The 285,667-nt window shown below is 42.0% G+C and overlaps 4 protein-coding genes and 1 pseudogene across 11 annotated transcripts in view; 1 reads left to right on the plus strand and 4 right to left on the minus strand.

Moving 5' to 3' along the window:
• The window catches only part of VWA2 (von Willebrand factor A domain containing 2), a 51,559-nt gene extending 12,411 nt beyond the window's left edge, over positions 1–39,148 (minus strand). Inside the window, exons 1-8 of one of the 2 annotated variants that reach the window (XM_023206650.2) lie at positions 38,532–38,789; positions 29,007–29,068; positions 23,205–23,279; positions 21,878–22,011; positions 15,628–15,737; positions 4,995–5,189; positions 4,000–4,133; positions 3,197–3,329 (exon numbers count right to left, since the gene is read on the minus strand). In XM_023206650.2, coding sequence (XP_023062418.1) covers positions 3,197–3,329; positions 4,000–4,133; positions 4,995–5,189; positions 15,628–15,737; positions 21,878–22,011; positions 23,205–23,279; positions 29,007–29,058 — 833 coding nt within the window. In that variant the 5' untranslated portion in view covers positions 29,059–29,068; positions 38,532–38,789. Of the gene's footprint in view, positions 1–3,196; positions 3,330–3,999; positions 4,134–4,994; positions 5,190–15,627; positions 15,738–21,877; positions 22,012–23,204; positions 23,280–29,006; positions 29,069–38,531; positions 38,790–38,833 lie in introns of those variants that run through there. The other variant, XM_023206649.3, reaches the window with a different exon arrangement.
• Positions 39,149–46,697: 7,549 nt separating this feature from the next.
• Positions 46,698–99,598, minus strand: TDRD1 (tudor domain containing 1). Of its 4 annotated transcripts, none has more exons than XM_031936228.1 (26): positions 99,481–99,565; positions 90,623–90,951; positions 87,785–87,843; positions 79,582–79,726; positions 77,359–77,464; positions 76,280–76,343; positions 75,086–75,190; positions 74,672–74,851; positions 74,063–74,206; positions 73,404–73,575; positions 71,977–72,063; positions 67,551–67,718; positions 67,334–67,441; positions 66,259–66,429; positions 64,701–64,943; positions 64,182–64,319; positions 60,979–61,089; positions 60,062–60,232; positions 57,783–58,058; positions 57,128–57,235; positions 55,901–56,017; positions 52,341–52,508; positions 51,244–51,471; positions 50,593–50,639; positions 50,419–50,511; positions 46,698–47,137 (listed from the first exon to the last, which is right to left on the minus strand). In XM_031936228.1, exons 2-25 carry the CDS (start codon positions 90,921–90,923, stop codon positions 50,419–50,421), a joined length of 3,510 nt encoding a protein of 1,169 aa, XP_031792088.1. In that variant the 5' UTR covers positions 90,924–90,951; positions 99,481–99,565; the 3' UTR covers positions 46,698–47,137. The 4 variants fall into 4 exon arrangements, with proteins under 4 accessions (XP_031792088.1, XP_023061994.1, XP_023061996.1 ...); XM_023206226.1 differs by having other exon boundaries at positions 46,914–47,137; positions 50,424–50,511; positions 57,128–57,247; positions 99,448–99,598; XM_023206227.1 differs by lacking the exons at positions 46,698–47,137; positions 99,481–99,565 and adding an exon at positions 98,800–99,251 and having other exon boundaries at positions 57,128–57,247.
• Positions 99,599–104,913: 5,315 nt separating this feature from the next.
• Positions 104,914–159,514, plus strand: CCDC186 (coiled-coil domain containing 186). 4 transcript variants are annotated; one of them, XM_023206646.1, is made up of 17 exons: positions 104,919–105,126; positions 105,862–105,986; positions 116,087–116,779; positions 122,040–122,166; positions 128,573–128,701; positions 134,122–134,334; positions 135,276–135,395; positions 142,406–142,510; positions 143,518–143,616; positions 143,783–143,869; positions 144,710–144,852; positions 147,880–148,135; positions 148,725–148,914; positions 150,093–150,173; positions 152,668–152,878; positions 154,226–154,445; positions 155,109–159,514. In XM_023206646.1, exons 3-17 carry the CDS (start codon positions 116,148–116,150, stop codon positions 155,190–155,192), a joined length of 2,697 nt encoding a protein of 898 aa, XP_023062414.1. In that variant the 5' UTR covers positions 104,919–105,126; positions 105,862–105,986; positions 116,087–116,147; the 3' UTR covers positions 155,193–159,514. The 4 variants fall into 4 exon arrangements, with proteins under 4 accessions (XP_023062413.1, XP_023062416.1, XP_023062415.1 ...); XM_023206645.1 differs by lacking the exon at positions 105,862–105,986 and having other exon boundaries at positions 104,914–105,126; XM_023206648.1 differs by lacking the exons at positions 105,862–105,986; positions 154,226–154,445 and having other exon boundaries at positions 104,914–105,126.
• A 3,047-nt stretch (positions 159,515–162,561) lies between these two features.
• On the minus strand, positions 162,562–164,480 carry LOC111538934 (annotated as a pseudogene).
• Positions 164,481–226,162: 61,682 nt separating this feature from the next.
• ADRB1 (adrenoceptor beta 1) lies at positions 226,163–229,841 on the minus strand. Its single transcript, XM_023206644.2, has 2 exons — positions 229,616–229,841; positions 226,163–229,220 (listed from the first exon to the last, which is right to left on the minus strand). The coding sequence occupies exon 2, from the start codon at positions 228,990–228,992 to the stop codon at positions 227,544–227,546; it is 1,449 nt and encodes a 482-aa protein (XP_023062412.1). The 5' UTR covers positions 228,993–229,220; positions 229,616–229,841; the 3' UTR covers positions 226,163–227,543.
• Between the last annotated feature and the right edge of the window lie 55,826 nt (positions 229,842–285,667).

Below are 285,667 nucleotides of genomic sequence, written 5' to 3' on the forward strand. Positions count from 1 at the left end.
GAAAAAAAAAAAAAAAAAAAAAAAAGAGGTAACATAAGCTGGCTATCACATTTGAAGACAAAGACATCCACATGCAAAACCTCAAACTGTAGCAATAGCTTTTTATTATAAGTTACTTTCTGAGGCTCACAATGCAGTAGGGAGAGAAATACTGGGAAATGGGCAACTGGATTTTGGCTGTGTGACCACAGACATGTTACTTTCCTCCTCTGATCTTCACTTTTCTCTTTGTATAGTAATTCTATCTGCAGTTTTCAACTGTATTTCTTAAAGCTCTGATGGGGAGAGAAGAGGACTGAAGGAACAAGGCTCCAGGCCTCCTGCAGTGCCCCAGCCCCGCCCCTCCACCCCAGGTGTGCTGCTTCTATCTGGTCTGCACAACAAGTGTCCACATGAGGCTCTGCAGGTCAAGACATGCAAGCCACTGGACTCAATGACTCCTCAGGTCTGCTGGAGAACTGACGTTCTGTGATAACACAGCAGCCACCATTCCTGGGCTGGCTTCCACCCGCGGGTGTTCCATTAACCACAGCTACCTGAAGAGATGGTTCCCTCCATGTTCCAGATAGGGAAATGGGTTCTGAGGGCTGACTTAGGTCCCCTGAGGTCACATAGTTACTGGAACACAGCAGAGCTGGGGTCCAAATCCTGATCATGACCCCAAATCCCCCTACTCTGCCCTCTGAGCCTCGTCCTCTCCTCTCCTGAGTCTCTGGGGCCATGTGTCCTGCTGCCACAGGAGCAGTTCCTCATCTGGGGGCAGAAAACCCACTCTGGGTTGGCAGCAATTCCTGGGATGGCCTCACCTGAGGAGACTCTTGGGCCTTGGCAAAAACATTCCCTAAAGTTCTCCAAATAAGGCTTCTTCCAACAAGATCCTGCCCTGGGCTGCCCACACCAGGGGCAAGCCAATCAGGTGCTCCTCTAGGGCAGGGTCTTCCCTGGGGTAAAATGGAGTAAAAGCCAAGTCAATTAAGAGCTCATGGAGTTGCTGAAATAAAGGTTGCCAAGGCTGGGCGTGGTAGCTCATGCCTGTAATCCCAACACTATGAAAGGCCGAGGCAGGAGGATGGCTTGAGCTCAGGAGTTTAAGACAAGCCTGGGCAACATAGTGAGACCCCATCTATATTTAAAAAACAAAAACAAAAACAAAAAAACCTTAAAAATTAGCCGGCCACGGTGGTGCGTGTTTGTAGTCCCAACTACTAAGGAGGCCGACGTGTGAGGATCACTTGAGCCTGGAAGTTTGAGGCTGCACTGAGCCATGATCCTGCCACTGTACTCCATCCTGGTGACAGAGCAAGACCTTGTCTCAAAAAAATGATAATAAAAACAAAGTATGCCAAACTGCCAGCTCATTCAAGAGAAATCGTCTTCTCTTCCATGTCTATCCTAGCGACCTCATAATAAAGTCACAAGTCCTAGCCCAGAAAGCTCCCTGGGCCCCTCCCGCTCCCTGACTCGGGCCTCCCTGGGAATCGGCATTTATGGTGCAGCCACTACCCACAGGGCTTTGCAGGGACCTGCACACAGTTTGCTCCCCACCTCCCTCAGGTCTGGATACAAATGCCACATGCTCTGCCAGGCCCTCCCTGGCCACTCCATTTCAAACTGTGACCTTGCCCCAGTGCTCCTGCCTACCCCACCGCATCTCCTCCACAACACCTGCTACCACTGAACAGTTTATTTTGTGTATTCATTTTGGAATGGCTGCCTCCCATCACTGGAGCATCACTTGTGAGGGTAGATGTGTTTCTGAGATGCTGGTGCTGATTCCCCTGGACTTGGGTGAGTGCCGGGGAGCACAGGATGCCCTCCGTGGGTATTTCTTGAGTGAGGAAATAGATAAAGAGCTCCCAAATGCTTCATTCTAGGAGCCTGCAATATTAACGCATCTACCTATTCAATCACCGCATGCTCTCAACAACCCTGTAGGGCAGTTATGATTATTCTCACACCCTTTTTCAAACGTACAAACATGCAGTGGTAAGTTCACAGCTCCCTAGTGGTGCGGCTAGGATTAAAAATTCAGTAGCCTGACAGCAGAGTCTGAATGCAAGGCCCAGGAAGTCTACACTGCGGCCACCAGCCTCTCCCACCTGCTCCCGGCTCTGGGCACCTTGCCCCCTGCCACAGTTCCAAATCTTGCAAAACTGCTCGAGCGGCCCCTTCTCAGTGACATCCCAGAGGGGACAGACTCCACCCCAGCACCTAGGATGCCTCAGGGTGGCCTCTGGTCTCCTTTTCCAATGCCCTGCTCTAGACCACGATTCCTTGGGGGCAGCAACTGTGCTGTCTCCTTATCGCATATTGCCTGGCTGAGCAGGCACTTAGAACGTGGCCACCAAGGAACAAATCAACTCCTCCTTTCACTTGAGAGCTTGGGTTCTGAGGAGAGCCTCTGGTGGCCCTGACGTGGCATGAGGCCCCATCTCCTCTGACCCTCTTGCAGGGGACTGACCTTTCCCAGAGAAACAGTCTTTGGATTTTCCATCAGCCCAGCACGGCCCTGAGGCTTCTCAGCCAATCAATTTCACTGCTGTGTGCTGTGCTATGAGCTCATCGCTGGAGGAAGACCAATGGGCAAAGATGTAGCTGATTCAAACACTGCCCTGGCCCCCCAGAGAGGGAGAGTAGCAGGGTCACTGGACTCCGGACAGAGGTGCTGAATGGCAGATAGTCTAAAGAAAGTGCCCGGGAACAGTGTGGGCAGTGTTTGGGAGGGATGCGCTGGCCGCCGGGCAGCAGGTGCTCTTGGGTGCCTGGGCTCCAATCCCAAAGAACCCAGCATCCCACAGCCTCCCTGATTGGAATTCATCTTGATCCTTTTGCCTCACTCAGCCCCCATAATGTGGAAACTGGTGCTCAGAGGAACCAAATTACCAAATCAATATCACAAGTGCAGACCACTGCCCTGCAGGGTCAGCACTTGGCTCACTCACCAGCCTTCCAGAATGCCTGTGACCCTGCCACCGGCGCTCGCCCTGGTTGCCTGGGCTGTGTGTTAAGGGATGCTGATACCGAGTAGCTGTACCTCTCCCTGTTCTCCCACGGCCATGTCCTTGGCTCCCTCCCAGGTCTGCTTCAATCCCCATCACAGTCTCCATGGCGGGGCCCCAAAGTGCTATCCTCCCCGCAGCTCAGGGGTGGGGGCCTTCATCTCCACCCAGGCCGAGCCCAGACCTTGCAGACCAACCTGTAGAAGGGACAGTGTGCAGCCAGCACCGCAGGGGTCCGCCGCGATCCTCTCCAGCACGGGGCATTGCCGGCGAACTCCCGGACCATCTCCAGCGTCCTGCGCTCACAGGGGTGCGCTTCCACCCTGCAGTCTGTCCACAACACACACCCGCACCCACGGAGGAGACGGGGTTCCACCTCCTCCTGCCACACACACTCCCCCAGCAGCTGCTCCCGCTCCTGGGAGTTTCCACCACACCCCCAGGCTGGCCACCTTCTGCTCTCTCAGGTCAGGGCACATCTCCAGGTGAGCGGCCCTGCTCTGCCTGTTCAGCGGGGCATCCAGTCTCTAAGCATCTCCTCTGCTGGGCCCCACCCGACACAGCTTTTACATAATGTGCACCCATGTACATTCCACATAATGGCATCACTCTGGCTCCTGGGTGGACCCTGACAAGGACAACTAGAATGCAGGGATCTTGCACCAAGCAGAAAGCCTCCTTGTGCTCCTCTGTGTGGACCAAGGCAGGGGGAGGAGACTTGGCTCTGTCTCTTGAGCAGGGGACAGGGAACCTACTACGGCTGAGTCTCAAGCCCTGGGCCGCTCTACCTCCATGAAGACAAGCTCGGGGCTCCCAGCTGGGAAACCCACAGGGCAGGGCACAGGGAGACAGCAGAGTGCCCAGGGTGGAGGCTGCCGGACTCTCTTTCTCTTGCCTGCCCTCCCTCCCTGGGAGGCTCCTGGGTCCTGACCTCTTGCCTCAGGGGGCCCTCCCCGACCCCACATGGCACTTCCACTACCTCCAGGCTGGAAGGTCTTACCTGGCGTGGTGCTGGCGCAGATGGCAGAGTTGCTGAGGGTGCTGAAGAGGCCGTTGGTGGCGTCCTCCACCTGCTCAGCCAACAGCATATGCTGCTCTCTCGGCTCGCTGGCCAGGGCATGCAGCTCCTCCCACCTGTGCCAAGGGGTTGTGACAGTTTGTGGCCCTGTACCCACCCTTCTCCTGCCCACTCATCTCCTAGGCCATGGGTTCCTTGTGGATGGCAGCACAGATGTAGTGTCTGGTTGTGTCAGACCCATAGCTGGTGAGGAAAACAGTTAACCAGAATGGAAATGAAAGAAAGTGGTTCTAGGTGACAGCAAGTAAAGAACAAGCAAGCATAGCTGGTAACAGAATGGATCTGTAGCCTCCTGTCTTCTAGGAAAGCCCATTTGCCCAGCAGCTAGACAAATGGGGTAAAGGGGAGTGGCCAGCCAGACTCCCCCTCCCCTGGCCCCAAGAGTGGGCTCTGCCTCAGGTTGATTAGAGTATTTTCTTGGATTGTTAAACTGTGGAAAGGGGTCTTTTCTCTCCAGGGAGGAGCTCTGAAGACGTGAGCTGGGCGCCATCCGCACCTCCAGTTCCAGCTTCCTGAGAAAGTCAGCGTAAGAGATGAGGCAACAGGCAGAGAACAGCAGAGATGTGTGGAAGAATCTGGATCACACTGAAGTCCCTGGCTCCTGCCCACCCCGAGGGACCCCCATCCCACCCAGTGAATGAGATGACTCCATGAATTTCCATTTTTGCCCAAATACATTTCAGCAGAATTTCTGGCACTTGCAACCAAGTGTTCAAACAAAACCAAAGTCAATGCAAATGCTTAGGCTCCCAAAGATTGAAGCTTCCTGTGCACTGGAGCCCAAATGGCAAAGTGAGGAAAAGACAGATCCAGGGAAGGACCCAGACAGCTCTTCCCATCCCCTCCCTTCCCATGGCCATGACACGATCCCCAGGCTGACCACCTGAGGGCTTGTTCCAGGGTGACCGAACTCTTACCTGGGAAACCTGACCCCCACAGCAAACACAGTGACACCCTTTTCCTTCAGCTGCTTGGCTGGCAGTGCCACATGTCCCTGGGACTTCCCATCAGTGACGATGACAAGGATCTGGGGCACAGAGGCATTTCTGCCTCCAGGAAACCCTCTGTTCAGAAGGTATTTCAGAGCAAGTCCCGTCTCCGTGCGCCCTCCTCTGTGTACACCCAGAAGGAAAAAAGAAAGAAGCAAAGTGAGTGATGCAAAGAGGTGAAGTTGAGATGAGAGCCTGAAATTGATGGGCTCTTCTGTTATTAGCAAAAGGTCACCTTCTCCTAGCAGAGGCTCAAAGTGATAGTTCTACCATCTAAACCACAACAACAATGGACAGAAATTACTTTTTCCATGCACTTGAGATTCACCCTGCAAGTCTCTGTTGTATTCTGTAATAATGTCATTCTTCGTGTGTTGGGTGTGTTTATTTTCTCCTCCCTGAGTGATGACTCTGGGCCAACAGCTCTTGTCATTTATCTGACACCTGCCTCCCATCTCCTCATCCCTGCATCATCATCTCCTTGTTACGGCTCAACATCTTGGGTTGGGAAAGCAGATAACTAAGCTTGGGAAAACTGTGTGAGGAAGGATCCATAAGAGTGAAGGACAGAGCTTCAAGGCAAAGGTGTGATGAGAGTCTTTTCTGCGATCCAGGCCTTTGTGGGCCATGTCCAGATTCAGGGTTGGGAGCTGGAAGGCTGAGCTGTCTGACCACCTCCAGATCAGGGCAGGTTACAGGGGTCCCATCTCATTGGGATGCCAGTGGTGCTCTATTTGCCATGGCTTGAGATGCTCTCATCCTCACAGCTCAGTTATAGGAACTGTTGACCAGTCCTGAAATCCCAGAGCAGTATCTCTGCTAAATCTCAAATTAGGAGACTCCTGTAAGTGTCCTGTCAGAGAGAGGACTGCCAGCTTGAGTGTCAGCTGGACAGAAAGTAATGACTCACTACAATGGATTTTAGGTTACTGAATTGTGAGTCAGTCCCTGTTGCAGCCAAACTATTCAGTGGTTTGTAGCCCATCCAAACATGATCAACAACGTGAGGCTGATGGAATTACTGTGGTTATCAACTGTACACACAGAAAAAACCCTGTGGGAGCATTATTCTGAAATAGTGACTAACCACAGACTCTAGATGGGGGACACATTTACACTCAGATTGTACCAACCATAAATTAAGGCAATGCCTACCTTTAATTCAACCCTAACTATGGTCATTCTTCTAATGTGAAAACATCCAACTGACAAGAGGCATGGGCATTGCCTGCTCTGTGTGTGTGTGTGTGTGTGTGTGTGATTTTATTTTTCATGCAAGTCTGACATGAGTCCTCCTGCCCAGGCATCTCTCCTGGTTGGCTCCCCTCCAAGCAGCTACTCAGGAATCCAGGCTCCTTTCATGTTGTGGTTCCACCTTCCCCTCAGTCCTCAAAATGCTCTCCATTCAGCAGGAAGACAGGCAAAGAGTGTGAAAATTGTGCTTGGGAAGGATTTATAGACCAGGCCTAGAATATTCTTCACTTTTATTGCTTTCTAACATAAGCAAGCTCTTAAAGGGCAGTTTTCTTTGCGGTGCTCCATAAAGTTAAAAAAATGTCAACAAGGGCTGACAACTCCTAGAATTAACAGTCTTGCCTACAATATATATATTGACATTTGCATCGGTTAAAAATTCACTTACTTGTTTTCAACCCATGAGTATTAACTGTGGATCCACTAGAGGGAAGACAGTGAAATGGAGACCAGGAAGTATAACCACGATCCCGCCCCTTAAAGAACTCCCGGTCTAGTTGAAGATACAGGATCTACAAGACAGCAAGTAAACAGGAATGCAAGGATGCAAATAATAGGAATTCGGAGGAGCAGATTCATTGTGGGGTGCAGCTGTCGGGGAACAGACTTCAGAGGGGAAAGAGCTTTTAAATGGGGTCTTGGTGAATCTGCTGATGAGGAAAGGAAGAGGCCATCCTGATTACAGGAAGGGGTTAAAGCAAAGACCCAGGTGAGCAATGCAACCTGTGTTCTGGAGCTAGTGAGCAGAGCTTGGCTTGGGCAATGGGCTTATGAAAGAAAAACCGAGCATACCAACACAGGTGAATCTTCGAAGAGGAAGACTGCACCCACGCCACTGACTCCCAAGCGCCCCTAACTCCTCTCACACCCTGCTGGATCACACATTAGATACTGAAGACCACCAACCCAATTCTGATTCCCACTAATCCAGTTTCCTTCACCAAAGAGCTCTTATATTTAAAAAGAGTGTTCTTCCAGGGCTCCTGAGAACAGAATGGCTTCCATTTCTAAAGGATAATATTAGTGCTGACATTTTACTTTATGTCAGACACTTCACACACACACCTGTTACTGAATGTAATCCTTACATCCATGGTAAAAAGTACTAAACACGTAACAAACGAGGAAACTCCATTCAGAGAACAGTGATAACTGCTAATATTTCCCGGGCATTTAGCATGTGCCAGACACCGTGCTCAACCCATGTTTATCTATATATGCTTAGCATATTATCATATAATTCTCGCCACAGCTCTCTAGAATAGGGGAGTCCAGAGAAGGGTCTAAACTCAGGTTATGCTACTCATGAGTGAAGGTGAAGGCAGGACTTGAACCCAGGGCCCTCTGCTTCCAAAGCCCAAGTTCTTAAACAGATAGCTACATACTCATGAAGGCACGTGACTCTCATCTGGCTAGTGGAGGTCGGAACTGGAGTTTAAGCCCAGTCTGGTTGATTTTGAAGTTGATGCTCTTTCCTCGCCAGGAGTCAGCTCAATCTGGCCTGCTGTCCATTTTTATAAAGTTTTATTGGAAAACAGCCATACCCACTGATTTATGTACTGTCTACACAAAGAGCATTGGCCTGAAAATACTTAAAATTATTTACTATACAAGGCTTTTACTGAAAAAGTTTGCCATCCCCTGTTCTAAACTGTCCTGCCTAAATGCTCACAAAACTTTCTTCTCATCCAAAGCCAAGGTGCTTCGGTGGCTTTGAAGCAACCTGCGCCTCTACCCACTGGCCAGTGAGCCCTATGACCTCCTGGCTATGTTCTTGGATTCTGAGGTTCTCAACCAGTCCTTGCCTTCTCTCCCCAAACCTCCCCTCCCGTGTGGTCCATCTGATCATTACCACTCCTACAGGCTCACAGCTTTAGGAATGAAAAGAAAAAGTAATTGTTCCCCACACTCTGTTCTGTTTCTCACAGGGGTCTGCCCTTGGGCCCCTTCAGAGTTAAACTGGTTTTCCTTTCCATCTACCACCTTCAGGGGAAGGCTTGGGTTCCATCCAGATTTTGTTTTCTTGTTTTTTGAGACGGAGTCTCACTCTGTCACCCAGGCTGGAGTGCCGTGGTGTACTCTCAGCTCACTGCAACCTCCACCTCCCGGGTTTAAGCGATTCTCCTGCCTCAGCCTCCCGAGTAGCTGCGACTACAGGCACTCACCACCATGCCCTGCTAATGTTTGTATTTTTAGTAGAGACAGGGTTTTACCGTGTTGGCCAGGCTGGTCTCGAACTCCTGACCTCAGGTGATCCACCTGCCCTGGCCTCCCAGAGTGCTGGGATTACAGGCGTGAACCACCGCACCTGGCCCATTCAGATTTTCTAGTGGGTCTGGGCTTCCCTCTTCACAACTACCAGCCTGTGGTTACAGAGAAATTAAATTTCAGGGACATGAGAGCCCAGGCTGCCCACTGCACAGGCCTTCGCGTTGCTCAGCACAGTGATACCGACGCTGTCACCCGCTCTACCTCAGCACCCTGTGAAGGCTTTCCCACAAGAACCCTGTCTGCTGGCTTGCGACCAAGGTAAGGCGAGATTCCTCATGGCTGGACCTCTGAGACGTGAGAAGAAATCTCTCCGCCTACTCCAGGGAGCATTTCTGCCTGAGAGTCTGTTCTGAGCTCAGGGTCTACTTACATTTAACCAACGAGGAGACCCCACTCAGCGAATAGTGGTAATAACTGCTAATAGTTCCTGGCCACTTAGCAAGTGCCAGACGCTGTGCTCAACCTATGTTTATCTACATACGCTGAGCATATTCTCATATAATTCTCACCACAGCTCTCTGGAATAGAGAGTCCAGAGAAGGGTGTAAACTAAGGTTATGCCGCTCATGAATGGTGAAGGCAGGACCTGAACCCAGACAGGGGGGCTCTGAGGCCAGAGTCTCACCAGGATTTTTCTAATTTCTCTCAAATTGGACTAACCTAGGTTACAAGTTGAAAGTTCACAGATCAGCTACTGTCTTGGGGGTTATGACTGCCATGCACGAACTTTTGGAGGGGGCGGTGGGAGGGCTAGAATCAAAACATTTTGCTATCAGTGCAGACATGTAATTAAGAACATGAGTTCCAGAGGTGGAGGGGCTCAAGTATTAGTTCTGCAATATCTTAGTAGATAAACTTGGAAAAGTTACTTGACCTGAGTCCCAGTTCCTTCCATGTTAAAATAGAAAGAAATAGTGTTGCTAGAGGATGAAATGCTGGGTCCAGCGCCTCTGAGGACCTAGTGGGTGGCTGTTACCAAAATGAACCCACAGCAGCCTACTGTAAGAAGTTTATCTTTTGAGTCTAGTCTCAAATTCTAGTGTTTATAAAAATCTCTCAGGAGACTTAATGATGTGGATTTTCAGGTCCTATTCCCTGACAGTCCAAATTGGTGGGTCTGCAACCTGGCCTGAGAATCTAGATTTCAAACCAGCACTCCCTCCCTCCCTCCCTCACCTCCCTGCAAGTCATTCTGATGTCAGCAGGCCACGAAACAGACTATGAAAAATAATTCATAAGAGGCCAGGCACTGTGGCTCATGCCTGTCATCTCAGCATTTTGGGAGACCAAGGTGGGCGGATCACCTGAGGTCAGGAGTTAGAGACCATCCTGGCCAACATGGTGAAACCTCATCTCTACTAAAAATACAAAAAAAAAAAAAAAAAAAAAAAAAAAAAAAATTAGCCAGGTATTGTGGCGGGGGCCTGTAATCCAGCTATCGGGAGGCTGAGGCAGGAGAATCGCTTGAACCAGGTAGGCGGAGGTTGCAGTCAGCTGATATCGCCCCCACTGCATTCCAGTCTGGGTGACAGAGAAAGACCCTGTCTTAACAATAATAATAATTCATAAAAACCCAGCTTGTGCGGTGGCTCACTACTGTAATCCCAGCACTTTGGGAGGCCGAAGTGGGTGGATCACCGGAGATCAGGAATTCAAGACCAGCCTGGTCAAGATGGTGAAACCCCATCTCTACTAAAAATACAAAAATTAGCTGGGTGTGGTGGCAGTTGCCTGTAATCCCAGCTACTCAGGAGAGTCTGAGGCAGGAGAATCACTTGCACCGGGGAGGCGGAGGTTGCAGTGAGCCGAAATTGCGTCCCTGCACTCCTGCCAGGGTGAAAGAGCGAAACTCCGTCTCAAAACGAAAAGAAAGAAAAGAAACCCTACTGTGGGTACAGTGATGTTGATTACATCTTTTTTTCTCAACAACAGACAAAAGCTCTGGAATCAACCTAAATGTTACCTTTTAGGAGATTAAATATATTGTGATAGCTGAACTTGGATTATTAAATAATCATTAAAAAGGATCAACGTGAAAAATAATACAGCTTTATGTAATAGCACATACCAAATAATATTAAGGAAAAAAAAGAGGACAAAATGCTTTGTAATTCTAACTAACCTAAAAGCCACATTTCAACGTTAATGTGGTTTGAAAGAGGCCAGGGAAGGCCATCAACAGTTTTGTGCTAAGGTAAAGCAGAGACAAAGCTATGGAGGGAGTCCAGAAAATTCAGTCACAGTAAACACAGGGTTGTGTTACTATGACATTAATGAAATGAGCAAGGCTGGACAGCCAGCAGGCCAGAAGCTCTGTGCATTCAGGAACCAATCAGCAGCCAGGTCTTATCTTGATTTTATGTTATCATGGGATGCAATGTTGGAAGGTTTGACTGCGATGTTTTTTAAACTTCTTGCAAAGTAGCAGTAAGGTGGTTGTCAGAGTGGTTTCTTAACTACCTCAAAACATACTTTTGGGAGATTGCGTAGGTCTGGAAAGACAAGTGTCCTGGGTTTGGGTCGGGCTGTCCTAATCAGTCAAGCATTTAACATTTCACTGTTACTGGAGGGGATGGATACTCCATTCTCCCTGGTGCGATGATCACTCATTGCATGCCTGTTCCAAAACACCTCGTATACCCCGTAAGTATATACACCTACTATGTACCTACAAAAGTTTAAAATTTAAAACAAAACTTCACTGTAGAAAAAGAATAAAGTGCCCCGGGAAGGTCATCACTCTCATTTGGCCCATGTTCCTCCGTTCTGATTCATAACAGCCTGTCTTCATTTTTCGTGTCCTCAGTAACCCCACAACTGGGGCCAAAAATCAGCGCCTCCTTTTCCTTGTTTGTTGTCACTTACAGTTGTCCTAGGAAACATAAGTGCTAACCATACACAGCCCCAGAAGAGCTGACCTTGTTCAGACACATAAGAAGTCTTCATTCTCCACCCTCAATGTCCTCAATCTTAGTGTGTCTCTGCATTTCATATGTTATAAATAATGCTCTCAAGCCCTTAGTTATGACCTCAACACAGCTGAAAAGCAGCTCAACTAATCATCTGGGGGGTATGGGAGAGGGAGCATGATAAGAGGTGGGAAAGGACAGCTGGGTGGGGCCTACTGGATTGGCAGTGTAACCCACTGATCCTGGCCAGGGCACCTGTTTCTTCCTCCTCTGTAAAATAAGGGATGGAAAACATACTAGATGATCTCTAATGCTCCTTGCTCCTTTTGCACCGATTCTTTGAGATTCAATTAGTTTTTCAGACAAGAGTAGAGCTGAATTCTTTGAGTCAAAGTCACTCAAATGGTCTTTGACTTTTAGCCTTAAACTTATACCAACAGTCTTTTTCCTCTGAAAATGCATACTGCATATAATGGGCAAATTTTTGTAACTACTTTATTGATATAACTTATATAACATAAAATTCACACTTTTAAAGTGTATAATTCAGTGATATTTAGTATATTCACAAAGCTGTGCAATCATCACCACTAAGTCCAAAACATATTCTTTACCCCCAAAAGAAGCCCTATACCCATTAGCAGCTGTTCCTCATTCCCGTCAGCCCCTGGCAATGACCAATCCACTTTTTATCTTCATGGATTTGCCTATTCTAGACGCTTCATAAAAAGTAGAATCATGGCCAGGCGTGGTGGCTCACGCCTCTAATCCTAGCACTTTGGGAGGCTGAGGCAGGTGAATCACCTGAGGTCAGGAGTTCGAGACCAGCCTGGCCAACATGGCAAAACCGCGTCTCTACTAAAAATACAAAAATTTGCCAGGCGTGGTGGTGGGTACCTATAGTCCCAGCTACTCAGGAGGCTAAGGTAGGAGAATCGCTCGAACCCTGGAGGCAGAGGTTGCAGTGAGCTGAGATCACGCCACCACACTCCCACCAGGGTGACAGAATGAGATGCCATCTCAAAAAAAAAAAAAAGTGGAATCATATAGTATGTGACCTATTATGCCTGGCTTCTTTTACTTAACCTAATGTTCTTTCACTCTACCTAATGTTAAGATTTCTCCATGCTGTACCATGAATCAGTACTTCATTCATTCTTACAGTTGAGTAGTATTCCATTATTTGGATACGCCACATTTTGTTTGTACACGCATTAGTTGAGGATTTTGTATTGTTTCCGTTTTGGAGCTGCTATAAATAGCACTGGTATGAACGTTAGCATACAACTATTTTTGTGTGCACGTTTTTAATTCTCCTGAAGTAGAATTGCTGAGTCATACGCTAAATCTATGTTTAACATTTTGAGAACTGCCAAACTTTTTTCCAATGTGGCACGCACCACTTACAAACCCAGAAGCAATGGATGAGGGCTCTACTTTATCCACAGCTTTACCAACACTTGTTTTTGTCAGTCTTTGAGCCACCGTAGTGGCTATGACATGGTAGCTCACTGAGGTTCTGATCTGCATTTCCTTAATAGTTAATGATGTTGACAATCTTTTTGTGTACTTATTGGCCATCTGTCTATCTTCTTTGGAAAAATGTCTACTTACAAGGTTTCTTTGTGAGGTGATAAAAATGTTCAAAACTTGAATAAAGTTGCTTAACTCTGTAAATATACTCAAAACCATTGAATTTCACACTAAATGTGTTAACTTTATGACTATAAAATATATCTCCATAAAGCTGTTTTTAAAAAATTAGTGTGTATAACAATCACAGCGGAGGGTGGGGAGAGGCCTTTTAAAAGTGCAGATTCGGCCGGGTGTGGTGGCTCACACCTGTAATCCCAGCACTTTGGGAAGCTGAGGCAGGCAGATCACGAGGTCAGGAGATCAAGACCATCCTGGCTAACACAGTGAAACCCCATCTCTACTAAAAAATACAAAAACTTAGCCGGGCGTGGTGGCAGGTGCCTGTGTCCCAGCTACTTGAGAGGCTGAGGCAGGAGAATGGTGTGAACCCGAGAGGTGGAGCTTGCAGTGAGCCAAGATCACGCCACCGCACTCCAGCCTGGGCAACAGAGCGAGACTCCGTCTCAAAGAAATGCAGATTCCTGGCTGGGCACAGTGGCTCACACCTGTAATCCCAGCACTTTAGGAGGGCAAGGCAGGTGGATTGCTTGAGCTCAGCAGTTCAAGACCAGCCTGGGCAACATGGCGAAACCCCATCTCTACAAAAATAGAAAAATTTAGCCCAGTGTGGTGGCACATGCCTGCAGTCCCAACTACTTGGGAGGTTGAGGTGGGAGGATGGCTTGAGCCTGGGAGGTGGAGGTTGCAGTGAGCCAATACAGCACCACTGCACTCCAGCCTAGGCAACAGAGTGAGACTGTGCTTCAAAAACCAAGCGCAGATTCCTAAATATACCAAGAACAGAGAGTGATTCCACAAACCTGGGAGGAAGCCCTGGCACTGTGTGTCTTTGTCAAAGATACGGAGCAAGGCTGAGACTATTTTCTGCAAGAAGCCAATTCTTGGAGGCCCCAAGGGCACAAGCCTCCAGGGGAAGAAAAGCCCAATGTGCACTAATGTATTTTTTAAACACATATTAATGAGCTCTTTCCTTTTGTACTTTCTTGCATGATGACTTGCCCCTTAATCTGTTCAAGGGCAGAGGAAAGGGCTGGGATAGATAGTCCAAGATAAAAGTCAGTGAGGGTTACTTGGACATTCTTGAGGTCTGCAGGGCTCCCAGAGTCCCTGATGTACCCACTGTGGGGCCTCAGGTTTCCTGAGAGCAGCGACAGAACTACAGAGGCTTGCAACTGGAAAAAGGCCCTCAGAGCTCAGAGCCTTTGCAATGGGAGGAGACAGCCAAAAACGGCTCTGACCATGGACTTCGGGGGACTTCAGTGGACACTAGTTCAAGGGGCAGCAGGAGCCCAGAGTGGATCCAGAGATCAGAATGGCAAGGGGCAAGTCAAAGTCATTATTCTGTGAGGGCTTGTGAAGAACATTATATATGTGTATGTCTATACATGTACGTGTAAATATGTGCATATGTATATATATATCTATGTATCACATGCGTATAGATTATATGTATATATGTGTGAAATATTATACATAAAATATATGTATATAAAAACATATGAGCATATACACATATCATATTCAGATGCACACATCAGCTAACTTATAATGTAAGTAAACATATCACTATATATATATATATTTAGAGGGTGATATTGTTTGGATGTTTGTTGCCTCCAAATCTCACGTTGAACTGTAATGCAGTGTTGGAGGTGGGGCCTGGTAGAAGGTGTCTGGATCATGGGGGCGGATCCCTCATGAATGGTTGAGCACCATCCCCTTGGTGATGAGTGAATTCACATAAGATCGGGTTGTTTTAAAATGTGTGCCACCTCCTCCTCTCTCTTGCTCCTGCTCCCGCCATGTGATGCACCTGCTCCCCCTTTGCCTTCCACCATGACTGGAAGCTTCCTGAGGCACTTACCAGGAGATGTTGGCATTATGCTTCCTGTACAGCCTGCACAACCATGAGCCAATAAAAGTTTTCTTCATAATTTACCCAACCTCAGGTATTTCTTCATAGCAATGCAAGAACAGACTAACACATAAGGTGTGTGTATGTATGAGCACATAACCAGATAGTCATAATTTTTAAAGCACTCTCAATAACAGAGGGGCACTTACTCTTTTTAGACCACAAAAATGAGGCTCAGAGAAGTGTGGTGAACTGTCCAAGCTGCAGTGGTCACAAGAGACAGAAATGGGATTAAGACTCAGTGTTCCTCCTATTCCTCCAGGCTCTTAACCCCATTTGTGACCTTCAATAGCACTTTCTCCCAGGTAATTGACAACTATACATCACAGCAGCAAATTTTTTTACTTGCATTTAAATTCCTACCTGGGACATTATCATGCAATAAGGAGGGGCAGCCTTGAGAATGGAATTCGTGTGACCAACTGTGCCCAGCTGGGCTCCTGAAAGCAGCCCCCAGTCCTCTCTGTGAGCCCAGAGCAGGACCAAACCCTTCAATGGAGCAATTTTAAGAGCAGCTGGCATCACCCTAACCACAGCAGTATCTGATCATACATACTTGAAAACCATCCTCTTGATTTTTGCCTTCACTTCCTGTTGGGTTGAAAATGAATCCAAGGGGAATTCCAGATGAGGAGTGGAACTGAACTGGAACGCTCCCACTCTGACCTGCAGTAGGAGACAGTGGGCTCAGGGCCCCGGGACTGGGGTCAAGTCAAAAACATTCCTAAGAGGAAAGAAGGGGCAAGAAAGGTTAACGACCCTGCCTCCCACCCACTCAACAAACACCAGTGCCAGAGCTTTCTCCTGTCTCCCTAGGAGGAGGTTCCAAAGACCCATTTGGAGAACCTGGAAAAAAAAACCAGCCAAATCTGTTTGTGTTCTGCACTGACGACCCCAATTCAATCTTCTTGACTGACCTTCTGCTAGGCAGCTGAACGTTCTGGCAGCGTTCTCAGCTGAGCTTGTGCATCTTTAGGGCAGAGTCTCCACTCACTTTTACCAACTGCCTCCCAGCTGCCAGTGCTGTCTTGAGCAGTTTCATGCACTATCTCATTTAATCCACAGAGTCACTATTAACACCCACATTATGGGAGGAGAAATCCCAACGTGGAGAATATATACGTCTGGCCCAAGGCAAATGCTTACTTGCCCAAGACTAGTAAGAAAGGCAGCCAGGCCATTGGACTTTGTGCCTATGGTCTTCCCTAAGGCCCAGTTATAACTCCTGCCTTCTCAGCAGCCAGCACAGGCCAGCAGCAAAACACTTACTGACCCAACTGGGGCTGTTGCAGAAGCTAACCATAGCCACCATCATTGATAACTCATGACTAAGCACAGCCACCCCACAACCCAGTCCTTCACTGGGTGGTCAGCCCCGCCAGACCTGCTCCTGCCAAGCTAGACAAAGTCCAGGTCTCTAGACCATAGTCAGACTTGGAGGACAATCAGCATCCACAACTGAGACGACCAGCACTGGGGCTGAAGTTCTTCTGTAATGAAGGAGAACACTGGTGAATCCACATAGATTTTGTGTCCTCATTGAGGAGGCCATAGGAGATCCAATGCCTTGTAAAACTGGAGAAAGGAAAACTGAGTAAAGTCGCTCTCTGGATCCTTAAAGCACTAGCACGTCTTGAGCAGAGAAGGCTACAAACATTCAGGTTTCCTCCCGAGGGCCCAAGGTCTGCACCTAATCATTGGTTCTCCAAAACCCCTGCAGAAACAACATTCTGTGTTACTATTCTCAAAACTAACCCTAGTTCTGGCCAAGAGTGCAAATGCACCAAGTGAGTCATGTTTAAGCAATGATGCTGCCCTCTGCTCCTCACTTGAATTCCCTCACTGCCGTTCCCTTGACAGGCCTGGGACTTGGGAGATGATGGAAACGCCCTGCCACACCAGGCCAGCAGCATCTGCTCTGGATCAGCTGGGTGGGGTTCCCTTTTGCAGGCAGGGTGCTCTGGGCAGGAGCTCTTCGGCACCTTAAGCAGAATGAGATCTCAGTCTTCAGTGGGCACATGGGGGAGACGGACACAGGAAGACAGACCAGCAGGTGACCTCGGGAAGAAGCTTCTGGGAAGGAGCGCTTCCTAGGTTTTCCTTGAAGTTAGTGTGTGATTAAAAAGGGGCATCTCAAACCAGGGGGAAAAGATGATCTAGTCAGTCAACGATATTGGGACAACTGGAGAGCAATCTACAAAAACTGAAAGATAAACTGCAAATGAATTCAAGATTTTGGGGTGAAAAATCTAAATATGAAAGTTCTAGAAAACCTCAGGAGAATTTCTAAAATTTCAATGTGTAAAAAGACTTTACTTTCTATTACTTAAAAGCCAGAAGCCATAAAGGAAAGACTGATAAATGTGACTGCATGAAAGAAAAAACAACTTCTGCGGGACGAAACATACCTTAACGGAATAAAAAAATAAAGACAAAATGGAAAAATTATGTGCAATTCATGTTAAAGGGTTAGCTTCCTCAATATATAAAAAAATGAGAATCAACCTACAAAAGACCAACAATCCAACAGAAAATGGGCAAAGGATTTGAACAGAGATCACAGAACAGGAAATACAAATAACTCTTTAATGGAAAGATATCTGGCCTCACCATAATGAAACAGCATTTTTCCCCATCCATTTAGCAAAAAACCATATACAATGTTTCCAGGGCGAAACGAGCATTCTCAAACATTGCTTGTAGAAATGTAAATTGGTACAGCATCCATGGAGGGCAATTTTTAAATATTTATTGAAAATTTAAAAAAAGAAAATTTAAAAAAATGCATAGGGCTACTGGAAATGTATCCTACTTGTACGTGTGAAATGATGTTATTTACAAGATCACAGTATATTTGTAACAGCAAATATCCATCAATGGGGTTAATTAGACCTTGATAAATCCTTATGATGAAACATTTTAATGACCTGTAAAAAAATTATACCTGTATACAGATATGAAAAGATTTCCAAGAAAATGTGAGGAGAAAAAAGGCATGAGAGAACAACGAGTGGTAGGCTATCCTTTGTGTAATAAGGGAGAAAGAAGAATATTTATTCATATTGCCTGTATTTGCACAAAGTGATTCTGGAAGAGACTCAAGAACACAAGTTGAGGGACAGGCCAAATGGAAAATGTGTGGGTGAAAGGGAGACTTTTCACTGTACATCTTTTTATTGAACCCATGTGAATGAATTACTTAGTTGAAAAAATAACCTCCCCTGAGACCAACAGCTGGGTGTGTTTACTTGAGTTAAACAGGAAGAAATATAACTTCAAAACAAGAAGGAAGCAGCTTAAGTCAGTAGTTAAAGCATTTTGTTTAATTGGTGGTTTGGGAACAAAATAGTTGCCTTTTATCTTCAGTTTACGGTACGCTCAGAAACAGGCCCGCCCAGCTATCTCACCAGCCATAATCACTCTGCCCCAGTCACTACATTAGAGCCAGGAAGTGAACCTCTCAGCTTTTAAGTGTTAAGAGGAAGACTTCAAACACCTTAAATCCACCTTAACAACAGAGCATCCATAAAAGTCTTAATTTACAGCTACTTGACATTTCTTCTTGAAAACTAAAGTTAAAACAAGTAAAACATGGCACAAATGAAATCCCTTGTACACGGAGATAACAAAAAGAGAATACAAAAAAAAAAAAAAAAAAAAAAAAAGCAGCAGCAAAAACATAAAGCCTGAAGCCACAAGTCAGACTAAACCATCTTAAATCACCCTCATTCAAAAACCCTTCTGCAGCATGCCAAGGGGTCCACTGACCTTGGGGGTCAACACACTAATTCACTCACCCAAGTGAACACTCAATTCCTCTGCTTCTCAAGTCTTGCTGCGAGAAAGCTTTTCTCAGGTTAAGCCTGAATCTAACTCCCTGAACACCCAGATTCTACCCTTAAAAAACAGAGCCATTGTCTGCTCTCTTTCACATGAAAATGATCCTCAGGTTCCCACATTCATAGAGGTTTCCAGGCCTCTGGCTGTCCTGGCTCCCTCATGGGCACTGACTGGCCATGTCTAACCAAGAAATCAGCCCCCAGAACTCAATGACACTTTCTAGATGTGGTCCAGCAACGCCCAGGTTAAATTCCCTGAACTCTGGGATCTGCTCCCAATAGCATCAGCCAGGAAATTTCTTGTCATGGTTTTCTTACACCACTCCCCCCCCCCACACACACACAGACTGCCACACTGCTGGCCATTTGCTGTGTGATAGCAAGGTGTGAATTTTGAGGGCTAAGACAAATGGACTAATGGAGCAAGTCCTGGGCTGAGAGTCAAGAGTCCCAGTTCTTCCACACTTAGCTCTCTCCTGAGGTTGCTGTGTAACCCTCGACAGTCACTTAGCCTCTCTGAGCCTGTTCCCTCATCTGTGAAACACACACTAATAATCCATAGGACCCTACATTCCCAACTAGCCAAACCCAGGGTCTCCAGGCTACTCATTTCAGGACACACTACATCAATGCCAAGGTCAACTGTGTTTAAACCTTCATGCTACTTCTCTCTCTGTTATTCCTCCATGAGTAACTAGTGATACTTTATAAGGAACTCTTTCAAAACAGGGTCCTGTGCAGAGGGTGGTGGGGAAATGGCACTTTTTGGCCCGGCCCTTTCAGGGTCTATGCTGGTTTAACATCATGGTTAGAAAACTTCTGGGCTGCTTGTGCCCAGATTGAATGATGCTGCTATGGAGTCCTCAGGCACAAGATGGTCTAAGGTCCAGGGAGTGCGCTCCAGCTAATATAACGACACACCATTCTGCAGAAAATCTGGCCCTCATTAAAAGCCATGTATTCTCCTAAATCCTAGAGGTTTTACTAGGATTAAGCTAGGAATGTTATCTTGGAAAACCACTTCCTTCCTCAACCTGTATGCAACTGGTCTCTCATCCAAGTAATGACAGCTTTTCCAGGCTACATCCTCGCTTAATCTTTTTTTTTTGAGATGGACTTTCACTCTGTCACCCAGGCTGGAGTGCAGTGGTGCGATCTCGGCTCACTGCAAGCTCTGCCTCCTGGGTTCAAGCGATTTTCCTGCCTCAGCCTCTCAAGTAGCTGGGACTACAGGCACGTGCCACCATGTCCGGCTAATTTTTTGTATTTTTAGTAGAGACAGGGTTTCACCATGTTAGCCAGGATGGTCTCGATCTTCTGACCTCGTGATCCGCCTGCCTCGGCCTCCCAAAGTGCTGGGGGCGTGACCCACCGTGCCCGGCCTCTCTTAATTTTTAAGTTGACTTTTGAGTAGGTTCACATGATTCAAAATCCAGAAAATATTTAAGTCTGTATTGATGAGTCTCCCACTGGCTTTGTGCTCTGTCAACTCACTTCCCAACCTCCCCCTTAATGAAAACCACTGTTCTCAGCCTCTTACAAATCCATTCAGAGTGTATACAGATACAGGAAAATATAAAGATAGATTTTCATTCATCCCCCCTTATCTTTTACATAGAAAGTAACATACACACCATTTGCACCTTACTTTGACACTTCGCTTGTTCTGGTGTTTTTCCATATCAGAGAGCTTCCTCACTCACTCTGTGGAGCTGGCTAGTGTTTCAATATACGAATGCATCATAATGGATTTATCTGTCCCCCTCAATGTACGTCTGGATTGCCTGAAATCTTTTACAGTTTATACACATAATGCTGCAATGAATAACTCTGTATGGGTACTATTTTGCATGGGCGTGTGTATTGTAGAATAAATTCCTTGATGTTGAATTGCTGGGTTAAAGGATCCAAGCCTTTGTAACTGGGATGAATACTATTCGACTCCCCCCGGAGGCTGCACCATTTCACACTCCACCAGCAGTGTATGAGAACACCAGTTTCTTTCAAGATTTGCCAGTGAAGCATGTCACCAAATTTAGGATTTGTTTTGCTAACCTAGTAAGTGAAAAACTGTATGTTAGGCAGACGGTTTGCTGACCCTCTGAGTGAGTGAGGTTGGGTTTCTTTTCGTATGCCTAAAGGCCTTGAGTGTTTCATTCTCTGGGAATTGTCTGTGTTCCTTGCCCATTTTTCTCTTGGATTGTTTAAAAAAAAAAAAAAAAAAGCCCCTTTTAGAAATAAGAGCCGCCACAGCTACCATACTCTGCTATATTTAAGACCTACTATTTGAAGAACAAGAAATGAGAATACTGCCTGGATCCATTCAAGCAGGAGTAGTTTCTCTCAAGTGCAAGAGAGGGTAGGAGCTGTGCTTCATGTTCAGTCTGCTGAGGTAGTAACAGCTTTAGTCTGCTTAGCATGCTTTCCCTTTCCCACTGTTCTGCAAACACAACCCAATCTCTCTTTCTAGAAGAAAGTCAAATCCACTCCCTACCCCCAAAACATGTCAGAGCTCTTGACTGAGGTCTGGCCAGAAAGTCTCTTCCCTCTGACTGCTGTGATTGGTCAGTGGATTATCATGTGACCTAGGCCTGCCCAATCACAGCCCTCCCTGGGGCTCTGACCAGCTCTATAGAGAAAAAAGTCCCCTTGATTTTTACTGGGGTCACTACCTTGAGGAACAATGCAGGACAACTTGGCTATGTCAGGAAAACCTGTCTGGGAAGGAAGTCAACCAAAAGAAAACAAAATTGAGAGAAGGAAAAAAAAAAAAGAGAGAGAGAGAGAGAAAGATGCCTTATAGCCTCAACTCAGCCCTGGGACCCCACCATGCCAGGAACCAGGATTCAGCCCCTTGGTCTTCCCAGCTCCACAAGCCAGTAGATGCCTCCTCTGCTTGAGACCAGGTTTCTGTCCCTTATCACGGAAGACGCCCTAACACAAACATCTACAAAGACTTGCACTCACCCTCTCGGTGCTGATGTCCAGAGCGTCACAGACTGTGATGGCAAAGTGCTTGGACCTTTCAAAGCTCCCTTTCCCGACGCTGTTAGACCCATCTAACAGAAACAGGATGTCCACTGCAGCGGAGCACCACATCACTACGGAGAGCAGGACAGACAGGTGACAACCATTAGCAAGTGGGTCTCATTTCCGAAGCAGAGTGAAGGCATAAACAGCCTTGTGATGGGCCAGGCTGCTGCCCCTCTTAGCATGAAAGGGGAAAACTAACCTGCAGAAGGTGGCCCTCCTCTGAAGCAGGAAGCACAGGCACCACGGGTGTGATGCCCACAAATGGGCCCTTACATGAAAGCCTTTGTGTTATAACAATGGAAGAACCTAGTTCAACAATGCCAATTAAGCTCTATGAGGGGGTCTACTGGGCCAGTGAGCAGCACTGAAAAGGCTTGGTCCCAGGCCTTGGAGGGCCACAATCTAGTGTGGACACGGGCACCCCGATGTGTGGGGCCATATTACCCAAGAGTTCAGTAGCAGTAACAGCGGTCATGTGGAGGGATACTGACTAAGGTGGAAAAGGAAGGAATATGGTGGGAGATGGGCATGGCAGGTAGCCACTCCATCACCTGGTGAGCAGATAACAGAAAACCTTGAGGCACAGGCCAAGTAATTCAATAATAAAGATTTACTAAGGCTGGGCATGGTGGCTCACACCTGGAATCTCAGTACTTTGGGAGGCCAAGGTGGGCAGATTGCTTGAGTTCAGGAGTTCAAGATCAGCCTGGTAACATGACGAAACCCCGTCTCTACTAAAAACACAAAAATTAGCTGGGCGTGATGCATGCTTATGGTCCCAGCTACTTGGGAGGCTGAGGGCAGGAGGATCGCTTGAGCCCAGGAGGTCAAGGTTACAGTGAGCTGAGATTGTGCCATTGCACAGCAGATCCTGGGCAACAAGAGCAAGACCCTGTCTTTAAAACAAAACAAAAAAAGTGTTTACTGAGCTATTTTGTTTGTTTTTGAGATGGAGTTTCCCTCTTGTTGCGCAGGCTGGAGTGCAATGGCACAATCTCAGTTCACTGCAATCTCCACCTCGTGGGTTCAAGCAACTCTCCTGTCGCAGCCTCCTGAGTAGCTGGGATTACAGGCACCCACTTTTGTTTGTTTTTAAACCAAGTAACTTGGTCAGGTCGCTGTTTGGGGGCAATGACTGGCTACAGCATGAAAGAAAGATGGGAAAGGGGCAGCAATTCTCTGGGAGAACACGGTTCTCCTCCAGTCCCTCATGCAGAGGTCTGAGTGGGCATCCAGAGGGTTAAGAAGAACCTGGGCTTACTTTTGCTGGCAACTGAAATCTTCCCAATGGTTTCTCTGCTTACATGGACTTCCTGGAGAGGGAGAGATGGGGGCACTAGGAGAGAAAACACCAGAAGCAACCATTAAAATGCTGAGAGGGGAGGAGGCTCAATCTCCACAGTAAGTGACCGGACTGAACAGGTAACAGCAGAGAAACCTAGAATGTGGGGGAGTGATGATTCTTGCATCTCAAAAATTACCAGACGGATAACATAAAGAAAACCCCCAATTACCTCACTTCTGTGAGGTATCTTTGTATTTAAATGTGGGTAGTTTTAAGAGAAAGAATAAAAATAACACACAGTGGGGCTCTAGAGAGCCTGTGATTCTGAAAACTTCCCCCTGGTCAGGTGTAATAACCACAGTCTCCTGCTACCTCTAGGCACATCCTTGGAAGCTCCCTCACTACCCCTGCCAGGCCCCTCAGGAAATACATCTCACTGCCTTAAAGATTAATCTTCATGCCAGGTGTGGTGGCTCATGCCTATAATTCCAGCACTTTGGGAGGCCGAGGTGGGTGGATCATGAGGTCAAGAGATCGAGATCATCCTGGCTAACACGGTGAAACCCCATCTCTACCAAAAATACAAAAAATTAGCCAGGCATGGTCGTGGGTGCCTGTAGTCCCAGTTACTTGGAGGGCTGAGGCAGAAGAATGGTGTGAACCTGGGAGGCGGAGCTTGCAGTGAGCCGAGATCACACCACTGCACTCCAGCCTGGGCGACAAGAGTGAGGCTCCGTCTCAAAATAAATAAATAAATAAACAAACAAACAAACAAATTAAAAAATAAAAATACAGAAATTAGCTGGGCATGGTGGTGTGCACCTGTAGTCCCAGCTTCTCTGGAGGCTGAGGGAGAACTGCTTGAACCTGGGAGGCAGACGTTGCAGTGAGCGGAGATTGAGCCACTGCATTCCTGCCTAGGTGACACAGCGAGACTCTGTGACAAAGAGGGGAGGAGAGAGGGGAGGGGAGAGGGGAGGGAAAATTGGAAGGCAGGGGTAAGACCCCGAGGAGGTCACAGGATTGCTGAACAGTGAGCCACCCACGAGGGAAGTCCTGAAGACAATAAGGGGTCCCCAGAAGGGACGTTTGGAAAGACCAAAATCCTCTCCGCAACTGCAGCTGGTAGGTGTCTAGTGGCAGAAGAGAAGTACACTCAGATGCTTTGTAAATGTCAACGTGCAGCGACTAAACACAGAGGAAACAAAGCTAGAGGGGCAGAGCCTCGGAGCAGCCAGGTCACCAAAGTAGGGCAGATGAAGGAACACGAGCAGGCTGGGTGTGGTGGCTCACGCCTGTAATCCTAGCACTTTGGGAGGCCAAGGTGGGCCCATCACCTGAGGTCAGGAGTTCAAGACCAGTTTGGCCAACATGGTGAAACCCCATCTCTACTAAAAATATAAAAATTAGCCAGGTGTGTTGGCGGGCACTTACAGTTCCATCTACTCGGGAGGCAAAGGCAGGAGAACTGTTTGAACCTGAGTGGCAGACGAGCATGGGGGCTGCTGTGAAGAGAGGTGAAGGAGAAACAGCAGGGAGGACAGGAGGAATCACACAGTACAGGGCACCTGGTCTTAAGGTTTGCAACTGCCAGGAAAGTGATGACAAGAGAGACTCCAAAAGAGGGTTTCAGTCTGGGGGAGTGACAGCAATGACCCACATTATTGGTCAACCTGCTAACTCAGCACCCTCTTGGCTGGTTCCAGCTCTGTCTTTCCCAGCTCCTTCCCGTTCACTAGTCCCCCATGCAAACTAAACTAGTCTTTCTCCATACCATATCTTTGAACAGACAGTTCCTGCTCACCTAATACTCCCTCCTCCCCTCAATCTCTACTCATGGAGATTCTAAGTCAATGTGCTGAGCCAGCAGTCAGCTCCACAGCCAAAAGTTGCCGGACAAATCTCTCTCATTAGATCTGGCACAGTCTGCTGCTGCTGTTTTGCCACCAGAGACAGAAACAAGACTTAGACTAGAAAGAAAGACAGTAGACATAATTAAAGAAAAGAAAATCCACATGCATTAAAAAAATGGCAGCTATTGGGACAGAGGCAGGGGCAGCATCAAAAACAAAAACAAAAACAAAAACAGGCTGGCGGGGTGGCTCAGGCCTGTAATCCCAGCACTTTGGGAGGCCAAGGCAGGTGGATCACCTGAGGTCAGGGGTTCGAGACCAGCCTGGCCAACAGGGTGAAACCCCATCTCTACTAAAAATACAAAAAATAGCTGGGTGTGGTGGCAGGCATCTGTAATCCCAGCTACTTGGGAGGCTGAGGCAGTTGAATCACTTGAACCTGGGAGGCAAAGGCTGCAGTGAGCCAAGAGTATGCCACTGCACTCCAGCCTGGGTAACAGAGCAAGACCCCATCTCAAAAAAAAAAAAAAGAAAGAATTACAGGCTTTCTGCTCACTGCATTCAGAGATCACGACCATGCCAACTCCTGGGCCCATTGCAGCCCACCCCATAATGTGGTGCTGTTCCCACGAGCCCCTCGCCTGACTGCCTGGAAGCTCCCCGACGGCAGGGACATTTCCACCCAGTCCTCCACAGAGCCTCGTCCAGCCCTCTGCATACAACACACAGGCCCTAAGGTTTCCTGAACTGAGTCCGTGAATTATTCTCCTGGCAAAGGGCCCAGTAGCTGAGGAATCCTCAAGACCCCACAAAGAATAGAAAAATACAGTTTCTTTTTAAATATGTTACCAGCAAATTCTCCAGCTGAAGGCAGGCCAGCCATCTGCCCAGGATGGGAAGGTAGGGGAGCTCTGTGAGCAGAGACCACTCACTAAAGATGTCACTCAGCTAACTATGCCCCTGTGCCCTGTGCTCAGCTGTCATGGCAGGTGGCAGGCTTCAGGTGAGCCCACCTTGAGCCCGGGTGACATCCCCACGCTCCCTGTGAAATGTCCTCAGGACTGCAGAGGCTCCCCCTGAACAGGCAGCTGCTTCATGTGTGATTGCTGCTGCTTTTTCCAACCAAGGCAGCAGCCCCCCTGAAGACCAGCTGCCTGGACTCCGGAACGTCAATCTGCAGGATGGGTGACACTATTGAGCTGGCAGGGTTGAGAATCACTAATCTAGTCAAATTCTTTCACTTTACAGATATGACAGCCAAGTCTTAGAGAGAACTTTTGTACATTCTTATCTTTCCAGAGAAGCCGAGTGGTACGGACAGCCCAGGAGTAGGGAGAACTGGGTGTTAGTCCCAGCTTTGCCACATAGCTGTGTGACCTCGGGCAAGTCACAGGGCCTCTCTGGGCCTCCCCTGCCTCATCTGTACAACCCAAGGATGATGAGATCAAGTGTATGTGATCGCAATCGGGAGGTTGGACAGGGCCACAGAAGGCAAAGGTCCATGACAAGCTGGAACAGAACCTGGACTGTGCCCGGGACTACAGAGACTTCATTCAGGCCCTGGCCCCAAACACATCTCACCACTCCCCAACCCCTTGGCCATGAAGCTGCTGTGTTACACTCTCCATCCACCCCACCTGGCTTAGAGACAGAGGGAGACAGGTGGGCTGGGCAGCCAGGCTGGAGCCACCAGCCTTTCTGATCCCCGCGAGGTTCCAGGAAACAGGCAGGTGTTAACAGTAGCCAATTCAGCAGAGAACAAATATCTATCTACTCATGGAAACACAGACCAAGGAGGAATTGCAAAAAAGAATCCCAGAGTCCACCGTGCAACCCCTTGGCTTTACAGAAGAGGACCCGGAGCCTCACGAGGCTGGGACAGCTTGGCTGCCCAGTCCATCTGTTCTTATAAGACAACAATCTGCAGACACATTTAATTCCTTCCTACCTTCTCATATTTCAAAGAGGCTAGAACTTGAAAGGGACAAAGTGGGAAGTAAAAAGAAAGTGAATTTGCTCCATTATTTATTCATTAATCTATTTCTGGAGCATAAACTGTGAGCCCTGCCCAGTGCAGGCCCTGAAATAATACAGTGGTGAATAAAGAATGTTAAAGAATGCGCAGTCTCTTTCCTTGAGGAGCTTATGTCTTATGGAAAAGATGTCATTTTAAAAAATGCACACAAAACTCGTATCTGTGTTAAGTGCTACAGAGCAGGGGCTACAAGGGGTTTGAAGAGGGGATGAGACATGATCTAGAGGTCCCAGGGGAATCATGCTGGGGCCAAAGGATGGGGAGGAGTTTGCCAGGGTGGCAGTGTTTGGGTGAGGGGGTGGATCCAAGCAGAGAGGCAACATAATTCAGAATCTTTCTGGTGGTGGGGAGCAAGGATGCAGGCAGGACTGGAAGGAGAGTGGGCTGTTGTGCAAAGGGCACAGAGGGGACTCACGATGGCCAGGGCTAAGATGAGACAAAGCCTCTTAGGAGCCACAGAAAGTTGGCCGGGCGTGGTGGCTCACGCCTGTAATCCCAGCACTTTGGGAAGCCAAGGCGGGTGGATCACGAGGTCAGGAGTTCAAGACCATCCTGGCTAACACGGTGAAACCCTGTCTCTACTAAAAATACAAAAAAATTAACCGGGCATGGTGGCGGGCGCCTGTAGTCCCAGCTACTCAGGAGAATGAGGCAGGAGAATGGCGTGAACTTGGAGGCGGAGCTTGCAGTGAGCCGAGATCGCACCACTGCACTCCAGCCTGGGCGACAGAGTGAGACTCTGTCTCAAAAACAAACAAACAAAAACCAAAAAAAAAAAAAAAAAAGCCACAGAAAGTCACTGAAAAGTTTTAGTTGGGGGTGAAGAGGGGTCCAGACGTGATCCGATTTGCATTTTGAAATGGTCGCTGTGAAGATATGGAATCAACCCAATCAATGATAGACTGGATAGAGAAGGTGTGGTACATATACACCATGGAATACTGCGCAGCCATAAAAAGGAACGAGATCATGTCCTTTGCAGGGACATGGATGGGGCCAGAAGGCATTCTCCTCCGCAAACTGATGCAGGAACAGAAAACCAAACACTGCATGTTCTCACTTGTAAATAAGAGCTGAGGGCCGGGTGCGGCAACTCACGCCTGTAATCCCAGCACGTTGGGAGGCCAAGGCGGCCAGATCACCTGAGGTTAGGAGTTCAAGACCAGCCTAACCAATATAGTGAAACCCCGTCTCTACTAAAAATATAAAAATATAAAAATTAGCTGGGTGTGGTGGTGCGTGCCTCTAATCTCAGCTACCCAGGAGGCTGAGGCTGAGGCTGAAGCAGGAGAATTGCTTGAACCCGGGAGGCAGAAGTTGCAGTGAGCAGAGATCGCGTCATTGCACTCCAGCCTGGGTGACAGAGTGAGATTCCATCTCAAATAAATAAATAAATAAATAAATAAAATAAGTGGAAGCTGAACAATGAGAACACATGGACATGGGGAGGGAAACAACACACGCTGGGGCCTGTTGAGGGGTGGGGTGGGGAAAGGGAGAACATCAGGATAAATAGTTAACGCACGCTGGGCTCAATGCCTAAGTGATGGGTTGAGAGGTGCAGCAAACCATCATGGCACACACCATAGCACACATTTACCTATGTAATGAACCTGCACATCCTACACATATACCCTGGAACTTAGAAATAAAAAAAGAAATAGCCACTGCATGGAGAATGGTTTGGAGGAGGACCAGGGGACCCAGGGAGACCAGCAGGAGGCTTCTGCAGTGATCCAAACATGAGATGACATGGCTTAGACTAGGGAGGTAGCCACGGAGGGGAGATGCAGGTGGATTCAAGAGACCTTTAGAATTGAAAATCAACAGGATTTGAAGCAAGAAACCCCTCCACCCAACACTTCAGTACTTCCCCACCACCAATCTTACCTCTGGAAAACAGGAAAATACAGACGGTTTCCAGCAACAGGAAAGGGGGCATGTTGATATAACTACAGAGACGGGAAAAGAAGGAAAGAATCAGCAATTAGTTCTGTGAACGCCCCACATCACACCGCCAAACAAGATGCCAACTCAGCCTTTTCCAGGTCACAGATATGACCCCAGAGGCCCTCAGCACAATAACTACAGTGGCCTGGAAAAGTCCCCAATTCCCAAAAAGTCATGGAAGACTTTACTACAATTACTTTCGTTTTAGACACCAATCTAACATCTTCCCCAGGAAACCTCTCTCATCCACCCCCAAATGCACCCCACTCTCCACACGCCCTGGGAAGGTGTGCTCTCCTGCTCTCCCCGGAGTTAAGAGGCCCGGGGTGTTGGCTCTGCCTGGGTCCTGACTAGCCATGTGACTCTGGGCAAAGTCACTCCTTTCTCAGGGTCTCCATTTCTTGATGAGGAGTTAGAATTCAACAGGCTGAAGATCTGATTTTCAATGTCCTCATCTTCTGAAACCTTCTAATGCGGTTAACAAACCTTTCCCTAGATAAGACAACATCTGAAGAAAGCCTGCACTATCTAAAGTATCCACTAGTCATCACTAATCATCTAAATTATTTATAAATCATAATCTGGCTGAAGGAGGAGGAAATTTTTTATTTTATTTTTTTATTTTGAGATGGAGTCTCACTCTGTAGCCCTAGCTGGAATGCAACAGCGTGATCTCAGCTCACTGCAAACTCCGCCTCCAGGACTTAACGTGATTTTTGTGCCTCAGGCTCCCCAGTAGCTGGGACTACAGGTACACCCCACCACACCTGGCCAAGAAAAATGATTTTGTAAGAAGTTTTTTAAAAAAAACTTCACCACCCAGGCAGCAGCCACACCTGCCCCATGGTGGCAGAGAGCCTACATGAACGCAGGGACCCTAGTCCTCATCCTGGTGCCCTGTGACCTTAAGAGAGACTGCGGTTCCTCCCTTACAAAGTGAAGAGAAGGGCCCCGATGTGGCTAAGCTGTCTTATAGTTTTAAAAGTCCCACTGGATCCCTGCCTCCATCGTGAACCTATGATGTTTGGACCTCAAGATACATCCAGCTCCGTTTTTTTTTTTTTTTGACATACTTATCTGCATAAAGTTTACACACATGCTGTAACTCCGAAGTTTTTTTAAAAATAAGACCTTCGGGCTGGGCGCGGTGGCTCAGGCCTGTAATCCCAGCACTTTGGGAGGCCGAGGCGGGAGGATCATGAGGTCAGGAGATCGAGACCATCCTGGCTAACATGTTGAAACCCTGTCTCTACTAAAAACACAAAAAATTAGCCAGGCGCAGTGGCAGGCACCTGTAGTCCCAGTTACTGGGGAGGCTGAGGCAGGAGAATGGCGTGAACCAGGGAGGTGGAGCTTGTAGTGAGCAGAGATTGCGCCACTGCACTCCAGCCTGGGTGACAGAGCGAGGCTCCATCTCAAAATAAATAAATAAACAAATAATAAAATAAAAATCAACCCTTCGTGGTGGCTCACGCCTGTAATCCCAGCACTTTGGGAGGCCGAGGCAGGTGGATCACCTGAGTTCAGGAGTTCACGACCAACCTGGTCAACACGGTGACTAATGAAAATACAAAAAATTAGCCAGGCATGGTGGCAGGCACCTATAATCCCAGCTACTCAGGAGGCTGTGGCAGGAAAATCACTTGAAACCGGCATGTGGAGATGGCAAGTTCCTAAATGGAGGTCGAGTATGTGTTCCTATTTCATACACTCTCATATGGGAGATAAGTGGTTAAGGAGGACTAGAAACTCAACCAGGCCTACCAGGGTGCTGGACAGACACAGAGCATTTCTAAGGGAATGTCACCAGATAAAAAAATACATATCTGTACAAAAATCTTTACTTTTTTTTTTTTTGAGATGGAATCTCGCTCTGTCGCCCAGGCTGGAGTGCAGTGGTGCGATCTTGGCTCACTGTAAGCTCCGCCTCTCGGGTTCATGTCATTCTCCTGCCTCAGCCTCCAGAGTAGCTGGGATTACAGGCGCCCACCACCATGCCTAGCTAATTTTTTGTATTTTTAGTAGAGACAGGGTTTCACTGTGTTAGCCAGGATGGTCTCGATCTCTTGACCTGGTGATCTGCCTGCCTCAGCCTCACAAAGTGCTGGGATTACAGGCGTGAGCCACCGTGCCTAGCCAAAAATCTTTATTTTCACACTTAAAAAGAATCACATCCTCATTCCAACAGCTTTACTAGGCTTGGCCAACCCAGTATATTACACGCTCACTCAGGTACTTGGAACATTACTGCAGAGCTCCTTAACCAATTGAGTCAGGGCAAAGTGGTCACTTACCCCACAGCCAGACTCTGGATTTGTCTCCTGGGAGGACACCATGCCTGGCACAGGCTGAGGGGGCAGCTGCAGTGGAACTTTGCCCCCAGATTATGAACCATTGTAAGTAGCACAATTCTCATGGCTAATTTCACTTCAGATTGTCATGTTTATTGATGTGGAGCTTTCTGAATAGGGAGGTTGAGGCACTGCCAGGTGCTCAGTAAAACAAATATTTCTTATAGCGCTCTAGATTGAGGGCAGCAGTCAGTGGTAAAATAAATTTCAGTAGCATGTTCCTGACAGGTTATATAGCAGCCCTGGCTCAAGGACTTCTCCCCCTGCACGATTCCTAAGACTGTTTGCTAGTTGATTCTTTGTTTTGGGAATTTGATGGTTTTGATGAATTTGCTGTGATCCAGGGGTGTTCAAGTACTTCTCTGAGCATTGACCTCTGGCTGGGATTGTGCTTCAACAGTCTTGAAATGAGGTCCCTGGGTTATAGTCAGGGAATGTGAATTCAACTCGTGATACCTTTTTTTTTGAGATGGAGTTTCTTTCGCTCTTATTACCCAGGCTGGAGGGCGATGTCACGGTCTCGGCTCACTGCAACCTCTGCCTCCCAAGTTCAAGTGATTCTCCTGTCAGCCTTCTGTGTAGTTGGGATTACAGGCATATGCCACCATGTCCAGCTAATTTTTGTATTTTTAGTAGAGACGGGGTTTCACTATGTTGATCAGGCTGGTCTCGAACTCCTGATCTCAGGTGATACGGCCGCCTCGGCCTCCCAAAGTGCTGGGATTACAGGCATGAGCCACCGTGCCTGGCCCAACCCGTGATATTCTTTTGTAGGTCTCTTGGTATGTGTTTGCCTCAGAAGGAGGCTTCCCAACTAAAAATGTATAGCAAAGTACACCAAGGCTCCAGAGATCCACCTTCTCATCATGCATCTGACCTTCAATCATCTCGCGGGGGGCGGGGGAGGGAGTCCAGGGTGCCACAGAGAGTGGTCCTCCTGGGGGATGGAGCATGTACTGACCACACAATATCCTCCGGCTGTATGGTTATTTCCATGATGCCACCAGATTCTACCTAATTCTAGAATATGCACCACTTGGAACAGTCTATAGAGCTCCTTGGATTTCAAAGCAGTCCTAAAACAAACTATTATAAAACAAATATCCCCACCAGCCGAGAGTCTTCGTGCAGGGTCTTCCTGCTTCAAATAACTAAGAGGCTCAAGTCTTCCCCTGATTTAAGTGAAAATCAGACACCTAACATGGCAAGAGCCAGGATGTCAGGACCTCCCCAGACATGATCAAAGGGAGAAAGGTGGCGGGAAGGATACTGGCCTGCAGCACACACTTCCTGCTAGCTTCCAGCCCTGCGCATGCCAGCAAGAAAGACTCATGGTTTCCCTTTCCCCTAAGGACATGTTTGTTTTTTTCCCTCTCTTACTCCACACCACAGAGGCAGAGCAAGCCCCCACCTGCCACCTGTGAGTCACACAGGGGCGAGGCATTGAGGATGCAGTGAAGAGCTTCTCAATGCTGCCTGTAGTCCTTAGGTTCAGGATGATCTTGAGTTACAGCTTCTGACCCTGGGCACTGGCAGGAGACTAAGGCTCAGGCCTGTTCATTATTTATAAAACAAGGATTCTAGCAGCCACTTCCCCAGGCTGCTGTGAGGATAAAGTGGAAGGAAGTACAGAAGGTTCCTACCACGTAGGAAGGCACCCAGGAAACACAGGCCCCTTCCCTCCATGCTATGAGACCAACTTAAGCAGCTTGATCTCGATCCACTATGTGCCTCTGCTTGCCCAGCTGCATGTTTTTCCCAAGTCGCCCGTTTCTGCTCATTAAAATAGAATGTATGCTGGCAATCTGCAAATACACACAGGAGGTCAAATGCCTTCTCCTAGTTGTTTGGTTCAATCAGACGGTGTTGACTCTGCAACCTCTGCGGCACCTCCCTGTCCTGTCCCCCTCAGTGCAACCCCTATCGTCACACAGCCCATGCTGAAACTACCGGTGATACGTTTGTCTTGACCGCCAGGTGGCAAATGCCTGAGACTACAGACTGCATCTAGTCTCTGCTGGAACTCCAGAGACCTACATGTCTGCTCCTTGCTGGCTAGATAAACGAAACACCAGAATACCTCCTGCAGGAGGGCTAGAGGGACACTTTCAGGGCATTGTTGCACTCACTGTGTTCACTGCATTCTTTTTTATACCAAGATTACTGAAATGAATGCTATTGCAATGCTGGTGAAGTATTGTTTGCACTCTATTCCCACCCAGTCATCTCAAATAGGCAGCTCATTCCCCTTTCATATCAAAATTTTCCTACGATACTAATTTGACCTCCAAAATACAGCCCTACACCTGGAAAGCTTTTTTTTTTTTTTTAAAGGGTAAATTCCACAGTAAAAATCAACAGCTGCTACCATGTAATGAGCATTTCTTGTGTGCCTGCCACCAGGCTCAGCCCTTCGTGTCTTCTCTCCTAATCCTCGCAGCCAGCCAGGGAGGGTATATTATCCCCATTTCACAGGTGAGAAAACTGAGACACAGAGAAGTGAAGTGTTCTGCCCCAGCTTACACAGCTTATCAGTGGATCAGATTCCATTCTGGCCTCCTAGCATCACCTTCACGGTTCTGGGGAAAGCTGCCACAGAATGTTCAACAAGGGAGAGGTGCTGGGGCTGCCGGTAAGAGGGGACACTCTGGCAGAAGTCCAGGCTCCAGAAAACAGGCTATGAACTCAGGGCAGTTCAGAAGCACAGAAGCACAGTTTTAAAAATCTGTCACCCTGAATCCTGCACGTTGGCAATTCCATCCCCTGTTCCCCCCGCCCCTGCCACCCGCCATCCACCCCCCTTCCCACCGGCTAATACCTGCCAGCAGCTCCCACACTCCATCCAGCACAAGATGAGATTTACCAGGGCCCTCTGGCTTCCTATAAAGTAGTTGGGAGTGATCTGCAAGCCAGGGGCTGGAACAGACCACCCATTCTCAGGTACACCTCACCAAGCTTTTCCATTACACCTCGCTCATCACCTTGTTCCCTTCTGTTCCATTACTCATGCTAATCCCACGCGTTATTTCTGGCTTCTGGAGTTCTCATCCATGGATGTCGATGCTCCCCACGCCCCCGATCTCCTCATCAGAGTGTGGCCTTCGGATCCTGGTTCCACGCAGCACCAGCTGCACTTGGGACAGCAGGCATGTGAAGTCTGCTGCAGGATGCCACAAAAATTTCCACTGCGCACTACCCAGGAATTACATTTCCCATGACACAGGAAGAAATAAAAGCCAAAACAAAGCTACTTTTTAAAAAAAGAAGAGCTGGATTGGGGATAGCTGAAGGCAGTTTTGCAGGATAATGTCTGCCTTCTCTACCGTCGGAAATGAAATGAGTGTAGGGAAAAAGAGGAAACCATTTCTACCTCCTTACAAAATGCAATTCCAGTCCCAAATAGATTAGCCCTCGGCAGCCTCCTCCGAATCAGCAGGATGGAAATCGGAGCCCTTTACAAGAACAGCATACATCTGAAGGGGAAGGCTAAAGTCAGAGGTAAAAATCTCCGGTGGGGAAGTCTTTGCTGTAACAATCATCTTGTAACCTTTGGCAAAACATTTGGCTCAGGCCCAGAGTGTCAGCAGATGTGGAGGACACATTTCTACTTTAATACGGCAGAGAGCATTTTAAAAGCTGCTTGGGGAAAGTCATGCTCCCCCTAAAAGAATTAGTCAAGTTTCAGAACCCAGTGGCCTGACAACCAAAAGTCAGCACCAAGGAATGAACTACATGAGATTTCCCTGGAAATGCGAATTCCCCGGAGGATTAGGGAGAAAAGCCGGGAAGATAGGCACAGATCACAAGCCCTCCCACACTCTGCATCTGCAGACATTTTTAGCCAGAAGAGAGTTCATGTTTGTTTTGACAGATGATATCTGAAAATGCTTTAAATTGTACACAATCCGAATTCACTGTGTGGGACACTGGGATAAGCCCTGAGGTGTGGGAGAACACACACAGGACCCAAAGTCGAGAGACAGGATTCCAACCTAGCTCTGCTCCTAGCAGCTGGGTGACTGCAAGCAACAACCTACCCCTGCCTTAGTTCCTCATCTGCCAAATGGGGAGAATCTCAGTTTCATAAACTCCCCCAGTGTTGGTTGTAAAGATTCAGTGAGACAGGGTAGAAAAGTCTCTGCTAAATAGTAAAACGCTCTCTAAATGAATGATGCTAAAAGTTTATCATTGCCTTTAATATATTCATTTCATTTAACAACACTTATAACCTGAAGGGTAGGTATTACCATTTCCATTTTTACAGATGAGGAAATGATCTTGGAGAAGACGAGACCCAAGGCCACAGAGCGAGAAAACCCCAAGCTTAGAGTCCAGCCCAGGGCTTCTCAGCTATGACCACAGGCACGCAGTACAGACATGCACCGGTACACAGAGGCACGTGGTACACAGAGACATGCGGCACACAGAGGTACCAGAACGCAGAGGCACACAGTACACATAGGCACCGGTACGCAGAGGCACCGCGGTATGCAGAGGAACGTGGTACACAGAGCAATGTGGTACACAGGGACACGTGGTACACAGAGGCATCGGCATGCAGATGCACCTGGTACTAGGAGGCATACGGTATGCAGATGCACTGGAAAGAGCAACCATCTGATGTCAGGACACCTGAGCACAAGCCTCCTGGGTAAATTTCTTCACTTCAGTCTCTCAATTTCCTTCTGTGTAAAATGGAGGTAACACCATCCATCCCATTTTCCTGGAAAGGTTGTCGCCAGGATCCCATGAAACCACGATGTGAAGGCTCCCAGGGAAAGGGCAAAGTTTCCTAATTTGAGAGCGGGGAAATCTAGTTCAAGAGAAGAGACTCATGATCAGGAAAGGAAGGGGAGGACTGAGGGTCGTAATCACATTCAAGGGAAGTCAGCAGGTAATGTTGTGGGTGGAAGAGGAAAAGTAAGCAGTCCAGAGCTGTTTAGAAGATGAAATGGCACAAAAAGGAAGGACTTCAAATGTATTCAGCTGTCCCAGTGTGCTGCCTTGGGGTTATACAGACACACTTTGCAGGGAATGCACACACACAGTCACCAAGAGACTTCCAATAGCTTCCTCAATGATGGGAGGTGGGGATTTGTTTTATTTTAAAATAGCCTTATTGGATAAAATTTAAAATGAGCAATTCTGTTGCAGCCCTCCCAATTAAACTAGGTTTTCATTTACTGATATGTTAACTCAAAAGTTTGAGGCTAGAAGAGAGGTTGTTCTAAAACAACCTCGTAGTATTGCTGACCCTCCCCTTGCTATAATTATATGAAATTTCATTTTTCCAGTAAAAAGTATTAAGCACCTGCCCTGTGCCCAGTACCCTTCCAGGTGCTGAGGATGCAAGGACAATGCTTTGTAAGATGCATACACGTCAGGGGAGTTATTATCAAAAGGCATTCTCACCAGGAGCTTACCTCTGATGCCATCACTGCCAAATAACGATTGTGTTGTTTATGATGCTCATTAAAAAGCCAGGAGGGGAAATGTCAATGTATATTACTGAGCAAAAGACACCAATCTGAGAAGGCTACATACTACATGATTCCAATCATAAGACATTCTAGAAAAGGTAAAACTATTGAGATAGTAGAAAGATCAGTGATTACCATGGATTGTAGGGAGGGCAGGATGCACAGAGGATTTTTAGGGTAGTGAAACTATGCTGTTTGATACTATAATGGTGGATTTGTGTCATTTTACATTTGTCCAAATGTAAAATGTACAACAGGACAAACCCCAGTACAAACTGTGAACTTTGGGTCATAATGATGTGCCAATGTCAGTTCATCAGTTGGAACAAATGTACCACTGCAGTGGGGGATGCTGATAATGGGGGAGGCTGTGCATGGGTGGGGATAGGAGGTATATGGGAAATCTGTGCCTTCTGCTCAATTGTGCTTTGAACCTAACACTCTAAAATTGGGTCTCGGTTTTCTCATCCATAAAAACGTGGGCTTCTGACTATGATTCATCCCAGGGGCTTGTGCCTATTGAAGAGAGGGGAAACAGTGGCTGTAATCTCTGGATGGTAGACCAAAAACCAGATTTAAAGAAAATACACTGATGGTTTTCAGCCAGACAGAGATGATGAGGCAAGCAATCCTCTTCTCCAACCTGGGATTTGCCTGGAGACCTAGTCTGAGAAATTCTTATACTACTAGGAGATGGCTCTGGGCTGGATTTCTACAAAAGAAGAGTAAGGCCTGAGGAGCTCTGTACCCCCATCAGTCACAAGAGAGGATGGCTTCAGTCTGCTGAAAGCCAGCAGCATTTACAAATTCATGCCTGTGGCTTTTGCCAACTCTAGTGGTACCTTTCTGACCTCTTCACTTCTCTTTCCTGACTCTTCAATAAATCAACATTTCTGAATATAGTGTCACCTTGAGAGCAAAAGAGACCTTGAATTTTTGGGACTCAATCTATAAAACACTTACAGGTTCTGGGATTTTACTTAAAGCAGCTTATAATTTGAAAAATGTACACATTCTAATTATTCCAATCTCCAAGACATCAAACGCATAGCATGGTGTCCCCATCGCAAGACCCCTCTCAGCTGGAGCCCTTGATTCCACAGTCACAAGCGGCAAGGTGCCCTCCTCCCTTCTCTTCTTTCTGGTGCCCCCAGCAAGTTTTCAAGGTGCAGTTCTGAGACTCCCCCATTCACCATCCCAGCAGGCGGGAGGGATGTGTGGGAAAGGTCGGCTTAGCTACATCAAGTTTTGTTAGCCTTATTGGAAGGGAAGGAGACACGCAGGAAGCAGGGCTGAGCCAGGTGGGGGAAGTCACCAGAATGATAAATCCCTGGACTTCCCATTGCCCAAGCGCCAGGACTCTCAGGGCAGCCCTCTCAGGTTCTACTTGCAGACACTTCGCTGGGGGCACTCGTTTTGCCTGGGAAAACTGCCCCAAGTCCCCCTTAACACCTGTATATGTCCTGTAATGGGGTGTGGGGTGGAGGCGAGCATGTCACCAAATACTTTATTCAAAGGGCGAGTCCCTTTCCGCGAACGCCAGGGAAGGAGGCCGCGCGACTGTGCCAGGCAGGCAGCTTGGGTTTAATACGTGCCCTTCTCCACCCCTGTACCCAGAGCCGCTACCCCCTTACCTGCTGACCGCACCCCTCCCAAAACCCCGCCAGCTCGCCCGGGTGGGACCACGAGGGGCTAGGAGGCCGGCGCGCGCCAGGTGCGCTCTTCCCCCGACGCCGCCGTCCCGGGAAGGCCGCACTCAGGTGCGCGCAGACAATGCGAACAAAGCCCGCACCCTCTGCGGGGCCGCGCAGCCCAGGTGCTCTGGGTAGGGGTGACCGGGCTGAGGGGGCCCCAGTCCGGGGAGCGCGAATCAGTCATCGGCGGCCCGCGCTGGTGGGTACCTGGGCGCCAGAGCCAACTCGAGGCTAGGACTCACCGGGAGGAGCGCAGCGACCAGCGCTAGGTGCCCGGGCAGCTCTGCTCACAGGCGCGGGCGCGGCTGGGGCCAGGGGGCGCTACCGGACAACAGGAGGGGCGCCCGGGGCGCGGCTGCCACGTGGGACACCTGTTTGTCTCTCCCGGGAGAGGGCGGTATGACCCGACCGGACCGAGGTCGGAGGCACTACCGCCAGGGAGGTGCATCGAGCCCCTAGTGTTTTTTAACGCTGAATCAGCCAAGGTCCGCAAATAAACAAGTACTTACTTCTTCGCGGGTCACCCAGCCTCTGAGCGGTGCAGCAGCGAACACTGTGCCACCAGCTGACTCCTCCACGGGCTTTATAGCTCCTTGAAAAAATGTTGACTTTGGCATCTCTTCTATTTGTCGTGGCAATTGCCTTTAATTACCTGTCCCTCCTATTATTGTAGTTGGGTAATAAGCGGACCTTTTGGCCATTATCCTTAAGTCTGGAGGGCATTTGATTTTTTAAAAAAACAACAAAAAAAAGCACAATGCCTAGCATGATGCTTTATATAAAGTAAGCTCTCGATGAACGTTGACTATGACTGCACAATCTATAATTTCCACACTTCATTTAAAAACTGTCAGTGCATGCCTGTTCATTGCATTAAAAAAAAAAGAAAAAACAGTAAGCAAACTGATAAATCACTCATTTTCCACCACCCAGCGATAATCACTGTTAACATTATGGTGTATGTTCTTCTAATGTCATTCTATCTATGCAAAAATTTATATATTTTTAGTTCATTCCATACAAAATGTACATTACTCAGATTTTCCACTTCCTTTTTTTGAATGTCTATGTTTTGAGCCACTACATAATGTTTTAACATACTTAACCTATCTGCTATTGTTGAATATTAAACTTTCCATTTTAATACAATTAGATGTATTTGTGCTTTTGTCCAATTACTTCCTCGGAATAAACTACAAAAAGGTAAATTTCTAGGATACAGGTTTTATACAATTTAAGACTTTTGATGCATATTATCAAATTGTCCTCAAGGAAGGTTGACCTGCTTCCTCTTTTCCATGCTCCTTCCTGTTATTCTTGTAAATGTCAATTTGATAGGAAAATAATTTGTTTTACACCTTTCCTGTCTGTAGTTCTCAGTTAATTTCCAAGCCTCCCGACACTGACAGCTTCTAGTGAAAGTGGCCCATGGTGACTTTAATGTTGCAAACCTCATTGAAGGAGGCTGGAGGAAGGACTCATTTATTCCTGTAATTCATTTATCCCAGTAACATTTACTGAGCGCCCAAAAATAAAAACAGGGCCACACCAGAGCAGCAGACATAATGTACCACCAGCATGCCATCCCCACAGGGGACAGCAGTTGGTCTTGAGGTCTAACTGCTGGGGAGGGATAGTCTCTGCCTCTACATCAGCAATGCCCCAGAGAAATACTGCACAAGCCACATGTGTAATTTTCAATGTTCTAGTGGCCACATTTAAAAAGAAAAGAAAGTGAAAAGAAACAGGCAAGCTGGATTTCAGTATTAACCTAAAGATCCAGAATATTATCTCAACATGTAATCAATAAAGATGTTTATACTGTCTTCAAAGTCCTTTTGTTTGGAGACACATTCTCACTGTTGCCCGGGCTGGAGTGCACTGGCACGATCTTGGCTCATTGAAACCTCCTCCTTCCAGGTTCAAGTGGTTCTCCTGCCTCAGCCCCCTTAGTAGCTGGGATTACAGCTGCCCGCCACCATGTCCGGCTAATTTTTGTATTTAGTAGAGACGGGGTTTTGCCACGTTGGCCAGGCTGGTCTCAAACTCCTGACCTCATGTAATCCACCCGCCTCAGCCTCCCAAAATGTTGGGATCATAGGCATGAGCCACCACGCCTGGCCAATCCTGTTGTATTCTATACTCACAAGCACATCTCAATTTAGAGTGGTCGCATTTTTAAGTGCTCAATAGTCACATGGGGTTAGTGGCCTGTACTGCTCCAGAGGAGATGTCCAACAAAGACAAATCCCAGGTCCTCAAGAAAGTGGAAATCCTACCTATGACAACCCTTTCCCCGCACCCCTTACGCTGTTTCAGTGACCAGCATACTTCAGGTTTACCTTGGAGAAGCCACATTTCAACACTGGTTGTTCCTGAAGTATTTGGCATATCTTTAATTTGGGGGTGGGGGTGGTATTTCACATTTTCATTCCGTGATTATGAAGAACTGAAAGTATAACTACAGTGAAGATACCTGTTGCTTCAGACTTCACTTCAATGTATAATCGGTCTGTCCGGGATGTGCACGCCAACAGGAGGGTACAGGCCATGGTGAGTGATGAGTGATGAGTGGGTGACCAGCAGGGGTGGAGTCTTTTTATGCAGAAAGCTGGATAACTACTTGTGTCATCCATGACATCCCTTCCTTAGTGAAGATTTACAAGGATTTAAAAAACAAAGTTATTATGAATTACCATCATCCTAAGGGGCATGTAAGCTTCTTGCTTCCCAGGCGCTTACCTTACTCATCTTTGCAGCCCAATGCTTGGTAACTTGCACACAGTAAATGCCCTCAGAAATAAATAAAAATCCCATGTCCTCCACTGACTGAAAGGACCCCCTCTTGTCCAAGGGGACCCCAGAGAAATATTTTTGAGACTTAGTCTCGCTCTATTGCCCAGGCTGGAGTGTAGTGGCTGGATCTCGGCTCACTACAACCTCTGCCTCCCAGGTTCAAGCAATTCTCATGAAACAGTCTCTCGAGTAGCTGGGATTACAGGCGCCCACGACCAGGCCCAGCTAATTTGTGTACTTTTAGTAAAGATGGGGTTTCACCATGTTGGCCAGGCTGGTCTCGAATTCCTGACCTTAAATGATGCGGATAAATCTTAAAAGCAGAGTTCCCAGATATGACTGGAAGAGAGGTGGGACACAGCTTGTTATATCTGCTCCTTCACTATCAGCCATTAGGTTTGTTTTGTTTTGAGAAAGGGTCTTGCTCTGTTGCCCAGCCGGGAGTACAGTGGTGTGATCTTGGCTCACTGCAGCCAAGAGCTGCCTTGACCTCCTGGGCTCAATTAATCCTCCCACCTTAGCCTCCCTAGTTAGAACTACAGGTACATGCCACCACACCAGGTTTTTTTTTTTTTTTTTTTTTTTTTGGTAGAGATGAGATTTCCTTGTGTTACCCAGGCTGGTCTTGAGCTCCTAGGCTCAAGCAATCTGCCCACCTCGCCCTCCCAAAGTGCTCGGGTTATAGGCATGAGCCACAGTAACCAACCTTCTTTCTTAAGGGTTAAACAGAAACCAGCCCTTTGGGAAAGACTTGCTCCAGCCCTGTTATCTTTGAGGGTCTCACTGTATCCCCCAGGCTGAGGGACAGTGGCACAATCATAGCTCACCACAGCCTTGACCTCCTGGGCTCAAGCAGTCCTCCTACCTCAGCCTCCAAAGTAGCTGGGATTACAGGCATGTACCATTGCACTGGTTGTTTTCTTGTTTTGGTTAGAGATGAGGTGCTCTGTTGCCCAGGCTGGTCTTGAACTCCTCGAACTCAAGGGATCCTCCCAGTGTTGGGACTGCAGGTGTGAGCCACTGCGCCTGGCCTGGCCTCTACTATTGACATGAACCAACCACTTGATGCTGCCCCTTCCTTTTAAGGTTTCAACAAACCAAGCAACCAGCACTCCTAAGAGACAATGGACCACAGAGTGGTTCTGGCTAGTCTACAGAAGATGCACCATGAGGGTTGTGTCCTCTGCTTCACCTTTTGACCTAAGAAGGCCAAAAACTCCACCCCAGAATCGTGCTAATACCATTTTTTTTTTTTTGTACATGCAACCCATGAAGAGGCATGAAGCTTAAATGTACACACACATCTCCTTTCGTAAATATTTATGACTCCTCCTATAGCTTACTGTTTATTTGGCCACTCCACTCAGCATAAATTCCTGTCTTATTTTTCTCAACCTGGAAGTGTGTTTCTGGTTTCTGGCTGGAGGCTACACTTCCCAGACTGTAGCAGTAGCTACCCTGCCAGTGGCCACCCTTTATGAAAAATAAAGCTCTCTTTTCCAAATTAATGAACTTTCTCATTCTTCAGTTGACACCTTCTATGGTATTTCTAAAGTTGCCCTGTCTCAGTTGTAAACACAAAAGGTGTGAACACAGTCTCAGTGTAAACTGAGACTGTGTAAACACAGAGGTGACTTTCATTCAGGGGTAAATGGAGACATCCACACTCGGTGACAGGCATCATCCAGAGGCTCCCATTGTAGTAGAGTGACCGTGGCTTCAGAGATTAGGGGGCTCCTGCCTACTGGCTTTGAAACACAGAAAAGATACTTAACAACTTTTGATTGCTCAGTTTCCTGACCTATAAAGGGTGATGGATACAACAGATCCTAACTCCGTAGAGTCCCAACTAAAATTCTGATCCAGTCCCTCAAATGATGAAAGGTAAAGCACACATGAAAGGAATAGACAAAAAGGAGGATGCTTAATGGAGCGGCAAGAGTTGTATATTTTCCAGAAGCCACACAGTAGCCACTAATCAGAGCCTTCTTATTGAGAAATAAAAGAACAGGAAACGGTACCTACTAAACAGCTAAGAAACCATCCCCGAGGAAACAAAGAGCCTGACTCAGAGGTGGTCAACAAGCAGCAAATTAAGCCAGAGCTTAATTTGGTCTGTGGCTCTTGACTGTGGAGCCAAGAACAAGGAGAACAAAGTTGCAGGCAGGCAGAGACACAGGATGTGAGGAGCAGAAATACTGCCATCTCCAAGCCAAAGCCACTTAGGTGTGAAACAGGCAGCAATTGTTCTAAGGGTTAATGCATCCATCCCAGCTCCTACTTAAGACAGTGAGAATTATGCACAAAGTTGTACCGGATTTGCTTTTGGGAAACGTGCTTTCTGGCTGAATCAAGTAAACATGGAACAAAGGCACAGGCTTGTGTAATAATCACTCAGCCAGCATTTGAAATTTTGTAAGTGCTCTACCTCAACCTGTCAGTACTTCCATGTTATTTCCACCTCCTCTCCAAATTCCCAGTATCATGAATTTTAGTTTTCACATGTCTGCTTTAACTAAGTATTCCTGGAACACATTTAGAGAGGCATCTGGGTGTACCCTGGAGGCAGAGTAGGCACCTGCCTTATAATAAGCATCGGAGTCTGTCTCACTTCCTGGAAGGTTCTCATAAGAGGAGATAGGGGCCTCTTCATCAAAGGTTAACACCACAAGGTGTTAAAAACGGCATCCCCTCAGGGTGTTAAGGGAAGCAAGCAAGCATGGAAAAAATGGCTAATGCTCCACAGCTAGCTAATACCTTAAATGAAGCCAGTTTTAGGTTATCCGAAGCTACAGCCAAAATGCACGAACTTTCCTAGGAAAATCAGACTGCAGCGTGTATACGGGGCAATACCAGAACGTTAATGGTTGGTTCTCTGGGGAGCCACGTGCAGGTCTCACCCTGTGAGACTGAGCGGTAACCTTACATCTAACAGAACTTCACCACCTTAATTCCCGCAAGCAAAACCACTCTACCATTCTTTCTTAACTGCCTGCATGTTTAGAACCACAGGTTACTCTCCAATTTCCTTTATCTGGAAAAACAACCACTCTGACAATTTTGTATTAAGAGCTATTTGGATGCAAGTTGGGCCACAAAACCACCTACTGGTGAGGAGCCCAGGTGTCCTCTTTGGCTGATCCCAGAAGAGCTCAACTTGCCAAATCCAGGCAGCTGTGTTGGTGAGGAGCCTATTAGGTAACACTAACGATCTATTGCTGGTGGCTGACAGCCTCTCAGCAGTGAGCCTCACAACGACTTAATTTCTCTCTGAAAATTTGGCAGCTTAGGGTCCCTGCTGGTGAGGATCTTCATGTGTTGGTTTCCGGAGCTGTTATTACATAGCAAGAGAGATCAATTTCAGAATAGTAATCATCCTCATTCACAATTTTGAGACTTTTACATTTCTAGCTGCTGCAGCAAAAGAATTTTAACAAAACAAGAAGCATATCAAAAATGTCCCTTTTCCCCTTGTCAACCCCCAGGAGTTCACTTCTCCTATGATAGAAATCTCCTCCCTGGCAAACGGGATAAGAATATTTACAAGGCCTTCACCCAAGACTAAATCATTTGTTCAGATATATGGTCTCAGCTCTACTATACTTATGACCAAACCAGGTATTTTGAGGGGATCTCAAGACTGAAGCTCTACTGTACTTATAACCAAACCAGATATATTTTGAGGGGATCTGAAGAACCTATCAGCTGGCATGATAGAGCTATGCTGGCCCTAATAAAAAATCTGGCGCATACCTTAATGTCAGACTCATAGCGGGAGCTCAACAGTCACTGAATGAAACATGCAGCTGGCACATTAATTAAAATCGGAAACATGTTAAATCTACTCAGAAGGAATACCTGATGATCCACTATGTCTAATTAATCCAAGAGACATTTAACCCATATCTCTATTTGTGAGGCTAGTGCTTTAGATATTAGTCTGTTTTAGAGAACAAGGCAAATTAGCTGAATCAGCAAATAATATTAAATTCCATTTAATTAAAACAGTTCCTATTCAAATGTCTAGCACCATAGGATAAAATGTTACAATCTGAAGACAAATGTTGACTCCTGATTTTTCTGTGTTCCTTGACTTGTTTCTCTAATTTTCCTTAATAAAAATGGCAATTGTGTGATTGAATTTTTTTTTTTTTTTTGAGACGGAGTCTCACTCTGTCACCCAGACTGGAGTGCAGTGGCCAGATCTCAGCTCACTGCAAACTCCGCCTCCCGGGTTTACGCCATTCTCCTGCCTCAGCCTCCCGAGTAGCTGGGACTACAGGCGCCCGCTACCTCGCCCAGCTAGTTTTTTGTATTTTTTAGTAGAGACGGGGTTTCACCGTGTTAGCCAGGATGGTCTCGATCTCCTGACCTCGTGATCCGCCCGTCTCGGCCTCCCAAAGTGCTGGGATTACAGGCTTGAACCACCGCGCCCGGCCATGATTGCATATTCTTGTACTTCCTCCGTGGTTACAATAAAGCAGACAGTATGAACACATTAAGCCTCTAACTCTCCCAGTATGTACAAGAAAGAAAAGGAAATTGGCAAAAATGCCTGCAATAAGAAAACAAGAGAAAGCTGGTTGGGAAGTGAAATAATTTTATTGGGCAAAGCAGCGTGAACTTTTATCTAACAGAAGCACATCAGTGTTTTAACAACTTTTTACATGAGGAAATATTCCATTTAACAGATTAGACAACATACATTGCCAGTAAAAGCAAAAAAAAAAAAAAAAAAGTATCTTTTAAGTATTTGCTATGAGTTGGTGAGAAACATCTTAGGTTTCATAGTCTGAGAGTTAAATCACGAAAAATTTCAAACTTTGGGGTTGGCAGGAAAGTCAGCTGGCCCATAATTCTGCATATGTGTGGTTTAGGAGAATTTGAGATTATTTTATATGCTTCAGGAAAAATATATACTTTTTTTTTTTAAACCTTAAACTGATAACTGTATTTGGGTTTCAGAAACAGTAAATTCTATCTACAACAACAAAAATCTAACCAGCTACAGATTTCTAACTGTGTGGACACAGCAGTAGAGGGAACATAAAGTTCTTTCTCCAGTTAGAGTGGTCCAGAGGTCAGACTCTGTGCCCAAAGGCCAAAAGAAAAGTAATCCAATTAAGGACGGAGAGAAAGAAATTGATGACCTCCGAGTCAACAGGAAAAGAGAGCGTAACAAACATGAAAGCAAAGGACATTATGTGGAAGAGGCAGAGAGGACAGAGAATGCAGGGAATATTGCAAAATATTTCAAATGGACAGAAAATAAAACTCATATCCACTAACTACTTATTTTTTCTTTTTTTAAAGACAAAATCTGTCGCCCAGGCTGGAGTGCAGTGGCGCTATCATAGCTCACTGTAACCTTCAATTCCTGGCCTCAAGGGATCCTCCCACCTCAGCCTCCCAAAGTGCTGGGTGTGAGCCACCACACCTGGCCCTTCCTTATCTTTAAGTAATAAAGTTACATATATAGTAGAAAGCCCCTATGTATTCCTTGCCAGTATTCTCATAGATTTGATATGAGTTTTTTATGTAATACTTATTTGGTGGGAGGAAAATAAAAACCACCAACCTAATAGGAGAATGGCAGGCAGGCAAAAACAGAGGCATAGAAGGTCATTACAGAGAAAGAGGACAAAAAAAGGTTCCCATAAAGAAAAAAACCAGGTGCTGTACTTTCTCTCCTAAAGCTAGCCTTTGCTGCTTCCTGTCTCATAAGGGTTTACCTCCAAGAGAGGCTGTTTCTGAAAAACAAAAAAATCAACTATCATTATGCCTTATACAAAAACTCAATTGCTATGGCTTTTAATTTCAAATACAAGCAAACCAAATATTCACTTTTAACTGAAATTATGCATTTGTCAGACCTGTCAGTTAAGAAAATTAACCACCACAATAACATAGCATAATATATGCTAAGTATAGCTGTTTATACTCCTCTTCACAAATATATAGTTGTTCGCACTCTCCTTATAAATAAAAGGTATCTGACACTAACTTGTGTGTTGAAACATCACTTGAGCAACAGATTACAGAGGATTTTATGTTCTTATCACCACCGCACTTCTGTTTTAGCAATTTTACAATTAACAAATTAATAATTAAATCTCTCCAGAGAGATGATGAAATACATGTGTTTGTCTTTTATTTATTTTTTTTACACAGGGTCTCACTCTGTTGCCCAAGCTGGAGTGCAGTGGCACTATCTTGGCTCACTGCAACCTTTGGCTCCTGGGTTCAAACAATTCTCCTGCCTCAGCCTCCCCAGTAGCTGGGACTACAGGTGTGTGCCACCTTACCTGGCTAATTCTGTATTTTTTTTTGGTAGAGATGAAGTTTCACCATATGGGCCAGGCTGGTCTCAAACTCCTCGGCCTCATGCGATCTGCCCACCTCAGCCTCCCAAAGTGCTGGGATTACAGGCCTGAGCCACCATGCCTGGCCAAAATACATATTTACACCCATTCTACCTCAAATAATTTAAAGGAGTAAATATTCAGCACTATTTTCACCACAATGAAGTAATGCTTAAGCAACCTTGTACATCGTTTTTTCCTAATAATATAACCCTCTAGTTTCATGTCCTATGGAACTGATCTGATCTAAAAGGATACTGTACATGTAGCAGCTAAGGGAAGTTGAGAGAACTGTTTTGAGTCGTAAGACCTAGTTTCAGCCTGTGTGTGATTTTGTACAGTCTTGTAACCCTCTTTGAGCCTCAGCTTCTGCAACTGTAAAATGGGTCCTACTTTCTTTTCATGGGTATTGTGAAGATTAAGTATGTGAGTAGATGTAAAAGTGCTTTGTAAATATGCACTACCCAAACACAAGGTATTACACTGTATTCAAATGTAAATAAAATATCTATCTATTCCCACAGTAAGGGAAAATCCAGTTCAACTACTATGCTTTATATCAAATTTTCTTTTGAAAGTTACTAAGCCCTATCTTAAATCTATCGAGAAACAATGAAATTTTACTTTAAGTTGTATGTGTAAGCACTTTCAATATCCTTAGGAAAAAGGCCTATTACACACATAAGAAGAACATACAGGCCAACCAACTTGGTTAAAAATATAACGACTTGGTGGTCGGGCACAGTGGCTCACGCCTGTAATCCCAGCAATTTGGGAGGCCAAGACGGGCGGATCACGAGGTCAGGAGATCGAGACCATCCTGGCTAACACCGTGAAACCCCGTCTCTACTTCTCTACTAAAAATACAAAAAAATTAGCTGGGCGTGGTGGTGGGCACCTGTAGTCCCAGCTACTAAGGAGGCTGAGGCAGGAGAATGGCGTGAACCCGGGAGGCAGAGGTTGCAGTGAGCCGAGATCGCACCACTGCACTCTCAGCCTGGGCGACAGAGCAAGACTTCGTCTAAAAAGAAGAAGAAGAAGAAAAAAAAACTATATATAATGACTTGGTACTAGGACTAAATTCCAGAAATCCATGTCACTGCATGTTCTTTAATCTATGAAATTAAAATCACCATTAAGTTTAAGATTAGCCAGGCGTGGCAGCGTGCACCTGTAGTCCTAGCTACTTGGGAGACTGAGGTGGGAGAATGGCATGAACCTGGGAGGCAGGGGTTGCAGTGAGCCGAGATCACACCATTGCACTCCAGCCTGGGTGACAGAGGGTGACAGAACAAGACTCCATCTCCAAAAAAAAAAAAGATTAAAAGATTTTAAGCTCAAACACACAAAACAGTATTAAGACAATGTATTAGAAAGGATTGAAAGTTGTAATAACCCAAAATGCGTAAAAGGACACTTAAGAATCAAGATAGTTGATCTTGTATTAATTACATTTAGCTTATAATTCAGTTGACCTTTCCTAAAAAACAAAGAAACCGTCTATTACCACATGAAAGATACGTTTTAACACAGTTGGTTCCTGAGTCACTACACCCATAAAAGATTCATGAAGAGTAATACAGCCACCTCTCGAACTATTTCCAGTCTAACATAAACTTGTTAACCAACAAAAGTTCCTTTGTTTTTGGCTGGAACTACAACAACTCCACATGGTGAGGAGGACAACTTTATTCTGAGATTAGAAGTTGCTTTTGGTTGTGTGTTTCTGTTTTTTTTTTTTTTTTGAGACAAAGTCTTACTCTGTTGCCCAGCCTGGAGTATAGTAGCACAGTCTTGGCTCATTGCAACCTCCACCTCCTGGATTCAAGTGATTCTCCTGTCTCAGCCTCCCAAGTAGCTAGAATAACAGGTGTGTACCACCACACCCAGCTAATTTTGTATTTTAGGTAGAGACAGTGTTTTGCCATGTTGGCCAGGCTGGCTTCGAACTCCTGGGCTTAGGTGATCTGCCTGCCTCAGCCTCCCAAAGTGCTGGGATTACAGGCGTGAGCCACCACCCCCAGCCCTGATCACAAGTTCTAACTGGCTCTTAACCAAAAATGTATTTCTGAGAGCCATCTTACAACGAAGGATCCCAGACATTTAAAAAAAGGGGGTGGAGGGGAAGGAACACTGGCTTAAAACTCACCAGTATGTTCTTCAGACACTAGAATCACCACAGCCAAAAGCAGGCAGTATGTTTTGTTTTGAAATGAAAAATACCCTCAGTGCAGCCCACTTTCTGTTCCTGGCCCTTCACATACCCCTCACAAAAAGTGCTAAACATATTTACAGCAATGTGCACAAGTGAGAGCTGAGTTAATTTCAAATCTAGACAAAAGATCTGAGGCTAAGCTTTATGTCACAACAAGTTTTACAAGTCCCTCCACGTATCAGTAACATAGGCATTCTTAAAATCAAACAACAGTAAGGAAAGGCTATCACAACTGGAATACCCCTGGGGGTTCAGTTCTATTAGCAGTGGCAAAGGAAAACCATCAGATAAACCTACAAAAACAGCGGAAGCGTTATGACCAAACCTCAGGTCATTAAATCACAAAAGTACAGCCTTACAATAGGTTTCACTCCGTGAGCTCTATCCTGACAACATGCCTGAAGATGTCCTGTTGGTGATCATAAAAGAGGCGAAAACATACAATTTAACTTACTTAACTTTTTAACAGTCTTTTCATTTCAATAAATTTATTTTGATTTGTTGAATTGTTTAAGAGGAAAAGAAGAATATGTTCATGTTTTTCAACCTGTGGGTGAAAAAGAAACCGTATGATTTAATTTCTAAAAACGTTAAGAGTATAATTTCACTTAAAGGAAATGTTACCTACTTGTTTCTGTAACTCTGTGCAGCAGCACTTCATCCTATACATCTTTTCTAAAAGCACAAGAAAAATAAGCCATTAGGTAACATATAATATAAAGAAGAAACTTGGGAGTCTAAACATACAGATAGCTCTCCCCCTTGCACATGGGTTCCGACTACAGAGACCTGGATGGATCCATTTGGGCTCTGAGACGATCTACTACCGTGGTCTGAATTTGACCACATTAACAACCCATGTCTCCAAGGTTTCGGCTGTCTATCATCTCTCTTTTTGGTTGAGGCCAGGTCTGTCAAACATACATCTTATGAAGCACCAAGAAGATGGAATCTCAAAACTATGACTTTTCCTTTTGATCAGGATAAAAGTAAATTGGAAATAAGGACATGCAGAATGCCTGGCATTTTCAAAGCCCTTGGTGTCAATTCCCACAGCAGTGCCGAGAAGTCTGATCTAAGGACTATCTGGACTCGGAGGACTGCCTCCATCAAGGCGGCCCTCCCAGGCAGCCATGGGAATCAGAATCCCACCACTGGATTTGTGGAGGAGGAGGAGACAGTATGGCACAGGGAGTGAGAAAAGGTCAAGTCAACTAAACTGATTATCTCTTATTCCTCACACTTAACATCTGTTATTAATAACACTTGAAAAGAATACCTCTATTTAAAGCACTCTGCCCTTGAGGTGTGATGTTTTTTGCCAGACCAAACGTCACCAGCTTATCAGCTACATCGACAGTCCCATTCTCAGAACATTTCTCAACTGACACCGTATGGACGTTCTTTGTAATTCCTTTCACAGAAAGCATCACATTCTGATTCAACATGAAATTTTTTAACAGCATTATTATTAATTGAGAAGAGCTTCCATTCAATTCCATTAACCCTGGAAAAAATGGATATTATAGTCTTTTAGTCCCTTTTAAAAAAGATATAATTTGGATAAATTATCTAATAATAATAAGCAAAAGGCTTACTGGACTTCAGCTGGATTTAGGTATGCTTTGATGTTCTACTGCTGTTGCATTACAAAAGGCAAATTTATTCAATACATATTTATTGATCACCTAACAAGGCATCAAGCACTAATCTTGGACTAGAGGGCACGAAACAGACACATCTGTCCTTCATATATTTCAACAGGAGAAACAAACAACAAAGATAATTTTCCAACTCTGAGTCAAAACCTAAGAGGACCATGAAGCAACTGGTATGGTATTATCTGCAAGTCCTCTGCATACATAAGGACATCAGAAGCGACAGTAAAAAGCTACTTTAAGTATTTTTGTTCACTTTATTCAAATTTCAACTAAGGAGCTGAATATATGAAGATTACGCATAAGTTAGCCAAAAATGGTGTCATCTGAATGCCTTTAGTCCCTAAAGAGAGATGTGACAAAGCAGAAAGACCCCAAATGAGAGGTCAGATACCCTGGTTTACAGACACCAGACACCCTGTTTCACATCCTGGCCCTGCCACTTACTAGCTTAGCAACCAGGGGCAAAACCGAATCTCTGAACCCTGGCCCTCTGAAATTAATCTATAAAACAAAGACTGATTGAGTATAGTTTTTGTGAGAATTCGATAAAGAATAAAGAATATGAAACTGATTTGAAAACTCTTAATATTTAAAAACATTAAGGCAGTTACTGGAAATATCCATTTGATTCAGACTTAGAGCTAGGAAACACAAAGAGGAAAAAAAAAGAAACAAAACCCAGACACCTAAATTGGAAAGTAACTTAGCTGTCTACCTTCAAGTGAACATCTAATAATTTGGAAAGGAAGCGCCAGGTGGCTAGAGGTGATTGGTTGCACTCTGCAAAGAGGCACGGTTTCAATGTTTCCATAGTCTGCATAGAGCACTTCCACATCAGTGTCTGATGTCCCCAGAACAACTGCACGATACCAAAAATCATCACCTGAAAATAGAATGAAATCTCAGGTAAGAACTTACAGTCAGTGACTCCTCCTACTTTAAGATGGTTATTCATAGTTATATTTACTTCACTTAAAAATCCATGCCAAAATTTCCGGTTAGACTTCAAATTAAATATAAGCATTTACCTCTACACTCCTATGAAAAATGTAATAGAATTTTTTTCTTTCTTTTTGAGATAGGGTCTGGCTTTGTAGCCCAGGCTGGAGTGCAGTGACACAATCTTGGCTCGCTGTAACCTCCACCTCCCAGGCTCAAACGATCCTCTCACCTCAGCTTCTTGAGTAGCTGGGACTACAGGTATACACCACCATGCCCAGCTAATTTTTTATTCTTGGTAGAGACAGGGTCTTGCCATGCTGCCCAGGCTGGTCTTGAACTCCTGAACTCAAGCTATCCTACTGTCTCAGCCTCCCAAAGTGTTGGGATTACAGGCGGTGAGCCACTGCGCTCAATCCCTAACAGGATTTTTTTTTTTTTTTATGTGTAAAACCACAAGAATAGAGAACAAGAGAAAAGACCACAGAATACTGGAAGCTGGAAAGCAGATGCCTGAATGAAAATGATTTAATAGAGCCATGGTAGCTCAACCAAAGTTGGCAATGGGGAAGCCAAGAAGCATCCCAGCTCGCATCACAAATCCCCAATCCCTAAAGTCTCAATGATTGGTGTTACTCATTCAACATTAGGAGTTAAGATGGAGTTGGAAATGAAGATTGGCCAAGGAAGCAGAGTTACTTGCAAAGACATCTGAACAGGCTTTGATTCATACACTTATTTACGTATAACACCTATTTTTAAGTTGCTAAAGAGAATGGTGAGCTTTATGTTCCCATGTTTTAATGATGCTTTTACTTGAGGGCAGAAGACTGGAGGTTTCCTCTCCAGAGACAATGAACCACAGAGGCCATGGACTGGAGAGCATGAGGCAGAGCAGACCAGGGAGAGTTTAACACTGGCGGGCAAGCTGTGCACTCCAGGCAGGAGGCAACCAGCCCATGTGACAGCCCATCAAGATGGCAACACTGGGAGTCTGCAGTGAAATGGCAGAGCCAGATCACCCACAGTGAAGGCCACCAGTGGATAAGCCCCTGCCCACTCTCAAAGCAACTTCCCAGTAACTTCTCAGTGCCCCATCTTAAATACAGGAACAGCACAGGATCACCAGAGATTTGCAGAAAGGCTCTAACATCACAGAGGAGACCAAAACAAAATAGGATCTTAGGGAAACCAAGGCAAAGGAGGAAGATGACAATGAACACTAGAAGACTGACAGTAATATCCTTGAAGAAATGACATTCCACCCTTGAAAGAACAGGGTAGTATTAAAACACATACACATGAAAAACCAAAAAAAAAAAAAAAAAAGCTATTGAAATTAAAAATGTGCTGGAAATGAAAACCTAAATTTAAAAAGTTGGAAGGCGAAATTGAGGAAATCTCTTTAAAAACAAAAAAGATGAAAGAGAGAAGAGAACATTTAGCAGAAGAGTCCAAATTAAGCATTAGAAGACTTGGAGCTCCTAACTGAACAGAAAACAAAAGGAACTAAAAGCATTAATTCAGGAAAGTTTCTCAAACTGAAACTCATGAATTTCCGGACTTAAGGGGTCCACCCACTGAGTGCTCAGCAAAATAGTAGAAAAAGAAACACCATACTAAGGTCACATCATAAATTTCACAACAGGTGAAGAGAACACTAACTGTTCCAGAAAGGGGGAAAAAACACACGAAGTTTGTGGAATCCAGAGTAACATTAATCTTTTGACCAGAAACACCAACAGCTAAAACACAATAAAAGCAGTGCCTTCAAAACTGTAAGGGAAAAACCATTTCCAATCTAGAATTCTGTATCCAGGCAACCTATCAATTAACGATTAGGCTAAAGACTTTTTCAAACATGGGAGGTAACAGAAAATTTGTCTTACATGCACCTTTTCTCAGCTTCTGGAGGACAGGATCCACCCAAATACTGGAGTAAATCAAAAGGGAAGCCGGGGATCCAAAAAACAAAGTGGGAAGAGGGAGGAAGAAATCTAGCTAACACGGTGTGGGGGGCAGAAGCACCATCCAGGAAATAAGGGGGTCAGGGCTGAAACGATCTCAGCATGGTGAGGAAAAACCCAGGATAACAGCTCAGGTCTGGAGGACAAGCAGCCTGTGCAGAAGCAGACTGGAAGGCTGAAGATGCCTCCAATATAGTAATAGTTGATAAAGTACATATCGTGTTCTTTGCGGGAATTTGCACTAATGCAGAGCACTATAAATAATTAGTGAAAGTCTATAGAACACTAACAACAAAAGTGGCAAAAGAGAATGTAACTGTAATACACTACACAGCTCAGCTGTGAACAGTGCTCATGCAGTCCTAATGAAGTAAGGCAGAATACTTACAGAACCAAAAATTATGATTTATCCTGGGAAGAAAGGGAAAGTGTAGATCCAGTTCTCATAAAGAAAAACAAAACTATGCATGATATCTGCAAGACCATGAAATTTGAAGGTTCCTAACTTGTGTCCCCCAAACAAAAGCAACATGATGCCCATCTAACCACAAAAATGCCTTTGTGAGAGGTTTGGGATCCAGATGGGGGTTCTGAAACGCCATTGGAGCCCAAGATTGAGGAAGGCTCTTTGAGAAGGCAGGCCCATGCCCCAATGCAGACTTTCAAGACCCTGTTCCTAGCTACTGACTGGAAGCAGCCCTGTCCCCAAATGATCTCAGCTCTTGGCCCATGTGGCTGCCATCCTGCCACCAGCCATCCTGCCACTAGCCACCTCTGCCCAGGGACTGGCAGGAGCCATGCTTATCCATGACCCCCAGTAATAGGCCTGCCAATTGGACCTGAGTGCAGACCATGAAGCAGCACTGTAACCTGGCTCGGCTCCCACTTAACCTTGATCCCAGAAGCAAATCCAAGTGTTATTTATATTAGCATAGGAAATTTGTTAAAAAGAGATATTAAAATGGAGAATGATCAAAGTATACCCTCATCAATGAGCCTGACTCCCTGAGGCATTTCATCCTTCTGTTAGTACATTCACATATGGAACCCTATGAATTCTTTGCAACCCCTCCATAAATAAATGTAATGTGACTGATCCATTAGAATAGTGTGATTATCTCGAACTGGTTATCTGTAAGTACTGACAGATTTGTAGAAATCTACCTATATCCTTGCCTAAAAATAATCTATATAGAATCAAAAAGCTGAATGATCAATATATGAATTAAATCCACAACACTGCCTTCCTTAATTTCTCTCCCTAAACCAAATGAAATATGCAGCTAAAATACCAAAATCTACATAGTATCATGTAAAAGAAAACAGACTAAATACCTTTCCTCTAATATTTTCCCTAAAACAACCTTACTTGTGTATTTGGCACAGCATGCGTCTCCAATTCTTGGTCTATAGGGTGGTCGACTTTTCGGAGCATTGCAGTATTCTAATAATTCAGCTGTCAATAGGCACAGCTTTTCCTGATTTTCTAAAATATACAAAAGCAATCTTTTGTGAAGAAAATTTCCAATGCTACTATTAACAGTATACAAAAGAATACCAAAGTCGAATCAATCAAAAAAGGCTTTGTGTATTAAAATATGCATACTGAAAATATATACATGTATATAAAATATACATTATATTTGAAAATAAATATACCCACTATTGGTTGCCATTTGCAGAAGGTATGTAATCAATACTGGGAGGGGGCAGGGAGGAAGCCTCCACTGGATCAACTGCTTGATCAGGGTGGTTATACTGGTTTGTTCACTCTGTGAAAACTTATTAAGTTGTATTTTCACAATTGTTTAGTGTACTTTTCACAGTGAGTGCTATACTTAATAAAATTATCCTCAATAGCATTTCCAATTCATCATACCACATGTTGCCAGAATCAAATAACCCTAAGCTCCTGCTTTTTAGTTACACAGAATAAAGATCATTTTGTAGTATTAGATATAAATTTAAGAGCAGTTATTGGCATTACCACAGTTCTAACTTTGAAAATTTGAAACAAAAAGTTCATTTTTTTCAGCTTTAAAAGTGCCTGCAAATGATTCTAAAAAGCACTCAACTTGCACTGACTCATCTTCAGATACTACAAGGATAAAGTCATATACATTTAAGAGATTTCTTAATTGTAACTTCCACGAAAGAACAAAAGAAAATTAAAAATAAATTTTTATATGCTACTTCTCTTCAAGATTCGTTCTAGTATGAAACATCTATGTGTCTAAGGTGTAGTAAAGCTATGATTACGAATGGATTAAAGTCTTTCAATATATCTAAAGCACTAAATATGATTCAACATAGATAACGTGTTTTTAAACAAGAAATTATACAGTAATTAAGGACACCTTTGTTATAAAAAGCTGTAGGCCAGGCTACTGGGCAGGCAGGTGCTGCCTGTAGTAGGGCTTCTCTTCATGTTCCCACTCGTGTTTTGTAACTAAATTGGCCTTAAGTGTTATGATCAGTTCTTCCTTAAAACAGTGAGCCTCTTCTCCCCTTCATTTCCTAAGGAATTCAAGACCAGCACTTCCATTTTACAGTTTAAAAGATGAGCATAAATATTTCTCAAATTTTGGTTTCTTACCTGGCATCCCGTTTGGTAGAGCATAAAACAAGTTTGGGCTTATGATTTCTAATACATTTGCTTGCACAGTTTTATTAACTGGCAATTCTATCGTCTTCCATTGCTCAGCTGAAGCAGTAGCTGGAAGCATATAAAACACAGGTCTCACACATGGAATAAAAAAAAAAATGTACTGTTGTTTTCCTCAGTAACATATTTAATTCAATCATTTGTTCATCAATTGATTATCAACATTTCCAAATCCCCAAAATAAAAATCTGTATTTTCACAAAACAATCTATTCCATTTGAGGGATTGTGTGTGCAGTACAAAAAAGTTCAGTTTACAATGAAATCCTTGAACTATTACACCCCTGTAGTGTATTTCTCTATATTTCCATCTCTGTCAAATATTTAATATAATTCTTACAATTTACTCAAGCTTCTAAGGGAGATTATCTCTGTATAATATATGTTTATCTGATAATTACATTGAAAGGAATGTCTGTTCAATAAAATAATTATCTTTCAATAATACAATTAATATTAACCTACTAATCTATGTCTGTAAAGCCTATCTCTACAGGAAAATTGTCATTTATGATGGAAAAATTTTCATAGTCTCTGAGAGCAAAGAATAACAAATTTAAACAAATAATATGGTTTTAAAATGTTACCTTGAAGTCCCTGTACATGAACTTGAAGTTCATGTTTATTAACAAGTCTATCATTTGGTAAGTCTTTATGTGGTGAAGCAGATTTTAAAACCAGATGTTCATCAATCAGAACATCACTGATTATTCTGGGATAACGAGTGGAAAGATCAGTGAGTTCAACTCCTGTTCCATTTTCAGTGACTTCAACCACTCTGGCTTGCAATTTTACCCCAGCAACACACATATGGAATCTTGTTATGGCTTCTTCAGACCAATGTTTGTTTCTAGATTGTATATCTGGAAAATAAGGACAACAGTAAAAAGAATCCTATGCACAAGCTTCAGTTTTGCTTTAGTAGTACCCATACCCAGGACCAGGTCTTTGCCAGGTTTGCTTTCAGGTCAGCAAACCTGAGTATCTTCAATATTCAATTGCACACCTACATCTTGCATGCCTGACTTATGGATAATGCATTTACTAATACACTCTAGGGTTTTTAGGAGGCTCAGAATCTTTCCTTACTTTCTCTGCTAACATATCTTTACCTGGCATTTTCCAATAGAAAAAGGAGTACTGTTTTAGAATTCACCATCATGTTCTGTTATGTATAAAATCATGAGTTAACCATTATGCTGGTAGAAGATGTCAGCTGATATACTGCCACTTTTGTGGACAGCTTTCTAGTAACATCAAAATGTTTTTCATTATGTAAGCAAAAATTATTTTTCTTGGATAACTTTGGCTTACACCCTTGTTTTCTTAGCAGCGATTTTCAAACTTGAACATGTATCTCAACCACCTAGAGGCCTTGTTAAAACACAGACTGTGGGGCCCTACCCAGAGTTTCTAATTTTGGTATGTCTGGTCTAGGGTAGGCGCTGAGAATCTGCAGTTATTAACAAGTTCCCATGTTGATGTTGCTGGTTTGGAGGCCATAATTTAAGCAGCGCTGGAATAAAATATAGTAATTAAGAACAATAATCTGGGCCGGGCACAGTGGCTCATGCCTGTAATCCCAGCACTCTGGGAGGTGGAGGCAGGCAGATCACCTGAGGTCAGGATTTCAAGACCAGACTGACCAACATGGAGAAACCCCATCTCCACTAAAAATACAAAAAATTAGTCGGGTGTGGTGGCATATGCCTGTAATCCCAGGTAATCAGGAGGCTGATGACGTAGGAGAACTGCTTGAACCCGGGAGGCAGAGGTCGCAGTGAGGCGAGATTGCGCCATTGCACTCCAGCCTGGGCAAGAAGGGTGAAACCCCATCACAAAAAAAAAGAAAGAAAGAAAAAAAAACCCAATAATCTGAAACATATTGTAAAATAAACAGAAACAGATTAGCAGAAGAAATAAATCCATCTGTGCTGCTTGACTTTACCACTGTTCACATTTTGGAATCCAACCAGTCACACTTTTTATGTGCAGATGTCCAAAATACACACATGCACATATACACATATTCTCTCATATAATCTATTTTAAAGTTTTTATAATAATTGCTACTATAGGTATAATGCCAAGCACTGTTAAGTGCTTTATATTTTTCTCTTAACAACTCGTTGAGTAAGGTAGGAATAACTTCCAGATAAGGAAACAGAAGCACAGCAAGTTTAAATAATTTGTCTAAACATCTCACAGACAGCAAGCAGCAGTTGGCTCTGAAGTCTGTTGTCTTCATCACAACACTTTTATAACCTGTTTTCTTCACTTAAATCATGAACAATTCTTCATATCAATAACACATATTAACATCATCCATAATGACTGTGCAACAGACAGTTAAACATGCAGAACTTTGGGTGCCAGACCCTGTCCCTAAGCCTTCATTTAATCCTCCCAACAACCCTATGAAATAAGTACTATCATTATTAATTTTATGGATCATTTACCCAATCCACTATTAATGACTATTTATGTTATTTTGTCATTATTAACAGCAGTGTAATAATTATTTTTGTAACCTACTCTGTGCAATTCCCGGATTTCTCTGGGAAAAACTACTAGGAGGAAAATTACTAAATCAGAAGGTATGAACACTGGAGGTTCTTAAAGAATCCTGCCAATGCCTTCCAGAGGATCAAGGAGTTTTTATTCCCATGGTCAGTAAAGCAGCGGCTTCCCTACTCTGACAACACTGGACGTTTTGACCAATATTGTAAATAAATTTCTAAGTTGTATAATATGAAGCAGGATCTTCTAACTCACACAAAATGTTAACACTGTAGACATTAACACTTACATTATATGCCGCAAGTATTAGAAAGTAGTTGAGAAAGTTTCTTATGGTATACCATACCTGCTAATCGGCACCGTATCCCCTGAAAGGGGAGGTTTAAAAATGTTGATGATATCATTCGGAGTTCATCTGCAGTAACTTCTTCGATGTTTCCATAATCCACAAAATGTACTTTAACATTTCCATTTGGTAAGATTTCCTTGACTAAAGCACGATACCAATTACCATCACCTAGGTTTAACACACAGTTTGTGACATGGAACATTTCCTTTCTATTGGCACTTGAAATACTTATCTTGAAAAAAAGCCACCCTTTGTCTAAAAGCAGGTAATAAATTTGCTTATTTCCCCAAATCATGCCTTTCATTTTTCAAAATTCCAAAATCTCTAGAATGAAAGAATTCTCAAAATCTATTTTTAGACTATCTCCAAAATGTGCAGTACCATACTTTTACAGTTGATATGAATTAAAGATTTCATTCATAACCTATCAAATAAACAGAATGTGAAGGTGAAGGTAAGACTTGAATATACTTGTCAGTTTTGGAGATGTGTAATACTCTTAGCACTAATGACTCAGATTATCTTGTTATGTGGTAAAATAAGTACTAAATAGTAAAAAAGTTATTGTAATGAAGATGTCTCAAATAGATTTTCAAAATACTGTAAACACTTAGAGTGACAGGAAACACCCTGCCGTGAACAGCTCTTCTATGAGCTAACTTATTTTAATATTACCAGAAATTCTGGGAAAAAAAGTATTAAAATAATATTTAATGAAGTTTAGGCAACCAAGCATCACTTGGAGGGTCCTTGTTACAAAGAGAAGGAAAAGCACATGACATCGTAAGCATTTATTTAGTCTTGGCCATGAAAAATATTTGCTTAAACATTAAGAAAATGTGCACTAAAAAGAAGAGTTGAATGTTAAGAAATGTAAGGTTCTAAAAGTCAAGATTACATCAACTGCAACTCACCTGCAAAAAAAGCACAACAAGGTTGTCCTATCTCTGCCTTGAAACCATTAGGTAACTTCTGCTGGCAATGTTCTGCTAATGACTTGTTCAAATCATTCAGTTTCTTTAAAGCTGAAAATAAAATATATATAGGATTAAAAAATTAAGAACAAATTAACATAGATTTTCCTTTAAAGTCAGAAAATGTCTTGATCATAAAAATCACAGGTACCACCCCAAACTACTATTAAGTCTACCCAAGTCTTCCTTATTAAAAAACCATTGGGCGAATAAGTTACTTAGTTAATACTCTCAATAAACCCAACACCAACGATTTACTGGGCAAAAAGAAACAATTAGAGCGTGATTATCAGTACACTCAAGCATGAACTTTGCAGAGAGATAAGAAAACAGCATACAAGCCCATACAGATGCTACATAAAAGCTGTCCTGAAAGTGACTTTAATCACTAAATGGATGGCACAGGTAATGTGTAAGAAGTCAGAGCTCACGAGCTCTGCATGCTGGAGGTTTCATAAAGAAATTCGAAGTACACTACATTTGAAGGAGAGGGTATTTCCAGAAGGAAGACATGGCTCTCAAAGGACAGAATTATGAAATTAGACAACCAAAAGTGGGCAGCAGGCTAGCGAAGCACAGAAGTGGAAAAGTGGCCACTGGAGAGAGACATCGGAGCTGTCCCTGCAAAATGCAGACCATGGAGAGCTTCTGAATGTGGAAGGGATCTGAATCACTTAGTAGCAGTAAAAGAAAAGCAAATGCCTTTTCAGTATGTAACAAAGGCTCACTTACTAAAATGGAAAATAAATTCTAACGTTTCAGAAGTTTCGCCTTTCAGATTAGCCTAAATAAAGTTTAAGGACACGCGATAGACAATGACACACTCTGCTGCTGGGGGATTATTTGCCTGGCCTCTGAAGAACACCAGCTCTCAAAAGCACAAACACACATATTCCTTTGACCTAATACTCCAGTCACAATTTCAGCAACTTGTCCCAGGGATCTACTCCTAAAGTAAAAATCACAGTACAAGGATTTGTTTTAGTAATAAAAGCTTGGAAACCACTAATTCTGTATTTATCCACACTTAGTAGTGTGTATTTATCCACACCAAGTAGTATTTATCCACACTTAGGTTAAATCTCACAACTATGGGGTGAGACAGGACCCTATCTCTAGTTTAATGTCCTTATTATCTAGTTTAATGTCCTTATTTAACAAAGAAAAACCAAGATTTGGAAAAGTTAAGATCAATGATGCTCACCAGAATGGCTCAAACAAAAAAGAAAACACACAATGTTTGTGAGGATGTGGAGCAACTAGATGTTAACTTAGGTTAATTAAATTAGGATAAACTCACACAGTGTGGAATACCATGTAGCCATGAAAAAGAAGAGAGACTAAACAGCAATGTGGTATCACAGAGTGGCTCCTGAACAGAAAAAGGACACTAGTGGAAAATCTCACAAAAAACCAAGTTTGGAGTCAATATACCACTGTTGGTCTCTTTGTTGCAACTAATGTGCCACGATCACCTGCTAACTACAGGAGAACCTGGGTGAGGGGCATACAAGAACTCTATGTATCATCTTTGTGATTTTCTGTAAACCTAAAATTATTCCAGAATAAAAACTTATTTAAAAAGAGACTAAACAGTATGTGAACTGATATCCAATATGCAGTGGAAGAAAAAATGCAAAACTTACCATTTTATACTATTTATAGATATAGAAAAGGATTATATGTACTCATACAAGCATATGTATAGAGTATCTCTGAAAAAAATATTTGGAAAATTGAGAAGAGGAACCAGGAAACTTACTTTCCACTATACACACTTTTGTAACTTTTGAAACATGTTTTCATGTTTCCTTCACCTTTAGAATTTTTAGATGATGTTTGTATAATCACCTATAAAAATAAAAAGGAACTTCAAAATTGTAAATTTTATCCTATATGGAATGGTGGCCTACCCACCAGATGATTCTGAATGAAGAAATGACAAATCTCACAACTATGGGGTCAAATAGGGCCTTAGTTATCTAGTTTAATGTCCTTATTTGACAAAGCAAGGAAAAATAAGATACAGATAACATGTAACATACAATGGAACACTATGCAGCAAGAAAAAACAAGGTACAGATACATGTAACAATCTCACAGTGGAAGAGGCAGCAGTAAGGCACAGAGGCTCACATAGTGTGTAATTCCATTTCTAGAAAGTTCAAAACCAGGAAGAACTCATCTACGCTATTAGAAAGCAGGATGTTTACTTTTGGGAAAGAGAGGAGGTGGCTGGGCGCGGTGGTTCACGCCTGTAATCCCAGCACTTTGGGAGGCTGAGGCAGGCGGATCACGAGGTCAGGAGATCGAGACCATCCTGGCTAACGGTGAAACCCTGTCTTTGCCAAAAATACAAAAGAAAAAAAAAATAGTTGGGCGTGGTGGAACGCTCCTCTAGTCCCAGCTACTCAGAAGGCTGAGGCAGGAGAATTACTTGAACCTGGGAGGCGGAGGTTGCAGTGAGCCGAGATTGCAGCACTGCACTCAGGCCTGGGCAACAGAGCAAGACTCCATCTCAAAAAAAAAGAAAGGAGAGGTAATGATGGGAGGGGATAGAAGGCAAACTTCTGAGATACTGGTAATGTTTTATTGCTTGATTTAAAGGCTGGTTATACAAGTGTGCGGAGATTGTGATAATTCATTATGTTGTACTCCTATATACACGTGTATCTATATGTTACATTAATACCTCAATACAAGTTAAATTTTTTTTTTGTTTGTTTGTTTTCCAGAGACAGGGTCTAGCTCTGCTGCCCAGGCTGGAGTGCACTGGTATGATCAAGGCTCACTGCACCCTTGAGTTCTTGGCCTCGTCATCCTCTTGTCTCAGCCTCCCAGTGTTGGGATTATAGGAGTGACCCACTATACTAGGCCGAATTAATTTCTGTAAATGAATTTAGGAGATACTCTATGACATGTAAACTGGTTTAAATATAAAAAGGCATTGTTGAAAACAGAAATAGTGGCTTAAAAGAGAACAAAAGCTAACTACGTACAACCAAATCTTTCTTGGAAATACAAATACCCACTTGGCCCTCCTTGGAAAGAGGTACTTTTATCACTCAGTAACAAATTCCTGTGAAGTTATTATCTATGCCAATGTATTTGTAAAAAGAAACAAATGACAAGGGTCAACTTACCATCCTCTTTAAGCACATGGCAATAAAATTCTCCAGGACTATATATCACACAGACCACAACATCTACTGTTTGGTCAACAGCAAGCTCAACCCATGTCCACTCCAATGGATCTACTTTTCCTTCCACACCCAAGGGAACTGTGAAAATAATTAAACATTAAATGGACATAGTGGAGGAGGGATGTAGCAAGGTTGGGGTGGCTAGGGAATTCGCTTTTGAAGAACTGAATTTCCACTGACTTTTTAAGTGACTTTATAGGAATATTAACCTTAAAGTCAGTCTTACAATTAATTATCTAAGTGATTTCAGATTTACATTTCTGATCATCAGCTGCTGACAACCCATAAAACTCACAAAATTTTATTTTTCAAACATTCTTACAGGTACTTAGATGAATGCTTGATTTAAAAAGACGAAAGGCTTTCAACATAAATTCTTTTTGTAAGTACAAAAAACTACTTATTTATAGAACCGTCTGAACTCCAGAACAGGCATTATCCAGTAAACATCTGACTTACCAATGGCTTCTTTCATGTCACTGGGTTTATCTGTCACCATCCTCTGTTCTCCCACAGCAAAGCCTGCATCTATGAGAACTCTGCTAACACTGACATGAGGCGTCTCGGATTTATCAATAAGCTCCACCAGGGAACTGTTTTCCAACTTGTCCACCACCTTCACTGTGATTATTTTGTTCTGTACAAGTTTTTTCATGAGACAAACAGCTTCCGGAGTCCAAATTTCTAATGATGGCTTTACTCCTAACAAAGAATTTTGAATGAATGTTACAATTATTCTTAAAGCACTTAGAAATTTAGCTCCTAACTTCCCCACGTTAAACTTAAGAAACCTATGGCAAACACTGGAAAGGAAACGTGTCACTTAAGAGAAACATAAAAATGAACACAGAATTAACAAAGAAAAAGCCTGCTGGTGTGCAATGGCTCATTCCAGCACTCTGGGAGGCCAAGGCAGATTTGAGACCAGCCTGTGCAACATGGCCAGACTCACATCTCTACCAAGAAAAAAAGAAAAAGAAAAAGCTTGTAAAAAGCTTCTATAATATGTAAAACAAAAACCACGTTAATTCCATTGATATACAATGTCCAGAAACACAAATCTACAGAGCCAGAAAGTAGATTAGTTATTACCTGCAGAGCAAGGACTAACCATAAATAGGCACGAGAGACCATACCGGGTTGATGGAAATGTTCTAAATCAGATTATGGTGATGTTCGTACAACTCAGTAAATTTACTGAGAATTATTGAATTGTATAGTTAATACCTAAAGTGAACACTATGGTAGGTAGGTAAATTATAGCCCAATAAAATAAAGAAAGCCACAAACAAAAGTACAAAACCATCTCTGAAAAAGTACTGGTCCCTTATAAACATATGAAACATTGGTGGCACTTACAACTCAACACTGAAAGGGCACTTACAAATCAGCAATCCAACAGTTATGCTTCAGTCAGTTTATGAAATGCAAGGGCCAAGTAACTTACAAAAAAAAGTTTAGCCTCACTGGTAATAAGGTGAATTGAAATGATTTCACCTTTAGCTTATCAAAATTGGCCAGGATGAAACAATATGGAAGCATCCCTTTGATGCACCAATGTGTACGAGAACGGACTCTCTCATAGTTTTTTGTTGGGCATGTAAACTAGGTCAACCCCTTCTGGAAGAAAATGTACAACACGTATTACAAACATGAAAAGAAGGAGATTACTGACTTGTTCCACTTGTGGGAATATAGCCTAAGGAAGTATTTTGGGATATAACTACATTTTGCAACATAGCCTAAGGAAAAGATCTTGGATACGCTGCAGATGTAATTATAATACCCTTCTGAGATAGGATATTCTTTCTAAATTATGGTATGTTTGAATGAAGTCAACTGACTGACATGGAATGAAATCTCTGATCCTAGTGGGATAAATGACATATACAGTAACTTTCAAGCATCTGATCATGTTGTTTTGAGAGGCAGCTTCTCCCTATTTATCTCTTCATGTTTTCATATTTCTTCATCTTTAGAATTTTTAAAGAATATGGAGGCTATAAAAATTTCATACCTGCTAGCACACACTTTATAGCTTGCATTGGCAATTCCAACAACTTTGGGATTATGGGACAAAGTCTCATCAAACTAAGGATTTCAAAGTTTCCATAATCTACATATCCGACCAGTACAGATTCTTCAGAAGCGTAAGCCAGAACGGAGGCACGGTACCACTGATCATCCTCTGAAAAAGGGAGAGACTCAATCTCAAGTGATTTTTCAACTGCAGATGTAAACAAAAACCTTTCCTCCTCAAATTAGAGATGGTCATTTATAGATTTTTCTTTGATAGATATCAAGCTTATAGAACAATATGTTTACTAATTTTGCTTATCAGAAGCCTTCAATTCCTAAAACGTAACCTTTATTAATAGCTTACCACAGTAATTATGTCTTATGCTGTCATTATTAGTTTACATGCCTTGTCTCTCCAGTAGAGTTAGCTCATTAGGACAGAGAACATATCCTGATCATGTGAATCACAAGGTCTCAATACATGAAGCATTCAATAGCAAGACTAGTTTTAAAACACCTGGCAAACATGGGTCAACCAGACTCCACTAATCAAGTAATGAGTTTACTGAAGGATTACTGCATCTCCCCTTCCATGAGGCCACTGGGCCTCCCTTCAGCAGAGAGTAACAGAACCTGGTTATCACAAGGGAGGACATGTGCCATCCAAAGGCTGCACCATGACAGCTCCACACTTCCAGGCCCTATTGCTATTTCAATAAAACCGGTGAAGATATGAACCTGGGAGGTTCCACATCCACCTATTAACTTAAACAGAATTATCTTCACCAGTCCCCAAAAACCAAAAGGCTGACAAAATAACCCAAAATACCTCCTTTATATCTCCACCTCCTTGACACACACAGGCCCTCTGCCCTTACCTAGGTCAGACCACACTCCTTTCAACCAGTTTAATTTGATCTATTTAAAAACATGATTGGTTCACTCTAATATTCAAACTTTAAGTCCAGCCATCAGTGCAAAACAAAGACTCTCTGTTTCAACAGTTTTTACTCAATTGTAAGTAAAAAATAAACAAAAATGATTTTTAAAAATCAGTAATACTCTTTCCTTACCTGAGAACTGAGCACAACATATATCACCAATGGCTGGATAAAAATCAGAGCGTGGAGGCAACTGACCACAGTACTTGCTAAGCGATGCCTGAAGTTCAGCCAGCTTTCCTGAAGACAAAGATGAAATTTTAAAGAAACACGCATCTATACATTATTTCTACATGTCATCTCTCGAAGTACTTTAGCTTGATAGAGCAAATCAAGAAAATTGACTTACGGCCACTTTGCAGTTGTTGACAAAAGAAGTCTTCTGGTGTTTGAATGTGGGCAACCACACCACAAAACTCATCACCCACATTCAAAGTTAACACTTTCGGGATTAGGTCACTTTTGTCTATGACAATTTTGTTTTCAGTTGTCATTTCTCCAATATCTTCAGGATCACCTTATCAGAAGAAAACAGAAAAGTAAGGCATTTTGTTTTCATCCAAAGTAAAAAAAAAAAAAAAAAAATTATGCACGCTTTAATCATTTTAAAAATAGTATGACCATGACTGCAAGGTTCCTGGAAGATGGCAGTCTAAGAGGTCATGGTGTTTCTTCTTCCCAACAATAAATATTTATAAGTGCAGTCTTCAATGTCACCAAAAGCTAGACTGGTCCAAGAAAGAAAATCAGCGACTTATAAAAGTTCAGATCTAACTAAAATGCTCTACAATACACTCTTTCTAGTCCCTAAAAGAGTTTGAGAAAATGTAATTTGGAATAGATATCCTCTCATTATACTCAAGTAGAAACACATCAGATTAGATTAGGACCTACTCACTCTAACGTGAAAATAATAAACCCCATAGGGAACAATTTATTAGGATAAAATTGTTAGAAATTTAAAATGCATTCAACAGTTCAAAAAAGATACAAGCAACGTAAGTAACAAGTCAAGAGAAAAATAATTAGGGCTAACCTAAGAGTTTAAGAAGGAAAGGCTTCAAAAGCACAATGAAGAATAACTCAGAAGAGAAAACTCACAGAAATGAAAAAAGTACATGGTTTATAAAATTCCAACTATTCAAGCAATGTATTTTTAGCATCAAGATTTAGAGACATTATGACAACTAATCAGAATCCTGGAAGACAAAAACCACTACTGCTTTAAGGAACTAAAGGATAAGATACCATTCACATAAAACTAAGGTTGACTTCATTGTTTTAAACACAGAAATATGAGAAAATAATTATCTAGATTATAGACTTATTAAAGGAAATGGTTCTCACCATTAACCTATAGGTTGACTCTGAAGACCAACGGGAGGCTGGGATACGCCACAAAAAGGGGAGGGAATTTGCTATCTAGGAATTACCTCTCAGAATGTATTACAATGGATTCTTGATGTTGAAATCCCACTGAAACGGATAATTGGCTCAAAACAGTAGCCAAAGTAAATTTAATGATCTCAAGTGTAAAAGGTAAGAGATAGGCTCAAATTAAAAACCATTTCTTAAAATGTTTCCAAAAGAAATCACAACATAAATAAGGGAGAAGACAAGAGAAAAACTTAATAGCAAGGAAAATGAACCATTGTCCTGTTGTTTCACAGCACAGTATGCATAATGGTGAAAAGAGCACTAGAGTAAGGGGGCAAGATTCTGGTTCTCCATCTCTGGGCTTAAGGTAACCCACTGGACCAGTCAGCTTCTGTTTCTTCATGTGTACATAGGTGGCGTGGGAGATCTGGACAGTTCGTTTCAGCTGTATGAGTCCACCATAAGATCCTCCGTGAGTTATTGTTTAAGAGACTGGGTCTTGCTATGTTGCCCAGGCTGGTGTGTGATGGCTATTAACAGGTACAATCATAGCACACTGTGGGCCTCAAACTTCTGGTCTCCAAGCCCTCCTCCCACCTCAGCCTCCTGAGTAGCTGGAACTAGAGAAGAGAGCCACTGTGTCAGCTTTTAAAAATTGTATCTGGCCAGGCATGGCTCACGCCTGTAATCCCAACACTTTAGGAGGCCGAGGCGGGCAGATCATGAGGTCAGGAAATGGAGACTATCTGGCCAACACGGTGAAACACCATCTCTACTAAAAATACAAAAAATTTAGCTGTGCATGATGGCGCACACCTCCTACCTACTAGTCCCAGCGACTTGGGAGGCTGAAGCAGGAGTATCACTTGAACCCAGGAGGCAGAGGGTGCAGTGAGCTGAGATCGCCAGTACTGCACTCCAGCCTGGTGACAGAGCGAGACTCTGTCTCAAAAAAAAAAAAAAATTGTATCTTAAGCATCTAATGTGTGTCAGATGCCATACTCAGCAATGGGGAGAAGTAGTTACACAGTCTTTGCATCTAGATATTCTAAATCTTGTAGGAGACAGAAGATGTTCAATCAGGAGCTACAGTGTGACAAATATCATAAGAGGGTACACAATCATAATGCCAGGCTGAGTGCAGCTGGGCTTAGGATCACAGTAGGAGGAGAGGGGACAAAAGCATGGTGATGTTGCTGGCTCCGTACGCTGACATTAGAGACCAAGTTGTAAAGGCTTTCAGCCAGGCTAGGCCAAAAAGGGGCAGGACAGGAGGGCTGATTTAACTCTGTGACAGAGGCACAGCTAAATTTTTAAGAAGGTGGTTTAAAGGGAACTCTTAATATCCCATATCTCATCTTTTCTGACTTCCAAATCTGATTTTCCCATACCCACCAACATTACTTGAATCCAAAAAACTGAATACAGAGGTGTCTCAAGCCTTCATTCTCTATGTTGGCTTCAGAATCATGTCCAACCCCCTTAACATAGCTCCTGCGACCTTTAATGATCTGCTCTAGCTTACCTCTCAACCTATACTTTCCCCATCCTACATACACCTCTTCACCAGTGGTCAAATCTAGCTGTACTTATTTTTCAGTTTCTCAGGCCTGATCATGCTTTTTCCCATCTCTAGGCCTTAACACATGTTCCTTTTCGTGTAACATACTCCCCACCCGCAGCACCTGGTTATTTCCTACTCCATGTGGCATCACTTCCAGATGGCTTCATTCCAAGTCTTAGGTACCCTCCCACCTGCTTCCGTTGCACCCTGCACTTTCTCTATCACACCTAATTTCTCTATCCCACATAATTTCTTCTGCTTGTCTGTACTGGTCTTAGCCTTCATGAAGGTACCTTCATAGTGCCTTAGTGAAGAAGATACTGCTCAGTGGATTTCTTGTTCCTTCCACTGGACACCTTCATAGCATCTGATATTACTGATGACTCCCCCTCCTGGAAGCATTTACCCTCTGTTGCTCTGGCAAGGTTTTTCCCATTCTGTCCCCACCTTTCCTATTACAGCTCCTCACTCCACGTTGCAGGTGTCCCCAGCTTCCTCTTCCTCATTATTCTTCCTCACTCTATTGCACCAGAACTTACGGTTTCAACCATGACTACTGCAAGACCACTAACTCTTCTGGTTTCCTCCACCAAATGACAAGGAACTGTAAACTTTTCATCAGAGCTGTTCCACCAAGATTTGTGTATCAGGCATATCACATAGGCAAGTACTCTAAGAACAGAGATAGGGAGATAAACTATGACATTGGAAACTTGCAACTGTCCATGAATGATGAGGATTCCTGAGCTAAGAAAATGGTAGTGGAGAAATAAAAAAAGACATATACAAGGGATACTTGGGAAGAAGAATCAATAAAGTCTTGGCAACCAATCAAGGCAAAGGATGGGAGGTAAGGAGGAGGCAGATTTAAGGATGATTCAAGTGTGCTCATGTGATAGGATGTGTCCAACCATGGCACTGTCAATCTAGCAATCACCTCTGAATGAATGAGCAAGAGTCAATGAATTATATCTACTCCTAAAGCAATCAATACAGGAGCAAAGTAAAGGATCAAAAAGACAATACTAACACAGGTGACTAGGCAATGAGGAAATAAAATACTAAAAGCAAAATTTCTTGGTTCTCTTGTTAATCTAAATAAGACACACACACAAGTTTTTACAGAAGTAAAAAACCATCAGAAACACCGTCCTGCTGGAAAAGAATTTTACAGCCCTATTAATTACTGGCGGAATACCCAAGAAGGAAGGAAAACGAACTAAGAAAATGTGAGCTAAAAAGCCCTAACTTGGAAGGGCGTGGTGGCTCACGCCTGTAATCCCAGCACTTTGGGAGGCTGAGGCCGATGAACTGCTCTAAGGTTAGGAGTTCAAGACCAGCCTGGCCAACATGGTGAAACCCTGTCTCTACTGAAAATACAAAAAATTAGCTGGGCATGGTGGCAGGCGCCTGTCTGTAATCCCATCTCCTCCAGAGGCTGAGGCAGGAGAATCACTTGAACCAGGGAGGTGGAGGTTACAGTGAGCTGAGACCATGCCATTGCACTCCAGCCTGGACAAGAGTGAAACTCCATCTCAAAAAGAAAAAAAAAAAAAAAAAAAAAAACCCCTTACTCTCGAGTGTTACAATATTTAATGTCATAATCTCTGATGATTACCATGTTAAGGATTTGTGTGCAAAACAGAGGAGGAGAACAGGCAGGAAAGATTGGGATTAGAAATGATATACTAAATATAAAACAGCATATTTAAATCTTCCATAGAACGTTCATCGTTAACAAGTCATAACAGTGATAAAGTTGTGCCTTTGTTTAACAGGTAGACGGTTTCAATAATTGAAGCTTCTATACTGCTCAATATCAATCTATACTCACTTTGATCTGCATTTTCCTTCTTAGAATCTTGTCCGTTGGGTTTCAAGCCATATCCCATTTCTATAAGTACATGGTCTAAAAGTTTTCCTAAAAAGTGATTAAGAAAATATGCCTCCATTGAGAAACTATACGAAGAATTATGGGAAAAGTATAAAGAAGAAACAAGTCAATCATATGACCCACGTTCATAGCTATTAATAGGCTGACATGTTTTGCCAGTTCAATTCCTATTAGCAAGCTATGGTAATGCCCAGCTTAAAAAACTGAGGCAAAATTACCATAGTCACTTGACAGAATTTTTTCTCTGAAATCTAATTTTTAAAATTTTTGTGGGTGTACATATTTATAGGTTACATGAGATGTTTTGGCACAGGCATGCCATGTGAAGTAAACACACCACAGAGGAGGAGGTGACCATCCTCTCAAGCATCCTTTGAGTTACAAACCATCCAATTACAGTCTAAGTTACTTTAAAATGTACAATTATTATTGACTACAGTCACCCTATTGTGCTACCAAACAGTAGGTCTTATACAGTCTTTCTAATTACTTTTTTTTTTTTGTACCCATTAACCATCCCCACCTACTCCCAGCCCTCGACTACCCTTCCTGGCCTCTGGTAACCAGTCTTCTACCCTCTATTTGACAGAAATTTTAACGAAAAGGTTTCACTTTGAAATCCTGAAGAACACGAAAGATTCATTTACCATCTCACGAATATGCTTAGAATGACCACTGTTTATGGGAAATAAATTTAAGACATAAGTATGGCTGAAACAAGGGTCAGCATGGACCCAAACTTCAAGTTCCCTGAAATAATATCCAAAAGCTGAAATCATAACATGAAACATAGCAAACAACAGGTTTTTTACTTAATTTCACAAGAGATTAGTTGATTTTCTACCAATTCAGCCATGATGCCAGATCTCTGAAAGCAGAGGGGTGATACCCTGGAAACTGGGAGGCACCCATCACACTGCGAGAAGTCATTTATCAAACAGGTGAAAGGCCAGAAGGGAAGAAGAGAATTCTAAAGCATTTCCATTTCCACAGCTTAGCTACTATGTACTAGCCAAGTGCAGTTTGGTGAAGGTTACTCCAAGAACAAGCACTGATAAGGACGAATGAATTCGGAGAACTTCAGGAATTTTCTCAATAAAGGGGCCAACATTCAGGAGTAGATATTATAATGGCTCTATTAAAGGGATAATAGTTATGCTCACATGAAGTCTAAATCTAGCCAGCCACCTAATTCTATGAATTTGTGCCACGTCTTTGACAAACTGCCAATTTCAAGAATGGGTTCAGTCACAATCTGAATGACTCCAGAGGGCAGTTTACCTGGCCTCACTTGATGTTTCCGTTTCTTCTGAGTAATAGGTGGAAACTACATATCCTATTAAGTACTCAATTTAAAAAGATCTTACCTGAATTTGGCAGCTCAACTTCTACAGCAAAGGTAACCACTTCCTCTTCCAAGATGTCAACAATCTTTATGGAGCAGTACTGCTCCATTAACAGTGGTTTAGTAGCTTTGATACAATCACTGCTCCAATTCCCTTCTGCTGGGATAACATTGGCTACAAAGCACTTTATGGCCTGAAAATTTTTATGCAGGTTACTTACAAAAATTGCCATTTAAAAATGATTTTTTCTAATTATTTGTACATAAAAGAATGTATCTCATGCTGAAAACATCACAAATCTTCAAGTACTAATCAGACAATTTTATGTATAATTATTATTAGCCTCTGCTAGTATTGTATTCATAATGCTTACTTTTGGTACTTGAAACTTGAGAACTTTGTGAAAGAATAATTATCCTTCCATTATACATAAATTAAGACCACTTTCAGATACTATAATAAATACAGAAATGATTATTTTGAAGAGCAAATTGAAAAGATGTGCCTAAAAATGTTAGTTTCTCACCTTGGGCAGTACTTAAATAAGGTCAAGATAGCCAATGAGTGTTCATTTACATAGTACAGGTACAATAACACAGAACAAACACTGTGTCCATCAAAACATTGAAAACAGCTCCTTTGGGACACTATTAAACATCTAGAAAGTAAAAGAGACTCACACAAGGAGGAAACAAGTCAATGTTCCTGTTGAGGTGGTAAATTCTGTTTAATGGAATTATTTCTTCATTTCCATAATCAATATATAAGACATGTGCCTTCTTTTGCTGCACATCAACGTTCTGTATGATCACTCTGTTCCAGGTCTGAAAGTGAAATATAAACATTTCACCATCTTAGATTTAAAAAACCCTCAATCGATCTATAGAACATGCAAAAAGTCAACTTAATTTTCTAAGAATCTTGCTAAGAAATCCCTAGAATTGTCTAGTAGGACATGTTATTAATAATATACACAACTATTCCAAAGCTATTTCTGTCCCATGAGACTATCACACACTAATGCCTCAGCTACACAAATAAAACACAAGCTCTAAGACTAGCCAGCCATTCGGCTACAACCAGCAATTCAGGAACCCGTCAACAGAGTTGGAGAGGGGTAAGACAGGGAGGAAGCAAGCTGAACAGGGCATGGGATACTGAAGAGGAACAGAAGTGTGATCAGAGGCTGGCTTTAAGCCTTGCCATGCATCATTAAAAGCTCTGGTGTTCAGTTCATACTACCAAAGTTAGCTCAAACGTTTTAAATAATTCATTTCATTATGGATTACCTGATCAACAGTGTACTTGGCAATACAAACTTCCCCCTTAACAGGAATATAGTCTTTTTCATTCATATTTGCATATGTTTCTTTTAAGCTGGCAGAGAGCTGTTTCATGTATTCTAAAACTTCTGAAGAATATAACTGCACGTAGAAGTCCCCTGGGTGTTTGAATTCGGTAACTGTACCCTTTCAAAGATTAAAAAAAAAAAAAAAAGAGGAATAATTCCTAAGGCACAAAAGGAAACATCAATTTCTAAAGCTTTGTAACAGATACAAACAGCATTGTAGACAGTTTTTGCGATGTTTCTTAGTTTAATCAGATATGTTTTGTAGCTACCACATGAACTCAAAAGTAGGAAACAAGAGAATAAATACAGGTCTCTGGATCTCTGTCTATGGAGATTGAAGAATAACAAATACCTTTACTTCCATGGTTTTCTGCAGTTGTAGACTTCTCAAATCAGAAAACATTATTCTCTCAGCCCAAATGGCTATTTCCTTAGTAACTCCAAGTGGACAGTCACTCTGGTTTGAAAAATACCACAGAAGCGAGTTACTTAAAAGCACGTTTCAATAATTCTATGGCCACTACACGCCGGAACCGCAACCACAATATCCTGACTCTTCGGCTTGAATAAAAGAACATAGAACTAGGGAAGGCCTCCAAGAGTCACTGAAACCCATTGTCCACAGGCAGCGTGCACAGCACTGGGGATAACCCGAGAATAAGGCCACGCGGGTGAAGAGAAGGATGACTTTATTTTTAGAAAAGGAAAGTGGTGGTGGTAGAGGTTATTATTTTAAATCTGCACTTGTTAATGCTTTCTGTAAGAATGAATACTTGAAGTCACCTTTTTTTTTTTTTTTTTTTTTTTTTTTGTTGAGACGGAGTCTCGCTCAGTCACCCAGGCTGGAATGCAGTGGCTGGATCTCAGCTCACTGCAAGCTCTGCCTCCCAGGTTTACGCCATTCTCCTGCCTCAGCCTCCCAAGTAGCTGGGACTACAGGCGCCCGCCACGTCGCCCGGCTAGTTTTTTGCATTTTTTTAGCAGAGACGGGGTTTCACTGTGTTAGCCAGGATGGTCTCGATCTCCTGACCTCATGATCCACCCGTCTCGGCCTCCCAAAGTGCTGGGATTACAGGCTTGAGCCACCGTGCCCGGCCGAAGTCACCTTTTTTAAAGTAGGTGCTAGAAGCAGCTAAAGAAAGCTAAAAATTATTCATAAATATGAGTTGGACGTGACAGATGTTTTTCAGATTACAAATAATTCAGCCCATGTTGTCGTCTAAATGAGGAACTGCTATCAGATAACTATATATAACTAGGCCCTATTAGAGTACAGCACATAAAGCTAAAACGTGCACCTGCAGAGGCTAAAGGGACTCTTTAATCCACATGATTTTACACTGAGATACTACCACATCCTTTTTGAGAAAAAGATGGAGTAATTTTCAAAAACCCCTGATCGTATCACTATGGTGTACATGTTTAAATAGGAAACTTACTTTTAAATACTGATAAAATACAGAAATAAGCCCAAACTATTTATCTCACCTCCTCTTAATTCAATAAAGAGCAGTCATTCAAAATTTAAAGACAAAGTATACCATACCTTATTGTTTACCTCCACATCCTTTGTTTCAACAGATGATTTATTATCTTCAAGTTTGTGGAAACTGCAATAAAGCAACAGATTACAATATTTATACTATAGAGGCAATTAACATAGGGGCTATCAATCACAATTATGGTAAATTCTCAACGAACAAAATCCTGAAAGAGCAGAAGAGCTTCTTCCAGAATCACAGTGGTAACGTCAAACTCCCCACTGCTGGCCACACAGTGGTCCACACCCTGTGTGTGCATAGGTGTGCTTCTTCCAAAAGCCACCTAATGAGACAGAGACTGAGAGTGAGAGAGTATCTTCAAGCCTCAGTTTTCTTATCTGTAAAATGGAGGTAATTCCCGGCTGGGTGTGGTGGCTCATGCCTGTAATCCCAGCACTCTGGGAGGCTGAGGTGGGCGGATCACCAGGATCGAGACCATCCAGGCTAACATGGTGAAACCCCATCTCTACTAAAAACACAAAAAATTAGCCAGGTGCGGTGGCGGGTGCCTATAGTCCCAGCTACACGGGAGGCTGAGGCAGGAGAACCACGTGAACCCGGGAGGCTGAGCTTGCAGTGAGCCGACATCGCACCAGTGCACTACAGCCTGGGCGACCGAGCAAGACTCTGTCTCAAAAAAAAAAAGAAACAGAGATAATTCCCTACATTACTTACAGAGAATTTTGAGGTCATATGTTAAACTGTTTCGTAAAACTGGTAAATGCCATGTAAGTACAATTTATGTATTTACAAATAAAAACACAACTCAAGTGGCATGTAAGAGTTCCAAACTTACTAAGATCCAGGAAAGTACACATGATTAAAGTAAGGCATTCTAAAGCTCTAAACATTAAAGAAAAACTCTTTGAAGGTTATAAATCTTCACATGTACTACCCAGTAAAACAATACACAGGAAAATTAAGTTCATAGAGCTGTTCACTTCAGATTTGTACACTTTGTTATGGAGCTTAATAAAAAGTAACTTCTACTTGGTTGTGGTCTGCTGAACTATTGGATGCTTATTGTATCAGAAAAAGACCTTATACATAATCCATAATGAATAAAAAGACCATAAATCCTTACTTTGGCTGAACAGGCTTGCACACGATGCTGTGTGCAGACCAGTCTCTTCTCTGACACGCTGTGGAACAATAGTAGGTCTGCTTGCACTGAGAGCACCTCAGCGATCCTAGAGAACACCACCCACAAAATAGTTCAGATGAAGATCAAGACATTCTCAAGGTCCACACTTGATCAAATACTCTATTAACCATGGCAAGAAGACTATCTGAAGAGGATTGTGCTATTTAGGATTAAGTATTCAGATTATACTTTTAAACTCTCATAATACAGAGAAAAAAGGCCTACAAAGATTTAAAAAAGGGAGATCAGACTGGGACACATAACTGAGTTTCCTAAAAATAGACCTCAGAATACATGTTATAAAAGCAGCAAGCAGCCAGGTGTAGTGGCTCACGCCTGTAATCCCAGCACTTTGGGAGGCCGAGGCAGGCAGATCACTTGAGGTCGGGAGTTCGAGACCAGAATGACCAACATGGTGAAACCCCGTCTCTACTGAAAATACAAAAATTAGCCCGACACAGTGGCAGGCACCTGTAATCCCAGCTATTCGGGAGGCTGAGGCAGAAGAACCTCTCAAACCCAGGAGGCAGAGGTTGTAGTGACCTGAGATTATACCACTGTACTCCAGCCTGCGTGGTGACACAGCGAGACTCTAGTCTTTAAAAAAAAAAAAAAAAAAAAAAAAAAGAAGAAGAAAAGAAAAAAAAAGCAGCAAGCAATGGTGCAAAACGTGCAATGGCTCACGCCTGTAATCCCAGCACTTTGGGAGACCAAGGTGGGGGGATTACTTGAGGTCAGGAGTTTGAGACCAGCCTGGCCAACAATGGTGAAATCTCGTCTCTACAAAAATAAAAAAAATAAGTGGGGTGTGGTGGTGCACACCTGTACTTGGGAGGCTGAGGCAGGAGAATCACTTGAACCCAGGAGGCAGAGGTTACAGTGAGGCAAGATCAAGCAAAGTAAACAAAACTTTCCTGTAGTGAAAACAGACTTGTACAAGTGACTGAAATGGCTGCATATCATGAAAAAACCAACAAAAAACAACGAGAATCACATCTAGAAAAACCCAGAGAGATTTTGAAACAAAGGATTTTTTTAAAAACCCTATCAGTGTTCATGCTAAAGAAACAGGTTATCTAAAAAACAAAAACAACAAAAAAAACCCCACAAAGAAGTAACCACCAACCCAGTCTGGCCTCAAATGCTTCCACACTAAAAGAAACTTAAAAAAAAAAAAGTTACATATCCAAATAGCCAGTAATAAACAGAAAAAAATGCTCAAGATCACTGATCACGAGAGCACTGCAAATTTAACTGTAAACTGGTAAATGCCATGCAAGTAAGACTTATGTATTGAAAAATTAGAACTCAAGAGGCATATGACAATTCCAACTTATCCACGAAAAGGGCTATAAAAACACAAACACCAAACGTGGACGAGGATGTGGAATAACCAGAACTCCCTCCCAGGGGGAATAGAAAATGGGACAATACCTTGGAAATGGTTTGGTAGCTTCTTAAACAATTAAACATACACTTACCCTTTGACTCAGCCATTCTGTGTCTACCTGTGCACCCACAATAAATGAAAACGTTATGCCCACACAAACATTTGTACAAAAATGTTGAGAGAGCTCTATTCCTAACAGGCAAAAGCTGGACACAGCCAAAATGTTCATCAATAGGAGAACAGTTCAACCATGGTATAACCATACAATGATACTAGTCAGCAATAAACAAAAAATAATGGTGCGTGCAACAGCATGGATTAACCTCAAACGTATTATTGTATATGAAATATCCTTGATACTAAAGAGTTCATGCTGTGTGATTCCACTTATGTGAAATTCTATGACAGGCAAAATTAATTCATGATTAGAAAACCAATGGTTGCTTTTCAGAAGTAGGGACCGGGATGGGACATGAGAAAACTTCCTGAGGAGACAGAAACATCCTATATTATGACAAGAATGTAAGTCTGTGCATTTCAATGCATGTGAGCTTCCCCTAAAAAAAACTGAGGAAAACGTCCACTGAGGAAGCAGGAAGAATGGGAAGGAATGGGTGAAGAGGAACGGCAGGGTGCTGACAGTGGCTGAGGCTGAGATGGATGTGTGGCATGGGGACACTGTTCTAACCATACTTAATGTTTATCATCTGCCACAATAAAAATGATTTTCACATATGGAGAAGAATTCAGACACCTAAGAACAATATGCTTACCAAACAGGCCACAGCGATGGCAAGTTGTGGACCGAAGAGGAGGTCGTAAGGAGGTGAAGAGCCCTGGATTACTTATGGACAAGGAATTCTCGACCAACTTGTTTAGTTTTTTTGATTTTGCAGGATGCACATTATTTCCAGGCTTCTATTAAGAACAGAGAAGAGCAATGTTAGAATTTGGCAATAACTTTTCCATTTAAATACTAGATTTGGGACTAGATAAGATCAAGTAGATGTACTTTTCCTTATTCCTTCTATTAAGGTAAACTAAAATCCTGAACTTATATATAAAACAAACACAAGGTGACCCTGAAAGTGGGAGAGGAGGAGGTGGGCTGACTGGCAACCTGGAGACCCAAAGAACGACATGGCAGTAAGGTGTCTGGGTTCTCTTTTTGCCTCATATATACCAGACTGGGTGCTGGAGAAGCCAGCAACCCAGAAACACCAGAAGGCAGGGATGATAAAAACTCCAACAAGAAAAGCCCTACTCTCCAGCTGGGTGTGGTGGCGGGCACCTGCAGTCCCAGCTACTTCCGAGGCTGAGGCGGGAGGAACACTGGAGCCCAGGAGCTCAAGGGTGTAGCAAGCTATGATAGTGCCTGTGAATGGCCACTGCACTCCAGCCTGGCCAACATAGTGAGACCCTCATTATTAAAAAAAAAAAAATTTAAAAACCTGCTCTGTCTAGCCAAAGGACTAGGAAAAAAGGCAGACCAGAAAGACAGAAAACTTAACATTAACTGCTCTACTCCAAACACCACAGAGAAAACTGTGGCACCACTCCCACCCACAGAGGGAGAGTGTGGGGCCAAGATTTCCACCCTCACGAGGCTACAATGAGGTACCCCAACCTGCTCACAAGTATGGTATTCCCTGAAGTGGAAGGATGACATCCCTGCCTATGGAGACCACATGGCGAACCTGAATTTCCACCTGGCAGCAATGAGGTGCCCCCATGCCCACCAACGTGGTATTAGGAAAGGCCTAGTGGAGAGTCCGAACTTTCCACCACAATTCAATACAAACTAGTCCCTCCTAACACCCTCTCTTTCAGTCGGCCCTCTCTCCACACGTGTCACTAGACACTAGATGGGGAGCTGTAATGAGGCACTCACCACTGTCAGCCAGAAAGCAATCAGTTGAGGCCTCCTGTGAAGCTGGAACTCCCATCCTCACCCAAAAGAAAGAGCTCCCCAGTTGAATATCAGAGGCTGAGTAGGGAACCTGGACATATACCCACAACCTGGCAGTAACAAACCAGCAGCCAGAGCAGTGTCGGAGGAAGCCAGCTAAGACAGGAAGTTTAAATAAGATAGAGGCCGGGTATGGTAGGTCATGCCTGTAATCCCAGCACTTTGGGAGGCTGAGGTGTGCAGACGAGTTCAGATTAGGCCATGAGTTCGAGATCAGCCTGGCCAATATGACGAAACCCCATTGCTACTAAAAATACAAAAATCAGACATGGTGGCACATGCCCATAATCCCCACTACTCAGGAAGCTGAGGCACGATGATTGCTTGAACCCAGGAGGTGGAGGCTGCAGTGAGCTAAGATCATGCCACTGTACTCCAGCCTGGGCAACAGAGCGAGATTCTGAATCAAGAAAAAAAAAAGTCTCATAATACCCAAGATATCCCAGTTTCAATAGAATTCAATAGACAATAACTCACTGCACCAAGAATCAGGAAGATCACAAATGAATGCCGGAAAAAAAAAAAAAAATCAAGCACCCAACATCAACATGACAAAAACATTCATTTATCTATAAAGATTTTAAAGTAGTCATCAATACGTTAACAAGCAATTACGAATAGGCTTGAAACAAATGAATACGGAGTCTCCCTAAGGAAATAAAAGATATAAAGAACCAAATGGGTATTTTAAAACTGAAAGTATAACCAAAATAAAAAACACAATAGCAGGCTCACTAGCATAATGGAGGGAAAAGAGGCAACAATCAGTGAACTTGAAGACAGAACCACAGAAACACCTGATCTTAACAACAGACTGAAAATGAATTAATAAACGAATAGTCTCAGGGACCTGTGGGACTATAACAAAAGATCTAGCATTTGTGTCTTCAGAAAGGAGAAAGTAGGGCTGAGAAGTACTCAAAAAATGACTGCTGAGGCCAGGCATGGTCGTGCACGCCTGTAATCCCAGCACTTTGGGAGGTTGAGGCTGGTGGGATCACCTGAGGTCAGGAGATTGAGACCAGCCTGGCCAACACGGCGAAATGCCATCTCTTCTAAAAATACAAAAATTAGCTGGGTGTGGTGGAGGCCATCTGTAATCCCAGCTACTTGGGAGGCTGAGACAGGAGAATTGTTTGAACCCAGGAAGCGGAGGTTGCAGTGAGCTGAGATCACGCCACTGCACTCCAGCCCAGGCGACAAGAGTCAAACTCTGTTTCAAAAAAAAAAAAAGACTGCCAGAAACTTCCAAATTTGGCAGAAGATATAAATTTACTAATTTAAGAGGCTGAGTGAGCCCCAGAGTAAACTGAGACTAAACACCAAGACACATCTTAAAATTCTGAAAATTACAAGCTTGAAAGCAGAAAGAGGAAAAGAATCCCTTACCTGTATTGGGGGGGGGGGGGGGATTTTTAAAAATTCATTCTATTAAGGTAAACTTAAACCCTGAACTTATATATAAAACAAACATAAGATGACTCAAAGTAGGAGAGGAGGAGGTGGGCTGACTAGGAACCTGGAGACCCAAAGAGCGACATGGCAGTAAGGCATCTTTACAAAGACAGATTTCTCATTAGAAACCATGGAGGCCAGAAGAAAGTGACAAAACATTTTTCAAGTTCTGAAAGAAAACTTATCTGAGAAACTTATCCAAGGAAAATATCCTTTAGGAATGAATGGGAAATCAAGACTTTTCAGATGAAAGAAAATTAAGAGAATTTGTTACCAGCAGCTTTATCCTAAAAGAATGGCTTAAGGAAGTTCTCTAAAGAGAAAAGAAATGATAAAGGCAGGAACACTGAAATAGAGAAGAAAAACACAACAGGCCGGGCTCAGTGGCTCATGCCTGTAATCCCAGCACTTTGTGAGTCCGAGGTGGAAGGACTGAGCTCAGTAGTTTGAGACTCGATAAACGAAACATATTAATAAGTACAATAGACTTCCTCCTATTGAGTATTCTAAATTATGTTTGAGAGTTTGAGCAAAAATGATAAACGGTCTGAAGGAGTTGTAAATCTATGAGATAGAATATGTAAGACATAAACAGGTGAAGGTAAAGAAATGCACAGGAGGTTAAGGTGTCTGCACTATACTCAGATCGGTAAAATGGTAACTGTCATAAGTTGTGTATACATGATGTAGTATGTAGAGTAACCACTGGAAAAGGTATACAAAGACACACTCTTGAAAACACCAGATAAAAATCAAAATTATAGTAAGTATTCAAGTAACCCACAAGGCGGCAGGAAAAATAAACAGAACAGAAAACAAAACAAATGGCATAAACTCTCAAGTATCAATTACATCAAATGTAAATTGTCTAAGTATACCAACTGACAGACTGTCCTAGTGAATTAAAAAATATTACCCAAATATATGGTGTCTATAAGAAACTCATTTTATGTATAACAATATAGACCGAAAGTAAAAAGATGGAAAAATATGTAAATGTTAAGATAAATGAGTGACTGTATTAATATCAGATAAAACAGATTACAGGGAAAGAAAAGTACCAAAGAGAGGGACATTATGATGACAACGAGTCAACCCAACAAGACACGGCAATCCTAAATATGCATGAACCACAGCTGCAAAATATAAAGCCTAACTGAATTGAAAATAAACAACCCAAGATTATAGAGACTTTAATACCTTCTCAACAATTGACATAACGAGATATAAAATCAGCAAGAGGATAGAACTCAACATCACCAAACAGGAGCTATTAGATATTTATAGATCGTCTGACCCAACAGACAAGGCACATTCTTTTCAAGTGCCAAGAGAATGTATACCAAGACCACATCCTGAGCCATAAAACAAACCTCAACAAACTTAAAAGAACTGATGTGATTCAGAAGCTGTTCTCTGACCACAATAGACTCAAACCAGTCATCAGTAGCAGAAAAAATACTAATAATCTTCAAACACCCAGAAACTAAAGCACACTTCTAAATAATATGAGTTAAAGATGAAATTTCGAGATAAATAAAAAGATACATTGGGGCTGGGCAGGGCAACTCAAGCCTGTAATCCCAGTGCTTTGGGAAGCCAAGGTGGGAGGATCACTTGAAGTCAGGAGTTTAAGATCAGCCTGGCAACATAGCAAGACCCCCATCTCTACAGGAAAAAAAAAAAAAAAAAAAAAATAGCCAGGTGTGGTGGCATACACCTGTAGTCCCAATTACTCCAGGAGGCTCAGCAGGTGGGACTGCTTGAGTCCAGGAGTACAAGGCTGTAGTGAGCTAGGATTGTGCCACTACACTCCAGCCTGGATGACATAGGGAGACCTTGTCTTAAAAAACCAACCAACCAAACACCAAAAAGACAAACAAAAAAACCTCCCAAACAATGACCAAAAAAATGCCCAAAAGCAGTAGAGACAGTAAACATAAAGAAGAAATTAATTTTAAAAACAGGAAAAAAATGAAACAAAGACCTATTTCTTTGGAAAGATCAATAAAACACAAACCTGTAGCGAGACAGGCAATAAAGAAAAACAGAAATTACCAATATCAGGAATAAAATAGGGAACATTACTACAGACACCACTAACACGAAAATACTGGGAACACTTCCACATATAAATTTGACAATGTAGACAAAATGAACAAATTCCTTAAAAAACGCAAACACAATATGAAACAATTTGAATAGACCTCAATTATAAATATTAAGGAAACTAAACCATACCTTTAAAACTCCCCCAAAAGAAATCTCCAGGTCTAGATGGTTTTCATTGGAGAATTCTACCAAATGTTTAAAGAATTAACACCAGTTCTATACAATTTCTCTTCCAGCAAACAGAAGAGGGGACACTTCCCAATTCATTTCATGAAACTAATATTACCTTGATACTCAAACCACACACAGTTTTAAAGAAAATTACAGACCAAAATCTCTTATGAAAACTTATGTAAAAACCCTTATTAAAATATTACCAGATAGAACTCAGCAATACATAAAAATAATTATACACCATGACCAAGCGTAGTTCACTTCAGGAATGCAAGGCTGGTTAACCACTCAAAATATCAATGTAATGTACCAAATTAATGCACTAAAGGAAAAGAAGTCACTACCGTATCAATCAATACAGAAAAAGCATTTGACAAAATTCAACACCTATTCATGATAAAAAGGATCAGAAAAGCAGGACTAAGAAAACTTCATCAGCTTGATAAAGAACATACAAAAACCTACATCTAAACTTAATGGTAAAAGACTGAATGCTTTCTCCCTAAGATTAGAAACAAGGCAAGGTGTCCACTGTCACTCTGATTCAAACCTAGTGTAGAAAGTTCCTACAGTAAATGCAATAAAGCAAGAAAGGAAATCAAAGGCATATACACTGAAAAAGAAAACATAAAACTGTCCCTATTTGCAGATGATATGATTGGCTATGTAGAAAACTGCAAGGCATCTTAAAAGGACTTCAATGGCTGGGCCCAGTGGCTCACGCCTGTAATCCCAAGCACTTTGGGAGGCCAAGGCGGGTGGATCACCTGAGGTCAGGAGTTCGGGACCAGCCTGACCAACCTGGTGAAATCCCCTCTCTACTAAAAAATACAAAAATTAGCCAAGTGTGGGGGCACATGCCAATAGTCGCAGCTACTTGGGAGGCTGAAGCAGGAGAATCGCTTGAACCAGGGAGGCAGCGGTTGCAGTGAGCCAAGATAGCAGCCCAGCAGTCCAGCCTGGGCAACACGAGCAAAACTCCATCTCAAAAAAAAAAAAAAAAAGAAAAAAAGAAAAAAAAGGACTTCAGCAAGATCACAGAAGATAAACATAAAAAACCAATCATATTTCCAGATAATGAACATGGGGAGAGAAATACAACAGTATTTACAATTACTCAAAAAAAAAAAAAAAAAATCAAATACTTAAGTGTAAATCTAGCAAAACATGCACAGGACCTGTAAGCTAAAAACTACAAAATGAAAAGAAATCAGAGCTCTACATAAAAGGAGAAACACTATGTTCATGGATTGGAAGATTCAACACAGCAAAAATGTCAATAATTCCCCAACTGATATATAGGTTTAATGCAATTCACATGACAATCCCAGCAATAGTTTTTGTAGAGATGAGATTATTCTAAACTGCATGTTGGAAGGCAAAGGAATTAGAATAGTTAAAAAAAAAATTTAAGAAGATAAATCAAGTGAAAGGAATCACTTTTCCCAATTTCAAAATTTATTACACAGCTCCAGGAAATCAAGATTGTGTGGTACTGGAAAGACAGACACATAGATATACAGAAAATGAATAACTTCAACTAGACCAACACAAATATGCCCAACTGAATTTTGGCAAATGTGTGAAAGCAATTCAGGGAAGAGAATTTTCAACAGATGGCACTGGAGCAATTGAACATCCACAGGCAAAAATAAATCTCAACTTAAGTTTCTTACCTTAAAATCTTAAAATTAACTGAAAATGGATCAAAACTTAAATGTAAGAAGTGAAACTATTCGGTGGCTCACGCCTGTAATCCTAGCACTTTGGGAGGCCGAGGCAGGCAGATCATGAGGTCAGGAGATCGACACCATCCTGGCTAACATGGTGAAACCCTGTTTCTACTTAAAAAAAAAAAAAAAAAAAGCCAGGCACGGTGGCGGGCGCCTGTAGTCCCAGCTACTTGGGAGGCTGAGGCAGGAGAATGGTGTGAACCCAGGAGGTGAAAGTTGCAGTAAGCTGAGATCATGCCACTGCACTCCAGCCTGGGTGACAGTGCAAGACTCCATCTAAAAAAAAAAGTAAAACTATCAAATTGGGGAAAAAAATGGACATTTTCAGGATCCAGAGTATCAAAAGCACCAAAAACAATCCATTAAGGAAAAACTGACTTTTTTAAGATGAAAAGACAAGCTACAGATTAGGAGAAAATATTTGCAAATCACATACTTGACAAATGACTAATACCTGGGAATTACAAAGAACTTTCAAAACAGTAAAAAACTCAGAAAATAGACAAAAGACATGAAAACATCTCACTAAAGATGTACAGATGGCAAATAAGCACATGAAAAGATGTTTATCATCAATGAGGGAAATGCAAGTTAAACCACAATGAGATAGTACTACACATCTGTGATGAAAATGGGTAGAATAAAAATACCGACATCACCGAACGCCGATGAGGATGCAGAGAAACTGAAGCTCTCATATACCCTTGGTAAGAATGAAAGTAAAATGATACCATCACTCTGGAAAATATTTGGCAGTTTTTTTATAAAACAAAGTATGGAACTACTCTTCAACCCAGAAATTGTACCCTGGACATTTATCCTGGAGCATTAAAAACATGTTCACATAAAATTCTGTACATCAATGGATATAGAGTTTTAGTTTTAAGAGCCAAAAAGTGGAAACAACCCAGGTGTCCTTCAATAGGTAAACGGTTAAACAAGTTGTCCATACCATGGACTACTACTCAGCAATAAAAAGGATCGAATGATTGATGCATACAACCTAGATCAATTTCTAGATAATTATGTGAAATGACAAAAGCCAATCCCAAAAGGTTACATACTGTCTGTACATAGCCTTTTATATAATATTCTCAAAAATGACAGAATTGTGGAAATATGCATATCAGTGGCTGCTATGGATTAAGAGGGCAGGGGCAGAAAGAAAAGTGGATTGGCTACACCAGAACATAAGCAACAAGGTATGTAAGAGACCCTTGTGGTGATGGAAATGCTCTGTATCTTGACGGTGTCAGTATCAATAAGCCGGTTGTGACACTGTACTATAGTTCTGCAGCATGTTACCATGGGGGAAACAGGCGAAAAGACTACACAGGATCCCCATTATTTCTTACAACTGCATGTGAATCTACAATGACCTAAGGAAGTTTTCTTTTTTAAAAATGTACATTAAATAAAAAATGTCTGATCTTGAATGATACCTACAAATTGAACACTTCTTTATTAAATAAATACCAAAACATGTTTAGAATCTTTTACCCAAACAAGCCAACACACAATAAAGTAACTTACAGTATTCACTTCTTTGGGTGGTGAATTACTTTCTACACTTGGTGATGACACTGAGTTTCCTGGGGAAGAAAAACACAATTTTGAACAAAAGCCAAATAATACTTTTTATTGCTAATAATGAAAAATAGTATAATTAGGTGATATTCAAGTAATAGGGCTATACCACAATGACCTTTAGCTACACCAGAACCTAAGCAACATCCTACTTTGCCCAACAGAAAATAAGGACTTAGCCAGGCACGGAGGCTCACCCCTATAATCCCAGCACTTCGGAAGGCTGAGGGAGGTGGATCACTTGAGGTCAGGAGTTCAAGACCAGCCTGGCCAACAAGAACATGAGCAATACAAAAATTAGCTGGGCATGGTAGTGCACGCTTGTAATTCCAACTACTCAGGAGGCTGAGGTAGGAGAACCACTTGTACCTGGAAGGTGAAGGTTTCAGTAAGCTGAGACAGTGCCACTGCACTCCAGCTTGGGTGACTGAGTGACTCTGTCTCGAAAAAAATAAAAATATAAATAAAAGAAGTTGTCCAAAATTTTGACTAGTACTCCTCTCATTGTGAACTTTTCTCCATTCGCTAACGCAGCAGTTCTCAAATTTTCTGGATTCAGAAACCCTCTGCATTCTTAAAAACTGAGGACCCTGCAGAGCTTTTGTTTACATGGTTTATTTTAATCAATATTTGCTGTATTAGAAATTAAAACTAAACTTAAACATCCATTTAAAAATAAACGCATTACATGCTGACAATTTTTAAAAACTATTTTTCAAAACAAAATATAGAAGGATTACACATTTTTGCATATCATTAATGATTGGCTGAACAGAAGATGGCTGGATTCATATACAGTTTTTGCCTTCACTCAATGAAAAGTTGCTTCTGGTATTTGAAAAAAAAAAAGTTTGGCCTCCCAGAGACAGGTATTTGCAAGGAGGAGGAATACTTAATGTCCTCCTCTGTTATTTGTGGATATTTGCCTTTAATAATACACCAAAACAAGTGGTATAGGGTTAGAAGCAATGTGACCTCTAAAATCACATTAAGGAACTTTTCATATTGTTACATTAGAATTCACTGATTTATCCCACACTTTGGATTTCTGCCCATGCACGACAGCAATATCGTGCACTGGTCATTTGGAAAAGATAGGTTCACTGAGTTATACAGCATTTCTAAATGCTGACATATTTCATTATGCAGTAGCAAAAAATCATGAGTTAGGGCCTGTTGTGGTGGTTCATGCCCATAATCCCAGGGTTTTGGGAGGCCGAGGCAGGAAGATCACTTGTGCCTAGGGGTTTGAGGCCGTAGTGAGCCACAATTGTGCCACTATACTTCAGCTTGGGTGACAGAGACTGTCTCCAAAAAAATAAAAATATTAATATTCGTTTGTTAATATCACCATGCATCTCACCAGAAAAGTCTGTCTTGGGAAGTTCTTAAGCTCAAAGTGGCAGACGTAAGTTTCCTAAAATCTGAAATTGCTTGAAAGCTTGAACTCTGTCATTGACAAAATACTATCAGCTGTTTTCCTTGAAGTAAAGGGCTCACTTTAATTTTTGAGAAAATGCTTGCCAGGTAAATCTGAATAACCAGTATGTCATCTTTTCAAGTAAAAAGTATGTTCCAAGAAAAGAGTTTCTCTTTAGCTCACAACTCAATTGCACACATGCTTTTCCTACTTCAGAAGATAAAAGTTAGGAGTAATTCCCATTTCATCACACAAATACTAAAAATACTGCACACAATGGTCAAGATTTAACAGAATACTTGAATAGTTTTTTACTGCTCAATCAAGGGCATTTTTAACTAAAATTGCCATTTCTGGTTTTCCTTTTAACTGGAAGTGCATGACAATGAAAAACTCAATGAGCCCTCACCCAGGTTGGCGCTCCTGCCTTAAGCTGAGCTAATAATTTGCTTTTGCACTATCAGTATAAAGCTGGCATAGCAGAAAAGGCAATAATGTGAGGAAAACAGTTTTGACATCTTGCGGAAGCCCAGAGGCCCAAGGGCACATTCTGAGAATTATACCACCATGTTAAAAGATCACATCTCATATACCTTCACAAAGAAACTAAATTCTACCAGGTCCTAACTGCCTTAGAAAGGTGTTTTTTTTTTTTTTTTTCTTTTTTCTTTTTTGAGACAGAGTATCGCTCTGTCACCAGGCTGGAGTGCAGTGGCATGATGTCAACTCTGCAACCTCTGTCTCCCAGGTTTAGGCGATTCTCCTGCCTCAGCCTCTCAAGTAGCTGGGACTACAGGTTTGCACCACTATACCTGGCTAATTTTTGTTATTTTTAGTAGAGATGGAGTTTCACCATGTTGGCAAAGCTGGTCTCTAACTCCTGACCTCGTGATCTGCCCACCTCGGCCTCCCAAAGTGCTAGGATTACAGGCATGAGCCACCACGCCCAGCCGAAAAAGGTTTTTAGAATTGGAACTAAAGGAATGATAAATCACATGAAACCAGTTAAAATCTTAGCTATATCTTTGTGATATATGCATAAAGTTTGCACAGTATTTTTAAGATACGGTCAATCTTTAGAACACCCATAAAAAAGCTAGTGTTTCCTTTCTGCATTCCTAGTATAGTCCTCTGTGGGGAAAAAAGCTCATTCTCTCCCCAGGAATTTTTTCTGAGATTAATGAAGCCAAAGACAGCCACTTGGTATCTGGTTTTTCCTTCTAAATTAATAATTAAATGCAAATACAGTAAGGTAGTCATGTGCCTGTTGTTAATAGCCCACTGGTGTGTGGTTATATATACTTCTGGTAAGTCACAGAAACCACGAGAATCAAGAAGTAGGAAGCCTGTTGGTTTTCACTCACCTGCTGGCAATTTTTTCCTGTCTCCTTTGGAATCAACCACTTCTCCGTTGATGCCATTAGGCTTTGAAGAAACTGAACTGTCTTCCTGACTAGCCAAATATTGTTTGGTTTGCTCACAAAGCAAAAAATTGTTCTTTTTATTTCCATTCTCTGAGCTTTTCAACCTGAAATTAGGATGGTTAGGGAGTGTTCCAGGACTTCTTAAAGACTCAGGTGGTGGAAGCTTGTTTTCATTTTTCTCAAAATTAAATGGCTCTGTCATCTTAGAAGGAGGTACTTCCAAATTGTTTCTTGACATCATACTAAATGGCGATTTAAAACTCAAGGGCCTAAGGAGAGAAATGTATTGAAAAGACAACTTTTAATTTCAAAATTTCAGAAGAACTGCTGGCTCAGAGGAATTCTCCCAAACATATTTACGTAACAGATAATTCCTATAAAATGATTCCAAAGCAGGTATAACCACGACATCAAAACTTGGCTGACAAGGCATGAGAAAAACACCGATTCTCTGTAAGTATGAACTCTAACAGAAATCAACAACAGACCAACTCATGAAAAATCAAAAAAGTAAATCTCAGCATTCAACACCATTCCTTACTTGTAAAAGCTTTTGAGGCAACACTAATTGAAAAGGTCTTTCATGTTTTAAAAGAAATATTCCCAACCTAAAGCTTACACCTTAACAGCAAAATGCAACAGAAGAGGTGTGTTTAAATCAGTTGTCACCTACCTTTCTACCTTCTCAGAATCCCTCTACCCTCTCTTATATCCAGTCCTTGAATATGCTGAACGCTCTACCCAGAATGCCCTCGCGCTCACTGCCTGACCATCCCGCGCAGGCTTCACAATCCATCTCAGCTGACCCCTCTTTCCTCCCATTTTTGCCAAGGTCTCTGCTTTTATCATCTCCAGCTGAACTTCCACAAATTGTAATTTATACCTACTGCTTTTAAGGTCCTATCTATACATCTTTCTCTGAAAGTAAATTGGAAATGTTGCAAGCTTTCCAAGTTTAATTTGTCACGAAGTGTCTCTGAGAAACCTCTGTCCAGAAAGGATGCTGGCTTGTTTTTCTATTACTCTTAAAGAATGCTAAGTGCCCTGCCCAGGAGAATTAAAAGGGACAAACACCTCTTCTTTCTCAAGTAGTGACCGATAGCTTTGTCTGCTCCTGAAACAGTTGAGCAGGAGGAAAAATGTCACAGCTGAAACTAGCATGAGTAATATCTAAATGTTGTTTAACATGGTCTTGAATAGAAAAAAATAAATAGCAGTTGGTGTCCTACAACTTATCTCATTTCTTACTTTAAATTAGGCCTAACCTAATCTAATGAGAATACAGACAAGATAATGAAATAAAAACAAAAATATACAGGCACACTCAAAGGTAGGGAACTCTTATTGGACCGACCCTGAGAAGATCCCTAACAGAATGACTGCAGGTGGGTAGCGATGGGGGAGATACTGCAGCTGCCAGGGGAAGTAAAACTGTATGGATAAGCACGCCTAAATTGAAGGGACAGGCTGAGAACTGCAATGTTTTGTGTAATAAAAGAGCAATGTCGCTCAATTACAAAAGAAAAATAAAGGCCGGGCGCGGTGGCTCACGCCTGTAATCTCAGCACTTTGGGAGGCTGAGGCAGGCAGATCACCAGGTCAAGAGATCGAGATCATCCTGGCTAACACAGTGAAACCCTGTCTCTACTAAAAAATACAAAATATTAGCCGGGTGTGGTGGCGGGCGCCTGTAGTCCCAGCTACTCAGGAGGCTGAGGTAGGAGAATGGCGTGAACCCGGGAGGCTGAGCTTGCAGTGAGCCGAAATTGTGCCACTGCACTCCAACCTGGGCGACAGAGTGAGACTCCATCTCAAAAAAAGAAAAAAAAAAGAAAAACTCCAGAGGAATCAGGTGGTGGTGGGGCGGGGAGGGGGGAGGAATAAAGTGTAGACTCTGTACAAGAAATACAAAGAATGTGCATTAAAATATTAGAGTAACTGCCAAACAGAAACAGAATATGTAACTTTAAGATCACAGAAGAAAATCTTAATCCAATAAAAAAAAATTCAAGTACAGAAAACATCAAATAAGATGACAGAATCAAGCCCAAGTAATCCAAGTATCAATGAGTTAGTCTTAATTAAGACAGAAAAAAGAGATAAACTCAGAAAGAAAATTATTCAGTAAAATGTTAGGCACAAAAGGCATACATATAACCAAATCATATGGTAAGGTTCCAAATAAAAGGACTAAAATATGCTCTATGCAAACAGCTAAAAGATGTAATGTTAGGCTGGGCACGGTTGCTCATGCCTGTAATCCAAGCACTTTGGGAGGCCAAGGCAGGTGGATCACCTGAGATCAGGAGTTCAAGACCAGCCTGGACAACATGGTGAAATCCTGTCCCTACTATAAATACAAAAAATTAGCCAGGCATAGTGGCGCGTGGGACTACAGGCGCCCGTACGCCTGTAATCCCAGCTACTTGGGAGGCTGAGGCAGGAGAACGGCTTGATCCTGGGAGGTGGAGGTTGCAGTGAACCAAGATCACACCATCGCACTCCAGCTTGGGCAACAAGAGCAAACTCTGTCTCGAAATTAAAAAAAGATTCAATGTTAGTATCAGTAGCACATAAAATCAAATTCAAGATAGAAACTATTAAGACATATGAAGATATTTTACATTGATTAAGAAAACACAGGCTGGGCACAGTGGCTCATGCCTGTAATCCCAGCATTTTGGGAGGCCAAGGAGGGTGGATTACTTGAGGTCAAGAGTTTGAGACCAGCCTGACCAACATGGTGAAACCCTATTGCTACTAAAAATACAAAAATTAGCTAGGCATGGTGGTAAGCATCTGTAGTCCCAACTACTCAGGAGGCTGAGGCAGGAGAAGAGCTTGAACCTGGGAGCCAGAGGTTGCAGTGAGCTGAGACAGCGCCACTGCACTCCAGCCTGGGTGACAGAATGAGACTCTGTCTCAAAAACAAAGAACAAACACTCCAAGGAGATAAAGCAACCAGGAATCTTTGAATCATTATAATGTTGTTTTGAGGTGTATAAAACAAAATCTGACTGAAGGAGAAGAAATTCAGTCTGCTATGATTAGGACGCATCTATCTTAGACAACTACTACTCAGACAGAAAACAGGCAATAGTAAAGACTGTATGAGTTAACAAACTTGACCTAATCGGGACTAATACAACCAAGAACATTCCTTTTTTTCAACATTGAGTGTACACTGGACTGCAAAATCCATCTCAAATACAAAAAAACTAGTATCATACAGGCCACATTCACTCATCACAATACACACAAATCTCCATCTCAGATTATGCTTCACAGAGAATCAGCCTGCAATAGCCACAGGTGAAGGGTTTCTTTTGTTTAGTTTAAAAGTGGTTAAAACAATCACAAAGGAAATGATAGCAAACATAACCACGTGACAATGAAAACTTACCAAAATAGTAAGCAGTCCAGAAAATACTATCACAAAGATGACAAATTTGATACCTTTTCAAAAGTGAGATAAATATTAAGAACTTCCAGACTCAAACACCACTCCACCTCTGATTTGCCAGCTAGAGTTAGCGACGATACTGGCCACAGAGTTCTCCTGAGGTGGCTTCTGAGAAAGCTCTTCCCTACCCTGTAGAACAGGGACAGATGTGGCTAGCACAGTCCTTCACCCCTTTCTTCCTGCAACATTGTCCTGAGGCCTGGTGACTTATCACACATTTTGTAATCAGGGAGTAACAAGCACAGCCTGAGGATGGTGAAGGAGCGATGCAGAGCCAGGTGTGTCCGGCGGTTCCTTCAGGTCGCCACTCCAGCTCTGGTTTGCCTATGCAGGGACATGCTGAGGCATCAAATAAGCTGTTATTTGCAGGCCAATACAGTAAAATGAATGACAAAAAGGCATGAACAGAATGCAGAGAGGAAGATAAGTTCATAAACGTAAGGGGAAAAACATTCAACCCTATAGTTAAAAAAAATTCAAATTGAAGCAAGTATGCAGTTTCCACCTAGTGAGTGCAATTAAAACATTAAGCCACTCATTACTGAAGGGAGTATCAATTAATATGCTCTTTCTGGGAAGCAATTTAGAAATATATACGTATATACCTATGGGTTTTTAAAAAGCATTCCTAGCCACTGACTTGGTACCTCTACATCTAGAAATCATGCCATTGAAATAATCCTAAATACCAAAAAATCCTATATATAAAAATGTCCATCTAAAATAGCAAAAAAGGCCCGGACGCAGTTGCTCACACCTGTAATCTCAGCACTTTAGGAGGCTGAGGAGTGGTGGGCTCCTGTAATCCCAGCTACTTAGGAGGCTGAGGTGGGAGAATCGCCTGAACCTGGGAGGCAGAAGTTGCGGTGAGCCGAAATTGTGCCACTGCACTCTAGCTTGGGCAACAAAGCGAGACTGTCTCAAAAAAAAAAAAAAATTAACTGTGATGCCTTTAACAGACAGACTATTACACTACCATTCAGAATCTTAGTTTCCAGAAACACTGTTAAAATGTCTGTTAGAATGGCAAATGAGGCTGGGCGCGGTGGCTCACGCCTGTAATCCCAGCACTTTGGGAGGCTGAGGCGGGCGTATCACGAGGTCAGGAGATCAAGACCATCCTGGCTAACACGGTGAAACTCCATCTCTACTAAAAAATACAAAATATTAGCTGGGCGTGGTGGCGGGCGCCTGTAGTCCCAGCTACTCGGGAGGCTGAGGCAGGAGAATGGCGTGAACCCGGGAGGCGGAGCTTGCAGTGAGCCCAGACAGCACCACTGCAGCACTCTAGCCTGGACGACAGAGCGAGACTCCATCTCAACAAAAAAAAAAAAAAAAAAAAAAAAAAAAAAAAAAAAAAAAAAAAAAAACAACAACAACAACAACAAAAAAAACAGAACGGCAAATGAAAAAGCAGGAAAAAACCTGTATATTCAATATAATTATAACTGCAAAAGAAAATCAAAACTGCAGGTTAAAAAAAGATGAATGAAACATATTACATTATAAATAACAATGAGTATTCTGGAGTAGGTGGGTTGATGAGGATGTCTTTTTCACTTTCACATTTTCCAAATTATATTGAATGAATCGTTTTTATAGATGAAAACATTTTTAAGACTGAAGTATCTAACAGTAAACCTTTTTTCCAAAAATGTGGTAACTTAATTCTAAATCAAGGATCACAGCAATATTTAAACCATAAAACTAGCGTACAGTTATCCTCTTCTCAAGACACCGAGTTGCATCCTCAGTAGGCTGCTGTGTTACACCTGAGATAGTCTTTCATAACACTATATTTAGTAACTCAGGCTGCCAATCAATCTACAGTCAGCGCCTCACTACCCTGTATTACAGTTACCTATAGACAGTTATATCTGTCATTTAAATTATTTTAAGTTGCTTGAGTGCAGTACTCTTATTTTTAAAAATCTAAACAAAAATACCTCTGATTTCCTGCAGTATCCACCATGGTGCTTTATAGAACGAGGCATTCAAAAGATATTCATATGATAAAAACTATTTTAAATGCACTATTGCACTGTTTTCATGCCAATCTGTTCACTGAAAATGACACTTGCTGTCTGAAATGACATCTGGCAGTCTTAAGTGATGTGCTTAAGTCTTAAGCACACCAGGCTATGAAGTTTACTGAAATTTAATAACGAACTTCATGTCTCACAACGATTCCTCCAAAATCCAAAAATTAGTAAATATATTTGACTTTAGAAACAGCATCAGCGTTAGACTTACTATAAAGTTTAAGTAGTGAATAAACAGGATTTATACTTAAAAGGTTCACCCTATGGTGGAATATTTGGACAATGTTTGAAGGACTCACCCTATTCAGGAATTTTCGTTACAACACCCAGTGCAAATAGACATGTATACCTGTTCTGGGACCACAAACTTCTGGTTTCATTTGGGACAGCCAATCGTGCTGCATTGGAACCATTTTGTAAAACTGTTCCCTTCCCAACTGTTGCTGCCCTGTAACCACAACCTCTCAAAAACACGAGACTCTTATATTGACATGACTCTCATAATGGAACACAGGATCCCAGACACAGGTTGGCAGCCTGTCAACAGGAAAGTCAGAATGTCCCTGACTTTGAACACTACTACCACTTAAGCATTAGCTTTTGGAGCAGGTGGCCAGTACTACTGTGAATCCAGATTAAACGTTCAGTCACCTAAAACCTTTTGGAATTTATTTTTAAATATGCAATTATCATACCATTACGCGTACACTGATTTACAGTTTTATGAATGTAATGTAAGCATAGACTTAGGCAGCCACCACAACTGGGATACAGAACAGGCTCTTAACGGTGAATTTTTTATTTTTTTTGAGGCGTTGTCTCGCTCTGTTGTCCAAGCTGGAGTGCAGTGACACGATCTCGGGCTCACTGCAACCTCCGCATTACGGGTTCAAGCAATTCTCCTGCCCCAGCCCTCCCAATTAGCTGGGACTACAGGCATGCTCCACCACGCCCGGCTAATTTTTGTATTTTTAGTAGAGACAGGGTTTCACCAGACTGGTCTCAAACTCCTGACCTCGTGATCTGCCCGCCTCGGCCTCCCAAAGTGCTGGAATTACAGGTGTGAGCCACTGCACCCAGCCATAAATTTTTAACATTACAAAACACCAGTAAGACTGAGCATCTATTCCTACTTGGTTTCATCCTGCGTCAACCACTGGGAATATCTGAATCACAAGTAGGCAGGCCCTATGGCATAATACTCTGATTCCCAACCTCACGCTTTAGATTTGATACCCAGGTAAACAAATGTGACAGATTGCCGCAAAGGCCCTGAAACCACATGGGTTAACCTCACCCAGTTTTAAAATAAGTAATTTCCCCTATATACAATCTACTACTTTTACATGCTACTAGTGATAAAAATAATATTTAATCATTCTGGAATCCACAGTATTTAAATGTTGATTCAGCTAACACAAAAGGTTAACTAGAAGGGTCTCAACATTTCTTTACGTTAGAGAGTACCTGACTTTCTTAGAATCGGGAATCACTGATGTACTAAAAGAGTAGTGAACTGCCTCATTTCTGTAGTGGTACAGGCAAAAATGAGGGCTCATATTTCTAGATCTCTTTGTTCTGTACTTCACGCTTTGAACCCACTAAGACCTGAAGCTCCCTAAGGGTAGACCCTCTCTTTTCTTTGGAATCCTAGCGGTCCTCCCTGATGTTGCTGGGAGCTTCCTAAGATACAGTGGGGGTAGTCATTTCTTTTCCCTCTAGGACACCACAGGCTAGAGTTCTTTTAACATTAAAAGTGCACACAGAGATACTCAGCTGTCATTTTTTTCCTTCTCTAATGTTTCCTTTCATTTTCCTGGCAATCCTATGTATTCTGCAAGAACCATTCCACTCAAAGAAAACATTCCGGTTTCGGCTGGACGCCGTGGCTCATGCCTGTAATCCCAGCACTTTAGAGGCTGAAGTGGGCGAATCACCTGAGGTGAGGAGTTTGAGACCAGCCTGGCCAACATGGTGAAACGCTGTCTCTACTAAAAATACAAAAAGTAGCAGGGCGTGGTGGCTGGTACCTGGAATCCCAGCTACTCGGGAGGCTGAGGCTGGAGAATCGCTTGAACCCAGGAGGCGGAGGTTGCAGTGAGCCAGGATTGCGCCATTGCACTCCAACCTGGGCAACAAGAGTGAAACTCCGTCTCAAAAACAATAGCAGCAGCAGCAGCAACAAAAAACACTCCGGTTTTAAAGAGACAAAACGCAATGGTTCAGTAAAGCATGAGCTCTGAAGTTAGCCAGATAAGTCTCGTCTTCCTCATTTAGCCACACTATCTTGGGCAAATCACTTCATCTTTCTAGGATTCAGCGACTGTAAAATGCGGAGGGCAGTAGTTAACTTCCTCATAAATCCTAATCACGAGGATTAAATGAGAGACGAAGTAAATCACTTGGCACAGTGGCTAGTACTTCCTAAGGGCTCAAAGGGCAGCTATTATTTCTGCTTTACTTTTATACCACTCCTACAAGCATAAAATTTCTTCCATTCCTGTGGAACCAGCTTGCAGGTTTAAGATGAAAATAATTTGAGGACTAAAGTATTTTTATTTCGTTATTCCTACAGATAAACAAGGGAGACGTGGGAAGCTGGAGTAACTTACCAACCCCCCCCAGGGCCAGCACCTTACACAGTTCAGATGAAAACGCAGGTCAGCCTCCACGGCCTTGGATTTTAGCACACAGCACCGTGCTGCCTCACTAAGGAAGCTGGAAGCATCAGTTCCCTTAGTTCAGAGGCCCAGCAGGGCTAACGTTATTTATAGTAAGGACCCCAGGGCCCAGAAAAGCTATTGGCACACAGCAGGCACTCCTTAAACAAACCAGCGCCAGCTGACCCACATCTAAGTGAATGCCCTAGCGCATCTTCCTTTCCTATAGGAGGAAGGTGGGGAAAAGAAAGTCTAGTGTTAATATTGTTTGTATTGCAGTTTTTAGTCAAACGAAGGCAGTGAATCCACATGCAAGTTTCTCTTAGAGAGAAGGTGAACGTTTGCATTTGAAGGAGTGATGCCCAGAAGTGCTATTTCCAAACTCATAGAGAATCCTCCCACACCAAACCCTCCAATCTTAGACCTGCCCCTCGCAGCCAAGGTTCCAAATCTCCTCTCTCCACTTCCATGCCCCTTTTTACCCGCTCAACGCCTAACCTCAACGTCCAGCGCCCAACGTCTGGCCCCCAACGACCGAAGTCCCCTCCCTTCCCCTTCATACAGGCCCTCTCCCTCCCCTATACGCCTGGGAACCCTCACCTGGAAAGGGGCAAGAGGACCGCGGACCCGAACCCGTCTCTGCGGCCTGGCGGTGGTGGCGACTGTCTATGCTGGGAGCCCCGCCGCCTGGGATGCGCCCGGCACTCCCCTCGCCTCTGATCCCGACTGCGCCCTCCTGGCTCCAGCGCACGCCTGCGCACTCCGCGTCCACGTGCAACTCAATGTGCCCACGTGCTCCCTCCGCCTTCCCCGGAAGCGGCTTGTGCTCTAGTTGCAGGCTCAAAAAGTTCCTTTGCAGAAACTTTATTTTGTTCTAGCTTCTTCTAGAAAGATATCTCTGGCAACGTCCTCGGCACATTTTGGGCGCAAAGATGCAGACTTTGTCTCCTTGAAGGTCAGTTGGGTCGCCGTACCCACTTAAAGGTCTTCCAAGGTTTTCCAAATCAACTGCCTCTGCCTGGTCTTAGAAGTTAAACACACACGTGCTGATACTTTTTATATTTTCTTCCTGACTGAGGGCATGTGGTTATACCTGTTGGTGTTACTTAAAGACAAGCTTTTTTTTTTTTTTTTTTTTTTTTTTTTTGCTATGGAACTCTTCTAACAATCTCATAGGAAGGGAACCCTTGTGTACCTGTCATCTAGTTTCTACCTTATCAATTCATGGTTAATCTTGTCTACATCTGCACCCCAAGCACTCTTCCGGCAATGTTTTGAAGCAAATCCGAGAATTGTAAATGTGAGACAAAGTAGCAAACGTCCGCTTCTGGCCCCCAGCATAGTCCTCCCTCACTGTGAAAAAGCTTTGTTCATTGTGTTTGTCAGCATGATTTCAGACCGCCTCACTTAGTAACTTCTCAGCTCTCCAGAAGAATCCCTTGAAGAGTTCGTAAGCAGGCTGGAACTCAGGTTCCCACCTCTCAGAATCACTGCATTTTTAGAAAAGATACATTCAGAGATCTAGCCTTTGCCTTTTTCTGTACATAAGGGATAGGATTAATGATGATGCCTAGACTTACTCTCACACCCAACCTTTGAAGAGATTTTTATCTTATATAGCTTCTGGGCACTTTTAATGTAACCACTGGGCATAACCTCTACCACCTAATATTTAAAGTGTGTTGACACACTGCTTTGGAGTAGTTTAACAGAAATTTTGTAGGATCTCCCTGGTTGCAGTCCTCTGTAAGACTCTGAATAAAACTAACTTCAATTATTTAAAAGCCTGATTTTTTTTCTTTAGTTGATATATTTTTAATACATTTTAGTTTTTAGAGCAGTTTCATATTTACAGAATAGTGAAATTAAAGTGCTGGCTGGGTGTGGTGGCTCATGCCTATAATCCCAGCACTTTGGGAGGCTGAGGCGGGCAGATCACTTGAGGTCAGGAGTTCAAGACCAGCCTGGCCAATATGGTGAAACCCCGTCTCTACTAAAAATAAAAAAAATTTTTTTAAATTATCTGGGTGTGGTGGCGGGTGCCTGTAATCCCAGCTACTTGGGAGACTAAGGCAGGAGAATCGCCTGAACCTGGGAGGCGGAGGTTTCAGCAAGCGGAGATCATGCCACTGCACTCCAGCCTGGGCAGCAGAGCGAGACTCTATCTCAAAAAACAAAAAAAAAAAAAAAAAGAAAGAAAGAAAAAGGAAAGTGCTGGACAAAGTTCTGACAGAAGTCACATCATCTCCCCTATTATTAGTGTGGTCTATTAGCATGATACATTTGTTACAATTAAGGAACCAACATTGATACATTATTAATTAAAGTCCATCCTTTTGATTTCCTTAGTTTTTACCTACTGTCCCTTTTCTGATGCAAGATCTCATCAGGATATCATATTTCATTTAGTTTTCATAGATCCTTAGGCTCTTCTTGGCCATGGGACTTCCTTAGACTTTTTGTTTTGATGACCTTGACGTCAAGCTTCCAGGAGTTTTGTAGGATGCCCTACTTTTGCAATTTGTCTAATGTTTTTCTGCTGGTAGGAAAGGAGTTATGGGTTATTGGAAGGAAGATCACAGAGGTAAAAATGCCATTTTTATTGCATCATATCAAGCATACATCCTATGAATATGATTATGACAATCGATGTAGGACTTGGTCATCTGACTGTGGTAGTGTTTGTTAGGTCTTTCTACTATTTTTTTTCCCCTTCCCTTTTCATACTATACACTTTGAAAGGAAGCTATTATTTGAAGCCCACATTTAAGGAGTAGGGAGTTATGTTGTCCCTCTTTGAGGGTGCAGTATCTGCGGAAATTATTTGAAATTCTTCTGCACGGAAGATTTGTCTCTTCTCCATTTACTAATTTAATAATAGACTCATGGATATTTATTTTATACTTTTATAATCCAATACTACTGTATTTCCTTGCTCGGATTTTTCCAGCTTTGGCCACAGGGAGCTCTTTCAGTTGGTTTCTGTTCTTTCACATGCTATCATCAGGTGGTATTTTATTTGTTAAGCACTTTATTACTTTCTGGGATATTGTATCTTTTCATCCAAAAATATTGTAAGTGGGTGTCTTTGAGATTACCACTTTTAAGTAACATCACCAAAACTTATCCCAACTTTAAAAACAGTAATTTCTCTTGCTTTCCTTTCCTTTCTCCTTTTTCCCCTTTCCTCTCCTTTCCTTTCTCTCTGACAGGGTCTTCCTGTCGCCCAGACTAGAGTACAGTGGCAGAGTCATAGCTCACTGCAGACTTGAACTGCTGGACTCAAGCCATCACCCTGCCTCAGTAGCTGGGATTACAGGTGTGAGCCATAGTGCCTGGCCATAATTTCTTAATATCATAAAATTAATACTAAACATTTCCAGATACCTCAAATGTTATTTTTTAATTTTCTTTTTAGAGATGGGATCCCACTGTGTTGCCCAAACTGGTCTCAAACTCCTGAGCTCAAGCAGCCCACCTTGCCCTCCCAAAGTGCTGGGATTAGAGGTGTGAGCCACCACACCCAGCCATTCAAGTGTTATCTTAAATTGTTGATATGTTCAAATCAGGATCAAAACATCCTGTATTTGCACTCAGTGATTTATTTTTAAAATAGGTTTCTCTTTAAATACTGTACTTCTCTTGCAATTTATTTATTACAGTAACTGCAGGGGTTTTTTTGTTTTTGTTTTTTGTTTTTGTTTTTTTCCCCATTCAATTTTGTTGATTGCATCCCCCTGGCAGGACTACTTCACAGGTGGTGGTGTGCTTCTCTATTGCAGCATTTCAGAAAATACATAGTATGTAGTGGGTTCACCTTGGAGGATATTAAGATTGATCTAGTAGGTTCAAGTGGTGTCAGCCCCATCCATCCATTACAATACGAAGCTTCCTATCAGTTTTTCATCTAATGGTTCTAGATTTACAGATGATCAGTACCTAGATCCATTAGCTCGTCAGGGTTTGCAAAATGGTGATTATCTATCTTTCTTTCTGCAATTATTACATGGAGTTCTTTTTTTTTTTTTTTTTGTTGAGACGGAGTCTCGCTCTATCACCCAAGCTGGAGTGCAGTGGCCGGATCTCAGCTCACTGCAAGCTCCGCCTCCCGGGTTCCCGCCATACTCCTGCCTCAGCCTCCTGAGTAGCTGGGACTACAGGCGCCCGCCACCTCGCCCGGCTAGATTTTTGTATTTTTTTTTTTAGTAGAGACGGGGTTTCACCGTGTTAGCCAGGATGGTCTCGATCTCCTGACCTGGTGATCCGCCCGTCTCGGCCTCCCAAAGTGCTGGGATTACAGGCTTGAGCCACCGCGCCCGGCCCACATGGAGTTCTATAGAGAACTTCCCCACATTGACTATCTGATTGACATTCAGTTTGCAACAGGAAAGGTAGGATGAATGCTTGATTCTTTACCTTTATCAGATTGTAATGTCTTGTCATCTTTCCAAGAGGGTCAATGACATTAAAAAAATAAATGCACTCACTGATGTTTTACATAATGTGTAACCCATTGCTGTTATTATTTTTGAATGCTAAATTTGTCCTGTTTGAGAAGTTGGAGCATCTTTGAACTGCCTTCTGAGTCTTTTGGGCACAGTTCATGTTATCTTTGCTTTCTTCCTTGCTTTCTGCTACAACCAACATGTCCTAGGCTACCTTGCGTATTTCTCGCCCCTATTGGGAATCAGCACTTAACCTCCAAGAGGAGCCAAAGTAACTTTTTCTGGGAAATGCTATTTAGAGATCATAATCTGGAGAATAGGAGTGTGCAATGGGTTGGTCACTGTTCTAGGAGTTTTCAGTGGACACACCTTTTTTTCATGAAAAAAATGTACAATAAGTTAATTCTGATTTTTGGAAATTCAAATGTAGGATTGCAGAATTTTAATGTAATGTCTTTGGTTTATATTTGTGTATCTTTTATAGTGAAAAACTTGGTTCACAAAGACATATATACTTTATACTAATTATAAATTCAGGAATATTCAGAAATAGCAATACCAATGTTATTACTGACGAGTACTGAAAACAGCTTAAGGTTTCTTCAGTTTTTTCCACTTGGATTAATGTCTCCCTAGGAAGGTTTGGTCGATTTGTTTTAAAGTCAAATCATTCATTTTCTGTGACAAGACACTTTAACTTCAAAATGTGCTTCAATGTAGTACCTTCATTTGAGGAGTGAGGTGCCATTACACCTCCGTGTGTGTGTTTTGCCAACAGTATCGAAGAAATTTAACAGAGCAGTAGTAAGTTTTGCTTTACAAACTCTTACATTGCAGAATCGTCTGGATTAGCTATTTTCATTCATGAGATGTGTCTAAGTCCTAAACCAAAGAACACTGTTTCTCCGGACTGAGGAGGTTTGCAAAACCTCCAGAGACTGAACTGCTGACTTTCCTTCTCTGGCTCCGGCGAGGCAACTGTACCCAATACACTTTTTGTTGCCATGCTGCGTGACAGGTTACCCAGCCACGAGAGGACACTTCCTACCATCAGTGCGCTCAGTCTGGAGCCAGAGACGAAGGCACCGACAGTTTATTATTAAACAATGGTAGCAGCGCCACGCTGAAGATACGAACGCGCTCTTATCGGAAACCCCCGAGGTCTCCCCCAGGGCTGAATCGTCGACCGACAGGTAGCCTGCTCCAGCCGATTCCGCCCACGTAAGGTGCAAGGTTTACGCACCAGAGCCGGGAAGCCACCAATTTCAAATTCTCTTTTATTGCTTTATGTCCCTGACTCATGCAGGCCAAAGGGTGAGGAGGAGTAATAGCCAACAAGAGCGTCCTGCAGAAAGAAACAACCTGCGTGGCTCGGGAGGAGCGTAAGAGGAAAGACCAGACCAAGGGGCAGGACAGTCGCCTTTCCAGGTCGCGGGGGCGTGGGTGCCCAGCCCGGTTGAGTGCGGGGCGGGGCCTCCCGGGCGGCGAGGTGGGAGGTGAGCTCCGCCGGCCCCGCCTACTGCAGACAGGTTACCCAGGACCTCAAGGTGTGCCGCGTCACCCCGCCCGCGCTGCGTTCATTGGTTCCTCCAGGAAGCCCCCGCCCCCTCAGCTGTAACCAGGCCGGCTTCAGCGTCGCCGCCATCTTTGTTGATGTGTCAGCTCCGCAGGGGTTTGGGGAAGCAGCGGCTGAGAGTGAGGCGTCGGCTGTGTTTCTCACCGCGGTCTTTTCCTCCCACTCTTGGCTGGTCGGACCCCGTTATGGAAAAGTTGGCCCCTGAGCCAGAGCTCCAGCAGCCTCGTTAGGGTGTGGCCTGAGGCTTGGAGAAGTGGGGTGAGTGTCAGAGGGGCGCTCGGGGCAGACCGGGGAGTCGCGGTCGCGGTGCGGTGGGGCTGCCAACCTTCCACTCCTTCCTCAGGTCCCAGGGCGGGGGCGAGGGCGAGGGGCTAGGTCGAACCGGCTCCCCGCCGGGCTCCTTCGAGGGCGTGGAGGAAGGGGAGGGCTGGGGAACGAGTTTCAAGCCCCTTCCTCTCCCTGCCTTCCTCCTCTGGTTCCGGGACCTTGGAGGTGGCGAAGAGGGGTCAGCGGGGGTCGTGGGGCTGTGCCTCGAGAGCGTCCGAATTCGAGCCCTTTGCCTGGGCTACGTGTGAACTGCAGCCAAGCCCCACCTGCTCGAGAATCTTTCCTAGACTCAATCGCTGATTTCGCTTTTCGTCTCGAGTTAACCATATGTGGGTGTTCTATGTTTACTGTTGTGATGACTTGTTACCCTCTTCCAAACACTTCCATTATTGTGACTCTAAGTTCCTTAGAAATGATTCTTTGGAGTGTGGATACTGTTCTTTATGTGGTCTTTCAAGGACATCAAGGCATTTCATAAACCTTGGTTGGTAAGGACGGGGTTTCAAATTTGTCTCCATCAGTAGTGAAAAATGGTAAAAACAAAACAGAAACCCTTCCCCGTGTCCCTAAAGTAGCAATCTTGGGAAACAGTGCAGGTGTGATTATTGCTTAGCTGGTAACAGTTTAACAACTTCAGCTAATACATTCCCATCTTGATTTGTTTAGAGGAAAAAGTCCTGGATTTGGAGTCAGAACATCTGGATTAGAATCCTACTTCTTTCACTTCATAATCTTGTTACCTATGGGAATCAGAAGAGAGAATATAGTAAAAATACGCAGTACAGTCCCAGGTACTTGGCCGTTTTCTCTGCATGTGTGTCATGTTCCTTTGATGCCCAGCTTTTTGTTTCTTCCAAAACGATAGGCCTTGTGTTGTCTTCTCAGGTGTGCAGTAAATTAGGGTTTCAGGAGGTGGGCTGGTAGTCATTCAGAAGAAATTAATCTGCTATTATGTATTTAGGTATGCTAAATAGGTGGGTGTGGCTTTCCCAGCGACTAACTACACCTTAATATTTACCTAAGTGTTCATCTTGTGGGAAGGATTCAGGTTCTAGAGAGATTGATAGTGAAACTGAACTATCTCTGGGTGTAATGTACACTGTTCCCTGTGTAACTTCAATTCTTTCTCCAACATTACACAAAAACAGTAGTGATTGGCCAGGTTCATTTTTCTGTTTTATTTTTGGTCTTTTCACGTTATTTTTAATTCAGTGAAAATATTAGATCACGAATCTTTCAGTATTAAGAATTAAAACTTCTTTTTACAGCATAATAGGCAAACGTATAATTACTGAAGATTCTCCCTGGAAATGCATGGATTGTGTTTATTTTTTTAAAGGCCCTGTTAAATTCAGAATAACTGCATATAAACTTAAGGTTTCTTTAAACAGTGGAGATTCCACAGTGTGTCATTGGCTTTTGAGTCCTATTTATTGCTAACGGAAAGGGTTGGCTGGTGTGTATCACAGTGACCACTCTGACCTTTTAGTTCTTTCACCCATAAACTGAAGAGTTGTTCTTTAATGCTATGCGGTGACAGCATAGCTGATGATGATTGCTTAGTATGTTCAGTTTAGAAACATCTATTTGCAGCTTTATGCTGACATCATGGAGTGAAGATAAAAGCGTTGCAGTATACTGACTCTAGGGAAGAGACAGTAGGTTGAAACACAAAGCAGCTTTATTTGGAGATTTAGAAAATAATCTTTCCGTTTGAAGAAGGACTAGTAATCTGCACTAGTTTCTCAAATTCATGCAACGATTTTGTGTTAAAGTAAGAATCCTTACTCTGAAATTTTTTTTTATTTTAGTAGAACTTAGGTTTTTCTTTTATCCCTACCTTAAAATAACTAAAGCTGGTTCTTCAGTTTCTCATAAACATATCATTGAGTTTACAGTATTGCAAATGTTAGTATTCATTTTAGGGGCAGCAGTGAGAGCATAGATAATTTATTGTTTCAAACTGCTTTGAACTTTCTTAGCTACTGAGATTTTAAAAATGTATTTGGGCTAAAAATTAAAAAAAAAAGGGCAAATACTGAGGTGAAGGGACAGTAGACACAAAGTGGAAATCAGCCCCAGCATAGTTTTGATTGGATTGTGAGTTTATTTATTATTAACATTCATCTATCATTAAGACACGTGAACTGATAGTTGTAGGATTATGTAGACTGTGTAACGTCCAACACACTTAACTACATAATCCCACAGTAGACTATCAGTTCATGTTTTTAATAAACTAGAGCACACCAAATTAACCAACCCTGGCCAAAGGTGGCTTCAAAATTTAAACATTAACCCAAACTTTTTAATATAATGCAGGCTTATAACTTGAAAAAAATTTTTTTAAAAGATGTTAGCCTTCGTTTTGTTTAGTTTTTTGAGACAAGATCTCAATCTGTCACCCAGGCTGGAGTATAGTGGTATGGTCATAATTCACTGTAGCCTTGACCTGGGCTCAAGCAATCCTCTTGCCTTAGCCTCCTGAGTATCTAGGACAACAGGCACAGGCCACCATGCTAATCTTTTTAATTAAAAAAAAATATATTATTATTTTTTATAGACCAGGTCTTGCTGTGTTTCCCAGGCTGGTCTCTTACTTCCTGGCCTCATTTGATCCTCCCATCTCGGCCTCCCAAAGTGCTGGGATTACAGATGTGAGCCATTTGTTTTACCTTCTTTATTCGTTTTCAGATTTGGAAGAAAATTAGCTGATAATACTTTTCGTGTTTTCTTCGACTCATTGAAGTGCAAGTGCAGTCTTCAAATTAGATTTCTATATTAGTAGGCAATTATTTCTGATAACTTTCTGCTTTAGTATTTTAAAGTATTTATAGGAGATATGTAAAATTACTGAGCTGATATGACATATATGGCGTAACTTGATAATGTGAACTATGATGTAGCCACCGACCCTCTTTTTCATGGAATTTTGATGGACCATAATTTCTCTTTGTCCTGTTATCCTATCACAGGATTTGGTACTATTTGGGAGTTGGTGGAATTTGGGGGTCTTCCCCCTTCTATTGCTCAAGTCTTTTTTTTAAAACATCTTTTTGTGTGTGTCTGTGTGTGATATAATGCATATATCATAAAGTTCTTGCCTTGCGCCTTAGGTGTAAAGCTAAACATACCTCCACAGGGATAAATAACCGTGGTCTCATAAAACAAACTTTTCAAACTGGTGAACTAAAGGAAACTTTCTTATTCTAGTGCTATGTTTCACTTAAAGGAAACTCAGTATATTACAGTTAAATTTGTGCCAACCATGGTGGCTCACATCTGAAATCCCAGCACTTTTGGGGGGTTAAGGTGAAAAGATTGCTTGATGCCAGTAGTTTGAGATCACCCTGGGCAACATAGCAGGACTCCATCTCTACAAAACATTTTTAAAAATTAGCTGGGTTTGGCGGCATGTACCTGTAGTCCCAGCTTCTTAGGAGGCTGAGGTGGGAGGATCAGTTGAGCCCAGGAATTGGAGGCTGCAGTGACCTCTGACTGCACTCCAACCTGGGTGACAGAGCAAGACTCTATCTCTAATAATAAAATAAAAAGTTAAATTTTACCCAAAAGCTTAATAGGATGTGACTACTTTAAAAATCATTTCTGGCAGGGCACAGTGGCTCAATCCCAGCACTTTGGGAGGCCGAGACGGGCAGATCACGAGGTCAGGAGAACGAGATCATCCTGGCTAACACGGTGAAACCCCGTCTCTACTAAAAAAATACAAAAAACTAGCCGGGCGAGGTGGCGGTCGCCTGTAGTCCCAGCTACTTGGGAGGCTGAGCCAGGAGAATGGCCTAAACCCCGGAGGCAGAGCTTGCAGTGAGCTGAGATCCGGCCACTGCACTCCAGCCTGGGCGACAGAGCGAGACTCCGTCTCAAAAAAAATAAAATAAAATAAAAATCATTTCTTCCTTTTTGTAGAGCTTACAGTTTTTTTTTTTCAAATAGCCCCCTTGGTTTTTATCTTTTAAAAGCAGAATTTTATCTGCATAAATTCACCTTGTATGAAACTTAAGTGTCAGATATTTTCATCACGTGAAACAACATTTTCATGTTTCTTACGCAAGTTCTTTTCCATCCTATTATTCTGTTTTTAAAAAGCTAAGTTAAAAATATTAACTGGGTAAAGTGGCATGCACCTGTAGTCTTATCTACTTGGGAGGTTTAAGTGGGATGATTGCTTGAGCCCAGAAGTTTGAAGCTGCAGTGAGCTATGATTGAACCACTGCATTCCAGCCTGAGTGACAGAATGAGACCGTATTTCTAAACATAAATAAGTAAATAGCTAGCTAGCTTTATCCAGAAAGTTTGTCTTTTAAAGTTAATTATTTATCAAAAATCAGTTATTTGGGGGTTGTGAGCAGGTTACGTTGAACTGTGTGCATACTTTTTTGATTTGATTTTAGTTCTGACATTAATTGCAATATCAAAATCTTGATAGAACTAGTCAGAAAGATGTTATTCTTTCGTTTATGCTGCTTTCAAGGTGTTTTTGGAGAATACTTTAAAGCTCTTTTGATGTCGGTAGTTTTCCTACAAAGGACAGTAAGCCATTATATTGAAGAGCAGGAGTGGTCTCAAGTTCAGTTTGCTTAATGGATATTACTTGAGAAGTATACAGCTGGTATTATTTAAGAATGGTATGGGCTGGGCGCAGTGGCTCATGCCTGTAATCCCAGCACTTTGGGAGGCTGACGCCAGCGGATCGCTTGAGGTCAGGAGTTCAAGAGAGCCTGGCCAATATGGTGAAATCCCATCTTTACTAAAAATACAGAAATTAACTGGGTGTGGTGGCACACCCCGGTAATCCCAGCTACTCGGGAGGCTGAGCGGGAGAATCGCTGGAATCCAGGAGGCAGAGGTTGCAGTGAGCCAAGATGGCACCACTGCCTTCCAGCCTGGGTGACAGAGTGAGACTCCATCTCAAAAAAAAGAATAGTACTACAGTTTATAATTTAAAAATTTATGGTCTGTGAATGAAGCCAGATTTCTCTTAATAGACTTAAAACACTTAAGCATTTCTTTCTTAGCTTCTGATGGAGCCCTGGCAAACCTTAAAGTTAAAATACTGTAACATTAAATACCGTAGAATTCATAATACTTTAGTGTTTATTGGCAGTAAAACACGAAGAATAAAATGAGGATTTCTATTTTATTCACTGCCGTGTTCCCAACACTTAGAATAGTGCCTGCACATATTAATAGATGCTCAATATGTATTTGGTAAAAATGAACATCTAGTTTGGAAATGTGTTTCTTAGTACCTTCGTATGAGACTAGGTTGTTTGATAATCTGTTACTGAGTGTCTGTGAGTTTGTAATCACCTCACAGGTTCTTGCCTACTGCACAGATAGAGGCAGTTTACTGAGATAGCAGTATTGCAATAGAGAAGGTTTAATAAATGCAGAGCCAGCCAAGTAATAGTAAGAAGTTAATTACTCAAATCAGTCTCCCTGAAAATTAGGAGACTAGAGTTTTTTAAGGATAATTTGGTGGGCAGGGGGCTAGGGAATGGGGAATGCTAATTGGTTGGGTCGGGGATGACTCACAAGGGGTTGAAGCTGTCTTCTTGTGCCAAGTTACAAGACCAGTTGAGCCAGTTTAGTGGTCCAGGTGGCAGGCACTAGCTGGTGCATCAAAATGCAGGGTCTGAAAAATACCTCGAACACCAATCTTAGATTTTACAATAGTGATGTTATATATAGGGGCAATATTTGCAGTTTATCAAATAAACCTAAATTTTTTGTTGTTTATACTGCTAATTAGAAAAACAGGAAATGGAACCAAAAGACAGTGTTTTCATTTATATGGTTCTTGTGTGGAAATAATTTTGTAGAAATGTGAGTTCTTTCATTGAAAAATAAGTTCCAAAGTGGGTAATGGTTGACTTTAAGGCAAGTGAAAGTTGTTTCTTGACCAGTTGCCTACAGCTGATGAGCTCCAGTAAGAGCGAAACCAGTTCTCACCCACTGAAATGATTTCGAAGTGTGAATTGGTCCTGTAGTACTGTGATCAGAAACAGAAACAACTCTAGGGGAGAAAAAGTACTTGAGTTAAAAGAAATTTTGTGACTGTACTGTATTAAATACAGTTTCTCCTGATGAGTAAGAGTTGCTAAAAGGTATTATAATCTATAATTGTAATTACTATATATATATATATGAGTGTAAATTTGCTTTGTACAAGCACTTCTTTTTTTTAGAGACCTAGTCTCACTCTTATTCAGGCTGGAGTGCAGTGGTGCCATCATAGCTCATTGCAGCCTTGAACTCCTGGACTCAAGTGATCTTCCCACCTCAGCTTTCTGAGTAGCTGGGACTACAGGTACATGCCACCATGCCCAGCTAACTTTAACAAATTTTTTTTTTTTTTTTTTTTGTAGAGGTGAGGTCTTGTTATGTTGCCCAGGCTGGTCTCAAACTCCTGATCTCAATCAGTCCTTCCACATCAGCCTTCCAAGGTGTTGGGATTACACACTGCACCCCCGATGTACCAGCACTTCTTAAAATAACCTTACAAATGAATGTCTTGTTTTACATTCTTCCCCTTTAGTCTACTACCTGCCATTCTATCCTTAGTAGCCTCGATGACGGCTCCCCTTTTACCCCATACCCCTCTCCCCCCAAAAAACTTGAATAGCAACCAAATTGGCCTTCATCAGTATTGTCAACTGGAGGCCTACATGAGGACTCAGCCAACTGTTTTTCTTCTGGTTAACTGTGGACATAATCAAGTTCATCGCTTTTTCCCCTGATCTGCTGCCACTCTCGTGCAGCTATTTATGGTGATGGCTTTGTTGCATGTATACACATAGACCATTGTTAACCCCCTCCTTTTCCTTTGGCTGCCAAACAGTATTCATTTGAGCATCATCAGAAGGTGTGCAAGCGGCCAGGTGCAGTGGCTCACGCCTGTAATCCCAGCACTTTGGAAGGCTGAGGTGGGCGGATGACAAGGTCCAGAGACAGACCATCCTGGCCTACATGGTGAAACCCCCTATCTTACTAAAAATACAAAAATTAGCTGGGCATGGTGGCTTGTGCCTGTAATCTCAGCTACTTGGGAGGCTGAGGCAGATGAATGACTTGAACCAGGGAGTCGGAGGTTGCAGTGAGCCGATCGTGCCACTGCACTCAGCCTGGCAACAGAGTGAGACTCCGTCTTTACAAAAAAAAAAACAGCTTGCAAGCTAAGTAGTTATCACATGCCAATTTACATGATTTTCTAAAGGTCATGAGCATATTGCTGAGAGAAGTTACAGAAAGTACTTGCCTTTTGAGGTTAATCTGAGTCTTCCTTAATTTACAGGAGAAGGATATATAAAACAGATTCTAAGCTTAGGTAACCAAATAAACAGCTTTTTAAATCTAGATGAATATCCAGCAGGATGACACATTTTTGTTGTTCTGTATTGTCTTGCACATTGTCATCTTACAACCTGTTTTCCATCCACTGAATGCTGTTTGCTCCCTAGATCACTGTGTAAACCCGGTTGACCCCACCTTCATTTTTATAACCACTGAAGAGCATTTGCAAAAATGCGTGTAAATGTAGTAGAGAACATGTTTGTTAGATATATTATTACTATTATATTGCATGAGACTTAAGAGTTTGATTCAGTTCAGAGTGAAGTTCCATCTTCATGCAAGGACAAAGATCATTTAAAAGGCTAAAGCTGCCTTGTCAAAAAGGTCACAAGAAAGGCTCTATGTGCTTGATGAGTATAAATGCAGTGTTTTTTGATTTACCCTGAGAGACTATTTTGGTACTTGTGATGAGAGAAAATTTGGAGGAAGATGTGACATTAGAATTGGTCCTTTAAACATAGGCTTTAGATAGACCTAAGGGAAGAACATTCTAGTTGAGAACAAAACCATTGAAATGTTAATATGCAAATTGGGGGAATCTTTGAGTTAGACTGGTTTGGCTAGTGAAGTATAGTGAAGTGCCAGGATTTCAGGAATGTGTTGAGAGATAAGAATGGAAAAGTAGTACAACTGGTTTACTGAGGAATCTTAAATCTGGGATATAAACATGAAATGGTTTTATTTTTTCCTTACTAGGTCTCCAGTCATACAGTGTAAAACACTCCTAACCTCTGTACTTCCTTCTGAAGTGCAGTCCTTTTAAGAATCTCTTGGTCTGATGTAACTATTACGCCACTTTTGGTTACTACAAAAAACTTATTCCAGAAATTAAGACAGGTTCTAGCCATTAAAATAAAAGAAATGAAGTCACAAACTCATTGTTTTCTCTGAAGAAGAGTTGAAGCTGTTCCCAGCTGCTTGGCATGAGGAGGTGTAATTTGACTCAAAGACGTGCTCCTTCTCATTATTTTTTAATTTTTTTTATTGTTTTTGAGACAAAGTGTCTCACTCTGTTGCCCAGGCTGGAGTGCAATGGCGTGATCTCAGCCCACTGCACCCTCCGCCTGCTGGGTTCAAGCAGTTCTTCTGCCTCAGCCTCCTGAGTAGCTGAGATTACAGGCACCCACTGTCATGCCTGGCTAATTGTTTTTTGTTTTTTTAAGACAGAGTCTTGCTTTGTCTCCCAGGCTGGAGTGCAGTGGTGCAATCTTGGCTCACCGCAACCTCTGCCTTCCAGGTTCAAGCAGTTCTCTGCCTCAGTCCTGCGAGTAGCTGGGATTACAGGCAGCTGCCACCACACCCAGCTAATTTTTGTGTTTTTAGTAGAGACAGGGAAGTTTCACCATCATGGCCAGGCTGGTCTTGAACTCCTGACCTCGTGATCTGCCCGCCTTGGCCTCCCAAAGTGCTGGGATTACAGGTGTGAGCCACCACACCCAGCCCACAAGTTATATCTTAAAGTGAGTTACTTTGGGTGAGGTAATGTAGGTGGCAGTGCCTCTGAGAATTATTTTATTTTGTCCTAGATTTTGGAATACAGAGTACTTACGAGGTCTTTTATTTACTCCCTTTCTTTGTGTTGTCTAAACCAAGTCTTTAATACTAGTGTGTGCTTTGGCTTGGTTATAAAATACCTGCAGCCAGATAATGATAATTTGGTTGTTTGGAAACATATTTATATAGAGAGGTAGAGTATTTAGTCCAATGGCTATATTAATTGATGCCTCAGAGGGCAGTCTAGAAATTAGCATATTTAACAAGCTGGTCTGCTTTTCCTTTCTTACACTTATTTGAGATTCCTAGAATAATGTTTCTCAAATACTAGTGTTACCATTTCTGTGCTTACAAGCTTTAATTGAACAAATATGTGAGAACCCGCTATGTGCTAGAAACTCTGCACTATAATTAAGTATACAAGTCTTTTCTGATTTACTATGATTTGTTCTTAACAAAATTCACTCTTGCTTAGCCTTCTATGGAGTCTACCTGACCAGTCTTTTGTCTTTCTTTTCATCATCCTCTGATAACCACCTTTATCCCAGCCTGATGTAGCCATGCACGTTTTGTTACTTAAAAATTTAGTGTATCTCTCCATTAGTTTTCCATTAGTTTATATCTCATGTATAAACTAGAGGTATTTTCCATTAGTGTCTCTCTCATCTGGAATTATTGCTCTGTTATTTCTGTCAAAACTATGATCTGCCCACTTTTTAATCTAACCTCACATGGTTTCAGTAACTCATGACCTCGTACATGCTTTGTTGATACCTGACAAAAGAAGTCAACAATTTTTTTTTTTATCAAGATTGTGGAAATATTTTATAATTGTATGTTGTAGGATAATATTTGAAGATGACTAATTTTCATGAAATGGCTAGAATAGTAACCTCTATAAACAATATAAAAATATATTCTAGGCTGGATGTGGTGGCTCACCCCTGTATTCCTAGCACTTTGGGAGGCCAAGGCAGGTGGATCACCTGATGTCAGGAGTTTGAGACCTCTCTTACTAAAAATACAAAAAATTAGCCAGGCGCAGTGTTGGGCCCCTGTAGTCTTAGCTACTCAGGAGGCTGAGGCAGGAGAACTGCTGGAACCTGGGAGGCAGAGGTTGCAGTGAGCCAAGATCTCACCATTGCACTCCAGCCCGGGCAACAATAGTGAGACTCTGTCCCCAAAAAATATATGTATATATATATGTGGGTGTGTGTGTGTGTATGTGTATATGTGTGTGTGTGTGTGTGTGTATATATATATATTCTAACTTTGTCAAATTAATTTTTAAAGTTGTTTTTATTGACCTAGGCAGTGCATATGGGCTCCATTTTATTTGTACTGGACATTGTTTTTTTCCTGATGAGAATGTTTGAAAATCACCATGGTACTTCGTGAATTCCTGCCTGGATGGAAAACTAATTTCTACCAGGGATTCTTTATACCCTGACTTCATTATGGCTCAAATCTAGATCTCTGGGCTATAGATAGTTGTGTCTTGTTATTTAGGTTTCCTTCTTAGTAAATTTTTATCTTCTTTAATGTGCATTGTTTTGTTATCTTGGTTTGTGATTTCTCTCCTTGTGCTTTTATTGGTGTATTATTTCTCCAGTGTTTTCTTACAGATTTATGAGGTAGTCTTTTTTTCTTTACAGAGCTGAAGGAATTCTTAGCATTCTTTGGCACTCATCTTCTAGTTGCATTACTCTTCTAGCTAGCATTACTCCTTACCTAACATCTTATGGGGATGATTGGAGAATGGCAGACTACAACTGAAGTAAATTAATGAAGTTGTTTGAATTGAGGGAGGAAAGACAGACTTTGCAATGGCCTTACTGCTTGTAGCTAGCCAACTTGGGTTAGCTGTCCTAGTCCTTTTTCTTTTTTCTCAAGGAAAGGCTTTTAAAGGAATTATTAGTGATAAAATTTGTGGTGTTAGTTATTCCACATCACAGAGTATGTTCAAGCTTGTATGGGGTTTTGATTTAAAGTGGTTTTTAATTTTGATGTTTCAATTTCTTAGATGTAAAACGAAGATCAGGAGCAGATTTGAAGAATTACAAAGTGAATTGGTGCCAGTCAGCATGTCAGAGACAGACCACATAGCCTCTGCTTCCTCTGATAAAAATGTTGGGAAAACACGTGAATTAAAGGAAGACTCATGCAACTTATTTTCTGGCGATGAAAGCAGCAAATTAGAAAATGAGTCCAAACTATTGTCATTAAACACTGATAAAACTTTATGTCAACCTAATGAGCATAATAATCGAATTGAAGCCCAGGAAAATTATATTCCAGATCATGGTGGAGGTGAGGATTCTTGTGCCAAAACAGACATAGGCCTAGAAAATTCTGAACAAACAGCTGATTTTCCTAGTGGAAATTCTGCTAAACAGATTTCAAAAACAAATGAAACAGAACAGAAAGTAACACAAATATTAGTGGAATTAAGGTCATCTACATTTCCAGAATCAGCTAATGAAAAGACTTATTCAGAAAGCCCCTATGATACAGACTGCACCAAGAAGTTTATTTCAAAAATAAAGAGCGTTTCAGCATCAGAAGATTTGTTGGAAGAAATAGAATCTGAGCTCTTATCTACGGAGTTTGTAGACCATCGAGTACCAAATGGAATGAATAAGGGAGAACATACATTAGTTCTGTTTGAAAAGTGTGTGCAAGATAAATATTTGCAGCAGGAACATATCATAAAAAAGTAAGTTTTTTATACCTTTAGGTTATTTTTTTTCCCCCCAAAGGGATTCGAGATAGAGTTCTTTAAAGGAAAATACCATTTTGTCCATTTTTACTTCCACATTAGAATCATGCACATAGTAGTTGAACAATAAATGTATAGTTACTGAATGTGTGAGCAAATGTCGAGTTTTTCAGATATCTAATATGTTAAATAGTGTAAATGTATAAATGTGCTAGAAATTTTTATAGACAACTCAAATTCACTTTTGAAAGAATGTAGAAGTATAATATTGTCAGAACTAAGAGAAACTCAAAAGGAAATGACAAGTCATAAAATTCCAAAACTTTTTCTTAAAATCTCCATTCTAAATTAATTGGTTTAAAAAATTAAAATTTAGAGAACAGAATAATTGTCGTTCAGTAAATAATAATATATTTTTAGACTTTTGGATTTGTGAAGTTCTGTTGTCGTGATACTTTAAAATTTACCATCTTCACCATTTTTATGTGTACATTTCAGTAGTGTTATTATATACTCACACTGTTGGACAACCAGTCTGCAGAACCTTTTCACTTTGCAAACGTGAAACACTGTATTCGTTAAGCAACAACACTATTTCCACTTGCCCTTAGCCCCTGGCAACCACCGTTCTACTTTCTGGTGCTGAGTTTGACTACTCATGATACCTCATGTAGGTGAAATCATATACTTGTCATTTCATGACTGGCTTATTTCACTTAGCCTAATGTCCTCATTTATCCGTGTCATAACGTGCCAGAATTTCATTTCTTTTTAAAGCTGAATAATATTCCATTGTATGTATATACCACATTTTGTTTATTCATCCATTAATGGACATCTGGGTTCCTTCTGCTTTTTGACTGTTGTTAATAATGCTACTGTGAACTTGGGTTTGCAAGTACTCCAAGGCCCTTCTTAATACTACCCCCTGCTATTGCTATTCATTACTGAAATGCTATATTATGTGAATAAACTATATGCTTTTGTACTTGAGCCATCAGTGCTGCTGCTGTTCTGCATTTTATAGGGTAACTTTCTCATTTTCCTGTAGTCTGTACCTAATCTTTTAGACCTTCCTCTTGAGATTATCTCTGATGCCTCTTCCCACTTTACTTAGATCTAGACTCTTGCCACTTTCATATATAAATTATAAACATACCTTATAAATTGTAAGATGTTTTACATTTAATAATAATAGCGGTAAACATGTATATGCTGATAATTATGTGCCTGGTATATTACATACATTAGTTCATTGATTCTTCACAAGAACTCTCTGTGACATGTATTATTATCCCCATTGTACAGATGAGTTACCTGAAGCACAGAGAGATAAAAAGTAACTTGTTCAAGGCCATATGCTAACAAATGCAGAGTTAAAATCTAAGCTTTGTTAGTGGGGCTTTAGAGCTTTTTAAAATACGGTTATTAGAAATGAGCCAGTTACAAGTTGTTAAATGTGTCTGAAAATACTAGAAATAGAGTAGAAAACTGGTTTCTCTTTTTTGCTTCATCCTGTCAGAACAGCGGCAGAACGAGTGAGTAGAATAATCATAATTCTGATTTCTGGTATTTGGAAGGTACCCATTGGCATTTGCCAGCTCTGTTGTCTTGGCCAAGTCAGCCTTTTTGAGTGAAAGATTTTTTCACCTGTGACAGTACTTACCTGATGGAATTGTTTGTGGACATTAGGACATTACACAAATGTCAAGTGATATTTTAAATCGAGGTTAATCTCTGGTTATACACATAGTGTTTTAAATTCCAGATAAAATGCTGTGTGATTCAGGTTAGCTCTAAAACAACTAGATTTTTTTCTTAACTTTTTTTTCATCTAATTTTCTATGAAGAAAACTTCCTTTTACTTTCTTTGAAATTTTCATGACTGCATCTATTTCCAGATATCTTTGTGTATACACCTATTCCCCCATTTTTGCCCCAGCTTTATTGAAATATAACTGATAAAATTGTATACATTTAAAGAGTACAATGTGATGAATTGATATACATTGTGAAATGATTACCACAATCAAGTTAGTTAACACATCTGTCACATCACAGTTACCTTTGTGTGTGTAGTGAGAACATTTAAGATCTACTGTCTAAACAAATTTCAAGTGTACAATATGATGTTATTAACTGTTATCACCATGGAGTATATTAGATCCCCAGGACTTACTCATTTTATAACTGAAAAGTCTGTAGGCTTTGACCAACATCTACCCTTTTCCCTCACCCCCTGTGCCCTCGCAAGCACCATTCTTCTCTTTATTTCTGTTCCTTGATTTTTGAACCCATCAATATTACTGTCTAAGCTTCCAACCAAATTCTTTTTTTTTTTTTTTTGAGGTGGAGTTGCACTCTGTCATACAGGCTGGAGTGCAGTGGTGCAACCGCAGCTCACTGCAATCTCTGCCTCCTGGATTCAAGCAATTCTCCCACCTCAGGCTCCCAAGTAGCTGGGACTACAGGTGCCTACCACCACACCCAGCTAATTTTTGTATTTTTAGTAGAGACAGGGTTTCGCCATGTTGGCCAGGCTGGTCTCAAACTCCTGACCTCAAGTGATCTACCCGCCTCAGCCTCCCAAAGTTCTGGGATTACAGGCGTGAGCCCCCGCGCCTGGCCCAAAATTGTCCTTTTTTTTTTTTTTTTTTGAGATAGGGTCTTTCTGTCTCTCCCAAGCTGTAGTGTAGTGGGCGTGATCTCAGCTCACTGCAGCCTCGACCTCCTGTGCTCAATTTGTCCTCCCACCTCAGCATCCCAAGTAGCTGGGACTACAGGTGTTCATCACTATGCTCAGCTAATACTTTTGTGTTGTTTTTTTTTTGTTGTTGTAGAGATGGGGTTTCACCATGTCACCCAGGCTAGTCTGGAGCTCCAGAGCTCAGGCGATCCACCTACATTGGCCTCCCAGTGTGCCAGGATTACAAGCATGCACCACTGTGACCAGCCCAAAATTCTTTTTTTTTTTTTTTCTTTCAGACGGAGTCTCGCTCTGTTGCCAAGCTGGAGTGCAGTGGCGGATCTCGGCTCACTGCAACCTCCGCTTCCCAGGTTCAAGCGATTCTCCTGCCTCAGCCTCCCGAGTAGCTGGGACTACAGGCACGCGCTACCATACCCAGCTTATTTTTGTATTTTTAGTGGAGATGGGGTTTCACCATGTTTGCCAGAGTGGTCTCGATCTCTTGACCTTGTGATCTGCCCGCCTCAGCCTCCCAAAGTGCTGGTATCAAAATTCTTAATTAAGAATAGTTATATGCATTTGGCACATAAGTAACAAATTGAGTGTTTACTGCTCTTCACTTCCCCCTCCCTTTTGTTTGCTTGTGAACTATGGCCAGGACTCTTGTGTCTCAAGCAGTTTTCTTTAGCACATTAAGTATGCCTCACATAAATGATCTAAGATAAACCACTGTGTCATAAAAGGCTTGAATAAGCATGCATATATTTGCCTTTTTTCCAGACATTTGTATGATTGTTTCCTCACCGTATTCCTAGACTCAACTGTCGTCTTCTCAGAGAAGCCTGTCTGGACTACTTATCTAAAATAGCAGCTCAAGTCACTTTCTTGGCCGGGCGCGGTGGCTCAAGCCTGTAATCCCAGCACTTTGGGAGGCCGAGACGGGTGGATCACGAGGTCAGGAGATCGAGACCATCCTGGTCTACACGGTGAAACCCCGTCTCTACTAAAAAAATACAAAAAACTAGCTGGGCGAGATGGCGGGCGCCTGTAGTCCCAGCTACTCAGGAGGCTGAGGCAGGAGAATGGCGTAAACCCGGGAGGCGGAGCTTGCAGTGAGCCGAGATCGCGCCACTGCACTCTAGCCTGGGCGATAGAGCGAGACTCCGTCTCAAAAATAAATAAATAAATAAATAAAATAAAATAAAATAAAATAAAATAGCAGCTCAAGTCACTTTCTGGCTTTTCGCTCTCCTTTATTTTTCTTAATAGAACTCAATCACCAGCTGACATTTTGTTACATATCTAGGGTCTATTTTTATTTTATCCCCTAGAATGAATGTAAGTTCCACGAGGGCAGGGACTATTTGCTGACATATTTCCCACATAAAATAGATGCCGAGTAAGTACTTGTTGAGTTAATGAGTGATCTTCGAAGTGGAAGGTGGAAAGGCCTGGGGCTTTGAAACTATACCTGGATCCAAAACAAAATTCAAAGTTCAACTGCTTACTAGCTGTGTGACCTGGAACAAGTCTTAGGCTTCAGTTTTGTTTTGCTATTAATATTTTATTTTTAGAGACAAGGGTCTTATTCTGTTGCCCAGGCAGGAGTGCAGTGGAGCTCACTGCAGCCTGGAACTCCTGGGATCAAGTGCCTCTCCTGGGACTTGTGGCGTGAGCCATCATACCTAATTAGTTTTTTTTTTTTAATTTGTTAAACAGAAGTGATAGTAATAATTTCATAGACTTATTTTGAATACTAAGTGAAATAATACACTTTTTTAAGCTAAAAAAACTAAATTTAACCCATAGCAAATGTGCAATAAGCTTCAGGTTATAGCTAAAGCCTCGAGTACTTGCTGTTAACTTTCTTAGGTATCTTAGCGCTTTGCAGGCAGTTTTTGAGATTTTATTTCTGTTTTTCTAGGGGAATTCAAGATGATATTTCTGCCTAGATTTTATTTTGCTGTTTTACATTGACTGTACATTATAACTATTAGAATATCATTAAAATAGTGTTAAAATCTGAAGCATGACTTTTCAGCTTTAGCAGTATTGCACTTTGGGGCCAGATTCTTTGTTGTTGTTGGAGTTGTCTTGTGTGTTGTAGGATGTTTAGCAGCATCCCTGGCCTCCATCCACTAGATGCCAGTAGCAGCCCCTACCCCTGTTATGACAACCAAAAATGTCTTCAGACAAATTTGCCTGGAAGGGCAAAATTGCCCATCATTGAGAGCCACTTATTTGAAGAATGTCAGTGCTGACAGGATTGGTGCATAATTGAGATACCCGAAGGTATACATTTGGAAGAGTATGCTTTTCGTTCATCTGATTATATTTTGATTTGAAATATTCATATTTCTAGGGAAAAGTTAATAGCCTAATTAGCCAGAGAATCTTTTGCAAAGTATTATGTTTCACTATAAAATGATTATTTAGGAATGTTAATTTATTAACATTATAATGAATAATTATAGATATCTATACCCTAATCTGTAAACAAATTATATTCTACATATTATTTTATCTCCATTTTAAATTATGTTTTACATATACTGCCCTTTTTGTATTTAGGTTAATTAAAGAAAATAAGAAGCATCAGGAGCTCTTCGTAGACATTTGTTCAGAAAAAGACAATTTAAGAGAAGAACTAAAAAAAAGAACAGAAACAGAGAAGCAGCATATGAACACAATTAAACAGGTAAAAAAGAAAAAAATCTTCAAAGACCATACTTCAATTAATAAAATAAATACATTCATGGCAACTGGTTGTGGCAGCTCTCGCCTGTAATCCTAGCACTTTGGGAGGCCAAGATGGGTGGACTACTTGAGCCCAGGACTTTGAGACCAGCCTGGGCAACATGGTGAAACCCTGTGTCTACAAAAAAAAAAAAAAAAAACAGAAAATTAGCTGCATCTGGTGGCATGCGCCTGTAATCTCAGCTATTCAGGAGGCTGAGGTGGATGGACCACTTGAGCCTGGGAGACTGAGGCTATAGTGAGCTGAGATCACGCCACTGTACTCCAGCCTGGGTGACAGAGTGAGACCTTGTCCCAAAAAAAAAAAAAAAAACTTTTGTATACGTTGAAGTTCTATAAGGTAAATCATATTCTAAATGCAGAGAATTGCGTGGCATTTAAACCATTCTCTTTTACAAAGTAGGACTCATAGCCTGATGTATTTCCTTTTATGTAAGTTTATTCTTATATGTGTGACTGCTGTACTACATATAGTAGAACACATTCTGTTATGTTCAAAATAAGCAAAAAGACGATTTGAGTTGACAGTCAACTAGACTGTTTTTGCCAACAGGGAGGAAGCAATAGAAATATAAAAGTTTATGTCTGACATTAGGATGTTTTTAAGTTTATATTTTGGTATGGTTCCAGTCTCAGTATTTTTAAAAACTATGTTGTGAAGGCTAGATTGCATCTGGCTTACTGGCTTTCCTAGCCTGTCCTTTCTTTCTTTCTTTTTCTTTGAGACAGTTTTGCTCTCATCACCCAGGGTGGAATGCAATGGCACAATCTCGGCTCACTGCAATCTTTGACTCCTGGGTTCAAGTGATTCTTCTGCCTCAGCCTCCCAAGTACCTGGGATTATAGACGGCCACCAACCACACCCAGCCAGTTTTTGTATTTTTATTAGAGACAGGGTTTCACCATGTTGGCCAGGCTGGTCTTGAACTCCTGACCTCAGGTGATCCACTTGCCTTAGCCTGGCCTCCCAAAGTACTGGGATTACAGGCATGAGCCACTGCCCCCACCTCTTTCTAGTTTTTAAATGAACTCCTCTGATGTATGAATCAACAAAGTGAATATTCAGACTAATAGCAAAGCTGAGCTGCTCTTTATTTTTGAGGTGCTTTTTCTTCTGTGAAAAGGATTAGAAGCATTTGAGCCTTAATAGTATTTTATTTTGTCTCATCTTTCACAGAAAGTTATATAACAAAAATAGCAGTAAACATTTGGTAAAACAAGTTTTTACTTGATGCATGATTGGAAGGTGACTGTATTTGTAAAATTGTATGTATTTAATCCTGATTTTTATGTGCTCTAGGGTCCCCACATATAAACCAAAGTTAGAATGGTAAAGTGTGAGGGAGGCTTAATAACGGGCTGAATCCGTATTTTGGTAGTCAGGTCACTCAATGACCAGAAACTTCAGACTGAACAGGTAGAATGGAACCAGAGCCTTTCCTTTCATGAGCTTATTTTTGTTTTTTTCCCAGAGAAAATTGGATTCACCTTTCTTTTGCTAGCATTTCAGTAACTTTATACTTCTAAATAGAAAATCAGTATAACAGACTTTTCTTTCTTAATTTTATCTCTAGATCTGCACTATCTAATATGGCATCCACCAGCTGCATATAGCTATTGAGCACTTCAAATGTAGCTAGTCTAAATTGAGTGGTGCTGTAACTGTAAAATACACACGTAACTTAGAAGAGTTAGTATAAAAATAAAACAACTCATTTTTTTCACGTGGATTGATAATATTGGAATGATAATATTTTGGATATATTGGGTTTAATAAACTATTTCACCTGTTTCTTTTTACTTTTTATTTTTTATCTTATTTTATTTTATTTTTGAGATGTGGTTTCGCTCTTGTTGCCCAGGCTGGGATGCAATGGCGCGATCTTGGCTCACTGCAACCTCCATCTCCCAGGTTCAAGCGATTCTCCTGCCTCAGCCTCCTGAGTAGCTGGGATTACAGGCACCTGCCACCACGCCTGGCTAACTTTTGTATTTTTAGTAGTGACAGGGTTTCACCGTGTTAGCCAGGCCAGTCTTGAACTCCTGACCTCAGGTGATCTGCCCATCTTGGCCTCCCAAAGTGCTGGGATTACAGGCATGAGCCACTGCAACCAGCAGTAAAAAGAATTTTACTTTTTAAAATGTGACTACTAGAAAGTTTAAATTCCACATGTGGCTTGTACTTCTATTGCTTAGTGTTACTCTAGATAATTTTGTAATAAGGAAAATTAGTATATGTGTACGATAAAGTAAGATTTAGGTCTCTTTCAACAGGTTTATTGAGATATAATTAACTTTCCACACAGTTCACTTATTTTAAGTGTACAATTCAGTGACTTTTACTTGTACAACCACCACAATTATAGAACATGCCATCACCCCAAAAAGAAATGCAGCACACATTAGTAGTCACTTCTCGTTTCCCTGCAACAGTACTCCCTCAACCCTGCCCTAGGGAACAAGTTACCTTTTGGTCTCTACATATTTCCCTATTCTGGACATTTCATATAAAAGGAATTATATAATAAGTACCCCTTTTTATCTAGCTTGTTTTATTTAACATAGTGTTTTTAAGGTTTCATTCAAGTTGTAGCATGTATCAGTACTTCATTCTTTTTAATGATTGAATAGTAGTTCATTATATAGATATTTGATGTTTTAATGTTTTGTTTACCCCTTCATCAGTTGATGGACATTTGGGTTGTTTCTGCCATTTGACTATTATGAATAATGCCTCTGTGAACATTGATGTACTAGTCTTTATGTGTACATATGCTTTCATTTCTCTCAGGTGTATACCTAGGAATGAATAGAATGAGTTGGGAAGTGTTCCTTTTTGGGGGAAGAGCAAAAATTTGTGAAGAATTGGTATTAATTCTTCTTTAATTGTTTTAAAGAATTTTATCTGTTGTGGCCACCTGGGACTGAATTGTTCTTTGTGAGTAGGTTTTTGTTGTTGTTCTTTTTTGTTATTCTGATTCAATCTCTACTTGTTATAGGTCTATTTAGATCTTCTATTTCTTCTTGAGTCAGTTTTGGTAGTTTGTGTCTTTCTAGGAATTGTTCATTTTGTCTCTAAGTTAAATTGTTCATAGTATTTATTCATTCAATTCTTTTTATTTCTATAAGGTCAGTAGTAATGTCCCTCTTTCGTTTTGATTCTAGTAATTTCAGTCATCTTTCTTCCTCAGTCATTCCAACTAAAGGTTTATCAATTTTCGTCTTTTCAGAGAACCAATTTTTGGTTTTGTTCGTTGTCTCCGTTTTTCTTTTTCTTTTCTTTTTTTCTTTTTCTTTTTTTTTTTTTTTTTTTTGAGAGAGAGTCTGGCGCTATCACCCAGGCTGGAGTATGGTGTTACGATCTTGGTTCACTGCAGCCTCTACCTATGAGGCTCAAGTGATCCTCCCACCTCAGCCTCCTGAGTAGCTGCTGCTACAGGCATGCACCACCACATCCAGCTAATTTTTGTATTTTTTTGTGGAGACGGGTTTTCACTATGTTGCCCAGGCTGGTCTCGAACTCGTGAGCTCAAGCGATCCACTGCCTCAGCCTCCCAAAGTGCTGAGATTACAAGCATGAGCCACTTCACCTGGGCTTGTCTCTGTTTTTCTATTCTTCATTTCATTAATTTCCATTCTAGTTTTTATTATTTTCTTCTTCCTCTTGGTATTCAGTTTAGTTTGCTCTTTTTCCAGTGTCTTAAGATGGAAGTTTAGGTTATTTATTTGATACCCTTTCTTCTTTTTTTTTTTGAAACAGCATTTTACTCTTGTCACCCAGACTGGAGGGCAGTGGCGCGATCTCAGCTCCCTGCAACTTCGGCTTCCTGGGTTCAAGCGATTGTCTTGCCTCAGCCTCCCGAGTAGCTGGGATTACAGGCGCCCGCCACCACACCCAGCTAATTTTTGTATTTTTGGTAGACGGGGTTTCACAATGTTGGCCAGGCTGGTCTTGAACTCCTGACCTCAGGTGATCCTCCTGTCTCTGCCTCTCAAAGTGCTGAGATTACAGGCATGAGCCACCGCACCTGGCCCCCTTTCTTCTTTTTTAATATAGGTATTTAAGGTTATAAATTTTCCTCTAAGCACTCATTTAGATGTGTCTCCTAAGTTGTGATATATTATGTTTTCATTTTCATTAGTCATCTAGTACTTCCTAATTTCCCTTGCAATTTCTTCTGTGTTTATTTAGGGAGTTATGTGGTTTAATTTTCACAAATTTGTGAATTTCCCAAATTTCTTTCTGTTACTGAGGTCTCATTTTATTCCATTATGGTAGGAGCCCATACTCCATATGATTTTAATCATTTAAATTTATGGAAGTTTGTTTGTAACCTAGCGTGTCCTCTGTCATGGAGAGTATTCCATGTGCACTTGGTGAAAGTGTATACACTGCTGTTCCTGGGTGGAGTGTTGTGCAGATGTATTAGATTCCATTGTTTTGTAGCGCTTAAGTCTCCTATTTCTGTGTTAATCATCTGCCTAATTCTATTCGTTATTTGAAAGTAGGGTAGTGAAGTCTCCAACTATTGTTGACTTGTCTGTTTTCCCTTTTATTTGTTAGTTTTTGCCTCATGTATTTTGATGCTACATTCTTAGATGCATATACATTTATCTGTTAGATCTTTCTGATGGCTTGATCTTTTTTATTTTTATGAGCTATTCTTTATCTCTGGTAACATTCTTAATTTTAGTCTGTTTTTTATGTAAGTGTAGCCACTCTTCCTTCTTTATGATTGCTGTTTGCATTATATATGTTTTCCACTCTTTTCAGTTTGTTTGCATTTTGAACCTAAAATGCCTTCTGTAGACAACATATGGTTGAATCTTGTTTTTTTAATTAAGTCTGTTAATTTCTGCCTTTTTATATGGTTAGTAAATCTACTTTCATTTAATGTTATTATTGATGGTGGGATTTATGTCTGCCATATCGTTCGTTTTCCATGTTTCAAGTCTTCTTTTTCCCCTATTCCCCCTTCACTGCCTTCTTTTGCATTAAGTGAATGTTGTCTAATATAACATTTACATTTCTTTCATGATATTTTCTTTATACAGTACATTAATTCCCCCTTATCTGAGGGGAATTTCTTCCAAGATCCTAGGTAGATGCATGAAATTGTCAGTAGCACTGAACCCGATTGCCATTAATCAGAATATGTTTCTGTTTATGTCTGCCCCTGACAAATCAATGCCCTTTTCATTTTCTTTTTTTTTTTTTCAGAGACATGGTCTCATCACTCTGATGTCCAGGCTGGCGTACCATGGTGGGATCACAGCTCACTGTAGCCTCAAAATCCTGGGCTCTAGCAATCTTCCTGCCTCAGCCTCCTGAGTAGATGGGACTACAGGCATGCACCACCATGCCCAGCTAATTTTTAAAATTTTTTGTAGAGATTGGGTCTTGCTGTGTTGATTGTGCTGGTCTTGAACTCCTGACCTCAGGCAATTCCTCCCCCTCAGCTTTCCAAAGTGCTGGGATTACAGGCGTAAGCCACTGCCTGTCTCCTTTCCCATCTTAACAAGGCACTCATGCAGTGTGGCCGTAACTTCTGAAGTTTGAGGTGTGACAGCAAAACTAGCATGAATTTCTTTTTTCTTCACAGTTTCATGGATAGAAGATTCATTCTTACTGTAGATCTTAGCAACCTCAGCATATTATTTTTTTTCTTTCAAGTCACCATTTCACTTAAAATAAGCACTTTAAAGCCTCTCTTTGGCACTTGTGAATTGCCAGCATCACTATTCTTATACTCTGGGGCCACTAATACGTAAACTTACTTATTTATTAAGGGCTAAGTGTTGCTGCACACAAGCACTGTCATCCTGCCATAGTCAATCTGGTAACTGAGATGGCTGCTAAGTGACTAACTGGCAGGTAGTGTGTACAGTGCAGACATGCTGGACAAAGGGATGACTCACAGTCTGAGTGAGACATAGTAAGACAGCACAAGATTTCATCACACTATTCAGAATGTCATGCAATTAAAAACTTGTGAATTGTTTATTTCTGGAAGTTTTTATTTAATATTTTTGGACTGTGGTTGATTGAAGGTTGCTGAAACCATAGAAAGTGAAGCCACAGATAAGGCAGGACTCTACTATGTTTCTTTGCGTTATTCCTTAGTGGATATTCTAGGGGTTGCCAGATACCTTAACTTAACGGTTATCTCCAGATTTTTACTAAATGCCAATGAAATATAGAAGCATTGCTGAAAGTTTTTATTTCTATAGCTGAAGTATATTCATCATATTCTTTATGTTTATTTATTTTGTTTATATTTATTTGTGGTATTCGTGGTCTGTTTGGTATAGCTATAAAAATAATTTGAAAATAATTTTCTTTACAGTTAGAATCAAGAATAGAAGAACTTAATAAAGAAGTTAAAGCTTCCAAAGATAAACTAGTAGCTCAAGACATTACAGCCAAAAATGCAATTCAGCAGTTACACAAAGAGATGGCGCAACGGATGGAACAGGTATTTCTCACATCGTTGTCATTATTAACTTGATATTCTGGTGACTCTTGTTTGTTAAAATAAGCTAACACTGTTAGACTATTTTGGACGTCACTATTATTTTAATACTAGGTAATTCTTTTATATAAAAATAAGCCATTAGGCCAGACTCGATGGCTCACGCCTATAATCCCAGCACTTTGGGAGGCTGAGGTGGGCAGATTGCCTGAGGTCAGGATTTTGAGACCAGCCTGGCTAACATGGTGAAACCCCATCTCTACTAAAAATAAAAGTTAGCCGGGCATGGTGGCACAAACCTGTAGTCGCAGCTAGTTGGGAGGCTGAAGCAGGAAAATCATTTGTACCTGGGAGGCAGAGGCTGCAGTGAGCCAAGGTTGCACCACTGCACTCCAGCCTGGGTGACAAAGCAAGACTCTGTCTTAAAAAAAATAATAAAATAAGTCATTAGAAATTCTAAATCAATTTGTAAATACATACAGATGAATAAATTAAAGCATATGGAATAAAAAGTGAATTTTTAAAAAATCTCTATGTCTTCTTCCCTTGCCTGCAATCCTTTTATATCCCATTCCTTGTTCCATAGCTAATTATTGGTATTTTGGTTATGTATCTTACTACATATACATGTACAAGTCACACCTGTTTATTTGTGCATGGTCATATACTTTTTTCCCCCTGCTTGATTGGAATAATACTGTACATCTTTTTTGTAACCTTTTTTCCCATACTTAATATACGTTGGTGTTCTTTTTGAGTTGGTATATATGATCTCAGAAGAGGTCATTTTAAGCAGTGCTTTTTTATTATTACTTGCCTGAACTCTATGGATGACATCTTTGTTATCTTCATTTCCGTATCCACAAAACATAGCACAGTATCTGACCAACAATTAGTCCTCACAATGAATTGAATCTGAAAGGTTTAACTCACGCCTTCATTATTTGACTGTGGTGGATCCCACCCTTTCTACTCTGAAGCTGCTACTGTAGATGGCATTCTCTGGAAGGAAGGACTTTAGGAAACTCATTATCCTCAGCCTTTATTTGGATGATTCTTTAAAACATGCTGACCCCTTGCAATAGAAATGTTATGTTTAAATCTCCTCCTATCAGTTCTGAACCCTTTTGTACTAATTGAAGGGAAATAAAGAGCTGAAGAGCTTAAGAAGTAACTGGTTTTAGCAGGGCAAAAATAGCCAGCCAATCATTAGAATCATCTGGTGAGCTTTCCTTCCCTCCTTCTTCCTTTCCTTTTCCTTTTCCTCTTCCTTTTGCCCTTGCCCTTCCCCTTCCCCTTCTTCCTTCCTTCCTTCCTTCCTTCCTTCCTTCCTTCCTTGTTTCCTTGTTTCCTTCCTTCCTTCCTTTCTAAAACTCTCTGAAGCTTAATATTTAAAATAAAATAGTAGTTGGTGTACATGGTAACAATTCAAACATTTGAAAAAGTCTTCTTCCAAACATTTTACCCCCTTCCTAAAGGTAACCACTGATGCCAGTTTCCTGTGTATCCTTCCAAAATTGTTTGTTGCATAGACACTTGTGTATTTTTCTTTTTTCCTTCCCTGCCTTTTAAAAAACAAATGGCAATATACTACACTCACTACTACATATGTTTTCTCCTTAATGATGAAGAGTGTAGGTGATGCTAATAATAGTAGCTGATATACTGAGTTTTAGCTGTGTGCAAAGCCATGTTCAAAATACGTTACAAGTGTTAACTTGCTTGATCTTCACAACCCTAGGAAGTGGATATTATTAAAGTAGATTTTGGAAAACTGATCTATTTAATTATTAATAGATCTGCCTCATTCCTGTTTTCCCCTAACTTTTCCTCCCAACTTTTTGAGAATTTTCAAGCATATAGAAAAGATGAAAGATCAGTAAAATGAACACCTGTTTATCTTTCACCTATTGTCACTAAACCTAGTAAGTTTTGTTTAAAAATAGATTCCCATATGTGTTTACCCATGTTCATGTGCACACACACATTCACCCGCTGTTTAGTTTCCAGGTTGAGGTTTCCTCATTTCTTTTTTTATGAGACGGAGTCTCGCTCTGTCACCCAGACTGGAGTGGAGTGGCGCAATCTCAGCTCACTGCAACCTCCACCTCCCGGATTCACGCCATTCTCCTGCCTCAGCCTCCTGAGTAGCTGGGACCACAGGCACCCGCCACCACACCCGGCTAATTTTTTGTATTTTTAGTAGAGTTGGGGTTTCACCATGTTAACCAGGATGGCCTTGATCTCCTGACCTCGTGATCTGCCCGCCTCGGCCTCCCAAAGTGGTGGAATTACAGGTGTGAGCCACTGTGCCTGGCCAAGGTTTCCTCATTTCATAGACCAGATAGGTAGAATGAATTTGAACCCTACTTACAAGAAGGTGTAGCTGTATTATAAATTCTCAGGGACTTGATAACATTTCCCCCACCCACATCTCCCATGGCCTGATATTAGTAAATATCACAGGGCAATGAAGGTTTTATAGCCCTAGTATACCATTCTGGATTTCTACTTTGTCTTACATCTTTTAGCCCTGGAAATTTCCCATACTTTCTTGTGAGCTCAACTATATATTAAAAGATATTTGTTATTTTTCATCTAAAATTTTTGGTATTTATGAGGAGGGTTTATCTGCCATACTTGTAGAAGCTACACTTCATTTATTTTATCTGTTGGTTATCTTATTCATGTTTTACTTATCTTTATCCAACTCAATGATAATCATCTTACTTATAGTGGATAAATCCAAATACCTTAATTGGCCTGTCTTCCTTTATTTGTGCCATAAATGGACTTTCTATAATACCTTAAATAACAGTTATTGTATTGTCTTGTTTAATACTCCCAATAATGCTATGAGGTAGGTGCTTCCATTAGCAGAATGGGGCGGGATCCAGGAGTGTGAACTTTAACAAGCACCCCAGGTTATTCCTTTGTGGTTGATCTATGGATGACCCCACGAGTAACAGAGCTATTATCTGGTGCACCATTCCTTGCTATAGTAAAGACTCTCATAATGTTTTCCGTTTATTTTTTTTTTTTTTGAGACAGGGTCGTTCGCCCAGCCTGGAGTGCAATGGTTCAATCATGGCTAACTCAGGCTTCAACCTCCTGGGCTCAAGAGAGCTCCCGCTTTAGCCCTCCTGAATATCTGGGACTACAGGTGCACACCACCATGCCCAGCTCATTTTTTGTTTTTTTTTTGTAGATACGGGGTTTTGCCATGTTGTCCAGGCTGGTCTCAAACTCCTGGGCTCAAGCGATCTGCTTACCTCAGCCTCCCAAAGTGCTGGGATGACAGGCATGACCCCTTGCACCCAGCCAAGACCCTCATAATATTTCACCTTATCTATTACAATTGTCTGTTTTCAATTATTTTCTGCCCCCCATCTCTCAACTTCAGAGAAGCTCCCATGCTGATACCAGTTATCTTACTAAAACACACATTTTAATTAGAGCTTGATTCGTCAATTCTTCTTTGGCTTTACATTGACTATGGAATAAAACCTCAACTGATTACCATGATTACCATGACAGAAGTAGTTCTTCCTTTCAGGATCTAATCTACACTTCTTTTCGTTTTCATAACTGCTTCCTTCCCACTCCAGCTAACACACCAAATTTAAGCCCTATAAAATAACTTGATATCCTCTAAATGTGTCATGCTGTTTTATACTTTTAGGTGTTTGCACATGATATTCACTCTATTTTTAATTCCTTTCCTTGATTCACCCCTTATATTCTGTTGAATTCTGCTTAGCCTTTAATACCTAGCTCAAGTATAGCATCTTTTACCCTTCCTGCCAACTCCTCCCAGGGAATGTAAGTATTTTCATGTTTTGAAGGACTTTGTACATTCATTTACTATAATTTTTCGTATTATATTATAATGTTTGTTTATATGTCTTTCTCACCAGATGGTGAGGTCTTTCAGAGGCCACAACTGCTACTTTGTTTCCAATAGCTGATACATTATCTGAATATTAAATTATTATGAAACCAGTCTTCTCTTAAAGTTGATCATGAACTATTGACTTTTTCTAAGTACAGATACTCAGTTGTCTAAAAATCTAATTCTGTTGGCCAAGTCCAGCATAATTTTCTCAGTCCTTGTCTACAAGCACATTGTTACATCCTCAGGGGCCTATCATATCCCTAATTCAGTGTCTTTCTTAAGTTGAAGATTAGTGGACTATTTCGATGGAAACAAATCCCAATTGGGAGATTTTTAAAGTACTTATACGTATATGTATAGCATTCTCAGTGTTGACTAGATGTGTTTATCAACAGTGCCAGAACTTTATGAAACATTTTTGTCAGCCATTTTTCATCAAAGCATAGAAGCTTTTCCTGCATTCTGCTAACTTTAATAATTACCTTCTTCAATTCAGTTGCATTATCAGTGTGTATTTACCACAAAAGATATTGAAAATTCCTAAAATTTGAAGTTCTATCTTTTGAAAAATAAATATGTGCTTCACCGTATTTGCAAACCATGAGTTTACGTCAAACAAGGCCTATTTGTAGAAGTTTTCGTTCTGTGAAATTTCAGAATATGGAGTTCTGGTTCATACTAAGAGACAATTTTTAAATGAGTATATAGTTTTCATACTTAATCCAATTAGGTATTTCTTATTAAGTGTAAAATGCTTCAGAAAGCTTTTCATAAATAGGAAATTAAATGGTCATTTGTTAGCATATGGCTACTTAATTTTTGAAGGGAAGTTAAAATTTTAGAAATTGTCAGCTGTGCAGTCAGGGTCCTGGCAGAAAACAGATGGCACATTTAAACTGGTGTTGAAGATAACTTAATAAAAAGACTCTTTGTCAAGGTGTGAACAGGATTTAGGGAGCCCAAAAAGGGAAGATGCAGAATTTCAGGGCTGCTGGACAAGGAGCAGGTATTACACCCCGGAGGGTAGTTGTATGGAGAGGGCACCTGACAAGAGGAATGGCTCTCAGCCAACCTGTGGGAACTCTGGAGGAGCCAGATCTCACTCTGCCTACATTCCCAAGCTTCTGCCTACTGCCTTCTGTTGGCTGAACCCAAATGGAAGTTTGAGGTCAAGAGAGCTCATTGATAGGGTTCATGATGTCATGTTCCTGGGACACCAGGTGGAATTAAAAAAAAGTGGGAAAGGGGATCTGGAGGAGTACATGAAAAATAGCAACCATATTAGCCAAAGTAAAAGGAACAGGAAAGGGCAAATGGTAGGGATATTGTACAATTTTTCTATAATTTTGACTTTTTTCTTTCATTTTAAAATTTCATGGCACAAGTCCTGGAAATTTTGGGAAAAAAAAAAAAAAAAAAAATGCATTGGTAATATAAGAGACAAAATACCATGTATTTCGATATTTCGATACATTTCCATTTGGAAAATTACTTTTCATTAATGCTAAGTAATATTTTTTTTTTGAAGGCCAACAAGAAATGTGAAGAGGCACGCCAAGAAAAAGAAGCAATGGTAATGAAGTATGTAAGAGGTGAGAAGGAATCATTAGACCTTCGAAAGGAAAAAGAGACACTTGAGAAAAAACTTAGAGATGCAAATAAGGAACTTGAGAAAAACACTAATAAAATTAAGCAGCTTTCTCAGGAGAAAGGACGGTTGCACCAGCTGTATGAAACTAAGGTATAATTTGCGCTATTTGAAATACGTTGACCTTATTTGAAATTTGTTCTCTTTGCTTTTCCGTATTTAATCAAATAATCATAATTTAACATGGTTAACACTCAAATGTAAAGTTGTTTTTATTAGTTTAGCTTCTAAAACCATGAATATTTTAGTAATTCGAGTGTTTTATTACTTGTCTGCAGAGAAAAAGTTTGCTAGGGAAAAGATGAAGTGTTGGCACAGGTTTATTAGATAACCTTTTCTTGAGCTTTCTAAAAACTTTCTTTTAAAATCTGTATGTTGGAGAAATTTGCTTCTCAAGGGAAGATTATATTTTGGAAAAATATGTATATAGTAGTGTCAAATGTGAATAGTTTTGGAGCCAGAAGTATAATTTTATATAATCTTAATGTAACACTTACCACCATAGAAGAGAATTTATGTTTTTCTTACGAAAAATATGTCTTTCTTAGATACTGTCTAAAGAAATTTCATTACTGAGCCACCTATTCAGAACCCTTCCTGTTAACTAGCAGCCTCTCAACGGTCATATTTCCAGTGCATTAGCATTTTTCAATGATAAATGTTATTTTTTTATTCATTAGCTTTTAGTTCAGGAATATTGTCATCGTTCTCAGGAATTCTGACAAAACCAATTTAGTTCATATTTCACCTTAATGCCAGCCAGTTAAAAATCATAAAGGTATGTTGTGTTGACAACACATCCAGTTGGTTAAAATGTAAATGTTAAACATCTTTGTTTCTATTAATTGGATTTAGGATTTTACTATCCTCTCATCATTTGGACTTTAAATCAGTTTTATAGTCTGTGGGCCATAGTGTGCCAGCCCTTGATTATAGTATTACTGGACTGATTACGTTGTGGGAGATATAAAAGGTAAACACATAATTAATTGATTCTATAAATGCAAATATATGATCTAGTGATATTATTTTAGGAAGGTGAAACGACTAGACTCATCAGAGAAATAGACAAATTAAAGGAAGACATTAACTCTCACATCATCAAAGTAAAGTGGGCACAAAACAAATTAAAAGCTGAAACGGATTCACATAAGGTACGTACTGTAATACAATGGAGTAATGATTAGAGTGAGCTTTAAGAGCAAATGCAATAACAGTTAATGAGGTATGAAGCTTTGTTTAGTGACCCTTGCAAGTTAGTGTGGACCTGAATATTTGGTGATTATGAAAAAGAAATGTCCTCACGTTATTTACATATTAAATGGGGTGGAATGTTAAATTTTACTATCCATAGTTTACAACACCCAAATTTGCCCTGTTCTTTAAACATTTTTTGATATGCAAAATTTAAATAACATTGTGAGAAATTGGATGAGGGAGAACGTGTGTGAATTTTCAAATTTGATTGTAAACTCTAGAAATTTTTAAAAATCGATGCTAAGATTTTATACTCAAAAAATATAAATTCTTATTTAAATATAAAGATTTTAAGAATAAGTTGCCTTAACTTTTTTATAAATATAATTTCATTGGTATTATGCCTAGTGAATATAATTAAAAAGCTAATATAAGTAATTATAAACGCTGATACCTGATGCCATAATTTTAAGCACTAACTGAGCTGATATTAGAGGTAATAAAAATCTGAAGATAATAGAATGTGAGGTAAAAGAACAACTCTGAATTGTGACTTAAGAAGTGCAAGTTTATGGAAATACCAGTTTCCAGGTTTTCACAAACAGGATTAATGATAATGGTTAAAATCATAATCATGGATTACCTCATTAAATAGTTCTAAATCAGTAGAACTGTTAATAACCTTTGGTTATATTGTATTCTCTGATACAGCATTATCAGAGAAAACTGTAGGAGGAATAGTCTCTGTTGACAGTGGTCAAAGGTAGATTAGAGAATAGTGGGTTTCCCTCAAGTCTGAAGCTGACCTACTAATCAGCACATGTGTGTGAGGAAACTACCAAGGCAGAGAAAGAATTTTCAGAAAGGAGGACGAGGACAGTCCCTGGAGCTCAACACAGCTAAACCATTTAAATTTTCCCTTTGAGTTACAGAATGAGGAATTGGAATTCCAAATTCATAAAAACAGTAATGATTCTCAACTGCCTGAGTTGCTTCAAGATCAGAACATAATACTTGGTCATATCTGATATCTGTGGTACTTTCCTCATCTTCATCTAGAGTGCTAAGAGACAGGATCCTGAAACCTGTTAGAATACTAGCACTGAGGAACACAAGAACTATTAAAGATGTATGTAAGAGATTCTTAATGGCAGTTTTGAGCTCAGATGAAACCAGATACTCTGTAAATAGGTTAGAGAAGTGGTTTAAGGCTTACTTCTGTAAGGTTACATGGTGCAGATTGCTAGAAAATGAACAAGCATATATTGACTTGGTATGTAGAAATTCACTAGTTCTTTTTAACTAAAGGTGTTTATTAACCAGCAAGCTTTGTGCATAACACTGTGTTAGATAACTTGGAGGCTATAAAAGCCTTAGGAGACACAGTCGTTACTTTGAAAGAGTGTCCGAGATGGGCTCCTGGTTACTTGTTTTAGGTATTTACCTATTGGATGTTGGAAGGAGTCCCTGGATTAAAGGATACAAGATTTAATAATCATGTGGTTAGTATAGTCTACCTCTTGAGATGTGTGCAAGAGACACGAGACACTTAGTAAATTTTTCTTGAGGCACCCTTTCTAGTTTCTGATTCCTGTCCACCAAGTCTTAGGTACTAATAATACTGCAGTCCTGTTGGTTACTGGATCCATTGTGATCAGTAGCTTCTGGTCAGACCCCCTTTGCATATTCCCAGAACTTAAGAGTAGGTGGACTGGCTACCCAGATCATCAGAGTACCCAAGAGAAACAATTTGTTTCCTTCCCTAAACTCCTTTAGGATTTAACTGAAAATGTGTTTTTAACACCTAGCCTCTAAAAACAGAAGCCTTTTATTTTGAGTACAGGGAATAAAGATGAGTTTCCCCCAGTATACGTCATCTACTTGTTTACCTACCTGGTTGCTACTTATTCACCTACCTGATATCAGGATAAAATAATCTCACTTGAACTATTGTTCGGTAGTTCAGTGGAGATTGAACAATAGTTCAAGTGAGATTATCTTACCTGATATCAGGATAAGCCTGCTAGCAATAGATGTGGCTGTGGTTCTTTGGCTACCGTGGGTTGGCTATGCTGGGTGCTTGCCAGACGTTACTGCTTCAGAGAAATTAGAAGAATAGTCTCGGACCCAGCAGCTAGACCAGCAGGAGGCTGTAAATGGTAATATTTTACAGGCCTACTGTGTGACAGGGGCTTGATATATTTTATAATATGTTCTGTACACTAGGTCACCCAAAGTAAGACTGTTGCTTAATAAGCTGTTCTCCCGAGGCTGTTGAGGTTGTCTGTCGTGTTGTCGCTGATAGTGTCATTCTTAAATGGTTTGTTTACTCGGAAGGCCCACTCATTAGAAACGAGCGGGCTTCCTATTTGCCTTGCCATTTTATCTCAATAAAACTATTCTGTGTCCATTCTATAACTCTACTGTTCTATCATTGTATTCTATTGACTATATTGCATTGTGGAATAACAAGATCCAGGTTTACCCTTCTGCCTTAAAAAACAAAAGACAAAATATATGAAATGAAGGCTTTCAGACTTGAGAAAACAGGCAGCACAGGACAGTGATCTCTGAGTGAAGGGAAATAAATGAGGTATTCCTGGAGAGTTCCAGTCTGCAGAACAAAGAGAAGAACCTAAAACAGCGTAGCAGTCTACCTGAATTGAGGAGACAGAGTTCAAAATATGGGGAATGAAGGCAGAGTCCCAGGAAAGAGAAAAATACAATCTGCAGTGAGTTCCCTTAAAGTCTTCAACTGACTACTGATCAGTACATGTGTGCGAGTGTGTGTGTGTGTGTGTGTGTGTGTGTGTTAAGAAAGGAAACTACAGAGGAGGGGAAAGAAACAGGGTCAACAGTCCCTAGAGCTCCCACAAGGCTAGGAAATTGTTCATGTTTCCATCAGCCGAAGAGAAATGACCTATCAACACACATCAGGCAGGGCTGCATCGGGCAGCCCCCAGAAGGTAATTGCTTTAGTTGTGAGGATGCATTTGCCTTAGATTAAGTCTGTTATAGATCTGCCTTAACAAAACTTTAAAAGCAAGCTTCAAATAAATTGTTTCAAGTAAATGCACTATGTCCCAAAACAAAGGCCCAAAATATTTAAATGACTACAGAGAATTCTGGCACCTAAAAGCATAAAATTTACTCTGGCATCCAATCAAAAATTACCAGGCATGCAGAGAGGCAGGAAAACGGAGACCATCATGAGAAGAAAGGAAAACTAGATCAATAGGAACAGACCCAGGTGCAGTGTCTTATACCTGTAATTCTAGCACTTTGGGAGGTTGAGGTGGGAGGATTGCTTGAGGCCAGGAGTTTGAGACCAGTCTCGGCAACATAGCGAGGTCCCCATCTCTACAAAAAGAACTTTAAAAATTAGTCAGGTGTGGTATATGCCTGTAGTACTAGCCACTTGGGAGGCTGAGATGGAAGGATCACTTGAGCCCAGGAGTTGAAGCTATGATCATGCCACTGCAGTCCAGCCTGGACAACAGAGCAAGATCCTGTCCTGGGTAAAAAAAAAAAAAAAAGATTCAGAAATGACACAAATAATAGAATTGGTAGACAATGAGACAATGATGTTAAAGCAACTATTATAAATACATTCCATGTGTTCAAGGAGATAGACAAAAGCATGAATATGATACGGAGAGACACAAAAGAGAAAAAAAAAAACAGATTGACGTAATGTCTGAGATGAAAAATACATTGGATGGAATTAACAGCAAATTAGAAACTGCAGAGGACAAGATTAGTGTACTTGAAAATATAGAAGTAGAAAATTATATGCTAGTGACTCCCAGATTTACAACTTCTACCCAGAGCTCCAGATTCATATATTTAGTTGCTTATGTCCCCTTTCCTCCATTGCTTTCCTGTGTCAATAAGTGACAATCCATCCATCTAATTGCTCAGGCTGAAAGCCTTGGATTTATCCTTAATATCTCAGTTAGCAAATCCAGTCCTTCATCAGATCTTCCTGCTCATGTCTTCTGAGTCTGTACTCACCTAGCACCTTCTCAATGATACCTTCCCTAGGAATTCTATCTAAACTTTCATCTATCCAAACTTTCTCATGTCCTTGCTTTATTTTTATTCCTTAGCACTTGCCACTAATGTATTTTACTTACGTATTATTTTTAGTGTCTCCATTACTAGAATATGAGCTTCATGAAGGTGAGATTATATTTATTTTCTTATACAGCTATGTCCTTTGAGCATAGAACAATGCTTGGTGCATAGATGCCCCAGTGAATACTGAATGAATGAATAAGTGAAACACAATCAATACCTTAACCAAAACATTTAATGTGATTCTCACTTTTCCCTTACTCATTTATTTAATATTTATTTGGCATACAGGAATTTCTCTATTGCTATTTTTTGAGTGGATGAAGTGCTTACTATGTGCCAGGCTCTTTTTAGTTATTAATGGTATAGTAGTAGAAAAACATATATGAAGTTCTTTCTCTCTCTCTCTTTTTCCCTCTCTGTCCATTGAGTCTAGTATTTTAAAAAGCATTTGAAAAAGTAAATAATTGCTTAGATTTTAAAAGTGGTACTAAGTTTTAATACAAGTCAAATTATTAAAAACTAGCAACTGAAAATATATAACTTTCAGTACTTATATGGTAAATTTATTTTTTTAAATGATGTGTAAGAAGCAATTTATTTTTGTTTTTCTTTTTTCTTTTCCTTTTTTTTTTCTTTCTTTTTTTGAGATGGAACCTTGCTCTGTCACCCAGGCTGGACTGCAGTGGCACGATCTTGGCTCACTGCATCCTCTGCCTCCTGGGGTCAAGTGATTCTCCTGCCTCTGCCTCCTGAGTAGCTGGGATTATAGGCGTGCACCACCACACCTGGATAATTTTTGTATTTTTAATAGAGACTGGGTTTTGCTATGCTGGCAAGGCTGGTCTTAAACTCCTAACCTCAGGTGATCCGTCTGCCTCGGCCTCCGAAAATGCTGGGATTACAGACATGAGCCACTGCACCCGACCTATTAATGCAATTCAGATGGTTCAAGAGATGCAGGGAAAGGCATTCCATGTAGAGGAACAGCAGGGAAAAAAGGAACAAAGGGAGATGAGTATTGGGTATTTGGGGTGCCCAGCCTAACTAGAGGCTTATATTAGATATTCCTTTATTAATTCAACAGATACTTGTCAAACAATTAATATGTGACAAGTAGTGAGTTAGTTGCTATCGAGAAGCTATATGCTGTATTAGGGGAACATACAAGCTATAGCATAATGCATTGATCATTAAAATCCAGGGCATGCCTAAATTATATCTGTGGAAAAGCAGAGTGAGCGGCATCTGCCTTTTTCTGAAGGGAAGTTACTGAGAGGAGATGATACCTAAAGTCCCATTTGAAATCCACATGATAACCAAAATCATGGATCGGTCTGCTGAGGGAGAATTATGAAGAAAGAGCTGCATGGCCAGGTTGTATCTTGGAAAATCACCACAGGAAGTAAAAGCCAGTCAGGGAACAATGAAGAGGGCAGAAAGAGAAGGAGAGTATTGTCTTGTAATGGAAACAGAGGAAGGATATTGAAAGAGTCAGGGGTGGTCAGAACTGGAGCAAGTTAAGTAAAGAATAACAAGAAGAAGAAGTAATTGGATTTAATAAGGGTAGCCCCTGAAAACTTTCAGAGTTGCCATCTTAGGAGAATGATTAGGAACAGAAACCAGATTGCAGCATCAGTCTATAAAACCACAGTTTTACTTTAGGAGGCTGAGACGGGTGGATCACCTGAGGTCAGGAGTTTGAGACCATCCTGGCCAACACGGCAAAAACCCATCTCTACTAAAAATACAAAAATTAGCTGGGTGTGGTGGCACACACCTGTAATCCCAGCTACTCGGGAGGCTGAGGCAGGAGAATCACTTGAACCCAGGAGGCGGAGGTTGCAGTGAGCTGACATCATACCACTGTAGTCCAACCTGAGTGACAGAATGAGACTCTGTCTCAAAAAAAAAAAGACAGTTTTTATGTTTTGTTTTGTTTTTTGAGACAAAGTCTGACTCTGTTTCCCAGGCTGGAGTGCAGTGGTGTGATCTTGGCTCACTGCAACTTCTGCCTCCCTGCAACCTTTGCCTCCTGGGTTCAAACTATTCTCCTGCCTCAGCCTCCCAAGCCGAGTAGCTGGGATTACAGGTGCCCACCACCATGCCTGGCTAATTGTGTTTTTGTTTGTTTGTTTGTTTGTTTGTTTTTGAGACCAAGTTTCACTCTCGTTGCCCAGGCTGGAGTGCAGTGGTGCAATTTCGGCTCACTGCAGCCTCCACCTCCTAGGTTCAAGTAGTTCTCCTGCTTCAGCTTTCCTGAGTATCTGGGATTACAGGCATGTGCCACCACGCCCTGCTAATTTTATATTTTTAGTAGAGACAGGGTTTCTCCATTTTGGTTAGGCTGGTCTCGAACTCCCACCCTCAGATGATCTGCCTGCCTCAGCCTCCCAAAGTGCTGGGATTACAGGCGTGAGCCAAGTTTTTTATTTTTAGTAAAGAGGGGGTTTCACCATGTTGGCCAGACTGGTCTCAAGCTCCTGACCTCAGGTGATCCACCTGCCTCAACCTCCCAAAGCTCTGGAATTACAGGCATGAGCCACCTTGCCCAGCCAAGACAGTTATAAATAGATACCACAGCCATAAACCAAAGAATTGTCTTTGATATGTGTGTACAAAGAACTTTTTAACACTTTGCTCATCTTATCAGGTTAGTAACTTCTAGTAATTTGCGCCAAAAACTGTCAAATTTAACTGTATTTAATGGCTGTTAGTTAACTATACAAATCATTTTAATTTTTTGTCAGAAACGTAAAATACTATTGCTAGAATAATAAACGGCCACTCAGTGACAGTGCTAGGACAAGAACCTTCTTACTTGCCGAACACTTCTTACCATTCATCACATTGCTGTACTCAGCTTTGTCTCTGTCTTTTGTCAATGCAGGAAACCAAAGATAAACTCAAAGAAACAACAACAAAATTAACACAAGCAAAGGAAGAAGCAGATCAGATACGAAAAAACTGTCAGGATATGATAAAAACATATCAGGTATGCATAACTTTTAAAATAGATTAGTATCAAATTTTAGCAAATATCAGTTATATCTTTTTTGTTTTGTTTTTTTTTTAAAGTTGGAGTCTCACTCTGTCACTCGGGCTGGAGTTCAATGGCATGGTCTCGGCTCACTGCAGCCTCTGCCTCCCGAGTTCAAGTGATTCTCCTGCCCCAGCCTCCCGAGTAGCTGGAATTACAAGCACCCGCCACCACACCTGGCTAAATTTTTTATTTTTAGTAGGGAGGAGGTTTCACTGTGTTGGCTAGGCTGGTCTCGAACTCCTGACTTCATGAGTCACCTGCCTCGGTCTCCCAGAGTGCTAGGATTACAGGCGTGAACCACTGCGCCCAGCCAGTTCTCTTGTTTCGTTAAATTTCCATATGTGCAGTATTCTACTTCTGCATATAGAATGTACTTTGTTGGGCAGGCAGTTAAATAAAGTGCAGGTTATTTCCAATGTTAAAGTACCTGCAGCTTTAATGGATTTTAGAAGTTTTCCAACAAATAAAAACCCTAGAAAATGTCTGAAGAATGAAGAGTGCAAGGAAATGTATAGCTTACAAAAATAAAAACTACTATGTTACATATTTTAATGTACTACTCTTGTTTATGCAAAATTGACATATTTAAAATCTTTCAATGCAGTCTTCGATTTTAGGTATACTACGTATTTCACAATTAGTAAACTTAATTGCAATGCTTTCTTTTCAAAGTATAAAACTTTAACCCATTTGCTGTTTAGAGAAAAAGTACAGCTTGCTGCCAGCACTTGTTTAATTTTACATAAACACACTCGAGGCTGAAACAAATCTGACTGATTTTCAATGTGAAGATAAAATATAAAAACTGTTCTTGGAGTTATTTCTAAACAGAACTTGTCTCTCATCCTAATGTAACAGAAATGTATATGATGCTACACTAGGATTAGAGAGGAGTAATCTCAGGGCAAATGGGAAATGGGTTAAAAATTGTCACACTTTTTTCATTTTCTTTCCACTAGGAGTCCGAAGAGATTAAATCAAATGAGCTTGATGCAAAACTTAGAGTCACAAAAGGAGAACTTGAAAAACAAATGCAAGAAAAATCCGACCAGCTAGAGGTGAGTAGTTTTGCTCTTTATATATCCTAAGTTGCGTAATAAATACAGAAAGAGATATAGAACTTATTGCCATCTACTTTTAAGGCCTTTTGGAAAGAGCAGGCAATAAATCCTAGATATAGTTTAGCACATTATGATTTGTTGTTTCTTTTAAACTTTTTTAAAGATGCATCATGCCAAAATAAAGGAACTAGAAGATCTGAAGAGAACATTTAAGGAGGGTATGGATGAGTTACGAACACTGAGAACAAAGGTAATTCAATCTTTAGTCATGAATCCAGAGGAAGGGTAAATATCTTGAATTTTGGATTCATTCTGATTTTTAAAGTGGTGGGGAAAGGACATTAACGTAGAAATATTCCATAATAAATGAACTCAGAGTAGAGTAGAGGAGCAATTTCCTAGCAACTTCTTTGTTTAAAGGAAAATGTCTTCCGTGTTAGTCCCTTTGACGTATTTGCCAAACATTCCTATTTCACAGCACATTTGCTGTGTGTATAACTTATCCTTGGGCCTCTCATCTAAAGACAATCTCATCAATGAATCAACTGGAAAGATATTTGGACCTTAGAACTGTGTCAGAAAATAATAGGAAGGCTATATTTTTCCCGGATATATTTAATAGACGGATAGTTTTAATGGCCAATAATCTATTAAGTCCTCTTCAGTGTTTACAGTCTCTATTGTAAGATTAGTATCTCTTCCAATATGAATATGAATGTGTATCATTCATTTATTTAGAAATAGTCCTTTAACCACCCTGAATTTGAGATCACTTGATAATTTTAAATTGTTTTTCGTAAACCTTCTTACTTGTTCTTCTTGCTAGTTTTCTGAGATAGAGAAGATATATTATTCTTTTTCAGATAAGGAGATGGTGATTTGGTAAAAAGTGAAATGACATGCTAAAACTCCCATGACTGAATCATAAGAAACCTGAGACTAAAACGTAGGATTGTAAAATTTGCGTTATATTTTCTTCACATTAATGGTGCTTTAGAATTTCTAGATTATTCATATGTAACCACTATATAAAATAGTTTATAAAGAACAAGAAGACCTGGTTTGTAATTTGGTTATGATCATTTGATAGGTGAAATGTCTAGAAGATGAACGATTAAGAACAGAAGATGAATTATCAAAATATAAGGAAATTATTAATCGCCAAAAAGCTGAAATTCAGAATTTATTGGACAAGGTGAAAATTTTTGATCAGCTACAAGAGCAGCTTCAAAGGTATAAAATGAGCAACTTCTGTTTGTATTAATAAATAAGCTTTTAAATTTTATCTCAAGATTTTCTAAATGTAATTATTGCATTAAACAAGAAAAATTTTTAGAATTTTACTAGCTGAAATTTTTAAATTTTTTCTCTTTATTTGAACTTCTTTGGATTATCTTTGAGTTCCTTCCTATCATGGCTTCTAAAAATCAAAGTTTATATTCTTTAAACATTGGTAGTGGCAATTTATGACAGAATAGGTTGAGTCTTACCCATTCCTTAGCTTTCGAATTCTATTACTTATGCAGTGTTTACTTGTTCTTCTAAAAGGTAAGTCTAGCTCTAGATCTTTGCATGTGTGTAGCTTAAGATCCGGAGTTGACATTATTCCTTGGCTCCTCATAAAACCATTTAAGTAAACTCCACTTGTGACGTTACTTGACAGAACCTGGATTCATTTTGAAGCCAGGTAACTTCTTTTCCACACCTTGCTGATAACTAAGCTGCTGAGTGTTGCTAAAAAAAATCTCTACCATCATTAAGATTGATTCTGCTAATAAATTCATGGTCACTAACCTCAATTGGAAATATTAATGCACCTAATCTTGCCATGTGCCCTTGGTCAGAGATTCTCCACCCTCTTCGTAACATCTTTTCTAAACCCTACCGTTTTCTTCACACTTCAGTTTTTCCTCTTACTTTTCTATTTACTCTTGGCAAGTGTTTACTTCTTCACAGAAAAAATGGGAACTGTCAGGTGACAGTTCTCTCAACTTTTTGCCATCAGTCTCGTGAACTGCCTGTATCTGCAGCCATATTTTCTGCTGTTTTACCATGAAAGAATCTCCTCTGTGAATCAAATTAGTCTTTCTACTTCTGCTGTGGATTTCATCTCTTCTGCCTTCTTGGGTTCTGTCTTGATTATTATTCTTTATCCTTTATGTCTTACCTTTCTCCACTTTCTTTTTCTTTCTACATTTAAACATAAGTGTCTTTTAAAAATATCAAAACTCCTGGCCGGGCGCGGTGGCTCATGCCTGTAATCCCAGCACTTTGGGAGGCCGAGGCAGGCGGATCATGAGGTCAGGAGATCGAGACCATTTCTGGCTAACATAGTAAAACCCCATCTCTACTAAAAAACAAAATAGAAAAAATTAGCCAGGCGTGATGGTGGGCGCCTTTAGTCCCAGCTACTCGGGACGCTGACGCAGGAGAATGGCGTGAACCTGGGAGGGGGAGCTTGCAGTGAGCCGAGATCGTGCCACTGCACTCCAGCCTGGGTGACAGAGCAAGACTCTGTCTCAAAAAAAAAAGAAAAAAGAAAAAAATCAAAATTCCTATGGCTTTGCCCTACCAGCTTATTTTTCTCCTTTCCTTTGCAGCCAAACTTTATAGAATCTTCTGTATTCATTCTCCATTTCCTCACTTCCTATGTTCTGTACCTCTCCACTTCATTGTAGCTTCTACCCCACCATTTCATTAAAAATTACTAATGCCTCCCTGCATGTGGTAGACATATCTCAGACCCACCCTTGCTTGAATTTTTATCATCTTTAAACACTGTTGAATTCAGTTGTCTTTCTTGATAGGCTTGTTCCTTTGGCTTCGTTTCCATCACATGCTGATTTTCATCTCACCTTTTTGGCCACCATCTCTCAATCTCCTTGGCAGGCTTCTCTTTCATAAAGCCCTCTTGTTCTAATTTTATTGTAACCTTGGGTGATCCCAACTATTTTTATAGTATGCTTCAGGACTTTTGAATCATTATCTTTAGCCCTTTTCACTAAGCTCCAGGCACAAGTATCAAAGATACCTCAAACCTTAGCATGTCCAAAATCGGTTTCTCTGTCCCATGCTTCTCCTCACATGTTCCTAGGATGAATGATGAGTGCAGCATCCATATGACTGTCCAGCTCAGCAGGTTGAGGGCCATCCACATTTCTTCTTTCCTTCCCCTCACACATCTAGCCAGTTACAAAGTATTAGTGATGCTGAGTCTGTAACATCTGTCAAGTCCATTCACTTTTTACCTCCCCGCTGCTACTACCATAGTCCAAGCTATTATCAGCTCTCACCTGGAAAACTGCCTTCGTTTGTATTTTTTCTGCTTGTATCCTCTCTAATCTATTTTCCACACTATGGTTAATATAATCCTTTTTAAAAAGGAAATCTAAAAACTCTTCAGTGATTTCCCACTGCCTCAGAGATTGTTTAGTGAGTTCCATTGCCTTAGCATGGCTTATAAGATTAGTGACCTGTCCCTTGCTGCTTCCATGCCTTCCCTTTTTTCACCCTTGTATTTCAGCTGTAGTTGGTTAACAGATTGTTAATGGATTGTTTCCTATGTGCCAAACCCTGTGTTAAGTGCTTGGGATATAGTACAGTCCTTCTCTTCATCAATATTGAACATCTGTTAGGACCAACAAGAAGTCCTCTTATTCCCTTCCCAGCTTTTAGCACATACTGTTCCCTTTACCTGGAGCATATCTTTTTTTTCCAGTAACTTCTGCTTTAGGTCAGGGATCAACCATGGCTTACAAAACAAATCCAGCCCACTTCCTCTTTTAGTAAATGAAGATTTTTTGGAATACATCCACACTCATTCAATATCTGTGGCAGTTTTCATAGTACAATGGCAGAGTGGAACAATTGCAGCAAAACCATGTGACCCAGAAACCTAACTTATTTACTGTCTGATCTTTTACAGGAAAAGGTTGCTGATTCCTGCTTTAAGTATTAGTTTGAGCATCACTTAGACTAGTTTAGGCAAACCCACTCTGTGCTTTTATCATCAAAAATGTTTTTTTACACTCATCATTTCTGCACTTGACTAAAAACTCTTTGAAAGTGGAGACCGTGTTGGTCTTGCTCACTTTTCTTTCCAGCTTTTATTTCCTGGCATATATTAGGCATTTATAAATATTTGGATGAACGAATAGAAGTACCTGTATTAAGCTTTTGACTAGATGCAAATTCCCAAACCGTTAATTTAATGTCTTTTAATGGTTTACTTTTTTCTTAAATATAAATTTTGTTTTTCAGAGGTAAGCAAGAAATTGAAAATTTGAAGGAAGAAGTGGAAAGTCTTAATTCTTTGATTAATGACCTACAAAAAGACATCGAAGGCAGTAGGAAAAGAGAATCTGAGCTACTACTGTTTACAGAAAGGCTCACTAGTAAGAATGCACAGCTTCAGTCTGAATCCAATTCTTTGCAGTCACAATTTGATAAACTTTCTTGTAGTGAAAGTCAGTTGCAAAGCCAGTGTGAACAAATGAAACAGACAAATATTAATTTGGTAAGTATAAATTTACATTTATTTAAAACAACATAACAAGCACAAATTAAATTTCCCTAACAGTATAAAAGTCATGATAATTGAATTAAGTTCTTCCCCAGGCACTGACTTTCTGACAATTTCAGCTGCTGTAAGAAATGTCAGTTTTTCCTCAACTATTATAATTTATAATAAAATTTCTTCCTAAAATAATTATGAAGAATATTTTACTTTTGAAAATGAGAAAACTGGTTTGTGTCCTTCCTAACTAGAATCATTATATATTTTTAAAATGTACTTTAAATTTTTGGTTTTTTAATTTATGAGAATGTCTTCAAGTTACACATAAAAATGATTTGAGACTTTAATCCAAGAATTCAACAACCTGTATCACATGTTGCTTGGTATGTATAGAACGATATGCTCATTAATGTATCCCCCTGCTTTGCTATATGAGAACTGTGAGAAGCTCAAGTAAACAGAAGCTGGTAAGGAATAATAATAGAACAATCTCCACTATCAAGAACCTTAGATTGTTAAGGTAATAAACTGAGCATTAATGGAAACAAACATACTAGAATTGGTGGTTTTTGTTTTACTTACTATTCAGGAAAGTAGGTTGTTGAAAGAGGAAGAACTGCGAAAAGAGGAAGTCCAAACTCTGCAAGCTGAACTTACTTGTAGACAAACAGAAGTTAAAGCACTGAGTACCCAGGTAGAAGAATTAAAAGATGAGTTAGTAACTCAAAGACGTAAACATGCCTCTAGTATCAAGGATCTCACCAAACAACTTCAACAAGGTATAAAATTCTTCCACACTTAGACCATGAATGTGTTTGTTTCTTTTAATCATTAAGGATTTTCTAGAAAAAAAAATTTTTTGTGGTTCTACTACATTGAAGCTGTATGTTCTCTTTATTAATATTAGTAAACCAAATTCTTAAACTTCTTGCAATTTCATGAATAGTCTTTTATCCTAAAAGATATCTTGTATGCTAAAGGACATTTATTCACAGAATCACAAAACATGAGAGTTGGGAAAGTAATGTTAGGGCATTAGTATCTAAACTTGTGATCACATACTTCTGTCAGTAAAAAGTGCTTAGGCATTTGTTCTCCAATTTATATGTGTTTATTTATACATTTTAAACATATGTTACTCTTTTATATAAGAAAACATGAAAAATAGAAATTTTTAAACATCTATCTTTAAATATCAGTATAAATAGCAGCTCTGATATCTTCTCCTTTCACATTCCTGTGATTTCTTTTGTGCTGCATCTAGGCTACCGGCATCTAGGGTGCAGATACCCCAGATGCATCCTCTAACTTGGAAATCGTTGCAACTTAACTCTTCACCTGGGTCTCAAGAAACAGACCCCAAAAAGTTATAAATTACTCAAGCATAACAATTGACTGCTGAACTAGGTTCCAGATTTCTTTCTTTTAAAAAGTCATACAATCATTGGGTGTCTGTGTTATATGCTTGGGATACAAAAATAAATAAGACACGTATTTTAACCTCCTATTCTCCACTATTTCCCATGGCTTTATTTGTGTTAAAATAGGTTGAAACATAATAATAAGCTAAAAGGGACTTAGCATTTACTTAATATGAATATATTCAGGTATTTGCCATAGAATTTAGTTTGTTTTTGTAGATGTAATTGAAGGGAAATTTGGAGGAAATTTCTGGTACTGTAAGGAACTTCTAAATCTCTCAGTACTTTAAATAGTTAACGCCACTGTAATTAAGTGATGCCAGTGTCAGTTATAATGTTGTTTCTGTATATTTTGTACTTGTACATATCCAAATGACATTTTATATGAATGACGTAGCCCTCTGCCTAAAGTATGTATTCAAGAACTTTCTCTTGTCTATGCCATTTTTGCCTCAGTGATTTTAGCAATTAAAGTCAGAGATGGTAGGAGCAAATGGTCCTGATAACTGTGACAAATAATCTTCTTTTTCCTATAGCACGAAGAAAATTAGATCAGGTTGAGAATGGAAGCTATGACAAAGAAGTCAGCAGCATGGGAAGTCGTTCTAGTTCATCAGGTAAAAAACGAGTGGCTCTAGTTGTTATTTCATGATTGATATAAAAATAAATAGCATTTTTGGCCAGGTACAATGGCTCACATCTGTAATCCCAGCACTTCGGGAGGCCGAGATGAGTGGATCACCTGAGGTCAGAAGTTCAAGACCAGCCTGGTCAACATGGAGAAACCCCATCTCTACTAAAAATACAAAAATATTAGCTGGGTGGGGTAGCTTAAGCCTGTAATCCCATTGGGAGGCTGAGGCACGAGAATCACTTGGAGGTGGAAGTTGCAGTGAGCTGAGATTGCATCACTGCACTCCAGCCTGGGCAACAGAGCAAAACTCTGTCTCAAAAAATAAATAAATAAATAGCATTTTTTTTATTTTAAAAAGTATTGATATGCTTTGTTTCAGTTTGAAGTGTGAAAGATAGTGGTTACATATAATTATATTGTAAAAAATGTTTCTGGTTAAATATTTAAGTTCTGTTCATTACCCAGGATTTCAGGTATGTCATGGGGTTCTATGCAGTCTGTCCCCCTACTTTCTGTTTTGTTCGTTGTGTTTTCTTTTCTTTTCTTTTTTTTTTTTGAGGCAGGGTCTTAACTCGGTCACCCAGGCTGGAGTGCAGTGGTGTGACTTTGGCTCCCTGCAACCTCAACCACAATCTTCCCACCTCAGCCTCTCAGGTAGCTGGCACATGCCAAATGCCTAGCTAATGTTTCTTTTTTGGTTTTTTGTTTTTGTGTTTGTTTTGTTTTGTGTTTTGTATAGACAAGATTTCACTATGTTGCCCAGGTTGATCTCAAACTCCTGGCTTCAAGTGATCCTTCCACCTTGGCCTCCCAGAGTTCTGGGATGACAGGCGTGAGCCACCACACCCAGCCCCTTCTTTTTTCTAGCCTGCTGCTGCTTTATTCTGTGCAACAGCTTCCTATTCTGTTTTTTAAAATCAGATTTATAAAGAGATTTGGTGTACAGTGGTCTCTCTCTTTTTCTTTTAACACCCAAGAACCAATGAAGATGTCATCATTGTGTATCAGATTTTTACATATATATGCACATGTATATATTTTTAAATCTTTTAGTTTTTCTCATGATAGATATGCCTATGTTCTAAAGTAAAAATGGGTAGAGTCTATAAAATGATGATTGATACCATTATGAAAATGATAATTAGCAAAATGTCAGTGTTTGTGTCTTTTTTGGAATGCCAAGAACCATGCTAAGCACTTGAAACATACCATTTACTCTGCAAAACAAAGTCATGTGAGGTAGGTATTATAATTCCCATTTTATAGATGAGGAAACCAAGATTCAGAGGCTACATGATTCATCCAATATCCACAGTGAGAAATCTTTGGCTCTAGAGTCCTTGCTTGGCACTATACTATATTGCCTCCCAGAGGTTGCACATTAGTAGAAAACCATCATCAGCTGTTACAGTAGTGGTAAAAAAATATGTAGTAAGAACATGGATTTGAAATTATAGACATGTATTTAGATCCCAGCTCTGCCATTTATTTGTTATATAACTTTGGATAAGATATATTACTTATTGGGAGGCCGAGACGGGCGGATCACGAGGTCAGGAGATCGAGACCATCCTGGTTAACATGGTGAAACCCCGTCTGTACTAAAAATACAAAAAACTAGCCGGGCGAGGTGGCGGGCGCCTGTAGTCCCAGCTACTCCGGAGGCTGAGGCAGGAGAATGGCGTAAAACCCGGGAGGCGGAGCTTGCAGTGAGCTGAGATCTGGCCACTGCACTCCAGCCCGGGCAACAGAGCAAGACTCTGTCTCAAAAAAAAAAAAAAAGGAGAAGAAGATATATTACTTAAAGCTATAAAATGGGATTGGAAAAAACTAATCTTTGTAGGGTAAAGAGGATCAGATTCTTCTTACTGATGTTGGTGAAAGTGATACCTAACACTACATAATGCTTACTATATGGCTTTTTCGAAGCATTTCACATATATTAATTCATTTAAATGAGGATAACAATCCTGTGTGGTAAATAATGTAATTTATGCCACTTTAAGATGACATAACCAAGGCACAGAAAATTAAATACCTTGTCCAAAGTCACACAGCTATTAAGTAGAGGAGTAGTATTTGAACCTAGGCAGGCTGGCCTCAGAGCTTAACCCACTATATTCTAACCTCTGTTTCTCTGTCTCCTCTCATACCTCTGTTCCTGTCCTCCCTTCCTCCTCCTCTCTGCTTTGTTCTATTATAGTTTAATTTTGGTCTCACTTTAGACTTGTTACTCTTTTTGAGATCCTTGTTTCTCTTATTACCACTTCCTGAGAGACACAGTGTAGACCCTGTTGATACCTCTGTCACCAGTATACTCAGAAACAAGAACCTAGGCCACGTTGACCTGTGTTGTCTTCTGTGTCCAACTCTGTTAGAGTGACTATTTGAAATGATGCTGGAATAAATAATATATGAGATGAGAGATGATGTTAGATTAAGCACAGTATCTAAACCAATTTTTTTTTTGTCTTCAGGGTCCCTGAATGCTCGAAGCAGTGCAGAAGATCGATCTCCAGAAAATACTGGGTCCTCAGTAGCTGTGGATAACTTTCCACAAGTAGATAAGGCCATGTTGATTGAGAGGATAGTTAGGCTGCAAAAAGCACATGCCCGGAAAAATGAAAAGATAGAATTTATGGAGGACCACATCAAACAACTGGTGGAAGAAATTAGGAAAAAAACAAAGTATGTATAATATGGTAACATGATCGGTCTTCAAAATACTATTACTCATATGGCAAAGTTACTGTTTTTAAAATTAGTCCTATCAAGAGCCTTTCAAAAAATAATTACAGTTATTGAGTTCCCAGTCTTTTATGATCACCTATTATGTTCTAGGTTTTGTGAATACTAAGATGAAATAAAACACAGGTCTTTCCTTTAAGGTGATAGAGAGTTCAGTCAATGTTAATATTTTTAGATACTTAAACAACTTTAGATTTTAAAAAGATAATGCTTTACTTAGCTTTTTATTTTCATGACTGTGGCTCTAAGAGATATATATGGGGTTGTGGATTTTTTTTTCCTGTTGGGTAGGACATAGTGGGATCATTTATTGAGTACCTAGTAGTACAAGGCACTGTGCCTATGGCTTAGCAATATCTCATTGATTGCTTACAACCACTCAGTGCATGAGTTCTCTAATTTTGCAGATAACTGGGGCTCAGGTCAAATCACTAAATGTTCAGGGTCACCATTCATCCCCTGTGTGACAGACCTAGAGCTGAAGATCCAAACCCAGCTCTGACTAACTCTGGGGAGTGCTGCGCCAAATTCCTCTCACAAATACTGTTTTATGTAAATAAAAGTTGTTTTTATATTGTGGGCCTTTTCCAATGACTTAATTTTTATTTTGAAATAACTTTAGACTTATAGGAAAGTTTGCCTGTGACTTTTAAAAGAAAGAGCTTAAAATACAGCAAATTATAAGTCTAATAATAGGAAAACAGAAAATATTAACAAATTGGAGCAATAAAGAAATTGCTCAGCTAGTTATGGTGTCTCACACCTGTAATCCCAGCACTTTGGGAGACCAGAGGCCGAGGCAGGAGGATTGCTTGAGGCCAGGAGGTCAACCAGCCTGAGCAACATAGCAAGACCCCATCTCAAAAAAAAATTATTCAGGCATGATGGTACACGTCTGTGGTCCTAGCTGCTCGGAAGGCTGAGGCAGGAGGATCACTTGAGCCCATGCAGTGGAGGCTGCAGTGAGCTATGTTTGTGCCACTGCACTCCAGCCTGGGTGACAGAATGAGACCTTGTCTCTTTAAAAACAAACAAAAAAGCTCAAATTTTGATTAGTAAAGAAAGAAATAGAAAAGCAATGTTTATATGTCTTTACTCTGAATGCTACAATAGAACAAAAATGAGGTAGTTTAAGAAACCATCTGAATAAGGAGAATTCTTTCCTAATATAGTTAAGTTATTAACCTAATATTTATTTTATGCTTATCTTATTAGTTGACTTTTGCAAATTCCATTTTTTTTGTAATTCTACAAGTACACAACTGATACTATCATTTTGTTTTGCAGAATAATTCAAAGTTATATTTTACGGGAAGAGTCAGGCACACTTTCTTCAGAGGCATCTGATTTTAACAAAGTTCATTTAAGTAGACGGGGTGGCATCATGGCATCTTTATATACATCCCATCCAGCTGACAATGGATTAACATTAGAGCTCTCTTTGGAGATCAACCGAAAATTACAGGCTGTTTTGGAGGATACGTTACTAAAAAATATTACTTTGAAGGTATTTGTGTTTCTCATTCATACGCCAACCAGTAAACATGGCAAAATGATGCCTGTTTCACAGTCTGATCTAGCAATTAACTGGACTGTTTCTATAATGCAAGACAGTCATTTTACCCGAAGATGAAGTTTTGTGATTTTCTCTTTTTAAAAAGTATAGTTCTTTATATTAGGAAAGATGAAAAATAGCAAAAATTAATTTTGCTATTTGATAAGACACTAAGATGTCATTAAATTTATATTGGATGGCTTTGACATATAATTAGTTTCAATTACTGAAACAATTTTTTAAGATTATGGCATTTCTGATTTATTTTTCAGCTTTATTTTATTTTTTGCAGTTAATATTTGACCCAACTATTTTATTTTTGCTGTGGGTGGGCCTTGAAAATTAGTACTGAGTTTAAAAATAATTTTTAAATCAGTAAATTATTTTATGCATTAAAAAATTGCTGTAGCTTCAGTAGGAAGTTTGAGTATTACTTTGAAATAGACAGGAGTACTTTACTGAAAACAGCTGGGTCGGTAGTTTATCTGACATAGCATTTAGGACTAACCACTCTTTCATTTTCAAAATTTAGGCAAAAAATAGTTCAAACTAAATTGTTTTATTTATTATACTTTTGTTTTTCTCTTCCCTTTCCCTTCACCCCAATTATTAAAGGAAAATCTACAAACACTTGGAACAGAAATAGAACGTCTTATTAAACACCAGCATGAACTAGAACAGAAGACAAAGAAAACCTAATACAAGCCTCTTGCTCAGTAAACAGACAAAAGCCACACAGGAGTAGGTGTCACTGACCACTATTGTTGGAAACTTTCTTCCACTTTTTGTTTCAGCCAGTAAAAATACTGTTTTGCTTCATCTGTACACAAAAAATATCCTTTTACAATATGAATGCATTGCTATATATACTATAAGACTGAAAGCTTTAATGAAGTTTGTTTTTGTATGGTGTAATATAACAGCCTGTCATTGAATCTAAACAACTTAATTTGCTTATAGTCGTAAGAAATGTTGAACATTACAAGGGCTTTTATAAAGCCCTTTGTTCATATTTCTTCCCTTTAAAATACATAATGTCAACAATGACTCACCTTTTAAAAATTATGTGTGAAAAGACAGGTGGTAAACATTCAGTAATACACTATTTCTCCAACATCAAGACAACTAAAAAAAAAATAAAATTTTTTATTTTCACACTCCAGCGTATTGGGTGAGTTTTAGGGATGCGTATGAATACTTGAATCTTCTAATTTCAGTTTTAATGAAAGCTGAACTTAATAGGAAAGCTAGCTGTTGGTAACTAGCAATGATCAGTCATTATTTACCTCTGTCAGGTTTTCTTATCTGTTTTAGGTACATTTTTTCAGATGCTGATTGTTTGAGTTAATGGTTGAATTTTTAAAGTTTTTAGTTACCTAAAATATGATTTTAAATTACATATTAATTTATAAAATTTCTGTGGAGTTTACTTATATTTTAAATTGTGAAATGGATCCTATCATGAGAACAGAGAGATGAATGGTTCTTTGAAACTGAAATACTTTAGTTTTACTGACATTGTGTAAAGATAAATATTTATGAAGAACCACCTTCCAAAAGAAACCAGCATATGGCACTATAAACTATTTCATTTGAGCACCATTCTTCAACATTGATATATTAATCATGTATTATAGTGGAGTGATCATACAGTTCCCCCACATGTGATGTTTCAGTGTATTTATTTAAAACATAAAATAGGCCAGGTACAGTAGCTCACACCTGTAATCCCAGCACTTTGGGAGGCCAAGGCAGGAGGGATCACCTGAGGCCAGGAGTTTAAGACCAGCCTTGGCAACATAGCGAGACCCCCATCTCTACAAAGAAATTTTAAAAGATTATCTAGGCATGGTGGTGCATGCCTTTAGTTCCAGCTACTCGGGAGGCTGAAGCGGTAGAATCACTTGAGCACAGGAGGTCAAGGCTGCAGGTGAGCCATGATGGTGCCACTGCATTCCAGCCTGGGCAACAGAGCAAGACCGTGTCTCTTAAAACAAAACAAAAAACCTCACACATACCTAAAATAAGTATATATCTGTAACCAAAGGAACTTAATTTTTGAGCCAAATTTTTCTATCTTGTTGGATTTTTTACAATATTTATTTAAGATATACGCTTAAGTGTTGCCATAGTATCAATATTTCTATGTCATTGAATTTTTTCTCACCCCTTATTATTTCTCACTTACAATTTCTGAGTGATTTTTCATATTTCATTATCTTCAGATCATTACTGTAATAAGATACCTTGGCTCTGTGCAGATACTGCAGCAAGCCTTGTTTGGTTTGGATTTTTGCATCCCTTTTTCTCCCATTAAGGGAATTAAGTTTTGGGATGATGGATTAAAAGCCTGTAAAGAATTGTATGGGCTCTAAAAGTTGGGTTCATGGTGGCAATATCCTTTTTATGTGTTTTAACATTTTTTAATCAACATTGTTTAAAAAGATAATTTACTAAGGATTAGATTATTTAATGAATGTCTTTTTTTCTAAATAGTGAGTTAGATGTTATCCCAAAACAAATATCTTTTCACTTCAAAATGAAAATATATGTTCAAAGATGTTTTATTTTTAGAATAGTTATAAAAAGTATTAGTCTTAACATAATGTGTCTTGTTCTTTTTACCATTAATAATTTATCAAAATGAGAGGGAAAGTGCAATCAAATCTGAATTATTTTACCATTTGTTTCTAGACACACTAAACACTCCTAAAGACTACTTTGAGTAGGCTGCATAACTAAATTTTTCTAGTTTCTTACGATACAGGTTCATAAACTACAGTATTTGGATTTTTTCCTCCAAGGCACAAAATGTATAATGGAGACCAAATAGTGATCAGATGTGTAGTATCCTATGCCTATACACTTTAAAATGTATATACATTTTAGACAAAAATGCACACTCCAGTGTTAATATTTGTGCTACCATCTACTTGGAGAAGTTTAATGAGAAAATTTTAGAAGAAAACTATTATAAACAATATTTTGACTCTATTACCTTTTTTGCCTTACAAATTTTAGAAACTATGGAAATTTTTTAAAGAAAATGCTTTAGTTTTCTTTTGTTCTTCAGTGTCTACTGTGTGCTTTTGTATATGGATCAGGACTGAGCAAAGTAATCTACATGTATCAGAGATACCTATCTCCATACTAATTCACAGACAGCTCCTGATGTAAGGATTTAGAGAGCCTTCTGCCCTCTAAATATATGGCGAGAAGAATGGGGTATCTGGAAAAGGAAAATGATCTGGATAAATCTGAAACCTGGAGGGAGGTTTGTTTTATATGTTCATTATTGGTTGTACATATCAAGGCTGTTTTGGTTATTTAGCAATATTTTGGTTTATTTGAGCTGGAATTGATTTTTTCTGTGTATGTATATGTATACACTTCAATAGGTTTTAATTTTGAAGTGAATATTTTCCGTGACTCCGTTTTCCCATACCACTTCAGACTTTAGCCTGTTTAGTTTTAAGGACTGAAAATGGTAGATTTGGGCAGAAGAATGAATTTGAACTTTGATGGTGTTTTTTTTTTGTTTTTACTTTCTATCTCCATAACCATTTAAAGTGATTTAGCTTGAAATTAAATTTTATCAGGCTACCAACATGTTATTTATTTATTTAATAAATGCATTTATTGAAAACCTATATTATTGTATTGGCACCATACAGGGTATTGTATTTATACTAGTGAGCAGACCAGGGCATTTCCATCCTCGTGGAGTTTATAGTCTAATGAAAATAGCTGGGGCCAGGTGTGGTGGCTCACCCCTGTAATCCCAGCACTTTGGGAGGCCGAGGTGGGAGGATTGCTTGAGCCCAGGAGTTTGAGACCAGCCTGGGCAACATGGCAAAACCTCATGTGTACAAAAGATACAAAAAATTAGCCGGATGCAGTGGCACATGCCTGTGGTCCTAGCTACCCAGGAGGCTGAGTTGGGAGCATCATCTTAGCCTGGGAGGTTGAAGCTTGCAGTGAGCTATGATTGCCACTGTACTCCAGCCTGGGTGACAGAGTGAGACCCTGTCTCAAACAAAAAAAAAAGGAAAGAAAATAGCTGGGAGAACTGGAAGACAATCAGAGCAGGTCTTGGACTTCTGTGGCTCATCTCAGCCCTTTATAACTGGCCTGAGAAGAGGGTTTATCTACTTGTGCAAGTGGCCCAGAAATGACTCTTACATGAGGCTTTAGAAAATCCTTGCAAAGGTACACTGAGAGCAAATTACTGTTTTCCTGGTGGTTCTGCATGTTTCTTAACTTTTGTCACAGTTTAATGTTTATTATTTAAGAAAAATTTTAAAAAAAATCCAAAGACCATAAAATGGCATTAGATTTTTTACCATTAAATTATTAATGCCTATTTGGTGCTCATAAAGATTAATCATGTCACGCATGTTTCCAAACTTTCTTTTGCAGTATATTATTTTCTAAAAATTGTTATATGCAAATTTAAACCAAGATTTATCAGTAAAAGAAAAAAATAGAATCCTTAATAATGTAAATGTTATTATATATGCTACCCTGGTGAAAATATTTTTATAAATCATGTTGTCATTTATGCTTTATGAATGTTAACTCCAGTAGCCTATTTTTTGATAACATTTTTTTTTAAAAGCAATTTTTTTTGGACACCAAGATTGTTGATTTTTAATTAACACCAGTTGGTGGCACTAGAAACCTGAAATTTTTCAAGGATGAACAAAGAAAAATTGAAAAGGTAATCTAAACATGGATAATTTTTAGGAAAATAAATGAAAAATATAATTGTATACTAGAGATGTATTTTTCTTCTGGAATGGAATTCTTTTTTAAAATGCAAATGGCTATCCATTTTGACTGCAATGATGAAACTTGTCTTCCAGAAGACATATATATATATGTGTGTGTGTGTATTGTACAGATAATCTTTAATTTGATTACACTGTTTCTTGTAAATATGTTTCTGTATAAAATGAAGCTTTTCAAAAGGATTCTATGTATATATTGTACTTATTAAATAGGTAATGCCTGTTTACCAACTTCTAGTTTAATGGCATCTTTAATTATTTGTTTATATACACCATTTGCTAAACAGACTGATTCTTCAGACTGTTGGCAAGGCTTATTCAAATAGCTTCAATTTTCTTTTTTTAACTAGACTGGGAATTTTTGCTTTCTATAGTTGTCTTTATTCTATCAATATGATTGGAAGTCAGTGAGCAATAGTAAGCAGATTTAAGTTGAACGCTAGGTTGTATTTTAAATTTTTGTTTAAATTATTGATAGCAAAACTTAGCCTTTGTATTCATTGGTTTTCACACTGCTGTAAAGAACTGCCCCAGACTGGGTAATTATAAGGGAAAGAGGTTTAATTGATTCACAGTTCTGCATTGCTGGGGAGGCCTCAAGAAACTTGCAATCATGGTGGAAGAGGAAACAGGCATGTCTTACATGGTGGCAGGCAAGAGAGAGAAAAGGGAGGAAGAACTTGCGAACACTTATGAAACCATCAGATCTTGTGAGAACTTAACTACCACGAGAACAGCATGGGGGAAACTGTCCCCATGATTCAGTCACCTCCCACCATGTCCCTCCCTCAACACTTGGGAATTATGGGGATTACAATTCAATATGAGACTTGAGTGGGAACACAGAGCCAGACCACATGAGCCTTTTACAGAAGGCTCTGGGCCTATAGGTAATGTGAAAATTTCTTATTTGGTAAGCCAGTGATGTATTCAGATTTTCTGTGAAATAGAACTCACTTGCCATGAAGTCTAGCTTCAATAATAATGAACTAAGTTATGTTCAATAAGAAGACACGAAAAAGGCACTAATTCAATCAAGTGAATATGTGTGGGATGAAATATTTCACATAACAAGGCATTGGTTTCCATTGCTCTAACAGTTCTGGTGCACTTAAATTATGCCATATAACTTAATGAGTCCTCTATTGGAAAGAATCTCCTGAAATCAAGATCTGTAGAGTTAGTGTAAAATTAATAAAGTAAGTTTTCTAACATACTTAACAGTCTGCTTTCAGTAGCCTGTGGATTTGTTTGCAAGAGAAAGGAAGATACAGGGAAAGAGGGTAAATCGAGGAAAGATATTTGTTTGTGGTTCTTGATTTAGGTCCACGTAGCAGGAGAGTAGTGACTTGAACTGGAGGTGATAATTATGAGCAGAGGCTTTTAGTGGCTCGTTTATATTCAGTTAACTATATCAAAGTACCATTCACGTGGTCAGTATGAGCTGCAGTCATGAGATGGGAAGGCCATTCTGATGAACTTATATCCAAGTCTGTTTTTTCTGAATAAAAACAGCTTAAGTTAGTGAATGCAGGATGAGTACGTGCTCTTCAGGAGCAGCAACTCAGAAGCATTCCTCTGTGATTAACCGATGCTAATGCTGAGTTTTAATGACTGAGAACAGTGTGACCAGACTTGATGTTTCTGCCCAGTAGAGATACTGTTAATTATTAATTTCTAATTTACACTTTTGATAAAAACGCACTTTTAAAAATTAAAATTTGGCAATAGTCTGACAATAAAAAAGACTGCTTATGGGATACTGTTACGTTAAACTTCAGTTACAGGATGTTAAATTCTTAGAACTAACTTTTCCCCAGGAAAACGTTAATGGAAACATCAGTTGCTTTTCAGACTTGATAGTTGTTGCTTCAAAAGGTGGATTTACACAAATACCAAGTTAAAAAACAAAACTTTAGTACATAATGAACTGCATTTATTTCTGTATGCATCCACATTTCAGTGTTTAGTGGTCCTGAACAGAAGTGGAAAAACGAAGCAATTTGCTAGGAGGTCAAGCCCGCCAATTTCAGGGGTCAACTGTGCACACCAGTCCCTACTGAGGATCTTCAGACGCAACCGCAACGCCAAAACCAGAATATGCACTGGATTCAAAGTTTTGTTCCAATTGTCATATTTCAAACTAGATCCCAATGAATTGGAAGGATGACCAAATGACAGCCCTGTTCAAAACTTCTTCAATTTCTAAAAGCAAAATCAATTACAGGAAAACAAACAAACAAAAAAATACAGAGGGATTATGTGTGCTTATGAGTGTCCATGTGGCCTTTCTCCAAGTTTAACCACCAAGGACTTTGAGAGCTGACAGGTCTGAGTAACCCTGGAGACAATTCACTTTATCAAAACCTGAGCTAAAAACAACGTATCAGCTGATCATGACCGCAGAGAGTGGCAGGACTGAGGACCCAATATTCATTTTGTAGCCTGGTGGAGAGTGAATAGTGAGGGAGGTCAGGGAAACTTGCCAACCTTACCTAATGGCTTCTGGCCAAAGCAAGGAAGTGTCATGGAAAGTGTTGGGTGGTGATGGTGCAAAAGGAACTTGAGGAGGAGGGGAGAAAAAGCACCCCTCAAAGCTTGGGAAGAGAAGATATGGAGAAAGCCCTAAACTCCTCGTTGAAGGCCAATCTCAGAGGGAGGCATTGGTTCCCATTGCTCTAACAGTTGTGGTACACTTAAATTATGCCACGAAACTTAATGAGTTAACTGTTGGAAAGAATCCCCTGAAACCAAGATTAGTAAAGAAACCTTTCCAACCTGATAGTCTGCTTTCAGTAGACTGTGGATTTGTTTGCAAGAGAAAGGATTTAGGACAAGAGGGTAACAAGCCCCTCAGGGTAGAGGGCTGTTGCAGGGAGGGTAGGAGCTAGGGGGAGGGGTAAGGAGCCAAGGCAGAGAGCCCAGGCCATGTAATCAACAGAAAAAGGTGATTGTGTGATGCGTGTCTTTTCATGGTTAGATGCGCCCCACCAGTTACAATGGGAGTCAATTTAAATATACTTACCTTGATCCCAGAGTTTCAACCCCGTGGACAGTGGTTACACTTGACAGGATAACTTCTTATAGCACAACTTATTTCAAACGGACAAAAAATGAGTATCATTTAGTATCTTACGATAAATTTCCTTTGAATGGGAGTTTCCTTTCTAGTCCTTTGAGGTCTACAAGACATAACTAGAAAATTTGCTACTGTGGAAAATGAAGACTCCTTAAAGTGAATTCTGGGGAAGGAAAGGGCCCATGGTTTTTCTTTTTAATTAATTGCTGTAATATTGTCCTTCAGGAGGCTGAGGGAGTTTCATATTTTCTTTAGATACTGTTGGGTGCTAAAGCTCTTGCAGGGCAACTTCAGTGCTCTCAAAATTCTGCCATTTTGCTAGCACTGATAGGATCTTGGGCCCACCACTTCATTGGAACTATTAACTCCATATTAATTTTCATTACAAATCTTGCAAAGGGGATGCTTCTGGGTATTTAGGTCCACATTCTATTTTAAGGCTGGATAGTTTTCATAAATTATTCTTGGCGGCGCAGTCATCATTCCTGTCCGTCCTGTAAGTGACATGTCTTTGTCATCTTCCAGACCCCAGTTAACTGTGCCACCTGCTCTTTTCTGGCCGCCTTCAAGTTCTTCCAGCAATCGGAAACTGCGAGGGACCTTTTTACTCCCAAGCCTATGGTAGCTGCCACCTTCCGTCGCTGTTGCTCCCTAACTTACATTTAAGAGACTTGATTCTTATTAAAAAAAAAAAAAATCTCAAGGTGAAGGGAAGCATATATTTAAGAAATATTTTATTTCTGAGGAATTTCCAGCCTTTTTCCAACAGCCAGGCTTTTTGACAGACTACCTGCCCCTAATTGTACACCATAAAAACAGATAGGCTATTATATTCAAGAGAAGAATCTCTACCACATAACCCAGTACAAAAGTTCTGTTGAAAGTTTAAGATCCACTGAAATAACCAAGCTTGTCCACAGTTAACTTCTAGTTACAGTAACTCAGGAAATACATTAAATACTAGAGTAGCTTTCCACATTGTCCATTTGACTGTGTAGTTTTTTTGTTTTTAGCCACTAAAGCCCCAAGGATGTGGAGGGAGTGTTTTCAGCATCTTCCCACTTTGCTTGTCCCAAGAAACATCAGTTAAACCTGCCACACTACCTAATGGTTCTTAGTCTGGCCCCTTGGTGAGTTCTGATTCGGGAGGACACCCCCTCGCTAGTTCCCCCAGCTTGCTGCCCTTGCTCTAGGTCTGGAGCTGTGGGGCTGGCCACCTCCGGGAGAAACACTTTGTGTCTTGGTTCTGCTCCCGCTAGAGCTCCTATCGATGCCATCTCCTCCCCAGAAACCAGGTCCCTAGGTGTCCATACCAAAGGAGTGTACTTCTCTGGACTCTGAACTAGCTTGTTCCTAGACTTTGTGTTTTGCTTTGTGTTAATTTGAGATCAGGGTGGAGGGGATTGTGCAGAGAGCCTGCTGGGACAAGCAGGCTGCAAAGGGTGTGTTTCTGGTGTCTCTAATTGGAATTCCGAACTCTTTCTTACAGAAATCATATTTTAAATAGTGGATACTATCTTAAGAACTTGTCCCAGTTTATGAGTAAAAAAGGATGAATGTGCTTGCCTAAAAATGCTTTTCACTGTTTTTCTTTGATATGATTAAATGCTTTCTAAGCTCTGAGGCATCAACTTTCAAAAAAAAGTTGAAGCAGAAGTACCAGGGGCCTTCCAAGATACTGGATGATCCGGTCTCACAAAGGTGCTCTGAAGTGTAAGTAGTTAATACTAGTAACTTGTATGTCAAAGCCCAAGATGTTGCTGATGATTTTTAAAGATCATACTCGACCCACTAGTATAGTACAGTTCCCATTTCAGCAACAACTTGATACAGAGCAGGAGAGAATGTTTTCCCTTTGTCTGTGCCCACTCGACCCCGTCCTAAACAACCAGAACGCTTCTCACCGTCCGGAGCTGGTTTGGCTGTGTCTGCGTTTCCTCCATTATCCTGTTGGGGTGGGCTTTTATTGACTAGGTCAGTCAGGTGAGTGAGAAATGAAAGGTAGAAGGAACCAAGTTCAGCAAGAGTCCCTGTCACATTTGTCAAATTGCCGTTGAGGTGATGGGAGGGCTCCGTGTTACAGATAGGCTTACACATTGGATGGCGGGAGTGCCGCATGAAGTAGGACCAGCAGCCTTTGGGCTAATGTATCGTGTTTATGGAGGATGTTCCATGTGAATCCATGGTGATTCGTGATGTCGCTTTGTACCTTTATAATTATAAATCAACCTACAGATATACCAGCCTGACATCTCTGTATGTATTTTTTAAGGAGAGGGTTCTGGAAAGATACTAAAGTCCTAGCTATGGTAACCTTGTGTGTATGTGTGTTGGAGGGATGGGGAAGAGGGTACAGGGTTTTTGTGGATTTATGTATTATGTGATTAAAAGTTGACTTTTATGAACTTTTTTAAAAGAGCCAGTTCATTTTAAGAAACAGTTATTCAGAGTATACCAAAGCATTTTCCGGGTTAGCCTGTTTTCAGATGCTCATTAACAGATAAATATGCAGCATGGAGTATTGCAATCTGTGGAAATGAAAAGCAGGGACCTTACTAGTTTTTTGCAAGGGTGGAGTGGGGTAAGGACCAAGTTCGAATACAGGTGAGATCTGGCAGGCGTAGTTCTCACTTCTGGTGCCGCTGTCTACATGATCTATCCCACCACGAAGTTACAAAGCCCCCAAGTGATTCTGGATACCTGTTCTCAGTGTAAGAAAAGTAGCTCTGTCATCATACATGGACACAGTTTGTTTATCCCCTGAGGTGCTGTTATGCGTTTTCCAAGTTTACTTAATGCTGTAGTTACTTAGAAAGCAGACTAGTATTTAGCAGCTATTCTGGTCAGAAATCAAATGCAGCATACTCTAGTGCTTTCATATTTTAAGAATGTTTTCCCTTCGAAATGATAACACACATTTAAAGGAAACATATTAGTGGAGGGACAGAGAACAAATACTAATTAACTGCTTTGATTGAGGCTCAGACAACCCTATGAGGTAGGCTCAAAGTAATTTACCCCAGAGCTTACTGCTAGGTATTTGTGGAGGTGGAATTTGAACTCAGTTTAGGGATTCCTTTTGCTATTCTCTGCTGCTTCCCAAAAATCAAAAGTTCTAACACCTTGGGAAGTGGGGTAAGGTCATATTTAGATTCCTTTTCTATGTTTAATATGCTTTTAACAAAAGTACCAATAATTAAAGAAGATGCACATGCATAAGAGCGTGTGATCTAGCAAACTCTTCGTTGGAGACTTGGTGCCTCTATTTTCATCTTTGGATTGTCTTTTGACTTAACTTTTCCTCTAACCACAGTCAAAGAAGGGAAATAAAAACATTTTATTTCCTCTTAAACTGTAAAGGTGTATGGAGGGGGAATCATAGGTAATAAATGACATTGTAATTTTCTTGACAGTCTGGACAGCGAATAGGTGTTCCTTAAGCTTTTTTTTTTTTCTTTTTTTTTTTTTTTTTTGAGACAGGGTCTCACTCTGTCACCCAGGCTGGAGAACAGTGGCATGGTCAGGGCTCACTGCAGGTTCAACTTACCAGACTCAGGTGATTCTCCTGTCTCAGGCTCCCAGTAGCTGGGATTATAGGCATATGTCACTAAGCCCAGCTAAATTTTTTTGTATTTTTTGTGGAGCTAGAGTTTCTCCATGTTGCCCAGGCTGGTCTCGAACTCCTGGGCTCAAGCAATCCGCCTCCCTCGGCCTCCCAACGTGCTGGAATTACAGGCGTGAACGATCGTGCCAGCCAGGTGTTCCTTAAGTTTTAAATTACCTATACACATACCTTCCCGTGCACTGCCTTGTGGATGACTGTAACAGAGACTCCTTTTCCTGACCGTCTCCTTCAAGGGCAAATAGAGGAGGCAACGGAGGACTGTAAGGGGCCCTGGATTTGGACTGGGAAGACCTTACCTTGCCACTTTTTGTGAAACCATTTACAAATCACCTCACTGAGCTTCAGTTTTCTCATCTGTAAAATGGGGATGAGAAAGCCTACCTGGCAGAGCCATTCTGTGGAGTAAACAGGACAATTCATGGGAAAGAACTTTAAAAACTGCAAAGCTCTGCGACATGGACATATTATTAAGCTAAATCTTCAAAAACAGAGGCCTAATTTCTGTTAAAAAAAAATGTGATTATTAAAAAAGTTGAAGGATGCCCATATATGTGTACTGTCAAAGTTGTTGCTTTAATAACATAAACTTTACAACCAAGCGAAAAAATACCTTTAAATATGCATTCATGTGTATTTGCAAAGAAAAAGTTCTGACTGGATACATACCAGACTCCACAGTGGTTTCTCCTGAAAATCACGTTATGGAGTGGTGGACTTTGTATTTGAATTTATATTTTTCTGTTGTTGGAAGTTTCTGAGTGAGTATTGATTTGTTTTTCTAAGACCACCAGAGCGAGCACAAAAGAACCAGCGACCAGGCAAGGGTAGGAGCAAAACTGCAAATTTATTTTTGGTCACTTAAGGTGTTGGGGAGAGGTCTGTTGGCCTCCGGCAAAGGAGGCCGGCAGAGTCCCCCCCCCCGGTGGGGCTCTCCGACGGAGTTCCAGCAGTCCCGACATCCCGACAGGAGTGGAGGACTCAGGAAGGCCGCGTGGGACGCTGGCCAAGAGCGGCTTTTCTAGGAGTGGGAGGGCAATAGGCGGGGCAGGGGCGTGTCGGGGTGGGGGCGTTCCACAGGTGCGACCAGGTAAATCTCGGTCTCTTCGGATTGACGTCACCTGGCGCATGCCCATTTGGTCTGCACCCTCCCGGGCGCCGGCTGCATTTTCGCGCCCGCAGGAAAAGTTGGTGAAGAAGAACCCAGAAGTGCACCATCTTGCCTCCGTTCGTCCAAACAAGTATGTATTACTTTTGCTGTAGTTAACTTTAAAAATTATTATTCTAGGAATCATATCCTGATTTTTAGAGGGCTATATGCATGCCTGGCCCTCTAGGAAGGTGAAAGGGAGAGAGTGTGGAGATAGTATGTGTATATATATATTTATTGTCTAGAAAGATCCTAATGTTCAATTTTCTGAATTCTTTGGAAGAGACTGGATTTGGGAAGAGGTGGGAGAAGGTGACGTGTGTTGCTGAAAGAGAGCCACGGCCTTCTGAGCAGCATCGCCTGAGATCTATAATCCAATTCCAGTTTCAGACCTTGGTTTGACTTTTCAACAGGTACCCAGAGACACCTGGAGCCTAATCCCATTTCTACAAGTGGATTGGTAAGTGTAGCCACTGCATTTGGAGAATAAGTACGATGGAAGAATGGAAGAATGCTGTGTGTGTGTTCTACTCATTCTCAACCCAGCCCCTTCCTCTTGGGCACAACCACACAAAGTCAACAGGGGAAGTGTTCAGATGGCTGGAGCTTTTTAATTCATAATTGTCTGACATTCTCAGACACAGCTTCTGTCCTGAGGGCCTGCTTCTATTGTATACATAGTGTGTTGGAGCGGGGGGGTTACCTTTTTGTAGGAATGGGGAAGAAAAGAGAAAAAGCACTGTAAGGATTGGGACGTTTACTAATTCCAACAAAAGGGAGGTGTTTGCATGAATTATATCTGAACCTCCCTTGGAGGGAGGTCTAGATGTTACATTTCCAGCCACCCTTTCTGTGGGACACAGAGATGGTGCTGATGAAGATGAGCAGCCAGACAAGCAGTAGCGTCTCCATACCTGTCACCCCGCCACATGGTTCGCTCTCATTCTCTTAAATGTAATAGTTTCCCCGTCAATACTTTGCTGTGGTGCTTCCAAAGCAATATATATATCTTAAGCACTGCTCCTAACTCAAATTATGTATGTTTTGATAGAATGTTGACTCATTGCTGCCACTTGGACTCAGCCATTATGCTAAGCAAGAAACACCTGCTAGGCGGGGGCGGTGAGTCCTGCCTGTAATCTCAGCACTTTAGGAAGCCAAGGCAGGTGGATCACCTGAGGTCAGGAGTTCAAGAGTAGCTTGGCCAACATGGTGAAACCCCGTCTCTACTGAAAATATAAAAATTAGCCAGGTGTGGTGGCAGGAGCCTGTAATCCCAGCTACTCGGGGGACTGAGACACGAGAATCGCTGAAACCTGGGAGACAGAGGTTGCAGTGAGTCGAGATGGCACCACTGCACTCCAGCCTGGGCAACAGAGTGAGACTCCTCAAAAAAAAAAAAAAAAAAAAAATTGGCCGGGCTCTGTAGCTCACACCTGTAATCCCAGCACTTTGGGAGACCGAGCTGGGCAGATCACTTCAGGTCAGTAGTTCGAGCCCAACCTGGCCAACATGGTGAAACCCCATCTCTACCAAAAATATTAAAAATTAGCTGGGTGTGGTGGTGCGCACCTGTAATTGCAGCTACTGGGGAGGCTGAAGCAGGCGAATCGTTTGAACCTGGGAGGCAGAGGTTACAGTGAATTGAGATTGTGCAACTGCACTCCACCCTGGGTGATAGAGGGAGACTCTGTCTCAAAAAAAAAAAAAAAACAAGACATATGCAAAATAAGTGTTCCATCTTTGTGCAGATTTTCTGCTTGCTTTTGTATTGAGTATTTTATAAAATTTGATTATATTTTCATTACGGCTTTATGAATTATGCCTCTTTTTAAAATGTTTTTGTGGTTGCCGTAGCGTTTAATAAGATATCTTAAAAATATGAAACTCTTCATATATTTGACAGTCATCATTGTGCAGAACCTTGCTGACACTCTGTGACAGACCCAAATTTACTACACATGCTCTGAAGCGATCACCTTTTCTAGAGTTTCTTCTGCCTGCTTTTGAGTTGGATGACAAGAAGCAAAGACCAACAGGTCCTCTAGACCAGCGTCAGAAATGAGAGAGCCTTTCGAGAGAGAGCATCCAGTTCCAGAGTGACCAGACTTTCAGGATAGGAAAACTGAAAACAAAATTCTGAGCTTGCTTTTATTTTGCTAAGTAAGGATGAAATTTTTTCCCCTTTACGATCCTGACCTTGTGATCCACCCTCTTCAGCCTCCCAAAGTGCTGGGATTACAAGTGTGAGCCACCACGCCCGGCCAACCTCTTTCCTTTATAAGTTACCCAGCCTTGGGTGTGTCTTTATTAGCAGCGTGAGAATAGACTAATATAGCTATTGCAATGGGAGAGAGTTCCGAACCCCAGCCCTAAACATGACTCTTCAAGGGCTGAGGACATTGCAAGGTCCTGAGCACTAGGTAAGGACCAATCATGCAAATTGTGTGATGTGATGAAAGGCGTGGCCTTATCCTTATAAAAGCATTCCTAAAGCAGTACAAATAGTAAAGGCACAGTGATGCGCTGATCATGGAACTGCTCACCTCCAGCACCGAAGAGGGCAGAGAATTTTCTTACATGTGTATGTGTAGTTTTGGCACTGTAGATGACATTAGTATGAAGAAACAAGCTGTCACCTGCCACAAACGATCAGGCAAAGCAGTTTCTAGTCATCACCCAATGTACCAAAACAGACTCAAAGTTAGTTCTTATTAATATTCTCCCTGATGAACCTAGTATTTCAGTAAAAAAAAAAAAAAAAAAAAATTTATAAAGTCTAAGTCTAGCAAATTAGGCCTCCCTGACATAGTTGCTCCAAGAAACTGTGAGTTAACTTTATGCTCTAAATGCCACTAGATGGCGGAGGAATGTTATTAAACCAGCCAATCTTCACAGACAAGTTCCGGGAACAACCGCCTTTCCTTCTCATCATCCTGCCCTGTCTGCAGGATCCTGGGAGGTCTCTCCTGTAACTCCAGCTGTTTTCAGTCCTTGTCTTTCCACTGTCAGGTGAAAGGCAGATACTCAACCCCTAGAAGAGTCTGCGACCCTGGATGGCAGGCACTAGCTTAATCCAGCGTATCACGAGTGTGGTTTTACTGTGGTCCAAACTCCTAATGCAGAAAATATCGAAAGCTTTCCAACCTTTGAACATTTTATTTCTAAGTCTTTCAGAGCCGGACATTTGGAAGAAAGGGCAGCGTTCTTGCAGGCATTTTGCAGAGCCCTTGTTAGAGAGGACGTGCCCGGTGTGCTGCGATACCACCTTCCTGCCGCTATCAGCCAGATGCACTTCTCAACCTCCCCACTCCCAAACGGGCAAACAACTCCACTGCTATCTAAATCTTTAACTTCTTAATTTCAGAAATCGGCCGGGCGTGGCGGCTCCCGCCTGTAATCCCAGCACTTCGGGAGGCTGAGGTGGGCGGATCATGAGGTCAAGAGATCAAAAACATCCTGGTCAACATGGTGAAACCCCGTCTCTATTTAAAAAAAATATGCAAAAATTAGCTGGGCATGGTTGCGCGCGCCTGTAGTCCCAGCTACTCCGGAGGCTGAGGCAGGAGAATCGCTTGAACTCAGGAGGCAGAGGTTGTACCTGGTGACAGAGAGAGACTCTGTCTCAAAAAAAAAACCACAAAAAACAAACAAACAAAAGGTCTCACGAGGTCAGGAGATCCAGACCATCCTGGCTAACACGGTGAAACCCTGGGCGTGGTGGCAGGCGCCTGTAGTCCCAGCTACTCAGGAGGCTGAGGCAGGGGAATCGCTTGAACCCGGAAGGTGGAGCTTGCAGTGAGCCAAGATCGCGCCACTGCACTCCAGCCTGGGGGACAGAGTGAGACTCTGTCTCAAAAAAAAAAAAAAAAAAAGAAAAAAGAAAAAGAAAAGAAAAATAAAACAATTGGTTTTTTGGGGGGAGGAGGGAGATAGGGTAATTATTGAACATAATTATTGAACGTAATTACTGGCATTCCAAAATTTGGGAGGCTAGTTTGGACAACACTTAAGTGATCTTATCAAAGGATCGAATTTTTAAAAATTTCTTTAAAGATACAGTTCTGAATTTGAGCTGCCTCGGCTGCATCCGCTCTGGAGAGAGTTGATAGTGGGATTGCTCAAGCTGTCTTGTAAACAGAAAAGAAGTGTCCTCCTGGAAAAAGAGCTGGGCCTTCGTGGCATGTCACCACAGGAAGCAGAAACCCAGCAGGTTTTGCTTTATGGTTTAAGATTTTGTTATATTCAATGTAATTTGCTAAATACGACCAAACTACCTGCCGCCCATCATTTATAATTATCTAACTAATCATTCTGATTTCTAGAGAAAAACCAAAGGTAGCTAATGCCAAGGGCCCTGGTTTAAGAACCAAGTCCCCTCTCCCATTTCCACACAGTAGATGCTCCTTCCGGATTGCAGCTGGACCTGCTGACCTGAGAGAGGGCCCGTGGTCTGGAAAGGATCTATGTGAGGGAGACAGGATGAGGACCTTGTAGTCTGAGAGGACACAGTCTGGCAATGACAGGGAGTGGGGATCCCGGGTAGTACCTAAGGAAGGGACTGTCCTGTGATGGATGCTGTTCCTCCTACCTTTACCCCAAGCCACCATCAATTCCTAGCCGTGTGTGTGTGTTGGGAGCTGCTCAGGGTCTCCTCTCTGACAGTGGTGTGATGTTCTCACCGATGAGCCACTGACCTTTGCTATCAGCTGAGACGTTGGCAAAGCACCTCCTCCTCACCCAGCCCCTCTGCAAGTGGTGGCCATGTGGCCACATGGCTTTCTGGTAAAGAATCTATTTCTTGGCTTGGGGAAGAAAGAGGGAGAGAAAATTCAGCTTCCTCCTGCTTCCAGATGAAGTCAACACAATCATTTCCTCCTTCCCTCCCTCCCTGCAGGCCGGGAGCTGGGCGCTTTCTCTCTATGGCTTCCTAGAAAGGGTTATTGGAAACGGGGCCATCTGTGAATCAAAGGACGCAGAGCGAGGAGGGCCTGAGTCTGCCACGGTCAGGGGCGGTGGGAGGCGGGGAGCCCAGGCTCTGCGGAGGGAAAAGGCGGACGGGGAGGAGCTTCACCCTCTTTTCCGAGCCTGTCATTTCTTTGTCCCAGTGTCTGAGCAGGGCTTTGAACGGTGCCGTCGAAGGGGAAAGCGAGCTGGGAAGAGCTCCCGTTTGGAGCTTCCAGCCGCTTCGTTCCGCCCGCAGCTGCCAGCCCCTGAGGCTTCCCAGGTCGTCACTGGCTGCTGTTTCCCACGGCGTGAACCACGGCCCTGCCCTTCTGTTTCCGTCCAGAGCCCACGCTTCACTGGCTTTGAGGATTTTCCGGGGGGTCGCCTCTCTCCGTCGGCGCCCCTGTCCTCCTCGCCCCCTCCTTCTGCTCCGGGTCCCTGGCAGCTCTGGGATGCGGAGCCAGGCTTCCCTCCTCCCGGAGAACTCCGGTCCCCTCGTGTCGCTCTCTCCCTCTGTAGGTGCGTTTCTGTCTTGATAGGGAATTTTTCTCACGGAGCTATTTCCATGTGGTGTAGGAGAATATTTACTTTTGTGGCTGGGTTCGTTTCTGGAGCTTGGATAATAATACTGGGACATATCTAGAAATGTGCAGACTTGCTTTTCACGGTGAGGGAAAAGTACGACTTTTCCTATTAAGGACTCTGTTGTGCTGCGTTAAGAGCTGGAACTGAGTCCTCAATTGAGGACTGTTAGGAAGATGGACAATCACCCAGCCCTCCCGGGGGATCACATCTGATGCGTGCATGTTACCATGCCTGCCTGGAGACCGGCAGACTTCAATTCGTCTTAACTTCAAAGGTCACTGGGAGGGAAGTATAGATGCCTCACTCATGGTCCGACATATCTGAGTTACACATCTCCCAATCCACCATGTCACAGCCTGGGTGGGGCACCAGCCTCTCCACTCAGCATGAGGATTACAGGTTTGAAGTTGGCTTTTGTTGACACAATTGGAACCATTGCCAATTGTTTATGTTTTGATAAGGATCTAATGATCATCTTGAAAACTACAAAGATGGTGATCATGAAGACACAAAGGCATATTTCTAATGAATCCAAGTTCATGTATGTTATCTAAATCAATGAGCAGGAACTGGAATTCTCAAAACACTTAGATTTTGGTCTTGGAGCTGGCCAGGTTGTGAAATCATCATCTAGGGCGGTAGTTAGGCGGAACCCAGCTCCAGAACCCAGAATGTGGCCACCTGGTGGCTGCACATATGGATTACGTCTCTGTCACCTTCAGCAGTTACTATTTTTTTTTTCTTTAGACAGAGTCTTGCTGTGTCGCCCAGGCTGGAGTGCAGCAGTGTGATCTTAATTCAACAAACTCCACCTCCTGGGTTCAAGCAGTTCTCCTGCCTCAGACTCCCAAGTAGCTGGGATTACACACCTGCGCCACCACACCTGGCTAATTTTTGTATTTTTAGTAGAGGCAGGGTTTCGCCATGTTGACCAGGCTGGTCTCGAACTCCTGACCTCAGGTGATCCGCCCGCCTCAGACTCCCAAAGTGCTGGGATTACGTGTGTGAGCCACTGCACCCAGCCCAGCAGTTACTATTTTAACCAAGTAATGCCTAATCTCTGTGCTCTCCCCTCCCTGCCCCCCGCCTCCCCCCACCCGCCATAAACTCAGCAGCAACCCTTAGCCCTATATCCCGTGGTATCCCATTTCCAGCAGGGACAAATGCATTTTCCAGCCATTTCAGCAAGGGGGAGTGCTCTGCCCAGAATAGAGCTTCACTCCTCAGCCACCCATTCCCCAGCCATCTAGCACTGAGGGACTCTTGTTCCCACTGCTTTGAGAAATTTCCCCTGAGAGGCCAGACCCAGTTTGGACACTGCAAGCCTACCGTCCTGAGGCAGGGAGGAGGAGGGGAAATGGCCACATAATGCATTGCTCACACCCAGGTTTCACTTCCTGGTCAGAACGCAAAGCAAAACCACCTGCTCCAACTCAGACTCTGGAAGGGTCCCTGGGAAGCAGGGAAAGGAGAAACAGTAGAAGTAAAAAGTGGGCCTCCTGGCCCGGTGCGGGGGCTCACACCTGTAATCTCTGCAGTTTGGGAGGCCGAGGTGGGCAGATCACTTGAGGTCAGGAGTTCAAGACCAGCCTGGCCAACATGGTGAAACCCCATCTCTACTAAAAATACAAAAAAATTAGCCAGGTGTGGTGGCAGGCGCCTGTAATCCCAGCCACTCGGGAGGCTGAGGCAGGAGAATCACTTGAACCCAGGAGGTGGAGGTTGCAGTGAGCCAAGATCATGCCACTGTACTCCAGCCTGGGTGACAGAGCCAGACTCCCTCTCAAAAAAAAAAAAAAAAAAGTGGGCCTCCTGTGGGTGAGCAGGAGATGCACTTATGTTAAACCCACAGGAAATAAGTCAAAGTCAAAAAGCTGTTTGAAGTGGAGTCAGATCTACCTGAAGAAGTCTAATTTGTGTCAGAATCTTTGTCATTCTCTGCCTGTTGCTCAAATAGGGCAAGTGATTATTGAACAAATCATGAGAGATAAGGAGGGATGTTTCAGCTTTCCCTGGAGGTGGGGTGGAGGTCATAGGGATGGGGGACTGGGGACCCTGTATTATTTCCCAGTGCTGCCTAGGATCGAAGAAACATTTTGTTGTAAATACTAATTAAATCAGCGTTGCCTGAAATTAAAGGAACATTATAATTCATGCCTGTGTGTATAACCCTCAGGCAATTAAACAGTGTAGAAGTAAGTCAATCAGAGACCCACTGCAGTGTTTCCACCCCTAAATAAATTGTTTTATTTGATAAAGAATTTTCAAGCTGGATGCGGTGGCTCATGCCTATAATCCCAGCACTTTGGGAGGCCAAGCGGGGAGTATTGCTTGAGCCCAGGAGCTCAAGACCAGCTTGGGCAACATGGCAAGACCCTCTGTCTACAAAAAATAAAATAAAATAAATTAGCTGAACCCAGGAAGTTGTGGCTGCAGTGGTGAGCTGTGATCATACCACTGCACTCCAGCCTGGGTGACAGAAAGAGACCCTGTCTCCAAAAAAAAAAAAAAAAAGAATTTTCAAACTGGGGCATATGGATGGACAAAAGTTCACTCTTCTTACTAGGTGTGAGACCTCAGGTGAGTTACTTAACCTCTTTGAGCTTGTATTAGTTTGCTAGGGCTGCCATAACAAAAGATCACAGACTGAATGGTTTAAACAACAGAAAGTATTTTCTTACAGCTGGAGGCCAGACATTGGACATCAAGGTGTCAGCAGATTTGCTTTCTCCCGAGGCCTTTCTCCTTGACTTGCAGATGGCCACTTCCTTGCTGTGTGTTCACGTGGTCTTCCCTGTGTGTTTGTCTGTGCCCTGATCACCTCTTCTTATAAGGACACCAGCCGGATTGGATGAGAGCCCACCCTCATGGCCCCATTTCAACTTAATTACTTATTTAAAGGCCCATTCTCCAAATATAGTCATATTCTGGGGTTCTGGGGGCTTAGGGTTTCAGCATATGAATTTTAGGAAGATCGAATTCAGCCCATAACAGAGCCCCAGTTTCCTCACTGGTAAAACTGGGATAAAATTTGCCCTCCTTTCTTGTTTTGAGACTCAAATGAGGTAAAGTAAGAAAAACGACTTTAGAGGCTGTCAGGTGCTAGACAAAGGTAAGTGGTGGTCCCATAGAGGTGGGACAGACCGCTTCAGACCATGTGTCTGTGGGCCTGGGGAAAAGCTGCACTCTCTGTACACACCCAAGATTTGGAGACCAAGTTCCTTGTGAAAAGATACATTTGCAAAGAGGCTACTAAATGTCATGCCTTGTTAGGAATTTGAGCCTAAAGTGATATTGCAAATAAAACATTCACTTATTTATCCATCACCGTCATCGACTGCACACCTACTCTGTGCTGGGCCCTGTGAGGGCCCTCACCTATCGGTGAGGCAAAATGGCAAGGCGGCTAGGTGAACCTAACAGGAAATAGAGCGGAGAGTGGACTCCTGGTTTGTCTTCTATACAGCTTGCAGGGAGCTTCACTGCAACTCTCTCTTGCCGTCAACAACTTCCCTCTGGCTCTTTCTTCCTCAATCACAAACGACTTCTCAGGAGCCAGAAGTTCAGAAGAACTTGGAGGTCACCCTGGGTCTGGAACTGGGGCCACATGGATCAAACTCAGGCTGGGACAAAATTCACATTCTGTCACTCTTAGGGGCTGGGTGTCTGATACAGTGAGAGAAGCCTGGGTTCCATGAAAGACAAGGGCCAATTACACACACCTCTACACACCTCTCCCCACACACATGCGCACACACATACACACACGCACACATGCAGAGTCCAGAAGAGCTTGCACCTTGGCTAGAGAAAGTACCATTGGTCGTTTTTAGTGTTAGGAATTTCCAACCCACACTGAAAGAGTGTGCTTAGTTCACAGAGGGCAAAATAACGCCATCGTGCACCATTGACCTCTGTCTCTAGCATTTTGAAATTCCAAAGCTGAATAAGAAGCATAATGCCCACCCCACCTACCTCAGCTATGGGAACCCCTTTTCTGTTTGGCTCTACTTCATATGATAGGGGTGAAAGAAGATGAGAAACACAGCTATGTACCCCCATGGGCTTCCAACAGCAGCATGGTGACACCTTCATTTCTTTTCGGTGCCAAGTCCTGAGTTTGAAGTCTCACTGTTCAAGAGGAATCCCAAGAAGAAATAAGTCAGCAGCTACAAAATGAATACTGCAATACACTGAGGTAGACATCAGCCTACAGTCCCAAGGCAGGAAGTGGGAAAAAGAGCAACAGAAAAGTACAGCTTGCTACATGAAAAAAGCAATCTCAAAATAATGGAAAGCTGGACCTCGGATATTTAAGGTTTTACCTTGGAACACCGAACTATTCTGTATCTTGGAAACACTTTCTTTTTCTTTGGACTTCAATCTTACTTTATTTCCAAATCAGGACTGGAAATGGGAATTATGAAGCCAAAAATATCAAACCGCCTCATATCCTTTGGTTAAAAACATCAGTGGCAACACACGACTGAGCTTACCTCCCCCACTCTTGACATTTCATTATAAGAGGAAAACCACAAGCCGAAGTTAGCAAGGGCTGTTATAATTAACTCACAAGCCGTCGTGTGCTTACTAGTGGTTTTTAGGTCTCTCCGGCTTAGATGTAAAGTAAGATGGGTTATTTAATATGCATTATGGAAGGAGGAAACAAAGACACATTTTTATTCCCTTTTGCTATACAGCAGCCTGGTTGGTTCCATTCCATCCATTTAATTTACTGTTTCCAGGCACAAGGGAATTGTTTCCATGTGACATTTATCTATATAAATTTGGGATAAAGGGAATTAACGTGTCAATCGAGGTTCTTAATGGCAAATAACAGAGACCAAGTCTGGCCCTGTGAAGTAGAAAAGGAATTTATTAAAGTGTATTAGGTGACTCAGAATCCCAGGAGGCTGCAGAGTAAAGCTGGGAGGCTGTGCATCCTGTGACCATTCCGCAAATCAATTTTAGTGGTGGTCCGGTGGATGGATACCCTCCTGCCTTTGCTCTGGGCAGAGATGCTGCAGCTTGCCCTGAGGGCACCGCAACATTGCACAAGCTGCTGGGTCCTCTGTAAACCGGCTGTAGTGGCCACCATCCTGCCAGTGTGCGCGCAAGTCCTAACCAGGCTCCCCTGGTTCTCATTTGGTGCCCCCTTCTCATGTTCCTCCTCCAAAGATCTCTACTCGAATCCCTCTCGCTGCCTGTTTCTGTTATTTTTACCCAATGGAAGAGGACTCACACTCTAGAAACACACACACACACACAGACACACACACACACACACACACCCTGTACCCCAGTGGCTTTTGCCCAGGTTGAAGTCATTCTATCCGCAGTGGCCGCTGGGGCTTCATGGCCAGTGATGTTGAGAGAGGTGGTCCAGACCCTGTGGTGATCGAGTTCCCCAGGCAGGATCTCCTTGTTTCCAATCCTGCCATGGGCTTGGAAGGAACTCCTGATTCTTTAACTACTTAAACATTTAGAGCAAGCTCACACATGTCTCCAAAGGACAGGTGTCAAGCCTTGGGAGACAGTATAGTCTGAACTACTATCAGGAAAGAAGGGTCTTACACACATTGCAAGGTTCTTTTCTGACATGGTCTGTGAGCCTCATTTTGATGCAGGACTCCTGCCTGGAGTCCCCCAAGACAGTATCAGGCCCACACTATTTTCTATTGGCTACTCCCGTTGGCGGACCTGGCCAGGGCTCCTGGCTGACCATGTATGGCAAGATCTTTCCCCATCTCCCTCTTGGGAGTGGCGGATAGTACAGGGCCCAGCGCTGATGCTTCCTATCACCATGTGATGTCACTCCTCATGTGCGGGTGGCGCAAGGCCATGTATGGAACATTTCAGGTGGTGGAATTACCAGCTTGAGAATTAACTTCGCCTACTTTTCTCAAGTTGTAAGCTCGATGACAAAGAACACGAGGTAGCTTTTGTCCCTTTCTTATCCCAAGTGAGGAGCCAGGTTCCATGTCCTGGGTGTCTGGACTTCTTTTATCTCCAAGGAGCATGAGATACCTTTGTTTTCAACAGTCAGAGTTCCTGTGTGAGACAGTACACAACCCACTGGAACGACAGGGCTCTGTGGGGTGAAGAGAAGGAAAAAGGGAGCAGAGCACCAAGGCTGGTGGGAGGGCAGGAGAGGAGGTTCTGGAACAGTGCAGGGCACTCCACGGGCAGGCACTACCTCAAAGGAGGTGACAACTTGGATAATGACTGCCTGCCTGGAGACCAGTGAAGGACAGGGTACTGATCTGCCATGCAGGGTCCTGACAGCCAAGGCAATTGTCTCCGTACCGAACCTGGAATACAGGGGCTGGAAAACTTGCTGTATTAGTCCATTCTCACATTGCTAATAAAGACATAGCCAAGACTGGGTAATTTATAACAGAAAAAGGTTTAATGAACTCCATGTGGCTGGGGAGGCCTCACAATCATGGCAGAAGGCAAAGTGAAGCAAAGGCACATCTTACATGGCGGCAGGCAAGATAGCTTGTGCAGGGAAACTCCTGTTTATAAAACCATCAGATCTCATGAGACTTATTCACTATCATGAGAACAGTGTGGGGGGAACTGCCCCCATGATTCAATTATCTCCACCTGGTCCCACCCTTAACACGTGGGGATTGTTATAATTTGAGGAGAGATTTGGGTGGTGACACGGCCAAACCATATTGCTTGGCATAAACTGCCTGCTGGCACCAGGACTGGGCTTGCGGAGCTAGTGAGGCTTGACTCAGACAGAACCACAGCACTGGACAGACAGCGGTGGGCAGTGGGCTACGCCCACAAGCACATAAGGTGATGCAAGGCGAACCAGCTGAGTACGACCCCAGACTTAGAGAATTGTTTAAGGCACCTTTATATTCCCAGAGTTCCTGTACAGCCCAAGAGTAGGGGTGGCAGCACCAGAGAGTAAAATGGATATTGGATTTCTTCCCAACTCTTCAAAAAACACTTATTTTGGAATGATTTCAGATTTATGGAAATGTTGCAAAGATCATACAGAAAGTTTACGTCCTTCACCCAGTTTTTACCATTGTTATATTTCTATGGTACGTTTGTCAAAACTCAGAGACGTCATTAGTACATTTTATTACTGACTAACCTCCCAACTCTGTTCGAATGTCACCAGTGTTTTCATTAGTGCCCTCCTTCTGTTGCAGGAGCCACTCTTGTGTACCTTAAAGCATCTAGTTGGCATGCGTCCTCAGTCTCCTCTGGTCTATGACAATTTCTCAGGCTTGCCTAGTTTTTTGTGACCTTGACACCTTGAATAGTACTTACGTCCAGCTAACCTGTGGAATGTCTCCCAAACTAGGTTTGTGGAGATTTTTCTTATGATTAGATTTTTCTTACGATAAGTGGTGGGATTTGGGGAAATGCCCTTCTTATCCCATCACATGGAAGGTACGCTGTATCCACATGGCATCACCAGTGTGCCAGCCCTCATCATTTCATTAGGGTGATGTCTGTTGGGTTCACCACTATAAAGGATTCTTTCCCCTTTCCCAATTCTATTCTTTATAAGCCACCCTTTTAATTTGCAATAGAAAAACAAAGAAGTGCGACGCTATTTGCAACTGAGTGTCGTGGAAGAATTCTTGCCTGTTATGTTTGTCTTTGACCAAGGGTTTTCTCGAAGCCCTCAACCAAAAGTAGTAACTCTAATGGTAGGAATTTCAGGCTTTGTGACAGTTGGGTGTGGGCGTGTGGGCTTCGGCGACAAACGTAAGCAGCATTCTCCATCCTACCACTCAGGCAGGGCCCTGCTCCGCCTGGATATGCGGACAGACCACAGAGAGTCTGTTTATAAAACCTTGGTACAGGTTTGAAAACTTAACACTCCTACACACACGAGGGACCATCTTACCGATTATTTTCTAATGCAGGATGTGAGTGCAGATTTGGAAGGGGTGTTGATTGTTTACTCAGGACAAATTAAGCGTCTTTGGTGTGATCCCTTTCTATTTCAAGTCCAATGAGACGGTCACTCGATTTTAAGAGCAAGACCTTTCCCACACCTTTGAAATTGGAAGCTATTCAAGGATAGCTATGAAGACAAGCATGCAGCAACCCCTACGTCAGTGTTCATGATCTTTAAATAAAAGGATGCTGCCTCCAGAGTCTTGTTGCTGCCAGCTTCAGCTATTTTTCCAACTGCTTTTGATGACCCTGAGAGTTATGGATTTTCAGGTTTAATGCTTTAGACAGAAAGTACTTTTGCAGTTGGAATCAGCAGAGAGTTTCTATGAATCATTCAGAATATATGAAATGACAGTCAAAGTAGTTACTGGAACATTACAGAAGTTGTTTATGGGGTTTCTGACTTGTGAAGAAGTAATGAATTTTGCAACAGATTTAGAGCCATAAAGCACCGTGATGTTTATTCACACGCTGTGCTGTCAAAATTAAAATTCAGTTCCATATGTCTTTGACTTGGATCTTTAATAGAAATCATCTCCTAGTATCCCATTAATGGGGGTTGTCACAATTGTTCTGCAGTAGGTTAGAATGAGGCAGAGATTTGATGGAAGTCTTTGAAGAGACTGTGGAAGTCAGGATGAGGCCTCTGAGTTCTGGAAGGCCTGGCTAAGCTCCCTGAAGTCAAGCTTCTGACTTAAAGCTTCCACTTTTAAAAGGCTGAAGCTTACCTCCCACACCCACCTCCATCTGGCTCCATTTTGACCCTTGCTTTTATTCAATACCTTTTGTGGATGTTGGGCTGCTTGGCAGAGGATAAGAACGAGAAGCTGAGATGCTGCTTGTGGTCCCGAGAGGCTTGAAATTTCGAGAAGGTAGAGCAGTGGGAGGGGGGACTGAGGATGAACAACTGGTCAATTAAAATCAGTGGCTGGGGTTACCCAGGTGACAAGGTGGGGTGGGGAGGGCAGGACAATCCAGACAAAGACAAAGCAGGTTAAAAGGGCCAGAGACAGGCTTAGAGAACTGCAGGTAATTAACCAACCCAGTATTAAAGGAGATTTGAAAGCTACTTTAAAACTCTATGCTGTGGGCATAAGCACTGATAAATGGATAGACAGAACAGAATAGCTAACTTAGGAGACACCCAAGAACATTTAAATGCTTAATAGATAAAAAAGGGACCAATGAGGGAAGATTCAACTTATTCAAAAAGTAATGGGAAAATTAGTTATTTGCAAAAGATTAAGCTGACAGCCTCACCTGATACATTAAATATCATTACATGTGGATTAGCATAAAATAAAACAGTCTTTTGAAAGCAGAAGAAAATATGAAATTGAGCCCTTTCTAGGTGCCACATCAATATAATAAATTATTATGAAAAAGAATAAGATGTATGTAGCTAAAGAAACAGTAAACAATAAAAAGGCAAATGACAAACTGGCAAAAATATTTTAACACTATGATAAAGGGTCAGTACCTTTATTTTACAAGAAAACCTTTCAAAATAATAAGAAAACAGTGCAACACGGCTGGGCACGGTAACTGACGCCTGCAATCCCAGCACTTTGGGAGGTCAATCCCCTGAGCTCGGGAGTTCGCGACCAGCCTGGGCAACATAGCAAAACCCCCACCTCTACAAAAAATACAGAAATTAGCCGGGGCTGGTGGCATGGCCCTGTGGTCCCAGCTACTTGGGAAGCTGAGATGGGAGGATCCCTTGAAACTGGGAGGTGGAGGTGGCAGTGAGCCGATATCTCAATGCTGCTCTCCGGGCAACACAAAAACACACAAAGGTCATGAAGAGAAGAGCAAACACTCAGTGATCATGGAAGAATGTTCAGCCTTAGAGATAAAGAAAGAATGGGCCGGGCGCGGTGGCTCACGCCTTTAATCCCAGCACTTTGGGAGGCTGAGGGAGGCAGATCACGAGGTCAGGAGATCAAGACCATCCTAGCTAACACGGTGAAACCCTGTCTCTACTAAAAATACAAAAAATTAGCCGGGCGTGGTGGTGGGCGCTTGTAGTCCCAGCTACTCAGGAGACTGAGGCAGGAGAATGGCGTGAACCTGGGAGGCGGAGGTTACAGTGAGCCGAGATCACACCACTGTACTCCAGCCTGGGTGACAGAGCGAGACTCCATCTCAAAATTTAAAGAAAGAAAGAAAGAAAGAATGCACTCCGACCGAAACAACAAGATAGCATATTTTCACCTGTCAAAGTGGCAAAGATTGCAAAAGAAGGGACTTTGGCAGTGGTACCATGAGACTTCAAAAAATGTTCATCACCTTTGACTCCAAATTCCACCTTTAGGAAACTATCTGAAGGCTACAATTTTGAAAACAACAACCTTTTATTTTGAAAGTATACTTCTTCCATAAATATGTGCTATTCATGACCAAAAAACACAAAACTGTAGCCTGTGCCTTCTTTTATGCCATTTTATAACAGTGTGGAGAGAAAAGTAAGCGTTTGCTGTCAGCTTGCTGAGTCATTAACACAGTGATTGCAGGCAAGTTACTTAGCCTTTCTGAATCTCGGTTTCTTTTCTTTTCTTATTTTATTTTATTATTATTATTATTATTTTGAGACGGAGTCTCGCCGGTGTGTCACCCAGGCTGGAATACAGTAGCACGATCTCGGCTCACTGCATCCTCCACCTCCCAGGTTCAAGCGATTCTCCTGCCTCAGCCTCCTGAGTAGCTGAGATTACGGGCGGGCACCACCATGCCTGACTAATTTTTGCATTTTTAGTAGAGACGGGGTTTCACCATGTTGATCAGACTGGTCTCGAACTCCTGACCTCAAATGATTCACCTGCCTTGACTTCCCAAAGTGCTGGGATTACAGGTGTGAGCCACCGCACCCAGCCTCAGTTTCTTAATTTTCAAAATGTTTATTTGCTTTTTATGTAGTTTCTTTAGCTACATAAATCTTATTCTTTTTCATAATATTTATTCTATTGATGTGGCACTTAGAAAATGCTCAATTTCAACATTTTCTTCCACTTTTAAAAGGTTTTGTGTTTTACTTTTATGCTAATCTACCTGTACTTTTTTTTTTTTTGAGACAGAGTCTTGCTCTGTGGCTCAGACTGGAGTGCAGTGGCATGATCACGGCTCACTGCAGCCTCCAACCCCCTGGGTTCAAATGAGCCTCTTACCTTAGCCTCCAAAGTAGCTGAGACCACAGGGATGTGCCACCATGCCTCACTAATTTTTTGTGATTTTTTGTAGAGACGAGGTCTCCCTGTGTTACCCAGTCTGGTCTCAAACTCCTAGGCTCAAGCAATCCTCCCTTCTCGGCCTCCCAAAAGGCTGGGATTTCAGGTGTGAGCTACTGCACCCAAACTATAAAGTTTTTCAATATATCAAGTGAAGCTGTAATTTTATTCTTTTATAAATAACCGATTTTTCCCATTACTTTTTAAATAATCCAAATCTTCCCTCATTGGTCCTTTCATTATCTATTAAGTATTTACATGTTCTTGGGGTATGCTGTTAAATTAATTCTTTTTTGTTTTTTGTTTTTTTCTTTTGAGATGGAGTCTTGCTCTGTCACCCAGACTGGAGTGCAGTGGACTTATCTCGGCTCACTGCAAGCTCCGCCTCCTGGGTTCACGCCATCCTCCTGCCTCAGCCTCCCACGTAGCTGGGACTACAGGCGCCCACCACCATGCCCCCATTAATATTTTTTGTATTTTTAGTAGAGATGGGGTTTCACTATGTTAGGATGGTCTTGATCTCCTGACCTCGTGATCCGCTGCCTCAGCCTCCCAAAGTGCTGGGATTACAGGTGTGGATTAATTATTTAAAGTATTGGAGGACACACAAAAGTTGCTCTAGAGATGATAGAGTCACCCACGCCCTCATCATTCCATTCTAGCCCCTCCACATGTATGTGCTGATTCGATTTCAATTCATATGGACACATGCTGCCAATACTTCAAACCATAATGGCTTTAGGAATGTGGTGGAGAGCAGAAATCTGGCAGAAGAGGAGTTATGGAAGAGATTTTGGAAAATTCTAAGAATCCTGATGCTGCTGAAAAAAAATATATAGGTGGGCGTCATGCAGAACAAACTAGTCCCAGTGTTCACGTGAAAGAATGGAGTAGAAGCTGATAGGAAATGGGCAGAAGGTCTGGACCCCTAGGAGTTCAGCGTCGACCAGCCTAGACCAAAACACAAACACAAAAGTGGCCGGGCGCTGTGGCTCACACCTGTAATCCCAGCACTTTGGGAGGCTGAGGCGGGAGGATCACTTGAGGTCAGGAGTTCGAGATCAGCCTGGACAACATGGTGAAAGCTTGTCTCTATTAAAAATACAAAAATTGGCCGGGCGCGGTGGCTCAAGCCTGTAATCCCAGCACTTTGGGAGGCCGAGACGGGCGGATCACGAGGTCAGGAGATCGACACCATCCTGGCTAACACGGTGAAACCCCGTCTCTACTAAAAAATACAAAAAACTAGCCGGGTGAGGTGGCGGGTGCCTGTAGTCCCAGCTACTCGGGAGGCTGAGGCAGGAGAATGGCGTAAACCCGGGAGGCGGAGCTTGCAGTGAGCTGAGATCCGGCCACTGCACTCTAGCCTGGGTGACAGAGCGAGACTCCGTCTCAAAAATAATAATAATAATAATAATAATAATAATAATAATACAAAAATTAGCTGGGCGTGGTGGCGCATGCTTGTAGTCCCAGCTACTTGGGAGGCTGAGGCAGAATAATCACTTGAACCCGGGAGGCAGAGGTTGCAGTGAGCCGAGATGGCGCCATTGTACTCCAGCCTGGGCGACAAAGGGAGATTCCGTCTAAAAAAAACAAACCACAGAACAGAAACAAAGTAGGTACATCTGTCTTGAAGGAGGCCACCCAAAGTATTGCTCCTCTTGAACCTGAAAAGACAGTCCTGAGATTCTGCCGTGTGCCATCTTTCCACAAGAGACACTCCTCATTTGTGTCACCATAAATGCCCACTAGTGTCTCTGCCATTGTCATTAGTAGGAGGCTCAAAGCTAGCGTGCAGATGTTGGTTCACGCGACAGCCACAGTGAGGTAACTTCTAGCTCCTTCCCAGAGTCCCACTGAAAAAGTGGGTACAGCCTGTTTTACAGCTGAAAACCGGGACAGACAGACCACCTCATGCCAGGAAGACGGAGGAGTGTCTATTGTCTATAGCACAGACCCCAGAATAAAGAAAGGGACTGACTCCGTAATGAACATATCAGACAAGCTCCCTGCCCCCAGAGACCACAGCCTGAAAAACAGCAAAGCCCTCCCCACCATATCTGTGAATTCCTGGGGCGTATATTCTCACGATCCCTTCTGTCTCTGGCCCCTCTGTTCCTCCGGCTGCCTCTGTGTGGCCCCATATCAGTCTGGCCAGAAACACAAGCCCTTCAACGCTTTTCACAAAGAATTCCCCTACAGCAGACACTCCATGAGTATATTTGCTATAACTCCATGCTTCTCCACTGGGGCAATTTTGCCTCCTAGGTGTCATTTGGCAAAGTCTGGAGATATTTTTGGACATCACAGTGGAAGAGGAAAGCTACTGGTATCTGGTGGGTAGAGACCAGAAATGCTACAATGCATAGGACAGCCCCTTGACAAGAAAGAATCACCTGACCCCAAGCATCAGTAGTGCTGACATTGACAAATTCTGCCTGAACTGAAGAGGTGAAAGTCATGGGGCTGGTGACCTCGCACGGGGCATGGGTTTCTCCAACTCTGTGACTTCGCTTTCTTCTTTTTCCTGTCTCTGTTACTTCTCAGGAGCAAAAGAAATTCCTCACCCTGTGTCATGGTCTACAGTGAAGCATCCATCTTTAGTAACATGAGTGTGACTTTGCCATTTCTTTCATTCAACCAAGCAGCTTATCAAATTATTTCTTCCACATATAGTGCACTCCCTAAGATAAATTCTGGTGAATATAATATTCCCCTAATCTTACTACACACACGTAAAGGAACCACTTATCTGGGAAGTGGAAGAGGCTTAGATCCTTACCAATATCCACCCCATTCGAAGGTCAGGGCTGGGGAGGTGTGTGCATGTGGTTGGGAGCACAGGAGGCAAGGGAGGGAGAGAAATCCTGAGATCCCACCAGCGCTGTGCCAGGCAGAGTCAGGGAACTGGGGGGCTGCTTGCTTGGAGAACTACTGCATCAGGAAAAGACTGTTTACTGCTGTAAACATGACCAGGGCCCCTGGTATGTAGGGAATCCTCTACCAAGGGCTTATGGTGTTGCTTTTCTCCCTTCTCTTCCCTCCCACCACCATGCTCTCTGCAGAAGCTGCCAAACCTCTGACCCGGGGAGGGAAGCTGGTGTCAATCTCTTGACCTGTGTAAAAGACACGCAAACAGGTGGCCCCATCATTCTGAAAAACTGTGCCTCAACTTCCAATAGTGGATTGAGGCTACTCATCCATCTCTCCCTTGAAGACTCAGCTCGGACAGAATGCAGTGGACACGGAAGGCGCCGCAGTTCACCTATCTGAGGAATGGAGCAAATAGCTCCCTGTGAAACAGACTCCGAGCAACGAAGTCCTGACTTGTGTTCTCAGTAAGATCCAAGAGGTCATTGCCGCTGGGGAAACGGTCCAAGCAGTCTCGAGGAGTCCACATCTGCGAGCAGGAAAGACAGCATGGAGATGAAAACTGTGATCGCCGAACTGCAAGCCCCCACGGGGGCCCTGGATACCACAGAAATGTAAATCAACGGAGGAGATGAGATTGAGAAACTCTCCCAGAATCCAGAGGAAAGAGACATAAAAAGGGGATCATGGGGTGAGGTTAGTAACAATAAATATTATTTCAAAAAGAGATTCGGGGATAGAAGGTGGAATGGGAGCAAAATGTCATGGGCAAAAGATACTCGCAACTGCTAGAGGTTGAATAAAAGGTGGCGAAGCAGGGCAAGGAATGAGGCTTTTCCTGTAATAGAAAGGGTAAGCTCAGACTTTACTTGTAAGTATGATGCATCCCAAGAACAGGAGAACATACATCTTTCTTTTTTTATTTTTGAGTTGGAGTCTCACTCTGTTGCCCAGGATGGAGTGCACTGGTTTATCTTGGCTCATTGCAACCTCCCCCTCCAGGGTTCAAGCGGCTCTCATGCTTCAGCCTCCTGAGTAGCTGGGATTACAGGTGCACGCCACCATGCCTAGCTAATTTTTGTATTTTTAATACAGATAGGGTTACACCATGTTGGCCAGGCTGGTCTCGAACTCCCTACTTCAAGTGATCTGCTGACCTCAAGTGATCTGCCCACCTTGGCCTCCCAAAGCACTGGGATTACAGGCATGAGCCACCGCGCCAGGCCAAACCTTCTTAATGTGAGATTCAGCCAAGTGAGGATGGCTGGGCCTTGCCGTTCTGGCCATCTGCATCTTGACAGCAGTATTTGGAAAGTCTCTGCCTAGCCCACACGTTTCCTTCTAACAATACTACAAAAGTCTGCAATCTGGGACTTTAGAAAGACAGTAAAAAAGATCTGATAAGAATGACTGAAAGCACTGCTATTAAACGAGAATTGCAGTTTACTGCAATTAATTGAACAATACTTTATATCATGCATGTGCATTTCGTGTACCTATGGTCTTGTAACCTGTACAAGACCTATGTAACCCATACTTCTGATGTAGGTGATTATGATATTGATTTCCTGAGCATTGGCAGTTGGTGAAAACCCTCTGATGGGTGTAGCTGAGGATGAGCTTGTTTGTTCTGCTCTGCTCTGGGTTTGTCTTCTGCCTGTGTCTGGGTGTGGCCACTCCCCTTCTGCAGGTGCCACGCTGGTCTGAGAGGCCAGGGTGGTCATTACTCTTCTCCACTCTGCTGGTGACCTTGTCCACAGACTGTTGGAACTGCAATCTTCACACCAAGGCTGCTGCAGCGTCCGCCTGCCTGTTCCCACTGCCTGCCACCTGTGCTGTGCCCTTGGTGCCCTGCCCGTCTGTTTGCTTTAGGATGCTATGTTATGCTCTTTAGGGGGTGCGTGTACTATGCCAGTATAATGTGTTAATTCTGCTTTATTTGATGTGGAAAAAAATTTCTAATTGGAATATAAGATAAATATGTATCCCAAGGTAGCAGAAACCTGGACTCAATAATACTCCCCATATAACACCTTAAAACAGTGATCTCCAACCCCAGGACTGGTACTGGTCTGTGGCCTGTTAGGAACCAGGCCACACAGCAGGAGGTGAGTGGCTGGCGAGCAAGCGTTACCACCTGACCTCCGCCTCCTGTCAGATCAGCAGCGGCATCGGATTCTCAGAGGAGCCCATCCTATTGTGAACTATGCACGTAAGGGATCTAGGTTGTGCGCTCCTTATGAGAATCTAATGCCTGATGATCTGAAGTGGAGCAGTTTCATCCACAAACCACTCCCCTACCCTGGTCTTTGGAAAAATTGTCTTCCATGAAACCGGCCCCTGGTGGCAAATAGTTTGGGGACTGCTGCCTTAAAACACCCTCCTGGCTGGTGCAGCTCAAGGGTTGCCCACTGAGGAACTTCACGCTGTGCTCGTGTGGGCACAGAAGCATCGTGCAGGGTTGCATTGTCACCAGCCCCAGCAGCTACAGGGCAGTTTGTCACCAGCTCCCTGAGAATCAACTCCAGTGTGATGGAGTGACTCCTTGCTCCAGAAGTCTGAAGTTAACAAAGATAAACTTAGTCCGTTAGAAGGGATTAAGCAGGAGACAGTGGAACAGCTACAGCAGCCGAACAACCCACTCAATTCCTGCCCACTTTTGCAGATCCAGAGAATTCCTGTAGCTTTGAAGTCCGGAGTGAGAAATGAGAAGGACCCAGGAAACCAGATAATGCTGGAAAGTCTTTAGAAGAAAAGTCTAAAAGAGTACATTATAAAGATGGAGTTAACGAACTTTTATTTTTAATCGTTTACTCTATTACCATTTAGCTTTTTAAAAAACCAAGTAAACATTTTATAATATATATATATAATATATTTATATATAATATATAGGTGTATATATAAAAAAAAATATATATATATATATATTTTTTCCTTTTTTCTTTTGAGATGAAGTCTTGCTTTGTTGCCCAGGCTGGAGTGCAGTGGCATGATCTCAGCTCACTGCAACCTCCACCTCCCGGGTTCAAGCAATTCTCCTTTCTCAGCCTCCTGAGTAGCTGGGACTGGAGGCGCACACCACCACACCTGGCTAATTTTTGTATTTTTAGTAGACAGCAGGTTTCACCATGTTAGTCAGACTGGCCTCAAACTCCTGACCTAAGGTGATCCTCCTGCCTTGGCCTCCCAAAGTGCTGGGATTACAGGCATGAGCCACCAGGCCTGGCCTTATTTTATTATATTTTTAAACTAGTTTAAACAGAAATAAACTAAACAAACAACCTAGGATTGCTGGCCAGGAACAAAGGGAGTGCTAGGCTCAGAGATAAGGGATGAGGTCTCTATGTCTCATAGATGCCCGTGTGGACCAAGGTCTGATGTGAATGGCACACTAACCAGGAAATCAGAACGGGACTGATGAGGACAGAGAGGAAGTGGGGTGGGAGAAAGACCCCTGGCTTGGAGCCTTGAGAAGCCACATAAGCCTTGGACTGTGGCTTTGATTTTAATGCAGATAGCCTGTCTCCTTATAAGACTCTGTGTTGTAGGTTATCACAGTTATTGTTCCCAGTGAATTCCACCTCCAGAGCCTTGGTGGTCTCCTCCCATGAGGACTTGGAATTTGGCCATGTGACTTGCTTTGACCAATGGGACGTCAGCAAACAGGACATAAGACGCAGCTTGAAAAACGCTTGTGTTTTGGAGCTTACTCATTCAGAATGCTACCTCCAGAATGCTTTCATCCAGGTGATGAAACATGACCAGTTGACAGCCAACACTAACCCCTAGACATGTGTGTGAGGCCATATTAGACCCCATGCCCAGGCTCCTCTGAACTGCCAGATAGATGGCTTCGGCAACGTGAACCATCAGGCACAGCCAGCAGAAGAACCACTAGGTAAGCCCAGCCCACACTGCTGACCCATTGCAATCCTGAGCAGATCTGTTGTCGTTTTAAGCCACTAAATTTTTGTGTGGTTCAAGGATGAAAAATAGTACAGAGTAGCTAAATCTAGACCTGACGCTATGATTCAGGTTAGGCATAGGGCTTCAGGGAGAAACCTGGGTACCAGCTGAACTACCAAAGGGTTCGTGTCACCCCCAGCTACCGGAGTGAGCTCGTTCCTCAGGAATCATTCCAGCAGAGCAGCCCAACCCCCGAGGCAGTGTGGTATAAGGCCCATGACAAAGCACATTTCGAGATGCCACCAATGACCTTGCACACGTTTTCTTTTCTTCCCATAGAGAGTAAAGGGGGTCAGTCAGCCTTAATGTATGGAACTGCGTCCACATTTCTTTGTAATTTCAAGGTATTGTGTTTGGTAACTCAAAAACTAGTTTGCCTTTTGGCCCTGGGTTTGCATTTTACAACCAATTATGTAAATAATCTGTTAATGATTATATTTGTAATGACTGATAAATGTAATTTAAAAATAAAACAAATAGACTGTATTCACTAGGGCCCTTTTACTGAGAGTTATTTGTTTAATGAGTCATATCTTCTTTATTTCTTCTCCACTGAGAGGCCAACCTGGCTGCAATTTAGTTGGCAGGTTTCTCAAAAATAGGTGTCCTATTTGCACCCAAGAAATGCAGTGTATACACAGATACATCTTAACTTCTAAGGAAGGTTAACCTTTTCTTCTTGTCTGTCGCCTTGCCCACAGCAGAAGGAGCAGCAGTCATTTCAGACATTTATTGTGCAGGTGCTGCTTCTAAAAATCTTTCAACAGCTACTACTCCATCAAGGACAAAGCCCCAGGACACATTTCTCCAGGGTACCATTGAATGGCATCCCAGATGGAGGACCTTTCCTTTGGGGGATCCTAGGGCTGCCATCTGGGTACACACCCTTGAATAGTTTGAGGCTTTTTGGACACATCAGACTTTGTCATGATTGGACATCAAAGGCATGAGCTTATAGGACCTTGATGTAAGATCTTCTCAGTAACAGGCATCTCTGTTACATACAATTTTCAACTGTCTGTTCAATAATCAGTCAATCAAAAAACAACTGCCATGACATATTACGAATGCTCCAGAAGGTAGTAAGCTACCAAAGATGCACAAAATAGAGACTCTCGTCAAGCACATGAATGTTCTACATGTTCAAAAAAATAAAGTTAAATCAAGAAAGATAAAGGGGAAAAACTCAAACAAAATGCAAATAGAAACAAATGAACCCAACTGTATTTCAAATGAATAATAGGCCGAATAAAGGGTGCAGGAGGGAGATAACTAATCCATGTAATTAATTTTTTTTTTTTTTTTAAGAAATTGGATCTGGCTCTCTTACCGGGGCTGGAGTGTGGTGGTGTGATCATAGCTCATCGCAGCCTTGAACTTCTGGGCTCGGGTGATCCTCCCACCTCAGCCTGCCAAGTAGCTGGGACTACAGGCATAAGCCATTGTACTCAGCTCCCCAGGTAAATTTTGAACAAAGTACTTTAACTATTAGACTCTCAGTCTAGGAAAATCAAAAGAAGTGCAAACCAATCTTGCACTCTTCGTAGTACGTTTGTTTTGTGCAGTGACGAGAAGGTGGCAATGGGCATGGCAGAATTGAACACACGAGTAAATACGTCAACGTTTTGGAAATAGGTCCTCACCATGGAAGAAGGGATGTGCAAATTTGGACGGGAGGAAAGCAAGGAAGAACCTGGCGAGACTGACCTGGAATCAGAGACAGCAGTGAACTCGTGATTTCCCTCCTCACCTCTCTGAACTTCAGTCCCTAGTCTTTGATTTCTTGCCTCTATAGCTCTGCTTATCCTGTTCTAGTCACAGATAATTTCTTTCCCATAACTTTTGTATATTAAAATCTTATCTCTTCTCCATGAGGCCTTCTATCCTCCCTCTCTCCTGATCACAGCAATCTCATTTTCTCTGAACTTCCATAGTACTGTAACTAAAATTCATTAAAAGCATATTAATGTTTATTTTAGAATAAAATTCTTTATGGAAGTCTTACCTTACCTATAATGAGCACGTTTTAATAAAAACCAGCATCTGATTCTTCCTTGTTTTTTTTACCAGGTCCCAATGCATTCAGTAATGCCTCGTTGAATGAAAGAAAGCAGAGATTATTTTAACAAGAATAAATACAGCATTCTGAAAAAAAAATCTGAAAATATAACCACACACATCCTAAAAAGGGAAGATGTACCCTGATGATAAATCTTGGTTGAATAAGCCTTCTATAAATCCTCAGTGTGATATGCCCTCCAGAAATCTAGTGAGTTTGCAGGATACATTAGTAGAGATATAGTACTTAGAACAAGGGAGGTGATTGAGCCACTCTCTTCAGTCTTTAGGGGACTACTGTCCTATGTTCAAATTTTTGGTATTTGACCAACATCTTTTGGCCATAATTTTGGAGTACCATGTGCAGCGTGCAAAACCATGTCATGGGCAGAGTGGGAGGATCAGGATTATTTGGACTGGAACAGTGACTCCTGGGAAAGATAAGGGGCTAAGAGAAGGGAGGACGCACACAAATTGTCTTTAAATGTATGCAGAGGGATTTAAATGTGGAAGAGGGATTTGATTTATTCTATATCTACCCGGAGAGCAGAAACAGGGTCAGTTTGGGTGAAGATGGGTGGGAAGGAGATTTTTGTCTCAACACAAGGAAGTGCTGTCTGAAAACGAAAGTTGTCTAAGTTGGAATGGGCAGTTTGGGGTCAGATCTTCATTTTCACCTTCTTGGTATCAGCAAGGTGGTACAGGACAATCGTGTATGTAAGAGGTATGGGGTCAAACTGGATGACTTCCAGATACCTTCCACTCTAATGTCCCATAAATCTATGATGTTAAGAAGAAAAGACCCAAAAACACTTAGTGAACTAACCAGTCTGTGAGGGAATGCCGGCTGTGAAGTACAGACAATGAGTACAAAAAGTGCCAGGAAGAGGTCACTGGAGTTCTTGGGCTGGGCCTCGTGGAGGAGTGGGTGGAATAGAAACAAATGAACCCAGCTGTATTTCAGGCCACAGGGCAGTAGGGCGGGGAACCTTTGGGTGGAAGCTCCAGCAGAAATCCAGGGCTGGAGGAAGGATTGGGGAAGGTCTGTGCATAGCAGAGATGGGGAGCTGGGCGCTCAGGTAGAGAAACGATGTTCTGTAGAAATGTGGGGGTCAAATTGTGATTTGAAAGCTCATTAGAGGAATTAAGGCAGAAAAAAAAAATCATGCCCTGAATTTGAAGTTCTAGGCCAGGCACAGTGACTCACGCCTGTAATCTCAGCTACTCAGGAGTCTGAGGCAGGAGAATCGCTCAAACCCGGGAGGCAGAGGTTGCAGTGAGCTGAGATCGCACCACTGCACTCCAGCCTGGGCAACAAAGCGACAAAGCAAGACTCGGTCTCAAAAAAAAAATAAAAGAGAGATAAAAAAATTGAAGTTCTAGTTCTTATTTCTGTCAATTCCTAGCTGAATGACAGTGAGGAAACCACTTTTTCTGGGTCTTCACCTCCCCACTTTGCAAGTAAGGGGCCTGGAGGGCATGGCTAAGTTTCCTTCTGCTCTACAAGGTGCTGACTCTATTGGCTGCCATTGTAGATTCAGGAGCAAGAGAGGGACAGAGAGGAGCATTTTAGGAAGATTAATTTAATATGCAGGGTAGATGGAAGTCAGAAGAGAGCAGAAGTAGGAAGAACAGCTGAGAGGCAATTCCAGTAACTGTTTCTCAAAATAATGTCATTCAACTTTAATATTGTTTACTCAGAGTTGATGTCAAAGTGTTAGGAAGTAGGAAGTTTGGTGCCTCTACATGACACTTTCTTTCTAGGTCAAATTAATTTCCTGTTTCCTTGAGTTATGAAGAAAACTCAGTGCTGATACTATCACTAAAAGCACTACACCCATAATCTAAGTCTGGTGAATATTTCTTTGTCGTATTCTTTCATGAGAACAGTTTAAATAATGGCTCACTTAGCAGAGGATTTCTCTGTTACCACGTCCTGCAAAAAACTCAGCACCATCTGCAAAAATATTTTGAGACATACAGAGGACTTTTCACGTGTCAGTTTTTCTCAGCGCATCTGGCTTGATCATGGAGTTGACAATGCTGACCTCTTATTCCTGTCCTCTTTCAGCAGGCACTTTGTTTTGTGATGAACTTTCATCCCAAGTTGTAGAAGAGGTCTTGCAATGACAGTTTGCTCTGCTTCTTAAAATAAAATGCTTTCCACAGAAAGCTGAGTGCCAGAGCTGTTCGTGGGAGGTGGTGACACCTCTCTAGGTCACTGGTTTGCAGCTGGCCACAGACCGAGAGGGAAAGAAAGTCATGGCCACCTTGTGGTGACTGGGGTTGGCAGGGGCAGGAGGTAAGATGGAAGGGGAGCAGGGGAATCTTTGATTGCCATGAACTAGCTGCTTCAGTGAGCTAGAAACGCAAATTAGAGAACCATGAGGCTGTAGGTCAGTGTCTGGAATCCCTTCCGAGAGTGGCCTATGTTATGTGACAGGTACTGCCCGATGACTAAGCAGGGAGGCGTGAGAACCTGCAGACTAAAACTCTCAGCTCCTGGAGGTGTGATCTGCGTCCATGGATAAATAAGTGCAAGGTGCCCTGAAGGAACTGGAGTGAGGCAGAACCACCGTGGGTTGCTGGCAACACTCCTGTGACATCCCTCTGCATGAGGATCGGCCACCCCAGGGTCCCACACCTGCCTTTCCTCTTTCTTCCTTTTCTGCCTTTATTTCTACCTTATCCAATGCCTGAACAGACAACAGATTTGAGAGGAAGAGCATTTGGGAGAAACAAAATTACATCTGGATGGCGTTTGAGGCCTGGGAGTTGTTCTGATTGTTTCAGTTCCTTACTTGCATAAGACCTCAGACTTAGTGGGTGCAGGAAATGTGAATTGTGAGTTCACACATCCTTGATTAACTTTAGGCAGAATGTGCCCTCTTTTCTCTTACTGCCGAAGCCTCATCTGTGACCAGTACTGGGCTGTGAGATCTTTTTTTTTAAGTCTACAATGAAATAACCACAGAAACTGAGAAAGCATTGAAAACCTTGCATAACAATTTGGCATTGCTGGGACATCCAAGCACATTTGTACTGTGTTTGACCTAGGCATCAGTCTCCATGGATTAGAAATGCTGAAAATGATCCTCGACCACAGATAGTTTGAGAAGCACTGCTTGGCATCTGATAGGGTTTGGCTGTGTCCCCACTCAAGTCTCATCTTGAATTCCCACATGTTGTGGGAGGGACCCAGTGGGAGGTAATTGAATCATGGGGGCAGGTCTTTCCTGTGCTGTTCTCATGATAGTGAATAAGTCTCACGAGATCTGATGGTTTTAAACAGGGGAGTTTCCCTGCACAAGCTCTCTTCTCTTGTCCGCCACCATGTGAGACATGCCTTTTACCTTCCACCACGATGGTGAGGCCTCCCCAGCCATGTGGAACTGTACGTCCACTAAACCTCTTTCTTTTGTAAATTGCCCAGTCTCAGGTATGTCTTCATGGGCAGTGTGAAAATGAACTAATACAGCGTCCATCATTTCATCAGTGAAACATTTACCCAGGACCTCCTGTGTGTAGGCGTCTGCTCTAGGGACATAAACCTCTGAAGAGCAGCCTTTGTAAATCATTAGCTAATGGTCTAAGGATTCAGGATGATTGTGTTTCCATATGTCAAGACAGACTCTGGAAGGCCATAGCTGGTCTTTGGTGTCTACCAACGTCTCTGCCACAACACCGAGAACAGAATAGATACATGGTTTACCAACGTCTCTGCCACAACACCGAGAACAGAGTAGATACACGGTAAATATTTGTTGAATGAAGTTATTACTTTGCATTAGTGGTAAGAAGAATAAAACATAACTTGTAAAGCAGTATTTAGCTAGAGCAAGTAGGTGGTTACTTGTCTTTCTGCCTTGCTGCTGTTTCTATACCCATTCAGGTCTCCCCAACATGGACCGGAAATGGCTCTACTTCTGAACTTAAGCAAAAACCGAAATCTAAAAATTACTAGAATCTATAAGAAGTGTTAGGAGGAAACCAAATTTATCCTAGGCAAATCATGCCATCTTGTTTACCTCAGAAAATTTATTTTTTGGGTGTTTGGAGGCAAGGGTTTTCAAAACAATGTAGACCTTTGGTGCCAACAAATGGCACATGAACCATTTTATTGTGTTGTTGGATAGCAGAGTGGCACTCAATGATTTCGGTAGAATCAAAGCACCTGAGAGTTCCACGTGGCCTCAAAGATCAGCTACCCCTCTGAGACTCACTTCACAAGCAGAGGAACTGAGACGTAGAGAGAGAAAGTGAGTTGCCTTTTTGGTAATAAATTGTAACCATTTTCAAGGACTTATGATGCAAACATAACTTACTTTGAACCAAAGTTTGATAATATAAAATCTCACCATTAAAATGAACTCTGTCACAAAGGAAAACCTCAACCCTCAATGATGTGACAGGTCTTCACATCAGAGGAGGACCAAACACCTAAGTTAGCAAGCACATGTGTCTAAACTTGGGAGAGAGATCATGGTGGCAAGAAACAAGCTGAGGGCTATGAATCTATCAACCTGTGAGAGTCCCTGGCAGTTAAACAGAAGGCTTAAGATCAGCCAGGCATGGTGGCTCATGCTTGTAATCCCTGCACTTTGGGAGGCCGAGGTGGGCTGATCACTTGAGATCAGGGGTTTGAGACCAGCCTGGCCAATATGGTGAAACCCTGTCTCCACTAAAAATACAAAAATTAGCCAGGTGTGGTGGCAGGCGGCTGTAATCCCAGTTATTCAGGAGGCTGAGGCAGGAAAATCACTTGAACCCAGGAGGCAGAAGTTGCAGTGAGTCGAGATTATGCCACTGCACTCCAGCCTGTTAAGCGAGACTCTGTCTCAGGAAAAAAAAAAAAAGAAACGCCTGAGATCAATTGGAAAATTGTTTTCTAAGTCAGTTTTTATTTAGTATGAATGACTATAACATGAGGAGCTCCCACAGTTTTCAGGGTGGCCCATGTCTGAATCTTTCTGACAACGCTCTAGTGCAGGGTTTCTCAGCCCGGGCACTACTGACATTTTGGGATGGGTGACGCTTTGTTGTTGGGGCTGTCTTGGGCATTGTAGGATGGTTAGCAGCACCCCTGGCCTCTACCCACTCGATGCCAATAGCATGCCCCTGATGGTGGTAACTAAAAATGCCTCCGGACATTGCTAAATGTCCGGGAAGGGGAGCAAAACTGGTGCCAGTGAGAAGCACTGCGGTAGTGGAATGGTTAACTACAGTTGTGGTGGAATTATTATTATGTAGTAGAATTACTAATAAAAACTTACCAGTTTGATGAACAGACGCTCACCATCATGCAAACTAAAATGTAAACTAAAGCAACACTTATTAGAATAGCTAAAAAGGTGTTTAAATGAGCAAGTGCCAGCAAGGATGCAGAGAAACCGAAGGTCTTGTCTTCTACACTGCTGGGGGGGTGAATAACAGCGCAGTCACTGTAGAAAACAGTTGGGCAGTTTCTTTTTCTTTTTTTTTTTTTTTTGGTTTTGTTTTTTTTTTGTTGTTGTTGTTGTTGTTTGGTTTTGTTTTTGACACAGACTCTCCCTCTGTTGCCCAGGCTGGAGTGCAGTGGTGTCAACATGGCTCGCTGCAGCCTCAGCCTCCTGAGTAGCTGGGCCTATAGGCATGTGCCACCATGGCTGGCTAATTTTTAAACTTTTTGTAGAAACAACATCTTGCCTCGTTTCTCAGGCTGGTTTTGAACTCTTAGGAGCAAGAAATCCTGCCTCAGCCTCCCAAAGTGCAGGGATTATAGGCATGGACAGTTTCTTATAAAACTAAACATATACTTAGACAACCTGGAAGTCACACACTCAGTTCGCTCCCTAAGTTTGTACACAAGTGAAATGAAAACATAGGTTCACATGAAAACCTGCATGTGTCCGGGTGTGGTGGCTCACGCCTGTAATCCCAGCACTTTGGGAGGCCGAGGCAGGCAGATCACCTGAGGTCAGGAGTTCGAGACTAGCCTGACCAACATGGAGAAATCCTGTCTCTACTAAAAATACAAAAATTAGCCAGCCGTGGTGGCTCATGCCTGTAATCCCAGCTACTCGGGAGGCTGAGGCAGGAGAATCGCTTGAACCCGAAAGGCCGAGGTTGCAGTGAGCCAAGGTCATGCCGTTGCATTCCAGTCTAAGCAACAGAGGGAGACTCCGTCTCAAAAACAAACAAACAAACAAACAAAAAACCTGCATGTGAATGCTTTCAGCAGCTTTATTTGTAAATGCCAAAAATGTAGAGACAAACTTAATGTCCTTCACCTTGTGTATAGATCAACACACTTTGGTACATCTGTGCAATGGAACACGACTCAGCAACAAAAAGTAATGAACTACTGAGACATGCAACGATGCGGACTGATCTCAAATGCATTACGAAGAAAATGAAGTGAAGAAAGCCAGACTCAAGGGCTGTGAGCAGCAGCAGTTGCTGGTGCCTTGTGGGAAGGTGGGGTAGGGAGGAGGATGCCTGCCACCTCTGTCTCCAGTCACTTCCTGCTCAACCTGACCCATGTGTGGCTGCTTAATTCCTACCCTTCTCTCCCCAGCTGCTTCTCCTTTACTAACACATCTGCTACATTTTACACATGTGTTGGTAAGTGAGATACAAAAATGAAAAATAAATTTGAATGAAGAAATACAAAAGAAAAAAGAAGCCAGACTCAAAAGTCACAGGGTATGTGATTTCATTTATACGACATTTTGGGAAAGGCAAAATTGTAGGGACAGAAGATAGATCCATTGCTGCCCGAGCCTGGAGATGAGGAAAAGGGTTGCCTGCAGAGGACACAGGGGAATTTTTTGCATGATGGAACTGCTCGATATTTCAATTGTGGTCATGGTTACGTGACTGTATGCATTTGTCAAAACTCGCAAGAAGGCATGCTAAAAAGAGTGAATTTCCCTGTGTGTAATACACACATACCACTGAATGTATTAATTTTAAAACGTGAAATAAATGGATCAGTGTTACCAGGTAAGTGAGAATAAGCTAAAAGAAACACAGTTCTCAATCTTTTCCAAGCTAAAAACATACTGCTCTTTGCAACTCAGGCAGCAGACAAAGGTGACTTTTGTTTCCTTGTCAAAGCCCCAGACACTGTTATTTAATAGTCCCAGGTACACCAAATAGCCTGGACATTAGATAGCACCTAGGGAAAGGAGGCAGTCCTTTTGCCCTTCGGGTAAAACACACCTGCAGCGTCAAACTCTGGCCCGTTAACTGGCCTCAGATACACCAGTACCTCTCTGCCTCTATGCCTTTTCACACAATACTCCTTGGAAGAACAGATACTCTGCCGCCCAGGCTGGAGTGCAGTGGTGCGATCTCGGCTCACTGCAGCCTCTGCCTCCTAGGTTCAAGCGATTCTCCTGCCTCAGCTTCCCAAGTAGCTGGGACTGCAGGCATGCGCCGCCATGCTTGGTTAATTTTTGTATTTTTAGTAGATACAGGGTTTCGTCATGTTGGCCAGGCTGGTCTCGAACTCCTGACCTCAAGTGATCCATCGGCCTTGGCCTCCCAAAGTGCTGCAATGACAGGTCTTAGTCTCAAGTCTGCCATTTCCCAAAACCCACGTCATTGATGAGATCACTTTTGTCTGCCCCCAGCTGCAGTCTTTTCTCCCTTTCCTGAACTCCTGCAGTATTTATTGCCCACATAATTCTCCTTCAAGCTATTTTTTCATTTTATGCTAATAGATGTGTGTCCTGTGGTCACAAGTCATTCGAGACACCTTTGGGGCAGGGATTGCCCCTCGTACTTCTTTGTATTGTAGGAGTCCAGGTGCTTGATAAAGGTTTCACGATGAGGATGACGCTGGTATCCAGGGGCTGGATGTTTAAGGATATACTTTTGAGCTTTCCAAAGGCCAGATTTGAATGGAAGAAGAGGGGAAAGTGGATCTGGAGGGATAGAGGGACACTACCCAGAATTCCCCCCAGTCACCTCAGTGTGAGAAAGTTATGCATATGAGAAATCAAGAATTTTAATTCACAAGCCTAATCATCTGAAGATAAGAGTGTTACAGGCCCCACTAAGCCATCTTTGGGGCTAGGGTTACAGCTCCCCAGGGGGAATATTTCAGCCTCTTTCCCCACTGAGCTGCCAAGAATAATAATTTTAGGTGTAAGACTAAGAGCTTTTCCCAGAGGGCTGTCTTCAAGGTCAAGGGGACCATCTGAAACTGAAATGAGAGATCTCCTGACAGGCAGGAAGAACTCAGTGGGCCAGAGCTCACTGTGGGGAAAATGGCCTCGGGCCTCCCTTGTTTGAAATTCTTCCCCTCATTCTTACTCTTCTCTATTTAATTCTTTTAAAGATGAAAATGCAGAGAGAACACTAGTGAGACACATTGCAATAAGAGAAGCTATAATAAAAAGTAATGTACAAAAGAAATTCAATATAGTAAACAATGAAAATGGCTCTGAGGGTCAAGAGAAGACCCTTCTGTTGAATTGGAAAGCCTAGGAGATACTAGCAAAAAATAAAAAAGGATTCTTATTAGGAGAAACTGACAGAGGGCCAAGGAAAATGTCCTGTGAAGGTGTCGCAGAGGGCTTGACCAAAGGGTCTCTGGGTGTCCTTGTTCTTTGATTTCGGCCACAGGTAGGTCTCCTTCAGGTGCTCTGCCTTCCAACAAGCCAAAGTTAAGCAAACCTCAAGCTGTTGGCAGCCCTGTCCCCACCTCTAAACTCCCCGCATCCTCTCTAAGCTCTGCCGCCTCAAGCAAGGGTAGATGAAGCCCACTGAAAACCACTCGAATATAGAAAATACCCTCCATTTCTCCAATGACCTATGTGCTACCTTTGACTTCCACTGACATACCCATGGCCTTCGTCAGAAGTTAGGGGACAAAAGAAAAAGTGCAGCATAGAAAGAATTGCAAATGTTACCTTCGAAGGACAAGCTTAACGTTCAGTGCCTACAGATGCCCATCTCACTTCAGTTCCCTCTCTGGTATAATCCCACAGAGGTCAAGTGTATCAAAACTCGGGTGTCTTGTTCCTTCCAAAGTGGATGACACCCTTCGGATGTTTTCTTGAAGCGAGATGGGGAAGTCTGCCCACTAAGTTCCAGCGCTCACAAAATTTGAAAATGACAAAGTGACGTGTTGGAATTCAAGCTTGCAAATCCACATCTACATGTGACCCTTATTAATAGATAACGCGGGAAGGACTGTGGCTGCAAAGCACATGTTTTGGAAATTATGCAAATATGTGTATTTATACAATGGATGAAGAAAACCTTTGAAAAACAAATTGGGGTGTTTACATCACAGACCTTGAGATTCCAAAAAAGTTGTTATGCTCTTTTATGTCAACTTCTATTCACCAGCATGAGGTCTTTTAAAAAATATTGCCTAGGCAATGAAATAATGAGAGGAAACCACAGGAAAAAAAATTAAAAAGGTTAATGAGCCCTCCCTCCAGACCATTACTTTGCATGCTTTAAGCGGTGGAAAAAGAGTATCTTTCAGTGCAGGCAAGTTACAAACTGTGGTCAGAAATAAAAAGAGAAAGCAAGCAAGCCGTAATATAAGTCAGCTGAAACTCCATAAGAAAAGAACTACCAAGGCTGGCAAATCACTTGAGGTCAGGAGTTCGAGATTAGCCTGGCCAACATGGTGAAACCCTGTCTCTAACTAAAAATACAAAAATTAGCTGGGCATGGTGGCAGGCGCCTGTAATCCCAACTACTCAGGAGGCTGAGGCAGGAGAACCGCTTGAACTGGGAAGGTGGAGGTTGCAGTGAGCCAAGATCGTGCCACTGCACTCCAGCCTGGGTGACAGAGTGAGACTCCATCTCAAAAGGAAAAAAAAAAAAGAACTGGAGCATTTACTTTTTTCTACTTGAATGAACTTTGTAGCCTGAGGGAGGGATGAAATGATTTAATTCTAGGAAAGAAAAAAATGTGCTTTTCATCTTCAAAGCACTTTTATTTCAATAAAATAGCTCCATAACAAACATATCAAGGCTGATTAGTACTCGTTGCTTCTTAATTTGATTTTTTAATTTGATCAATCAGAGATCCTCATGATACTCTGTGAGGTGCAGTTAATGTCTTCCTTTTGTCCATAATACTCATCACCTGAATCTTTTATTACCTAATAGCAACATTTGCCCTATGGGAATCATCTGTTTTAAAGTTCGCAAAACTAGTGTGGTCTCCATATGATGTAGAAAACTGGATTTCAAAATGGGTTGGCTGAAAAATAGCAAGTTGTAGATTCATGCCTTTACTATGATGTGGCTACGGATTAAGATCTACAATATGCTAAAAGTAAATAATTTTAAAAGTAATAAGACAAAGCTAGGTGCAGCGGTTCACACTGGTAATCCTAAAGCTTTGAGAGGCTAAAGTGGGCAGGTGGTTTGAGCTCAGAAGTTTGAGACCAGCCTGGGCAACATATGTCTCTACAAAAAATACAAAAAATTAACCAGTCAGGGGTGTGTGCCAGCGACTTGGGAAGCTGAGGTGGGAGGATCTCTTGAGCTGGGGAGGCGGAGGTTGGAGTGAGAGACGATCCAGCCACTGCGCTCTAGCCTGGGGGACACAGCAAGACCCTGCCTCAAAAAAAAAAAAAAAGAAAAAAAATAGTAACAAGACAATATTCTATGATGTATCTATGTGTATACTGCATATATACATACATATATATATTTTAACAGGTATGACAACTTGGTAAAGGAAACCTACTGAATTCATGATAGAGACTGGCTCTGGGGAGGAAAAAAAGGAGTAAGAAACCAAGGAGGCTTAACTTATCTTTATTTTTAAAAATACATTTAGGGCCGGGCACAGTGGCTCATGCTTATAATCCTAGCACTTTGGGAGGCTGAGGTGGGTACATCACGAGGTCAGGAGTTTGAGACCAGCCTGGCCAATATGGTGAAACCCCGTCTCTACTAAAAATACAAAAATTAGCCAGGCATGGTGGCACATGCCTGTAGTCCCAGCTACTCGGGAGGCTGAGGTAGAGGAATTGCTTGAACCCGGAAGGCAGAGGTTGCAGTGAGCCAAGATCATGCCACTGGCTCCAGCCTGGGCGACACAGACAGACTCCGTCTCAAAAAACAACAATAACAACAATAACAAAACCATAAACAACAACAACAACAAAACATTTAAAAGCTCTGAAGTGAATATGGCCAAATGTCAATATTAATCAACTCCAGTAGGTGGCAGGTACATAGATATCTGTTTCTAATTATGGTTACTTTTCTATTCTCTTCACCTTTCTATTCAACAAAATGTAAAATGTTAAGGAAAAGGAAAACCCAGTTGAGCTCAACAGAACCAAATGATGGATGGGTGGACCATGAATAAAGTAGCTGTTATCGGAAGGAAACAATCATAAACTCCAATGTTCAAAAATAAAATCTGATGTTCCTTTGTTTAATTCTTGGATGAAAATGAATCATCGGTCGAACAGAAACCTCCGATGCTGCTGTTGGTAACGTCTGGTTGCCCCCAGTTACGGACCTGGTTTTCCTTTTCATCACTGTCGTGTTTCCTCTCCCTCGCTGGGATCCGTCTTCCATGTGTTTTCTATAAAATCAGCACAACAGTTCCTAGTGAAGAAATATTTTACTGCGCATGTGTAAGATTTGGGAGCGTAGACTAAAGGAAGGTGAATTACAAGTAAGTTTCTGCCGTACTGTCATTTCACCTTGATTCAGCTTAATTTGCCAATCAGGCCTTTATTCTGACATCAGATTTCTCTCTCTTGTTCCTGTCTGCAGCCTAAGCCAGGACTGTCTTAATTTGCTTGGTCACCAGGCATGTGGGAGCTTGCGTTCTGTCAAGACCTGACACCAAACAGTTACTGGGCACTCCAAGATTTAATTTCTCCCTAATCTCCCACTCACAGCAATCTACCTGATTCAACTTCCTCTGTTTTCCAAGTGCTTGTGGCTAGGACAGATTCTCTTAGCCTCTCAGCTACTGCTCCTCGTTTTTGAGATCTGTCTTGTGTGGCTGCCAGCTCATGTCTTTATTCTGTGCTGGTCATTTTTCCAGCCCTGCAATTTGAAATTACTCATCTGATTTCATGGGTGGCTGGCAAAGGGATCTGTCAAATCTGCATATATTTAGGGGAGACCGAAAATAAAACTACATGCTGGAATTTTTTGAAAGTATAGACTTTTATATAGAGAAAAGAAAAATGTAGAAATATGGGGCAGGGGAGGTAGATATCTGTAGCTACTGGGTGACCCCCCAGAAATCAGTTTCTAGTTCTCCATGCTAATAATACATTTTAATCTATTTTTTAAAAAGTTGTTTTGCCTTAGCTCACACCTGTAATCCCAGCACTTTGTGGGGCAGAGGTGGGCTGACCGCTTGAGTCCAGGAGTTTGAGACCCACCTGGGCAACATGGCAAAACCCCATCTCTACAAAAAATACAAACATTAGCTGGGCATGGTGGTGCACACCTGTAGTCCCAGTTACTTGTTGGGGCTGAGGTGGGAGGATTGCTTGATCCCAGGAGGTTGAGGCTGCAGTAAGCTGAGATCCTCCCACTGTCCCCTGTACTCCAGCCTGGGTGACAGAGTGAGACCCTGTCTTTAAAGAAAAAAAAAAAAAAAAAAAAGGTCAGACATGGTGACCCACGCTTGTAATCCCAGCACTTTGGGAGGCCAAGGTGGGCGGATCACCTGAGGTCAGGAATTCAAGACCAGCCTGGCCAACATGGTGAAACCCTGTTTCTACAAAAATCACAAAACAATTAGCCGGGTGTGGTGGTAGGCGCCTGTAATCCCAGCTACTCGGGGGGCTGAGGCAAGAGAATCGCTTGAACCCAGGAGGCAGAGGATGCAGAGAGCCGAGATTGTGCCATTGCACTCCAGCCTGGGCAACAAGAGCAAAACTCTGTCTTGAAAAAAAAAAAAAAAAAAACAAAAAAACTTATTTTCCCTCATTCTTTCTTGGGTTTGTTAAAATATCCCAGTAGTGTGGTTTGCCAGAAAGAGCATCAGAGTGTAGGCTTTGGAGCTCCCTGGCCTGGATTCAAGCTGTGCCCATTTGGTCTTTCTAGGCCTAGGACTCCTCACACCGAGATGAAAATAATAACATGGCATCTCTATAAAGAGTATTTTTCAGAATCTCTAATCCTCACAAACTACCAACCTATCACTCAGAATCTGCCCGTACCACCCAGCAAAAATAATCACCAACGAGTGATGTTCATCCTGAACGACCCCGACAGAACAGAGGACATGCAAAATACCAGCCTCTGGGGTCTGAGCGCAGCTGCTCTGGAACAGAGACTGCTTTTGAAATGAACAATACGAGCTCGAGATTGGTGTTTGGACCGGCTGACTGCAAAGGCCCTTCCCTCTCTGGGACTCCATGATTCTATGAATATAAATTGTTTTCTAGAAAGAAATTAACGTGTCAAGTTAAATCTGCACCCATTTATACAGAGTCACAAGACTTAACAGAAGTTCCAGTTAGTTTACTGACTTGTTTTAAAAAAAAAAAAAAAAAAAAAAACAGGTCTTGCAGCAACAGAGGTTGGACCGCTCCATGGAAAAACTTATCTGTAGCACTACAAACTGCAGAAGAATTCAGAAGCCCTCTGTGCAACCGTCCTCAACCGGTTGCACTTGTCTTCCCTTTTTCCAAATCTCATGTGAGCCGTAAAGCTGATGGAGTATTTTCTCTAGGAGACCTTGAGAATTCTTTCTGTGTCATCAGGGCTCCTAACAGGTGCGTTTCACGGGGAGAAAGGGAACGTTATTGTTGTTTGGATTCCAAAAGTAAAATCCTAAGAACAGTATCATCATACAGAATGGATTTTTGAAATAACATTTAAGGAGCAAGTAGGTTCCGGGAAAATAACTTTTATTTACAATGAGAAGTACTATCTGTGGCTAATAACTGCATATTTAATAGTAACTGCATTTCTTATTAAATATTTCAAAGACATTAAAAGAGCTTCAAATTAAAAAAAATCTAAATGCCAGAAAGAAAAAAAATCCTGATCAGTGTCTTTATTGTGATGTCATAGCTTCTCACAGAAAATTATGGACTTTCGTTTGAATTTTAACTGAGAAAAATAGTAGCTCCCTTTATATTGTATGTGTGTGACCAAAACATGATTATACAACAAACTGCCATCAATTGAACCACACTGTGCACATTTTCACACTTGATTACATATAATATCATACTTGCCTCTATTTTTTGGAGTACAATCAGACTGTAAGTTCTTTGGAAATGTTGTGGTACTTTAGTATTCAGCACAGGCATATGATGGGCCTCAATAAACACTTAACAATTAGCATTTCAGAGATTTTTATATTTATTTCTGAGTCATTGTCCATTAGCGGGACTCTGTTCCTCTGTCCTCCAGGTGATTATTAATGATGTAGAATCCAACTTACCAGGGGCTTCTATTTAAAGATCTTCTACTCTAGTGAACTTAATAGTCTCCCATGTCCTAGGGCTCTGCAGATTTGAAAGCTTGAATTTCCCTAAATCAAAGGAAATAGTGGAAAAATACTATGAAGGTAAGACCAAGGAAATGCGTAGGGTATAGCTCAGCAAGAAAAGCACATATTCTATCATGCATGAGAAAAGAAAAGGAGTCATGGGCCTGGGTAAAAACAGAGGCTATTAAGGTTGAAAATGTGACCTTCAGTGGACGTATATACAGCTGTACCCTTGGACCTTGCATCTTTGTGCAACTTGAGCATTTATAATTACTCAGGGCAACATGGCGGAGTGTTGAATCAGAGAGAATGAGGCCATGGAGCAAACTGCAACCTTCACTCCCCAACTGGAGGATAATTTAGAGAGTTCTCTCTTGACTGGAACCCAGGCCGCCGCCACCCTCTTGGCCAAGTGTGGCTTGAATCAGAAAGTCCAGCAGTGAAGTGGAGAGGTGGTGCTTCTGTTTCAGTTTTCATAAAAGGGCATTTTGAATCATAGGTAGGAGATAGAATGGAGTGGTTAAGAGGGTGGGCTCTATGGAAAGTGCCTGGGTTCCTGAAGTCCTATGCAGCCATTTCCCAGCTCTGTATTTTTAGGCAAGTTGTTTGACCTTCTCTAAGCCTCAGTTTCCTCATCAGTAAAATGTGACAACACAGTACTTGCCTCACAGTGTTCTCTTAGGTCAAGTGATGTAATGCATAAAAGCAGTTCGTGTGGTGCTAATTAAGAGAGGAAAAATTAGCCATGGTTTCAAAGTACTCTCCTGAGTTATGCATCTTTCTTGAGACATTATCTTATTTTTCCAATTCCTACTCTAGGACAGGTCCTCTCCCTCCACCAAAAGAGCACTGCTCTCATTTATTAACGTGAGCAGGATGTCCACAGGACATAATTTCCTGAAGGTCAGTAGAACTGCTTCTGTTAAGAGCAATCACCCTCCAACTCTGCATGATTAGCCACTGACTGTGGCCCTTCCAAAGTGGAGGTTCAGTAATGAAGTCATGTGATTAACGTCTCCTGCTGTTGCTTGCTCTTCCCATTGTTTATGGCTTTCTGTTGCCTAATGGCTACATGTTTGGGACTCCTATTTTTTAACAAACATTTAAAACCTGACAGATGACAGCTCTTAGGTTATACTTGTTTGTTAAAAATAGGATTCTCAACAGGTAGCTGTTAAATACAGAAAAGAGACTGAGTTATTAGGGAAGGTCACTGACAATAGATTGTTTTGACATGGGCTGGAAAGTGATATAACAGAGAGGAACAGAAAATGCCGGGTCAACACCAGCGCTCTCAATCAAGGGAACTAAGGGTTGTCCATTATGCAACAGGCAGGCATGGCACAGGCAGTGCCAAGAATTTGCTTCAATCTGCCTGCACCCTGTTCTGAGACTGAGTGACCTTCTTGGAAGTGGGTGAATTTGCCCTGCTATTTCTGGCAGCAGTTCTGGTTCTCAGGCTCTTTATTCTACCAGTTGCACTTCTAAAGTAAGTAAGAACTATGTTGTCTGCTTGATACTGAGGCCCCAGTGCCAAACACATTCTTTTGATGATGTAGGGAAAAGTCCTGCATAAACTGGGCATATGAGGACAACAGGCTGAAACTCTGAAGAAGGAGAGCATGACCTTTGCCTAGCTATTCCTGGGCAACTCACCTGAGCTAATACGTCGTCTTTTCCTAGGAGGAGAAAGAATATGAACACACACACATACACCACTCACACACCACATATACGGATACACATGCATATATATTTAATAATACTGAAATCTATATTTTTCTTATCTGTTATTAAGCTATTAAGGTTTAAAATATGATCTTCAGTGGACGTATGCAGATGTATCCTTGGATCTTGCATCTCTGTGCATCTTGAGCATTTACAGTTACTCAGGGCATCATGGCAGAGTGTTGAGTTAGAGACAATGAGGCCATTATTATATTCATATGATGCCTGAATTGGCTATCAAAAAGAGGTATTTATCCTTCAACATGTAAAAAAGACTTGCCGTTTTGAAAATCAGCCCAAGGAATACTGTAGAAATGACTGTTCTCTTCCCCATCATTCGTCTTCTCCTCATCATTATTTTCCTACTTATTTTGGGGGTGTTTTTGGGATATTAGATCGTTTTCGCATTTAACTTCTAACCTGAAGTTAAAAGTGAAAAGTCCCTCCAACAAGTCCCTTGTTCTCTAACCCTTCCCTGAAGCACAAATCTATTTTCCTAGCTGCTTGGTGGCCATCTCTCCCCGCACCCCTACAGATGCAAGAGTCTTAAACCACACATCCATTTACTGTGAACTTCCCCAGATTGCTCCTCCACCTGTCTCCCATTTTGAAATGGATGACCTTCTCTTGCCATCTTCTTTAGTTCTTTTTCCACCCATCCATCTCCTCTGTGACCGGGGATTGCTTGTGAAAAAACTCAGATCTGACCCAGTTATTCTTGTACTTAAAATCTTCAGTGACTCTCTTCCCTACAGAATGCAGTCCAAAATTCTTATTAAGATATATAAACTCCTTCCCAATCCAGCTTTTGCCTGTTATCAGGAATCCTTTCCCACTGGGCCAGCCTGGCAGCCTCTGCCCCGGCCATGCAAATGTTCCTGCTGTCTTTGGAACACAGACCACGTCCTTTGCTCTTTTTTGCCTGCAAGCCTTTGAGAGTTTCTCCCTTCTGCTTGGAATGTGCTTTTCATCTTGTCAAAAACTATCCACCATCCAAGTTTCAGTCCATTGGTACCTTGTGGGTGATGCTGTCTCTGACTGTCCCAGCCAGTGTTAGAATCTGCTCCCTCCTTGGGAGTCTCACAGTAAACCCTGCCGAGTTAGAGACCTATGTTGGTCACACCCTCCTCCAGGTCTCCAGCACCCTGGGTTTCCATGACCCCATGACCTGACATAGTACCTGGCTTCTAGTTGGAGCTCAATAAATGTTTCTTGATATAAAGATATAAATTAATTAATTAACTTGGATTTCTTTTAATACCCCTGAGAAAGTGATGGGATTTGCCTTCAAGGAAAGCCTGAACTTTTAATATCAATGGTTAAAAGTAGGGTAATTACAATTAACCAGAGCTAAGAAAATACCTTAGCGGTTACCTGGTTCAACCAGCAGCCTTTGCACATTCAATACTGGGGTTACCAGATATAAAATTACTCCCCCAAACTTACTGGGAGCAGAGAGAATTAGAACCATGCAGGTCCCAATCCCCAGTTCAGGGGCCTTTTCTGAAAGCTTCCATTTGAAGTGTTCAAAATTCAAATTATCCACAAATCTCTGATAGCATGTATTTGACCTGCCATATGGATATGGATGATTCTGTAGATCAGAAAACTACTAGTTTATACAAATAAAACTGCAAAAACGAAAACAAAAACAAACAAACAAACAAAAAAAAACTCTGTTATACTTGACCCCTAGGCAGCAAAGCAGGTTGAACGGGACTGGCTACAAATTTCAACCACATGAGGGGTGTTGAAAGTCATAGGAAAAGAGAAGAGGAGAATAGCTAAGAATGGATATTTTTAGACTTGATCATGTTTATCTAAGAAATGTGAAACCTTTGGTTTGAAAAATCTGTCTGTGGGTCCCTTGCACCCACCTTGTCCCATGAGATTCCACATTCTCCCTCTGAACACATCAGGCCCAGGATCCCACATGAAAGACTGATTCCTTCATGTCCAGGGAGCCGTAACCCAGGTCCTCCCAGAAGATAAGGGACAACCGGAAACAAATGGAAACAAAACAAGAAAATTTCATCTTTATGCAACCTTAGAAAAAAAATTTAAATAAAATTTAAGACAACAATTTACTTAATTAAAAAAGTTAGCCGAATATGTATTGTGTGCTAAGCACAATCGTCCTCATCTTCTGGATGAGGAAGTGAGGCTGAAAGAGGGAGATAACTGGCCGAGGCTCACAAATCAAGCGACAGGGAACCTAGGGCCTTGGTCTGTCAGCATCATAACCCTGCACTCTGCTGCTGCCTCATTCAGAGTGGTGAAAAGACTTGGGACTTTTTATTGTAGCTGAATGAATTTGCCTTTGACCAAAGAAGTGGAGCCCAGTCTGACAGTGGATGGCAGGAAGGGTTCCAGTCTGTACAGCACAAACCTTCTTCTAGTTCTGACAGAGATTCACTATCAAGGAGCGAGTTTTGAGAGGGAATGGTGGTGATGCTTTGGGGAAAAATGAAGGATTTATTGAGTGCCCAGGCTATGCGCTTGACACGTGACCATAGCATCTCTGGGAACCCCAGCCAGTATCAGACATGACAGACTCAGGACTGAAACTGAGACCACCTGTGTTATCACAATTTAGCTGTTTGTTCCAGGAACCCTTCCCTCAACAGAAGTAAGTCTGTCAATCAATAAGTAACTGCACAGTTTGCTTCAGAAAATTCCTGTAGGAATTAATCTGAGACAACAGGCAAGCAGCTGGCTATTCAAACAACAGTTCACTTGTCAAGACTTGCTTCAAGACCTTTGTGCTGCCAAGCCGGCCAATCTTACACTATTATGTTGCAAAGCCTGCCCAATCTCAACCGGTTGCACCTTGAAAGACCTGCTGTGAATCATATGTGCCCCTAGGTGCCGAAACCCTATAAATATCCATTTTGACTTCCTTCTTATGTGGCATTGCTGAGACTTTGTCATGGTGGTATTCTCTCTTCTCGAAGTAACTTCTAATTGATTTGGCTTTGGTGAATCGTGAGGTCTGATGATATTTTCGGAAGATCAGCCCTAGATATTTTCAGTTTACTGATGTGGAAACTGAGGTTCTGAGAGCCCAGGTAACCGCACTTAAGTCACATAGCCCATAAACCTGGCAGAAAAAGACTCAAATCTAGATGTCTGCTCCTGAAGACCAGGTTACCACAAAAGTCTTAACTTCTTTATCTGTAAAAAGAAGAAATCGCATTGGCTTATGAAGACTGATTCCTCCTTGCATGCGTTAAACTCTGATAAAAATATATTTCACCATTGTTCAGGTGACAGTAATTTTCTTCCTTTCTCTTTTATTAAAATATCTTCCCCAGTTTTGGTTTTACATGATTTTGTTGATCTAAACAAATTGTGAGCCTAATAGAAAAGAACCCTATAGGATTTTTCTTTTTATTGTGATAAAAGACACATAACATAAAATTCAGCATTTAGGCATTTTAAAGCTCACAATTCAGTGGCATTTCGTATAATCAAAAGATTTTGTAACCACTGCCACTATCTAGTTCCACAATGTTTTCGTCACCCCAAAAAGAAACCACAGACCAATTAAGCTGTTACCCTTCCCTCCCCCTCCTCCCAGCCCCTGGCAACCACTAGTCTACATTCTGTCTCTATGAATTTGCCTTTTTTGGATATTTCATATAAATGGAATCATGCAAGATGTGCCTTTTGTGTCTGGTTCTTTGACTCAGCATACTGTTCTCAAGGTTGTTTCAGATTCTGTGTTCTATAATCTTCATGGCATTTTTTTGACACCAAATAGCTCCAAAGCACATTAATTATTATGACTGAGTGTTTTTCTCCTACTGGGAGGGGAGAAGAAATGGTCCTCAATGGTAACAATGTGAGAGGAAAACCTCCACACCCCTTGGCCACTTAATCTAAGGAGGAGCTCTCCATTCTCCCTAGACTCTGGGCTGAGGCCCAGGCAAAGTCCAGTTGCAAAACCTGATAAGAAATATTGCATGATGGGCCAGAAACCAATCACCTAGGCTTATTTTTCCAGCCTACCTTGTGTTTCCCTGTCTTGGCCTTGTGTGCAAGTGAAGACAATGAGGCAAGCTGTTGGATGGAGCCAAGTTAACAGGTGAGACTTCAGGTGGGATCTGGCTTGTACTTGGGACCATTTATGTTTCATTTTGCTAGACTGAATGGAAAGAAGCTCACGGAAAGTTTTCCTGTCCATGCGTGGAGGAAGCCATTGCTCACTTAGAAGTCAGTATGGCTGGAGGTTCATGCACTCCTGCAGATCTGCCATGGCACTGCCTCTTGGCAGGTTGGTGAGCCTCTTTCAGACACTTAGGCTGAAAAGGACGCCCTTCATAAACAGTTCAGATGAAAGTGCAGAAGGAAGTGTACACTGCAACACACCCAGAACCCTCCCCTCAGTCTCCTACAAATGTCAAAAAAAAGAAATTGTGTACCTAATACTGACAAATCTAAATCATGATTTCATGCCAGAGATTAATATTAATCATTATTCCTGTGACAGCTCAACAGTTAGAAAATTTACTTCATCATTTCCTTTCTCAGTTAATGTCAAACTGAAAATTGATGCTTGACACATTTACTAGTAGGACATTTTAGGCCTTTTCCTTAGAGGATTTCTTTTTCTTTTTTCACCCCTCTGAGTTATGGATGATATGGAATGTAAAAATACAAAGAGAAAAGCTAAAATGTCATTACTTTTCCTCTTTCCACCTTTAAGATAAAAACAAGGGTCACAATGAGTTCAAAATATTTATCTTATAAATACTGCATAGAAAATCATAAGTTGAGATAAATGTCAGAGAAGACACTAAGACATATGACCACAGGTAATTTATGAGGCAGCTTAAAATAAAGCAGCTCTCTTTATTTTACAGTACTAAGACTGCTGTGAAATTTTACCTTAGCTTTCTTTTCAAATACGGCAAGAATCTAAGGCGGGAATTCTTAATGGACCCCTTGAAAATAATTGTGATGATTTTCATATGTAGATTATGTGTATCTTTCTGGGATGAAGATCATAGCCTTTTTTCTTTTTCTTTCCTTTTCTTTTGTAATCTTAAAGGGGTTGATGCCTCAAGAATAAGAAGAATCTTTGCTCTGAGAGATGGTTGGGCTATAGCGATTTTTTAAGGTCACTTCCAATTCTGAGATTCTTTGAAATCAGCATTGTATTCACCAAAGATATTTTCTTAGCTGATAGGTTGGTCTCTGCAAAACAGAAGGTTGGCTATATAATATATTGACTACTGTGGATTGTTTCCAAAAAAACAGTTGTCCCCGCATCACAATCATGCCTTTGGCTATTAATACCTGCTAACAGGATGTAACCTTAGCTGGTTCAAAATCTCCCTGGAATTGCCACTATTTAAATAAGTATTTATTCCTCAAATTAATTAATTGCTGAATAGTATTACTATTAAATCAATTGATGTAATGTAACTGGTAAGTTTAAATATATTTTATTGCCTTTCCTAAACAGTAGATGGTTTTCTATAAAGGAACATTCCATAATACAAGTCCACAACTTCTTATTCCAAACTCCCAAATCCAGAAAACTCTGAAGATAAGAGTTTTTTTCCATAACTCATTTGGCAGCAAACGTGACCTTACTTGAACTCATTTGGCAGCAAGATCTGACTTGAAGTGGTATAAGGCTATTTATAGTCATTATTTACCCACTTACTGTGAATAATCATACATTTTACAGTAGACACCAATGTTTGATTATAAGATGCTGATCTGGACCCTGCTTAGGTGTTATGTAATATCTGGTATCTGCTTAGGTGTTATGTAATATCTAGTATATGAACCATATTACCTTCCTAAAATCCCCAGATTCGAAATCCCAAAACACATCTTGCCCCACGGGGCCTCAGATAAGAGCTTATGGGACTATCCCATATATTTTACCTAAAAAGATATATACATATATATACACATATATATGCATGTGTAATATAATTAATGCATGTGATTCATATGTAATATTAACTTTGACATTTCCAATATATGGATTTTGTGGTCACCCTTAAAAAGGAATAAAATGCTTTTCTCATCTTTCCTAACTGGACTGACATCCAGCAAGTTATTTCTGATTTCTGATAAATGAACTCTAAAAAGCACTTGTTTACTTTGTCTCTACTAATTCTTCAAAAGTACCAGGAAACATTAGCTACAGTTGCTTCCTGATTTTGAGGACAGTGTCTGCCTTGCCCTATACTCTATTGGGCCCAGCACATAGTAGGTAAAACAAATGAATAAATGATTATAAATTGTATTTGTATTACTGAATTATAATTGCAGTAAGACGACAGTATATTATTACATTGGTTGGAAACAAAAAGCCTAAGAGTACAATCATCTTTTTTGCCACAAATTTCAAACTTTTCTCTACAACTGTAATCTAATATGTGTTAGACTGAACCCAATTCTTCAGTGCCATCAAAAAACCATCATTTTTATCCCCTGCATAAACATGATTCACATCTTAGACATCTGTCCAGAGTTCCAGCCTAGGATGACGTGAGTGTGGCATTTTCGGAGGCACAGTTAGCTTAGATGTTTCTGCAGTATGGATCAGGAAAACGTAATTACAGTTCAAATTCATCTGACATACAGATCAGAGAAAGAAATATTTGAATGCTGGTTAGACATGTTTAACGCATTTAAGGAAAAGAGCTATATCATTAAATAAAATGGAAACAATGCTATTTCCATTAGCAAGATTAACAGAACCAAGTATCTGGGTTCCTATAATGTAGAAAAGGGACCAGTAGCTTTTCTATGGGAGATGCGCTTTAATCTCAAGAGTTGGAGGGAAAGTAGCAAAACCGCCTCCTGACTGCCAGCCCTCCTAAGTCAAATAATGGATGAGAGCAAAGACATGTTGTCCTTGTAAAGAGACAGTCAGGTCAACACAACTTGACTGACCTGCTTAGGTGTCTCGCCTTCTATAAAGGAAGAATCTGTCTACTGGGGAATGGGGCGGAGAAGGGAGGGGCACTTGGCTATTGGTGACAGAAAAAGGAGAGACACAGAGTCCACTGCTGGCAGTGCCCATCCAATCCCTATCTAGGAAAGAGTCGGTCTCAAAGCCAGCAGACTTCCAGTGTTCTGGGTCACAGTAAAAATGGATGCACTGGTAAGTCATTGCAACCAGGCTTCTCAGTTCTGACCCCAGGATTACTGCGAACCTTTTGGCTGTAACTGTCTTCCCTGGGTATAGACAGAGAATGTTTGGTCATGCTCACAGCGTGTGTAATAGGACTTGTGACCCGCTACCTTGTGAATTATTAAAGTGGCCTTCTGATTTCATATATCAATCTGAGGACCTGACACAGAGAAATGCATTCTTACCAAATAGGTTTCTTGAGTGTTTGAAGCAGGGGGCCTGCAAATGTCCCAAGGTCATGGCCCATGGAGGTTTCCTCATGTCAGCCTCTGCCTGGCTCCCACTTTCCCAGTGTGAAACCTCAACACTGAGTTTCTTGCAAACAATAATCCCGGTAAGGGAATAAAAATATAATGTTATTTAAAATGAATTCTGCATTACTGAGAACACACCTGCAATTTAAAAATCTCAAGTAAAGTCTTAATGCTTTGTCAAAAGGCAAGATCCATATAACTTGGACCCGCTGAAGATCCCATATAAACTCCAGCTTTTGTGCTAAGATGGGAAGATAATGATTACGCATCTGTTTTGAAACTTTGAGAGGGCTGTGATGTTTGTTTGCCCTAAATATATTTTTCTGGATATATTACTTCTTGCAGTATTAACAGGCAGAAGTAACATTTAAAATAGAAATCTGTACATTAATGAAATGAAATCTGCTCTCTTAGGTACAATGACTCTTTGGGTCCAGGAAACGCACTGGGGCTTGGGACGGGGCTTTTTTTTCCCCGTAGAGTCCAGTGAGAACAACGTCTCTGGATCTCTCAGTTAGAAAGGAAAGAATGCCGTTTAAGTTATAATACAATAAGTGGCAAGTAAATCAAGTATTTTTCCCATTGACAATTGACCTAGAACTTAGAACACGTAGTTCTCATTTAGCAATTTTGCTGAAATGCCTATTTTTAAATAATGATGTACATTTTCATACAGTATATACCACCTTCATAGTCATAGAATTCATGTTGGTTAGGTACAGAAGTCCAACAATCGATGTGCCATTTGTAGAAATAGGTGCGTTTCTTAGACATGTTTGGAAAACCTCATTGTTTCCTGTACACCAGCAGAGGTTGTCCCATATATTATACATTGCAATTTGAGGCTTAGCACTTTTCCTAGAGAAACTATTCTTTGTGTCGAATAGTGGAAATCTGGATGTACAAAAGAAATAGAGGGTTATTTCACATCTTCTTGCCCTAGTTAGGCCTAGTTAGGCCTGTTACCACTATGTGCCTGGACTGTCGTGGGAGCTAGAGAGCTTGTTTCTCTGACTCTAGTAGAATGCAGTCAATGAGTATTCAGAGTGCATACCCTGTAGGTGGTGGTAATGCATCAGGCACTGCAGAGTTAAAGATAAAAACGCAAGTTCTAAAGGGACCTCTAGTCTGGTAGGGAACAGACAAGTAGTTTGGAGATATGAAAAAGAGACTAACTTAGGAGTCAGGCACCTAGACTTTTCTCTGCTCACCTGTTGCCGTGAACAAACTGCCTCAGCTCATATGCATTACCTCCATAGGGGCATGACCTTGGGCAATTGACAGGCCCTCATACTTACGCACTCGGAAACCTGCTTGGTAGGAGTGTGTTTCTCTGAGTCAGTTCCTGAAGTTGATACATAAAAGTCAAAAAGGTCAGCCGGGCACAGTGGCTCACGTCTGTAATCCTGGCACTTTGGGAGGCTGAGGCAGGCTGAAGGCTTGAGACCAGGAGTTTGAGACCAAACTGAGCAACATGGAAAAACCCTGTCTCTAAAAAAATACAAAAACTAGCCAGGTGTGGTAGTACCTGCCTGTAGTCCCAGCTACTTGGGAGGCTGAGGTGGGAGGATCACTTGAGCCCGGGAGGTGGAGGTTGCAGTGAGCCAAGATCACACCACTGCATTCCAGCCTGGGTGACAGTGAGACGCTGTCTCAGAAAAAAAAAAAAAAAAAAAGCAATTTAATAATGAGTTCACGTATATGAAATTATGTAAATCTTAGTTTTCTGATTTGTACAATGGGATTTTTAAATTTACTAACTCAGAATTACTTTGAAGATTAAGTGAGATGTTAATATCTACCCATCATGCCTTCTGATGCCAGGTGAATCTTTCTAAAACACTGTTTTCATCCTGACACTCTTGCTTATAAATCTCCATGCTTTTAGGAAGATTAGAGTTCAACGCTTTTACGTAAACTTTTTGATCTGTTCCCAAACCACTTTCCAGTTTCATCTCCAATTACTCTATCAAAATGAAGTACCTGCAACTGCCTATTCATTGTCTGACCATTCTTCTTGACTCCCCATACCTCTAGGTTTTTGTTCATGCAGTTTTCTTCTCCTTATAACGTCCCCTGGAATGGCCATTCATGTGGTTTTCTCTCCTCATCTAAGGTCCACGTGGTTATCCAGCCTCTAGGTTACGCCACTCTACCATCCACTCTCTCCTGCTACTGAGCCCTTGAAATGTGCCTAGTTCCAATTAACATGGGCTAGAAATGTAAGATACATATCAGATTTCAAAGATTCAGTATTTTTAAAAGTGAAGTATCTCATAAAAATGTTTTAGATCAATTACATATTGAAAGACTAATTTTATCTGTTAATTTTAATTTTAATTTTTAATTGGACTAGAAAATATAAAATTAAATATATAGCTTGCATTGTGTTGCTACGAGATAGCACTGGTCTAGAGCCCTACTTTTGGCCCAAGCATCTGGCAGTCAACCACACCTGCCTCATTCTTTGTCATTTTTCAACACATGGATGTCTAATCTTCCCGACCACCGTGTGACTGCTTTGGGGACAGGCTCTGTTTTAGGCTGGGTGCATCCCATAGAGCACACTCACTCAGTACATGATACCCTTAATTAAGAGCAGATGAACATATGAATCACAAAAGACTAATCACAGAAATCCCCTACATAATTACACTTCCCAGGTGTTTCCCCAGCACATATAACGTGAAAAATTTTGTTTCTGCCGGGCACGATGGCTCACACCTGCAATCCCAGCACTTCAGGAGGCCAAGGCTGGAGGATCAATTGAGCCCAGGAGTTTGAGACCAGCTCTGACAACATAGGGAGACCTGGTCTCCACAAAAACAAACAAAAAATCTGGGTGTGGTGGCATGTGCCTGTAGTCCCAGCTACTCAGGAGGCTGAGGGTCACTTGAGCCTTGGTGGATTGTTTGAGCTCAGGAGTTCGAGACCAGCCTGGGCAACATGGCAAAACTGCGTGTCTACAAAAAGTACAAAAATTAGCCAGGCATGGTGGTGCATGCTTGTAGTCCCAGCTACTCAGGGGAGGGTGAGATGGGAGCATCGCTTGAGCCTGGGAGATTGAGGCTACAGTGACCGGTGGTTATGCCACTGCACTCCAGCCTGGGTGCCACAGCGAGACCCCATCTCAAAGAAACAAACATAAAATGTGTTTGTCCCTTTAGGTATATTAACACTCAAAAGGTTTGAAGAGAGTTGTAAACCTGTGCCCTTTCGGGAGGGGGTTTTAATTGGTTGCCTTGTCTGAGAAAAATTTTATGTTTTTAAAAAATAGTATATATTTTATAATTTATTAAAAAAAATTATCTATAATGGAATTTACATTTTAAAAATGTATATTGTCTGTTTGGTTCCATGCTTACAGGATGCTTTTTGCAGTACTGTGAAGATTTACTAATCTTCGTGTTACACTTCTTCACTTTGCACAATATTTTCTTCTGATCTTCAGAGCTTTGTGACTCTGGTGACTGAAAAAAGTTACTAGCATGATTCCAGGAATGATGACATATTGATGACATCAGACCAGGCCTGAACTTAACTTTATGTACCATGTTTTGCTCTTTCTTGTCTCTAAGAGGAATCCCTGTTACTGGAAATGATTCCCGAGTGAACAACAGAAAGAATGAATAGATTTGAAGTTGTTTATAATGGAAATGGAATTATTGAGTGCATAGAAAGCTGAGGAGAGGGTGTCACAGTTTTACATGCATATCATCAAGAGGGTTTTTTTTTTTTTTTTTTTTTTGAGACAGGGTCTCACTCTGTCACAGTGGCACAATCAGGGCTCACTGCAGCCTTGACCTTCTGGGCTCAAGTGATCCTTCCACCTCAGCCTCCTGAGAAGCTGGGATTACACTCACGTGCCACCATGCCCGGCTAACTTTTGTATTTTTGGTAGAGATGAGGTTTCGCTATGTTGCCCAGGCTGGTCTCGAACTCCTGGGCTCAAGCAATCCACCGCTTTGGCCTCCCAAAGTGCTGGGATTACAGGTGTGAGCCACTATGCCTGGCCATCAAAAGGATTTTTGTATAGAATAGTGGCTCAGTCCTCAGTTTTCAGATTTCTCTGAGATCAATCATGAGTGAAAACAGGATGAGGGATTTGGGTTTGCTATAAAGGAAACATTTGCTGATCGGATAGGCTATTCAGTAGACCAGGTCTTTAAATCTCAAAATGATCTCACCAGATCATCTCTCTAGATCCGCATTGATCTAGGTATAACCTTGCATGGGGCTGGGGTAGTGTTTACTGGACACATCAAGATCTTTCCCATGCTGAAGAGTCTGGAATTTTTCTGAGTGACTCAGTTTCACTTATGTATGCCTATTTTAAGAAAAGAAAAAAAAACATACTATCTCTGAATTGATCATAAAATCAGTTAAGTGCAATGAGTTCTTTAAAAAGAGCATCTTACTAAAATGTTACTTAAAATGGTTTTAAAAAATCTCTTGAGTGAAGAAAATGTTATTGGAATGTCTATTAATGTTTACTCTTTAACAGCATTTTTTACAAGGACTTCAAGATTGCAGGTGCATTCCTGTAGTTAACATAACAGAAATTGTAAGCCAGTAAAGTTCCTGTAGATTTGTTCCTGTTTATTAGGTTGGTAACAGAAAAACTCAATACCTTGCAACCCATAAAGGAGGGGTGTGCAAAAATATAAACTCTTGTTGCTCTCGGCGCGTTTCATCTCTGAATTGCTATTCCAAGAAAAAGGAGAATAATCTAGATAGTTGCTTTTAGTATTTATAACTCAGTGCAAAATTGTAGAGTTGAGTAATTTTCCAAACTGGCTTTCCTTTCTCAAAGTGGCTGTGGGTTAAGAACCATTAAACAATCACTTTGCTCAGCACAGAGCAAACAGGTTTTTTAATCCGATGTTTGGGAAGATTATTTTATTCAGTTGTGGTTTCTGTGGAATTTTAAGTGCAACAAAAAATGAAGGACCATTTGTTTGAATGCATGGGCTATTATATATATTTTTGCTATTCTTAGTTGTTCTTTTCATTTAAAAAAAAAAAAAAAAGAAGACGGAGGGATTTCTGTGGGTGGAGTTGCTAGGAAAGGGAAAAGGAGGCCAGGAGAAAGTATTCAAAATGATAGACTTTGCAAAGCAAAGAACTTCTGTCATAGCATCTCAAAGAGATTTGCAAACAGAGGCTACTGATCAGGCTTTGCAGGAAGTGAACCTGAATGGCAAGGAAACTGATTGATTTCCCCAGGGTCACTGGGCACAGTGGGAACTACAGTTAGACAGCCATTGTGGCCACAGTGGGCCATCTGCTTGAAAGAGTTTTCCACACCCCTAAAATTTTACCCACAATTCCCACAAATCAGCTAGCCTAATAATAATTAGCAAAACTAATTTGCAAATAGTTGAAGGTGGAACAACTAATGTTACCTTTTGAAACCAAGATAATGAGACTGACAAGGTCACATGGTTACGAAGTGACAATATCAGAAAAAAGAAAGGCTAAGATAGTCTCGCACCCCAAATATTAAACTCATCGTGGATGTCTCATACCCCAAATATTAAACTCATCCTGGATACCTTTGATAGGAAAACACAAACAAGTATTTAACTTGTTATCTGCTTGGAGTTGCCACCTAATTGTGAGCAATACTGAAATTCTCAGGAAGAAACCCAAACTTGACATTTAAAATGCATCATAGGTAAGTTTTGTGTCATAAGTGGGAAGAAAACAGTGTGGTCTTGCTACTCCTAATTAACAGCTATTAGCAAGGGAATATGGAGAGAGGAAAAATGGAACTGTAAATGTTGAGAGATGTTGAAAATCAGAGCTTTAGGAAATGACTTGTGAGAAATCCATGCTCCCAGGAAAATAAATGTATCAAGAACTAGATGTTCTGGGTGTTTCTAGCTTATTCGAAAATTGAAGGCCGGGCATGGTGGCTCAAGCTCCTATTTTCAGCACTTTGGGAGGCCAAGGCAGGCGGACTGCTTGAGCCCTGGAGTTCAAGAGCAGCCTGGGCAACATAGGGAGACTGTCTCTACAAAAATTACAAAAAAAAAAAAAAAATTCCAGGCTTGGTGGCACGTGGCTGTAGTCCCAACTACTCACTCAGGAGGCTGAGGTGGGAGGACCACTTGAACCTGGGAGGTCGAGGCTGCAGTAAGCCATGATTGTGCCACTGCACTACCAGCCTGGGCAACAGAGTGAGACCCTGTCCTAGAAAGAATTGAAGAAGTGCTCCAACACTGGGCGCAGTGGCTTAAGCCTGTAATCCCAGCACTTTGGGAGGCTGAGGCGGGTGGATCAAGAGGTCAGGAAATGGAGACCATCCTGGCTAACATGGTGAAACTCCGTCTCTACTAAAAAATACAAAAAATCGGCCAGGCGGGGTGGTGGGCACTTGTAGTCCCAGTTACTCGGGAGTCTGAGGCAGGAGAATGGTGTGAACCCAGGAGGCGGAGCTTGCAGTGAGCCTAGACCATGCCACTGCACTCCAGTCTGGGCAACAGAGCAAGACTACGTCTCAAAAACAAAACAAAACAAAACAAAACAAAAACCAAAAAAAAAAAAAAAAAAAAAAAAGGAAAGGAGAGAAGAAATAAAAAAGAAGTGCTCCAAACAGGGCTAGTGAGTATGGTGTTTCTAAGACAAGAATGATCTTCAGTATAGAAGCTGGGGACGTGATCACTGCCAAACATCCAAGAGAAGGCAAAGGTTTAAAGGCAGTTGCTTACAAAGCTGTCTTGGGTGCTGCTAACGTTACTGCAAAGATCATGCTCTGATAGTGCCAGCAGTGTGGGAGCTTCTTGGAGCTACCATTTTTGCAGTCTGTCATTAGAGCCATCAGATTTGAAACCACTTCTCTGTTCTATGACCACATAATCGAATCTGATTGATTCAGTCACTATCGCCCTCCACCTACAAAAGGGTAAAAAGACTATTGGTGAGGTAAATTAGCCTACAAAGAATCTATTTCTAGTATTCCTACCTCTTTGATTACATTATGACAGCTATCTAGTAGAGGATCCTTAAATGACAGCAGACTAAACATGGCATTTTTTGGAGAGTGTTATCCTGCCGGAAGAGTAGTTCAATAGAGTTTGCTTAAAAATCATTGCAATGTAGCAATGTTATTTGGGATGCATTGAATAAAAAATTATGAGATTCAGGAGCAATATTCTAGATGGAAATTTAAATGGTGCAGAGGGTGTATGTGAAGAGGAAGAAAGAGAAATTAATTTAATTCCATTTGCTGATGTGACTGTAGCACAACTATTTTTAGGTATAATCCAAACAGTGCATATCTTCTCCATTTTGATTAGTAGAAAATTGGCAGGGAGTCAAAAGAATTAGTATTTCTCAGCACATTATGCCAGAAATGTACAAATAAAATGACATTATCTGTGCCAATGTGGTTAATTTACTTCTAAGGTTTTTTTTTTCCTTCAAATAAATGAGTGAGTCCAGCTTGGTTAAAAATATTTTTAAAAAAGTCTTTCACAACTGGCAGCAAAAGTTGTAGAATAATTTTTCTTTAGATCCTTGCTGAGAACCTCTTGCAAAAAACTTAAATGTTAATATTGCCCTGATACTTTGGGTGCAGAATTTCTGTTTGGCAATTCTATATACTGCCAGAGGAAGTCGGCACATTCAACAAAATGTGAAATTAAAATAAGCTAGGAAAATGTGCTTAACAAGGAAAGATTTCACAATAGCCACTTAAGGGTTACTAATAATTCCAATTCCAAAGAAAGCATAGACTAAGAAACAAATAAATAAACTCTATTTGCAAAGTTTTATATAGGCAAGTTCACCAAAGGATGAAGCCATATGCTATACCAATTACACATTTCTACGTCGAAGAGAGAATTTATATATCCTGGAAAATCTCCATTGAGTTCTTGTTAGTGTTCAACCTGAATGCAACTTCCAATGTAGAAAATCTATGAATCTTGATCAGATTTTCCTGCTTTGATTTTAAGGTTTATGCTTTTGGTACATTGATATACACAAGCCTATGGGTAAGGCTGCCCTTTTGCACACTCAATGCCCTCTTCTTCCTATTTCTGCAGTGCACAATCTCACCACATTAAGCAGGACTGGCTGCTTTCTCCTCCCACTGCCATCACTACTGGGACTGACAGCCCAGCTTCCCCACATTTCCTATTATAAATCAATGGCTGCCTTCTTCAAAAGACAAAAAGTAGTCTTCATGGGGATTTGGAATCACTGACATGGTCTGTTTCTGAATCCATGTAATTTTCAGTTGGAGAGCTTGGGAGATCACACAAAAATCTTTTATATTTCCTGCCAATACATAGACACCGGCCCCAATATTATAGTGCTTTCCTCTAACTCACTAAAGTGACTAAACCTGTGTACTAAGTAGTTCAATTATACACATTTGTTCTTAAAGCTTAAAGGACTTTCATGATTTTAAGACCTGAGTGATTTTAAGACCTGAGATTTGACAGGCCTGCAAATACGTTTTGGGCTGGGAAGATTTTTTTTATTTAAATGTGAAGACATCTAGACAAAATAAGTAAATAAATAGGAAATCAAGAAAATGAAGCATTTACCTGGTACTTCTGTGTTTAGTATTTCAAATAAAGAAGGACAAAACCCCTAAGAAAATGCATCTTATGTATTCATGGTCGGGGGTGGATAGAAATTAACCATATTTGGTTCCTAGGGAAATTACAGTGACATTTCATCCTGAGACTGATTTTACATTCTTCAAAACATGTTTCTTTAAGTATTTATCTTTGTATTCTTAAAGAAGCTCTCCTTTTTCCTTTTTTAATTTTATTTATTTATTTTTTGCTGGAAAGGGGTTAAACTTCATAGCAGCTTTTGTTGAGGCTGTTGCCGTTCATGCAACCTTCTGCTGGTCTCTAAAACATCTACGTCATTAACCTTTCTCAGAAGAAGGTTGCCTTGTCTTTAGAGTATGCCGTTGCAAAAAAGAATGTTCAGTCTCAACTTTTCCCTGTTAGAGAATACTCTGCTCATTTAAAGTGTAGCATAAGCCAGAAGTTAATATTCTTTACTTTGGCTTATTTACTGTATGGTCATGAAATAAAAAGCTTATTTAAAAATATAGTAAGTACTTTAAATGTATTTTGGAGAATGTAAAATTAATCTCAGAACAGAATTGCACTATCCTTTCCTTTAGGAAATAACTTTATGGAAAATACCCCATCCTTCGGGTGCTGTAATTTTGTTAGAAACTTAAATCCCTTCACACTTGCTTTTATCTATGATCTGTCCACCCAGAACTTCTGGCAAAATGATCTATTTAACTACATAAGAGAAAAAACATTTACTTCAGAAGTCCTTTTATACATTTTTGCTTAACCATGAGAGCATTTTTCATTCTAAACAGCCTCTGGAGAAATCTGCACACACTGATCATCTGCAGGCTGTGATTTTTCTATTGGAAAACAAAAATAAGCTGTGGAAGCCACTTATTGCATTCCAAGTAGGCAACTGATCATTCAATGAGTTAGTCTTTCCTGTATTTCCATGAAAAGTTGCAGCTGAGTTAAATGACTGCATCACTTTTTTTTTTTTTTTTTTTTAGGAGATACGCAATCCCAAATGTCACTTCTTAAGTCAAGTGCAGCAGATGGGATCTTGAAAGTGCCTACAAGTAGTCTAGAATACCTTGAATCCGGCTGTGAAAATTTAGGGCAAGTCTGCAGCTCTCAGTAGGTAAACACCTTATTTAGGTCTGGAGGCATTTTGCTATGTTATTGATTCATGAAAGCCTATTAAAAGAGCTCTATGGGAAATCCAGTCTATATTTTGAACAAAACAAGCTGTCTTTTTCATTCTCACTGACCCTTTACAGACACACAGTACATAATCTTGATTGTGCTTCATTGGTATTTATTGCACATGGACCAATTCCTCACACAGTAGTTAGTTGCACCAGAGTATAAATACTTGGTAAAACACACAAGAGGAAGCAGAGTTTACACACAAGTGCTAACTTTCACCAGCAAATTCACGTGGGCTCTTGGACATAAAAAAAAAAAATAAAAAATCCTTAAGATAATTATATTTATAATATGGATACAGTTACAGTACCATGATAAAGGAGTATAAAAAGGTATTTTCCCCAATAAATCATTAGCTCAATAACATACTAGACAACAGAAGCAGAGTTTGAATTTTATTTTAGTTTTTAAGATCTGCCCAGCCCCTCCCCCTTTAAAAAATATTTAATTTCTTTTTGTGCAAGTAACATCTCCTGTGGACTTCGTAATTCCTAACACTGTGCAAAAATGGCATTTTGAACCACTCCTTTATTTTTTGTTTTGTTTTTATCCACATGTGCAGTAATCTGAACTGTTTCTCTCTCTCTAATGTCCTGTCTTCAATTGACAGAGTCACATGTCACAGAGAGAGAGGCTCTGCGCCTGGTCCTTCCAACTAATATTGATACATAAATAAGCTGTTTAATATAAACAAGTCTTTCTATCTGCTGTGCAAACGCACAGTGTGAGGTAGAAATCCCTCAGCCTGACCACCCAGGCGCGCGGGGGACGGCGGGTTTGCCCTACACAAGGAAAGCAAGGTGGGGCTTGTTCCAAGAAGAGCTTCACATTTCTTGAAACGTGAATTTTTTTTTTTTTTTTTTGCCTCCATCCTTTCTCTTTGCTTTCATGACAGCAGAACTCATTACTTAGAAATTAAAATGAAATTTATCTGGAAAGCAAAAGAAAATATATCTTGACAAACTGTCATTCTCCTCCCTCTGGCTGGTAGACTACTCCTGTTCCTGGGAAAGGAATAGGAGCCACGCTGATCGATGTTAATCCCCTCCTAATGCTTCTTCCTTCCCCTAACCCACCCAACTTCCACTCTGGTCCTCGCAGAAAGTGTCAAAAACCACATGGTGGGGGAGAAAAAAATCTAAAGATGCATCACACGCACACACAAAAGAAGGCCGGACCACAAACAGAAAAAAAAAAAAAAAAAGGAAGAAAGAAAGAAAGAAAAAAAAAAAAAAACAAAGAACATCACCAAGCCACTCTCCCATCCCTCCCCAAACTTTCCTTTTTGTGCAATGGTCCGTGGCTTTTCTGTTTGCCTCGGATGATTCAGACGAGGATCGTGGGCTTCGAGTTCACCTGCTTTCGGTCTTGAGTAAACACAGATCTCCTCGTTCCCCCGGGAAGTCGTTCCGGGGCGCCCGGACTCTCCTCCTCCCGGGGTGCCCGGCGTCTTCACCCCGCGCCGGGCCCTACACCTTGGACTCCGAGGCGAATTCGGGGCGGCACGGCTCGTCCAGGCTCGAGTCGCTGTCCGCCGCCGCCCCGCCGTTGCAGCCGGCCCAGGGCTCCAGCAGGCGCGCGGGCTGCGTGGCCCCGACGACATCGTCGTCGTCGTCGTCCGAAGCGGCCCCGGGCGACGGCGGGGGTCCGGGCCGGGCCAGACAGCCTAAGGCGCGCGGCCGGTCTCCGTGGGCCGCGTGGCGCCGGCGGGCAGCCCTGCGCGCGCAGCAGAGCAGTCGCTGGAAGGCGTTGCGGAAGTCGGGGCTGCGGCAGTAGATGATGGGGTTGAAGGCCGAGTTGGCGTAGCCCAGCCAGTTGAAGAAGACGAAGAGGCGGTCGGGCACCAGCTCGCGGTGGAAGGCCTTCACCACGTTGGCCAGGAAGAAGGGCAGCCAACAGAGCGTGAACACGCCCATGATGATGCCCAGCGTCTTGAGCGCCTTCTGCTCGCGCAGGGCCACGAGGCGCGAGGGCCGCCGCTTACCCGCACGCCCGTTGACCAGCGGGGCGGTGGTGGCAGCGGCGGCGGCGGGGCGCGGGGGTCCGGGCGGCGACGCGGGCGCGGGGACCGGCGAGGGCGAGGGCGAGGGCGAGGGCGAGGGCGGCCGTGCGGGGCCGCCGAGGAAACGGCGCTCGCAGCTGTCGATCTTCTTCACCTGCTTCTGGGCCTCGCGGAACACCCGCAGGTACACGAAGGCCATGATGCACAGGGGCACGTAGAAGGAGACCACGGACGAGGCGATGGCGTAGGCCCGGTTGGTGACGAAATCGCAGCACTTGGGGTCGTTGTAGCAGCGGCGCGCCTCGTCGCTCTCCGCCCGCCACCAATGCATGAGGATGGGCAGAAAGGACACCAGGGCTGAGATGGCCCACACGGTGCACACGAGGCCCCGCGCCCGCGCGCGCGTCAGCAGGCTCTGGTAGCGGAAGGGCGAGGTGATGGCGAGGTAGCGGTCCAGCGCGATGACACACAGGGTCTCGATGCTGGCCGTCACGCACAGCACGTCCACCGAGGTCCACAGCTCGCAGAAGAAGGAGCCGTACTCCCAGCGGCCCCACACCACGATGGTGGCCCCGAACGGCACCACCAGCAGCCCCATGACCAGGTCGGCGCTGGCCAGAGACATGATGAAGAGGTTGGTGAGCGTCTGCAGCCGCGGCGTCTTGGCGATGGCCACGATCACCAGCACGTTGCCCGCCACGATGAGCAGCACGATGAGCGCCATCAGCAGACCCATGCCCGCCGTCCACTGCTGCGACAGCGGCTCGGGGCCTTCGCTGGCGGGAGGCAGCAACGAGGCGGGCGGCGACGCGGGCACCAGCAGCCGCGCCGCGGTGGCCGCGCCGTCGGGGAGCGGTGCGGCCGACGACAGGTTACCGGGCTCGGAGGCGCCCAGGACGAGCGCCCCCGCGCCCATGCCGAGTTGCGGAGGCCGGAGGCGGGGGGTGTGGCAGGGCTGGGCCTTGGTTGGGGAACACCCCAGAAGCCTGGACGGCGGGGTGCGTAGAGGGAGGTCGCGGCCGGGTCAGGGCAGCCGCGGCGCGGGGCCCGAGGCATGGGCGCCGGGCGCCTTTCCCGCCGGAGCCGAGCGCTGTCGCTGCCGCCGCCGCCGCCGCCGCCGCTGCTGCTGGAGCCGCTGCCGCTGCTGGAAGAGCCGCCGGGACCTCAGCATGTTTCTGAGCGCGCCGGGCCCGCAGCTCCGGCACCCAGCACCCACCCCACCCAGCTCCCACTCCCCAGGCCAACCCCCGGGGCCTGGCGTCAGGCTCCTGCAGCCAATCCGGGCAAAGGCACGCCCCCGTCTGGTCTGCCCCCCCCCCCCCCCACCCCCCCGCCCCCCCCTCCCGTTGGCAATTGAGCGGCTCCTGAGAGTCCCGAGCTGATCCTGGAGCTAGTGCCTCCCGTGCGCCCGCGGGTTCCTGCGGACGCACCTCTTCCTGCGCCCGCTGGCTCCAGGTCCCTGTTCCCCCGTGCCCACTCCCGCGCTCGCCTCCCCCCTGGGGCCCCGCCCCCTCTCTCAGCCCCCACTCGCTCTCGCACCCGCTCCTGCGCCTCGTTTGCCTCCTGCGCGCCGTTTGCCTCCCGCGGTCGGCTGCGTGCTGCGCCCCCGCTCCCGCCGCATCCCCTCGACCTGCAGTGCCGGGGTTCCCTGCGTAACGGAGCGCTAGCTCCCTTGAGCGCGGAGGGGACTTTGGTGTTCAGGAAGCGCCAGAGCGCCTGGGACAGCTTGTCCTCCAGGCTTGGAGGAGTTTGCCCTGCGAGCTTGGTTGTGATGTGGGGCAGCCTAGCAGGATGTGTGTAAAACCCTTCCCCCGTCAAGACGGGACCCAGCCAGCCTGCGTCGTGACAGCTTGGGGGACTGGAGGTGGGTGTTAGTGGTTAGAAGAAACTTCCCAGCAGAGCGGGTTGCTGGAGCCAAGCGCGCATCTGTCAAGAATGCTCTCTGGGCGCTGTTCTTGCAAGGATCCTCTGTTGAACCTCAAGTGCGGTAGATGTGGAAAGGAAGCGAAGGTCTGTGCATCTAACAGCTAACGCTGAGGGCCCGTTGGAATCGTACACACTCCTCAGTCCTAGCTAATGAATGTGTGAGCATGATGCAAAAATGTGCGCTCACGATGTAAAGGGAGAGTCTTAGGGAGACAGAAACGTTGACATACAGAGTAAATGATACCACCGCGAGGGGGGAAAAACGCGTTTAGTTACATTTTAGGCTTTTCAGTGATAACACGTGTATTTTGTGTTTTATTACTCATGTGATTTTATAATTTGAGCTGGGTCAATACAAACAAAAAGGTATTGTCGGTTTGTGCTGACGTCATGAACTGCGATTTCGGATTCCTTGGTCTGCGTGCTTGTTTTCTCCTTTGCCCAAGTTCCCAGATTCTCAAAACTCTGAGATTAGTTTTGGAGGGATAAGACAAGAAAACATATAAATACTCCAGAGGATTAAAATCCGAAAGCACTTAAAGTTGTATCTGTGCCTTTTTGAGTTGGCAAATGAATCGCTTTGAAATTAGTGAGTTGTTAACCTGGCTTAAAAGGATTATATTGGGGGTGGGGGGACGGGAAAGCCATGAATACGCAATATGGCAGGACTGCAAGCCCCTTCTCTAATTTGGCTCTTGTAGTGTCCTCAGCTCAGGCCTGAAATAAAAATAAATAAATAAATAAATAAATAAATAAATAAATAAATAAATAATTTAATTGAGTCCTTGAGAAGTAAACAGCTTCTAATTGTTTATGTAAGGGTGCATGAAAATGTTATATAATGCTCACAGGTCCTTCTAGAATTGGAATAAGAACAGTGTCTGTAACGAACATCAACATGTTCCTTGATGTTGGTCATCAATATGACCAAGCTCATGTCCTTACCTTGCAAGGAGAGACCGACTTCCACAGCTGTCCAGGTCAAAAGCAAAAAGTAATGTTTTTCAAGTTTATATAAAATCAAGCAGTTTTAACCACTTTCTCTTACATAAATGCAAACATATGAATTTGCTTTAGGTCCAAACCTGATCATCAGCGCGTTAAAACTGGGGAGTGATTTGTTTATTCACCCCTGCCCATGGTTTACCAGCTGATTTTCCAACTTGGGGAGGTTCAGGAGGGGTGGCCAGGAAACAAGAGGAGTTAGAAAGAGGGGAGGAAGGAGACTACACCCCAAGTTATCCAAGTCACTGCAAGCGTGAGACTCCTGGCTTCTTTCTTTTTATTTTTTTTTTGAGACAGAGTTTCACTCTTGTTGCCGAGGCTGGAGTACAGTGGCGTGATCTTGGCTCAATGCAACCTCTGCCTCCTGGGTTCAAGTGATTCTCCTGCCTCAGCCTGTGCAGTAGCTGGGAGTACAGGCATGCGCCCCCACACATGGCTAATTTTGTATTTTTAGTGGTTTTACCATGTCAGGCTGGTCTTGACCTCCTGACCTCAGGTGATCCACCCGCATTGGCCTCCCAAAGTGCTGGGATTAGAGGCAGGAGCCACTATGTCGGGCCTCCTGGCTTCCTTCTGGACCCACAAGGACGCAGTCTCAAAATAGCCAAGGGATTGGAAGAAGTTGAAATTGACGCTGCCCAGGAAAGGAGTTCTGAGTGCTGAGCTGCAGGGTGAGGCATAGGGAATGTGGGGAAGAGGCTTTTCCTCGCCATCTTTCTGTCAAGTGGTGTTACCGGAATAGAGTGTGCCAACCTTAATTGCCCCTGAAGGGTGGAAGGCATTGCTTTTCTGTGTGCGATAAGGCCAGAACTTGGTCGTAGAGGTTCAGGGCAGAAGCCAGATGCCAGTAACTTTGTCATATCACCATTATATATATAAACACACGGTGACATTGGAATTGTTGGAAAACTTTCCTGAAACGTTTTTTCCCTGCTCATTCAGAGATACATCAAGTTTCTCTGAATTTCTGTATAATACATTACATTATAAACACTCGAAACCAGGAGTACCAACACAGGGATCTCAGGAATTCTTGGGGATTTCCTTCAATTTTACTGACAGAAGAGTTTGGAATAGTTCATGTTCAACTAGAGTTGGTTGTCTAATAAAAATAAAATGTTCTCAGAACTCCTTTAATTCCTACATTTTATGATTGGTGTTTTTTTTTTAACTTTATTTTTAGCCTAACACTTTTTGTTCTTAGGTAAGATCAAGAAGAAAAGGTTCAACATATCAACTTTTACAGGTATCAGATATTGTAAGTTGAATAAAACGCCTTCATTTCTTCATTCTTCACTTGCGATTGCTAAAGCAAGTCAGTTCTAAGAACCCGTATATTTCACAATGCTTTGGAAAATGACAGAAAGCTCCAACAATGAAGGCTGATCAGCACACTTGAGAGGTCGTGCACTTCTTCCACAGAGTTCCTGCCTCAACTTCTTCCTTTCCCATCCCACCACCTTCACCCCACGCCGGGACTTGGCATGGGTTCCAATTGATCTCCCTGCCTCTGGTCCTCCCTGCTCCATTTAATCTGGCATACCATAGCCAAAGGATTATTTCCAAAATGCTGCTTTGACCAAGATGCTTTTCTGTTCAGCAATCTTACCTCTTCAATTTGACATTCATAGCTCTCCTCGGTCCAATTCCAAATGGCCTTTCCAGCCCTATTGCATACTAGAACTCTCCTTATCACCATAACTTGCATTTCTGTATTCTTTTCCCTTTTGTGGATCCATACTCCTTCCTTTTGTACATCTATACTTCCTCACTGGGTTCCCTCCACCAAAACCCCCTCCTCCTTCCCAGTGAATTCAGCCTTGGAGATCTGGCTGGACTCTATCTTCCCTGCCCACTGCTTCTGAAAATGATCTCTCCTTCCTCTGACCTAGAGTAGTGACTCTGCCAATTTCATTTCAGGTGGCAATTTACAATAGGTTGCCTTTTGATACCTCTTATATTATTATCTTATTTAATTTTTATGTTTTCCCCTTTTCTTCTCTTACAGATTGTAAGCTCACTGAGAGCCAGAACTGTCTCATACATTTTTATATCTCCCATGTTTACTGATATTTACTTGATATTAATGACCATTTAGCTTTGATTCATAAATATATATTTAACTTATTAAAATATTCTCATTTTTATACACATGAGACATAATTGAGTGTTTTAGGAGTTATAATCTTCATTCTTGCTTACAATTTACAGCAACAATCCATATGCTTATCACCTAGTCAACATTTTCACATAAACATTTCAAAATACAAAAGCAAGGTAGGCTCATGAGGTAAATGTATATCATACCTATTCAGTAGTAAATAAAGTGAGACATAGGCAAGAGATTTTCCAAAGGAGCCATGCAAGTCCACCTCCATAAAAAACACTACCTGGCCAGGCTCAGTGGCTCACGTCTGTAATCCCAACACTTTGGGAGGCTGAGTCAGGAGGATCACTTGAGCCCAGGAGGTTGAGGCTGCAGTGAAACATGGTTGTGCCACTGCACTTCAGCCTCGGTGACAGAGTGAGACCCTAACTCAAAAAAAAAAAAAAAAGTACTACCTATTCTTCCTAAATGACCCAGGTGAATAGTCTTTTTCCTTAGCCTTTATTTATGATACCATATCTACATAACCAGCCATTTCTGCCCCAGGAGAGCTGCTGATGACTTAAATGTGGTTTCAAGTTGTATATCAAATTGAAGGTTAGCAGAGCAGTGATGAATACGCGTCTAACCCATCCAAGATTGCAAGCCATGAGCCTGGCAGAGACATTTACATTCTTGAGTTGACTTTACTAGAAAATAAGTCGAAAATAAAAGTGAGTAGCCTAACTGGACAACTGCTGGAAGATACGCCAAGGGATATGTGGGGGAATTTCCTAATAAAACCCCAAGAAGTGTATGAAATCTGTTAGCAAACTGTGTCTTGAGGCTGATAATAGCCTGAAGCTATTTGAAATCAAGCTATAACAAACCAAAGGATTTGTTAGTCAAATAGCTGACTGTTTCTCAGGAAATTTTTATTTTTATTTTTATTTTTTTGAGACAGAGTCTTGCTCTGTCGCCCAGGCTGGAGTGCAGTGGCATGGTCTAGGCCCACTGCAAGCTCCGCCTCCTGGGTTCACACCATTCTCCTGCCTCAGACTCCTGAGTAACCGGGACTACAGACGTCCGCCACCATGCCCGGCTAATTTTTTGTATTTTTAGTAGAGACGGGGTTTCACCATGTTAGCCAGGATGGTCTCGATCTTCTGACCTCGTGATCCACCTGCCTCGGCCTCCCAAAGTGCTGGGATTACAGGCATGAGCCACCACGCCCGGCCTTGATATTTATTTTTAAAGCAAGAAGGCTGACCACAGTGGTTACCAAAACCAAAGCAGCAGCAATACTGTCTCACTAGCGTCTTCCTTTCTGAGGCAAAGGACTCAAATAGGTGGCTGTTTCTCAGGAAAGATACATGACCGTTCACATAAAGCAACATAGCTGCTGAAACCATCACTCAGTGCTAACTAACCAAAGAACAGGGCTGGCACTTACGATCGTTAGTATCTGACTTACGGTCAGATACTGGTTTTGTAGTCACAATTTACACAGGGATGACCAACTCCAGCCATCTTGAAAACAAGCACAGAGAGCACTAGTATAATCATAGCAAAGCGTGGACTATTAGGACAATTCAAAAGCTTTCCTCTCTCCCCATCCTCGTCCTCCTCCCACACTTACCTCCTCCTCCTCCCTTTTCTCCTCCTCTTCTTCCTTGTGTTTCTGACAAGTACATTGAACAATGCTAGAGCCAATAATAATATTTTTCAAAATGTGGATGTTTTGCGCAGTGTTCAGACCTGGGAGGTAAAAGGTCCAGGTTTATGTCCCAGCTTTGTTGCTTTTCTGTTTGACCTTTGATATTGGCTTCACCTTTAAAGTGGACTCACCATTTGCTCCCTTACAGGCTTGTGTGGGAATTAGAGATAATGTATGTGAAAGCTTCTTGAAATCACGTACAGTTCCATATATTTATAAAGCAACAAACGCTGTCTTTTCCAATCATCATGACATTGCAAACCATGAAAGGGGTCAGGATTTGCTTGTATGAGAAGAATCAGTTCACTTAGATAAGCTTCTGTTTATCCGCTTGACTCCTTTCTTTTTCACCCTCGATATTAATAGGGTTCAGAGCCTGGATAACAGTGAACTATTTTAAAATGCTTTTAGCAAATTACCTTTACAAAAGTTTTCCCCGTTTTTTCTGTTCTTCCTTAGTATGTGCCCTCTTCTTTTTTCAAAAAAAAATTATTTATGTGATTCTCTTCAATCAACTCCTTTCCAGTACTTCAGTAGCAGAATATTCACAGCAGAGCATGGTTTATTTTCCTTCAAGTTAACTATTTAGTGCCATGACTAGTAACTTAAAGAAGAAAGGAAGGACTTAAATACCAGTCTTAATTTGAATACAAAACTTAAACCAACATAAACCAAAAATTCTGTTCTAATTCAGTTATATAATGAATAAAAATGGATTGCTTACCAAGTGAAATCTTACCTTAAAGTACTGATGGTAATAGGAATATGAGCATTATACATGATAAGCTATTGGCTGAGTTGTCCTTTAGTTTATCCCAGTCCAGAGCTTGTGATGACAACAAGCTGAGATAATTATTGAAAACTCTAGGTTTTATTTTAACAGTAACACAGAACTTTACTGTGTTCCAGACAAAATAATTGTGTTGTAAGAAACTAAGAAGTTAATAGCAACAAGAACCCCAAAACCCTTGCTGTAAGTTTCTGAAGAGTAGGAATGATACCTTTAAACATTTTAGCCCCCTTTCATTCTGGCCATATAGTAGATACAATAGTTAATAAATTCCTGTATAATAGAAGAACCACTTAAAAGCATATTTCCAGTGCATTTTCTACAATAAAATAAGACATTGCATTTTTCCATTTGGCCATGGAAGATGGCATCTGGGCCATCCAACTGAATGGAATTGCCAAAAGGGATCAGTGGAAGACACTGGTCTGCTTTGCCAGATCAAATCATTTACATTTCTTTCTTTTCACTCTTTTCATTCACTACTTTGAGTAAACCAAACTGGTATCTTCTTTCATATGTTTTTCCATTTCTTTATATTGTATAGAGATTTTTGTAGTTAACTTACTCATTATTTAGGTACTGTAAAAATGCCCACTGGCCAGGTGTGGTGGCTCATGCCTGTAATCCCAGCACTTTGGGAGGCCAAAGCAGGCGGATCACGAGGTCAGGAGATCGAGACCATCCTGGCTAACATGGTGAAACCCCATCTCTACTAAAAATACATTAAAAAAAAAAAAATTAGACGGGCCTGGTGGTGGGAGCCTGTAGTCCCTGCTACTCAGGAGGCTGAGGCAGGAGAATGGTGTGAACCCAGGAGGCGGAGCTTGCAGTGAGCCGAGATCAGGCCACTGCACTCCAGCCTGGGAGACAGAGTAAGACTCTGTCTCAAAAAAAAATAAAAATAAAAACAAAAATAAATAAATAAATATCAAACCATTGACATGACATTTATTTTCCACAGTGTCTCAGTTTTGTTGCTCCTTGAATAAGACCTGTTGGAGACCTTTATCCTATGATAGCTTTTTATTTCCAGGGCATTATCTCCTAATTAAATGTTAAGGGGGCAATAACCTTCTTTGTAAACTTCTCCTAGTATAACTTGCTTTCATACTAGTGGAAAAATGTCCTTTTCTCCCTATTTTAAGATGGAGAAACTGAAGCATAAGGACAGACACGTGTGTGAGAGTTCATGGAAAGTGAAAGAGAGTTCTTGACTTTCTTGCCTCCTTAGCTAGTCTTTAATTGTTAGAACAAAAGCATCCTTAACAGATGTGGGCCAACCTATTACTACTTTTAGCATAATTTAATTGCATGATATATTTGGGACTTGGAGCTAGTCATGGAGTACTTTTTAAAATAAACAACTTTGAACAAATGAAGCAATTCTATCATGCAATGTTTATTTGTATTTTTCAATTGGCTTAAATATAAAAGATCTGACATGACAATCGTATTTATCTACACAAATGAAATTCTCATTGTTGATACATTTTAGCGTGAATGTCTAAAAGTGACATATGAATACTAACTCTGAAGACAAAGGAATCCTGAAGAAAAGCCAAGTAATTAAGTCATTTAGTTCTTTGTTTTGCTTTGTTTTAATCTATAACTGGAAAAAGACTTACAAAAAGACTCTTACTGACAGCCATAGGCTCAAAAGTTGTGGCAACCTTGGGGGACTTTATTTAAGAGCTGAAATAGAGCTATTGGGAAGTTCAGAACAGAAAATTTAGAAGCAAAATCTACCTACTTTGCCATTTCCACATCCTAATAAGTATCATTCCAAACCAGGTAGTTAAGTAATATGCACTTTGAGCTTTAAGACTCTCTGAAAAGCCTGAAAAGCCTTGAAAATGAGCTAAAATGGTATTGGTATAGTCCTGAAATTTTTTTTTTTTTACGGATTCTGAAAACGTCTAAAGTGATTATTGTATTACGACTTGTCACCATTCCCACCCACTGCCTACCTTTCCTTCTCTCCTACTGTCAAACCACTCTGCAGCATGCATTTTTGATGTTTTACCCCTTACTAATTAATGGAGATTATATACCCTTTCATGGCTCTAGCTTAAGGAGAATGATCTTAGTTTAAAAACTGCCCACAAATATATTCTCTACATATTGTAGAGTTTTAGTAAGTACTCATCTGAGAAACAACTTGGCATAAAAGTTTATTAAGCAAGTTCAAACCTCATAATTAACCTTGCAAAAAAAGTCGTCAGTATTTTAGAGTGTACTCAGTCTTGGTGGAAGAGTTAAAAAATATCCCTGGCCTACACATTTTGTTTTCATTTTTTGTTTGTTTGTTTTTTTTTTTTTTTTTTGAGACAGTCTCACTGTCGCCCAGGCTGGAGTGGAGTGGTGCAGTCTGGGGTCACTGCAACCTCCACCTCCTGGGTTCAAGCAATGCTCATGCTCCAGCCTCCCGAGTAGCTGGGATTACAGGCAGGCACTACCACGGCTAGCTAATTTTTGTATTTTTGGTAGAGACAGGGTTTCACTATGTTGGCCAAGCTGGTCTCGGACTCCTGACCTCAAGTGATCTGCCTGCCCCAGTCTCTCAAAGTGCTGGGATTACAGGAGTGAGTCATTGTGCCTGGCCTGGAGGTTTTTTATTACATAATTTCAAATTATGATATTTTAGCAAGATCACACTAATTTTAGTAATTAGTGTTAAAATTTACCTCTCTTCATATACCTTAATGATTAAGAACACAGGCTCTGGAGTCAGACTGCCTGGGTTAAAATCCAGGTGCTGCCAATTAGTAACTGAATGACTCAGACAAATTACTCAAACACATTAGGCCTCCATTTTGTTATCTGTTAAATGGGAACAGTAAAAATCATATGTACCTCTGAGGCATTTGGGAGACTTAATAAGGCTCATAAGGCATTTGGCACAGTGCTTGGCTTATCGTAAGCACAGTACTCACTAAACATTAGCTTTTGTCTTACCATTGTTTTTTAAACAACAGCAACAACGACAAGATTATAGCATAAAGCCGAAACACGTTCTGTACCAAACTAAGCATGGCAAAGGAGGCAGCTTCCAATCAGTAGAAGAGAATAATTGAGTAAAGTCGTTATCTGTAAAAGTGAGAGGATGTAGTAAATAATCTAATTTGGTAAGTATACTTTTGATTTCAAAAGCGAGTTTTTTCCTTTGTAGTCATTTAATCTGATTATCATTCCGTTTGGGGAATTAGAATTTCCCAAACTAATTTGGTGTCATGGAAAGACCATTCCAGGGAGTTCCATCCTATGGTATAACCATATTCCAAATATAAGAAATAACAACCACCACAGAACAAAGCGCCACTGGGCTCCTAATAGAGGTGCATATTTCCCGAGCTATGATTGATCCCAGCTGCTTCTTTTTATGGCATAAATTTATAAGCTGAAGGAGGCCAGAAGGGTTTCTTGTGACCTGCCTTGTGTCAAAGTAGCACAGCACTTGAGGTATCCTTAATATAAGGGCTCTGACATCCTTACCCCCTGAGAACAGGGAGTAAAGAAATAGACAACAAAAGAATTTTTCAAGTTCACGTGGTTTAACCTTTAGGAGTGTCTTTCAGCCTCTCACTTGGGACTACTAATTTTATTTGAGAACCAGTTTTAATGCCTTGTTTGTCCGGTTTCTGTTCTTTCACAACAGATTAGGACAAGCAAGGAAATGAGGATGATGCAGAAGGCAGAGTGGGCTGTCTGGGAACTTCATATTAGAGGAGAAAACAGGGAAATCAGTGATGCCACTTACTGCAGAAACAAAGGGTCTTCTGTTCCGCTGCAGTCACTGATAAACCTGCATCAACAGGAAAGGTTTAGATTGGGTTCAACTGCCCCTGGTTTGAGAATGTAGAGGGTGTGTTTTACAAACATTTTTGTTAAAAAGAGTAGAATGACAATTTTGGAACTGCTTATTTGTCAGAACGCTTGAGTTATCTAGAAAGTGAATTTATATGGACTTTTTCATTCTGCAGTGGTGCTGGATCAGTGAGTTCGTTTGCTAGAAGTCCATCCTCAAGTTGTCAGCAGAATTGGTTCCTTCTGAGGGCTGTGAGGGAAGGATCTGCTCCATTCCTCTCTCCTTGGCTTGTACGTGGCTGTCTTTTCCCCACGCTCATCTGTGTGCCTGTCCATATTTCTTCTTTGGATAAAGACATCAGTTATATTGGATCATGGCCACGCTAATGACCTCATTTTAACTTGATTACCTCTGTAAGGACCCAATCTCCAACTGAGGTCACATTCTGAAATACTAGGGGTTAGGACTCCAACATACCTTTTTTTTGGGGAGGGGAGTAGGGATGCATTTTAACCTATAACAAGGTGTTACTATATGTAAGAAAGCTGCCTCTTTCTGTGCAATCTTGACTCATCTGTATCTCATGCATGCCATGTTTGTTATAAGACTTCCAGCACAGAGAGCAAACAGAAAGACTTCTTGTCTCTCAAACTAAAGATGGCTCCCCAAATAAGTGGTATCCAGGCCCTGGTGGAAACAGTCCACTTTGTTACTGGGTTGCAGTCTGTTACAAAGTCATGAATACCTCAAGCTGATTGTTGGCAGATCAAGTTCCCATATGTTCTGGGTAGATTTTAGCAACAAGGAGGGCAGGGGAAGTGTAAGGCAGATTCCTACTAGGTATGTGTTTAAGACGGTGGTGAATGTACTGTTCTGTTATAGCTTTCATGACAAATCAGGAAACTCAATTGTGTTTTCTTACAGATGGAATAGAAAAATTCAAGTTTGCCTTAATAATTTGGATTTGAAGAGAAAAACAAGCCAATCCAGTTGGTTGAGTGTGTAGACCACTTTGCAGCAGGTTATTTTGATATCGTGTAGTCACACTCAGAATCTGTTTCTACAGCTGCAACATGCCTGTTGTTCTGCCCAAGCTGGAATCAGTGTAAAAGACAGCAGATAACTGGGTAGGAGAGATACAACAAACCTTTATAACCACAGAGCAAAGCTGGCCTTTGAGGCAAAATAAAACCAGGTCCTTATATAGAATCCATTGAAAAACAGGATTTTTCTGACCTTGAAGTAGTGATTTTGATTGGAATAGTGCTTCAGATCCTAAAATACTGGCTATCAGAGGTTTGACTAAGAAATAGCTCTGTTTGGAATACTGATTTTGATGGATTATGGAAGGTGAAGGTTGTGGACATCCAAATTGTATACTAAATTGTATACTAATTATACATTTGCATATTGTCCTAATTGTCCTAAATCATATACTGATTATCCTTTATGATACTGATGACAGAGCTAACAATATTTTATGGACATTCGAATTTTATGTGTCCTACATTGTATACTAATTACTGTTTTTGATGCTGAGAACAGAGCTAATAATATTTTAACTTGTGCATGGACTGTGGACCAAATGCACCTGTTTTGTGCCAGAAAACAAAACCCAAAGATCTTTACCTGTTTAAGGTTCAAGAACTCACACTGATGCCTTATCTTGCCATTTAATATTAATATGGTTCAAGGCTTCCCTGGGTACCTCTGCTGTAGGAGCTGAATTTGGAATCAGAAGTCCAGGCTTAACACATAGGAAAAATCCAAGAATCACTGTAACATAGTATGTCATTCTCTGTGATGCCAACACCTCCTTACAGATATATCTGCTATCTTCGTGTTATATAAACAGCATAGATTTAGATGTGCTGTATGTGAATCTCTATTTTAAAAATGCCATATCTAAGTTTTTTTAATGGCTAGGCTAGTTCAGTTGAACAATCTTATGTAAGATGGCACTTAAAAGCTGAAATCTGTGGGTCTGAGTATTATTTAGTCATCTGTTTGTGCAACTATATTTTTAACTTAATGTATGATGAGCAAATAGTTTTTCTGAACTCCCAAGCTGTGTTTCCATACTTCAGTTTGCTTTATTTTCCTCTCAATTTTCTTTAGAATACATTACAGAGAATTTGCTCTGGAAACTTCATAATGATTTGATGAAGGTAGGTAGCATTCACCAGACAGCAACAAACCAAATGACCAAAATTAAAAACTTGAATGGACTCATAGGACAATATGTGTTCTTTCCAACCCCACTTAATGGAGACATAGATCAAAGTCACATTCTCTTTTACAACCAATGACTGAGCACCAGACCCTGTGCGAAGGGTGTTGTTCACAATATCTCATGTAATTCTTGTAATAGTCTTGTCAGATATTATTTTTACTTTCTAAAGGAGGAAACTGAGGTTTACAGAAGTTGAGCAATTTATCCAATGTGTCACAACCTAGCAAGTGGCAGAGCAGGACTCCCAGCCTAGGTCTGTGTGATTCCAAAGTCAGAGCTTGTCACTGAAAAGAGGTTCTCATTTTATTTTCTCCTTGTTTGAAACAGCGTACGTATTTGAAACTAAGATCCGAATTCAACTGATATTAAAAGTCTTCAGTGAATCCTGTCCCATGACACCACGTGAATTTTTGTCTATGCGTATCTTTTGCAAAAACTTCATTTATAAGGATGTTTTCCATGAACACGTAAAGGCTGGCTCTTCAAGAATTACCAGATTCTGCTTCTTTGGCATTTCCTCACTTCTACTGTTGCTATATTGAGGAGTCTGCTTCTCACCTTCCTGCAAAATCACCAATTTTGTCCTTTTAGTACCTTCAAGATTTTTTGTTCCAACTTTTTGTGACCAGGAGTTTGTTTTTTTTTCCTTTTTTTTTGAGACTGGGTCTCCCTCTGGAGCTCAGGCTGGAGTGCAGTGGTGCGACTTTGGCTCATTGCAGCCCCAACCACAATTCTCCCATCTTAGCCTCCTGAGTAGCTGGAACTACAGTCACACACCACCATGCCTAACTAATTTTTGTATTATTATTATTTTATTATTTTGTAGAGACAGCGTGTTGCTATGTCACACAGGCTGGTCTCAAACTCCTGGCCTCAAGTGATCCTCCAGCCTCAGCCTCCTGAGTTGCTAGGGTTACAGGAGTGACCCACCGTGCCCAGCTCAGAAGATGATCATTCACTGGACGGCACACCTCCAGGAACAGCGTAGTTGGGAGCTGTGCTCATCCACCTTGGGTTCTTTCTCACCACTCTGCTGCCCAGAAAGCAAACCCACCTTCTTGCCTTTACAGTTTTTAAAGCGTGAGTCAGGTACGATACTCTGTGTCCCCTCAACATCATAAAACACAGGCCAGGCTCGCTAAAGATTCTCTTCAAGCCCCCTGATTGGTTTGGGGGTGGCTGAGAGGAGCCATGGCATCCCTGCAACTCTACTCTGCAAGAACTCCAGGATCAATACCCAAGCCTCTTTTAAGACTCTAAGGATGAGGCTATAGGGTCCTTGAGCAGGATTTGTTTTGTTTTGGTTTTTTTTGGGTCACCCTCTGTTGTGTCTGCTTGGATGGTCTAGCACCTCTCTTTAGAATGTGTGGGCACCTAACGCTGCTTTTTTCAGCTTTGGGGTCTCAGCTCAGACTGAGACGTCAGAAAGTCTTATTTTAACATCCTGTTCCATATAGGTTTGGTAGTTGAGCACACAGTTGTAATTAGAATTGCGGTGGAGGAAGAGGTGGGAGGGGAAGGATGCTGAAGAGTGTGTAGAGAAGCAAGACAGTCAAAGACAGGGGACACCAGCCTTAAAAGGTACAAAGGAGAAGAGCAACTGACACGCCCAAAGGAAAAAAAATCCAAAATGTGGAGATGAGATACTGGGAGGTGAGAGAAGACCTAGGAGAGAGCGCTCTTATGGAAACAAAGAGAAGAGTTTCAAGAAGCAGATGCTGGGGGACAGAGAACCAACTCCCTGATATTTAAAGTGTTCCTAGAAATCAAGAATAAATAGATGAACAGCTCAACAGAAAATGGGCAAAGTCCATGAACAGATAGTTCACAGCCAAAGAAAGATAAATGGCCCTTCAACATTTGAAAAGATGCTCAGCCTCACTCTCAATAAAGGAACTGCAAGAGAAAACAACACTGAGATCCATTTCTCACTTTTGAGATTGGCAAGCATTTTGAGGACACTCTATATTGGCAAGATTGTTAGGAACTGAGCCTGTTCATGCATTGCTGGTCAGGGTGTAAAACGGTCCCCTCCTGTGTAGATGAGCCTGTATGTATCTACCTGAACCACACAAAATTCACTCTGACACAGATAGTCACTCTACTCTCCTTGAAACTGTTTCTCATTTGAGTTCTGGGGCAGCAGCTTTCCTGGTTTTCCTCCTATTTGATGAGTTGCTTCTTTTGAACCTTCTTTATTGGCTGGCCTCTAAACATTAGAGTGCACAAAACCTCAGTCTGGGATCCTTTTCTTCATCCACCTCATCCAATCCCATTGCTTATTTTTTTAATGCAGTAAATTACAAATAACATAAAACTCACCATTTTAAAGTGAATAAGCACATCCATAGAGATAGAAAGTAGATTAGTCATTACAAGGGGCTGGAGGAAGGAATGAGGAATGAATGCTCAATGGGTGTAGGGTTTCCTTTGGGGGTGATGAGAATGTTCTGGAAAGTGGTGATGGTTGCATGACCCTGTGGGTGTCCTAAACACCACTGATTGTATACTTAGTGATGGTTCAAATGGTAAATTTGATGTTTACCAATAGCAAGTCTGTCTCTGTGGATTTTCTTATTCTGGATGTTTTGTATAAATGGAATGATTCGTTTAGCATAATGTTTTCAAGGTTCATCCAGATTGTAGCATGTATCAGTACACCATTCATTTTCATGGCTGAATAGTAGTGCATCACACACACAGACACACACATACCACATTTTGTGTATCCTTTCATCAGTCGATGGACATTTGAACGATAAAACCTCATCGTTCATGTTGTTTTGAACACCCACCCTCACTTCAAAAGCCGTGTCTCCATCAACTCTTTCTTTCTCACTTTCTCACCTGGAGTTGCTCACACCTTTGAATGATCACTGGATTTTTAAAACTTCTTCCAGAGCTTACAGCATTGGGCTTTCGGGTACTCAAAAGCAAATGTATTTGGGGATTGATTACGAATGCACAACCAATTGTTACAGAAATCAGAACTCTAAGCTCTCCAAGCGCAGAGCCTGATTTTTTACTCATTTGAGCATTTCCACTTTGATGTCTGATAACTGTCAGACTAGACTGCCATACCCTTAGTTTAAATAAATATTTGCTTAATGGAATTGTTATCCAGTGCATGTAAGAACAAGCGGGACCTACATGCCTTGTCTCTTATGAATAGAATAAAAATAACCCATGTAATTCATTAGATTAACTGATAAAAGGTTTTGTTCTTTTGCCTAGAGAGAGGCCTATAAAGGGATCATTTAGCAGGTTTTCTTTGCCAAATCCAGAGGTTTAATACTATTTGAGTGGTTGAATAACAGCAGCAGTTCTGACGATGTATCAGTTCATATCTATCTTTTGCCTTTTCACTCATTAAAAATATTTGGAGTGCTTTTACAAGGGGCAGATCCTGCAAGAGGATGTGGTGCCGCCCGGAATTCCCAGGCTGGAAGAACAGAACAGTAATTGTGAAGGAATGTTCATCCCAGCGTGGGCTCTTCTCCATGAAGATTACAACCATTCACGCTGCTGTGGGGGATTTCCCTTTACCCGCCTCTTACCTTACTTTATGGGAACAGTCTAATTACAAGGAAATGAATTCCATCTTTCAAATGTTCAGCTCCTCTGGGAGGTTCATACAGGAGAGCTAAGCATTGTTGTTTTACTGTTATTGACAAGAACGGAAGGCTGAATGAGACACAGTGCTCACTATTTACTAGATCATATGCTTACATTTTCTGTTTTTCTAGATGTGAGTCAACAATTCTTGTTGCATGTTTACTGATTGTGATCACCATGGAACTGCTTTATCTGAGCACCTTCCTGTTGTGCTGAAGTCTGCAAATTAGGTTAGTCCCTGTCCAAAAGGAACTTGTAATTTAAAGCAGTATGAGGGCCAGTGTTTCTCTACTGGGGCCATTTTTGTCTCCCTGGCAGACATTTGGCCATGTGTGGGGACATTTTTGGTTGTTGAAACTGGGGAGGGGGCTGCTACTGGCATCTAGTTAGTAGAGGCCAGGGATACTGCCCCACATCCTATCATGCATAGGATGCCCCACAGAGAATTATCTGGCCCCAAATGTCAATAATGCTGAGGTTGAGAAACGCTGATATAGACATATGGACTTAAATACGCATATATTTTTTTAAAAATAGTGATGGATTAAGAAATGTTTATGTGAGGCCAGGCGCAGTGGCTCACACCTGTAGTACCAACACTTTGGGAGGCGGAGGCAGGTGGATCATGAGATCGGGAATTTGAGACCACCCTGGCCGATGTGGTGAACCCCGTCTGTACTAAAAAAAATACAGAAAGAAATTTAGCTGGGTGTGGTGGCGTGTGCCTGTAATCCCAGCTACTCAGGAGGCTGAGGCAGAATTGCTTGAACCTGGGAGGCAGAGGTTGCCGTGAGCTGAAATCACGTCACTGCATTGCAGCCTGGGTGACAGAGGAAGACTCTGTCTTGAAAAAAAAAAATGGAATGTACATGTGCTACACAGAATGTCTTAGTCAAGAAATCAGAGGAACAGAGGACAGTTGGATGGCCCCAGGTAGCAGAGTTAATTATCTTTTTTCCAGCATTTGAGCAGATTTTGTGAGAGGGATAAAGACAATGAAGGAGCTCACTTGGGATCCAGAAGATCCGCAGGAGAACCCCTGGTGAATCAACATCATTCTAATTTTTAACATCAAAGTCTACATTGGATAAAAATGCCAATCATTCAGGAAAAGAACACTACGAGCAAGGACTTTAAATTGGAAGACGTGGACTTTATTCTGTGATTACGAAATTGCTCACAAAGGCCAAAAACAACTTAAAGTTCAGAATCATATTAATTCGAAGACCAAAAAAGAGGAAGCATTCAGCCAGCTCAAAGAAATCATTGCATCATTTCCTTGTGTGCGGTTCAGGTTAAAAATAACCTCTAATCCTTGTCAAGAGTAAACTGTCTTGTCAAAGAGAATTAGGAAGTTACCTCAGGGTAGGGGTAATAGGGTGGGGTAGAGAAGGAGCAATTCATCAGGAAGAAATTACTTGCTGCATTTTGAGATGAAAATTTCTGAATGACTGAAGAAAATGTAGGGTTAAGGGAATAGGGACTCCAATGGGAGACAGGAGGAACGTGCATGGGGCATGTGTATGTGTTGCAGGAGGCGAAGAGGGAGGCACTGGAGTATCCTTGCCCTGGAGGTGGTTGCCCTGGGTGGCTTAAACTGCTGGGCCATGGGGTGTTCTCTTCTTCATCTTGGCCAGCCTGCCTTGGCCTTGGGTGCTCGCAGAGATAGAGTGTAAACCACAAGCTCTGTGCCTATTGGGCCATGAAGTGAAATTCGATAAAGGCTGACCTTAGGCTGAGCCCCAAAGCCATCTTAACACCTTGACATCACCACAATACCCCGGAGACAAGAACAGACATGTTCTTTAGAGGGTCATGGCTGCACTAGCTGTAAAGAAGTGGAGAGGCAGAATACATGCCAAACAAAGGCGACTTCTTGACCTTCAGATTCCTGCTGCCAGCTTCCTATTTGCCACTGGGTTGCAAACTCCATAAAGCAAAAACCAAGCACAGGGGCTACATGGGTGCCCTGCATTCTCATCATAGATGCTCCAGTATTGGGAAACATGACCTTCAAGTGCGGTGATGTCCTATCCCTCCAGCCTTGTGCAGTATTGTTTTGTGGTTTCCTTGTAATTTGGGACAAAGCACGTTGCTCTGGGGGCAATCAATGAGACTCATGCCAGAGTTCGTGTGAATATGCATGTTGTAGAAATCAGCACTCAAAGATTAAGGATTTTTTTTTTTTTTTTTTAAAAACCAACTTTACATTAGATTTAAAAAAAAAAATGCACATTTGGCTCTTTCTTTCTTACTTTCTTTTCTTTCTTTCTTTTTCTTTCTTTCTTTCTTTTTCCCTCTCTTTTTTCTTTCTTTTTTTCTCTCTTCTTTCTTTCTTTTCCTTCCTTCCTTCTTTCCCTCCCTCCCTCCCCCCCTCCTTCCCTTCTTCCTTTCTTTCCCTTCCTCTCTTTCTTTCCTTTTTTTTTTTTTCTTCTTTTTTTTTGTGAGATAGAGTCTCACACTGTCACCCAGGCTGCAGTGCAGTGGCATGCCATCTCCGCTCACTGCAAGCTCTGCCTCCTGGGTTCACGCCATTCTCCTGCCTCAGCCTCAAGAGTAGCTGGGACTACAGCTACTTTTTTCTTTTCTTTCTCTCACTCTTTCTCCTTCCTTCCTTCCTTCCTTCCTTCCTTCCTTCCTTCCTTCCTTCCTCCCTCCCTCCCTCCCTCCTTCCCTTCCTTCCTTCTCTCTCTCTCTTTTTCAAAACCACAAAAGCTCTGAGCATGGCTTTTAGTTCATGAGCAGTACCACAATGTCCTGTGTAATAAGCAAAATAAATAAGTAAGAGAAATGTGTTTTTCTGAGAACAATCTAACCCATGTAGTGGAATAGAAGGAACAGAGGCTGGATCTGGGTATAAGTCCTAACTCGCCTCTTGCTAGTTGTATGTCTTTATCATACTTCATTTTTCTGATATTTGGTTATTTCATCAGCAGAATGGAAAAGACATTTCTTCCTTCCTAGGCCTATAATGTGGAATGAATGAGCCAATGTATGTAGGACTCTTGCATGGTGCCTGGCATTTGGTACTTAATAAATAGTATTTATTGTCATAAAAATTTATGTTACAAGTGCTGTATCTCTAAGAGACATCTTTCCATCAGTGATTGCATATCACATTATATAATATGCCATACAACCATACAGCCACCAGTAGTCAGTTCGATAAAAGCCAACATTTATCATCCACATTGTCACCAAAAAATTTATGTGAGGCACTCACCATGTAGAATTACAACTTGCTCACTTGTTTGCGAGTTCTGTAAGCAGTGGTAAATTAAAAGTGTGTGTGTGTACGTCAGTGTAAATCTGTTAGGAAAATGCACCATAAAGAATGACATCATTTGGTTTGGAGGCTAAGAAGATTTGGTCAGCAGACGCATGCAGTAGCTCAAGGGAGATACTGGGACTCTGGCCAATAACTTCTGACCTACAGACAGAGAAGAAACTCTGGGAACTGAAAGGTCTCTTATCACATTTTAATTCAAAAAATAAAATCTTACACTCCAGAGCCAGAATCTATAAATGGAATAAGATATCAGGAAGAGTAGTGTTCAGTGACAAATAGTGCATTTGGCAAAGAGCATTCCACATGTGGCATCAGAGACCCAAGGAACTCTTTCCCCAGGTATTTCTCCAAGCTTACCATCAAAACAGATGGATGGCAGGAACTTAATGCTGTGCATTGATAGGGCAATCTCAATGCCAGGAAACTTTGACATACAGGAGCTTAAAAATGGAGAGACCTATTGACTGATTGGTGCATCCATCCATCTATCCATCCAGCCACCCATCCATTCATTTCTATTCATCCATTCAACCAACATTAATTGAATGCATGCTCTTTGCCAGACCTTGGCAAAGAGGCCAAAGCTACAAAGAAGAAAAGGTTCAATTCTATTTCTCAAGGATCTTACAAAGAGCTGGATAGGCGGACACAGTCAAAAAAAGATATGCTCAAACTTTGGTGAGTTACACTTGGGCTGGGTATACAGCAGACTTTTAATAAACACTGTGTGAAAACAATAATAAAAAAACACAGATCTTGTCTCTCTTTCCAGCCCACGTTCATCACCTCCAGAGAAAATGACTCCTGTGGCTTGAAGCCTTTAATGGAGCCAGTTCTCCCCCACAGGCTGTGTTCACTTCAAGGGAGGGAGGGTTATTTACTGCATGCTTCATCACTGACGATCTGCATGGAAAGCACACTGGAGTCACATTCTCTTTCAGCCGCTGAGTGGCCTGGACAGGAGCCATCTGTGTGCACTCTTCCTTTATCTCGTATGTGTCGCGGGTGGCCAGGAGTGCATTTTAAAAAGAAATACTTGGAAAAGTTAACAAAACAGCACAAAATGTGATTCCCAGTTCAATATCAAGTTGCCATTTGTTGTTCATTTTAGTTTGTATTTTGTGCGTTTTGCCAAGGACTCATGTATGCTTTGCTATTTTTGAATTAGGATTACAGATCACATGGAAACTCTGGTGACAATTTTTAAAAAATTGAACGCAACACCTGTCTGTTTTAAACATTAGCAACGCTGAAGTTGGTTTTCATATAACTGTGAGCTATAACTTTCACCTACTTGGAATTGGTTTGTAGTTTTGACATGAACTGATGAGAGCTAGAATATTGTTAAGTCTCTGCCCGCCCTCCAGCCCCAGTTTGGATTTGAGGGATTCTGGAGGTTTGCGATTTGAAAGTAATAATTGTAAAACACATCATCATTAATCAAATTACTGAGACCACAGTGTACAGGGTGTTCCATTCCCAGCTTTTGGGAATCATCCCATCAATTCTAATCTGGCTGTTGTCACTAGGGTAGACAAAGAATCAATCAAATCAACAAGTATTTATCCAGAGCTTAGTATGCACTTAGCACAGTTCCAGGCTACTATTTGGAAGGGGGGTTGCAGAGGGTAGAAGATGTGTAAGACACATTCCTTCATTATCTGAGCAAGCAAGGAGGAAAGTGGTAATTGTTTCTTCAAAATGCTGCCTGCCTTGATCATCAGCTTTGAATAGCCATATGATTTCAAGTTGCAAGGTTGGAAATGTAACTGCTTTGTACTTTCAAAGTGAAATGAGTTGTTTGGGTAGAAAAAGCCCTCAAATTTATTGTACTGGTCTGGTGTTTCCTTTTGACAATTGCTGCTGATTTTGGCAGCATAGGAAGGACCCTACATCCTGTCTGCTGAGGAGCACAACAGTATAGAAAGGGCTTCAAAGGGATTATTTCCTCCCAGGCATCCCCGTTGCTGAGTGAGTGGGCAAATGACCAGCAAGGCCCTGCTTGCCAGTTGGTATTGTGCCTCCTCATAAGGAAGCTGACCAGCAGGCAGATAGACAGACATTGATGTTCTGCCCATGTTCCTGGAAAAGGGGGAAGCGACCACGTTACATAATGGTCTGACTTTTTAGAGAAGTCCAGTTTTCCAAAAAATAAAGCCACAACTGTGAAGTAGAAGGGAAACTTTCTCCTGTACTGCCAGGAGGCATTTCAAAGCATCTGTAATTATTTTTAACAGTTTAATTGAGGTATAATCTACATAGCAGAAAATTCATGCACTGTAAGTGCAAAGTTCAGTAAGTTTCAGAAAATATGTCCAGTTGTACAACCATCACTACAATTCAGTTTTAGAAAACTTCCAATACCTCAAAACATTCCCTCCTTTGGTGTATTAGTCCGTTCTCATGCTGCTGATAAAGACACACCCGAGACTGGGTAATTTATTTATTTATTTTTATTTTTTATTTTTTTGAGATGGAGTCTTGCTCTATCACCCAGGCTGGAGTGCAGTGGCCGGATCTCGGCTCACTGCAAGCTCCGCCTCCTGGGTTTACGCCATTCTCCTGCCTCAGCCTCCCGAGTAGCTGGGACTACAGGCGCCCGCCACCTCGCCCAGCTAGTTTTTTGTATTTTTTAGTAGAGACGGGGTTTCACCGGGTTAGCCAGGATGGTCTCCATCTCCTGACCTCGTGATCCACCCGTCTTGGCCTCCCAAGTGCTGGGATTACAGGCTTGAGCCACCGCGCCCAGCCAAGACTGGGTAATTTATAAAGAAAAAGAGATTTAATGGACTCACAGTTTCACATGGCTGGGGCAGCCTCACAATCGTGGCAGGAGGCAAAAGGCACATCTTACATGGCAGCAGGCAAGAAAGAGAATGAGAATCAAGCGAAAGGGAAAACCCCTTACAAAACCATTGGATCTCTTGAGACTTATTCACTACCACAAGAATAGTGTGGGGGGAACCACTCCCATGATTCAACTCTCTCCCACTGGATCCCTCCTACCACACATGTGAATTATGGAAGCTACAATTCAAGATGAGATTTGAGTGGGGACACAGCCAAACCATATCACTTGGCTTGTTTGCAGTCATTCCCCACTCTCACTTGCAGGCCCAAGCAGCCATTGATCTGCCTTTTGTTTACAAAACTCATATGAATGGGATCATACAATATGTTGTCTTTTGTGTTTGGCTTCTTTCACTTAAGATAATGTTTTCAAGGTTCATCCATGTTGTTTCATGTATCAATACTTCATTTATTTTTATCACTGAGTAGTTCCATTGTGTGGATGGACCACTTTGTTAATCCATTTCTCAGTGGATGGATGTTTAGCTTTTTTCCTATTTTTTTTTTTATTTTTTGCCATCACATCCACTGTCACTGATAATTTTAAGTAAGACATGACCCTAGAGTTCAAATGGAAAATTAACTACTTTCAATCTTGTTATGCATGTCACTACAGTAGTTCTGAAAGATTGTTATATTAGATTCATGCAATATAAAGTACATTGGAAAGTAGGAAATTATCAAGTGGATATTTTGTCCAATCAAAACTTCAGTTATGCAACATGAACAAGACCTTAGAGCCTTGAAATGAGTAAGCTTTCCCCAAAAGTAAAAGAAATTTTTCCAAAGACAATCTTACTTTATTCTACCTTGCCACGTCTGCTTTCTCACTCTTGAAATACTTCCTTACTCTGGCTACCATGCAGTTTATCCATTCATGGGGATATGGATGCATTAATTCATTCATTCCTGTTTATTCCATAAATATTTAGTGGACATTTTCTCTGTGTTAAGGCAGGGTGCTAGGTGCTATAGTACATATAAAAAGAAATCAAACATGATCATAACTGGTTCTGTACAGATACCCAAGTCTGATCATAGCTGGTTCTGTATACCCAAGTCAGTTTTTTAAAGTACTTTTGACTGAGACTCACAGTAAAAAGTACGTATTACCTGTACATACATACATGAGACAAAAGTTTCATAAAATGATACTTCACATTACTGTGTGTGATGCAATGTTATTTTCTATCTTGTTTTAAAAAATACTTGATTGCAACCCACTGAACTGATTTTACCACCCACAAATGGGTTGCATCTTGCAATTTCAAAAAGTTTCACTAAAATATTAGTATTTCGGGATAAGGAAGAGAGGACAATGCTTACTACCTAGGAGGAACAGAGAACAAGAGGATTGTATGGGAGTTGATGGCGGGGGATATAAAGGGTCGGGGGAGGGCCTACTTAGTGATATAGGCCACTCAACTGCTCTGAAGCCCTGGTTAGTCTATTTGCATCAGGACTTGGAGCACTATCATCCCAGGGAAAAATTCTGTGTGTTGGTGGGTGCGGTGGCTGGTGCTGCAATCCCCGCACTTTGGGAGGCCTAGGCAGGCAGATGGCTTGAGCCCAGGAATCTGAGACCAGCCTGGGCAACATGGCAAAACCCTTTCTCTACTATATATATATATAAAATAGCTGGGTGTGGTGGTGTGTGCCTGTGGTCCCAGCTACTCAGGAAGCTGAGATGGGAGGATCACCTGAGCCTAAGAGGCAGAGGCTGCAGTGTGCCGAGATCACACCACTGCATTCCAACCTGGGTGACAGAGTGAGACCCTGTCTCAAAAAAAGAGAAAAATCCTGTGTCTTGAAGAATCTAGGCCTCTGTTGCTCAGCAGAGGTGGGTGGCTGGAGAGGGGGCCGTCACCTAAATGGTTCTTGAGAAGAATTTTCTCTCCTTGTCTCAGCTAACAGAAAAAGCCCAACTTCATAAAGCAAATGTGCACTCATTTATTCTAAGTTTACTGGCCTTGGTTTTGAGTACTAGTCTCTTCAAGTAGCTGAAACTCATAAGAACTGAACAGTCTTATGACGCTCCCCAGAAGACAGAAAACTTCGACCGTGCGTCTCTCTTTCTGAATTGATCACTATCTTAGTCTTGCGTTTCTTTCCTCCTCGCTAGTCCTTTCAACATTTCTTCTCTCACCTGTTTTCTCTCAGCTGTCTTTCTTTCTTTCTTTTTTTTTTTGAGACGGAGTCTCACTCTGTTGCCTAGGCTGGAGTGCAGTGGCATGATCTCGGCTCACTGCAACCTCCACCTCCCGGATTCACGCCATTCTCCTGCCTCAGCCTCCTGAGTAGCTGGGACTACAGGCACCCACCACCACGTCCGGCTAATTTTTTGTATTTTTAGTAAAGTTGGGGTTTCACCATGTTAGCCAGAAAGGTCTCGATCTCCTGACCTCATGATCTGCCTGCCTCAGCCTCCCAAAGTGCTGGGATTACAGGTGTGAGCCACTGTGCCCGGCCCTCTCAGCTGTCTTTCTTATGAAATAACTAAAACTGGGCAGTGTCACAAACAGCTCCTTTCAATAAAGGCCACTGAAATCTTTTAGATGGATTCTCTCCTTCCCTGAGCCTTAAGAAATAAACTCTGTGGCATGGTCTTAGAACACAGGTAGCTTTTAGATAGGCAGGGGAGGGATTTAAAAAAACAAAACAAAACAAAACAGAAAACATTTACTGAGAGTTTGTGATTGACTAAGAATTTTACATGTTTTGCCCCATTTATTTCTCAAAATGATTCAATAACGTAGACACCCTTGCCCCATTTTCTGACATAGGCCATGGGACTCAGAAAGGCTAGGTAACTTGCCCAAGATCACAAAGCTGTTAAGTACTGGAGTTGAGATTCCAGCTTCTATCCTCTGCCTCTGAAGCATGTGAAGTTAGCGCTACTGATTCAGCAAACATTCACTGAGAATCTATGAAATGGAGGAGTTGAAGACACAAAAATGATGGCGACATCATCCCTGTCCTGAGGGGAGCTCATGGGGTTATGGAGTATGATCTGGAAACAGAGAGGAAGTCCTGGCAGCTGTGGGAAGCTGGTTTGGTTGAGCAGCGAGGGATAAACTGAGGGGGTAGAAGTCTATTCTGTAGGAAGCGGGGAGCCCCTAGGGGTTTATGAGCAGGAGAGTCACTTGTTGGCAGCTCCATGCTGCAGCTGGCAGCAGGGGAGAAGTGCGGAGCATCTGGCTCGGGAAGGCAGCGGTGGGAAGGGAGAGAGGCATAAGGAGAACGTGAAAGGGAGCGAGACCAGATTTGGTAGCTGCATCTGTCTGGGCTTCAAAGCATCATATTTATTCTTCCAGTCAGCACTTCCACTGGGTGACTCCTCCCAGAGCCATCCAAGATGACCCTTTCTGAAAAGCCCCCAAGCTGTGGTTGCTCCTGAAATCTGCCTTTGGGAGAATCCCTGTTGCTTCTTGCCCGTGGCTGCTGCCGGATTTGGCTGAAGGTCTATTTCCTTGGGTATCCTGAACTCATTAGCGTGTACAACAAGTTGAAGTGCTCTCTACCACAACACATTATTTCACATTTTCCCCAGTTGCATTTGAGCTATTTTGGAGCCTGTGATTTTCCTCGCTTTGGTCCAAGTTACACGGTGCCGGCAGTTGTGCGGTCCAATCTCTGCAATATGTTCAGCCCATCTGCTACTGTTTCCCACAGTGTTTAGCTTTGAAAATCTTGGGTAAAGCCTTCCACGTTGGTGGATTCCCATTTTCAACATTTTCCTCTGGCTTTACATTTTTTTTTTCTCCAAATGGAGTCTTGTCTTTCAAAAATGCAGGACTCAGACTAGAACTGCCCATGACTTTGACCTTGGTGGTTTCTGTCTCTCTATGGGTTTGATTGCTCAGCCCTTCCAGCCAAGGTTGTTTAGTGGCCTCTTAGCTTGCAGGAAAGAGGTGCAATGGTTGACACACTCCGGATTAGGAATGGTTAGGATTTTAAAGTTAAAAAATTTAGAAAAGCCCTCCAGAAATCTGGACCAGTTCTGCCTCTGAAAAATGGCGTCATGTGAAGAAACTTCTATTTTCCAGCCATGACAGACATCTGGAAAAGCCTGGGATTGGTGAATCAGAATGGGGTTCACTGACCGTGGAAGCTGGAGAAGCTGATTCAATTGTCTCCAGACCTCAGGTTCCTTGTTTGTAAAACGGGACAAAAATAGCAGCTGCCTTTTAGAAGGGTGCAGTAGTGGAACAAGCTAGCATCAGTGTTTGGTGCAGGCTGGGCATGTCATCGCATTTTTATCCTTTATTTGCATTTGTGTCTTTGGTTTGTTGGTCCCTTCCCTCCTCCGAGGCAGAAGAGCACAGGGAATAAGAATGTGGCCGCTGGGGTCAGACTATGAAGGGTTTGATTCCTGGCCCTGCTTACTAGCTGTGTGTGACTTAGGGTAAGTTAATCTCAAATGTCCACACCTCGGTCTGCCCAGAGGTAAAATGGGGTTTTCATGAGCCTTAAGTGGGTTGATCTTTCCAACTCTCTGAATCCCAGGAATCTTAGAAGCCACCAGTTGGTCAAGGAAGCAGGCCTTTGCTTATCATCTGTTGTTTTCCAGTTGCTTCTTCCTTCTCTCAGATGGAACATCTCTCAAAACTTGGAACTCAGTGACAGTGAGGTCTGCGGTCAGTCTTAGATTCTACATGGGACTTCTGAGAAAGCCAGGGCAATAGCCTCTCTCCAGTTTAGCTTCTCTTGCCGGGATGCATTCCCTACCACAGTTAAACTTTCAGGACAGGCTGATTCTCCTAGAGGAAAAGAAGTTAAGTAACTTCATTTTTTTTTGTTATAGTAAAATATACACAACATAAAATTTACCACCTTAGGGATATTCAAGTGCCCATTAAGGACATTCATTAAGTATAAAGTGGCATTAAATACATTCACATTGTTGTGCAACAATTGCCAGCACCATATCCAGAATTTTTTCATCTTCCCAAACTGGAACTCTGTACCCATTAAATACTAACTTCCCATTTCTCCCCCTTTCCAGCCTCTGGTGGTGTAACACCATTCTACCTCCATCTCTATAAATTTGACTACTCTAAATAACTCGTACAAGTGGAATTGTATAGCATTTGTCCTTCCATGACTGACTTATTCCACTTAGCACAATGTCCTCAAAGTTCATCTATGTTGTAGCATGTGTTGAGAGTTCCTTCCTTTTTAAGGCAGAGAAATATTCCATTGTATGGATATACCACATCTTGTTTATTCATTCATCCCTTGAAGAACATATGGATTGCTTCCACATCTTGGCTATTGTGAAAGTGTGGCTATGAACATCAATGTGCAAATATTTCTTTAAAGGCTCTGCTTTCATTTCTTTTGGATATATACCCAGAAGTGGGACTGCTGGATCGAACAATAGTTCTATTTTTAATTTTTTGAGGAACCTCCATACTGTTTTCCATAGTGGCTGCACCATTTTAGAATCCCACGAACAGTGCACAAGGGTTCCAATCTCTGCATATCCATGCCAACACTTATTTTCTATTTTTCTGATGATAGTCATCGTAATGGGTGTGAGGTAATAACTTGCTGTGATTTTAACTTGCATTTCTCTGATGATTAGTGATGTTGAACATCTTTTCATATGCTCGTTTGGTGCTTCTATATTGTCTTTGGAGAAATGTCTGTTCAAGTTATTTGCTCATTTTCAAATTGGGTTATTTGACTTTTTGTTTTTGAGTTATAGGAGTTCTTTACATATTCTGGATATTAAATACTTGTCAGGGATATGATCTGCAAATATTTTCTACCATTCTAAGGGTTGCCTTTTTGTTTCATTGATTGTGTCCTTTGATGCACAAAAATTTTTAAGTTTGTGATAATCCCATGTGTCTATTTTTGCTAGGTAATTTCATTTTAAAACATAAAGAAGTATAGTTACTTTTTTCTAATGTACATGTTACGCAGGTTTAGTATCTCTTATTTGAAATGCTTGGGATCAGAAGTGTTTTGAGTTTTCAACTTTGGGATGTTTTCATTATACTGAAGCATCCCAGATTCCAAAATCTGAAATCTGAAATGCTTCAGTGAACATTTCCTTTGCACATCATGTGGGTGCTCAAAAGTTTTGGGTTTTAAAGCATTTCAAATGGGGGATTTTTGGATTTGGGATGCTCAACTTGGTTCTAAATAAACTTTTAGATTTTAAGACCAATGGACCAAATCTATGCTAATCACAGTAAGTACTAACATCTGCATATCTTTTCATTTGGTTCAAGAGGAAAAATAGTCATGATGTTAATTTTAGAATAACCAGAAATTGGAGAGGAGGAACAGTACAGAGGTTAAGCACAGCCTCCGTAGTCTGTCTGGGTTCTGGTCCCAGGTCCACCCGTTCCTAGCTATGTAACCTGAACAGTTTATCCAACGATGAGAATTAGGTGGGCTAAGTTTTGTATAGTACTTGAGAGAGTACCTGGCACAAAGTAAGGATGTGCTTGGTAAACTGAGTCCATCACTCTTCTAATCCCATCCTGACCAGTGTTCACTGCTGTTCCAGTTTTAATTAAAAACAGCATGGGGGCAAAACTATAGAGACAGCAAGAAAAAAAAAAGTATTTGCCACTGGTTGCATCGGTGGGTGAGTGGGTGGGTGGGGCATGAACAGGTGAAGCACAGGGTATTTTAAGGGCAGTGAAACTCTTCTGCATGATAATGGTGGATACAGGGCATTATGCAATTGTCAAAACCCATAGGATGTGCAACACAAAGAATGAACCCTAAGCTATGGACTTTGGTCCATAATAATGTATTAATATTGGTTCACCAGGTGTAACAAATGTATCTCACTAATGGAGGGTGTTTGTAATAGGGGAAACTGTGTGATAGGAAAGGGATTATATGAGGATTCTCTGTACAACCTGCCTAATTTTTTGTAGACCTAAAACTGCTATAAAAACTAAAGCATATTATTCTTTTTAAAAAAAGGTGTGGTAATGAACTAAATACAAAATGCCATCCCACCCACCTCAGTTACCCCATCCTACAAATTCTCTGAGTGTACCTGCCAGTAGGTGTTGTCTTCAGTTTTTCTCACTATCTGACGGTCTCCCTTTTTGATTTTATCCTTCACAAAATTTTCCTCTGAAGATGACATAGAATGGAAATGGGATTTTGGTCAGCTCTATCACCACAGGACAAAGACAGAAAAGACTGTTGTCTCCTTTGGAAGTGACAAGTAAGCACTTTTCCACCTCTCCTTTCATGGGAACTAACGTGAACGGCATTTAAATAGATGTCCCATCCAGACATAAGGGGCTGGGATGAACAGTGAGAAAATTCGTGATTTATCCTTTACATTTCAAGAAATGAATTCATTTCTTGAATTCATTTCATTCAAAGACATGAATTCATCTCTAGTAGCCTCTTGCCCTAAGTATAAGGCATCGTCACTTATTGTATTCACCACAGGTCATCAATAACCTGTAAATAGTGATGAAAATTCAGTGTTTCACAAGTGTATTTGGGTTTCACATAGGCTGACTCTAGAGGCAGTGGGCTTACATCACCCTACTGTTTGACTCCCACAGGTTCTGATTGCCCTAAAAGTAAGATGATTGCCTTCTTCCCTTTGAACCAAATGAAAAGATGAAAAGAGACTAGCTTGCATGTAGCACCAAGGAGACCACCTAGCAGTAGGTTCCCGTGTAAGTGCTCTGAATCAAGCAAGTTTGCCTAGCTTAGCTCGGTATCTGGTCTTTGGAATGGACGTGGAAATTGTTCCTGCATTGGGCTGAATCAAGCAAGTTTGCCTAGCTTAGCTCGGTATCCGGTCTTTGGAATGGAAGTGGAAATTGTCCCCGCATTGGGCACACCACTGTCACATCAGCATCCAAAGGTGCCCTCTGAGCACGACAGCCATGTCGTCCTGAAAGACAATACGTCAAGCCAAGGGCAAATAATATCCAATGTCAAATGGTCTCGGGGGTTTGAGACTTGGAAATAATAAGTAATGGGATATTAGATGGTTGAAAAGCTTTACATTTCTCCTCTGTGTGCTAAGCACAGCCTTCATTGGCTACCCATGACATACCTTTATTTGAAGTGCTCCCCACCCACAGCCCTTGCTGAAATCAGGACCCAGCTTGGCAGTATTTGCCTTCAGCGACTGGCCCTATGACCACAGCTGATTGGGTCAGGAAAGGTTTCTAACCGCAGAGGACAAATTCCAAATGAAGGGACAGAGAAGCCTGAGTCTACTGGGGACCCTGGAGTCCTGGGGTCATGTGAGGATGGATGAGGCCTGGGCTTGTGTCATGGGAAGCCAGCCGCTAAGGGTGGAGAGCAGGGATGAAGCTCTTGCCTGCCATTGGCGGGTGGGTGGGGGGAGCAGACGTGCAGGGAGAGGTGGAGACAGGACCACACAGCCCCAGAGAGAGGGACAGGGACAGGGTAGCGACCTGACGCCTTTCTGGGTCCCTGGAGGCCCACGGAACTTCCCGTTTCAGGATCCCAGGAGGAGCCCCCTTTGCCTCATGATAACTCCCTTCTGAATTGTGCATTTTTGAGGAATCAGTGTTCTTGCCAACAACTGCTCTGTATGGAAAGCACCTTGCTGCTGGGTGTCTGTATGTCCCAAGCAAAGCAGTTTCCTCAAGCAACCCAATTAAAAAATAATGGACAGTTCTTCAGAAAAGATAGACAAATAGTCAATAAGCGCATAGAAAGATGTTCAGCCTCATTAGTCATGAGGGAAACACAAATCAAAACCACAATGAGACACCACTTCACACCCATGAGGATGGCTACTATTAAAAAAAAAAACAAAGGGGTGGGCGCAGTGGTTCAAGCCTGTAATCCCAGCACTTTGAGAGGCTGAGGCAGACAGATCACGAGGTCAGGAGATCGAGACCATCCTGGCTACCACAGTGAAACCCCATCTCTACTAAAAATACAAAAACAAAATCAGCCAGGCATGGTGGCAGGTGCCTCTAGTACCAGCTATTCGGGAGGCTGAGGCAGGAGAATGGCGTAAACCCAGGAGGTGGAGCTTGCAGTGAGCCGAGATCAAGCCACTGCACTCCAGCCTGGGTGACAGAGTGAGGCTCCATCTCAAAAAAAAAAGGAAAATAGGCAAGAGTTGCCAAAGGATATGGACCCCCTCATGCACTGCTGATAGGAAAGGAGAATGATGCAACTACTGTGGAAAATGGCTTGACAGTTCCTCAAAAAATTAAACTTAGAGTTATAATATGATCCAGCAATTCCACTCCTAGGAATATACCCCAAAGAATCAAAAGCAGGTACTTGCACATGAATATTCATTGCAGCATTTTCCACAATAGTCCCAAAGTGGAAGCAATCCAAATATCCATCAATAGGTAATGGATAAACAAAATGTGGTATACATGTAAAATGGGATAATATTCAGTCTAAAAAGAAATGAAATTCTGATCTGTGCTGCAAACAGTCATCCTTGTGAAATAAGTAAAATAAGCCTGACATGAAGGAACAAATATGATATGATTTCACTCATATGAGGTAGCTAGAATAAGACAACTTTTTTTTTTGAGATGGCATTTCCCTCTTGTTTCCCAGACTAGAGTGCAATGGCTTAATCTCGGCTCACTGTGACCTCCACCTCCTGGTTTCAAGTGATTCTTCTGCCTCAGCCTCCTGAGTAGTTGGAATTACAGGCGCCCACCACCATGCCCAGGTAAATTTTGTATTTTTAGTGGAGACGATGTTTCATCATGTTGACCAGGCTGGTCTCGAACTCCTGACCTCAGGTGATCCTCCCACTTCAGCCTCCCAAAGTGCTGGGATTACAGGTGTGAGCCACTGTGCCCAGCCAAATGTGAAGAGACAGAAAGTAGAATGATGGTTAGCAGGAGCTGGGGAGAGGGGGAAGTGGGGGAATAGTTGTTCAATGGTACAGAGTTTCTGTTTGGGATGATGAAAAAGTTCTGGAACAGGATAGTGGTGATGGTTGCACAACAACGTGACTGTACCTGATGGCACTGATTGTACACTTAAAAACGGTTAAAATGGTAAATGTCATGCTATGTATGCTTTACCACTAATTAAACACATGAATAAATCAGACTGGAGCCAATAGGCCCCCTTTCCCTTCTTCACCATTTTGCCGCAGTCACTCATCCTGGGCATCTGGCATGCGCTGTTCGTGCTTCATCAGAGATGTTTGTGCTACAGCATCTACGTGAGGCTTGGTTACCCCTTAGAGGAAGCAAGTTGTTGACTGGCGTTATTTCAAGACCAGTTGGAATCTAGTCCTAAAATGTTGAGCAAAGGTTGGCTGATTGTGTGTTTATTCAGTGGACATGCCATCTCCAGAGCACCCAGATCTAAATCTTTGGTGGATGAAGTCTTTTGAAACTCCTTCCTACGTATATGGTGCCATCATTTTTCTGACCATGTTAGCAATTTTATCTACACTGAACACAATGATTCCTCTGCCCTGGGTTGTTAAAAATAAGTGAGGCAGAATGTTCATGACAGAACCGTTCATAATGACGAAAAGTCAAAAACAATCTGAAGGCCTAAGGTAGGGATATAGTTAAGTATGATACATTCATGGAATAGAATATTATGCAGCCATTAAAAATCATGTTTCTAAGGATATTTATGATGTGGAGAAATGCTCACAATATAATATTAAGTGATTTTTCAGTAAGTGAAAAAGCAGGATACAAAACTGGATATTCATCGTGGTTCCAATTGTGTCATAACCATATCTGTATAGAAACTATAAAGACAAATGCTACACTGTTAATGGTAATTATTTCAGAGCAGAAAAAGTATATGGAATTTTGTTTTTTTACACTTTTCTGTCTTTTTTTCTACAATGCGTGTTATTCTTATATTCAGAAAAATTCAATGTTATTAATTATTTTAAAAGAAAGTGAGGTGGGTTAGTTTTGGTGCATAGAGGAAATCTAGCATGGCATTCCTGGGACTTTTGTTTAAGGATTTTAGATGTCCAGAGATCCTTGACCTTTGGCCTTTGACCCTGGACTGGGTCTTCAGTTGTTACAGGTGTTAAGAGCATGGCTGAGTGGCACTCTCCAACTCACTGCTCCTCCCAGAGACCCCAGGTTGATGAATCATTTGTTTTGTTTGTCACTAATTCAAGATTGGAAATGCTGCCACCCGCTTCTTTTGCTGGAATATGTGTCTGAAGTTCAATCATTCATTGTCATATTTACATTTTTCCCACTCTGAAGCTTTCCCTGCTTGTCATATGTACCTGCTGCACTTCCAGAGCCCACCCTTGCTCACTGCTGTGTATCCAAAGTTGGGGCACCCATCTTCCAATCCATCACCCACAGCAGCCTCCATTCTCCAGTGCTTTAGAGTTCCTGACAGCTTACTCAAAAACATCAGTGATTCATGCCTTGGAATTCCACTGCTTGTTTATCATCTACACAAAAATTATTTTGGGGAACTTGGAATTCATCGTCTTTTGAGTTTTACGGAAAGGAATAAATTACTCTTCCTCCCGAATAAAATACGTTCCTAGTTTGCTATTGTATGGAATACTTAAACTACAAACAAAACAAAAGCTAGTGACACACTTCCTGGTGTTAACAGACCAAAGGAAAGTTATTACTAAAGTTATTACCAAAGGAAAGTTAAGTCAGTCATTCAGTGCAAGTGGTATTTTATACCACTTAAAATGGCCATTTTCTTGGTGAGCACAGCACTGACGATTCTAGGGGAATTGTTACATTTGTGTTTCCTAAATATAAACCCTGTCATTGGCCAATACATCTTGTCTTTTGAAATATTTGGAACATTTCTTATGATTTATGTGTCTTTTTTACTGCATGGATCGATGTGGGATTGTGCAACAATAATTTAGCTCAAGGTTGTTAAAATTTGTAACCATGAAAGATACGCTTGCAATGACGCTGGGGAATATAATTTTGTTTGTTTGCTTGTTTTAACAATAATGACAATATGTTCTCTGGAATTCTTCCGAAAAGCCACCCTGTGTAAGTAAAAAGCACCATCTTCTTTGGAGAGTTTGGCAACAAGTCACTTTACCAAAATGGATGCAACCCAGGCCATTAAAATGATTGTCACCTTGAATACAGAGCTCAACCAGGTTAAAATGTAAAATACTCCTATAGAAACACTTAGAGGAGTAAAACTTCAAAATACAAATGAATCCAGAACGCTTGCTACAGAGAGCAGCCAATGTCATCAAGCCCAGTTTTACCAGCACAATGTACCCTTGAGAGTCTTGTTTGACATTGTTGACTATTAAGACTGTTTGGACACAATTTTGGTTATTGTTGGTCGCAGCTCTGACATGGCATTAAACCAACAACATGCTTGGGCTGTCATTGTCTGAAGGTCAAGTTCAGATCATACCGGAGAGTTTAGTTACAGCTGAGTGGGTGACAGGAAGACATGGTCAAGACCACTCTGCCATGGTGATTGAACACCTCCATTGTAAGAACACAATTTTTAATCAAAGTGACATTTTATTCATACGTGAGGAATAAATATAAATATTTTAAAATACAAAAGAAAAGGCTATACAGTGGAGAGAGACCATGAAATACCTGACAGGTCGAATGCTCTGTCTTCGGGAGGACACGGCCAGGCAAATCCTCAAAGGCGCAGAAAATGCCTAGCTTTTGTTTTAGGCTAAACACATCCCCTTCAAATTCCTGTGTTAAAATACGAACCCCCAGAGTGATGATATTAGGAGAAGGGGCCTTTGTGAGGTAATTGATTCATGAGGGTAGAGCCCTCATGAATGGGACTGGTGCCCTTACGAAAGGAATTCCAGAGAACCTTCCTGCCCTCTTTCCTCCATATGAGGATACAATAAGTCAGCAGTGCAACCTAGAAGAGAGTGCTCGCCACAACTCAACCATGCTGGCACCCTGATCTCAGACTGCCAGCAACCAGAGCGATGAGAAATTTCTGTTGTTTATAAGCCACCCAGTCTACAGTACTTTGTTATAGCAGTCCAAACTGACAAAGACAGCCTAAAAATGGCAAACTTCTTGGCTAATGTTAAAAGTCCACCCTAGAGGCAGGTCAAGGAAGGTAATTACAAATGAGCACATGAATAAAAGCCTCAGCAATGTGACCCACCAGTTTATAAACGTCAACTGTTTAATCAACTCTGTTAATTGATTTCATATCACTAAAAAATCTAGGATGGGCATGGTGGCTCATGTCTGTAATCCCAAAGGGAGGCTGAGGTAGGAGGATTGCTTGAGGCCAGGAGTTCAAGTCAAGCTTGGGCAACGTAGTTAGACTCTATCTCTACAAAGTAATAATAAGAATAAACTAAAAATAAATAAATATTTATGATGGCATTTAACAACACAGTCTTGATTAAATTAACATCCTGAATCCTTCTCTAAAAATGGAAAGAAGGCTGGGCGTGGTGGCTCACACCTGTAATGCCAGCACTTTGGGAGGCCAAGGTAGGAGGATCACTTGAGCCCAGGAGCTTGAGGTTGCAGTGAGCTGTGATTGTGCCACTGCACTCCAGCCTGGGTGACAGAGCAAGATCCTGCCTCTAAAATAAATAAATAAATAAATAATAATTTAGGGACAGTAGGCTATAATTATTACTTTTAACAACTTTATTGAGATATAATTCACATATAATATAATTTACTCATTTAAAAGGTACAAATCAGTAGCTCTTAGTATATCACAGGGTTGCACAATCATTGCCACAATTATAGAACATTTTCATCATAGCTGCAAGAAAGCCTGTATCCCTTAACCATTACTCCTTAATCCTCCCTGCCCTCCATCACCTCCAGCTTTAAGGAACCACCAATCTACTTAATCTCTATAGGTTTGCCTATTCCAGAGATGTCATATAATAGAAATAATATAATTGTGGTCCTTTGTCACTGGCTTCTTTCATTTAGTAGACTAAGTGCTTTCACGGTTCATCCATGTGGCAGCATGTATCAGAACTTCATTTCTTTGCATTGCCGAATAATACTCCGTTATATAAATGTACCAGATATGCTTCATCCATTCCTCAGTTGATAAACATATGGGCTGTCTCCACTTTTTGGCTATTATGAATAATAATGCTGTGGACATTTGCATACAAATCTTCATGTGGATGTGTGTTTTTAATTCTGGTATATATCTGGGAGTGGAATTACTAAGTCCTGTGATAACTATGCTTAATCTTTCAAGTAAAAGTAGCTTCTAATTATGATATTAAAACTTTCTTAAATATTTGCTGCAACATCTATTTACGCATAATTCAAGAAGGCCATCCTTCGAACCCTTGTTATAACTATAGTTCACCCTATTAAGGGAATAAATTCAGACACTCCTAAGATATACAAATCTCTCATTGTTCAGTGTTAGACTTTTTCTATATTGGTTGGGATTTATGTACATGACACTTTCTCCAAAATAAGGTGACATCTTGGGAATGATTTTTCTTGTTGTAGTAGCAACCTTGAGGGGAGGAGAGACAAAGGCGAGTAGAGACACTGAGATGTTGAGCTGCTTATACAAAGTCCTAGCAAGTGTGTGGTGGCTTTCTTGGCCAGGCGTGGTGGCTCATGCCTATAATCCTAGCACTTTGGGAGGCCGAGGCCTAGGTGGATCACCTGAGGTCGGGAGTTTGAGACCAGCCTGGCCAACGTGGTGAAATCCCATCTGTACTCAAAAAATACAAAAATTAGCTGGGTATGACGGCTGGCACCTGTAATCCCAACTACTCGGGAGGCTGAAGCAGGAGAATCGCTTGAACCCGGGAAGTGGAGGTTGCAGTGAGCCAAGATTGCACCGTTGCACCCCAGCCCAGGTGACAAGAGCAAAAACTCTGTCAAAAAAAAAAAAAAAAGAAAGAAAGAAAGAAAGAAAATAAAGGAAAAGAAAAGCTTTCTTTTTGTGGCCATAGGTCCTTCTCATTTTTCCTTCTTAGGAATATTGACAGTGTTTTGTGTATCTGAAGCAAATAGGCATCCACTCTCTCAGGTAGATCAATGTAAACACTGTTCAAACCAAGATGTTCTGAAATTTTCAGGATGGGTATGTGTGCTATTCAAGTACCTTTGGGAAAATTTGAAATGAATACTTTTTATTCGTTTTAGGATCACACTCTTATTTTTATATGTATTTTTCCTGTAAAAGCTTTTAATTATTCTCAAATTTTTATCTGAAAACCTTGCATCAAGGTTTGCTTTCCTATAAATCTTGGCACTTTATCCATTCATCCCATTCACTCATTCACTCAAAGTCATTTGTTTATTGAAAGCCAATGGGGGTTGCAAGGTAGTAAGAGAGAGGTTGAAAGAGAAATTTGATGGGGTTGGAAAGGTTGGCAGAAGTGGAACTTGTAGGGCTTTGCAGTTTGGTAGTAAGAGTTTTGGGTTTCATTCTAGATCCACTGGGAAGCCACAGATGGCCTTCAAGGAAGGAAGTGACATGATATGTCTAAAAGATACGTCTGGAGTATTGGGGATGTTGAGTTTATTGCACCAGTCCAGAAAAGAGATGATGGTGGCTTGAATTAGGGAGGAAACAGTGCAGGTGGAGAGAAGAAGATGGATTGGGGATATATCTTAGAGGTAACCACAGAAGATGAGAGTGGAAGAGAAAAAGAGAGAATCAAGCCTGACTCCCAGGTTTCTGGTTCAGATATTGGGTGGATGATGGTGCCTTTTACTAAAATGAGAAATACTAAGGAATAACTGGTGTGCAGGAAAAACTCACAGGTTTATTTTTGGATATATGATATCTAAGATGCTTGTAAGACATTCAAATAGAGATCTGGGCAAGCCAGGAAGAGTTCAAAGCAAATTTGGGCATTTATGGCCTATGGCTGATACTTACAGCTGTGGGAATTCTAAGGTCCCGTAGAGAGAGAATAGAGACACAGGAGGAGAGGGCTCAAGGCTAAGCTTTGGTGGACTCCAGCATTTGGAAATTGAATGGAGGAAGAGCGTCTTGCAAAAGAAACTTGGGAGAGGCAGACATAGAGTGCAAGGAAAGCCAAGAATGTGGATGTCAAAGAAGCCAAGAAAAAAGAGTGTCTTCAGAGGAGGATAAGAAGCTGGAAGTCTTGACCAGCACAATTTCAGTGGAATGACAAAGTGAGAAGAGTAAGAGCTGGATTACGGTGGGTTAAGGAGTGGAAAGGAGACAGATACAGTGAGCATGGGAACAATTCCTCTGAGAAGTTTGGATGAAAGGACCAGATAAATAGGGACACAGCAGGAAAGGGACACAAAGAGAGGTTTTCTTTAAGATTAGAGGTACGCCAACATGGCGAAACCCCATCTCTACTAAATATACAAAAAATTAGCCAGGCATGGTGGTGTGCACCTGTAGTCCCAGCTACTTGGGAGGCTCAGGCAGAAGAATCGCTTGAATCTAGGAGGTGGAGGTCACAGTGAGCTGAGATCAAGCCACTGCACTCCAGCCTGGTGACAGAGTAAGACTCCATCTCAAAAAAAAATTACAGGTATGAATATACTTACACACTAATTTGGAAGAAGGAAGGGAGAGAGATGGTCGTAGTAGCAAAGCCCTTGAGGAGGCAGGAGGAATGAGTGATCCAGGACACCTGTTGGCTGTTGGTAGTGTTTGGCCGTTGATAGGCAGGTGGACACTTGCTCAGTGGTAAGAGAAGAGAGGAAGGAAAAGGTTCAAATCAATGCAAACAGGCACACAGATTTAAGTTATTTCTGGCTAATTTTTTTTTTTTTTTTTTTGAGATGGAGTCTTACTTTCTTGCCTAGGCTGGAGGGCAGTGATGCAATCTCGGCTCACTGCAACCTCCGCCTCCCAGGTTCAAGTGATTCTTCTGCCCCAGCCTCCCAAGTAGCTGGGATTACAGGCACGCACCACCATGCCCAGCTAATTTGTTGTGTCTTTAGTAGAGATGGGGTTTCACCATGTCCGCCAGGCTCATCTTAAACTCCTGACCTCAGATGATCCACCCGCTTTGGCATCTCAAAGTGCTGGGATTACAGGCATGAGTCATTGTGCCTGGCTATGTTATTATTTTTTAAAATGTATGTGAGGCAAGATTAGCAGTTGACAACTGGGGTGTAGAAATATCAGAGAGAAAAAGATTTGGGAATAGTATCTTGTTCAGTGGGAAAATATACTTACTAGAAAGAGAAAGAAACTATCAGGCTATGTTGAGGACCAGTGGACATAATACATTTAAAGTGAAATCAAATTACCCACCAACTGTGAGATGACTTTTGGTGGCACAAAACACAGGGTTAAATAACAGTGAATTTCAGAGTAAGAACACTATTCTTTTCCAATTCTCTTTCAGTTAATAAGGAGAAAGTCTCCATGTGGTATGAGTATGTCGATAGTATCTCTTAACTTCTGCTACTGTCTCTTTTTATTCAAGACAGAACAGGCTTCAGACTTGGAGCCTTCCATCTGAAATTACATCAAGCAGGAATCTAATAATACTCCTTTGCTTTCATGGTACTTAATTTTTTAGGACTGTTACATTTCTGCCAAGTGATACTGGTTTTTCATTTATGTTGATGATATGCAATTTCTTTTAAAAAATAGAACTGAGTTTACAAAGTGAGGAAATATAAAGAGAAATCCAGAGCTGGGTGTGGTGGCATGTGCCTGTAATCCCAGCTACTGGGGAAGTAGAGTAGGGAGGATCTCTTGTGTCTGGGAGTCAGAGACCAGCCTGGGCTATAAAGTGAGACCCCATCTGAAAAAAAAAAAAAAATTCTTTGGTTAATAATAGAGTAGGGAGCCAAGCACAGTGGCTCACACCTATAATCCCAGCACTTTGGGAGGCTGAGGTGGGCGGATCACTTGAGGTCAGGAGTTTGAGACCAGCCTGGCCAGTGTGGTGAAACTCCATCTCCACTAAAGATACAAAAATTAGCCAGGCATGGTGGCACATACTTGTAATCTCAGCTACCGGGAGGCTGAGGCATGAGAATCACCTGAACCCGGAAGGTGGAGGTTGCAGTGAGCCGAGATTGCACCACTGCACACCAGCCTGGGTAACAGAGTGAAACCCCATCTGAAAAAAAAAAAAAAAAAGCATAGGGAGTACTGGGACATGACCAAAATGGTGACAGCGGCATAGAGAAGATGAGATGCTGGGACACACGGCAGTGCCTTGTGTGGCCTGTTCTGATTTTCATCAGGGCAAAATACGGTTGGCTTTTTTCTCTCCTGTACGTCACTCGCATAGAGAAGATGGGGTGTTGTTGGGACACACTGCGGTACCTCATGTGGCCTGCTGTGATTTGTATCAGGGCAATACAGTTAGTTTTTTTCTCTCCTGTAAGTTACTCTCAAAGACATGAGACTCAGAGGCCTCGAGATGAGATGCACAGCCCTGTGGGGTAGGTACCGCACAGATGAGTTAGGAGCCCAATGTTTCAGGAGTCGCCACATGGGCCAATCCAGTGACAAGTGTTTGAGTTGGGTGACAGGGAGACCCCAGGCGGAAGAGCAGGTGGTTGTACTGCATGCTCGGTGCCTACCCCTCTCCTCCCTGACAGCTGCTGCCCCTGTAACACAGCCCTCCTGGCTGCCATCTGTACCCACCAGCTCTCTGCAGCACTGTCATCCTGCCTGGAGTCTGTTCTCATAGTATTCAGGGCAACCTGCCTGCTTTGCTGTGCGAGAGGTAAAGCTGGGAACACATCCTTAGCCAGTCCAACGTCATTCTCCTTACGCCTTTGTGAGGGCCTGGACACAACCACTGGATGAATCCAACACTCAAATATTCCCAGTCAGTGGTGCCTTAAGGCTTCCTAATTCTCAGTTTTACTTCCTAAATTGAGAGTGTGCCTTTCCTGGTAGAAGAAGGAAAAAGGTCTGTCTTCTTCGTTATCTTCTACGTTTCCAACTACATATGTGGACTTGCCTCTAGCAGTGCAGTATCTTGTACTAACTCCCCAGTTGGCCTGGGACTGTCCACCTTTTAAAACAGAAAGTCTCACATTCCAGGAACCCCTTCAATCTCGGGCAAACTGAGATGGTTGGTCGCCCCAATCTTAAGTGGGGAGACAAGAGTATTGGTGTTTCTCTTGGACACCAAAGAATGTTTGGATGATTGCATCCAGAGAAACTGTGTTTTGACAAAGTCAAAGAGAATTAAATGATGTCCTCATTCAGATTTAGACCACAGTGAAAATACGAAAACCGTGCTGTTTTTGTTAATATAAATTATGTAATGCACTGAGAACAGGGTTTGTTGCATCAGCGGTGACTTTAATTGGGCTGAGCTAGGCAAATCCGCAAATATCCATTCTTCTAGGCATGTTTATAAAACCTGCTGTGTTCGTAGTGAAACCCAAAACTCCAATCAACTTCCTACAGGTTTGCCTGTCTGCAAAACAGGTTATGCTTACCCAGAATATTTGGAATTTGAATGGTATGCTACCTTAAAATAATGCCAGCTACTGTGATAAACGACTCCAAAGTGTATAATTGCACAATGCAATAGAAGTTAATTTATTGCTGACATAAAGTCCAAAACAGGTGTTCTTGATTGGCTGGCAGTTCTACCCCAAGCAAGGCAGGGACCCAGGCTCCTCCCATTTCTTGGTGTCCCCAACATATGGCTTCCAAGGTTATCATAATTATCTGCATCAAACCAATGGAAGGGTAAAGAATATACACAGTCACATACACAGGAGATTTGGAGGAAGGCAAGTTGGATGTGGCCACATTACCTACTCACATTCCACGGGTGACCTCAGTCACAGGCCACAGCCAGTGGCAAGGTGGTCTGATATATGCTGTCTGCGTGCTGCCTAGGAAGAAGAGGAGATGGGTTTGGTGAAAGCTAACAGTCTCTATCACAGATGGGTGTCTTGTGTCTTTCTCACTATAAAGCACAGACAGATTTAATCCTGAAGGCAAGAATCCTGAGACTGCAGACAGAGTGGGATTAGATTCTGGCTGATTCTCTTCTTCTTTCTAAACATAAGTCATCACACTTTCTAATCCTTGGAACATGTGAACACGTTACTTTACATGGCCAAAAAACACTCTGCAGATGTGATCAAGTTAAGGATCTCAAGATGGAGAGATTATCGCTTATTATCCGAGCGGGCCCAGTGTGATCACAAGGGTCTTTCTAAGAGGGAGGGAGGAGAATCGGAGAGAGCTGGAGATGTGCTGGTTCCTGAAGTCTTCTTAGTGCAAATGCCTGGTGCTTGGGCTGGGAACACTCCAACACTGAGAAACCAGAAGAGCTAGTAACCTTAGGGTATAGCCAAACTGCTGACGTGGTGGTTTTTGAGCTCATGATAACTGAGAACGGGGAAAGTTTTATAGTTAAACATGCATTCTAGACTTAGAGAAGCAGATTTCCCAAAGATTAGAGGAGCGATAGGCCAGATGTTGCATTCAGGGACCTTCAGATGAATGATGTCTCAAGAGAGTTGGGAAGCTCTCTGAAATGTCACTCTAAATCTGCCACTGCAAGTGATTCTGCTGTGGAAGAAAAGGGGAAGGGAGCTAATAAAACCAGGGACTGCATAGGAAATTCTCTGATGCTCTCAGATTTTAAAAGGGCAGGGACAAAAATGGGAAGGAAGAGCACTTAACCAAGGACAAATAGAAATTAGTGGCTGAGAATTGTAGGAATAGTAGCAGGAAGTGTTTACGCCCCAGAAGATCTGTGCGTGAATGTCCAGGAAACCAAGCAAGGGTTCAACTTACTGCTTGGGGTCAATGGTGCAACATTTATGGGCCTGAAAAGCAAGGAGCTCTTCCAAGGAAGGGACCCTTGAAACTAAACCAGCCTCTGCAACGCAGGAAAGAATCAATTCATATTGGTTGAATGCAGGAATGAACAAACAAATATGTCTAGGAGGGAACTGAAGAGAGAGGCCACAGTAAGAAAACACTGAGTTCTCCCAGTGCAGGTCTATGGTGGAGTGAGATGCTCCGAGCACAGACTCTAAAGGAAAGAAGGGCAAAGTGGCCAAACATCAGCCTAATGTACAGAAGGAATGATTGATGACAATTGAAATGGGTTACTGGGCAAAAATCACCCCCATTCTATTGCAGAATTAGCAAAAGAAGTTTTGACTTGGAAGCTTCTTTGCTTTGAAATCGTTAAAATGTTAAACAGAGACATGTTTTAAAGGACTGTTTTGCTTTAGTATGACTTAAAGAATCCTCTAATCCTGTATCTTTAAAATATGTATTTATTTATTATGTGAGACAGGGTCCCACTGTGTCACCCAGAGTGGCTCCCTGGCTCAAGACATCTTCCCTCCTGAGTAGCTGAGACTGTGGGTATGCACCAACATGCCTAATTAACTTCTTATTTTTTGTAGAGATGGAGTCTTCCTATGTTGCCCAGGCTGGTCTCAAACTCCCAGGCTAAAGTGATTCTCCCACTTTGGCCTCCGAAATTGTTGGGATTCCAGATGTGGGCCACTATGTCTGGCCCTGTATTTTCTTGGTAGGAAAAAACTTCAGTTCAATTTCCTGCTAGCCAGGTAATATCGAACATTAGCTTTTACTCAGATGTTCCTGGAGTTGAGTGTAATTTACTAACAGAAGCAATATCTTGTGACTATTTCAGTACTTATTACTAGGAAAAACAGGAAACTTTTTGTATGCAAAATGAACAGTATGATACAATAAAAGGTTTGCTTTTGGTTTGGTTGTGCTTTTAAAATTTGTCAATTGATAAAAAGTAACTTTGACTAGTGTAATCCATAAAAATGGTTTTATTTCCATTTACAGATTTTATGAATAAAATGCTAGAGTTTTCCATTATGCTCTTGTGAGATTTGCATTCAAAATGTCTGCAATGGAAACCATTTTAGTTTCTTTAGGTATTCAGAAACCTGTTGACAGCCACCCAAATAAAAGACTTTTTTTTGAGACAAAGTCTTGCTCTGTTGCCCATGCTGGGGTGCAGTGGCGTGATCTCAGCTCACTGTAACCTCCACCTCCTGGGTTCAAGTGATTCTCCTGCCTCAGCCTTCTCAGTAGCTGGGATTACAGGCATGCATCACCACACCCGGCTAAGTTTTGCATTTTTAGTAGAGATGGGGTTTCACCACGTTGGCCAGGCTGATCTTGAACTCCTGACCTCGTGGTCTGCCCACCTTGGCCTCCCAAAGTGCTAGGATTAGAGGCGTGAGCCACCGCGCCTGGCCAAAAAAAAGACGTTGAACACATTTATTTGATCATTACTTTTTGAATTCCTACCATGTGCAGGCTGTGTTCTAAGCACTGGAGAGACAGCAATAAATAGGATGGGGCCAATTAAGCAAGTAATCAAATACACTAAAAGAAAATATATATCTCATGGGTAATGCTTTCCATAAAGAAAATAAAACAGGTAAGAAGGCATGGGGTGGTTGCAGAGGCTTTTATTTTAGATACTGAGATAAGATTATTATAAGGGGTGACATATGACCATAGATTAAATGATAAGAAGCCATCCATTCTGTATATAGTAAGTATAATAAAACAAATATTATCCCTATATCAAATCACTATGAAAGTCCATTTATGTAGTGAGTGAATGAGTGAGTCAGTTCACAGGTTAGCCAGATGGTGAGCTGTGGGAGCTGATCAGCTAGTCCATGTGAGGCTGTTGTTTCTGCCTCTGAAGTCAGCAGGGCAGGCACATGGGGAGAGAAGTGAGGGAAGTGAGGACAGGCATGAGCTCCAACCTCACTGATCCCTCAATGCCTTCAAGCCTCCACCCTCATTGCACTTGGTCTAGGGGCTGAGCGTGCACCTGGCCAGGAGCCACAGGAGCTGAAGGAAGTGATCCTGTGGGAACCAGAGGAGCCGTGGCCCAGCTGCTGACCAACAGCACAAGCCAGTGGGGGAGTCTCAGCGTGCGTGAGCTGCAACAACACCTGGAGCCCTGCAACGACCTTCCTCACAAAAAGAAGGCTGCTGCTGCGTTTCTGTCTTCTAAATCTTGGGCACAATATCCTTGTGGGTCACGCCAACCTGGAACTGTGCAGGGAGGGGAATAGAAATGGAGCTCCAGCTTTGCTGAGTGGACACAACAGGAGCCCACCCCAGCTTGTTCTAGGAACAGCAAGATGCCCCAGGCGGCCCAGCACCCTCGTCTTTGCTCATGTCTTGTGTCCTTGGTGCCGATCTATTTAATACTATAGCCTGCCCTCGCATAGCCCCAACTCAATGCTTGCAGTCCCCATTAATTTTACTTTATTTTCCACAGCACTCATCACCTTCTTACATGCTATATAATTAATATCATGTCTATTGCTTGTTATTTATTTCTCACCAGTAGAATGGAAGCTCCACAAGGGTATAAACATGTTCCTGTTTTGTTCCATGATATATCCCAAACACCTAGAACAGCCCTGCCACATTGTGGGCCTCGAATACACACTGTGGAGTGAAAGAACCAACGTGGCAAAAGCAGAGGAAATAGAGAAAGTGTCAGGGTGTCAGGGATGAGCCTGGAGAAGTCAGCGGCTGCCGAGTCAGGCAGCATAGACTATACTAAGTGTGTTGAGAAGCCTTTGGGAGGTTTTCAGCAGAGGAGTCAAGTGTTGTGTTTGATATTTTTAAAAGATAACTCTGGTAATGTGTGGGGAGTATATAGGAGACAGGTGAGCCTGGAAGCAGGAAATCCAGGTAGGAAGTGGTTGCAATTGTCCAACTGGGATGAGAGTGGCTTGGTCTATGGTGATTGCAGAGAAGGGGAGGCAGGTGGTGAGATCTAGCATCTACTCTGATGGCCGAGCTATCAGCACTGCCAACGTGTTAGATGTAGAGGATGACGATAGCTCAGGGTTTTTATCCTGAGCTCCTGTGTGAAACGGTGAATCCATTAGCAGAGATGAAGACTGGAAGAGAAGTAGGCTTAAGCACAGAAACTGAGATTTTCATTCACTAATTCAATGCGTATTTACTGAGCTCCTCTTCTGTGCTGGGAACTGCGCTAGGTCTTGCGGATACACAGGTTAACAAGCTGGACTAAAATTCTTGCCCTCAGGAGATTACATTGCAGGGCAGGAGAGAATGACAAATAGGAGCATCAGTAGGAGACAAGAGGAGCAGACAAGGAAAGGGGAGAGGGCGAAGGAGGTTGTAATTTTAAGTTCAGTGGGCAAGGAAGGCCCCTTTAACCTTGGAGGAGGTGAGGGAGGACACTTGGTGAGAGAATTTCCCAGGGAGGTGGCATGCCACGTTTGACTATGGCAGAGCCTGTCCCTGGTAGACAGCAAGGAGACCAGCCTCAAGGGGAAGGGCCATAGGAGAGAAGGCCTGAGGAGTGACAGGGCAGGGGTGGGTGTAGACCAGACCGTCTCATGGATCTGTATTTGGGGTGAGATGGGAAGCCACTGGAGGCAGAAGAGTGACATGAGCTGATGTAATGTTTCTGACACGCCCATTGAACATCCCAGTGAAGACATCAAGGAAGAAGTTGGATGAGCCTGAAGTCCAGGGGAGAAATCATAGCCGCATTTTGGCACCATCCGTGTACCATGAAATTTAATGCCAAGGAACTAGATAAGGTCAACCAGAGAAACACTATAGATAGATAGCAAATAAAGGCTGCAAAAATCCAAGAAGTGTCAAGCAAATACCCCAGACATCTATCAGATTCTTGGTTCTGCTTCTTTCCCATCAGGGAGCCACTACTGGGAACAATGGTTGATCTAATTCATATGCAATGCTCTGAGGGTTCATAGTGAAAGAGAGTTACAAATTCAAGTTGCATATTACATACACATGCATGTTGTAGCTCTTTATAAGAGCTGTGACTGTAAGTGGTGTCTGTGGGCAGATTAGCTGAGGAGAGCAAGAAGTGATCTAAGATTCTCAGCACACTTAGCCCCAGGTAAAGTTCAACTTTTGCTCCTGGAACCATAGGCAGTTGTTCGCAGAGTCCGTTGCTTTGTGTAATAAGGCCATTTAAGGTCACAGTCAGCTGGAAGCTTTTGGTCAAAAAGTAACCCTTCCCTGAGCACAGATGGTTGGATGCTAGCAGTGTTCTGGCAAACCAGCTCTGTGGGTGGGATGAGGTTGGGGAGGAGCTCTGATTTATAGTGATAGCTGATTTCCATGGTGTAAATACTTTATCGACAGCCAATTTCAAGTTAAGTCCATTTCAATGGTTTGACAACTGGCTCTCAAAATTTTAGCAATTTTCTTGGGCATTTAACAGCTGGCTCCAGCACACCAGCCTATTTCCATAACCCATGGCAAGTCTACACTTTTACAACGTTGATTACTGTGGCTTCTCAGATTTTCTCCACTCCCTGCGTCCACGACGATAGCTCACCTTGACAATGGACAAATGCCCAGCACAATGATATTTATCTTTGGAATTGGGAGCTCCTCTCTGTTACAGTCTCTTTAAGCTATGACCCCAAGAAGACATCAGCAATGTTTGCTGAACCGAACTACTGTTCTTGTCATTTCCTACTGCAGGATACTTATCCTCACGCGGGGTGAGCAATATATCTGCTTATACATGAGACTCCACATCATTAAGTTATTTTGAAACCTTCTGTAGGGAGGGCCCTGAACTTGATGCCGGGGATACAAAGGGCACAGATTTCCCTTTCAGGGACTTATAAAAGAGTTGAAAAATAGAAAGAACACCTAGAAAGGTTGGTATTATTATTTTTAAGAGTCATCAAATGTTCCATCTGGGTGCAAAATGAGGCACCCAGATGGTGAATGCTACAGGGGTTCATAGTAGGTAGGGTTAGGCAGGTTGGCATGGGGGACGTGAGGCTGGCATCTGTGCTAATGCATAAACACTGTTTGAAGCTTGGGGCTGGGATTCCATTGCCGTTTCTCATGGACTTTGGAGAATGGTGCATCTAAGAAAGCACCATTGGAACGAAGACAGACCATATATATGGTATTTATTGATTTAAATCCATTCGTTATTCTCCCAACCCCCACCCCAAATTCTACCCTATTTCTAAAAGTCATATATGGAAAACTCACCATCCTTGGGGACTCATTTCTACGAAGCGGTGGGAAAGAGACTGTTTACTGAGCTGATTCACTGCTTTCAGAGCCCAGTGGCCTTTCTCCCATATGTATGTTGTGTTTGGAGAAATGGGTCAAGCATAATCAGTCAGTGGGTTTTCTACCAGTCCCTGCAGCCTCTTTCTTGATGTTCATCAGCACAGCTGGTGTGAAGCATCTCGGGTGGGTCATGTGGCTGGGGAAAAAAGTGACACATAGCTGTACCAAAGCGTGGCCACCTCCAGGTCTCTGGGACAGGAGGCACTTTGCTGACAGTGGAAGACACGAATGTCAGCCACCAGCCTTTCTGTATATGTGATGGTGACTTGGAGGAAATTGCAGAAAATATCCAGACAGGAAGGCAGTTCTCAGTGACATTTGTGCCGCATTCTTCCTTGCCCCTGGTGAGCCTTGCAACATGGAGACTGGTGACTCTGGGAGCCAAGTGGCTGATTGGGAGCCCCAGGAGGCAGCAAATACTAACTAATCTTTAGGCCCACCAGTTTCCCTGAAACACACCACTTGCTAAACTGTGACTTTCAAGCCAAGAGAAGCAATTTTCCATAGCTCAAGTCTGGATTTTACCTCCTGGAAAAGGATATGAAACCACATGGGTCAGAAAACCAATGGTGTGGGGTTTTTTGCTATTTTTCATGGAGAGCCAGAGGGACAACTCCAAGATTCCAGATGTACGGCAGCTGGATAAAATGTGTGCACAAATCTGCACAGCAGCTTCAGAAAGGGAACTGCTAGAGGCTTCTAAAAACAGATCATTGACTTCCTTCTCTTTTCTTTCTTTTTCTTCTTTTTTTAAGGCTTATCAGAACCTCTGGACATAGTTTTTTTGGAAAGAAATAAGAGAGAAAAAAACAAGCCTTGTTGGCACTGGTCATTTTGTTTTTTCAATTTTCTTGTCAACTGACTCATGCTAAAAAAAAAAAAAAAATGTCGATTTCAATCAATTTCAATCCCACAGACCAGAAAAATAGAGAATTTATAGGCAACTATTGGAAACAAAGGAACCATCTGGTTTTTTTAAGTATAATTTTTCTCTAAAATAGTTTTCTCCAAGTAATAACATTGTTTATTTTTTCCTCACTACACCACTGTGACTATTCTTTTTTTTTTTTTTTTTTTTTTTGCATAGAGCCTCAGAGGTCAGCTTAGGTGGGTTTCTTAGGAAAGGGCCCTTCCCCAGAGTGAGTGGGCTTTCACAGCAGAAGGCCTAGGGGGTGATCGGCACCTCTGTCCCTTTAAGTAGGGAGGGCTTTGCTGTCACGGGAAGCAGCCCAGGCCACTGGTGGAGGTCATCCAACCCTGGTTATTCCGGTTCATTTGTCATTGAATAGTGACAATTCTCACTTTCGTCCAGGGATCTCCAGAGAGGTTTTACAACATTGTGACTAAGATTCAGTCATGTGCTGGAGGCTTCCACAGGCTGAAGACTGACTCCCCGCAGAGCCAGAGGTGGCTCTGTAAATTGGGCAGAGCCTTATGTAACCCATGTAACAGCAACCAGGTGTCTCGAAATCTTCCAGCCTTCAGGCTCCCTCCTTCCCATCAGTGCCACGCTCACTGGCTCCCAGCCCCATCCCACATCCAGGAGCCAGCTTGCATCCACTCCCAGATTTCTGCAGATTCCTGCTGGAGCCTTGCGTTCTGCTCCCAGTCCCTGCCTCAGCAACCTCCCTGATTCGGTTTCCTCACTTGACAGCTTGCCTTCCTGGACCGTGCTCTCTGCCTGCCTCTCTCTCTCACACACCCAAATGTCGAACGCAGCTTGCTTTCCACAAGACACCCCGCTACGCGACTGTGGCACTTGACGGACTTTACTGGTGGCTTGGGGGCGATGGGGCGGAGTTGCAACAGAACATGATGCTGCGGTGACCTCTGGGTGCTTTTCCTTCCCAGTCCCTTGGTCTCCTGAAGTGGTACTAGTCCCCTTTTGTTCCTGGGCACTGGTCTTGCTGTTTCCAGGTTTTCTCCCATTTTCTCTAGCCTCCCTGGCTATCCCATTCCTTTCTGCTAGACTGCCCTGAAATCTTCACATTCCTCACACTTTATTTTACTTCCAAGTTTTTTTTCTTTTTAAAATTTTCTTTTTATTTTTTGAGACGGGGTCTTGCTCTATCGCCTAAACTGGAGTGCAGTAGTGTACTCCATAGCTCACTACGACTAATCTCAAACTCCTGGGCTCAAGCCCTTCTCCGGCCTTGGCCTCCCAAAGTGTTGGGATTACAGGCATGAGCCACCACACGAAGCCTGCTTCCAAGCTTTCTGATCTCACCCTTCCCCAGGCAGACTATGCTCACAGGCCTCTCCTCCCTCCTCCACCTGGCTCACAAAACCAATGAGGATACTTTTATCCTCAAGAATGAAAGAAAGAAGCAACCATCTGCAGCAGAGAGGAATTATGCCATTCTTATAGAAGGCAGCAGGGGCCCCCATCAATAGATTAGCTTTATTTCTCACTAAGCCATATCACACTCTTTTGGTCTAAGATCATGCAGATTCTTTGTTGCACTGTGATTTAGGTTCGGGTACATAGTAAGTGTCTCTTATACGCCAGACATTCTAGTGGGTACTACAGGTACAAGAGTGGACAGGACTGACACGCTCCCTGAACTCATATAGCTGAGGCAGACAGCCACATGCAGACTGTGGAAAGCCTCAGAAAGTGCCTAGGCCCCTGCTCCAACGACATCCTATTTTACCTCTCTGGAAATTCAAGTTGCATGGACAGTAGCCATAAAGTCTTGGAGTCATCATCCAGCGTCTACTCTGGCTCTGCCTGTGCCCCTGGCCAGGGACTGGTGGCCAGTGCTGGGGACACACATTCACCATCCAGGTGGTAGCTGGAGAAGAGGCAAGAGACAACCTGGGGCCCAGAGAGATCAAGGCTGGGACCGCAAAACACCCACAGAAGCCGCAGCATTGCATGCCAATTTCTGTTTTGTGACCACATCTATGGACTCAGAACGAGGCATGGGGGCGCCACAGGAGTCATGCATGTCACAATTATGGTTTTCAGCGGTTGTGCTCTCATCGTTGTGATCAAGCAGAGAGGCTGAGAACATGTACAGAAGAGAATGATCCTGAGCCTGCCAAGTGCTAAAATGCAAGGAAGCAGTTTAAAGCAGCCTCAGGGAGAAGAACCAGACCCTCCCCTGGCTCCCATGAAACTGGCTGAGACAGAAACCACTGGACTTTATTCTGTGTTTTAAAATTCTATATGCTTTACTTTCATTTCTTCTAGAACTTTCTGCCGTGCTTTCACTGCTATTTTCCAAAGGCATGAAAATAAAATCACTGGTTGACAACAAAGAAGTCACCTAAAACTTTGGTTCTGACCAACATGTGGTCTAGATGAGAGCTTCTCAAGCTCACAGGCACGTGAATCCCCTGGGGATCTGGTTCAACTGCAGATTTTAATCCAGTAGCTCCAGGGTGGGACCTGAGATTCTACATTTCTGACAGGCTCCTGGGTGGTGCGATGCTGCTGGACCATGGGCCACTTGGGTCTACCAACAGCATGTCTACGGTTTGGAGTCATGATGGGACAAGGACAACAGAACACCCAAGACAGGACAGGAGGCATTTGTCAGTGGCCAAGAGAGAAACAGCCTTTCTTTTCCCTCTGCTCTTCCCAAGGTTGCAGTTTGTGCTCCTGTAACTGAGTCTGTTCTGCTGATGTTCATTGTTCATTCTCCCCCTTGGCAGACACCCTGGTCCACTAGAATATTCCCATCCTTCAAGGAGGGAGCCATGTTTCCAACACCCTTTCCCTTTAGTAAGAAAAGCAGCTCTGAGTTCCAATATAGAATTTGAATTTTTTTTTTTTAACTAAAGTTGTATGGCCTTGGCCTGGGAAGGAATTACTGTCCTCACGTTGCAGAAGAGGAGATATGATTTATAACAGGCCTGACTGTTTCCTTGTTCATTCTTCACAACAAATCTGCAAGGAGTTCTTTCTATCTCCATTTATAGATGGGGATACTGAGGCTCCAAAAGCAATCAGGTGACATGTCCAAGGTCATGCAGCTGATCATTTGCAGAGCTGACTCAACAGACTGGGTTCCTTCTACCACATCTCACTGCCTTTTACTTACGCAGTTATTTAAAAAGCTTGGGGCTTGCCTGGATTTCAGACACTCTGAAATCCATTATTTCTGACCCCACTACCAAACACAGTGACCCTAAATTGCTAAAGAAAAGAGATGAGTCATTAAGTACCAGGCAAGATTTATTAAATAGATCAGTGGATTTACCCTAATGAACTTCTTGAATTTTGAGGGTAAAGAAAAAAAAAAGTATTGTAAGCATCCAGGAAAATTATTACAAATGAATAAATATCAGTGTGAATTTAGAATTCTCCTCCATTACATGAAACAAAAGAAGCAACTGAACAACATCTACATAATTTGGGAGAAAATGCTTATGAACTACTAATTCTACATTCAGGCGAGTGATGTTCACACACACACAGATATTCCAGACCTCAGAAAGTCAACCACTTACATGCCCTGCTGAAAAAAGTTACCCAAAGGACCAGAATCAGTCAAATGACAGATGAAGTAAAACAAATAACTTAAGAATGGGAAAGACACACAGAATAAGTTTATAGGTCTTAAACTAGGAAACCAGTTAAATATAAGTAAATCCAAATAATTATTGCTAATATGGTTATAAAAATTAAGTAAATATTAAAATAATTATTGAAAGAGAACATAGTATTAGTAACAGTAATTTAATCCAAAAATTCCACATTTTTCAAACCAGAGCTGAGAATGGTTGGAGGAAGAAAGTAAGTAATATACTAAATATAATATTTTACCTAAGAGAAAGGCCATAGGTATTATTTCATTCTTGTCAATAATAATTAGCCAAGAATGAATTTAAATGAATCTAACCAGTAACATAGTTAGAGAGGATACATTGCACTTTTTCAAAATGTTAGAAGGAAAAAAAAAAAAAGCACATCAGAAGGAAAAATATATCTCAATATGTCCAGTTGTTGCTCCTAAATAATGGCATGATGTGTGATTTTATTTTTTTATTTTCCAAATTTTATACAATAAACATGCATTATTTTGTAATGTAAAAATAAAACTACAAAACTATTATAAGAAAAATGTGCTCCTTTAAAAATACTACATATACATCTAATAAAGCAGCTGTACACAGCTCATCACACTGAATAGCTGTGCTAACTAGATTTTTTTCCTTTTTAGTCATCTGTAGTCCCAGCATGAAATTTATCTGTTTCAAAGTCTCAGACATGGGAATGAATAATTGACATATCTGGAACCTTCTATGAATACATCAGATGACCTTTGCTTTTGCAAATAGCATCAGATGGAGGGAAAACTTAATTACCTTACGTTGAGAGCTGGGATCACTCAACCACCCAGACAGAACCTTCTCCTTTAAGCACTTCATTTTTAGTTCTTTGAAAGTCATAATTACCATCATCACTACCATCATCATCATCATCATCAACACCATCATCATCATCACGTATTTTTGCTGAGCAAATATCCTGTGCCAGGCTACGTACCTAATATCTTTCATACATGATCTCCTGTTAATTCTCACTACAACTCTGTGAGGGGAGAATGCTTGTCCTCTTCTTAGGAGACAGGCTCAGAGAAGTTTAAGTTGCCTCCCTGATGATTGATGATTGATGATTGATGACTGATGATGACTTACAGTGATTTTTAAAAATTATAAGCATTTTATTTCAGTAATACAGCAGACACTACTCACTTTTGGGGATTAGAGGAAAGAAAGAAAATGTCCAGTTCCACTGCCCTCACATAGTTGTACAACACAGCATTTAATTAAATTACTGTGATTCATTCATTCATTCACTAGAATGTTCAACAAATACATGGTACCCCATTCTGGGGAGGCATAACCCTAGGAACCCTGAGGTATGCACAGACCAAAAAGGTGAGTTTTCTAGACAAATTTAGGAGAGGATAGGATAAGACAAAGATAACTATCGTGCAAGTCAAAAAAATTGCAAATGTGCTAAAAAACAAATGCAAAATGCTATGAGAGCTCAAAGAAGCAACTACCCCTTGGGGATGACCCTGGCTGAGGGACATCTTCACAGAAGATACTGTGTTATTCCCTGAACTGAGTAGTGACTCAGTACACTCCAGGCGCAGGAAACAAGAGAGGTTACAAGACTCACAGAGGCAACTGCAAAAACTCCAATCTGGCTGGAGGCAGGTGCAGCCATGGGCAAAGAGGGAAGGGTGATTGTGCAAGGGGGCCCTAAATGACACATCAGAGGCTTTAAACCTTATACACAAGGTGCTGGGGATAAGTTGTGAAAAAGTAGGATATGACCACTGCTGTGTTTTAGAGAGAGTAACTTACCAGTGTTAGGGGGGTGGGGGAGATTGGATAAAATGAAGAGTAGGATATGGGATCAATGGAGGTCGAGTGTCAGCTCTGCAGACTGAATGAATGGAAAAGCACAGGCGAGACCAACCCTGCATTCTATGCCTGGATAACCAAAACCCTCACAATGGCCTAGATGGCCTGCCACTCCAGGGTCCTGTATTAGTCTGTTCTCATGCTGCCTATAAAGACATTCCTGAGGTTAGGTAATCTATAAAGAAAAAGAGGTTTAATGGACTCAGTTCCACGTGGCTGAGGAGGTCTCATGATCATGGTGGAAGGTGAAAGTCACACCTTACATGGTGGCAGGCAAGGAGAGAATGAGAACCAAGTGAAAGGGGTTTCCCTTAATAAAACCATCAGCTCCCATGCAGCTTATTCACTACCACAAGAACAGTATGGGAGAAGCCACCCCCATGATTCAATTATCTCCCACAGGTCTCTCCTACAACATGTGGGAATTATGGGAGCCACAATTCAAGATGAGATTGGGGTGGGGACACAGCCAAACCATATCGGGTCCTCACTACCCTCAGATCTCCTTTCCTTCTTTCCTCCCCTTGCTCCCTTGACTCTAGTAGCATGGTTTCTTCCAACTCCAAACACTGGACATCCCCAGCCATGAGGTCTCTTGGCTTTTAAGCCCTTCCTAACGTATTTGCATGGTTTGAGCTCTTGCCCCCTTCAAATCTTTGCTCTAGTGTCCCTTTCTTGCTGAGGTCACCTAACTGCCCCTCCCCTCCACCCCTCGTTCTCCTTATCTGGCTACATTTTCCCCCATCTCAGACATTACTTTGTAACACACTATGTATTTGACTTCCTTCCTCGTTAGAATGTTAGCTCCATGGAGACGGGTTTTGTGTGGTTTGTCCACTTCAGCATCTCACGACTGGCACAGGGTAAGTGCTCACTGAATATTTGTTCAGTGGTGATGGTGACATGGATGAAACCCAGGGCATCAAGGAAGAGAGCTGGGTAGCAGCAGAAATGAGGGTTTTTGTCCAGAGCATTTGTTCTTAGGTGTTGGTGGGGGGCAGGCAACTGGGAGTGAGGAGCCAGGTCCCGCCTGGATGCCTGGGATTGGGAGCTGTTCACACGGAGACAGACACATAGAGAACTTGTGTCTGGAGGGCAATGAGAAAGCGCTGTGAGTACAACTCCAGAGGGACAGGATAGGAACCAGGAATGTCGGGTTTTGTAAATCAGGAAGAGAACATTTCAAGGCATAGATAATCAAATGTGACTCACATTGCAGAGCCATTAAAGAGAATGCCAAGGAGGCTTGGGAGTAAGAAGAGGCCATTTGGAGGTCACTCGTGTCCTTTCAGTCGGGTGGCATAGGCAGAGACCAGGCCACGTTAGAATGTCAGCTCCGTGAAGATGGGTTTTGTCTGGTTCGTCCACTGCAGTACCCCACAGCTGGCACAGGGATTTGAGTATTGAGATGTGGCCTGAGGTGGGATGTGCTCCAAGTGCAGAAAACACATGGGACTGTGAAGACTTAGAAAAATTAGGAAAAGAGGATGCAATATATTTTATTAATATTTTTTCTATGGAGTGCATGTTGAAATGATCATTTCATTTCAAACATTAGTGGTTACATGAATTATCAAATAATTATTAAAAGCTACATTAGGATATATTAGGTTAAGTGAAATATGTTATTAAACATAGTTTTACTTTCTTTTGTTTTTTAATTTTTTAAATGTGATTACTAGAAACTTTACAATTATACCCATATCTCCCATCATATTTCTATTGGACAGAGCTGGCCTTATCTTCCAGGGATTAATAGTTACCAGCATATATTCATGTATACTGTCTCTTCCTTCCTCCCTCTTTTCCTTCCTTCCTTCTTTCCTTCCTTCCCTCCTTCCTTCCTTCCTTCCTTCCTTCCTTCCTTCCTTCCTTCCTTCC

This window comes from Piliocolobus tephrosceles, chromosome 9 (assembly GCF_002776525.5).
Source record: "Piliocolobus tephrosceles isolate RC106 chromosome 9, ASM277652v3, whole genome shotgun sequence".
In the NCBI taxonomy this organism is placed as follows: domain Eukaryota; kingdom Metazoa; phylum Chordata; class Mammalia; order Primates; family Cercopithecidae; genus Piliocolobus; species Piliocolobus tephrosceles.

Coding starts and splice junctions, on each gene's coding strand:
- TDRD1 (XM_023206226.1), bottom strand. CDS start 90,923: ATGATGTCAAGAAACAATTTGGAAGTACCTCCTTCTAAGATGACAGAG. Junction 75,191..76,279: donor ATGTGGAGGTAAACAATAAG/GTATGGTATACT, acceptor TTTTCAAACCAG/AGTGACTGTCCACTTGGAGT. Junction 50,640..51,243: donor GCAGAGTGCTTTAAATAGAG/GTATTCTTTTCA, acceptor TTGTGCTTTTAG/AAAAGATGTATAGGATGAAG.
- CCDC186 (XM_023206645.1), top strand. CDS start 116,148: ATGTCAGAGACAGACCACATAGCCTCTGCTTCCTCTGATAAAAATGTT. Junction 116,780..122,039: donor CAGGAACATATCATAAAAAA/GTAAGTTTTTTA, acceptor TTTTGTATTTAG/GTTAATTAAAGAAAATAAGA. Junction 135,396..142,405: donor CTGAAACGGATTCACATAAG/GTACGTACTGTA, acceptor TTGTCAATGCAG/GAAACCAAAGATAAACTCAA.
- ADRB1 (XM_023206644.2), bottom strand. CDS start 228,992: ATGGGCGCGGGGGCGCTCGTCCTGGGCGCCTCCGAGCCCGGTAACCTG.